We start from the raw sequence: 287,735 nt of genomic DNA, 5'->3' as shown, positions 1-287,735 counted from the left end.
GTATGTGGACTCCCAAATTTTGCACCATAAAAAAATGAAATTCCATGATACGTATGAGAAGTTATTTTGCAGTGATTTAATTTTTTGCATAGCTTCTTCTGGAGGTGCATTTAAATATGGTGGACAGTAAAGCCACTGTATCTTACTCAGCCAACTTTATGCCTTACAGGAATTCAGTAGGCATTGTCCATACATTTCCAAGCATTTTTGAAGCTCTTAAGTTCAGAGATGTAAGATTATCTTGGTGTTAAATTCGGATTCCCTCTGTCCTTTTTTTCACTTTGTGAAATTAAAGAATATAACTTTATCTGATCCTTGTTGGAGGGAAGCTAGTGCAACAGTTGGGGCATGATCCTGTTTGAGACCATAATATTCCCTTCATATGCAAGCACATGTAGGCATCATTCTAGACTGGTATGGGGAACGGAAGGCTTGTGTTCCTTCCCCAAGTGAAAGGCGATGGTTAACCCACAAATGTTAAAAGTTTTAACCTCTGGGTGAACTGAGGATTCATGTACACATGCTGCAGGCAGAAGGCAAAGCAAGCATTTGCTATCTCTTGCTGGGATCCGTCCGCATGTGAGAACTACATCAATATTAAGATTCGATTGAGCCCCTAATCAGATCGGACTAACACCAAATAGGGAAATCGCCAACCATCAAACCATACTGACATGAGTACTATAGAGCATCTTTACTGTTATGTATGGACATATCCTTTTTATTGTAGTTTTGGGGAATAGAAAAAGTAGTACTTAGGAAAAAAATGGACTACTTAAAGAAAAATGCAGATGTTCACAAACAGTTCTCTGCCACCATTACACCCCAGAGCCCCTTGGGGATAGGGCGGTATAAAAATCTAATTAATAAAATGAATAAATAAATTAAGGAACTTGGTGTGGGAAACAAAAATAAAAACATACTTGAGCAAATTTTTTAATATGGTTCTAAGCTAGAGGCACGATTAAATGTGAGGCATGAATTTTTATATCATGGGCAGTGTAATTTCTCCTACTGGAGAATTGTGGCAAAGTGCCATAAATTAATTATTCTTAACAAGTAAAGATTACTGTGTGGGCAGCCCACTATTGGCACTAGCCCTGGTGACACTAAATGAAACATAAAGCTTGGCCTCATTTACCAAGTACAAGCCGGTGGGGGGTGGGGAGTGTGTGGACGCACAAAGTTGCAAAGGGCATTTTCCCCTCCATTTTTCTTTTCCTTTTCTAACCCCCCAATAGTATTTTCCTGCTTCCTTTCCTCCTCCCCACCACCAGTCAACCTACCATTATCTCTGCACTCCTTTCCCCATCTTCAGCTTTCCTTTCTTACCTGCTCTGGCAGCCTCTGCCTGGGTAGCATCGAGAGAATTCCACACATAGTTTCTGATCCGAGTTTTATTGTACAAACTGGTGGATATCCATGCAAGGCTTACATTCCGTCTGTATGCTGATTCCCTGATCTTAAAACTGTATCTTACTCAGCTTGGCTCAGCTGCATAGTGAGGGCCCTGCAAGGATTTGAGCGTGGCAACATTTTCTACTATATCTTCTTCCCCCCCTCACTATTTGCTCTCCTCTTTCCCTTTTCTTGGCAACCCCAATATCATCACCTTTCCCTGCTTCTTTTACTTTCTGCCCCTTCACCGACATCTATATTTCTTTACTTCATTTATACCTCACTTTCTCCACAGTAGGGAACCAAAGCAGCTTACATCATTCTCCTCTCCTCCATTTTGTGCTCACAACAGCCCTGTGAGGCAAGTTGGCTTGAGTGTGTGGGTGTATGTGTGGCCTAAAGTCACCCAGTGAATTTTCATGGCAGAATGAGGATTCAAAGGTAGTCTGAAATTCTGTCTACTGCACCACACAGGCTTCCATGGGGTGGTGGTTGTTGAGCAGCAGCAAGCAGTTGGGCCTGGGGAAATCATGCGAGTCTCCCAGTGGTAGCTGCCAGGCCTGGCTGCAATGAGTCCTTTGTCAGAAGACAAAACAACCTTGGAATGGATCCTGCCCCTTCCCCTTGCACTTTACTGACAGAAACTAAATATTGTCAAGGCTGATGGTACTGTTGTGTTTGCCTTTCAATGGTGACTGTGGGCATCTCCTGCTTTTATTGTTTGGGAGAGTTAAATCACCCAGTTTCTTTTAAGATCAGGTTTTTCTACAAACCCGAGACTTCTTTTGGGATTGGAGAAAAAGCCCCAGTATCTACATATCGGGGCCACACTGAGAATTACATAGATTGATTCTTGTTGAAAGCATTGTAAATTGTAAAGAGAGAACTTACCATGCTGTAAGAGTTATATAAAATAAAAGTTATATAAAATTGGTCAAAGTGTGCATTTAAGCAGCACCACGTGAGGATTGCGACCTGTTTATTTGAATCAAATTCAAGCATGCCAACTCTCTCCCTTTGGCATAACTTCTGGTAAATTATAGCTTTTTCAGTCTCTCGCCCTATTCTCCATCATATATTTCTCAAAACCTTGCTAATGAGAGTTCTCCAGATTTAAGGCTCATCTAAACACCAGTCCTATCACAAAGGTTATTTGAATGCCAGCAGCATAGAAAATTAATCATACAATGGGTGTGTATTACATACAATCATACAATGGGTGTATACCTATGTGTGCTACCTTTCACCATCATGTGAAGTAGCTGCTGATGACCACAGGCAGTCATGGGAATAACATGTAAATCATCCTTTGTACCTTGCAGGAAGTTGAGGCTAAAGTTCTTAAAAGAACTTGCAGCAGGTTTAATGTTCTATCCATTATGTACCAGATGAATATTTCCATTAATTCTGCCATTTTATTTGAGAGAGACTGTTGAGTTTTTTTTAAAAAAAATAACTTTAACTACTTCGTATTCTACCACTCTGCTCAGCTGATGGCAGTCCGATCTGCTAGCACCAAGGAACCTTACTCTAATGCAAGAGATTAACTGATTATTATGGAATGATGCAACCCATTGACTTAATTGAACCTGTGTAAAACTGTAGTTAGTGTGATTGTCTGAATGCAGGCCTTTTAATTATGTTTAATTTAGGGTCTGACAAGGTAGAATCTGAAGCTGATTTATTAACCACAGTTTTAATTATGGTTTTGTGGGAATTCCTATGGTAAACATCCTGACTTAATCCACACTTAGTTTTGACACCCCTCCAGACTACATAGAGAAGGAAATAAAATCAACTTTTGTCAAGATAAACCAGAATTTGTCTGTGAGCTGAATTCTGGCTCCACAAAATTAACTATGGATTTGCATGATGTCTAACCTGAGCTGTGTATGTGAAAAATATGGTAGGATTATATGTGCATGAAGCATTGGAAGACAAAAGTACAGAAGAAACTTTTCACTTTGCAAGACTATTGTTATTTAGATGTAAATGTATCTGATCTAATCAGAAAGCGCTACTTTGTAGTTATCACACTTTATAAATAAATACCTGTTATTTTTGTAGGGAAATTTTATATGAGAATCTATTTCTGTATATTTCAAATGATCCTGTATTTTATGATAATGCTGCAAGTAAGGATTGTACAAATAGGGAAAGTATTTGCATCTGAAATGAAAAGCAGGCGTTCTCTGAAAAATAAAACACATCCAGCTGTTTGTGACCTGAGAAGTAAAGCTAAACTCCAGAGCTGAATAAAATAATTTAAAGACAACTGGGGTTGTTCTTGTTTTTAAGCAAAACACTGTGGCAAAGGATAGTTGTCAGAGGTTGGTGTTCATAGCATGTGTTCCTCATTTCAAAAATACATCTTACAGAGTACACTGCAGGGGAAATGGGGTCAAGTCAAATAGATGCTTTCAAAATAAATATAAAACATCACTGATTTCAACACTTAGTGTCCATCTCTGATGAGTCTACTGCCAGACGCTTGATCTTAGTTCTTAATTACATTGGAGAGCCCCCCTCCCCCCATTTCACATGCTGCTGGTAATGCAAATATTGGAAATGCATGTTTACTTGGATTTTGCAAGATCATAGCCTCAATTTGTCTGTCAAATATATTACAACTGCATCTTTTCCTTTTAACTTTTGCTGTTCTTTTTTAGAGTTCCAGGAAGAAGCAAAATGTACCTCAGGGAAAGCTTGAATCAAATGTACAGCATGGGATGGACTTGGGCTCAGTGGTAGAGCATCTACTTTGCATGCAATTCAGGAAGGCCCAGATTCAATTCCTGGCATCTGCAGCTATAGAAAGATCAGGAAGTGGCTGAGGTAGAAGATCTGTACCTGAAATCCTGAGAGCTGTAGCCAGTCAGAATAAACAATACTGGCCTTGATAATGACAGTGTCTGACTGGCGCAGTGATAAAACTGTTTCTTGTGTATTCGTACGCAGCAGCTCTGAACCCTTATGTCTTTCTCCTCTTTCCATTGCTCATTAGAGAGGATGTAGATTATTTTAAAGTTCATCCTTTAATGGAAAAGAAATAAAACATAGTAGCAGGAGTTTGCTTTCTCATTCTACCTTCACAGATAATAGTTTCGTGTTGTAACAAATCAAACTGACTCATCAAGAAAGTGGTGTGCAAAAACATTCCAAGCAAACTTCTTGTCCTGGGGCTAGGCAGCCCAACTCAATGATCTTCAGCCACAGAATCGAGCAAAAAACATACCTGGAAATGGGGCAAAATATCTACTTCAGATGTTGTGGCTAGTAGATGAGTCTACAACAGGATGATAGCAGTCTCCGAAGTTCCAGATGGCTTCGATATCACTACTTACTTGCAACCACTGGCTAAGTAACATGCACTCTTCATTCTGTTTGTATTTATATTTCACCATTCTTTCACAGGCCTCAAAGCCAGGCTTCAAAGCCTGCTTACAACAACAACAACAGCTGCTCTCAGATAAAGTCCTTTGTTCATAATCAGCTCTGAAGTTTGTTACAGCTAAGATCTTAAACTGAGGTATGATCTTTTGTGGAATGGGCACTGGTAAAAAAGCACATGCTTTGCGTGCAGGAGATCATAATGTGAAACCCCGACATTTCCATTTAAGGAATCTCACGTGGCAGGTGTTGAAAGAGACATTTCTCCTCCTAAGATCATAGAGAACTGCTTCTTTTCAAAGCAGACAATTCACCGCTGGATGGACTAACAGTCTGACAGTGTAAGAAAGTTGCGTGTGTTTTTTTCAATCCAGCAATCTGCAGTCCAATAATAAATTAGGATATTAAAATGCTACACTCAAAAAAATCTATACTAGGTACATAGATTTCAGTTGTATGGCTGACTTTAAATAATATAACCCCACCCCCAATTTAGTGTTTCTTTGAACAGGATCACCCATAGTGTTGCATCTGGCTTGTTCTGTGGGCCCTGTGGCACCGTAACTGCAAGGGACAAGAAACTGGCCTGAGGGCTAAAAGTATAAGCCTGCTGATCTGACCAGCAAATGTACCAAAGGGTAAGATGACGTACTTATTTGAGGTTCTTGACTATGGTATCCTTTATTTTATATTCTAGTCATTTATTTTGTCACCCACCATATTTGAAGATACTGTAGGTAACTGAAAATATGAGCGGGATCCTCTGAATATCCTTGAAAATAATCCAGTTGAGGCCCAAAATTATTTTTTTTTCAAGCAAGAAGGTAAAGGAATTTAACAGGTGTGTCTCTAGAAACTTGAAATTCAGCAGCAGATATACCTACACATATACTAACTGAAACTTAGCCACTGGCTGCTCACAATTTTTGATTTGAGTTTGTGTTTTAGATTTGATGCTTTTGGGGGGTGGGGGGAATGAATCTGACCTTAAACACACATTCCAGTTTTCCTTAAAATACCCTAAACAGTTACCGGTATGTTACTCTTGTCCCTGGGGAAATCGATAGGCCTAGTTCCAAAGTATGCCCTCTATCTGTAGATACCTAAATCAGATAGAGGTCACACTTACCCCAAACATGTTTCTGCAGACTTGGGGGACTCTGACAACTGCAGAAAAATCTGACATTTAAAACCCTTATTTAAAAATTCCCCCCAAAATAAAAAATACCTGAAGTTGGTGGGAGCCACATTGAGCCCAGCAGCAGACACTTCAGCACACCTGACCTGAGCAGTCCAGGTGAGCCACTGAGAAGGGAAGGGGTGGAACTTGGGAGCCTTGGAACACTTGCCTGGACTGCTCTGGGCAAGCTGCCAAGACTGTGGCTATGGGGGCAGAGGGAAGCCTGCAGTAGTTGCAGTTCCCAGCAATAAAGCAGCTGTTGCTGGCCACCAGCCAGCCTCCCAGTTGAACCTGTAGGCAGGCAGGAGAGTGATTAAGCTGGCTGCCACTGATGGGGTGAAGCAGCTGGCCCAGTGCGGTGAAGTAGTTGGCTCAGTGGACAGGGGAGTCAATTCTGCCACTGCTGTAGTCAGTGGCAGGCAGGAGAGTTAAAGAACGATGGAAAGATGAAGGGAGAAAATGTGTGATAGTGGGAGCTGGGGGATAAAAAGTACTAAAGAAAATGAGTGACATTAACTGTGAGAGGGAGAACGATAGAAAGATCATTAGGTGTTGGGAGGTGGGAGGGAGAGTTGGAATCCCTATTGAGGTGGGGAAAACAGCCACACTGCTAGGCAAGATGGTGGTGCCAGGGTGACATTTCCCCAAAGAGGCTCTGGATGCAAGTCGCGCTGAGCTTGATCACCCCTGAAGACCTGGTGTAATTTTCAGTTGCTGCCAAAGGTGTAGCCCAACATCACCCAACCTTTTGCAGTGGGCTTGGGGGGGGGGTGTGTGTGTGTGTGTGAAACTAGGGTAGTCAGCTGGGGGGGGGCGGTGAAACTAGGGTAGTCAGCAGTGGGTAAGGAAGTGAGAGTGATGGAAGGGTGGTGCATGGAGAAAGTGAAAAAAAGTGTGCTGAGAGAGTGTGACCATAGGACCTGGGAGAAAATGAGAGCTAAAGAGAGAACTGGTGACAACAGTTAAAGGAAAAAACGAGGCAGATTATCAGTTGTTGGGAGAAAGGGAGAGTTACTATGAATTTGGTGGAAGGAAAACAAAATGAAGAAGGGAATGGGAGTGAAGAGGACAAAATAGGATGGCTATTTCCACAAGTTTCTTGTGGGTCCCCACTAGTATTATATAGAAGTGACATTATCCAAAAAGTTGTCCCTCTGTAATATGGAGAATGGGGAAAATATTGTTAAATAGCACTGTATCTGCAGTTGAAGGGCCATTTCTTTATATTTGATTGGATTTTATCCCCTTTATTCAAATTCCTCTTGGTTATATTTGCTGTTTTGAAGCTTCATCTCCATGTGTGACTGATTCACCTTGGAAAGCAAGCTATCCTGAATTTAAGTGAGATGGAAGGAAATAGATATCCTGCTAGGGTTAACTATCTTACAAAAATGAAGGTGTAGGAAATGAGTCATAAGCTCTAGCCCCAGTTAATTAACTATTTTATGCTTTCAAAATCTTTCTCCACTCCTTTGAATAACCCAACGTGGCAGTGCACACAACCAGAGACAGGTCGCAACAATTTTCACAGGCTCTGGTATGAGCCAAATAATTATATGGGTCTTGTGGCAGTTACAGCTGGGGTGTGTGCTTTCTGGAACATTCTGAAATTGATGCCAAAGAACAATGCTCCAACCTGAATGAGCAGTTTTGGCTTCTCATATTCTACAATTACTCAAAAGCACTCCAATTATGAATTCAAATTACTGTTTTTGAAAGTGAAGGATTTATTATTGTGGTCACTGCAGAATTCCAAAAGAGCATGTTTAAATCTTTGTTAAATGGCATTTATATTGCGAAAGAGTCTTGCATTTATGAATGAGTATAATTTTTGTCTTTCTTGCTTTTTTAAAAAATGCTCAGAATGGGTCCTCCTTATTGGTTGTGGGTAACCTGCAACGTACCAAGAGAGGGAACACAGTTTTATTACAGCCAGCATCTTGTCTCCATTTTGAGGCTAGACTTCTCTGTGGGATCCAGAATCCCTGAATTATATTTAGTGGTCTTTTACTCTCTTCCACTCCAATAACTCCCTATTAGAGCAGCCCACTTGAGCAGTCTCAGATAAAGCAGAGTTGATCTTCTCAATTTTAATGACATTTTAAATATATCAAAATGCAAATTAAACTCATGGAATATTGCAGATACACAGAGGAAGTAGGGAGGTAGCTAAAGGAAGTCAAGAGAAAAAGCATGAGACTCAGGGAACAAGGGGTGGAAGCGCTGGGGGACCAGTCTTTGAGAGCTGCAGCCTGTTTAATATAATAGTGTGAAGACATAAATGTAAAACGTATTATTGACACAGTGAGCACAGGCAAGAGGAAAAAAAGCTCTTGGGACTGTCTTGTTTATGTAGCACACTAATGATATGCTTGCTAAATAAACTCTAAAAAACCCTATTTTTTTAAATTGGAATCTCTTATGGAGCCTATTACTTCCCAGCTTACTGAAATAAAGGAAAGATTAAAAGAAGTTTAAACTACAGCAGACACAGCACTGGAGAGATGGCACTTATTCAACAGACAGATCCATTGCCTGCATAAAAACAAGGAATTATTAAAAGCAAAAATTCAAGACCTTGAAGACAGACTTCACCAGAATAACCTGCGATTTCACAGATTTCTTGGGGAAAAATGGAAGGTTTAGAGACATCTCTATTTATCTCTACATGATAGCTGAAGTCCAGCAGCTAGAAGATGGAATCTGTAGAAATTGAAAGAGCCCACTGAATTAGTCCTTTACAAGATAGTCAAAATTTCCTCAAGATATCATAGCTTGCTTCCAAGGTCAAAGAAGTAAATGTTATGTGTAGCATGATAAAAAAAGCTTTTTGCCATTTCAACAAATCCAGATAACAAATATTTCAGGATGTATCAGCAGAGACTTTGGGAAGACAACAGCAGCTTAAAACAATAAAAAAAATTATACAAATTGAGCTTCCCTTTAAATTGAGAGTTAGACATAAAAACATCTTTCCTACAGTCACTAATGAACCTCAGCGGGTAAAACTACTGGAAACCTGCCACATGGAGCCTCCCTCTGAAACAGTGGAGAAAGAGCATCAATGAAAGGTACACTCATGAAAGATGGTTAATGCACCCTCTGAAAAACAACCCTACTACTTGAAATGAGGCTTGAATGTATAGCAACCCTTATTGTTTTGACAATTATACTTTTAGATACATATCACAATATGGTTCTAGATACAATTTAATATACCTGTATAATATGTGAAGTGGAAATTTCTGGTAAGTACATTATAATGTAGCTGTTAAATATGCAAGTTTTGAAGTTCATCCCCATCCCCACCACTTTAAGTGTCGTTTATGTGGATAATTCTCTTTCTTCCATCACCACTCCAGACAAAGGGCCATTTGTAGCCTCTTGGGAAATATTTTTTCCACTCTTGGGAAATATTTTTTCCATGTCTGGTGTTTTTTACCTTTAAGGAAGTTAGAGATACGTTGTATGTTAAAACGTGTTAATGTTATTGAGGTTATTCCTAGTACATGATGTTGTTTATAATGTTGTGTAAAGCAAAAGACACCATGACATATATACATTCCCTAGCTGGAGATTAACATTGCAATCCTAGTGTGGGTAATTACTATAAATGGATTAAATATATGCCCTTAAAACTAAATGGCTAATACTAGTAAATACATTAGCATTCAGCAGAGGATTTAACAACTCTAGAAAAAAGAATTATAAACATGTTGGTCAAAGGAAAAAAACCCCGATGTCTTGCTTTTAAAAGTACAGTTTCCTTCTAAATCAAAACACAAAAATATTCACTGCGTTCTTAGTAGCCACACTAAACAAGTCAAGTTGTAATCAACAGTGAATGAATAAAGCTTGTATAAAGCAACAGAAAAGCCCTCTTTTAAAAAGATTTTTTTTTATTAGACAGTGGAAGGTAGACCTGCAAATAGATGCAAGAATAGAACATATTCTGAATATGCGGTGCTAACTGAGCTCAGCCAGTATATGGGCAGGATCAGTCTTCTAAATCTTAAAATAATGGGTAAATTCATATGCATTTTCTTCCGTAAGAGTTCAGATAAGTATAATATGCTTTTCACAGAAAACAAGAAACTATGATCAGACCCTGGTGATGCTGCCAACATAGCAATCAAAAGCAACTCCATGGTACCAGCTGGAGGCTGCAAGATTAGATCTTGATAAGCCAGCTATGATCACACCTTATTATTAGACTTGAATAAACCTGCTTCTCAAACCGCCTTCCCATGCTGCATGCTTCCTTCTTCCCTACATTTGTATACCTCAGTTATTTCAGAAGAGGCCCCGTTGCAGTAATATGAATTGAACCCTAATAATTCTCACACCTTCAGCATTGTAACTGCTGAACCAAGGCTTTGCGCCCCATGTTGCCCAAGCTGAAGGTTTACAAGGCTAATTCAGAAACTGATTAGCCTTTTCACACTAGTTTACAGTTGCAAACCTCTCTTGAGAGTCTCTGTGTTGCCTCTTATGAGATACATTAAGTACGGATAATATATTAAGTATGGATAAGCAATATGCCGTGGATAATTACATGCAAGGTAATATTCTACCTCAATAGAACTAACATCAATTAGTGGTGAGTGTCTACCTCATGATAAGCAACTTCTCTGCTGTAATAATCTACTAATATTAAGCAGCTGGGTTAGCTTTGGTCAATGAGCCCTGTTGAGTTGGCACAATTTCTGAATTATAGGTGGTTGGTCTGAAACTCCAGGAAACCTAGTCCTGTTAGAAGAACCAAAATCACAATCCTTTCAGTTGGCATCTAAGGCCAACTAACAGAGGCGTATCTAGGCAAACTGGAGCCTGGGAACAAAACCTGAGTTTGCCCCCCCAATATGGGCAGCCACCCTCCCCCACCACAACCAAACAATTATTTTTTTGCACCAGCTCACAAAACACCTCCCACCCCCAGCAAAACATACATGGCTCTCTCCCCACCAACTCTCTTTCCTAATTTTGTCCTCACACCAACCCTATGAGGTAGGTTGTTAGACTGAGAAACAGCTCCAAGCCAGTGCAAGTAGGTATTAGGCATGTAAATCTCTCACAAATCACCCCCATCAAAACATTTACTAAACAAATGTCAGCATCATCTCTCACAAAACACCTCCAGTGGAATCCACCCCCCAAACAGCTGCATTTTCAATGGTGTTTAAACTAGGGAGTCCAGATTCTTCTTTTAAATCCACCTTAAAGAGAGAATCCGGAGTCCCCCCACCCTGAAACAGCATCACTTTCAATGTTTAAACTGTGGACCTCAGATTCTCCCTTTAAGTCCATGCCAAAGGGGGTGGATTTAAAAGGAGAATTTGGGTAAATTTGCAGTTTGCCTGCTATCAGGGGTACAATTGTTAAGCTAGCAGCACCAAAATTCCAGGGCATCTTTAGGAGACTCTCCTGATGACACCACCCAGGTTTGGTGAAGTTTGGTTCAGGGGGTCCAAAGTTATGAACCCTCAAAGGTGTAGCTCCCATCTCCTTTTAGCTACCATTGGAAACAATGGGGGATGTGACACCCCTTTTGGGAGCCCATAACTTTGGACCCCCTGAACCAAACCTCACCTAACTTGGGTGGTATAATCAGGAGAGTCTTCTAAAAAATCCCTGAAATTTTTGGTGCTGCTAGCCTAAGAACTGCACCCCCTGCAGGCCAAAAACTGAAAATACACTAAAAATACAACACACACACAAACCTAAAATGTTTGCACCCTCCACTAGAGGGCGCCCGGGGAAATGGAGTACCCCATGTCCCCTAGGCAAATACGCCACTGCCAACTAAAAGTCCAGGGACAAACTGTTTTAACCATGAACAACCTAAATTATTAGGTGAAATAAATGGAAGCATTTTTAAGGAACAAAGCTACGTCAGTAGTCTTCATCCTTTCCAGGCCCAACAGAACCACAAGCACATCAGTAGAATTGTGTGGCACCAGAGTCATGACCTCATCAGTGTCTGGATGAGAACCTACACAGTAGACACACAAGAACCAAGGTCAGGAAGCAAGGTGAACATGAGGTAATACACTGAAAAGGAACAAAACAAAGATCGAGCCATGCAGAAATCTTTAGTGTTGACTGTGGTCCCCTCCTGCTGCTTCTTTCACTTTGCATTCAGGAAGGCAGGTGGAATGGCACCGTGCTGTCTGTACATGCACACTAACAGCAGGTCATTCCAGAGAGCAACAAAAGTTGTTGTATAGGGAATCATGACCCAGTATAGGGGCCTGTGTGGGAGTGCAAGTTCCATGTGTAAATAATCAGACTTCAAATAAAGCAATCAGCTCTGCTCCCTTCACACAACAGTAATGACTGATAGCTTAATTCCACAGCTGATCTAACTAAAGCCAGATTCATAACTTAGCAAACACAGCTAGCTATCTGGCCCTCAGGTTTTGTTCTTTGACAGGCAACACTGGCTAAATTGACCCATTAAAACCCATAATTGAGTGTGTGTGAGAGACAATGATGCCCTGTGAATTTTACCTAGGTTCACAGGTCCTGTATCCACTGGTATATGCACAAGAATCCCAAGTCCCCATTTTTTTTTAAAAAAAGGGACTTCCTTCCAATAGCGATATTTCTGGAACATATGTAGTTCTTACAGATTAACAATATTTAACTTTATGGCCATCTCAGTAGGATGAGTGTCACGCATTATTAACAACAATGGTACATAGGTCAGTTGTAGAAACTACCAATTCTAGTATAATAAGCACCTCAAGTAATGCAAGTGACCATTTGCAACATTGAGATTGGACAAAAGGCTTGGTTTTGGTAGTAGGGACAACCAGACACATAGCCTTTGTAAGCTGAATCTTACATTACTCTCATGCAATAATTGCTTTTGGCTCAAGACCAATAAATACATGTTCCATTAGTTGGTTAGAAATATACAATTATGAGAGGTTACCATATTGCATACAACATTTGTCTACCTTCTAGCAGGCTAAAGGCAGAGTCACACAATATAAAGTCCACAGTGACATTTGATCAGACATGTTATGGAACTTCTGTGCCTCTCACATGCCGAATTTGGATCAGGACCATGATGCACAGGGACAGTTAGCTTTAAAATCTTCCCTCTCCTATATTTTCCCTTCTGAAGTGATTATTTACACCATTAAGGAAATCTGCATGTAGAAATCGTTACATAAGTTTTTCCACTGGGGCAAATAAAATCCCCCCCCCCTTTAGTCATTAAAACCTGTGAGGGGACATCAACACATGCCACTGATCTGGAACTGTCAGTTGGATCTGAGTCTAAGATGAATCTATTGATTGATAACAATCCTGCATCCATCCTGCTTCTCTGTATATGGAGCATAAGTAGACACATCAAGATTTGTAGAAACAGCCATGTTGTACTTCCCTTTAGTTAAGGAAGTGTGATCCGCAGTAGCTAGGAACAGGGATCTGCTGTGCTCATTCACTTGTCTGGCAATGGTGGGGGGGGGGGGATTTGTCCATTTCCCCCTTCTCTCCCAGGAACAGTCCCCAAACCCCAGGACCAGCATTTTAGGGAGCTCAGTAGTTTTAAGCAGGAGAAAACAGAGGTGGGACACTTCTGTTCTACTGATAGGAGTGCTATTCCTCACTGGGAAACCACCAGTTCGGTGAGTTTTAACTGGTATGTTTCAACTAAAGTTATGAACACTTAAAAAAAACATGGGGAAAGTGCTCTGTACGGTCAACTCAAATGGGAAAAGACCTGAGACCAGTTGAGAACATTTGACTTTTAGTGACCCATAGGCAGAAGCACACAAATTATGCAGAATAAAACCCATTTGAAACTTTATAAATTAAACAAAGGAATGTTTAATCAAGACAATCCTTACGGAGCTTAAAATTTTTAACAAGCATTTCTCCATTCAGGGGTTTTTTAATTGGAAAGTATAAGTCTACTCCCACATAGTGAGGTCTTTTCGTTTCAAGCAGCTTTGTAGTACAATTGTTACCAGGTTTCTAAACCATAAACATCTTAAAGAAATTGTTTCATACTGATAGATCTCAACTAAAAAGTTTAAAAGTGACATTATATTGGTTTTATCTGTGCTCCACATACAGCAAGCAATTAACAATACAATAACAGTCAATTCCTCAACTGAAATACCAAATCTAGACCAAACATTACATGTACACACAATACCTGTACAATGACAAGCACAACAGACTAGTTCAGTACTTAAATAATGTCAAATCAATACTAACACTTAGAATTCATTTTATATTTTTCTAACTACCTACCACCCAATACAGGACTTAAGTTGTCTCCGCACAAACACAAACTCACTATTTTGGGTCAGGTAGTTTTAATTCTCATATTTTACTCTTTAAAAGTGTGTTGGTACTGACATGAGAGTTAAACCAGTGTTAAACCAATACAATATTTACATAGCACAGCACATTACGTTTGAGACACTCACTTGAGGATAAAGCCCACATTTTGGAACAGAACAAAGACCACCATTATTACATTTCCAGAAGCTATTTACAAGTCCCTAAAATGACAAACTATGTCTGTACATTGATCCAACAGGTCAGGCAAAATCATGACAGGCAGTAACTTTGTGAATGATTTAAAACATGATTTGGAAGCACATATGCTACCCTGAATGCCATGTTCCACCCCAAGCTTCTCCAAGGTGATCTTGTCTCCCAGAATGGCAGGTCCCGCTGATATAAAACAAAACCCCAAAACAAAAAACCCCCAAAGGTTTACTTCGTGAAGATACTGACAGACGACCTCTATTCAGATATCTGAAATTTGAAGGAAACTCGTCCCAGAAACTTGTCACGATCATCTTCATTTTTTAAATTTTCTGATCCCATGATCTTGCAATCAATTGTCACATCATCTTTGGTACTGGTTGTGTTAAAAGTTAGTTGGACAGCCACTAGTGGCTGTAAGTAGCCAGTCTAGTTTTAAAAAGAGAGAGAAAACAGGTTTTAAAAAGAAAGTTTGCTTTAAAACACTCATGAAAGAAATATAACCATGTGATCTGTTATGTATTTAGTTATATGTAAGTCCCAGAATACTTACTGAGACTTATTCCCAAGCAAGCTGGCATTAGGTTGCAGACTTACAGTGCAATCTAAAACACAGTTACAACCTTCTAAGATCCCACATAGTCGCTTAGGTCTACAGTGTTTATGCTGTTGCTGATAGAGAATCTTGCATTAGAGACAACTGGTATAACATGCCATACTAGTTTAATTTTAGATTTATATTTATACTGCTCATTACAAATTCTCAGGCTAAATCATTTCATGGACAAAGACAACAGATTTTCAGCATAGGAATTAAGGAATAATGTTCACTTTTTAATTTTCCAGAATACTACGAATGCAAAATACTTACATGTAAGCGTTTCCCATAATATGGGAAATACATTAGATCAATTCTTCCCCCAGCAGGAAAATATTCTATGTGTACTTTGTTTTCTTCCTAGAAATGAATATGCAACACAAATTAGGTTCTTCTTCAGAAAAATACTATGATAGGCATTTAATGCAGCAGCTTAAGAGCTGGAACTATAATACATGCACCACAAGTTTCCAAGTGCAACAAACTTTCCATATAACAGTTAAAATTCTGTTTATAGATATTAGAAATTAAATGTGCCATCCAGCAGATTTTTAAAGATTTAAGATATTACATCTTTCAAAGGGAGCGGAATTGAAGAATGAATTTCTATGACTGAGTGGGATGCGTCTCACATACCCCTTAAAAGTCTGAATTATTCATTTACATCCTATCTTTCAGTTCTTGAGAGTGCATTAAAGGTATCTCTCATTCAACAAACTAGAGCCTACAGTTCTGCTTCCAGGGCAGAAGATATCACTGATTTCCCCTCTCCCACTGTAAACCCCCGGGTTATCCTCAACATTGTTCCTAGAGGATCCCTGAACCCAAGGGTAGTTTCAGGGAAGTTATGTTGTGTGAGCAAACGCCACTCCAAGAAAACTGGTCCAATCTATGATCATACATAAGTATCACTGTCTGTTTTACATTTATGGTTTCTATTATACCCTTTTCAACAAAAAGAACTAAGTGGAATTTTAACTTCATCTGCCACATACTAGACCATCTTTGTTTTACGATGCTCCGCTTGTATCCTAGTGCCTACCTAGTTCTGTTCAGTAAGCACTGGGACCCAAGCCATGCTAAACAAAACAAAGGTGGTCCAGCATATTCTAAAACAAATATGGTCCAGCATGTGGCAGATGAAGTTATAATTCTAGTTAGTTCTTTTTGTTGAAAAGGGCACAGAGGTACTATGGTATCCACGAATTATAAGAAGCTATTGTTTTACTCAAAGATGCTTGTGACACAAAAACTGAGTGAATTTTAAGTGAGACAGTAGACAAGGTAGACAAGGAGTAGGAAGGTGCTTGGAGTAGGAAGCATATACTTTGATGTACAAATTTTACTATGCTGAAACTGAGAATTAGCATAGACACTGTTCTTGCCAGTTTCTCTCAAAGAGAAGTTACTCATAAAAGTCATACTCCATGACATGAGTATGGTAATCTTAATTACAACTTCTGCAATCTTAGAGATATATTTAAGTAGTAAATTATATCGGAATGAAGTGGACCGACTGCTCTCATGGTGCAGGGAAAATAACCTGGTTCTTAACACTAACAAGACAAAGGAGCTCATAGTGGACTATAGAAGGAATAGCTCAGAAATTCAGCCCTTGACTATAAATGGAGATCAAGTGGAGAGGGTGGCTAGTTTTAAATTTCTGGGCGTTATGATTAAAGAGGACTTGACCTGGGGCGTACAGACTGCCGCGGTGGTTAAGAAAGCCCAGCAAAGACTGTACTTTCTGAGACTTTTAAGGAAGCAACAACTAGATGGAAAACTTCTGGTGTCCTTTTACCGCTGTGCTGTAGAGAGTGTCCTAACCTACTCCATCTGTGTATGGTTCTCCAGTTGCACAGTGGCGAATAGGAAGGCGCTCCAAAGGGTGATCACTACTGCACAAAGGATTATCGGCTGCCCTCTTCCCTCCTTGGAAGAAATCTATAATTCCCGAAGCCTAAATAAAGCCCAAAATATTCTGAGGGACCCGTCTCATCCAGCACACTCTCTTTTTAAACTGTTACCATCTGGCAGACGATACCGGGCCCTCAGAACTAGGACAAAGAGGCTTAGAGACAGCTTCTACTCTAGAGCTGTGGCTATGCTAAACTCTGCTGCTTCATATTGATGTATTTGGGGCTGTGTAGGGATGGGTGGAGGAAGGGGAAAGTGAGGATGATGTATGAATCTGAAATTGTGTGCATCGAGGAATGCTGCTGTAAATTTCGTTGTGCGTGCACAATGACAATAAAATGCTTATGCTTATGCTTATGCTTAAGCTCGTCAAATACCTGCAGAAATTGTCACTGCAGAAATATATGAGCTCTCAGTTGATGCACACAGATTCCTCTCAGAATTTTTTGAACTGCTCTTGGTAGTGAGTTCTTTCATTTATACAGACATAGCCAATGGCAAGTTAAGAATTATTTTTAATTTTTTTATTAAAATAACTGCTGGCACTTTGTGGAACAATGTCAATTATCTGCCCTACCACAGATCTGAATTACAATTACATCTGTCAACCTATGTTTTATATCACACTTCCAGGAGGAGGGGGGAGAAACAAAGTTTGAAGAAGTTAACATCAAGTATACAGTACAAATATTTGGAAGTACTTAATTTATTGACAAAATTAAATAAATCCAGATACAACAACTGTTCTCTAGAGAGGTCCCAACTGTAAAGACAAGATTCTTGCTGGGCTGACTGAGGCACAAGAAGATGAAGTGAACATTACTGGGTCGCACAAGGTGAGAGATGCATCTTTCATTCAGAACTAAAATAGTCTGGCAAAGGAAAAGGAGCAGGCAGTATAATTAGTTCAGACACTTTGCTAAGGGAAAAAATATTACATTTCTAATGGCCATTCCCATTCTTAAATGCTCAAATTGACTTTAAAAATACTAAACTCTGAAGAGGCTCTTAGCTTACTCATCATGCATATGAGAGTGTGCTTTAACTGTGCTTTCTTCTGATATCCTGCCAATGTAAACAAGGTGTTTTGTAGCATGCTGACTGAACTGAAGAACCTAGTGTGCTTTAGAGCACACAATCTTGCACACCCCAGGGTTCCTGTAATTTCAGTGAACCACGTGCACAAGGACAAGTACCCACAGATTGTGTTGCTCTGCCAAAATGAAACAGTAAACAGTTCCAGGCTGGGAAACTCCACATATGCATCAATGAATGTTCATGGAACTGGATCAGATTGCTGGACCGGGGTGACTGTGTGTGGATGATGTTCAAACCCATCATTTAGAGCTTATGTAGCACAGTAATAAAGAGCATCAGCAAAGAAGCCAGATGGTCAATTCAACCATAAATCTAATGGCCAGTCTTAGGTAAGCAATCCTCTTAATCCTTAGGGTTCTGCCTTCTCCCAACAATGTAAGAATTATTAATGTAAGAATGCTGGTCTGCCTCAATAGGATTCTTTTATGGATAAAAATGAAAGAAGCTAAATGTTTTTGAATCACTTTTCCTAAGTTTTATTATTAAACCATGTCTCCCCTGCCGCTTACTCTGAATGGCAGTGACTCAAATAATTTTTAAAAATAGTCATGTACACCAAACAATTACTCTATAAGTACAAAAGCATAACACTTCTCTTTCACTGGAACCCTGAAAATTAAAAGGCCAGACTGAGGAAGGAAGAGAGTGTAGCATGTAAAATAACAGCAATGTGTCATTGGCACTGGAAAACTTAATAGCCCCTAATGTTGACTGATTAAATCCTACATTTGGTAATTATATGAAGTAAACGTTTAGGAAAGTACTAAAACAACTGCCACATCAAAAAGGGATAATATACCTTTTTATGTTGTAACAGCAGGATAGAACGGCCATTCTTAAAGAACTATAGGGGTGTTTAGCCACAGTTGTCAACCACAGTAGACCTAACATAAATACCTCACCGCCACTTAAGATGATAACGACAAAACAGTTATATATTTAAAAAGAGTAGGGCAAGGTTGCCACTTTCCATCTCACTTGTGTATAGAGATCTACCAACAGTGATAAGAACATAAAACTGCCCCACCCAGATTCAAGGTACAGGAAAAAGAATGTAAGCTGACACTGGAGAGAAGGATATTAAAACACACACACACATACACCCCTTAGATCATATGAACCTCAGCAAGTTAATTGCCATTAATTTAGAAAGACAGCTTTCTGTAACAATTCAAGCAGTTTGAATATTTAGGTATTACCACAACTCTGGAGGTTAAATATGAAATTTGTATAATATGGAAGATGTATAATGCTGAATGAAAAGAAGAAAATCATACAGTGGTGTGAAATTGACCATAAAAACTCCTAGTGATAATATGAAGTGACTGACAATGGCAGAATTCAATAAGTTAAAGTCACACTAAATAGTAAAAATTGCAGTGACCGTTTTATGTGCAATAACAAGATCCCAAGAACTCAAACAAGCAGAAGGCATAATATTCCAGAATACGTGGGAATTTTGAACAGGAAAGTATGAATGGTTGCTATCCTAAGGATACTATTGCTAGTTAGACAACAACTGAACAAGACAATAACTAGTCCTTTAAGACCCTGGGCTCCATCAGAAAGGACACACACAGCTCTCGCTTTTCCTTCCTCTATCCTCTTCCTGCTCCTGTTCTTTCCTATTCCCTTCACCTTCTTCCATAGTCATGCACCAATTTCGGTTTCTAGGCAACTAAAAATGCTATCCTAAGGTATATTTCCCCTCAATATCAGTTCACTTTTTCATGTTTGGGCCCAAAACCTTGTTCTAAAAATATTTTGGGGGGTGTATTTTCCCAGAAACCTGGGATGTCCTCTGGGTTTGCAGCAACATACTTTATATGCCCATTCTTGCATATATTTGACAGAATCAAATGATTAGCTATTAGATGTAGCCAGTAGAATCTGGCTCTCGGTTTCCTCTGATCTACTACAAGGATTTCTGTAGCAGGAAGAGTAACTATATAACATATTCTAGAGTAATTTGTTAACATTTGCTTTGAGGAAAGTAAAGGAAAAACTAGCGATCATCTTTCCTATAAGTCAAGAAACTGGTGACAGTGTAGCTTGAAAATTTAGATCATTTTAAAGACAGAATAGATGGGCAGCCCAAGCTAGATCGCTGGCCAGGGATACTGTTGCTGTGCCGCTTCCAAATAGCCAATTGATAGCACAGGCGCCATGGGAAAAGGCGAACCTCCTATCTCCCCTGGGAAAGCCCATAGGCGCAGAAGACTTTTAGCATAACTGTCCCACTTAAGGCGGGTGTTCCCAGGCCCAGATACCTTTGGGAATGGACTACAGTTGGCTCCGCCCCCAAGAACACACCCTCCACACTGGCATGACCTTCTGTACTGCAGAGGAAAATTTTGGACTTCTTGCCCCACGGAGCTGCATGGTGCCCTGTTGCTGAGGTAAGTCCCTTTGCACTGCCATCCATGCCATCTTCCATAGCACTGGCACCGACACAACCTTCCTGCTGTTTCCAATGCAGCTTCAGTCTCGTCTTCCCCAACCCTTCTGGATTGCAGTCTTAAAGACTGAATGAATAATCAAAATTGCACAGTATCTTTGTGGACACAATTCCCCAGAATGATACGTACCAGATGGGGAAAGCAATTGCAAAACTGGAACACAGGACAAAAAGGCTAAAATTATATTTGTAGAATAGGATCAATTGAATTGCTAAATATGGCCATTAAAGAAACACCCTTGATAGATCACTGCACTGCACTTTTGTTGCAAATACATCCACTTTTTGTATTTGTTTTGAATTGTACTTAATACTATACATCAAAAAATAGCTCTGAGGCCTGGTTCAGACTTCATTCTGGTTTTGGACCTGGGATAAGCTGTGCCCATCCTTCTCTGGACAGGTTTGATTATGCGTGTGAGAGCACCACCAACTCAGATTACAATGAAACCAGGCCTTAGCCTACTTTATGAGTCTGGGTTTTAATAAAAGTTATCCAAATGAGTTGAGGACATACATGGTAACACTGTAATTAAGGTTACAAGTTATCATATATAATAATACTGCAGAGATATTGGAGATGGCAGTACTTGATGCAGAGAAGGCAGAAGTGACTGTGCATCTGTTTCCAAAATCAGAAATAATTGGCTAAGTCTGAACGGGGACCTCTACATTTAGCTTCTCATTAAAAATGTACAGCTACAATAGTACATAGATCTGCTAATAGAGAAAGAATGCACACACTATTTCAATGCTTAGGTCTTACCCATCATTTATATATTGTTTAAGGTGCATTTGCAGCATGGAGAAAACAAAAACAAAATGTTTGTTATGAAATGGAGCAAAACAAAATTTAGATTAAAGTAAAACAAAAGTAAATATAAAAATGCAACTTGTTTGCAAATGATCTAAAGATAAAAAGCACTATTTCATTTTAATGCACTAATATGGCATTTTTTATTGGCTGGATTGATATGTTTTAATTGGTAAAATTTATTTTTATTGACATTTTATTGTTGTGAACTGCCCACAGCAACTCTGAAGAGGCAGCATACAAATGGTGGTGATTAATTTTATTCTTGCCTTTCCTCCCATTTAAAGAGGCAGATATATACGTGCATATTTACTTTCAAATTCTCACCTTAGGTTTACACTCTATGTATGGGTCTCCTTGAGGCTTTAATCCAATTATCTGAAACACAGGGAAGAACACTGTTACAAAGACCTTTTCTGGGTGAATGGAATAAATGTTTCGCATTTACAACAATATACAATTACATGGTAGATTATTGCAGAAGTCTCAACAACACTTCAATTTAAGCAGTAACAGGCAGGTTCAGGTATTTTAATATGGTCCCATTTTACAATGCAGTCACAACAGCACTCAAGAGGGTTCCACTTCCACATGACATTTTGAGCAGCAGCAGTTCATTACTTCAAATTAGGCATGTAATATTAATGGCTGAATCCAGATGGCATATGCAGGCAACATGTCACATAACATGCAGTCAACTGCTGAATAAGGAAATACTTTGACTGCAGCATAGTTTTCAAGAGTTCAACTTGCAGACTTCACCCTCTTTTCTAGAAAGACGCATAAAAAAGAGATTGCGTTTTTGTGAAGGATACTCCAGGCCAACTGGCAGATAATCGCATGTGCGCCCCAGGCAAGCCTCTTGTTTTTTTAAAGCAGTAGTACTGGCATGTAGCCAAAATACACACTGCCTAAATTGAAATGTTTTAAGCACAAAAGTTACATGGTTTCTTAAATAAAACGGAATATTAAAATGGAAGAACTTGAACAAGATTTAACTCCTCTAGGCAAGAAAGTTTGAAGACAGCCTGATTCAGACTCTTTAAAGCAGAAGGATGCAAAATCTTTAGCAATGATTGAAAGTTAATAGCAGCTCTCTGTGTGGTTGCCTGATGCATCTGCAGAGCACCCCGCCTAAGGAATCTGTGAGACTGTTTGCTCGTAGAGAAGCCTGAAGCCATCCACTGTCACAAAAGCCCAAGTTATTGCAAACTGCTATTCAGTTTACCAATAAGTCAAAAAAGTTATCATACTTACTCTATTCATTTTTATAACAACACATGGTGTTCCTTTGGCATAGCCAAAAGTGACATCTTTTAGTCCAGAGCATCGATCCAGGATACTGCGATTAAACTTGCATGCTTGTTTGACATCCATCTCCTGTTCAAAGAGTTGTCCTGGAGTACACAGAATGTTTTTGGATTGCTCTGATTCATTATAAGCTGGGGGTGGGGTGGGGGGGTGGAACAGAAAGGATCACGTTACATTCTCATTGAATTGCATATATAAATAAACTACAGAATTATTTCTCAGATATAAGAAAACGTTTGTGCAGACTTTGAGATAAACAAGTTACATACCGTATATACTTGCGGATAAGTTGAGTTTTTCAACCCTTTTTAATACACAAGTCAGTGATCCCCCCGTGCCCCCCCCCACACACTTACTTTAACAAACGGAGCAGGCTTAAGAAGAGGCCTGCTGCCTGTGTTCCTTTCCCAGCTGAAACGACCTGCTGGGAACTACATTCCCCAGGAGACCCTGGGAAATGTAGTTCCCATCATTTGACGCCTGGAAGGGAACACAGGCTGCAGGCCTCTTCTCAAGCCTGCTCCGTTTATTAAAGTAACTGCCGGGGTGGGGGTGGGTGGGGGCCGAACCGGGAACCCCATTTGCCCTAGGGAAAAGGTGGCTGCCTTCTCCCTGGGGCAGAGGGGGAATGGCAGCGGTGCCCTGCTCTGTGCCACTGGCATAGAAGGGGAATGGCGGCAGCAGCTTGCTGCGTGCCACTGGCTCTCGCACTGCGGGAGCGGGCGGCACCAAGCAGGGAACCCCCTCTGCCCCAGGGAAAAGGTGGCTGCCTTTTCCCTGGGGCAGAGGGGGAATGGCAGCGGTGCCCTGCTCTGTGCCACTGGCTGCTGAATTTCCCACCCTTGACATACACGAGTCAATAAGTTTTCCTAGTTTTTTGTGATAAAACTAGGTACCTCGACTTATACTCGGGTCGACTTATACACGAGTATATACGGTAACTAATCACATGCATTCTTCCATATTTATTCCTAAATATTACTTCCCAATGTCATGTGAAGGAAAAGGTATTTTGCACAAGTGCTTTTTCAATGCTATTAGAAAAGTATGTCAGCAGGAACCAGGACAATGTGTTCCATCAGCGAGGAATAACATTCCTGTAATAAGCCACTGACACCTGAAATAAATCTGGCCTCTTAGTGAAGGCCAGAATCACATATGAACCTCAGTGTTAATGGGACTCAGAACAGGACTGTTCTGTTCCATGAAGTTGAAGTGCACATCAACATAGCTACAAGATCTTGTTTCATCTCTCACAAACATATGCCCTGTACAATTGCTGCTACAGAATTTGTCAATGAAAACAAAAACAAACCAAAAATATATGTTATTCAATACTGGCATATCTATCACTTGAGTATTTTTAACTTAGAGCATATTTCAACAAATAAGCAATATAACCCTTTTGGGGTTTTTTAAAAAGCAAATGCAACTGAAAGAGAGCCATTGGTAAAGACCATGAACAATTTATTCGATTAGAAGTAGAATAGTTCTTCACAGCTTGAAATGCTCATAATCTGCAAAGTTATAAATGACTTCACCAAGGATACCATGCTGCTGATACTGGTGGTATTTACAATAGATACAACAATTTAAAGTAGAATTTTCTAGTTTTGACTCAAACTTGAGACTAGTTTAACATCCTTCCTCTTTTGAAAAACATGTTGTTTGCTTTCCATTTGTATTTGCTATTTGTCTCTGGAGAATCTGCCTTGGTCTGCTGGTAATAATTGGCAAACTGCAACTATATCCTGGCCTGCCACTCCCTCCACTTAGCTACAATTATGTTGCCATAGTTATTCCAGATGCTTGTTTAAAATGAATACTTCTAATGCAGGTTTCCTCTCTAAATTAAGTCACAGTAATATGCCCGCCACACACAAACACACTTGCCTCCTCACCTTGTGTATTAACTGCCAACAGTCCTTCTAAGGTAGAGGTACCTAAACAGCAGACGCTTAAGAACATAAGAAATAGCCTGCTGGATCAGACCAGAGTCCATCTAGCCCAGCACTCTGCTACTCACAGTGGCCCACCAGATACCTTTGGGAGCTCACATGGAGGATGTGAAAGCAATGGCCTTCTGCTGCTGCTCCTGAGCACCTGGTCTGCTAAGGCATTTGCAATCTCAGATCAAGGAGGATCAAGATTGGTAGCCATACATCGACTTCTCCTCCATAAATCTGTCCAAGCCCCTTTTAAAGCTATCCAGGTTATGGCCATCACCACCTCCTGTGGCAGCATATTCCAAACACCAATCACGCATTACGTGAAGAAATGTTTCCTTTTATTAGTCCTAATTCTTCCCCCCAGTATTTTCAATGTATGCCCTCTGGTTCTAGTATTGTGAGAAAGAGAGAAAAATTTCTGTCTGTCAACATTTTCTATCCCATGCATAATTTTATAGACTTCAATCATATCCCCTCTCAGATGCCTTCTCTCCAAACTAAAGAGTTCCAAACAGTGCAGCCTCTCCTCATAAGGAGGGTGCTCCAATCCCTCAATCATCCTCGTTGCCCTTCTCTGCCCTTTTTCTATCTCTTTGATATCCTTTTTGAGATGTGGCGACCAGAACTGAACACAGTACTCCAAGTGCGGTCGCACCACTGCTTTATATAAGAGCAAGACAATCTTTGCAGTTTTATTATCAATTCCTTTCCTAATGATCCCCAGCATAGTGTTTGCCTTTTTCACAGCTGCCATGCATTGAGTTGACATTCCCATGGAACTATCAACTAAGATGCTGGTCTGTGACTGATCTGGTCAGCCCTTTCCTGGTCTGTGACTGATAGCACTGACCCCTGTAGCGTATATGTGGAGTTTGGATTTTTTGCCCCTATGTGCATCATTTTACATTTTGCTACATTGAACTGTATTTGCCATTTCTTAGCCCACTCACCTAATTTATAAAGGTCTGCTTGGAGCTCTTCGTAATCTTTTGCGGTTTTCACCACCCTACATAATAATCATCCGCAAACTTGGCCATCACTCTACCTACCCCTACTTCCAGGTCATTTATGAATAGGTTAAAGAGCACTGGTCCCAAAATGGATCCTTGGGGGACACCACTCCCTACATCTCTCCATTGTGAGAACTTCCCATTTACACCCACCCTTTGCTTCCTGTTTCTCAACCAGTTTTGAATCCACAGGAGGACTTTCCCTCTTATTCCTTGATGGCTGAGTTTTCTCTAAGACAGCCCCAGCCCCTGAAGCACAGTTATCTAGCCATATTTTAAATTTGGGTATGACAAATGTTTTACATGATCCACATGTAAAGGAAAGTAGCCATTTGTTTGCCTAAAACAAAACTAATTTTGTTGCCATTCCCTGCCAATTCTGGAAAGGCTGCAAGACTTATTGCTAGGTGATGCCAATTTCATTACATCTGTAAGGATGGTTAGGATAACCATCTGTTATTCTAAGATGACTGCCAGGAGAATAAGGTATCCTCAGAAATACAAGAATTGCCCCTGTTGGTTTAATATTAGAAGAGAAAGTGACAGAGAGCTAGGGACCCAGTCAATGCAAAACTGCTGTTCACCCTACTTAAGGGGAGAAAGTGTCTTGTTCCTTTCTCACTCGCATCCCTGAAATGGTAGCAAATGGCATTTCTACACTGGAATGTGAAGAATGGAGGTACTCCTGCTGCCAGTTTCAGATTTAGATGTCCAACCTAGATTTCTCAGACAAAGCATGAATGCATGAAGCTAGTAAGAAATGGGACAATCTAAATAGTAAAGAACAGGAGTTTGTGTGGTCATCACTTAAAAAAAGGTCTGCAAATAAATTTTGAATACTATAAAAGTGAACCTGGACATCTAATCCAATGGGGAAAGGGTGCTTCATTTTCATTTTCAATTTCCCTTTACTTAACTGACTGTTAAAAACCACACAAGCAGGAGACTGCTACAAAACAGCGGCCGTTTCCACACTTGTTACCTGTCCCAGGTCCAATGCTGTTGAGAAGTGGGGGTTTTCTTGTCATGTACCTGTGCACCTCCCAGGGTTTCCCTGATTTTTCTCCCATCTTTCGCAAATGTGCTTTGCCCCAAAGTTTTGGGAAAGATCAAAGAAAAGCCTGAATGGCTGATGTATGGGTAGAAAACATGTGATTGGCCCACCCACAGGGCAGCCATTTCCACTGACGCTGTAGTTGCAGAAGCCATTTCCTCCCCTGTCACCAGGGGAACTCTTCTTTTGAAAAGAATCAACACTAGAATATTGCTATATTGATATACTAGTGTAATAGTAGACATTAAAAGGTCTTCTGAATTTTCAGCTTAAAAAGAAGCTAGCCCTTTCCCGATCAAAGGAAAGGAATGTAAACAGATTTTTTTTTAAATGAAAGCTGGGCATTCACATAATCTGTTACATACCTTTAATGTTACAATGGTGTTATCAACACAACAATATTCTTAGTGCCTTTTTATTGCAAGATCCCTAGTGCCCCAGGGGAAAGGGTGGATAGATGTCCCTCAGGACATCTGTCATGCGGAAGCTCCAAAGCCACGGCCTTTTTAAACCGCAGCTGCATAAGCAGCAGAGAAACCACATAATCTTCTCCCTGTGCGGGAACCACCAGTGTCTTATTTTAAACACAGGGTGAACAAGCTTTCTTCCCCTGCGCACCAATTGCTGCCAACAATGTTAAGAGAAAGTTCCTCTACTGCCCTATAAAGGTGCATACTGGGACTTGGAAACTCCACAACCGCAACCCTGCCTTTTGCAAGGCTATGGGACAACAGCCTCATCATGTTACGGGGAGGCAGTAGAAATGATGGTAAGAAGGTTGCTCTTCCCTCCTCACTCTATCAACAACTATAGGGTGATTGCTCCCAGGTGTTGCAAAAGTCTGCGTCAGGGATTAGTGACCCTAGACCAGTGGTGGCGAACCTTTGGCACTCCAGATGTGATGGACTACAATTCCCATCAGCCCCTGCCAGCATGTCCAATGGAGTGCCAATTGGCCATGCTGGCAGGGGCTGATGGGAATTGTAGTCCATCACATCTGGAGTGCCAAAGGTTCGCCACCACGGCCCTAGACCTAACCTTGTGAGAGCTAGCGTGGTGTAGTGGTTAAGAGCAGGTGCACTCTAATCTGGAGAACTGGGTTTGATTCCCTGCTCTGCCACTTGAGTTGTGGAAGCTTATCTGGTGAAGTAGATTAACTTGTGCACTCCAACACTTGCCAGCTGGGTGACCTTGGCTAGTCACAGTTCTTCAGAGCTCTCTCAGCCCCACCTACTTCACAGGGTGTTTGTTATGAGGGGGGGAGGGAAAGGAGATTGTAAGCCCCTTTGTGTCTCCTTGCAGAAGAGAAAGGGGGATATAAATCTAACTTTTCTTCTTCTTCTTTATAAGGCTATTCTGTACTTCACTACAGCACTTTTGTTAAGATGTGTTGAAGGTAATGAAAAACTTGTTCCCTGTTACCACCCCCAACAAAATGTCTATGGTTTTCAGTGAGACAAAAAGCACAGTACTTTTGCTATGAGCAGTGGTGGAATTTGGGGGTCTTGCAATATAGGAATTATGATAATTTTCCAAGGCCTTGCAACGGCCTGGATCAAGGGCTTAGACCTTCTAGTAGACCCCATAAAGCAACAGGGTAACAGTCCCACAATGCTTATATTCGGAAGAGGGAAGATTTAGGATGCTTGCTCATCTTCTTCTTCTTTCCTTCCCTTCCTATTCACTTGTGTGTGGTGCTTCCATTTAGCCTGTATGTTGATGAGGACTCAATAAGAAGGGAGCGAGAACTCAGGTTGAGGGTTGTTTTTTGCGGGGGGCGGGGAGGTCCCTACCCTTTGGGAATTGGGTGCAGGAAATTTTCCCGTTAAGCAAAAGCTGTCCTTCTTGTGGCTGGCTCTGTTGTGCCCATTTGGCACTGGCAAAGAAGTAAGGCACTTTGTTACTATGATATACAAGCACCCAATGCAGTTATAAAAATCCATATAACAGCTGGTTAAAAGATATGAATAAACTAAAAGGAAGGATCTAACAGAAAGAACAACACAGTGTCAAGTGATCTCCCAAGCTCATCTTACAACTGCTGCCAACAAAGCATATTATTAGCCTTCCAGATAAAAGCAGTGGATGAGTAATGAATATGCAGCCTTGTTCCAATAATAGCCCCATGTTTTATCAGCCTTACACAGCTGAAAAATGATCATAATTTCAGTAGACACAGTTTTCTTTCCCAAGGAATATGAAAAGGCAAACCAGTAGTGTAGAGAGCAGGGGATATGGAACAAGTGATACCTGTAGTGAGTCAAATCAGAATAGTGAGCAGTGATGGTGTGTGTAGTACAGGTGGGCAGAAGCCATAAGAACGAAGCTATGTGTGCCAACCTCCAAGCTAAAAAAAGTCATTTTCCTGAGCTTACAGATGATGCTTACAAGGTTTTAGAGTTGCCGCATATAGCAATTAATTCTAACATTTAATTGTTTTATACCACCCAATTGTTTTATACCACATTGTAGACTAGGTAGGTAGACATGTGCCAGCATCAGCACACCAGACCATTTCACGTAGTACCCAGCAACCAAGGCATCAGCAGGGGCTGCCAGTGCTGAAGAACACAACAGGCATGGCCGATGCCCATCATTACCTCCCAGTACAAGGGAAGTCTCTGAGATGCTATTAGCACTGATGGGATTGGCCTGTTCCAAACATGCCTAGCCAAGTCTAACCTCTTATCTTTCCCCCCTTTTGTTTGTTGGCCCACCAATAGCTTCACAGATATTTTCAGCACTTGAGCCAAAAAGATGGTCTATATCAGTGGTGGCGAACCTTTGGCACTCCAGATGTTATGGACTACATTTCCCATCAGCCCCTGCCAGCATGGCCAATTGGCCATGCCGGCAGGGGCTGATGGGAATTGTAGTCCATGACATCTGGAGTGCCAAAGGTTCGCCACCACGGGTCTATATCTCTGTTGCAAAATATAATGACCTCTTATACATAGAACCAACTGAAGAAGACCAGTGAGGGACTTACAATGAGCATTCTTGAACACTAATAATCAAGATGAAGAGAGAACTAGTGCTAGCTTGAACACCTAAAGTTCACCATAAGTGGTTATATTCAAGCCTTAGGCAGAACAGAAAAACCTCTGGAGGAGACCATTCATGCTTAAAGATACAACAGCTACACAGTACTAAGGAACATTCCCAGGGAGAGATCAGAGAATCTAGCCGTGCAAAGCAGCTCTGGCAATTCAAGATTTATGGTAGCCATGAACCAACTCCAGAGATTTCACTGCTTCAAGTGCCTCCAAATACATGACAAACCACAGTCCATCTCTCATCATAGTGCATTATAAAATCTGTCAAATGAATTTGTAAATGAGTATCAATCATACATGATCCAAGACCTCTCCTGCATTTTCTACTAATTATGTGTACTGACATGAAGAAAATTTGCTATTCAAGTTTTCTGGTTAAAAAATATAATGTACTTGTCAAATAGCACATTTCACGTACCTCCAAGAAACTTGTGAAGGGTAGACACATAGCTTTCATAACTTTTGGAGTTGTTTTTGTCTAGGAAAAATTCCAGTGCTGAAGCTGGCTTTGGTGAAATCATAAGCCCTTCCAAAAGATGAAATTAGCCAATTAGTCCATGCATTTCTCAGGAAGAATGATTTCCATTATATAAACAGCAGATTTTGACCTTCATCAAATGTCATACAATCACACAGAAATAAAGTACTACATTTTGTCTGTAAAACACAATCAAACCTATAACCAAATATTAATAACGTAATCAACATAGAAATGATTGTAAAACAGCAAAAATAGCCTTATTGATTTCAATTTATGTTTCATTTTGTACATTTTACAACACCATCGGGGCAGGGGGGAGAACAAAAGGGCTAGTGGGAGCAGCACACCCTCACTCTGGTGCATTTACCCTTGCCAGAGGCCCAGACACATCAGTGGCTGGCAGCCTCACAGCTCCACCGCCGAAGAACCAGGAACTTCTGGCTAGGGTGGGGCTGTGGGGGCTTCCTGCTCAGACGCCAGCATGGAAGGGCATGAGTAGAGGTGTTCTCCTGGAGGCGATCTCGGGCATCTTGGATTGGGTGATTTCCAACCTATACTCAGGGAGGCAGGACTAAATGATGTCACTTCCTGTAGAGGCTGGAATCCATCTTAGATCCCCAGTATTACTTCCTGCCTAGCAGGGAGCGCAGTGCTTGTGAGAGGGCTCCAAGCTACTTGTATTTCTCTACCTTATTTCTACCTTATTTCTATCTTATTTCTCTCAGCTGTGGCTATGCTAAACTCCGCTGCTTCATATTGATGTATTTGGGGCTATGTAGGGATGGGTGGAGGATGATGATGTATGAGTCTGAAATTGCATGAGTCTGAAATTGTATGAGTCTGAAATTGTGTGCATCGAGGAATGCTGCTGTAAATTTCGTTGTGCGTGCACAATGACAATAAAATGCTTATGCTTATGCTTATGCTTATGCTTATGCTTATGCTCAGCTTACTTCTATTCTCACGTGTGTTCTGTGTGTCTGTTTCTGTCGGCTCCTGTCCTCTTGTGAATTAGCCTGTCAGTTTGTGAATCAGCCTGTCAGTTTTTTCCAACTGTCAGTTTTTCCCACCTTAACGGGCCGCCTTAAAATGGCCGCCCATGGAATCTACGCTCGCTCCTTCTCACCCCCGCCTGAGTCTTTTGGCAAGACCGCGGCAGAGGGCCCTCTGGCAGCAACCCGAAGGGGGCATCAGAAGAGCATCAGCCAGGAGTCCTCGGCTGAGGCTCCGTCCACTTCTTCTTCTGCCGCATCGAAGGCGGCGGCGGCGGCTTCGGCGCCCCCGCAGGAGATGGCGCAGGCCGGAAAGAACAAAGCCCCTGCCGCCAAGAAATCGCGCATAGAGCCCTCCCGGGCTATGCCAAGGCGCAGGAGCACCAGCGTCCCAGTCCGGGCCGCGGAAGGTGTAGCTCCTCACTTCCCCCCACGCTCCCAATTTTTAAGTGTTAGCCACGCCAGCAGCGGTGGCGCGGGGGAGCGTCGCGGGACCCAGGAGCGAGCGGATGATCAAACGGCCTCCCGGCAGTCTCCTCATAGATCTTCGCGACTCAGGCAAGATCAGAGGGGCCCGGTGGGGGAGGGAATTCCCCAGGGCGAACCTGCTCCAACCCTTTCAGACCCTGCATCCTGGGCTAGCATGCCTGCTCACGAGCTAATGAGTATGTTCAGGGCTGCAATGAGGGAAGAGATCTCCCTCCATGACAAGAAAAAAGAAAGTAGACGCAGAGGGAGACGCAGGTCCCGTTCTAGGAGGGGTGGTAGACGCAGACGTTCATCTAGCTCTTCTTCCAATTCCCCCACCATCCCCCAGCCCTCCACCTCCACTTATAGAGATCCCCTTAATGAATATGGGGAGGAGGAATTCAGTGAGGTGGAAGTGGGACATTCCTCAGAGCATTTCTCTGAAGGGGAGGAGGACATCGCTGAGCCAAAAGAAAAACTTATCAGATTTTTTAGAAAGGAGGATTTAGCCTTGATTATGTCAAAAACTATTTCCACTTTAGAACTCCAGGATTCAGCAGGCGCTGAGGACCCTGAGGGTCTCCATCCTCCAAGAGAACAGTTAAAGGTGTCCCTAAAGGGGCCACAAAAATTTTCCCCAGACGGAGGATGTCCCAGAAGCTTTTCCACTACCCGAGTACTTTGAAAAGAATTTAAAAAAGCAATGGGTGAATCTGGAGGCTAGTAAGAGTTGCCCGTCACATCTCAAGAGTCTATATATACTGCCCGAACACATACATAACATCATTAAAACTCCTAATTGATGCACCTGTGGTTGCCCTCCAATCTGGTGGATTAGGTCACTCTCAAGGACGGGGAGGGTTCCCCTTAAGGGATGCCGCAGGACTGCAGGGCAATGACGTTTCTCCCTGAAAAGGATCTTCATGACAGACTTGCCCTTACCATTGGGGCTCCTAGCCCCTTCTTCCACCATGGCCCGAGCCTCCATCCTTTGGCCGGAGGCTTCTTACGATGATCCCTCCCGAGCCGCCAAGGCCTCAGAGAGGGGTTTAGAGAGGGAAAGTACTCACAGCAGTTCTTTGTACTGGGCAGATTCCACCTTTGATTCTCTCCTGTTTGAGTCTCCCGCAGCATTAGCCTTTGGGAGTAGTGGTTTCGGAGACAGGCCTGGTTGAGAGCCTGGACCGCATGGACTTCCACTCAAAACAGGTGAGATTGTCTACTACGCATTATCATGGTTCCAGGCTCTTTGGCAAAGATTTAGGACGCTTGTGTTGGTGGAGACCTTAAAGGGGAAACAAAGAAATTCTATGCCTAGGCAATGCGTTAGGCCCAGACTCAGGGCTCCTCCCACCTACAAAACCTTACACTTCATTTTTTAGCACTCCAAGCACACTCTACCCACCAGAACTCCCAGAGATGGCAGAAAGTGGTTTTCTCAACAGCCTCAACAGCAACACTACTCCTTTCGTAGAAGAGGATTCTCTGGCAGCTCCCTTCGTCCCAACTACTCTAGACAAAACCAATAGAATTGTGGCAAACCTTTCCAACCTGAGTGACCTTGCCTACAGGTCTTGACTACACTCAACGTTCCAGTAGGTGAATTGTCAGTCTGCAATTTTTTCAACACACCCGGTGGGTGGGCTTAACATCATATCGACCGCTGGACAAAGGAGGTCGTCACACACGGCTATCTCCTAGAATTTTCAACCTTTCCAAGATCCAAATTCCGGACCTACCCCCCCAATGCAATCCCAGGACAAACTAAAAGAGAACAACAGCAAGCCATTCTCCATCCTACTGAGTATTCGAGGCTGATCGAACCCGTACCCATCTCAGAAGCCGCTTCTTGCGGTGTTTACTCACATTTCTTTACAGTACCCAAAAAGAACGGCGACTGGCGTGCCATCCTGAACTTGCGGTGCATGCGTGAACAGATTCATCTTTCACGCCATTTCAAGGTCGGAAACCTTGGAAATCCCATAGTGGAGAGCTCTTCGCCCGAAGGCGATTACTTAACATCTCTCGACCCTGACCGAAGCATATCTTCACGTCCCCATCAACCCACTCCCACTGGTGAGCGTTTCCTCAGGTTCCACGTCACAGTCGGAACACTACCAGTACAAGGCTCTCCCCTTCGGGCTGGCCACAGCCCCGAGAGTGTTCTCAAAGCTCCTTCTGGCACCTATCATGGCTCTTCGGGAACAAAGGTCTTCATATCCATTCTCCATACTTGGACGACATCCTGATCTCGGTCCGGGTCCAGAACACACAAGCCGCTTCGAGACCTGGATGTCGTCCCTGACTACCCATACGTCACTCACGTGGTTTTATAGTCCAACTTGCAAAAGAGTTCCCTGATTCCAGCCACCCTCGAATGGAACATCTCGGAGGCTGACCATAGATGCCACAGTACACAATCGTCTCTTCATTCCGTCTCGTCCAAAATTCTCAAGATCCAGAGGGTTGGTAGCCCGGTCTTCCCTCCCAGCCAGGAGAGCTTCCCTTCTTCAGCGCTAGCCAGACTGATGGGTCTCTTCATCTCTGTTATCGAGTATGTTGCAGTGGGGGGAGGAGGTTCCATGCGCGCCCCCTTCAACAACAGTTTCTTCCAGCCTCACCAATACCAGATCATGAGGAAGGACGACAGGTCACTCCAGATCCACAGATCAGCGGATTCACAGCTACAGTCTTCGCTGAGTGGTCTCTTTATCAGAAAAACCTTTCCAAAGGGAAAGTCTTCATCTACCCTCATCGAATGCAGTTGTTCCTGAGCCAGCGAAGTCTTCGCGGATGGGGGAGCATCCTTGGAGGAGACAATATAGCACAAGGTCTCTGGACGATGACCCAAACCACGTCTGCCCATCAACTTCTTAGAGTTCGCGAAGCCTATTCTCTTGGCGCTTTCAGGCCTTCCAGCCTCAGATCCAGGGCTGTCATCTTTTTGGTCCGAACCCGACAAACATCAGCGGCAAGAGGCCCATCTAAACAATCAGAGTGCGGGTCCAGATCCCCTCGCCTTCATCCCTACAGGCCAGTAGAGATACTGACATGGGCCGAAACATCTCCTATCGCTGTCGGCCAGAGCACGCATACAGGGGAATCTCAACGCTTCAGGCCGGATCTGGCTAAGCCGCCAATCGGTGGACGGAAGCAGAGTGGAAGCTCCATCCGGCGATCTTCTTCCAACTGATCATCACTCCAAACCCTCGGTTGTCCCACCCGTCGCATCTCTTTGCCTCCAGCTTCAAAATGCACAACTTCCTCGATTTTTTTCACCAGATACTTTCATTCCCGCAGCACTAGCAGTAGATGCACTAGACGGCTCCGGGATGGCCGAGGAGCTTCCTCTATGCCTATCCACCTACCCCAGTCATCCGAAGCTCATAACCAAGGAAAGGTCCTGGTCCAGAGAAAGCCGGCGTAATTCTAAAGTATTGGCACCATGGTGGCCCAGGCTGCACCATGGTTCTCCTCTAATCCTTCAATTGGCAACCTTCCGGCGCCCCTGAGGAACACTGCTCTACTGCGATGGACATGCTCTCTCAGGGACCAGTGGATCCAATCCCAGCCCCAAGTGGTTTTGTCTGACCGGCTTGGCTGAAGGCGAGGAGGCCCTAACCAAAAAAGGTTATTCCGGCCAGGTCATCAATACAATCATCAGCTGTCCCGCAGACCAACAACCTCTCGAATCTACCTAACTGCTTCGTGGAGGACCTTCCTCTCCCTGGGCTCAAAGAGGCCCGGATCGACCCACTAGAGACCTTCTGTCCCTCAGGTTTTTTACAGTTTCTCCAGGTCCGGATTCTCGGTGAAGGAGCCTTAAGAAGTGCTACTCTTCGCGAACCCAGCTGGCAGCCCGCTCCACGACTGTTTGGCCCAAAGGCGTTCATGGACTACCACTGTCCAGTAGGCACCCAGATATAGCTTAGATTCCCTCAAAAGGGGTTCTGCACAAAACAACTCCTCCGGGATAGTCCATCGGTTCCCCTTCATGGAGACTTAACATCGTGCTCTCAGCTCTCACTCAAACCGCCCTCTTCTCGAGCCCATCCGTTCCGTTGCATCTGTTGTAATGGAGTTACGCGATGAAGCACTTCTCTTTCTGATTGCCATCCCACTACAGCCAGAAGAATTTCAGAGTTGCAGGAACCCTATCCGTCAACTCCCCAGCTCTGCCTGGATCTTTCACAAGGACAGAGTAGTCATGAGGCTTTCGGATCCCACCTTTGTTCCAAAAAAAGTTGCTTCCAGGTTCCACATGAAGCAGGAGGTGATCATCCCCACCTTTTGTCCAAGTCCTTCACATCCCAAAGAAATCGCTTTGGCACACCTTAGATGTCCGTGAGGGCGCTCAAGACATTTATCATCAGAACAGAGAATATCAGGCCGGACTGAATCCCTATTCATAAGCGTTACCATGCCTAATCCTGGGAGCTCCAGATGTCCAAGGCTGCACTCAGTTACACTCTCAGAATGTGCATTACCGAGGCATATAAAGCATCTCACATACTCCTGTGCCCTAAGCGTGCATCGCGGCTCATTCCACTTTCCAGTGCCGCAACTAACGCGGCATTCAGGCGACAGGTTCCCTCTTGGAGGATGTGTGTAGAGGCGGCCACCCTGGTCCTCTTCATCCCTCCTCCTTTATCACCACATTACAGGTTTAGCGTTCCATGGCCGACTATGAAACCGCTTTTGGAATCTAGAGTGCTTTCGAACATATATTTGGAGACTAACATTCCCACCCATTTCGGGACGTACCTGCTCTGGGAGGTCCCAATCCAAGATGCCTCGAGATCAGCCTCCAGGAGAATCGGTACATTGGTGCACTTACCCTGAAGGGACCTTCTCCTGGTAGAGCGATGAGGGCATCTTGGCCCTCCCTAATCGCACCTTCTATGCAGTCTCAAAATTAATCATTCGCTTCACGTTTATTATTATGATCTATGGATCGGGGTGAAGTTAGTTATAAAAAAAATACTTGGAGTTCCTCACGTTTTGATGTTTGGTTTCAATGTTGATTCTTACGTTATTATGTTGTTCTCGTTACTTCCTGTTCTACTTCTTAAGATAATAGAGTTTTTTCTCTCACTGCTGAGTCAACGGAATACTGGGGATCTAAGATGGATTCCAGCCTCTACAGGAAGTGACATCATTTAGTCCTGCCTCCCTGAGTATAGGTTGGAAATCACCCAATCCAAGATGCCCTCATCGCCTACCAGGAGAAGGTCCCTTCAGGGTAAGTACCAATGTACCGTTCCCAGGAGTGGAACTTTAGTCAGCTCCCTACCAGGAGTGAGGGCTGGTAACGTGGTGCACCAGCTCTCAAACGTATGCCTGCCTTTTGGTGTCATATGTCCATTCAGCCCTATGGGGAGAGCCAGGGCTTTCCCTTGCTCCTTGTGCTGCTAAAAAGCCCTCCTGGAGGGGGCATTAGCACCATGGCCCGTCACTTCCAGGTTTGGATGGGGCTGTCCTTTGCACCTTGCCTTTTATCTCAAGCAGAAATCAGAACTACCAATTAACTGTTACCCTGCATGGACGCACACAGTTATTCAGTCCAGTATATCTAATGTGAGAATTCTGGATTCCATTGTAGGACTTGAGTGAAAGGGAAAAATTAATTCCCAGTTGAATTTAAGGGAAAGAGAAAATATAGCCACTTCAGACGTTAAGAGCAAGTTTATCAAATTATGCATGCAAGGGGAGGGGGTAAGAGAAAATAGTAAGGGGAGGTAAGAGAAAATAGTAATATCATTTCAGTATTGTAAAATATGTGAGTAGTCTCTGTAAATAAATTAGAACAGTTCATTATGAAACAGCAATTATATTTTCCTTTAACCCATCAACAATTAACACTATCCAAATACCAATGGAAATGTGTCTTATTCTGGACACTTCCCAAAGGAGCTCACTGCTGGCTGCCAACCCCTACTGCCTCTAAAAAACATTGTAATTCATTGGTCATAGGTTAATTGCCTCTCTCATCTTATGCATCAAGTAGAAGGTTAGGTAATACTTAGAGAAACAAACAGGACGGAACTTTTGGAATCTGTGGCATAATAGGGTTGCCAGCTTTCTGGAGAAAAAAAATCCCTATCCTTTAATAGAGGCTTAATACAATGTTATTTACCAGGTGACGTTATTTACCTCCATGCCCATTTCCACACATCACAATTCTATTAAAAGGCCAGCACATTTGTCTTCAGCATTCTTGGCAACCTCATGCATTGTTCACCCAGATAGTTCTTCCAATGAAATGACATTTTGGCTTGTGGAAAAGGGAGCAGTCAATTTCCAGCAATTCTACCCCCTCCATCAAAACCGCCCACTTCCCTTCCTGTATCATTCCTGCATGCTGACCACAGACATTAAAGACGTGGGTTCAGTAGCTACAAGCAGAGACCCAAGTGGAAAAGTCCCACTCTGCAAGTCCATGGTTGGTTGGATACATGCCACTACTCAAAAATTAGGACTTACCAGAATGATGTTAACAAAAAATGATGTAAGCAAGCTCAAAGGGATGATTCATATAATATCTGGAATTTAAAATGCTGGATTTGCATTTAATATCTTCCTAATGTCTTTTTTGTTACACTACAAACAGATCACTTGTTGGTGTGGCCTGCATTCAACTTTAAGTAAGTGAAAGGTAGCTCAAATTTCTGGGTTGTGGGCAGGGTGGAAATATTTTTCTCAGAAAATAAAAACAGATATCTGTCTCATCAAGAACATTTCTCATATGGTAGAACATAAAGGAAGACAAAACATTTAACCAGTGATGTATTTTTTTCAAAAAACAAAAATGACTCAAATTTTCCAAACAGCAAGATCTGATTTATATTAAGTTAATCAAAACGTTAAGCTTACCCCATGTTCATTTTATGTCCCAACAGGAAAAAAAAACTTGGAAGTAAAGTATCTGTTTATGGAAATACATTAATCAAGTGTGATTGAAAAGTGCAGGACCAGGGCCACGGTGCAACTGGCACCAAACCTGGGGTGGAAGCTGACCAACAGAAATGCAAAGCTTTATGTGGAAATAAGTTTACTGGAATAACAGTTGCACAAATTAAAAGATAATATAACACCTGCATGAACACATTAATTTACACTGTAATGGTTTAACCTGATTACAGTGGCAATACTCTGGGGAAATATTGAATTCTGGTAATACTACCACCATTATCACCAAATCTGTGTAATCATGATAATTAATTATTTTGCCAGTTTGTTATGTCTCATTTTTATAGCTTTCATCATGGGATTAAAATTAAATTTCCTCAGATGCAATAGTACTTCTACAATTCTTACCCCAAGGTATTATGAAATTCCAATTGTTTGGGGACTTTTTTTGTTACAGTGAAAAGAAAGTTCTGACTTTCCATGGTTGCCTTTTAATCCTTACTCATTTTCAAAACCAGATAAAATTTGAGCTCTGGCAAAGCTATTTTGGGGATCCATGTACATAAACCCCATGTTTTCTAAAAAAGAGATTTATGTAGATTCCTTAGATTCTGGTCTTTTTCTGCACTAACATAAGCGAGTGGCTCTATGGCAACAGAAATAAGAGGCATTTTTGTTTAATGTGAATAGAAATTTGAATTATTTGTAGAAGCTGGGTCTGAGAGACAACAAATCTTTTAGATTTCATGCATAAATATTTGTTCTTTATATTCACATTAAGACATAAAGATAGCTACAGGATCATTTGAAAATATCAAGTACAATATGATCATCTAAAGAAATTAGGATATGGGTAGTGAATACAAAGTAGGCCATATTAAATAATCTAATTGAGTCTGAAAATTTCCTACAAGGCCCAACATTTGTTTAGTCTGCTTTTATACTGTGGATGATAGGAATTTGATCTTTGGCTAGATAACAGGGGAGATTTTGTGTCTTCATTTAACAGGATGATGGAGCAGTAGGATCTTACATAAGCCTGATGTTTGTTTCATTTTGTTTTAGAAGATTTCCAAGTGTCTAGGATCTTACCCCTCATTAAGAATATCACAGAGATGTGGAACAACAGCCTCCCAAAACCTTTTATAATCCTCCCTGAGAAGCCATTAAATTAAACCCAGTGTTTTGTTATTACGCAGTGTTGAAAGAAATTACTGTGATACATATCATTTTAAATAAAATTTTATAAATTACCTTACCTCTGTATATAGTTCAGATTCCCTAAGTTCTATCAAAATGAGCTAGAAAGTTGATCTGGGGTGGGGTAGGGGCTCTATTCTGGTAGAACACTTCATAGGATGGACTCACTTATGGTGGCACAAGGGCAATGAGTGCAAACTTGCTCTTGTATCCTGCCTCATGGACAGTATACACGCCTTGATGAATCAATCTCAAACTACAGCATATTTTCAGTTCTGCAACAGAACTAGCACAGACTAAGTGGTATGATTTAAGTCTACTGTGGAATGAAACATACATTTAGCAATACCAGGAAATCAAGGCTGGGCAGCTGTTTTTACACAATGCCCTCTTGGGGTACAGGGCAAACTGAAACTTGAGATTGCCTTCTTCATACTTTCAAGCCAACCCTTCTTCTTATATAACACCAGTGTTAAATAACTTGGAAAGAAGCATGACCAAGGAAGGCAAGGAGTATGATATACTGACAAATTTGGAAGCAGGAGTTAATATTATGAAGCAACCACACCAGGATTTCACTATGTGAATAGGCAGTTATCAGGGTTGAACAGGGCACATGAACTAACAGCAAGGGAAATTATTATAAACTACATGAATTAATCTTGAAGCATCTTAACATTTTTAAGTGCTCAACCTGGGCTGAAAACAAGCTAAACCACTAACATTATAGCAATTGTGAGAAGGAAAAATGTTCATGTCTCCAATACTCCAAGGAACAGTTCTACGTTTCATGTATATTACTGACAAGCTAGGCAAACCTTAATTTTGCATCCATGGTTTTTATTTGAAAAGAACACACACTTACCTGGACTAGAAATCCGGTCACGATATTTGGGAATATCATTACTCAACGTTTGCAGCATAACCCACATTGTGAATGTAAAGAGTGCAGCTAAGAAGCCATAGAATACAAGGTAGAACAGCAAAATTAAACCTGGGGGAAAACAAACATCAAATTAATGGAAATAGAGGGGAAAGTATAATTTGATTATTTATATTTGGAAAAGCTTAATTGAAACTTTATCCTACCACATTATAATCAACAGAAAGATACACAATATTAAAAGCATGAATATGCCAGCAAACACCTGATATTCTTATTCTTGAACATTTTTCCAAATACATTGTCCAGAAGGGAAACAGAGAGATGTTAGCTACACTTGCTGGATCACTCCCTCTTGCTGTAGAAACAGGCACAAAATATTATGCTAAAACATTAAATACAAATCAGTAAGTTTAAAAAATTCCCACTGGAGTAAATGAAGAACCCCGGACCCTAGCCCCCTTCCTCCTATCTGCACATTAGAAGACTAGCTATTGATGTATTAAGGCTCCTACTGGAACTCAGAACCAGGACCATGCAGGTCCAGCAAGGGGACACAGCTCTCACATCAAGATGCATGTTATAGCTCCACTTCACTGTGTCTAGAAAACACAGGCAGACTTCAGGAAATGGCTGTTTCTATGGCATGTGCAAAATAGGAACTGCAAGTAGATAACATTTATCTCCTCAGACCCCAACTTTATAACTTCAGGGTTCCAGATACGTTAGAAAACTCAACTGCACAGACGCAACTGCAGCCACATAAAAAGGTACCACGGCCATACAGATACGTAAGATAGGTCCAAGCCTCAGTGTATGACTTTTGTATACCTTCCATCTTTCCCCTAAGCAACCCCAAAAATGAAGTGCACTTACTTGCACATGGCCAGAGACTCACCACCACTCCAATTTAAAGAAACTGTTCCCCAGATTGCAGAAGAGTGTCCCATCAAGATAACACAGGATAAATAGTGAATAAGACATAGTGTGTGGAAGAGACCTATAGGAGAAACTGAGGTTCCCCTCTCTGCAAGTTTTTGTGGGTAATCCAAAGTGCAACTGGCCTTGGAAGTAAGTACCATGAATCTGTGCCAGAGTTTTCCCAACTACCACGGGGATGGAAGGTGAATATGGGGAGGTAGATGCCATCGGTGGGCTTGTGGGTAGGAAACAGAAGGAAGCAGGAAAAGGGGAGAATGTGGAGGATTTCAGAAAATGAAAGAGGAAACAGTGCAGAAGGGGAAAATGAGACACTCCCATACATCCTTGCAGCTGCCCTTCTTGTTTCTTGTGTGTGTATTAGGTGCATCAAGTCACTTCTTACTCATGGTGACCCTATGAATTATCTTCCTCCAAAATATCCTATCATTAACAGCCTTGCAAACAGAGGGCTGTGGCTTAAAGAGTCAATTCATTACATGCTGGGTCTTCCTCTTTTCCTGCTGCCTTCAACCTTGCCTAGCATTATGGCCTTTTCCAGTGATTCCTAACTTCTCATTATGTGACCAAGTAAGACAGACTTAATTTCTTTATACTATTTCTCATATTATAAACATCATTTTATTCTATTCCTTGATCTTGGCCTTCATGGTCATTTTAGTCAAGACCAGCAAACGCTCCCTTATACTCTCAGCCCCAGACTTGGGTCTCTTCCTCCTCTCCCCACCTATCACATGCTCTCACCATGTGCAAATCTGAGCTAAGAAAGAGAACCATGGGCACCATAAGCCCTGCTGCATGATCCCTCCTTTGTCAGAGACTATACATCATGGCGACCTTTTCTCCCACAGCTGATCGAAATTGTGCCACATCCTGAGACTGGGACAAGAAAAAACACCAATTGGTATCACTGCTCTAGCTAAAGAAGCCTCAGAACAATGCTCTGGCTTTCTTTAGCTGGACTATACTCTGCTTTGAGATGAGGCAGGACCCTCCTATATTAGAAGAAGACCTCTTCTTTCCAAGGCAGATGAAGTGCTCAATAATGGGAACTTATAACTTAGGGTGCCACCCTGGTCAGCACAAACTCTGGCTTTTTGAGCTAAGTGATGCTGAGCATTTATAGAATTATTCAAAAAGGGCAAGGATTTTTTTAAGAGTGCCTGCGCTTTCCTTTGCAAATGCTTCTTTGCTCATCCAGACACTGGATTACAGCTTGCTGTCTTGCACCTGCTTATTTCATATGGCAATGACCCCACAGATGATGTGTTGTCTTGAGAAGCAGCCGAGTACATTGGAATGTCGCACACTCCAAATTACAGATGCCATCAAGAAGAGGGGCTCTTGGCGTAGATAAAGCCAAACTGCCAAACTAAAATTCTATATCTTAAGCTAAATTTTAATTGTAAGTTTTAAATTATTTACAGGGTATTTATTATATACTATTTTACTATGTGTGTTTTACTGAAAAGGTGGAAACTGCCCTGAGCCTGAATAAGGAAGGGCAGAATAAAAATAATCTCATAATAAATTAATAAATGCACAACAGTTGCCAAAAGCACCCTTCAAAATGGTGCCATCTACTTCTACAGTCCTCAAGGGCAAAACAGCACAAGGAGCACGGCGAATCGCATGCATCAGAAGCGTGACCCCTTTGGAGAACAGAGAATGGATCATATTACAAATTAAGAAGAAGAATTGGGTTTTATACCCTGCTTTTCTCTACCATAAGGAGTCTCAAAGTGGCTTACAATCGCCTTCCCTTTCCCTCTTTACAACAGACACCTTAGCAGGTAGGTGGGGCTGAGAGAGGTCTGACTCAACTGAAAACAATCCAAGGTCACTTAGCAGGCTGCACGTGGAGGAGTGGGGAATCTAATCTGCTTCTCCAGATTAGTGTACACTGCTCATGTGATGGAGGAGGGAATCACATCCAGTTCTCCAGATTAAGAGTCTGGTGCTCTTAACCACTACACAAATGCACTCCCCCCCCCTTTCCTAATATCAAATACTGGCTTGTTAGTAGACTTAGGTTTGTGATACAACGAAATTAGGTTTATTTTATGTTATTCCCAAGTTCTTATTCAGCAATAGCTGAATTCAGCAAACAGATAGTAGGAACAGCAAACCTATGCAACTTGACTGCAAACACATTTTACAAGCTTTGTGGCCAAAACCTGCGGGAGAGATGGACCTGGCTAGTGTCATGTCTGCCTTGTTAATGCCCAGATGACACATGCTCTACATAGGACTGGACCATCTATAAAGGCAGACACTTTAAGTGGTGATAAATGCAGCTGCAAGGGAGGTAACAGGTGTTTGCCACTGTGAACATGGACAAAATTAAAATATACAACTTATTTGTTAAATTCACTGACTACCAGCTCATTTCCAGGCACAATTCAAAGTGCTGTTTTTAACCTTTAAAACCCTTAATGGCTCCAGCCCAAAGTTCTGAATTATCACTTCCACCTATACCAGTGATGGCGAGCCTATGGCACGGGTGCCAGAGGTGGCACTTGGAGAATTTTTAGTAGAAAGGCAGCTTAGCAATTTTCTAAATAAGCAAGATATGAGCTATCTAGGGAAGGTTTTATATTGTAAGAGGTTTATAAGAGATGCTGACTTGCTGTTAGCAGAAATTCTATCATGCAATCACAAAAGGAGATTGCCATTTACAGATGGGCTTTTTTGACTTCATGGAATATTTCACTACACATTTGTAGTTATAATGTATTTTAAATATTGAAAGCCACCTTGTGCCTGCAAGAGGAAGGGCAGCATATTTAAAATAAAATAAATAACTGACAACCATCCTAACGCAATCTTGGGGTAATCTGCAGGGAGGCAATTTGTAAATATATTCTGGCCTCCCTTCCTTATGAATTGAAGAAAATGATAGTTTCGATATCCTGTTTTTAGAAAATAGAAAAACTTGAGGAAATCTTTGCCAAGTCCTTTAAAAAGCTTTTGTCAAAAGACATTCTTCAAGTGCAGATTTCTCTCTACCACCCAAGAAATTTTATACAGAAAGATGAGACTAAAGAAAAATCTGTAAGAGTACAAGCCAAGAAGATGGTCTACGACTGAGCCACAGTCCTTATGTGAATCCACATTAAAAACTACTGGAATATATAACACTAAACAATGAACACCAGATCTGACGATGACAAAATCAGAATTAGCGTCATTTTCAGAAATATTGAAGTCACAGTGTGAAAAACTCCCCCCCCCCCCCATAGTGGAATGCAAATTTGGGGAGAAACTGAAGTATGTAATCCTTACTTTTCTATCACACCTGTTCTTCTATTACTGGTTTAACATAAAATACAATATTTATAACTTAGCTAGCATATATAATTATACTTCGACGTGTTTGCATTATTTACCAGTATTAATGCCAATGGAGAAAAATCCAACTGTAGGTAAGAAAAACTGGAAAATGATGTACCCTGATGCTACTACAGCACATATATCTTGATTTTTTCCCCATCAGAGAGACAGGAGAAATAAAACTTCAAGGCAGAAAAACAATTCTGAAGTAAAGATTGTGTTTTATATGTACAGAAATACTCAGACAATCAGTCATGCAGGAAGGATTACCTGCATATTTGTATATTAACACTGAACTCTTTTGAAAGGTACTATCATGAAACATAAAATACTTTGTTGCCAAAATTTACATTTAAGCAAAAAATTTTTTTAAAATGTTGCATAAGTCTACATCATTGACAGGAATAATTCCGTAATGTTGTAGATTGCTTTACAAAGAATTTCCCACAACACATTGAGTAAAATATATTTACAAAGGAGAAAACTCATTAGGAGGTGATTTTTTTAAGTGCTCCCCAGAACAACCCAATAGTTGCACTGGAAAAACTGAGATAGTCCTTCGACTTTGTCATACTATGCATCTGAATGTGGGAAAACCTGGTAAGAAGCATTCAATTCATTTACAAAGATAAAACATGTTAAAAGATAACTTTTTTCCACCCTTCAGCACTCCTCCAAATTTTCCATTTTTTCTGCTGGAAAAAAGTCTGGAAAATCTGAAAATAGTTCTTTAAAAAAGAACACAATTTAAAAATTTGCTCTCGATCTTCATATATCTAGCTCAGGGGTCTGCAACCTGCGGCTCTGGAGCTGCATGCGGCTCTTTCAGCCTTATACTGTGGCTCCACATGGCCTGGAGGTCGGAGAGCAGCATGGGCATGTCCCTCCAGCCCTCTAGAGCAGCACAGGAAGGAAAGGTGAGTGGAGGGAATGAACCAGAGGTGGCTCCGTGCGTGAGGGCACCGCTTTTCGCATCCCCTCCACTCACCTCTCCTTCCAGTGCTGATTTGGAGGGCTGTAGGGACACGCCTATGCTACCCTCCGACCCCAGGAGGTTGGAGGGTAGCGTGGGCGTGTCCCTGCAGAGCAGCTGCCATTCCCCCTCTGCTAGCCCTGCAGCCGCCATCCCCCCTCTGTCCCACAGAGCAGGTAGCTGCCTGCTTTGTGGAGCAGAGGTGGTTTCCCTGCCCGGCACCGCTGCCTCCCGCAGCGCAAGAGGCGGTGGCATCAGGCAGGCCATGGCCACCATCCCCCTCCACCCCATGCTCTGTTGGGCAGAGGGGGTTTTCCTGCCTGTTGGGCAGAGGGGTTTTTCCTGCCTGGCGCCGCTGCCTCCCAGCACTGGAAGGAAAGGTCAGTGGAGGGGCCGAACCGGAGGCTCCGTTGATCTTCAGGGCTGTGGAAAACAGGTCCAAATGGCTCTTTGGGTAGTAAAGGTTGCTGACCCCTGATCTAGCTGAAACTGGACAGTCACAAGTTAAATGTTCTTTATTTATCTCATCTAAAAGTTTAAATACTGCAAATCTAGCATGTATGATTTAGTCTTCATAAGTCTTTTAACCTTATGACAAGATATACAATTTGTTTTTTAATAAATGTTTTATTTATTCTACTACAGATTCAAAATCACCACCTCAACAGTGGATCCATCTTAAGTCAGATGTAAAATGTTTCACAATAGCAACGTTACTATAATAGCACTTTATAAAAAATTCCATCCAGATTTGACATGAGAGAATTTATATAAAAAGCAAGTCCTTTTTATAAAATTTTAAAATCCATTTGAATTCATTCATTTGCACTTCCTTCCAAACAACTGGAGATTTAATCCAGTGCCCTACTATGTGAAGGGCAGATCTGTATCCTTATTAAGTACCCTCTTGAAGACATTCGCTCAGAAAACAGAGCCACTTACACGTCATCAATTTGAGGACACAGTTGTTAAAGATTTTTATACTCTAGGATTTGAAATCACATTCATGGATTACTATTTCCGTCACCAAAGTTTATTCAAGCCAGATTTCTATTTGAAAAGAGTAACATTCCAACAGGAATTCCATCTTTTAAATTTGAGCAGACTTTGAGATAATTAACCTTTATTTCAGAATAAGCTCTTGTAGGCAAGTCCTGCTTACAGGATTCTGTGTAGCTCCATGATTGTGTACTGGAGATTCTACAAGGCAGAAAAAGAGTTGCATTTGTTTCCATTTTTTTTCTGGAAGGCCTGAAAGGGCTGACATCACTTTAAAGGTGCAACATAAATGTTGCAGTTTAGTGTAGATGCAACCTGTTTTAAACTTCCAACAAACACTGTACCCCACCCTCCACCTGGGGAAACTCACCAACTCAGATGACCCTCTTTTCACTACCCCATCTGCATGAAGAGAGAAGTGAAAGGAAGCCAGGAGAGGTACAGGGCCTGGATGGAAGTGACAGGTCCTATGAACAGTTTCTACTCAAACTGTACGCTCACCGAGATGGGGCAAGGGTACAAGTTCTTTACCATAGGGCAGGGGTAGGGAACCTGCGGCTCTCCAGATGTTCAGGAACTACAATTCCCATCAGCCCCTACCAGCATGGCCAATTGGCCATGCTGACAGAGGCTGATGGGAATTGTAGTTCCTGAACATCTGGAGAGCCGCAGGTTCCCTACCCCTGCCATAGAGTGTTGAAAAGAGCTTGCTTTCCTTGGAAACTTCAAGCTGTATGAGTGCACACCAGGTGCATACGTCTTCAGATCTATATAAAGTATTATCTCACATTCTCATTTAGGAAAATTAACTTTCTGGCTCAAAGCCTCCAACATCAAAGTATTTTTTTCATTTAATGTAACATGCTTATCTTTCTATTAAATTATTTACATTAATAATAATGAAATTATGCATTTACCCAAACAATACATGCCTTCTAAATAATTTATTTTCAGCGCTTTGCATCACTGGAGAAATGGGGAGGGTGCGTAATTAAATCCACAGTCCCCACCCACTAACTTCCACTGTTCTAAAAGTCATATCCACAGCATTCCCAAAGAGGACAGTGCAAATCATTCATACACAGTACACCACATTATAGAAACAAGGGAAAGGTCTATTAAGCATAGCAATAAAGCTTTGCCCTCAATTCTAAATTTATTTTTGAGAGGTGGGGTTTAGAAAAGTCTCCCGTCCCCCCAAAGTGAGCACACTCAGATACTCCAGGGAAGGATTATCAATTGAGACTTTAGATTGGATGGCACAGGTCGGCAGAGATCAGCAGGAATGTTGAAGCTATGAGAAATATGTTTTTTTCTTTTAAAAAACAAATAAAACTTGAGAAATATAGGCAATAATTTCTTATTAAGCCTTAATTTATTTTAGTGCTTTATCATAAAACAATTTATAACTTGTATTTGGCATTTTCATTATGTGGAAGTGATTTAAAAATCAATATACATTATCTGAAACAAAACTACTAATACACCCAATACTAACTGCTTATTACTGCATCAAAACCTAGCATATGTATCTTAGTTTTGTTTTCTGACAGGCAGGAAAGAATAACAGTAAAAAGTGAAACACACAAAAATGTTTGTAGCAAATAGAAGTATTTGAACCATCTCATACAGATCACATTAGCAAAATATTCAAGTATCTTTATATCTCTGCATAGCCAATCCCCCGTACCCCACCACTATATGGAGTGAAAGTTATTACAGTAAATAGCATCAAAGCCCATTTTACCTTTAAAGAAACTGGGCTCTAGGAAGGGGGGAAGAGGGAGGGCCACCGAGGACTATGGCCCATGTAACTTCTGGACATGCCAGAATGCTGCCTCTCAGATGGTGATGGGTGGTCTACAGAACCATGCCCTGTTGGACACATATGGTTACCAATGCTTTCTGCTAATCTCACAATACCACAAGATTCAGCAGAACTTTGGCACTCTACCACCACTTGGAAATAATATGCCACAGTGATCAAATGCTCCAAACCAGTCTAGGGTCTCCATTTGTGGAGCATATTAATGCACGAAAGGAAGAGCATTTTTCTTTCCTGAGTATAGGGTATATTTCTTAACTTTGAAAGAGCATAGGCCCCCTCTTCTCAATATTTCTGGTAGGGTGAACTCATGGCAGAAAAACGAAAACCATTTCTCAGAGATGAAGTTCCAATGGCAAAAGGCTTATTATTCAAAGCACACACAAATCTGTAAATGGGGGTGTTAGGAACAGGAAACAAAATTTAACTCAGAGTATGGTATTTGGCCAGTTCCAAACTTACAAAATTTCTCTAGCAGTTAGATCAATGAAGAATTTTCCCAGATCACACAGGCCTTTATGCACAGGCCTTTTGCAGTTGTGATCAATACTGTACGTGATGTACTTAAGCCTCTGGGCAGGGAAACCAGATGTGTCAAACAGAAGGAAACTCCATTCCCCGCTTGACATGCTACTATAGAGTTATATAGGGGATGCAGACATTCATATTTTCCCCTACTGTCTGATCTTAACCACGGCCTGACCGTTGCTTACCACTGTGACTCCTGACAAATGGATTTTCTGCCATCCAAGCTTTTCTTCCTTCTTTCGCAATGATCCTGCGGCACTTGAAGTGGGTGGTCAAATTCTTCCTAAGTACCCCCTACACCTGCCCTTTCAAGAAGAGCATGGCAAATCATGCATCCTCTCCTGGACCCTTGATTTCACACAGAATCTACAATTATGCCAGTCTCACTTTAAAGGGGAGGTTCATGAAGCAAGTATATGATTTATATTAAGATTTTCCAATTACAAGTTGTTTTAGGTTAAGGATTTAGTAGAAAAGGAACAGAACAAGTTAATTAGCAAGTTTTTATGAAGGACTGTAAAGAATTCAATCCCAGGATTGAAATGTATCACAAGTCTATTAAAACTGACTAAAGAAAAAACTGACCACATAATGTATGCTTTGGTGAAAAAAGGAGAATTAGGAATGTATTTGTGGATAACTGAAATGTGAACCTTTTGCGCTGGGTACTTTGCAAAAACATAACTACCGTAGAACAATGTCATCAATATTCTACAACTAATGTGCTAAAGCAAAGAAGAAGAGTTTAGACTTATATCCCCCCTTCTCTCCTGCAAGGAGGCTCAAAGGGGCTTACAATTTCCTACCCCCCCCCCCCAACAAACATTCTGTGAGGTGGGTGGAGCTGAGAGAGCTCCGAAGACTAGCCCAAGGTCACTCAGCTGGCATGTATTGGAGTGCGCAAGCTAATCTAATTCCCCAGATAAGCCTCCACAGCTCAAGTGGCAGAGCAGGGAATCAAACCCGGTTCTCCAGATCAGAATGCACCTGCTCTTAACACTATACCATGCTGACTCTTAATCATGCTTATTTGTATGTTTAAATAAAATAAAAAGTGAAAAATCCAGAAAAACTATCCACCAATACCACCACTCCCCACACCAAAAAAAGCAGAAAGAGAAAGCTGCCATATACTGAGTCATACTACCGGTCTATTGTCTGCTATGGCTGGCAAAAGCTCTCCAGAGTCTCAGGCAGAGGACTTTCACATCATCTACCACTCCATTGTCCTTTTAATTGGGGTTTAATCTGGGATCATGTTCAGCAGAGCAGATGCCCTAAACACTGTGAAACAGCCCTACAACATTAAGACAGAAGAGAAGAAGAGTCCCATCCAAAGTGTGGGAGGAGGTGAATCCACTTTTGAGAGCAGCATGTCACTGCACCTGTGAATTTGCCCTCCACAGGGTACTTACTCTGGCAGGGGGGTGATTCCACCAAAGTGCTGCCATAGCTCCCCCCACCCCTGGTACTGGAACACAGTGCTGAAAACCATGTCAGCATCCCAGGCCCCCTACTGGCCTTTGCCAGCGTCACGCTCAAATCACTCAAATTTGGACTCAAATCACCGGAACAGTGGTCTAAGTCCATTGAGGTTCAGAGGCTTCTCAGTAGTGGGGAGGCTTTTTTGCTTTGCGAGCCTCTCCACGCTGCGAGGAAGCCTCTATAGGAGTAGCGGGTCACAGTGCCACTGCAGCCCGCTGCTTCCAGTGTTGATGGGGCTGCCTGTTGTTCAAGATACAGCACTACTTCAGTCCCTGCAAATCCCAGGAACCTCCAGTCCTTTTAAGTTAAGGATTAAGTTAAATCTCAGGATTTCATGATCAAGAAAGAAGGAAATCTGTTATGCAGATATAAATTGCTCAATTTCCACAACCCAACCATCTCTAAAAATAGAGGGTGGGAAGATGAAATATGGGTGAATCACACACCAACATGAAAATTGTTGTGGCAATTGCAGATGATGTGGACAAATCTCCACATGACCACATGTAGCATATCACCAAGATAATCAGTACTGCTCTTCCCATAACTGAACAACAACATTAAGGTTCAGCAGATCTGGAATTAGTTTCAGAGAGAGTAGATTTGATTTATTATTTATTTATTTATTTATTTATTTATTTATTTATTATTTAGATTTGTAGACCGCCCCATCCCCAAGGGGCTCTTAAAGCAAATCAATTAAAATCACGATTTAAATTACCAGTACCAGTCAGTAAGTCTTGATTTAAATCATGGTTTTCTACCTAAAGACACATCCTTGCTGGTATAATCTTAATATTTACAACCTGATGAAGGTCTCATTTTTAAAATAATGTATTTTCAAATTAGTTTTAAAGTTATATCAAAAAAATTACTGATTTGGTTATACTCTTATGAAATTACTGCAAGATGAACTACCTCCATTTTTATTTAGGCTACCAGGACTTGCATTTCTTTGTCTCAAAGTCTGCATTTTGCACATAAGTTTGCAAAGGAACAATGGGCTTAAAGTATTTTTCTCAACTCCGTATGCTTACTTTAAAACATTTCTGCTGTGAAGAAAAGCCATGTTATCTCTGCAGATAACATTCAATTTTGATAACTATAAAACCAAGCATCTGTGATAACATCTTCCAGACAGGAAAACTGCCCAACAAGATCTTACAGTAACCTCTGTAATGAAATTAATTTACCAAAAATTTAAACACTGCATGAATATACAACCTCATGCTACTGAAGTAGAAAGTAATCCTTATTTCAAAATGTATAACCTTTGGACTACAATGTATCTTAAGTAAAACTTTTTTAAAATCTTAAGATAGCTTTTCCCTCAAAAAGCATTTTAATTTTTAAAAAATCTGATTTAAATTTTAAAATCTGAGTTTTTATTTTTTTTAAAACCATTGATTTTTATTCGCAGTTTCAGAGGGTAGTTGTATTAGTGTGAATCATGCCAAAATCATGGCATTTGCCAAAGGACCAAATATCACTCAGGGAGCACTGATGGTCACAAGACTGAGTGGATCCCTTGTTTTAAATATTTGGGGGTTGTTTTCCACTCCTCTGGAAACAGGAAGGCTCATGGGGACTACTTTGCTGGAAATGCACAGAGGAATTCAATGGCCATCCTCAAATTCCATAAGTCTAAAGATGGCCAATATAGGAGCACTTAAATTGTTTGAAGCCAAGTCAATTGCACCACTTTTGTATAGTGCCCAGTTAGGCCTGGTACCAATTTTGTGCCACTGGAACTGGTACAATCTAAATTCTTAAGATCACCCCTCTGGGTTCCAAAATGTGTCTCCAATGATACCTCGTGACTAGAAACAGGCTCATGAGAGCAGAGGCTACCATACGGATGAGGTGGCCTTACTTAAATTATTGGCTCAGGTTATTTTTCCTCCTACTTGGCTTTGTTCATTTGACTATAAATGACGACGTTCAATCTACATGGAAGCAGGCAGGGGTAGCCAAATTCCTAACTGTGGGTTTTTCTCTACAACACCTATTCAGCATGGGCTCTGTGAACAAGTCAAAGAAGCAGTTAAATAGCATGTAGCAGATGGAGTGCCAACTGTATTTGGCTAGGTCTCCATCCTTTATTGACAGTGAATCTAATAGGTACTCTAGCTCTCCTACAATGTACCTAATTAAAGTACCTAAACAATGGACAGCTTTTACTCTAGCTTGGTGCCAGGTCCTCCCTTCAGCTGTACTGGAAGGCCAATGCAGGAAGAATCCTTATTAGGAAAGGAAATGTCCCTGTGGATCTGGACATTTAGAAACAATAGAACATGTGCTTCTCCACTGTCACTATTATAAAAATATATCTGGTTGTTATATTTTGCCTCTGCTGTATAAATTCCCAGGTCTCACTGAACTATTTTATATTTCCATGCTGCTCAGATATCAATCCTGACATATCACACAATGTAGGCAAGTTCTGTGTAGCAGAACTTAAAGTATGCCACAAGATGATCTGTGCAATAAAGTAGGCTCAGTAATCTGACTTGATAGTTATAACCTTTAAACTCCCAATTTTATTGTTTATGTCCATCCCCCTTTTTTAGTTTTAAAGTTTTTATTTAGTATTTATGCTTTTATTATGTTTCCTCTATATTTCCCATACCTTTTGTGTCCCCAACTTCCTTTTACCTGTAGGTTTTGCTTTTATTCCTTTTAGATACATATTTACTGTTCTACTATGTTTTACCTTGTAATATGTTTTATCCTTTACTTTATTTACCTTATGCTGTGACCATAACAAAGATTGACAAGACTGACTAGAATTAATCAGATTAGCTTTTTAATAACTTTAAAACCAACAAGAAAATTTTGATAGTCTCTAAAGTACTACTGGACTCAAATCTAGACAATCAGGGATAGGAGTTATAGAAGCAGAGACCCTATTACAGAAATAGATTATAAGAAGCTTCTGTAATATATAGCCAATTTTTAAAATTGCTCAGAAACTTAAAGTTTTTTCTAGTACAGATAACTAATTTTTAAAAATTGTTTTAATATCTATTTAAATTAAAATGATTGCACTGGCGAAAGTACTAACGTTTTAGCATTAAGCACTTTTCCTCTCACAAAAGGGGACACAATTTAGTATGCAATTGCTGCACTCCAATTAAATTGTGTCCAAATGTATCTATTCCTTTACACAGTTTAAATTTAAGAAAAACAAAAGGCAGAGAAAAACCAACACTCTAATTTTAGTGTACCCAAAGAACTGTGGGTGATACATTACAGAAGTTGTTGTCCACTCATGTATTTCAACATAAAGTTTTTCTCTTCCACTGTCACTTTGTGTAGCATTTCTTGTTAGTTTCATAATTGATGGCGTTACAATAACCCTTCCAACAGATGAGCGGAAATACAAATACTGTAAGAATTTTTGCTCCGGTTTCAGCCAGAAGCTTTGCATTAGCTGATGCCTTCCCAGAGTGCATTTATAGGCATCTTGTACTTTGCATTAGTCAATGCCTTCCAAGAGTGCATTTATAGGCATATACTGTAGCAAGAAGTTCCCTAACCAGAACAGCATTTTACTTTCAGATGTGCTTTATAGGTCTGCTCCACATTAGCCCAAGTGTAATATGTTCACAAGCAGAAGAGCTCTGCTACTGTCATTGCAAATGAGCACACATTAAAAATATTCTGATTTTAAGATACTACAATTTGTGGCTGCGCACTAACTTATATAACTAAAAACATACAATAGAATGTACAAGTGAGTACTCTGTATAAAGTCTTCCAACAGAAAAAAAACTGAAATGCATAAACAAAATCATATTATTTATACCTAAATCCAGTTCCCGATATTCCGAGATTCTCTTCCTAAATGCTGCCACACTGCAGCATATATTGTCCCCAATTAACAGCAATGAAGAAAGGAGCAAGCCTGATGCTTAATGGCTGGGATCAATAGGAAAAGGTTTAGAATCCATCTAAATGGAGGCCACACAAGTGAAGAAAAGTGCCACATCTGGAGACCTCTTCATAATGGGGCCAAAAACCACTCACAGCCCCAGCAATGTCTGAACAGTCCCATGGGGTAATAATGTCCCTACTTGCCCACTGATTCCACTGCGTCCCTACTTGCCCACTGATTCCACTGCGCTCAGCAGAGGCAAATTTACTGGTGATCCCTGGCCCCTCAATGATGCGGCTGGCCTCCACCCGGGCCAGAGCAGCACAGCTCCTGGCCCCTGCCTGGTGGAGCAGCTCTACCTCTCCAGCTACAGCGGGCCCTCGCGGGATCTTAATGGTGCCCAGGGCCTGCAAGGCCAGGGCTGTTTCACAGACGCTTTGGGGAGCCGGCATGATCACCGCCCCCTCTTTCTAAAATCTGTGGACCCTGCGTTCCCCTCCTCTTCTTTCCTCCCCTCTTTTCTTAGGGGACCTTTCACAGTAACATGCATAAATTAATTTTGATAGATGCTGCATTTTAATGGGGGGTTGATTTTAACATATAGAGCCATATTTAATAACTATTTAAAAATTTGATTTTATTTGTGCTCTATCTATTTGTTTGTTCGCCGCCCTGAGCCCTTCGGGGGAGGGTGGTTTATAAATATAATTAATAATAATAATAATAATAATAATAATAATAATAATAATAATAATAATAATAATAATACTACTACTACTACTACTACTACTACTACTACTACTACTACTACTACTACTACTACTACTACTACTACTGGAAATGGGAACAACATGTTGCCTCCTGAAGTGGATTTCTCAAGTGGGATATGGCAAATTCCAAAACCTAGCCTTCTTGCCCTTTCACCAAACCTGTGGCCCTTGTAGTACATGTGGAAAAGGTGAAGTCAGAGTTGCTGTTTACAGAATGAATGTCCTGCATGGATGACGCAAGACTAAACTTCTCCATCCTAGCCCTACGTCTTAAATTGGATAGACCATTAAGTGACATAGTAAGAGAACAACCAGGCAATCTGCTCAAATTTGAAATTAGTTTATTCCTTGGAATAAAGAGGAAATTTAAAGTAGCTGGAACACAAAAGCCCCTGGCCAACTGCCCACAGAAAAGTCACACCCATCAGTGGTCAGCTTTGCTTCCTATACAGCTGAGTGACAAATCCCTTATGCATTAAAGACATCCACAATCATTAGCAAGGATCTGATTACTTGGTATGCTGGAACTCAGTAGTATAGCACCTACTTTGCATGCAGAAGGGCCCAAATCCATCTGATATCTCCAATTAAAAGGACAAGGTAGTAGGTGATGGGAAAAACCTCTGAGGGCCTGAAGTGCCACCATCAGAAAATGTGCAATCTCTAGTCTACACAGTTCATAATACAAGTGACCCTCCCCCAGACTTTTAGTTGTGGAGATATAATTTTATCACAATCTGCAGGGTGAACTAAAATAAAGAGCCCTGTTGCATCAGACAAAGTTCAATGAAGTCCAGCATCCTGTTTTTCACAGTTCTATCAACCTACCCATTTTTATCATGCCCTTCTTCTGAGAAGTTTAGGAAGGCATACAAGGTTCATCGCCATTTTATTCTAACAACCACCCTATAAAGTAGTTTAGCTCTCCTAGTGTCTGACCCAAAGTCACCCAGCCAACTTTATGGCTAAGTGAGGATTTAAACTTGGAACTCCACAAATACTAATCTAACACTCTATCCAGTAAATCAGTAGTTGGTAAGCAAATGCCTCTGGGAGACTCACAAGCAGTGAATAAAGACAACAAAGTCTCTCCCTTCCCAGTACTGCACCTGGTGTTCAGCAATGTCCTGCCTCAAAACAGATGTTTTATCTAGAAAACAACAAATGTCAAATCACCTAGGCCCTTTCCGCATGGGCCAAAAGCGGCGACACCAAGTGATAAGCCCCCCAGTGCCGTTAAACACAGCGGCGCTGCTGCAATGCAGCAAGCGCCGTTATTCGCCCTCCCCTCCCCAACTTTAAAGGGTTGCTGTTGGGGGGGGCGTCTTCGGCGTGATGCGAACGCCCTTCGGTGGCTTCACTCTCCCTACCCGTCCACTCACCTTGTCCCTATGGTGTTAGCCTGCTGGCGTGAAGTCCATGCAGCGCTGTCCTCCGACCCCTGGAGGTGGAGGGGCAGCGATGAGCAGCGAGACGACGGAAACAAGGTGAGTGGGACGGGGCAGGGGGAAGAGGCGGCTCCGTGCGGAACTGCCTGCCTTTTGCCGGCCTCTGCTGAGGCCGTCCGCATGCGTGCATGCGAATGGCCTTCGCCTCCACGCCGGCGGAATTCTCGCCGGCGTGGAGGCGACAGGGAGGCCGTGCGGAAACAGCCCTAGTGTGTTCACTTTTACAGACATCTAATCTAATGATCACCTTGTGGCAGTGACTTCCATAAGGTAACACATTTGAAGATTTAATCTAATCCAAGTTCAATTTAAGGTACGAGTTACCCTCTTTGAAGCCCCTCATGACCCATGACTCAAATATCTAAAGGACCATCTTTTGTTAGCAGCAGGCTTCTAGTTGTCACCTTCTAGTTTGTCTAACATTTAGGGTGGTCTGCATGACATCTGCTAGAGCTTACTCTTTCTCTATAGTGGCTCCCATCTCTCTAAACAACCACCCTAAAGTGGAGAAGGGGGAAGTATATTTGGGCCATTTTATATGCAAGGGGTTTTAATTGTGTTGAAGCTGCTTTTTCAAAGAGAGGGATGTTAATCACATTTTACTACATCTGGCATATTTTAAATTTTGAAATTGTAAATCGCCTTATGCTGCAGGGAATGGCAGGTCATAAATATTTTAATAAAATACACAGGACAATCAAGAATAATTTTAAATCAGCAATTTAAATCACCAAGGGGAAAAAGAGAACAATCACTGACTGAAATCTATTTCCCCATTTTGTAACTTACATCTCCTAACCAAAGCCATCTAATTGGTTGATGTAGCTATTAATGCAATACTTTTGCTCATTCAAAATCTGTCTTTTCCCATTACAACATTCTCTGTTTAGAGAAAAAAGGCATGGACAGATTTGGCAAGATCAGTTCCACAGAGGCTAATATTACACCCTTCTAAGCCCATTAAAGGCAATGGACTTGGATGGGTGTCACTCTCTTTAGAACTGCACTGTAAAGGACTAGAAACAAATGCTGGTTTTTATGGGCAGATCAGTATGTTCCATGAAGTTTACTATTAACTTTCCACTAATAATGAGAGATGGTAGTGACAATTTCTTTTTGAAATATGTGTTGGAACTTTTTTGGCACGTGTTTTCCAAGGTCAGTTGATCTCCTCCATGCTGTCAGTAGATAAGTAATTATCTTCTAACTTGATGGGGAACAAACTGAATTTGAAGGATGCCAACAAAAGATATGTATGTGCCTTCCAGGCCTACTTCTCTCCCACCCCTGCCCCCATTTTAGGTCCCAGGCAGGCCAGCCATTTCCTTTTCCTCCCCTCTAAAACCTAGCTTCAACCAGAGGAGAGGTCATGTATGCTACACAACCTTTAACCTGTAACCCCCATTCTACTGCCCCATATTTATCTACACGATTCAGTTACATCACTGGCAGAGCAAGAATGAATAATTGCCAGGCAGCAGGTTGATTAGAAATTTCATTGTGATGCCTATGACTTTTAGTAATTGTTTTGAAGTGTTTCATAGCAATCCTTGGTAACAATACAAAATTTATCATTCTGCCTCAAAGTATTTTGTTCAAAAATAAAACTGTAGTATTTTGTACAAAAAATAACACTGAAGTTATCACTGTATGAAAACTTAAGTTTACACTATTCTTCAGGGTTGGATGAATTAGTTTATTAACCAGTTGCTTCCAATACTGGCTCTAATATTCAATAACAAAACTATGAAACATTGGTTAGGTTGAGAGATAAACCTTTTGTTGAGCTGATATAGGTTACCCCTATATTTATTCATATACCACAACACTTGGAGAAGCAATAATTAGAAATTATAGTCATTCAATTATAGTCATTAAAAATACAAACCCAGACAACTGAAAAACATGTTTAACCCTTAATTTTTAAGCTGGCCTCCACAGCAAAATAAAATGTTGTCAAGGCCTTGTGGAGATCTGCTCCTATGCTGACTTCCCACATTTGATACATGACCTACTCCTAATATCTGCCCTGACAAGAAAAATGGAAAACATGTTGTCATCAAGATTAAATAAGTTTAGCTTTCAATTTTTAAAAGTATGGTGTCATATGGGATGAGGTTGCAAGGAAGGCACTTAAGGCCTGTATCATCACTCCAACGTACTCCTTTTCGACCCCAGTTTATAAAACATTCTGAGCTGCTGTGCCTTCTTAAAAAGTTAAAGTAGCATTCATCACACTTTACATATCAGAACGTCCAGATGTTGCACAACACCAGCAAACGTACCCCTTTCTCCTCAATGTTCATTATCTTTGATGACCATTCTCCAGATTTTTAAAAAGGCAACGTCAACTGTGAATTAAGCAATGGAGTGCATATGTTTAAAATAAAGAGGGCAGCCAGCGGGTGACAAACTCACCCTACAGTACAGTCAGAGCAAAGCAAACTGCAGTTGAAAAGAACAGAGCCTTAAAAAAGCAGAAACACCAGCAGAGGGTCTAATCTCAGTGCCAAATCAGTCACATGTTTGTAGTCACCCAGTAGCTGTTTCTACCTGGCACCTTCAACGGCAGCCCTCTAAAAATGGCAAGTGGATACAGAAGAAATGGCCTCAAGATTTTGGAATCCTTCATCTCGGTGAAGTTGAGTCACAAAGAGAAATGTAGCAGCCTTGATCCAATTTTCCCTCAGCAATCTTCTATCCTACCCAGGATACTCAATGCAGCAAGCAGTACATCAAAAGCAATAACTGGGATATAGCAGGTTCAGAAGCTTTGGCAGAAAGAAACAAGGCTTTGTAATAAATACCTCTCAGCATTTTTTTTAATTTACATGGGAAATGCTGTGACTTCCTTACTCATTCAGAACACAATTAGAAGCTGCAGCATGGTGTAATGGTTTAGAACAGAGGACTCTAATCCAGTTTGATTCCCCACTCCTCAACATGAGAGGCAGGCTGGGTTTGTTTTCCCAGTTCCTACACACGAAGCCTGCTGGGTGATCTTGGGCTAGCTACAGTTCATTCAGAACTCTCTGGGCCCCACCTACCTCACAAAGTGCCTGTTAGGGAGAGAGGAAGGGAAGGAGTTTGTAAGCTGCTCTGAGACTCTTTACAGGAGAGAGAAGTGGGGTTTAAATCCAAACTTTTCTTCTTCATCGTGCATAGAAACTAATATTTTATATTCTAAACTACACTGTGTTACAAGTGCTAATGTAATGTTTAAAGGATGGGGAGCCAGCAGTTTTATATATAGATAATATCTGAGCTGATGGAGTTTCCATCACCAACACAACAGCCAATTAAATGCTTTCATTCATATAGGTTATAGCTCAAAGGGTGCACAGTTACTTTGTTCTCAACTGCATGCTATCTTTCACTCCCCCGATATAAAAAATAATATTTAACTGCTAAATACAAAATATCATATCACATTTGAATTTTATCCAACCAAATAAAATTTAGATAAAGAAATAACAGCAAATATATTTCAGCTTATTTAAATTCAACAGGGAAATAAAATGCATTCTTCTACCAAGCTGATTTAGTCAGACAAGATCATTGAAATGTTTTTATTTTTTTTATTTATTTATTTATTTATTTATTTATTTATTTATTTATTTATTTATTTATACTTTAGGTTTCTATACCGCCCAGTCCCCGAAGAGTTAATTAAGCATGAAAGGCATGACATAGAATTGAACTGATGTTTCCCAGAGCCAATCCATCCTATCACACAGTCATTTTTACTAAACAGCCACTTGGAAGTTTAAATAGTAATTAACTGAATTTATTCCAAAAATTACAAAACACCATTTTACCAAATCAAGACATAAAACAGTGTAATTTGAGATATCTACAAGGAATCAGCCTGCCACAATCTCCCAAAAGACTATCCAATATTTCTTCCAGACATACTATACACAGTTCTTTCAAAGGGTTTTACAGGTTCTTTCACAACACACATTCCTCCTCACTCCTTTGCAACAACGTTTCCATTTGTTCAACCCACACAATTAAAGAAAACCTAGTCATTGGATTGCTTGCCTGAAAAGATGTGGCAGAGGAATGGAAATTTCCTCTCTAAGTAGCTAGGAGGACCTTAATACCAAGTGAATGAAAAAACTCACATCATATACAAGTCCCTCCTCCTCTGACATGTAGATGAATTTGGTGACTCAAAGAATACACATACGTTCTCTGATTTTCCTTACCATAGCAGTATTTGGTCCAAATTTCCACATTCTAGCAAAATGAGTGTAATCAACACTATCTGGTATCCAACAGCAGAACACCCACTGGAATTACACCTTAAGCATATATTCCTTGGCATAAATCTAACAGCACTTGCTTGTAACTTCCCCAATGTGCACATGCTCAGCCTAGAAAAACCTCACACCACAGGGGCAACGGAGGCAAGGAAAGGACTTAACATGCAGCGCCAAAACGATACAATCGTGATAACCGATTTAGGAAACATTTATCACTGGAAATTTCAAATTATTATGTGCCAGAAAAAAAGCAGGGGGGGGAGTGCTTCAGTAATATGAAAAGCACATTCTTCCCAGACCACCAGAACAGTTAGTCCATTACCTATGGGAAGAAAGAAAAGGACGTACACAGCATCTGCTTTTAAAGAGGCTCTCTCCGCCGAACAGCCCTTCAACAAGAAAGACGCTTTTCAGTCAGCCACCATCCTACAGTGAGCGGAAAGGGGGAAAGCAGCAGGAGCAGGTTGGAGGCCAAGCACAGCCAGAAGGAGACAGCAAGAGAGGACCTCTTCCTCACCGAATCCTCGGTATGGGGGCTCCTCGGCAGGACCCTGCCCCTTCTGGGGAAGGTGGGGCCTGGTAGTCCCTCTGCCACCCTGATGTGCAGCAGGAGGGAAGTATGGAGTCACAGGACAACACACGATAAGAAAACCGACCCACTCCCCCCACCCCACACACACCTCCCTGCCTTCCCACTGGAGCCTTCCCCAGCCACTCGGTCCATGCAGCCCCCTGCACATCAGGGCTGCACATCAGGGCGGCACATCCTGGAGAAGGCGAGATAGCGGAAGGCAGGAAGACGAAGGGGCACCACACGCGGCGGCGGCGGCACAGGAACCCCTTTGGCGACTCCCTCCCCCCCCTCCTCCTCCCCGTCGGCCTCGTCTCCTCCCGCCTCACCCTGTCATCTCCGCTCTATTTTTAGCCGCGGAGGCGCCCCGCGTCAAAGCGCTCCCGGGCCCGCCGCCGGCCTCGTGGCCCCCGGGCTATGAGCCGGCCGCCACATCTGGCCCAGGCTGGGCTGGTGCGGCCCCCTCCCGCTCCCCCAGCTCCGGCGCCTCACCCCAGCTCTTGGCCGTGCGCCCCAGGAACTCGCCGCTGTTGGGGTTGTAGATGAACCGCCGCCACTCGGCCATGGATTCGCGGAAAGGCTTCTTCTCCTCTTTGGCCATGGTTGGCGGACTCGGGGCGGGGGGAGACGGAGGAATGAGTCCGAGGGCGGAGAAAAGGGGGCTGCGGGCTCGCGAGCGAAACGGCCGCGGCGCCTCAGAACCGCTAAGTAACTGTCCCTCAGGCGCCCGGCGGGAGAGGAGAGGAGAGCAGAGGAGAGGGAGGCGGGGCCAGTCACACGGCCTCAGACCAGCAGCCGCCGCCGTCTCCTCCTCCCGCTTTCCTCACCACCCAGCCGGTCGACGTCAACGCCGTCGCGGCCAATGGGACGCCGACGTCGGTGGCCACCACTGCCTCCTGTCGGATGGCCAGGGAGTAGCTGGTCGCCTGCAGAACGTGCCCTCGTCAGGAGAGCCGCCGCTGCCTCTTCCACCTCCCGTCCCTCCTTCCAATCGTGGCTCTGCCATCTGTGAGGAGGGGGCGGTAGCTGTGGGCCGCCCGTCCGTCCGCGACCGTGCTATCGGTTTGGATCGGAAGGAGGGCCGAAGACACGCTTTGTTGCACATTAATAGTTTTGGGGTTAGTGCTGCCTTTACCATGTAAGGCGTGCAATATTGCAATGGTCTTGTTGGGGTGAAGTAAGGTGAGATGGGAGGCGAAATCCGTTATGAATCCACGCGTTCATTCGTGTTGCCAAGCTTCAGAATGTTCTGTAATGCTGTGAAGTCTGAACAATATTGTGTAAAGAAACCCACAGGTTTGTCCTTGAGTCACTTGGAGCACAGGATGTTTATTCCCGCACACTCAAATCATGCATTGATAGAAATCTCGGCTTTTTAACGTTTGCTTCTTAAAAACATGGTCCTGATTATTTTTTAAAAAATACTTGTGGCATAGATATTCTGCAGCAGAATCTCTTCTTCGTATGGGCATGTTGGATTCTGCCCGTTTTGCTAGAGATGAACTCCGCTCACCTCCAGCAAAAGTTGATATTTGATTGTCATTTTTATTCGAAGTAGAGTGAAAGCGAAAAGGTTGGAACTGGAATCCCTGGAGACCCAAAGGAAAGGACTCGGAAAGTACTGCCAGTGGTAGACAGTTACACAGCTTAGAAAAAAAGGAAGGGCATATGTTGGCTGTCTCCATACAGCACAAATAAAAAGACTAGAAGCGTTTTGGGGAGGAATTCTGCACAACTTTCCCCCAAAAAACATTTTGAAAAAGTTTTATTTGGAAATGCTCAGCTAGCAATCTTTTTTTCTGAAATGTTTTCAAAATGTTTCCTGCTTGCTGTGCGGAAATCAGGAAATGGTTTATTTGTCCTGCCCAATTTTGAAGCTCTTGCTTTCTCCGCTGCTTGCTGCCCACCATTTTCTGCTGCCTCTCCATGTTTTCCACCATTTGCTGAAGTGTCCTACAGACATTTCCTCATTTAGCATAACAGCTGCCCACCATTTCCATCATTGTGCAATAATAAAGTCAGTATTGCCTGCTGATTATGCAAATGTGTATTTTTTAAAAAAAATTGTGTGAGGTGTCTTTGAAGCTACGTAGACACGATATGAGAACCAGCAAGGCTGCGTAGATTACAAGTCTCCACAGTTTTGAAGATAGGATGGTGCCTTTTTTCGAAAAAGGAAAGAACTGTTGTCGCCTGAAATGCTTTATTTTTCCTCTCGGTGACCCTTTCTACACAAGCCACACAAGCAGGGGTGCACCGGCATAGTCCATGCTGGTACACATCCTGGGGCCGTTTGCATGAGATTGCTCCATAGAGCTGTGACTAGCCCAAGGTCACCCAGCTGGCATGTGTTGGAGTGTACAGGCTAATCTGAATTCCTCAGATAAGCCTCCACAGCTCAAGCAGCAGAGCGGGGAATCAAACCCGGTTCCTCCACATTAGAGTACACCTGCACTTAACCACTACACCACTGTTGCTTAAATGACTCTGAACCCAAAATAGGCACTGAGAATCGGTCCCCTTCCCCCCCCCCCAGTTTAAAATCTTTGTGTGTGTGATGGGATCGCCATCCTCCACAACCCTGTCTAAAATCCAAATCCTTGCGTGTGCGAGAGAATCACTGCCCTCCCGTTTGCGGCACCTGCACATGCTGCTTTTCTGCCCAAGGTTTCTCCCTCCTTTCTAAAAACCAAGGTTTCTCCCTCCGTTTTTTCCCTGCAAGGTGGGGGAGGGCACTGATCCACAGCGCCTGTCCATTGGTGGGGCAGGTCAGAGTGGCAAGGCAGGAAAACTGGCCCCAGTTCTGGTACAGAGGAGTTTTGCACAGCGGCAGAAGCTTCTGGAGCAACAAAGGGGCATTTCCAAAGAACCTCAAAATTTGTGGTTCAGGAAATTCATGGAGCAAAGCCAATGCCGTGGGGCAGAATGCTCCAGGCAGAAACATGGCAGCCACACTGCAGCACCGGGGGCAGTGCAAAACATTCCCCGTGCCAACAGAGGAGCAATTTCGGCGTGCAAAATTGGCCAAGAAAAGGATTAGGCCTGAAGGCTAAGTAAAAAAAACAGCTGCCAAAAATTAAAAATTCCAGCCTTCAAACCTGAATACAAGTTGTGGTAACAGCTTGCTCACTGGTTGCATAGGCGTCTCTAAATAAGGCATAAGAACATCTGGATGTTATGTGTCACAGAACTGTTCCCAGGGTTCCTTAAGATAAATTATGACCGTTAAACAAATTGGTTTAAGTAGGCAGTATAGATGTGCAGTTATGATTCAACAGTCCTGAATGCATTGGCTACCTGCATTGTGGAAATGTTAATGCAGTGGTTCCATTAGAATGCAAAAAAAAAAAAAAAATTCTGAGAGGCTTCAAACCATACTGCCACCATATGCAAGATGCTTAAAAGCATTTTCACATGGCAGTGATTGTGCTGTTCTCTGTGTATATCAGCTTGTCAAGTGCACTGGCCGCAACACTTTAATAGAATGATGGTGTACTGATCTGTTTTTTTAATGTATCAACTTGTCACAAGCAATTCATTTGCCTAACAGGACATCACTGGCAACAGTGTGGTGAGAATAACACAGTGCTAGTTGATCTACATGGCAAACTGATATATGCAAAGGAGCCTGCCTAAAATAGCAGCCACCAAGACAGTTGCAGCCTCTATGTGAGGGACTCAGTATAAGAAGAAAGTTCCATGTGAGAAAGTTTCTGTGTTAAATAAATAGATCATGAAAGAAAGCCACAGCAGTTGAACATGGTAGCTCAGCCACAATCAAAGAAAGCTGATATGTTTGACTGTGACCCTTTCCGCACTGGCCAATAAACACGGGTTAAGGGTGGGATAAAACTCGGGTTGGGGGGGAACTTCGCATGGATCCCACTCCTAACATGAGTCTGCGCTGCATTCCCCCACCCCACCCCAGGTTTGACAAGAATCACGATTTGTGTGGTTCTTTTGTTTTAATACGCCTTGCAGCCGCAGCCAAGCAAATGGTCCCAGGTGGGAGGCGCATCATGCGGCTGCACTTTTCTCTTTTTTACCTCCTGGCTCCCATATGCAAAGCCACGCAGGCACCTCTGGTGTCAGCAAGGCTCTTGGGGGTGCATGTGTGCCTGCCTGTGTAGCTGTGCATCGGTGAGAGGCTGGAAAAATGATGCGCCTCCATGTGAAGGTGTAGCAGTGACCTGCATTAACTCCGGGGCCACCCACATGGAGGCGTTCAAACGGCCCAGGGCTGCACTGGACTCATGTACCCCAGCTGTACCCCATTTTGTTTTGGCCGTGCAGAAAGGGCCTGACAGTTGATAAAAGTGTTTTGTTTATAGTCTTCAAGAGGACACATGAGGCATTTTCAGACTTGTGTGCCTGAAGGTGTTTAGTTGAATCTGTATTTATGTTCTCAAATCACCTGGATGCTAAAATTAAAAGAATGAGCTGTTGTGACTACTACTACTATTTTGTATTTGGAAATCATAAGATATTAACAAGTTGGTCATTCTGGTTTTTTTCCCCCCAGGATCATATTCCTTTTTTGATCATCTCAGAGGTGCTTAGATGATCTCATACAAGAACTTTGCCTCTCGTTTCAGGGAAAGGCAACACAGGGAAGTAATATACATATTTAAAGTTGTATATATATAAACTCTTGTGGCTGAGAAAAAGCAGAAAGACTGTCACACCCTCCATGATTTGGTCTATCCAGGGCTCAGTTATTGAGCAAGTCAGATCCTTCAAATATCTAGGGGTTGTCTTCCAACATAAGCCTGGCTGGGCTAAACACAGAGATAAAACCTTGAAGGGTAGTAAATGCGCATCTGCTGCTGTTGTGAAGTTTTTTACCCTCAACGGCGGCAGATTCATCCTGGTGGCCTTGAAAGTATTCAACACAAAAGTGGTTTATTTATACTTTTTAAATTTATATCCCGCCCTTCCCAACAGCGCTCAGGGTGGTTCAGCACCTGTTGTATGGGATTCCTATATGGATCCATGCATGGAAACCCAAGCTTGAACAGTGGCAGTCTAGCGTCTTATATAAAATCTTTGGAGTTCCACACTGTCCTACACAGCTACAAAGTCCTCTGCCTTGAGGCAGGACAGCACCTGTTGGAGACCAGGGCATGAGCCGCCACTTTCAAATTTTGGGCATGCCTCTGTTTCCATTCCAACCCGCACAGTCTGGTCCAACGTGTCATGAGTGAACTCCAAACTTCTGACTGGTGGTTACTAATTGAGGCCAAGATCTCCTCACTGGGCCTTTTTTGGGAATCCTTGCTCATGCTAACTGCCAATGAGATTTATCTTCAACTTAAAAACAAATTATTTCAGCAAGAATATTCTCAGCAAGGCACAGAGTTTCTGTTCACCCTTGCACCCCTGCACCCCAAAAGCTCTGTGTTGCCCATTACCTGAACCAACTCCTTAATTATAAACTCAGATGGGCATTTTCAAGAGCAAGATACAATTCCTTTCCATAGTCACTACTTAGAGGCCAGTTCTCAATTCAATTTTCAATTTCACTTTATTACAGTCAAAGACCAGCAAATTACAGTCAGGGACCGACAAATTCTATACTGCAAATTACAGTCGAGGATCAACAAATTCTATACACACTCTCAACCTTAATTCCCCATGTAATTGTAATATATAAATACCCTAAAATCAACACTGAGGCCTAATTTGTTTCACTTGTCCCATACATACGGTAACTTAGCGTTAAAATACATTCAGTCCATAACTTAGCGTTAAAATAAATCCAATCTATAACGGCATTAAAAATAAATCCAATCCATAACTTTACGTTAAAATAAGTCCAATCCATAACTTAGCATTAAAATATATTCAATCTATAACTTAGCATTAAAATGAATTCTCAAACATCCCTCGGCAAGAGAGACACTGCTCTTTCTGCCCTTCATGTATTGACTCCTTTGATCACATCTTGCTCTTCTGCCCGAAGTACAACAGCTTTAGGCCTGACTTCTCTGCCTTAACTTCGGTTGGGTTCTCTGATCTTTCCATCAATGCAAAGATGACTCTTTTGCTCAACAATCCTGAGGTTGAAATAACTGAAACCTTAGCCAAATTTTACTACGTGTTTTGAACTAGGTATCCTTGGCTTCTGCTCTCATTAACTTCACTGCTTTTTCTGGATTTACTTTTCTATTCTGTTGCATATGCCTAATAAAGGTCTCTGAATTCTGACTGTCAAACCCTCTCTAGCATTTTTGCTTTGCTGTAATATTTAAAAAACCTTACAAATATTGATTTTTTAAACAATTATTGATAAATCAACTGATGGAATTGCTTTGCATTTTATTGTAGTTAAAAGATTTAAAACATCCATGGATTGGGGAGGTAACAGACCTACCAATCCAGTCAGCCAATAGCCCCAAACCTTCCCCTATGCTCTACAGGAGGACGCAAACTGCATGAATTAAAAATAGAAGGATCATTCTGCCTCCCCCTTCTCTTGGAGAGCAGTTCTCCATGCAAAGCTTTGCTGAAAATGGGTGGTGTTTTCACAAGAAACACCAAAAACACCTTTTATTCTGCAAGGTGTCACTGATGAATGTTGTGATGGCAGAAAAATAAAAGAGAGAACAAAACTGACTTTAAATCTTATGTCCATTTTGAGCCAGTGCAAGTTTATATTTGCATTTCTCATGCATGGAGTGCAAGGACTGATCTTAGAAAGACACAGGAAAAAAAATACCCTGACCCAACTATTTCAACCGCACACCCTCAGGTTCTTTCCAGCGGTTTGCAGCCCTCTGATCAGCTTTTGAGCTCCTGCTATTCTTTCTCATGCTCTCTAACCATGCATACCAGGCAAAGCTCAGAGCTGAGCACTAATTAGAGGCTCAGCAAGATGCAGGTGTTGCAGCAGGAATTTGTTCTCACATTCCAGAAGCTTTTAAAATATTGAACAAATAAGCCAGAGATTAAACTATGATGAGAAAATTGATGAAAGAGAGACCACAGCTGAATTTTAAAACTGAAACAGCGTAAGAAATACCTAAGGAGAAGAAATGTCAAACATATCACAGACTAGAAACTGTAAATCCATTGCAACAGTCACTTCCTGACTGCTGGAGTTCTGGCTGCCACGGTTTTAAGCACCTTTTGATCCTGCTTGTTACAAAATTCCAACTAATAAGACCATTGCAGCATTCTACATGCAAATTGGCACTATATTTTGCACTATGCACTATGTTATGCGTACACAGAGTGCAATACACATATGTGCATAAGTACTTTCTATTTTGTCATTTCTTAACATGGGATTAGGACCTCATATCTGAGATTTTTGTTATCAGAATACTTCTTCACATTCTTATAAGGAATAACTCAGAAGAAGAAAAATGCAAGATCTAGAACAGAGCTAAGAAAGTTTATAAGCTTCTAAAATCATTGTGACAAAAAATGTGAAATTTACATTCTGTTGCACGGCAAAAAATGTTAAAAGCCAAGAGACTCAAGCTTCCGTAAGCTAACCAAAATAATAAGGTTTCCCACTATAAAGCAAGGATGAAAATGTCTGTGTCACTGTGAAAGTAAAGCAATTGCAAAGGTCTGGCTGACTGCCATGGAATCAGATGAGTAGAACACAGCAAAATGGGATCATTGTATAAATTCCCATAAATGCTGCCTACGCACAGAGCCAGCAGGACAATGGTGAGATAGCCAAGACACTAAGGGGGGAAATTGTATCAAACACAGAATGTGGCAGAATGGGAGCTATCTTGTTTTGTTGTAAGGCTTCTAGTCTCTTTTTGTAGAGCTAGACTGTTACAATGCCCTTAATGGCAGGCACCTTGCTCCCAGAGCAGTCACACAGACATGTAATTCGTTATTGCTATATAAGCAATAAACAGGAGAAGGAAACAGTCACGTTCACAAAAATAATGTCCTCCGCTCATTTTGTTGATTTGAATATGACTGGCAAATGAGGCATCATGTTTAAAAGTCAACATAATTAAGTGTGAAAGCCAACATAATGCTTTGTAAGATTCCCACAGTATTTGATTTAAAACATATGCTGTGAAAGTTCAGCTGCAGCACTTTGTTTTAACATCCTGATCTACTGACACCCTAAATGAATGCTTGTGAGTCATGAGGGCCTATTAATAGGCTCTCATACATGCAAAAATCCTAACAAGGATTCAATTGGTGAAAGGTAGCTTTTATGTAGAATCAAGAAGATTATTGTGCTGAATAAACCAATGGCATCAATTGTTCTCTGTCATATTATTCATTTAACTGTAAAATGCACGTCATAGTTTGCTGATTGAAGTGTTTGTATGTGGTGTGTTTTTTTTCATACAAAGAAATGAAGCCACCACAGTTGAATGTTTACAATTATTGTTATCCTATGTTTTCATAAATTCCAGGCACCTTGCAATGTTAATGCAACAGCACAGTTCAGAGCTGTGACTTTCATATAACTAATAACCATTTCATTTAAAAATATTATCGTCGAGAACCAGGGCACAGAACACAGTTAATAAATATATTAGTATTACCTTCACTATGTGAAAAAGTTTTGAAGACAAGGAGAAACTGGCATTGCTTGCAAAAAGTTAAAGGGGGCTATAGCACCAAACTTTCTCCAGAAGTTTACGCAGAAGCCTGAGGCAAGGCCTGACATGACGGTTCTTCCTGTTTCTGTTTTAATCACTCTGAGAAGGGGCATATTTTAATAGGCAACGTGTGGGTGTGCGCAGGTGTGAATTTCTCTCATTAAAAAAATGTGCCTCCAAGCTCAAAGAAAAATGCACCTTTGGATTCAAAGCTAAAAAACATAATTGTAAGTTTGATGTTTGCAGATTGGTTAGTACATGTCCCTGTGGTAATTCTAATGGCTGCTTTGTTGCTACAATCTTATCCAGTCCTCATCTTTTATTAATTTGCTAAATGCTTTTCTCAGAAAATAGGTTAAGTAACAAAAGCAATATTTGAGGTAATAGCCTATAATCTGAGAACCGAAGAAGCATGATGGTACAGAATAAGGCTGAGTTTAAGACAGGGATTGGTTACAGCTATACATCTGTAGTTGATGTGAGAAGAAGAATGTGCCATTGGGTAACAACCAACTCATAAAGACCACATCCAAGGGACATCTGAGGCAAGCAGAGATGTTTTCCCATTGCCTTCTTCTGCATACCGCCTAAGTCTTCCTTGGTGGCCTCTTATCCAAGTACTCAGCAGCCCTGCTTAGCTTCCAAGCTCTGACTAGCTCTTGAAATACAGGCCAATGTGTCTTACCAGGGATGTACCGCCTAGAGGGACATATGGGGTCAAATGTCTCTGGGCTATGACCATTTAGTCACAGGGGGCGGAAAGTAGCTCCCACCCTCCTCACTGCCAGAAAAAAAGTTGTTTGGTCGTGGAGGGGGAAGGCTGCTGCCCATACTGGGGGGAGGGGGGCAGAAAACTCAGATTTTGCACCAGACTACATTTTCCCTAGATACGGCTATGGCCTTATCCATTATTTTTGTTTATCAATGTCATCATTATTTAATTCAGTAAAACAGTAGGACACTATTGTTTAGGAATGTCATCATTATTTAATTCAGTGCAACTGTAGGATGCTATTAGTCCTCCTCTTAAAATGTCTCCTCTCTAACCAGTTTTCTTCCAGCTAGGCTCATTGCAGTTCTATAGTGACCTACAGATGCCAGGGAATATAGTACTTCAAGATGAATTTTCAGGAAAAGGAAGGGCTAAGCACCCCTCTCACTCGCTGGTTGTACCCTCCCTGTGTTCCCATTAGTATGATTCACCCCTTCCCTGACTGGGCAGTTAGAGTGCTTAATTTGAACCAACCTGTTGTCATTTTCATGGATAGTTATTCTTCCCACCTCAATAAGTTTATGTTCCTTGGTTTTGAGGAATTTAAATCCCCCTCCATTTTAAAACTATTTTGCAGAATTATTCATTTATATTGAAAAAATCTAGCCATTATATTGTGAGTTGTGAATGGTGTTTCTTTGGAACCTGTAAGTGTTACTTGTTAATGTTTTTGGATCTACATGACTCACACTCATATGGATGGTTTATGATGAAGCGAAACACTTTCTGGGTTTTTTTCTGTAGAGACTGTGGTTGATATTACACAATTGAACATATTTTCTGCCTCTGTACTTCAAGCCTGAGAAGGATATGAAGAAAAAATAGCTGGCACTTTCTAGCTTGGAGGGGCACTTCATACACCATTTTTTGTTTGGAGGGTCTCTTCAGACACTTTTTTACAGAAGTATTCAAGCACTGTTTATTCCACAGAGATTCTGTACAGTGTTATTTTGTGTGGTTTAAGTCTTTTTATACAGCACTGTTTGTGCATTGTTAGTTTAGAATGAAAGCACTTTTTGTGCTGAGGAACATTCATATTGGGTGTATGTTGCTTTACGTTTGGTAAGTGCAATCATCTCTTGCTTTAAAAATCCTTCCTTTTTGAGAGTTATTTTTGTTAGTTCGTTAAGTATGGATAACACTAGGTAACACATCCATTGCAAGTGTGTGATTTAATATGTGTTATTATAATAATTAGAAATGATTCTCTGTCTCTATTCAAATATTTTATTTTTGGCTTTTTAAAATTGACTTTAGTCTTGCTGTAATTGGATATTTTTTCCAATATCTAGGCTTTTGACTTTGAAGCCCAGGTACAGCACTGTTTGTATGATTACTAAAATCTGCTTATGGCATGCTTTGGTCCTTGTGGACTAACTGCATATATCTGGGAGTGCCTTTGCTGCTAAAGGTATGGTCAGAACAGTCAGATTTAACTGCTTTTTTACAAGAAAAGAACCAGTCAAAAGAGTAAACGATCCAATCAAAGTAGGTATGGATCGCTTCGAACGCTCCTAGCAAAGTAGGATGAATCTAAATAATACATATTAGCAGTCCCCAACCTGATTCCCAAGTGTACTAATAGTGCCCACTGACACCATTCTTGGCACTCACCAAGGGTGTGGAACTTTTGCCCAGCAGAGCTTCTGATCGGCCATGTGCGATGAGATTGACTACAGATTTTTTTCAAAAAATTGCTTTGGCATTAGTTGCTATCACAGCACATAGATCTTTACTGCATGACTGAAGGTAAGCTGATTGTATGGAAGAAGGTATTTTTAAACAATATGCTTGTTTGAAACTACATCCTGTTAAACAGTGTTTTTGCCTGAAATGCTGAAGAGTATTAGAGTTATGCATAACCTCACTCCCTGACATTGTGTAGTTGGCTCCACTTCTTTGCATCAATCATTTTGTTGTAGCACCCACCACCTTGTGTCTGAATTCCAAAAGTGCCTGCAGGCTCCAAAATGTTGTGGACCTCTGTGGTACATGAATCTATATGGATTATCAGTACCACCTATTGCATGGTGATGGTTTCTGTGTGGGTAGCATGATGCTCACTTTTTGATTCCTGGTGTCTATTTGTTGCTTTGCCAAAGGAAAAATGACTTTCCTGTACCTCACTGGAGCAAGAGGCACTTCAGAAGGACCCAGAACACCTAGTCAGAAACAGCTGGCTCAGTCATAGGATGATACATGGCTTAATTTTTTAATCCAATGCTGCAATTTTTTTTGTGGTTGCTTTCATGGCAGCCATTTTGTGGTAGTGGCGACTTCTTTCCCTCAACATTCCAAAAATGCCCACAGGCTTGACAAGATTGGAGACCTTGACCTATTGAGTTTAAGTCTGATGATCTGCAGATGAATAGCAGGTCAGTTGCTTCCTTTGGAACTCTTCTACTGGTATGGGCATGAATCCTGCATCCAACCCCAGCCTCCTCTGTCTCCCACCATTAGTCCTTAGATTCACTACCCCTTCTCTCCACACTGATAATAGTATCTCTATCAAAGCTGACAGTGCTGACTCTGTTCCAATTTCTTGGATGAGGCATACTGTGAAGTGATACCTACCGGTATGTATTTGTACCAGTATGGACACCTATCTTCATTTCATCATCATCAGTTGCATATCAGTGAACATACATGCTGGGCTCTGAGTGGAAGAACCTGGATGAATGTCAATGTCAATGTGATATAGAAAAGTGTAGATGTTAAAAAACAAATCAGATTTCTTATTTACTCTGTAGATGCAGGAAATGCAAAAACATTGCTTGTGAAAGTAATCAAAATTTCAATTTGGAAACCATTATGAGTAGAAGGGAACATTTTCCCTGAATTACAGACTATGTTCTAATCACTACCACCAATGCTTAATTTTGTTCTTTAAAAAATTAATAGGCCTGTTCCTCTTTCTGATCTGTCCTCTGTTCTAATCACTATCACCAATGGTTAATTTTTTTCTAAAAAAATTTAATGGGACTGTTCCTCTTTAGTCAATAGCTTCTCCGGGAAATTGCACCATTTATGATAATGCTCCTTTTGGCTATGATCCTGCAATAGACTCACTGAGTAAATAATGCTGATATCATTCTGCAGTAAAGTGCAGAGGCATGAATTCTTCCATTTTACATAATTGAAAATGAATAGCAATATTCATTATGATCAGGTACCTAGAAAATGCATAATGAATTTTATCAAAAAGGTTACTTTGGATTAACTAACAAATAGTGATTACGGAATTCTTGTTGCAGACACAATATTTCCTTTCTCCTATTGTTTGATTTTTCCATTATCCTTTGCAGTAAAATTTCCTTTTCTACTATTGTTTAGTTTTTGCATTGTTGAGCTTTGCCTTTATGCCATAACTGCTATTTTCAGCCTTACAGGAAAATCTTGAGAATTGCACATACTTCAAACCATTCAATACCAAACAATGAATGGGCCTGCAGACGTTTGAAAACACAAGAAAGCTTACAGTCCAAATTGGACTGTAACTAGCCTCATGACAGTAGCTGGTTAGGCGCTACTATGTAGTGATAATAACAACACTTAGAATTTTGTGACACGTTTCATTTGTTCATGATGCTTTAAATTCAGTATCTCAGTGACCATTACAACAACCTTTTAAGTAAGTGAGTGCTGATATTCCCATGTTGCAGATGTGCAGGTGAGCTAATCCTTCTTTGCCTAGGACCTCTGCTGAGTTAACCTCTGAGTGCATTTGAATTAAGGACATTGCATTATAGGCCACTTCCTATGGAAGACCTTTTGGCCAGTGTGGGGTAGTGGTTAAGAGCAGTGGACTCTAATCTGGAGAACTGGGTTTGATCCCCCACTTCTTCACATGAGCAGTGGCCTCTTATCTGGTGAACTGGACTTGTTTACTCGCTCCTACACTTGAAGCCTGCTGGGTGACCTTGTCACAGTTCTCTCAGAACTCTCACAGCCCCACCTACTTCACAAGGTGTCTGTTGTGGGAAGAGAAAGGGAAGGCGTTTGCAAGTTACTTTGAGACTCCTTACAGGAGAAAAAGATGAGGTAAAAATCCAAACTCTTCTATTTTGTCACATCGTGCACTGTAATTTTTAAAAAAGAGCTAAAATTTGGATTCAGTGCATACATCCCCATAAATTTGGAAATGATTTCAAGCAGCCAAGGGCTGGAGAAGAGTTTTAGCTTTCTACCATACTGTTGTTGCCACTTCAAATGGACCTACCAGAACTGATCTTTGCTCTGCTGGAAAAATGTTCATTTACAGTATGTTACTTCCTCACTGGGAAGTAGAATAAGGGGACAGGGGATTTTAAGGACAGGTTAACCTGCCCATGTTATCTACATCGAGGACTACTACAACTGTTATTTATCTGTCAAAACTAGTCACAGACAAACCTTCCAGCATCTTTTCTAGTTTGGCCCTGAGATAGCTAGCAGCTTATTTATACGGAGGGGTTGACTTCGGGGGAGTGGTTGTGGTCCCTGCACACTGCCTGATCTCTCCATCCCGCAACACTGTTCTAGAGGTAGAAGGATCAATGAAACTGAGCTTGGTATTTGCATCCTCACTGGAAAGACAATAATACTAGGAAAAATTGAAGGCAGAAGAAAAACAGACAGACCCATCATGAGAGGGATTGACTCAGTGAAGGAGGTGTGGCCCTCAGTTTGCAAGACCTGAGCAAGACAGTTAATGATAAGATGTTTTGGAGATCACTAATTCATAGGGTTGCTGTAAGCCAAAAGCAACTTGACAACCCAACACACACAGCTTTAATGTTATACTTAATGTCATGCAAGTGGTGGTGTACATTTGTACAGGCTTCCACTCCACCATGCTTATGGGGTTTCTGGGCTGATTAAAATGTAAACCACGCTTGACACCCAGTATGTCTATTAATGCAAGGCTGTTTCCGCACAGGCGGAATACAGCGCCAAAGGGACGCTAAAAACTGAGACCCTGGGGAGGGGTTCGCATGGCCAATGCTGCTGCGTTGCAGCAGCGCCAGCCTCACCACCCCTGAGCAGCGCAAAGGCGCTGCTTCGAACCGAACTCCCTGAGCGAGGGTTTTGGGAAGCAGCGTCTTCCAACCGCTGCTGTTCGAACGGCAGCAGCTGGAAGGCACCATTCCCCCCCCACACCGTCGCTGAATGCCGTACCTCTCCTCCTGTGTTGCAGAGGCCAGGGGACACACACCCTGGCCTGCGACTCCAGAGCCACCATTCCAGCCTGCGGGTGTGTGTGTGTGTGTGTCCCCTGGCCTCTGCGACGCACTGGAAGCCAGGAGGAGAGGTACGACGTTCAGCGACGGCGCAGCCTGTGTGAAGGCTGCACCACCGCCTGCCGCTCTGCTGGGACCATCCATGCGAATGGTCCCAGGGTGTGTGTGTGTAACCTCAGCTTGTGGGTTCTGTGGGGCAGTACTTGGAAGGAGTTGCAAAGAACCAATTTTTAAACAACGAAATGGTTTACTTTTCTTTACAATTAACACTTGTAAAACATCAACATTTAACGTTACAATTCAAGGTCCTGTTCAGGTTGCATTTCAAGTCCTTCTATTTACAGTCTACTGATATTGCCAAGTCCAAATTCTTCTTTGCTGGTGGTTGGTTTTGAAGACTCCAAGGGCTTGATGAACAGGTTGCAACATGATGAAGGTTTCCAGGAGAACTCTCACCCATTACAACCACGCAAAGAAAACCCTGGAAACAATAAAGCTCCAACATTTTACAACATAGCAAAACAACAACTACCTTCCCGGTAGTTCCCAGCAATATTGAAATTACCTTAACTAAAGGTGTTGGGGCTTATAGAAATCAAGGGTCAAGTCTGGTAGCCTTGCTTCTTCTGCCAAAGAGCTCTTGCAGCCTCTCTGCTGCTCGGTCATCCACCCTTACTGGGTCCAGCCATTCTGGGCCAGCCCATTCTGGGCATGGGGGTTCACATTCTCCCCACTAAAATTCTGTGGAGTCCGACGGTAATTTACCCAATGCAACTTTTTTGAAATCATTGCACAATGATTTCCCCAGAGATTCTATTACTTGGAGGAACCACATTTGGTGCATCTGAATGCAGAACATTGTGCTTTCCCTTGCAAGGATTTCCAACTGTTCCAAACTTAAGCTGCACTGGAAGTTTACACCAAAACTTTCAGCAAATGTTACAAATTCAACAAAAGCAGTTTGCAGAAGGGATGGGGGGATTGCAACTGGAATCCCTTCCTTCATATAACTGCCAAACAGTGTTTCAAATTAACACACAGCAACATATCTTGAACTTTCATAACAAAACAGTTTTATGGGGATCAAACCCACAACTTGCTGCACACTTTCATTGCAAACAATTTATATTTGCAATCTCACTTCATGCCCGGCTGGTTGGAAGCCATTTGTAACCTCAGCTTATTGAGTTCTGTGGGGCAGTACTTGGAAGGAGTTGCAAAGAACCAATTTTTTTAAACAACGAAATGGTTTTACTTTTCTTTACAATTTAACACTTGTAAAGAAACATCAGCATTTAGCGTTACAATTCAAAGGTCCTGTTCAGGTTGCATTTCAAGTCCTTCTATTTACAGTCTACTGATATTGCAGAAGTCCAAATTCTTGCTTTGCTTCGAATTGGTTGGTTTTAGAAGACTCCAAGGGCTTGATGAAGACGGAGTTACCTTTATGATAGAAGGTTTCCAGGAGAACTCTCACCCATTACAACCACACAAGAAAACCCTGAAACAATAAACTCCAACATTTACAACACAGCAAAACAACAACTACCTTCCCAGTAGTTCCCAACAATATTGCAAATTACCTTAACAAGGTGTTAAGGGCTTATAGAAATCAAGGTCCAAGTCTGGTAGCCTTGCTTCTTCTGCAAAAGAGCTCTTGCAGCCTCTCTGCTGCTCCGAGTCTCCACCCCCTTACTGGGTCAACCCATTCTGGGCCAACCCATTCTGGGCATGGGGGTTACATGTGCATTGGCATTGTTTATGCCGACACCCCCCCTGCTTGGTGCCCGTGGAGAAAGGGCCCAACATTCAACATCCTAACCACGTGTTGTGTGTGCTGTTGCTAAGTCTGCTTCTTACATTAATGACAGAGCATACAATTCTGGCTGCTTAGCACATGTATAAATGCATACATTTGAAAACATATTTGCAATATGCATTCACTCATTTCTAGTACTGCAAAATGATTTATGTGTTTCAGAAAACCTTTATGTTTCATAGGTGGGTGGTGCTGGAATAGTAGGAAACTTCAACATCATGCTTCCATTCTGAATGAGGCCGAGATGCTGACTACCTACTAAATTCTAAGTAAAAAGTAAGTAACTCTCACTGAGATCACTTTGAGAGAGTCTAAGTCTGCAGTCCTTTGCAAACTTACTGAGTAATAATTTCAGTTGAACTTACTGGGACATACCTTTTAGCCTGGATAGCCCAAGTTAGATTGATATTGTCAGATCTCTGAAACCAAGTAGGATCGACCCTGGCAAATATTTGGATGGGAGACCTCCAAGAATACCAGGGAGGTTGAAAATGGCAAAACCACCTCTGAATGTCTGTTGCCTTGGCAACCCTACCAGAGGTCTCCATAAGTCAAATGTGACCTGACAGCAAAAAGAAAAAAAAGTACAGGATACTATAAGGGTTGATTAATAGAGGCACATATACCAATTAACTTGTCAACAGTTTATTACTCAGTATTCAACTATGATCAGATTAATGTGCAAATTGTCTTAATGGAAAACATTGGCTTTTCAGTTATCATTGATTGATATGGAAGTTGGACTCAGAAGAAATGGCTGTATCCTTTCATTTTTTTCCCAGGATTTACAAGCAAGCATCTACTCAGTAGGGATTAGTTTCTTCAAAGTAGCACTTACATAAATTCAAGATGAGTTTTCACCCAAAGAAGCTGAATTTGTATCACTAGTTAAATGAAGCCTGGCCATTTTATCTAATAGCAAAAGAGAAATAAATAGCAAACATCCAGCAACAATCCACATGGAGGGGAGAAGCCCCAGACTTCAATCACTGATGGAGGGGAAATTTTTATGACCTAGCGGGGAGCCATTTTCACGGTGTTTGTTTTGGCCCTGGCTTAAGGATCAGTTCACACCTATTGTTTGGAGTTGATTATAAGAACACTGCTAAATTTGTACTGTTCTTAGACCTTAGCAGGGCCAGCTGATATTAACCACTGGTATTATGCTAAGGATGGAAATGGAACTATACTTTACATAAAATGCACGCAACAAAAGGCCAGTAATTTCATTTCTTACAGCACAATCCAGAAGCTGCCTGTCATGAGCCAGTCCCTGGACATTGAGGACTCTGATGTAGAGCCTGAAGACACTGTGAAGCCACAGTTGACTCCTCACATGGAAATACAGAGAGCAGAGCCAGCTCCAAGCCCTTCCCTACGAGCCAAGGCAGAGCCTGTTGTTATACAGCTGGGAGAGCCATCAGGAATCTCAGAAGAGCAGGATAAGGAGTCAGATGCATGAAGGAGACAAAGGCAGAGGCTATAGTTATAGAGTAAAACAAGTTATAGTTACAGAGTAAAACATTGTTGCTAGGTATGGCAGAAGGCTCTGCAAAATGATGGAATCTGCATCTGAGGAGGACTGAGTCCTTGCAGGATCCTAGCCTCTGTAAGCAAAATCTCCTATATTAACCCTGTCTTGGGCTTAGCTCTGCCTAAGTGCAGCAAGTATACTTCTTGGTAAACTCCGCATGCCTGGTCTTCCTCTGTCTCTCAGCCTGTATACCTGATCTCCTGCCTGTGCCTTGATTCTGGACTGCCTTGACCATGCCTTTGCCTGCCCTGACTCTGGACTGTTTTGGACTATGCCTTTGCCTGCCCTGACTTCAGACTGTATTGACTGCACCTCGCTTGCAGCCTGCCTGCCTGGACACTGGCCTGTCTGGCCATGCCCTAGCTAACAGCTACTGATAGCACACTGCTGCAGCTGGACACCACCACCACCACTGCCCTGGTGTGCTTCCTCCAGAGGACTTTCAGGCAGCCCGGGGGTACAGTAAAAAAGAAAAAAAAACACCCTGGCAGCTCAGTAGCATAACTCCAAGGCCCAGACCGTGGTGTTCTCCATTGTAAAGCCTGGGTGGAAGTTGACTACAGTCAGCCCCACTCCCAGGAATGCCCCAACCTGCCTCCCTGCATTGGTATCTACTTGGATGCCCAAGTAGCTCTGCAGCAGTGCCCACTTTCAGGTTTCTCCACCACAGAGCTGAAGGGTGCCCATGCACCAGTGTCTTTGCCCTCTCCACCATTCCAGGTGTCCCTTACACTGGAAGAAGGAGCAAATGCCATGGCACGGGTCTGCACTGATTCAAACAGTCAATTCACCCCTAGACTTAGATGTTAGAGATAAACAGCTTCGGGAATAGGTGATTTTGAATTGAGAAGCAAAATGGATTCTTAATCTGCTGAAAACATCTTTCCCAGGTTACTTTTTCCAGTAAAGAGTTTTCAGTGCATGCATACTTTAGCAAATAAATCTTTGGAACACTGTGGAGAACTGGTGTGGCTTTATAGTAGAGAACTGCTGGACAGTCAAAGAATGATTTCCCCCTCCTGGAGCTGCTGTTCCCTATTAAAAGCAATTTTATTAGAAATGTCTGTGTGTAACATAGCAGCTCACCCTTACAATAATCCTTGTCCAGCTAGAATAGCAGTTTTTAAGAGTAGATGACCATTTTCAGTACTATATATATGTCTATTTGCTGCAATGTATGTCTATTTGCTGCAATGTTATAAAGCTGCTCCTCCTCCTGAGTAGAACAAGTTTCTGACTCTTCTGTGCACTGCCATTTAACCCAGCCAATTCAGATACGAAGTGCTGTGGTAGATACTTGAAATCCTTACCATGCGGAATCAATGCTATGGTGGATCTTCTAATTTCATCATGCCATCACAACCTTTGGATTGTTGTGGATTGTTTCAGCTCAGGCCAGGTTCCCCATTCACTAGGCTCATAACTTTTTTCCCCCTTCTGTTCATGAGTAAGATTGAAGCCACACATACAAAGAGCGAAAAGGTTGAAATCATAAATCTGTCTTTCTGCATGGTTATAAATTGATTCATAAACCAGTCTTCCTGCATGGTTATGGATTGATTCATAAACTTCATACAAATATATTTCAACAGAATGAAGAAGGGTTGATATGTTGTGTTTGTGTGGAGGGAATCGCTAACATTATGCTGTGAGACAAAAAGAGATAACATTATTTCTGTTATACTACAGAGTAACTTAGGGAGGCTGAGGCCGATTAACCACTGCCGGCTATTCCTTGCCCTGCTCTGGTGTGAAAAGTTGAGCAAGAAGTGCTCTTGCTTTCCTCGCAGAAAGTGAGAAGCATGTGCGGGGCAAGAGGAAATGCATCAGGGCAAGAAACCTTGCCTTGATGCTGCTCATCTCTCAGCATGCCACAAAGAGGAAGCGCGTCAGGACAAGTTTTTTTGCCCCAATGTGCTTCTAGTCCCACTGCGTGCCCCAGTGCCGGTGGGTAATCAGTTTAAATGTTCCTTGTACATTCTTTCTCTCTAATTGTTTCTCACTAGAGGGCCAAACAACAAGTACTAATGACAGAACTTTAAACATAGATTTGCCCAAATCCTGTGCAAAGTGGAATTGGAATGTGATTTGAAGTACAAAAAGGTATCCAGATAACAAATGCTGAATCCTTTCCCTCTGCTTGCTTGTCTTGGAATCCAACTGGGAGAACAGTTTGGTGGTGAGCTGTGAAGAATTATCAAGTAGAGAAAGACTCAGAAGCCCACATATACCTTTCTCCTCCAACTGCTGTGCTAACCTCTTACTTTACACATGTGAACTGTCCAGACTTGTGTTTAAAGATGTCCGTTTCTAATGACATATAATTTATCATTTATTCTGCTTTCCTATTCTCTGTTCATTCTATTATCTCAGCCCTTCCCCAACATGCTTTCAGATTCACCATACTCATTTTGTACAGGTGATATTTCTCTAGGCTGCACAGCATCAGCATATGTTTGAGACCAAAATTACCCATAAAGCTTTAGGAGCTTTGAGAGGTATTTAAGTTCACAGGGCAATTTATTATATCACTCTCTAAGAACAGTGATGCTGAAACAGAAAAAAAAAATTCCTGTCTTGCTTAATATTATTGCTTAAGTTGGCTTACCCGGGCTTTCCACATAAACAGATTGCACGCACCACTCAAAAAGTTGACCATACAGGTTGATTTCTCTCCTCACAGGGAATCAGAGTCAGGTGACACAGCCAACATATCCAACCCCTTTGTTTCTGCAGAGCTCCTCAGAGAAAACACAATGGAACCAACTACCCTTTCCAATCTCTGCTGTTTTAAGCAGGGAGTGTACTATAGCTGACTGGGTTACAAGTTACGACAAGCAACCATAGTCATCCCACTGGTATTTTTTGCAAAAACATGAAGCCATTGCAATAACATTAATCCAGCCTCAGGGCATGAGCAAAATATACATTGGGTACCTTTGGACTTGGCACTGAACCGTTCACAAAGGCTCACATGTACGTTTGATGAGGAAGAGGATGATGTCAAGATTCAATGAGATTAATACAAAACATTTTTCCTATGCACCATGTAGCACAAACAATGCATCTTTGTAGGTAGTACATTGAATCAGAAAATCTAATGTACTGGAAAAGATCGTTCTGGGCAGCCTGAGCAAACAGTGTGAGTAAATATTCCAAATGCATTTCAGACTGGGAGGAAGGCCTCAGGGGCTTATGTAGAAGCATGGGACATCAGTGCCAAAGATTTAGTGTGACATACTGATATTCATCCTGTAAACAGCCAAGGCTCCAAGTTTTCCCTACTGGGTCTCATCACATCACCAGTGATCTCCTTCCCTTGCTGAGCAGCAGAGGAAGGTCTCCCACATGGAAGCCATTTTTCCCTTTGCAGTGCTATGGCACCAGCACCAACAGTTCGATAAATATAGAACAGGAGACTGTCTATGCGGGAAAAACCCATCTGCTCAGTTTCCCATTTCATGTTTGCCTGCTTTGGGTGTTACTCTATAGTCTTAAAGGACTCTGTCAAGATCAGACGGCAAGCAGGTTCTAGCCTGGTCTTGTTTGTTTCCAAGTGAAACTACAAAAAGAAAGAAAATATGTTCTTGAAGTTATTGGAGAGGGCAGGAGACACTGACAAAAGAAAACAGATTTTAAAAGAGCTGGAAACTGGTGAAAATCTGGGGGTGCGTATGTGGGAACTGTTGGGTGATAATGTGACCTTACATCTGAGGAAAAGCTAGAGATGTCAGGTGTCAACTGATGGTGATTGTTATTCTTTTTTTCTTCATGCCTGCTGCCAGTGAGCAAATGGGAAACCTGCTGCAATTCCCTCCAGGACAGATTGTCTTCTCAGTCTCCAAACAGCTTTGCCACTGACCAACAAAACCTCTGTTTTCTCTGAACTGACCTGTTCATCAGCCCTCATCCATCCAATTACCTTCTCCAGGCACTTCCAGCCTGACTGGATCCAGTGTTAAACCATGTGCACTGCCTCTGAAGTCCATGTTTAATGCCCACAGCCACAATTCAATGCTGTTCTGTTCTTGGTTTAGCCTGATCCATCTTTAAACTGCAGGCTCTGCCTCTGAAGCCCACAATTTAAAGCTGGATCCACCCAGGCCGAGCCCACAGTTTAAAATTGGACCTGACTAGACTGAGCCTGCAGTTGAACATTGGGCTTGGCCTCAGTGGGCTCAGCATTCAGCTCTGCATCTGCCTTTGGACTCCAGCTGGGCCTCAGAGGCAGCCGGCAGCACGGGTTTTGCTCTGTACTGCCTGCAGCCTCCCAGCCCCAGAGGAAGATATATTTTTCAGGTTTGGTTTAATAACCTGAATTTTTTTTTTGAAAAAGTCAATATGTATTGGCCTTTTGGGGGATGATGGGATCTGAAAATGTCCTGGTCTAATAAACCTGAACTTGAAAAATATTATGTATTCTCAAAGGCTTTCACGGCCAGATTCAACTGGTTGTGGTGGGTTTCTCGGACTGTGTGGCCGTGGTCTGGTGGAACAAGATCTACTAGACCACAGCCACACAGCCCGGAAAACCCACCACAACCAGTTGAAAAATACTGATCTTTTTTGTTGTTCACGGTTCACCCCTAGCTCTTGCTGGGCATACCATAGCTGCTTGAGACAGTAGTGGGTTCTTGTGCTGTAGTTTGTTTATGGGTACTGTCAGAGAGGAAAACAGGCATCAGTATGCCATAGTAAGCTACTTCCATATATGACTGATATGGGGGCATTATTGGCATGCCAGTCCTTGATTGGTGAGTATCAACTGTATCACTATGGATTCCCATCAACTACTGTGCTCTTAGTACTTTGTAGCTGGATCTCTGAACTTCCGTTCAGAAGTGAAATGAGACAAAAAAGATCCAGCTACAAAGTACTAAGAGACCACAAAACACCAAGCAGCTATGCCAGTGCTTTATGATGTTTTAAATCACCTACAGAAAGATGGATGTAACATGTTATTAGATAAACATCATTTAAAAATGACACTGCTTTAAATCACCAGTGATGAAATGGACAATATTTTGTTTGTGAGTGGATCAGCACCTCACAAATCAGTCGGTATCATTAGAACATTTCCTTGTGAACTGATGGCACTTTGTTTTCCAGGCTTCTTACAGTTGGCATGAAAATAAAAAACACTTGAGAAAAATGTCAGAGGTCTCTTCTTGTGAGGTTCAGTAATGCATGTATTTATTTAAAATGTTTATTAGCCACCTTTCTACCTTGTGGAATTAAAGGTGGCTTACAATGTAAATACAATGACAATTATTTTAAAAAAATAAAGACTACAATTTAAAATCTCAATTAGGACTGTGAACAAATAAAAACTAAATGTGTCAAATGTAGTCCAAAATTAAACTGCCTCCTGAAGAACAAAAGTGAAGGGGCCAGGCGCATCTCCCTGAGGAAGTTGTTCCATAATTGTGGGGCTGCCATCAAAAAGGTCTTCCCTTGTTTGCCCTCCAGACGAGCTTCTTTGACCAGTGGGAGAATCAGGAGGACCTCTTCCAGTGATCTAAATTCATAGACAGAATGTACAGGAGAAGACAGTCCTTCAGATACCCTGGTCCCAAGCTGCGTAGGGCTTCAAAAAACAAGGCAAACTCTTTGACTTGAGCTTGATTGCTAATTGGTAGCCCATGTAGTGCTAGCCTGGTAGCTAGCTCCTAATAGTTAGCCCCAACAATGACGACGTGGGCAGGGCCGATGGAGCCCAAAGAAGACAAAGCAGCAGGACTTCCTGCTGCTTCGTTGTCTTCGTGCCAGACTGTCACATGGGGGGGGGGCAATTTTGCACCCTCACATGACCAGATTAGTGGCGCCAGGGGACAAGGGGTACCCCCCCATCCCCGGGCAGATATGCCACTGTAAGGCATTAATTACTGTGGCTAGATCTGAGTGACCCAGGAATGGTCACAGTTGATACACCAGCCAAAGGTGGACAAAAGCACTCTGAGTCATTGCAGCCAACTGGTTTTCTAAGGTGACTGCTTTGTCAAGAAGCACTCTCAAGATACAAACCTATCTTTTTAAGGGGAGTATAACCCCATACAGAGTCACCATAGTGTAGTGGTTAAGAATTCTAATGTGGAGTACCAGGTTCAATTCCCCACTTTTCCACACCACCTGCCGGGTGACTTTAGGTCAGCCACAATTGTCACAGAACTCTTTCAGCCCAAACAAAGGCAGGCTAAGGTAAACTATCTCTGAATGTCTCTTGCCTTGAAAACCCTGTGGGGTTGCCATAAGTCAGCTGTGACTTGATGGGCGCATATATAACCCCATCCAAGACAGGAGAGATCTCAAATCCCCAATTGCCTTTCTATTAATCCAGGGAACCCCTGCCTTGACAGGATTAAGTTTCAGCTTGCTCACCTTCATCCAGAGGCTTATATACTCCAAGTATTGGTTCAGAACATCAACAGCGTCCTTGGAATCATGTGGAAAAGAAAGGCAGAGCTTGGCGTCATCCACATCTTTGTGACACTGTAGCCCATTCCTGCTGATGACCTCTCTCAGTGGCTTCATATAGATATTAAACAGTGAACTGCGCAGGTTTGAGGAGCTTTGGTGTCTTAATTAAGCAAGCTGAGCAATTGTGTGCATGCTCATTTTCTCTATCAGTGCCAGCATGGCTGAAAGAAATGCGGAAGGAGTTGTGCTGTGCTTTTTAAAGATGCCCCTCCCAGCATGAAGTGGGAGATTGATTATTCCAGTGGCAACACTGCAGGGGTCTTTGAGACAACATATTCCTAGTGGAAAGAGGTGAAGTGAATATCTCTGGTCAGCAGTGGACCCTCAAATCTCCATGAATTTTCCAACCTGAAACTGTCAATCCTGCAATAGTCCTGTTCTGATTAAATATTTTCTGTGTACAAATATGGAACTAATTTTACAAAGGGACATAAGTATGAGGAACAATCCTGATTTAATACTGACGGTCTTTCATACTGTACCATTTTAAATAGCTTTTTGTGGATTCCTTTGTAAACAGAACAGTGAACAATCAGCTTTATTTCCTTAAATGTAATCATGTAGGCTAATAAGATTTAAATATATTTAATTATTCACCTCATTGTCATTATGGATATACAAATATCGGTAGTTTTGTTCTCCAATAAACTAGAAGTTGATACATTTAACATATTACAGAGAAAATGATCAAACTTCAACTTAAGTTTTTATAATCAGAGAAAAGTAGTCTTTAAATGCAGGCATTCCTGATTAATTTAGTTGTATTGTCCACCTGATTGTCCCTAACTCTGCTAAAAATGCTTATCAATACATTGGTTTCATTCTAATGTAAATTTTATTTGTTTTTCTTCTTGTTCCTTCTGAAGTTTGCTTATGGCTTGAGCAGAAAATGTAATGTACTAGAGAGCCACTGGTTTCAAAGAGACCTGTTTACTGTCCAGCACACATATCTAATTATCAGTCAATCATACAATTTGTGGATTAGCACGGTAGCTTCTTCCTCAGAGGACGTGGTTCACTTGGCTACATTAGGCTGTTTTTGAACATGCTGCAGCTCATAAACATGCTCAGCTGGGATTTCATCACTACAAATAATCTCAGTAAAGAATGACTTCATTTGTTTGTTAATTCTGATTTAGCAACAGAGGCACAAGACTTTCAAATTATTTATTTGTATAGAAAATTAAATTTTATGCATCAAACAGAAGAGGTTTATCCAGTAATTTCCCCTTCCTGCAATTAGTTTACAACCAACCTAATTCTAAGATTTCCTGTACTGTTAACTAAATGCATATGTACTGCCCCATTTGCCATGATGTTATGGTGCCATCACAGTGACAATACTCTTCAGGTATAAAAGTTAGAATCAAGATATTAGGTTGGAGTTTTATTTACAAAAGCTGGATGTGGCATGCAGTGCAAGATAGCCAGTTTACCGAAATGTTAATTTACTTCAAATATAACCTTTGGGGATCAATATATATGACTACCTTAGCTGTTGAAGACATCAAGTATATGATATAAATGAGAATTGCCTGACAGAAGAGAACAAACTTTCACGGAAAATGTAAAAACAACAAAAAATCTTGTAGCATCTTGGAGTCTAACAAATTTATTGCGGCAGAAGCTTTTTGAGAACCAGACTGGCATGGACTTCTTGTGAAATGAGGCAGAAAGTGATGTATTGCGTGGTGGATCAGAAGAAACAAAGCACATCTCTCAGGTAGCTTTACTCTTACAGCTGCATGTATGAATTTTCACTTGGATAGTCAGAGCAGCATCAGCATGAAGGTAAAGGATTTTTCACTTGACAGTAACAGGTTAAATCATTCAACAATCACCAGCCCATAGTTTTCACCAGATTACTGTAGTATTCAGGGAGGACTTGCAAATAGTTGTCACAGATCAAACTGTACGTAACAAAGCATTCATATCATTTCCCATCATCTCAAAAACAACGTTTTTCAATTTAAGCATCCAGCTAAGATCAAGAACGAGTGATTTGTTACTCATAGATAAACATGCACACATGTTTCAGTTGCCTGTTGCTGCTGGGCAAGAACTGCATATTTATTGTGCAATAACAAATCAGTTGTCTAGAAAGGCACTCTCACTTGCTTCAGGTCAAGGCTGATTCACATTACGTAGGCCCTTTGCTATAGATCAACAGTTGATACCGCAGCAGCAACAGACCACGATTAGGTGCAGAGTTGCAGGGCTATACAGAAATATTAGGTGGAGAAGGGTGAATGGTAGAACACGGAACACGGATGCTGGAATGGACTCAACTGGAAATGACTGAAGCAAAGCCATGCATGGGCAGCGCTGCCTGGGGAAGAGGCAGGTGCACCATGGCTGGGGATGGTGACGCCTCCTAAGAGGTTTGCTGCACCATAGCCAGCTTCAGGGTGGCTGAGCAAAAAGCCAGCAAGTGAACTTGGAACAACAGCACAGCAGCACCAGCATATGGGGTAAGACGGGGTCCTGATGGACAGGATGGCTACCATGGCGCCTTAGCTGTCTAATAGATTTCTAGCCACTGGTTCCTGGCTGCTTGGTCACACAACCTACAAAGTAAATTCAGAGGGAGGGCTTGGCCACAAAGTGGGTGTGGACTTTGCTCTCTCTGAAGGGTTGTGCACTGGTTTGAGCCCAAAGTGCAAAGTACCAGCCCATTGTGCTACAAGTGAGCCCAATGTTCAATGTGTCAGGCTGATGGTGCAAAGAACTAGCTCTGAGATTTGCCTCCCAAGGGTCCCCATGTTCGTGTTAAGTCCACACATCTGGTAACTGTTGGACAGTATCCCAGACCAGGCACCTTACCTGCCCAGAGATATGTATACCCAGAAAAGAGTTTATGAGGGGGGAGGGGCCACACTATTGGCTGCTGCTCAGGGGACTGGGCTGGCTTCCACCGGCACCCTGCTGGCCAGTGGGGCTGTGCTAATGGGGGCCTTTTTCATAGTCCAATAATGCAACTCTGTGGGCTAGGCCACAGTTTTTGCTGGCATTACTTTGCACTCGTGGTAACAGCTGTGCCAACACTCCTGCACTGTGTTCCACACCGCTCCCCAGCACTGGTGTATGTGCCCTGGCACCGACGTAAATGCCACTTATGAAAATGCAAGTGACATTTATGCCAGCACCAAGATCATACTGCCTCCACAGCACTCCCCTGCCTTTGGATTGTGCTGGAAGTCTGTGAGGCCTGTAAACTATAGTCTATCTTAATTGCATATATAATCCTAGGTTATCTCCTTTCATTTCCTTGGGAGTTTTTCAGAGCAGGCGCCCCTTACTTGCAGAATAAATATTGCTGTTGTGCTTGCGTTGTTTCTCTTCTGAAAGACCAGTTACAAACTGGCATGACTCATTTGTAGTCTAATTTAAACTACAGCTTTCATCAAAACAAAAAGATATTATTAGGAAGCCTAATGGAAAGGTGAAATTGGTAGCAAAAATGAGTGTTGACTGTTATATCAGGGTTATATACATGGCATAACCTAAAAATGATTAACTTATGTAAATAATTCTGTGTTTCTTACCTAGGTAAAGTAAATCATGGCCACTGTGTCATTTCTACTTCAACAGTAAGTCTTTTTTACAATGAATTCTGATGGATTACTACTGAACATTGCAAAGGTAGTGGCAGTCCCAAGCAAAATAATTTTAAATCCAAATGTGTGTCTGCTTTTTGCATATTTTAGCAAGAAGTGACCATGAATGCTAAATCTTCTTAGAAGAATCCTGATTCTTCATTTCAAATATTTCCAGCAAGATGTCAGCCTGTCACAAGAAGAGCTTATTATATTTGACTTAAGTTTGTTGATGGGTCCTTGCTGGGCATTTTTGATTCCTCGAAGTATTGGAAGGTACATTCCTACCTTTTCACTTCTGACATCATATTTATAACAACAAACAAACTCCAGACTTGCCGCTTTCACCAATTACTCTGTTGGGATCATTCAATTCGTCGAAAAGTCCTGTTTCAATGACTTCATTCTGCCAAGGTATAGAGATAGCCCCCGTGGAAAATTTCTTGAAGAATTTAGTGTCTTTGTCATCAAACTCAATTCCCCTAACTTCAGAGAAGTCAGCAATGTCTGCAACGTCTTTGGCATAGACAACAGATGGATCTGGCACAAAGGGGGGATCCGTAAGACCTGCCTCCAACCTTCGGAAGTTTATGGATTTAAAGAAATGATGCTTCCTAGGATCATCATTAGCATTTCTGCAACAAGATAAAAGACTGTTAAGCAAAAGAAAACACATTCTGAATTACAAATTCTGATGCACAGATCTTTGGGAAAGCCTAGAAGCTGAGGCGGAGCAAGGGGAAACTGCACTCTGGGCACATGTGTGCCTGGTGCCCCGCCGCACTGATGCCTGCCCTGCCCAGGCCACACCCCTATGCTGGCGTGCGCCCGGGGCGTCGCCCATCTGCCCCGTTGACGCTACACCACTGTTAGAAGCAGAGATCAAAGACATGTTGGTGTGATATCCTTTTTACTCTTTGAAAGTACTTAAAACATTGGGTAAATAAAGGGACAAGTTTTTTTTTAAAAAAACTTCATGAAAAAGGAATTCATCAGATGGAGTCCCCATCTTAAACATACTTAACTGGAAGTACATTTTCAATAAATTAAGGCTAAATGTCAAATGCATTACTTGAACAGAATTCAAATCACTTACAGATTAACAAAACCTTTTTTAACCAGCCATAGGAAGACAGTGATGATGCCAGCTGAAGGGTGGGGGGTGGGGATTTTTAATGGATGTTTTACTGAGTGTTTTAAAGTATGCTTTTATGGCGGTTTTTAATGTTTTATGTTTTAACGGGGCTTTTAACCCCATTATGTAAGCCACCCTGGGACTTCGGTGTCGGGGGGTATAAGTGGAATGAATAAATAAATAAACTATTCTAGTGCAAAATATTGTGAATTTTATTTCATTCCTTCAGTTGTGTAGTTGCGTCCACCATTCTTTGTCCAAGGATCTTAGAACAGCTGCCCCATGGGGCTGGGAGCAGCTGCAGTGCCATGGCTGAGCGTCCAGCTTGTGGATGGGGCTGTAAGTTTCCTGCCTTTTTCTCTCTGTTCTCACCCAATTTATTTGTTTATTTATGACTCAAGGGTAAAGCCAAACCGGTGTTCAGCTTACACAGAATAAGAGGGGGAAAAAGAAGAATTTGGATTTATACTCTGCTCTTTTCAACTATAAGGAGTCTCAAAGCAGCTTACAATCACCTTCCCTTCATCTCCCTACAACAGACACCTTGTGACAGGTGGGGCTGAGAGAGTTCTGAGAGAACTGTGACTAGCCCAAGGTCACCCAGCAGGCTTCATGTGGAGGAGTGGGGAACCTGGTTCATCAGATTAGAATCTGCAGCTCATATGAAAGAGTGGGGAATCAAACCTGGTTTTCCAAATCAGTGTCCAATGAACTTAACCACTACTAGAGCATATTGGCTCTCTACACACTATGGCGAGGGTGTACTCCTCTGAAGAATCAAACTCTTGGATGTCTCACTGACCATGGATGCCCAGGTGACAGAACTAGTCAAGAGTATGTCTTTCTAACTTCCATGGGTTCCCAGCGGCCTTTTCTAGAAAAGGTAACATTATAGTTATACATTTGGGTATCATCCTGGACTCCTGGAACATTCTATATGTGGCACTACCTTTGAAAACAGTTTGCAGAATGCAGCAGTTAGGGTGCTCACAGGAACTGGCTGCACTAAGCACATTACCCTCATCTTGTGCCCATTATTGGCTGCCAGTGTGTTTTCTGGGCCAATAGAAAATGCTGGTATTAACCTTTAAAGCTTAAAATAGCTTGTATCCAAGGAAGCTGGTAGACAGCCTCCACTTCTACCTACCAGTTCACAGTCTGATGTCAGCTAAGGAGGCCTCATGGGAGGACCCCCCTAATGAAGAATTCTGATTGGTGGGAGCCTGCATGAGCACATCCATGGCAACCCCCACTAATCTTTGGAATTTGCTTCTCTCTGCCCTGCAGACCGTTCCAGCATCAGCAGAAAATACTTTTATTCCAGAAGGTCTTTTGAAAAGTCAGTTCTGTCCTTGGTGCTTATAAGTTTGCAATCACAGCTATCTGTTTTAACTAATATCATAAAGCTTTGAGCATTGCTTTTCAAATAGACCAGTGCGATAAAATTATAATTATTTTAATAAATGAAATAAATAGATCACCTACACAGATTGTATTCAGGTCCAACCAAATATTAGAAAATATACAAAATATACAAGAAGCTTGCAATGTGCAAACATTAAAAACCGTGGTTTGCTGTGGCCACAGTTCTGTAAAATAAGAGACTGTTGCACATTTCTTAGCAAAATGTTGTGGTTTTTCAGCCAAGTGATAAAAGAATTAAGAGAGAGCACTGATATAAGTGCTTAACCACATCTGCCATGTATGAGCCATGGACACTTTGCTGCTATTATCTGTGTTCCTCTGACTTCAGTGCCAGCAGGTTATGGTAGGGAATGCAGTTCTGAATAGCCCTACTTAGAGTGACATTTTAGCACCACCTCCAGGCTTTTTTGTGCATGTACAGAAGTCACCAGAGGCCACAGAGGAGCAAGAAAGGAAGTGCAGCCATAGCTTTTTTTTTTTTAATGGTACTGTGTGGATATTCCAATGTAGGATCACTGGAGAAATTCTACATGATAAAAAATAAGCTCTGCCTAACATAAACTGAGTTTATAATCTGTATTCCCCCTAGATTTCAATTAAATCTTTTCATGTAAGGTATTTGTTAGTACCAAAAGCATAACACTGCAGTTTAGGCCATTTGATGTCACATTCATGACCAGGTTTGTTTACGTAGCAAACATGCATATAAACAACCTTGGCACTTCTTTCAATCTGATATTATTTTATAACAATGAAGATAATTGTATCACATTTGGATCCTGTCTTTCCTGCTCAAAATGGTGCATTTGGAGAGGTCCCATTTTCTCTTCATAACAACTCTATGAGACAGATTTGACTGAAAGGCAGCAACTTAAACAAGACTACCCAATGAACATCATGACGAAGGACAGATCTGAAACAAGCTGTCCCAAATTGAAGACATTTACTATTATAATACACTGGCTCCCAATGTTTAAGGTCAGGCTAGTGGATCCAGTTCTATGTGGTGAGAATAGCATTTCTGAGGTAAGGCATGCCAGCTTTTTGTGGATTATTTAATTAATTTATTATTTATTTATTGCATTTTTTACTCCACCCTTTCCCAACCTGACTCATGGCAGCTAACAATCTGAATAAATACAATAAAAAAATAACCATGTGAAAGTCAATTAAAATATAATTACAAAAATTAAGACTAACAGAAGTGCCCATGGCTTTCTCAATTGATGTCTTCAATATCAGTTCTAGAGAGAAACCATGCAAATGCTAAGTAGAGGAGCTGACAAAGTTGTCAATGGAATGGGGGCGGGGGGCGCGGGGTGGCAGCATAGACAGGGGCATGGAAAAGGACAAGAATGCAAAGGAGGGGGGAAAGGAAAAGGGAAGGGAGGGAGGGGAAAAGAGGACAGGTAACGTTGCTGTCCTTAGCTGTAAGCCTGGAGGAACATCTCTATCTTGCAGGTCCTGTGGAATTGTACTAAGTCATGTACAAAATTAATTTTGTGTTAACCCCACAATCTCTTTCCGTCTCTGCCAGTTCAGACCCATCAGCATATAGTGAGGATCTTTTGTTCTGGTATGAGTCACCTTACGCTTACCCACATTGATTTTCATTAGCCACGTTGGTGCCTTCTTACCCAATTTAGAGCTCTTCCTGTAGCTCTTCACAATCTGCCTTGGTTTTCACAATTCTAAATAATTTGGTATTATCTGTAAACTGCTCACTCTCAATTCCGAATAATTTATTAACAGATTAAATAGTACTGGTCCTAATACTTATTCTTGTGGAATCTTGTTGGGAGAACTGTCCAGAGAACAGCTGCTGATCTGATCCCAACCCAAGTGGTTCCACAGGCCACAACAGAGCCAGCCAGGTGCCATTTTGTAGCCCTGTCAAGATTCACTGTGGCTCATGAAAATGTCTGAGTTGTGTACCCTCTATAGATAAAGGGATGGAAACCTTAATTGATAAATTATTAATACTAGCCATCTCATCTTAAGTCTTATGGACTAAATTGTTGCTAATGAATTAGTTATTGTGTTGCTCCTTTTTAAATGTCTTAAAAACTTTTGGAAAGATGTTACAGTTAATACTTAAACAGTTAAATACACTGCAACAAAGGAAAAAAATTACAAACGAAAGAAAAACAAGAAAACCCCCCAAAGGATTAACTTTAATTTTAAAAGTTTGCAGTTTTTCAGCTTTTGATAACAGATGATTACTTATCATATTATTATTCTTTTAATGATTAACATTCTTTTATGGTAAGACCTACTTTGCCATTTCAGTTCAATTGTGAACATAGTTATTGCATAGTCTGCATTGTATATCATATTGTTTAACAATAATAAATGTATAACTATTACTATTATTATCATTGTTGTTGCCCTTTGCATAACCTGCTAGATTAGTAATCTGACATTTATGTTGATGTTTTGCTTTGAGATTCCTTAGTTGCAGATACTAACTACAGTGTAGATGAGCTAAAGAGCAGACTGCATTTGGGATTTATGTGTTTGAATAGTTGACATTTTTGTCCCAGTGCTTGGTTGTGCATGATGTTGATCTTTTCTTTGGCTTTAGTCCTACAGAAACTGGGTTGGACACACTAATTTTCCATCAGTGGAAGGGAACTTTCTTGCTCCCCACGCCCCCAGCCCCACCCCAGTCCACCACTCTCCACAAAATGCTGCTCCTGGATGATAAGAAGTCCTAAGGAATAAAGGAGAAGGTCTGCAGCAGGAAGGGGGGATTGGTAGAACTTGCCACTTTTTACTGTGGATCCAGTCTACATCTCTGAATGTGAAACCACATTCAGCTGTGTTCTTTCCATTACTTCTGTGTCTCTTTCTGTATTTCCCTTCTTTCTGTTATTTCCTGTGTCTGTCAAAATACAGATTATAAATTTCTGACAGCAGGGGCCTGTCTTCACTCCTGTGTTACTTTCTAAAGCACTGTGCAGGTTTGATACCGTGTTTCCCTGAAAATAAGACAGTGTCTTATATTAATTTTTGCTCCCAAAGATGCGCTATGTCTTATTTTCAGGGGATGTCTTATTTTTCTGTGTTCTGTTCGTTGGGCATGCTTCCAAACTAAAACTTTGCTACATCTTACTTTTGGGGGATGCCTTATATTTCACACTTCAGCAAAACCTCTACTACGCCTTCCAGGGCATGTCTTATATTCGGGAAAACAGGGTAGTGTCAGGGGGATTGTATCTATAATGTGATTGAGATGCATTCCTAACTCATTGGAACAATCTCCCTGACAGATAGCACTATTTAAATAATAACAAATTCTAACAACCTGTGTACTTTTTGTCATTTACTAGCAGGCTATTTTGAATCAAACATAACGCTTTTGGAAGAATCTTTTAATGGGTCTTCCCACATGGCTTAAAATGAGAAAGGCTACAGTCGATCTGAGGTCACTTGAATGAATTACACGGAACAAGCGCATTGCCATTTTTAAAATTTTATATTTAAAATTTGCTATTTTAAAAAATACATTTTTCAGTTTTGACTTTAATGGAGACCCATGCTGATTTATCACATCATTTCTCCCCTCCTCCCCTTTATCTTCACAACAACATTCTATTAAGTTAGGCAGAGAGACTGTGATGGCTCCAAGGTCACCTGGTCGGTTTCTATGACAAAGCAAAAATTCAAATCCAATTGTCCCAGGTCCAAGTCAGCCATGCTAGCCACCATATCACAGTTATGGTTACCAACCTTCAGGTGGTGCCTGGAGATCTTCCAGAACTACAGTTGATCTCCAGACTGTGAAGATCATTCCCCCTGGATAAAATAGCTGATTTGGATGGTGCAATCTAAATTATACTCCATTGAGGTCCTTTCCCTCCCCCAAATCACCTCTTCTCCACACTCTACTCTAGCCACATTGGCTCTCTGTTCCCATGTATTGTCGAAGGCAAAAATTCAAACCCAATTGTCCCAGGTTTGGACAATTGCCATGCTAGCCACCATATCACATATCTCTGTTCCCAGTTTGCTTTACCCCAGAAAAGGCGAAAAACTAGTTTCTGCTTCCTTCCTATCACAGAAAGGGGAAAATGGAACGTGAAAGGGGAAAATGGAACTTGCTATGCACAACTAAACTGGGGAAAAATGGAATACAGATTCCACATGGCTGAGGACAGAAGATGAAATGGTTAATCATGGTTAATCTGTGCGGTCACTGGCTCTTCAATAGAAACAAAAGGGTTAGGTGTCCAAACTGAAGCTGCCTATAGAAGCTTTAACTTATGCAACAGGTATTTAAACAGATTACTCAAGGTCTCAATGACCTTAGCAGAATCTTTAGCTAATCTTTACATAAGGATGAGCTGTTCTTGAACAATATCTCCAGTGTAACAGGCAGAGATAGGCTTTTTGCCACCTCTGTGTGAGGGATGGCTTTCCCTACTCTTAATATTTCCAAATATGTTACACATTGGGACTATGAAAAACAAGTCACACTCATTGTTTACAGATTTTCAGTCTGCACATCCCTAGTAGTTTCTCATAGCAACTACCAGGACAGAATAGTTGACTGTGTTTTGTTATATATATTTTGTTAGCTGGCATTTTTTGTTCTGGTGCATGACTGTATTACTTTTATTTTCTGTTTCTTGAGCTCCACCAATTGCATTTGAGAGTTGGATAACAATTTTTATTGCTCTATGGTACCAAGATCTGGGTCACAGAATGGAAACCACGTTGGAATCATGCAAATTTATCACAACTATCAAAAAATGCTAAAGCAGCATATTTTAGAAATAACAGCAGCATGAGAAACATCTGCACAAATAACATTTGCAAGGCAGTTCTCTGATCCCTTAGAGGTTAATATAACATTCAACAAGCTGGAACAAAAGAGTAGAAGAACCAAAACCATGGATCCATTAAGAAACTTCAACGTTGTCTTGCAGACTTGTTGCATAGGAACACTTTCCCCATATACAGTAACTAGAAGGGACCCAAGGGGATTGTGGGTGATAAGCAGAAAGATTAAGAAAGCAAAATCTGGTAGATAGTTTACTTAGTGCACTGTATAGGTTTAATCAAATGAGTCAATATATAGGTCAGAAACATGATGAAATATTATGTGATTATGCATTTTACTAGGTTCGCTTGTTATTGGGATGGATTGACAAAGTGCCATTTCAAGCAAAGCTGTACCCTTCTATGCCCTTTGAAATATGCTTCCATAGTAGGGCACATTACTGTGCTCAGTCACATGTTATTCACAATCAGTTGCATCATAAACTAGAGTAATATTCAGCAATAATTGTAATGTTATCTTCCCTATAAAACTCCCATAAGGTAATATACTACTATTAGTTTACTTGGAAGTATGACTACCCATCAAAAGTTCTACTTCTCTTTGCCATTCTCTTCTTGATTCCTTTTCCAGAATAACTAATTACTTTCTCTTCTCTTGTGGCCATGGCTTTCATGGCTCAATTTTCAGTTTTGTTTAGAGAATATTTTTTCACTTTGCAGTCATAGCCATGTCTATTACTTATTATTATAATAGCACCATTATGAAATTGTGATCATTAAATAAATTATAGATAATTAGCAAATAGAAAATAGTAGTTGATTGCCTCTACCTTCCCGCTACTCAAAATTAATCATTCATCCAAGAATGTCACAGTCAGTCTCAAGAGAACTGGAGGTAATTAATTGAAGCGGGAGCAAAAAGAAAGATGGCAGTCCTAATAATTTCCATAAATTAGGTCTAGAAAAGATGGGAGGATAATAAATAATACTCGGGGATAAGATTGGTTTCCAGCTTGAAACCTAGAGATCAAATGATGGCCATTTAAGACTAAATGGCTAATATGGACACAAACAAGGATGCTTCCTCAGAAAGCAAAGTTGCAAAGAATTCTGTGCAATTTGCAGAAGCATTTAAACACAAATAGTAACAGCTCAAAGTATCAAACCAGTTTTAAGTTTTCTCATTTAAATCCTACTCCTCAAAGGAACAATACATTACTACAGATGAACATGCATAAAGTTTTTATAGCAGTGCTCAATGCCTAAAACATCAGTATGCAGACTGATCCTATTTACTCAGGAATTCTCAGTGTGTTCAAAGGGCTTTCTCCAAAGTGAGTGTACATCACAGTGCAGCTTAGCAAGACAATCTGAAAAACACTTTTCTGAGAGTAAGCCCCACTGGAGAGAACTAAGCAAGATTCTAAGCAGAATTCAGTCTGCTTTACAGCATTTGAACAGAGTAAGACTTAATTCCAAAAAAGGTTTGGAATGTTAGTCATGTTGTGTTGCATCCCAACAATTCCCTTCTGTTAAGTCTTCTTCCAAGAGAGAAAGATGTCATTTGTTAGAAAAAACATATATTCCTTTGATCCAGCTCAAAGGGGAACACCCCAGAATGCCTGACAGTCATGCTCACAATTAGTACAACATCATGTGAAAGCTCCCATTAAACTGGGAAGCTTCCCATGTTCCCCTACATGTGGATACAGCGCAAGGCTCAATTAAAAGTGTTTAGAAGACATAAAGTGTACATCATCTTAAAATGCATTAATTTACATCATTGTGTCTTCAGGATAGGAAGAGGTTGATGGAAAGTCTGCTTTATGTCTGATTCTCTAAAGGTCACAAAGCCACAAAACTATAGGAGAAGACTGTCTTTAGACTTTTGATGCAAACAGCTTAATTACTGAAATTATTCTGGTCCTTTCCTGCCTCTGCTTTATCCATGGGCCGAATCCCCACCGGGAAATTCAATCTAGATCAAACCAAGTTTGAAAATAAACTGCACCTTTTCATCAAAGTTTCAACCTCCCCACCACAGCATGTTTCCAGTGAAGACATCTAGGCCTATCTTGGATTCAAGAAATGTAACAATCCCCACTACCACGCGATCGGATTGGCGGGTCTCACCTGATTGGCTGTCATGCTGTGTTGGGATGGGACCTTTTTTTTTCTCCCACCAAAACATGCTCATGTTATGACGTCAGAACGTCTCCCCCACCCAAGTTTCTGGTTGGTTATAGTTCTCTTGTGCTGTCGCAAGAACAGCACTGTGCACACTGATTGGTTGTAAGGCATTTGCGTCATGCTCTACGGTGGGAAATTTGAACCAGAGTTAGACCCCCGAACCTCCCCTCCAAACTGGATCAAATACGTGTTTTTTTGAAAAAGTAGTACTTTCAAGCAGGTTCGGCAAAGATGCGGGATAAGGAGGAGAATGAGCACCAGAACTGGGATGAATCCTTGTTCGTCGATCAGGCAGTGCGGAGTTCTTCCTGAATCCTTGATATTTCGCATGAGTATCACGCAATTAATTGACTGTGGGGAATCGGCCTTAGAGGGTTTAAGGCAATCTGAGAAGCCAGTTTTGATCAGAGAAACAGCATGGGGATAAGGGTTAACTTCCTCTTTTCTAGCACAAAGCCCCAATCCATATAACATCCCCGCGCCCCCCCCCCACTCCACTAGTTTTGAGGCTAAACTACCTATAAAAGATCCAGTCACTCATCCCCAATATTGTATGTACTTTTGTGCTATTTCAGTGAGTTCAGTTAAAGATTTATTACATTTTAACAAATGAATAGTAAATTAGTTCCTATGTCTGTAATAAGAACGTAAAACTTATATTAGGTAGATGTATATTCATTTTAGCCTTCTGCTTTCTAGCTCATGCTGCTAACATTCATGTCTGTATCTGAATATCATGAAATATGTAGCTCTCTTTTGGTGTCAACAAAAGTGGCACAAAGCTTTATAGTACCTTTAGATTTAATTTCCTAAAAAAGAATAGCTGTATCATTGTGACACAGAGGCAGCAGTGGAGGCCCTGCTTACCTGGCCAAAGACAGCAACTGCTCCAGAACAGGGTGGGGCAAGGCAAGGAAGGAGTTAACAGATGACCAAGGCTTAGAGAAGGGAACAGCAGCACTGGGTGGACTGCATGGGGTAGAGCCCCAACCATTAAAAGGGACATGACAAGACAGCTGGAGGAAAGGAAGGTAAGCTAGATGGCTGGGAGAGTATGAGAAGGAAGGAAGAGGAACATAGAGGAGGAACTGGGAAATTGGGTAAGATAAGTCAACTGGACCTGAGCAGGCTTGGTGGAACTGCCCCATGGCAGAGGCACAGCTCAGCTCCCTGACATTTTAAGTAGGCAGGTGAAGAAAACTGTGCTCAGTTGGATAGATACCTGTGTGGGTGTGGTTCTTGGTGACCAAGGAGCTTGATTGAGTACCATTGAGTCCAGGTAACCATGAAAAATGCTTTAAAAGTCCCAATGCCCCCGGTGGAGCCACAATCACTAATTATTTCTTTCCTGGTATGTCTCTCCTGGTATGTCCCTCAAAGGTTGCTATGCTCTGCGAATGGAAATCCACTGGAGATCCCTGGCCATGAAGAGATCTGGCTAGCCTCAACCTGACCCCAATCTGGTGGGACACTCTGTCGAATGAGATCCAAGCTCTACAAAATATAGTAGAGTTCTGCAGGGCCGGTAAGACAGAGCTGTTCCAGCAGGCATATGATTGAAGTAGGTATGGCTATTCTGTCTAGGCCTCCTCCTTCCCCTTCTTTTCCTTTTTTCTTTTTCCTGTCCCTTTCCTTTTCCCCTGTCCCTTCCCTTCTTTCCTTCGGTCCATTTAGCTGACTTCCTTAGTGATGTTTTTGAGACCTTTTATGCCAACCTTGGAAAATCAGAATTGTAATGGGATTTTAAATTGTTTTTAGTGAGATGTAATTTTAATCTGTCTAACTGAAATTGCCTATGAATGTTGTAAGCTGCCTTGAGCCTTTATGGGAAGGAGCAGCATACAAAATCAATAAAATAAGCAAATAAATATACTAATCAAAGTAAAAACATACCTGCTTCCTAAACGATCTTCAACTTTTTTAGCTAAGAACATTCTGCAAATATCTTTGGTTGCCTCATCAAAGCCAGGATGTTCAAATTTCACCTCATCTTCTAAGGTTCTCCTCTTTAGTTCATCTTTATTGACCTTCTCTTTTTGATCCCTGAATGGTGTTCGAGCAGCGATCATTTCATAAATAGTGCATCCCATTGCAAACCAGTCCACAGGGTAGGAGTAACTCGCGTCGTCCTTTAGGATTTCAGGAGCCATGTAGCCATTAGTTCCAGCCTGTCATGAAAAATTAGATTTAATAAATAAAATATGAATAGATAATACCAATGAATTAGAAAAAAAATAAAATTATATACATTTTAATTGTAACTACTAATTTATTTATTTATTTTTGGATTTATATCCCGCCCTCCCCGATAGTGCTCAGGGTGGCAAACATCATATAAAACAATTAAAACAATACAATACATCTACTAAAACTTTAAACAGCAAAATTCTAAAACAATACAAGATGGCAATAAAACCTCATATAAGGCACCCAAGGGAGGTCCTGATGGTCCAATCAGGGTCCTGATCTCAATTGGGAGCTTGTTCCACCAGGTGGGGGCCAGGGTCAAAAAGGCCCTGGCCCTAGTAGTGGCCAGCTGGACCTGTCTAGGGCCGGGAACCTCCAATAAATCCCCCCCCCGATGAGCGCAGGAGTCTGGAGGGGCAATATGGGGAGAGGTGGTCCTGCAGGTATGTAGGTCCAAGACCACTCACAGCCTTAAATGTCAAAACAAGCACCTTGAACCTGATCTGGAACTTGATCGGCAGCCAATGGAGCTGATACAGGACCAGAGTAATCTGGTCTTCACTATGCCCTCCTGAGAGGAGCCTGGCTGCCACATTCTGAGTGAGTTTTAGTTTCCAGATCAGGGGCAAAGGAAGGCCAGCGTACAACAATTTACAATGATCCATTCTAGAGCTGACCCTTGCATGGATCACTGTGGCTAAGTCAGAGGTAGAGACGTGTCAACCAGCATCTCTCCTCGACCCACCCACGGGACCTCCGTCTTCGCTGGATTCAGCTTCAGCCAGCTCACTTTCAACCAGACACTCACGGCCTCCAAAAAACGCTGGAGAGCTCCTGGAACGGAGGCTGGATGACCCGCCATCGTGAACATGAGCTGGGTGTCATCAGCATACTGATAGCACCGCAGCCCAAAGCTGTGAACTAACCCAGCTAGGGGGCGCATGTAGATATTAAAGAGCATCAGGGAGAGGATCGCTCCCTGCAGCACCCCACATATCATGGGGCGCTGAGTGGAGTTCTCTTCCCCTGATGCTACCTGCCATCCCTGGCCATGGAGAGATGAGGACAGTCATTCCAGGACTGTCCGACAGACTCCGATCTCGGCGAGGTGGCAGACCAGAAGGTCATGATCTGCTGAACAATACAAAAACTTTTTGATAATACTCATCTAATTCTTTTCAAATTTATCTTTTTCCAAAGACCTACTTTTACAAAACCCACCCTTGGCTGTGCAGTAGAACATCTGCCTTACATGCAGAAAATCCCAGGTTTAATCTGCAGTTTCAAACAAAAAGATCAGGCAATAGGTGATATGAACAGTCTCTGCCTGGAAACTGGAGGTTCTGCAGGCCAGACTAGATAATACTGACCTTTTTTGAAGATTCCCCCTGCATACACAAAAACCCAACCCATAGAGAACTCCCCGCCCCCCAGATATTTTTAAAAACACAGCACACACAACTTTGACAATGGGAAAAACAAAACACACCTCACATTTCTTTGCAGCCCAATGAAGTACAATTATGCTACTAGAAGCTAGAATTATTAAACTGAAGCTACTGTACTTTAGTCACTGGAAAAGACTCACTAGAAAAGAAAATAACACTAGGAAATGTAGAAGGTAGTAGGAAAAGAGGAAGAGATACCATGAAATGAATGATTTAGTAAAGTAAGCCGCAGCCTTCAGTCTGCATGACCTGAGCAAGTTTGTCAACAAGAGGATGTTTGGGAGGCAATTGATTAATAAGTCAGAAGCAGCTTGATGGTAATAACACACTTGAACAGGCTCTCTGTTCTTGATCCTTCTCCCTTTCCCAATCAGGCTCTTTGGGGGAGGCCAAGCTTATCAGAAGAGAGGACTGGTCTACTTGTGGACTATGGCAGAGCCCAATGATGTTTCTGGGGGGGGGGGGGCAAAGGGGTTACACGACCCAGGTACCATTCGCCTTGGTCACGGGCAGGCACATTTTGGGCCCCTGCATATCTCTCCCCATCCCCCAGATGAACTCCCTCCACTCCCCTGCTGTTACCCCCACTGAACTCCCACTCCCCCCATTATGCTGCCAGCCACAGTGCTGCTTGGAGGGATGGAGGAAAGCTAGCTGCATTTTAAAATGCAGTTAGCTTCCCTCCATCTCTCTGAGCAGCCCCTCAGCTGGCAACACACGGGCGGCAGGGACAAGGCCAGAGAGGGCATGCTTCTTCCCTAACCTTGTCCCCTACCCCAGTATGTTGCTGGCCCCAGCATAGTTTGGAGGGATGGAAGAAAGGTTTGTTGTTTTTTGCGGAGGGGCAAGGGAGTTCCATGGGGGTCATGGCAGCGGTGGGGAGATTTACATTGGGGCTGGGTGTGTGGGGGGGTGCAGTGCCAGGGGCAAGCTTTAGGTACCATTTGTTACAGTACGTCACTGACAAAATAAAGAATAACACAGTTTTCAGTTTTAAAGTTGTGGGGGAGGGGTAAGAGAAGAGCCCAACTTCTTCTCCTCTGCCCCATTCAAGTCTAGGTTGCTCCAGGGCTTGCAGTGCCTCAGCAGAGCACAAGGCAGGGAGGCAGGAAACAGGGATGCATCAGCCATTCTAAACCATGAACTGTCATCACCCCCTCAAACTCTTGTTTAAAACACACTGTAAGCCCCCCCCCCCGCCCCCGAACCTTTGTGGGCCCAAAGCCTACCATTGCCACTGCAATCTTTGAAAGGGGGTGAGAATGGAAAAACAAGGAATTGGAAGGTTCTCCAGAAAGAGTGGATAGTTGCTGATCATAGTTCATCTTCTGCAGAATGATTTCATACAATGCCTAATAAAGTAGGCATGAATTTAAGATGCTATATACAGTAGTGAGGGAGGGTACAACTTTACACCCAACTTTAAATTCTTTAATGTATCATGCAATACAGTGAGAGAGCAAAGCATGTTTCTAAATTTCTTCCACCTAAATAGATGAGGCTTAAAAGTGCTTAACTTTGGCTGGATATTAATCTGTGTGGTTTTTCTCTTGATCCCATTATTTACCCAGTGGGATTCCCAGTTCCAAAGTGGTTTGGTAAGCTAGTCATTCTGGATTGTTATTTATGTTTGTGGACACAGAATTCTACAATGCTTCATCTTCACAGACCGTACAGAGCACATCCTCCTCAGGTAATAGTATATTTATACAATTGCAAACTCCCCCCCACATCCTTATACCTTCACTGTGGTAAAGACTGAAAGTTTTCCTGAATGTATAACTGCATAGGAAAGAACTCTCAGATTATCATATAGGAACTGTCTTTTACTAAGATGGATAAGATTTTTTTAAAAATTCTTGTGCAATCTGTACCTGAACTGTGAAGTAGGATTGGTGGTTTATATGACTATTCTAAACAGTAATTAATCTTTATACCACAGCAAATCAGGAAAGTCATATGTCCTGAGAAATGAACATTGGAATAACTTCAAATTTTTCTAGCATTATTGTCTTCTTCAATGACTCAGCCAGGCTGAGTGCAGTGTGGGACTGTAGATGCCATATCTGATCTTCATGTTCAGATTGGAGATGGTGTATGTATTTGAATGCTAGACCCTGAATGTACCACCTCCAAAGTCCACATAGACATCAGAGGCGGTGCCTACAGCCACGTGGAGATTAGACATGGCATCTACAGCCATCCCCTTTTTCATGTGGATTATGGAGACAGTGCTTGCAGTTCAATGCTAGACCAGGCTAGGCTGAGTGCAGCATTTAACAGCATGCACCTTCAACATCCCCATGGATTTTGGAGGCAGTGCATGCATTTGATGTTTGCCACTAAATGCAGGCTGCTGGCTGTTTTTCTTCAATAAATATCAACTGAACAACCAGACACTGAACTGTGAGATAAAAAAAAGGTTTAATAACAAGACTGACGGAATCCAGTAACGAATAAGAGATTAGAAAGGGCAGAATGTTTTAAGAGCTGTTGGGAGAAGATTAACATCAAGACAAGTTTGTTTTTGGAATTTACAAGAATCTAAGGTTTTAATTAGGTGGATGAAGTAAACATCTGATGCTTAAGCAGTAGCAGACTGTTGGTGGGGAAGGAGGAGAGAAGGTGGTGATCCAAAAGGTGAAAACTTTGACCTTAAGTAACACAGAACTTCAGATTTTAACAAGGAAGGAAAGCCACAGAAGGGAAAGAGCTGCAGATTATATTTCTGCCCAGATTTTTAAATCAGTAACCAGCAGGAAAAATGGGAAGGCTTTGGGAAAGAACAGAGTGACTGAGACTGTTTCTATGTCAAATTGGGAGAATTTGGACTTGAAGTTTGATTACAACCCGGGGGGGGGGGGGTTGTTAGGAGATTTTGAGATGGTTGCAAAGCAAGATTTGTTTAAGTAAAGATTCTAAACAGCTGGAGAAGAGAGACTCAATTTCACCACTACCAAGTGTGTAAAAGGAAGAATTGACATGTATATCAGATAAACCTAACGTAGCAGACCTGGATCAGATTCTTAACAAGTTATTGACTACATTGGATAATGTTAATAAGCAAATGGGGCAGACACAGTGATACTGGAAGATGTTAAAAAAATACTGTGGAAAGTTGATAAGAAAACAAACAGGATTAAAAATATTGACAGTGTCATCAAAAAGTTTGCAGAGGATTTTAAAGAATTAAAAAACAGGGTGGACTGTGCAAATCAAAAAATTGCACATTTATGTTCTGAGCCAGGACCCCCACCCCCCACCCCAGCTGACCAGGACAACCCAAGGAGTCACCTGGCATCCATAATAGCATCCACGCAGCTGGGAGAGCCCCGGGCTGCCTGGAGTTGTGCTGCCATATTCCCAAAGCCTCTGGGGCAACTGGGAGAGCCCAAACTGGCCAAGGTTGCACCACCTTGCCCCAGCAGCCTCCAGGATGGCCAAGAAAACCCCATACTGCCTGGAGCTGCATAACCACACCCCCAAGTCTCTGAACATAAGGGGGATGCCTGCCAACCAAGGCCAGGGACTCCCCAACACAACCTTCCAAGGGTCACCCACCCACACACCACCACCAATGTCCCAAAGAAACCCAATGACCCAGCAGGAGGGAGGCAGCTGGCCCAGGCAGTATCAAGTAGAGGAAAAAGGGCAGGGACACAAGGGGCTATAAGGAAAGAGAAGCCAGGGGGAGTCGGACAGCCCAGGTAGCTACTGGGGCCAAGGAAGGGTGGGCTTGGTCAGTCCAGACCCAGAGGCCCTGATTGGTGGGTAGCAGAGCCAAGGGTAACAGGAAAGGGATAAACGGCAGGACAGGGAGGCCAATGAGAAGACTTATGGCTGACAGTTCCTATCAAGCTGGGAAACTGTCCATACCTAGAGGGAGAGGCAGCCCATGATACCTCCTCCCTTACTCTGAGGCCAACTCAGGGGAGAAACAGCTGGAGTCATCCCGCCAGGGATCCCAGAGACTGGGGGCTGCACAATCTAGAAGCTGAGGATAAAAGACTACAAAATCAGGTGGCTCTGCTGGAATATTGCCAGATAGGATTCTCTGCTGTTTAGAGAATTCCTGAATCTAAGCGCCAAGACATGAAAAAGCTTTTGATAACAGAATTGGCACAACTTGCAGGAGTAAAGGAGGAGGATTGTGAACTACTTCAAACAGGACTGTAGATATGCAGTATATAAATTACTCAAATGAATGAACACTAGGGTACAGTTGCTCTCCAGCACAAATATCTTATACTAACCTCATTAAAAAATCAGATATTGTTTTAAAGAAAGAACAGAAACTACAGAATTTTTAAAAATTGAACTTGGAAAAAGGAACAGATCAAAATGTGGTGTGGGATGCCAGTAAAGCATTTATGAGAAGAAGAGGAAGAAGAGTTTTGTATTTATATCCCCTTTTTCTCTCCTACAGGAGACTCAAAGGGGCTTACAATCTCCTTGCCCTTCCCCCCTCACAACAAACACCCTGTGAGTTAGGTGGGGCTGAGAGAGCTTCGAGAAGCTGTGACTAGCCCAAGGTCACCCAGCTGGCGTGTGTGGGAGTGTACAGGCTAATCTGAATTCCCCAGATAAGCCTCCACAGCTCAGGCGGTGGAGCTGGGAATCAAACCCGGTTCCTCCAGATTAGACACATGAGCCCTTAACCTCCTACGCCACTGCTGCTGAGGGGATTCTTAACACAACAGAAAGTATTAAATAAAAAGTCGTCACAACAGAAATTACAGAGTGTACTGGACTTCATAGCAATGAACAGGAGTTGGAAAAAAAATTGATGAGAAAGAGATTGCACAAAGCATTAAGATTTTACAACAACAAATATCAATGCTGACGTTAAAAGAAATGGAAACGAATGTGAATTTTGCAAAATAAAAAACATTTGACTTTGCCAACAAGCCAGGAAAGATGCTAGCAGCTAAATTAAGAAAGGCAAAAGAACACAGTTTCATCACTAAAATATGATTGAAGGGCAATATGGTGTCAGATAAGAAAAATATAAGAAATGCATTTCATAAATACTATTTGAAATTGGATGAAAGTAGTAAGTCAAAACAGACAATGTTGGGGAGTACTTAAATAACAATTTAAAAGATATAATTAAAATTGATTTCATTATTATCAACTGTTAGAAACATTAAAAGATGATAATAAGAAAGTTGGTTTTAATCCACAAATGGTAGATTTTGAATGTAATTTATGTATAAATAATGACAAACCAATTACCAAAATATATAGGATTCTGTTACAATGGGATAGAGAAGATGAGGTGGTTAAATCTGTAATGATTAAATGGTCTAGAAATGTTGGCCATGATATTTTGATGGAATAGTAGGAGAGATTGTGGAAGAAGGGTATAAAATTTACAATTTGACAGAACATTGTTACAAAATGATGTATAAGCCAAAAAAAAATTGGCAAAGATGTATAACGGTGTGTCAAATAGGTGCTGGAAGTATCAATAGCAAGAGGGGTCTTTTTCATGTATGCTGGCCATATAAAGAGGTTATGATACTCAAGGAACTGTAATTTTTTTAAAAAAATAACAATTGTGAAAAAACCAGGCCTTTGGGTTGGGAATAATGCAGGGGAGAATCAGCAGTGGGGACATGGGGTCACCCATGTCCCCGGGAGCACACCTTTTGGTCATGTGGGGGGCCGCTGGACGCACCTCCCACAACCAAACGCCACTAAGCCCCACCCCGCCTCCTTGCTGGCCGGCTTTTGAAAGCAGGGAGGAAGGAACTCTTGGGTGTGGCCCCACCCCTGACCTGCATGGAGGCCATGGGCATGGCCCTCCCCCCTGACCCCCGTCCCCGTGCTTTCAAAAGTCAGCTTTTGAGCCTGCACAGGGGGGCGGAGCTTGGGGGCTGGTGTGCCCCTGCCTGCACAGAGGTTGGGGGTGTGGCCCCACCCTTGAGCCCTGCCCACTCCTTGCTTTTAAAAGCCAGCTTTCAAAGCTGAAGGAGTTGTCTCCAAGCGCCATTTTCCTCCCATACACCTCTGGAATAATGAGTGAAGACTTTCCTAAACATTATAGAACTCTGTTTATACTCATGATAACTGCAGTAAGGACTTTATTTGCACAAAGATGGAGAGACAACAAGAAACCAACAAAAGAGGACTGCAATCTGAAAGTTACAGAACATGCAGACATGGCAACACTGACAGTATTATTAAGAGATAACAGTTTGAACAATTTTTCACAAAACTTGAAACCCTAATCTAAAAGAAACAGTAAATTGTGATCACTAGAAGACATTTAAGAAATAATTACTGAAGCAACATGTTAATTATATGCACTGAATTTAGAGTTAACTTGTAGTCAAAGATGAAGTAGAAGAGTTTTGGATTTATACTGCCCTTTCTCTCCTGTAATAAAACTCAAAGGGGCTTACAGTCTCCTTTCCTTTCCGCCCTCACAACAAACATCCTGTGAAGTAGGTGGGGCTGAGAGTGCTCCAAAGAACTGTGACTAGCCCCAGGTCATCCAGCTGGCATGTGTTGGAGTGCACAAGCTAATCTGGTTCACCAGATAAGCCTCAGCAGCTCAAGTAGCAGAGCAGGAAATCAAACCCAGTTCTCCAGATTAGAGTACCCTTGCTCTTAACCACTATACCACACTGGTTCTTGATAGCTGGATGAGATATCTGGAAGTCGCCTTATGACGTGTAATGGGTTGTGTTTTGCTTTTGCTTTTTGTATGTTTTTGTGTGTTGTTTTTTGATGTGAGAAAATAAATAATATTAATAAAAGAGAAAAATAATAAAATTATGATTTTCAGAGTAAACAAAAGCAATCCTGTTAGATTTTTTAAAATGTGCCTTTGTATATGTGAAAAAGAATTATGTAGATCCTTAGTGCAATCAACCGTGTGTGTGTGTGTGTGTGTGTGTGTGAGGAGATGGTGTGACCCTAGCACTGGTGTGAGGGAGCAACACAGCAGTGCCATGCATAGGCGCCAATGTAGCCATGGCACCGTGCACAGTGACACACCTCCAATGCAAGAGCTCACACTGGTGCCAAAAAAAGCATGTCCAGGAGCATGGCTGGTGGGATCCAGCCTATTCGCACCTATTTGGTAGAACCGGTAGCTAATTTTTTGTCTAGTTCAGAGAACTGGCTGTAATCCATTACTGAGTCCATTCGGAACCAGTTGCTAAATGATTTGAATCCTACCACTGCCCTGAGCCCTTTCAGCATAGGAATGCCCACATTTGCTGGCACTAATTTATGTTGGCAAAAACATAGGCACAGCCCATGGAGTTGCATACAGCAGTTCCACAGAAGTTGGGAGGAGTCCTTGTCAGATTGCTGGCTGTGACACGACAAGCTGCTTAGGAGGTGGCTCAGTTATACTGTGGCTGTGCTGTCCTCAGATGTGGCACAATACTGCCCTCACACACTGCTCGTATATGGTCTGCCTGCTTGATTATATCACCACCGTCCATAGTGGGAACTGCATTCTCAGTATCATGCCAAAGATGGAGTCTGAGTACAGGTTTTATCTCTCAAAATAGCAGAAGCTTAGCAAGACAGAGATAGCACTCTGGGGGTCACATCTGAAGCAGCACATTTTTAAGTGCATAATTCTCATTAGTGTTAATGGGATTCAGAGAGCTAAAAGGGAATGTATTAGAAATACAGTCACTGATTTCCAAAGTAAGAGTAAATTAAAGAAAGCCAGTTAAATTTCTCCTGCTGAGTTCAATAGAGAAAAGAAAGATTGCAAACCACTGTTTAAAAACCGGGGCAGGGTAAAAAGCAACTATTTTGAAAAAAGAAATATATCAAAAAATAAGGATAAAACAAGCATTAGCACAACAGTTGCACTTGAGTTGAATCAGGTTATTAGTTACTACACCAGCATCTGAATTGAACCTATATTAAAAGTTCTACTACTCACTTTGCAGAAATTATGGCATGGATTCTATGTCCGGGTCATAGGAAATCTCAGATTCTCTACCATTAGTACTTCTGTCTGCACAAGGCTCACAGACAACCATTAACCTTGTATAAATGGAAGTTAGCAGAGGAAGTTAAGTGTTCTGCGGCCAAAGTGTGTGTTGAACATGGTTATAGGATTCAAGCTTGTGATGCTTTTATTCCCCCTCCCCATAAAAAAGAGGAAGTTATCAATGTAAACTTTTGTTCTATACATTATGCTTGGGTTTGCGTAATTAAAATACAGGCTACAAAAAAGAAAAAAGAGTCTTCAGGGGAATATATAACAAATTGCACAGATTTTATGTATGGTTGTATTTAAGAACGTAAGAAGAGCCTTATGGTCCATTCAGTAAGAAGACCATATGGTCCATTCAGTCCAGCATTCTGTCTCACACACAGGACGCTGAGGCTGAGGCCTTCCTCCTTCTGCCACGGCTATTCAGAGATTTATTACCTCTGAATTTGGAGATTACCTTTAGTTACCAAGGCTGGTAGCCACTAATAGCCACTAATCCTCCATGAATCTGTCTAATCCCCTTTGAAACCCATCTACACCTGTGACCATTGTTATATACCTGGCAGTGAATTTTCATTAAGCTACTATCCACTATGACCCCAAGGTCTCTTTCCCTCTCACTCTGAACAAGTCCTAATGCCATAGTATGTATGTGAGGTTGTGATTTTTTGTTCACTTTACACTAATACTGAATTTGCCATATTTATTGTCCATTTACCCAATTTGGAGAGATCTTCCTGGAGCTCTTCACAGTTGGCCTTTGTTTTCACCATTCTGAATAAGGTGTGTCATCTACAAACCTGGCCATTACACTACTCATTCCCAGTTCCACATCATTTATGAATCGAATACTACTGGTCCCAATACAAATCTTTATGGGACCTTGAGACTTACTACTCTCCATTGATATAACTGTCTATTTATTCCTATGTTCTGTTTTCTGTGTTTTTTAAACCCATTTTCTGTGGTTTAACCCTGTTTTCTGTGGTTTTTAATCCAATTTTTAACCCATAAAAGGACCCATCCTGTTATCCTATGACTGCTAAACTTGCTCAGGAGTCATGGGTTATCTACCTTGTGAAAAGTCTTTTGAAAGCCCAATTATGTGTCTATCAAGTTACCATAATCTACAAGTTTGCTCACTTTCTCAAAGAACTCCAAAAGGATGGTGAGGTAGAATTTTCCCTCAGCAGACTTTGCTCATCTCTGTGCCCAATAATTCCATATTTGATTACACTTCCTGGTAATTTGGCTGGTGCAGATGTTAGGCTTACTGGCCTGAAATTTCCTGATCCCCTCTAGACACCTTTTAAAAAATCAGTGAAACATTTGCTACTCACTAGTCTTCTAGCACAGTGGCAGAATTTAATTACATGTTATATATACTGGTTAGCTTAGCAGATAAACAATTTGACTTCCCTAAGAACATTGGGGTGTATGCTATCAGGACCTGGAGACTTACTGGTTTTTAATTTACCCACCAGATCTTCATATTTCATCACCTCAGTTTGGTTCATGATTTCACATATCATTGCCCCAATTTGGCTCAGATTTTTAGACTCCCTGAAAATAGACCTGGGTACATGCCCTACACTTTCCACAGGGAACATAGATGCAAAGAATTTAGCTTCTCAGCCATCCTCCTATCTTCCTTTTGCACCCCTTTTATGCCTTGGTCATCCCACGGCCAACTACTTATCTGACTGGCTTTCTGCTCAGGAGAGATTTAAATAAATGCTTATTGTTTGTCTTGATGATTTTAATAATTCACGCCTCAAATTCTGTTTTTATATGCCTGATGATTAACTTAACCTTTCATTTGCTGGAACTCAATTCACTTTATTGGAGTGGACCTTCCACTTTTTAAAAGAAACCTTTGTAGACTTAAGAACATAAGAACTAGCCTGCTGGATCAGATCAGAGTCCATCTAGTCCAGCACTCTGCTACTCGCAGTGGCCCACCAGGTGTCTTTGGGAGCTCACATGCGGGATGTGAAAGCAATGGCCTTCTGCTGCTGCTGCTCCTAAGCACCTGGTCTGCTAAGGCATTTGCAACCTGAGATCAAGGAGGATCAAGATTGGTAGCCATAGATCGACTTCTCCTCCATAAATCTGTCCTTTTTAAAGCTATCCAGGTTAGTGACCATCACCACCTCCTGTGGCAGCATATTCCAAACACCAATCACATGTTGTGTGAAGAAGTGTTTCCTTTTATTAGTCCTAATTCTTCCCCCCAGCATTTTGAATGGATGCCCCCTGGTTCTAGTATTGTGAGAAAGAGAAAAATTTCTCTCTGTCAACATTTTCTACCCCATGCATCATTTTATAGACTTCAATCATATCCCCCCTCAGACGTCTCCTCTCCAAACTAAAGAGTCCCAAACGCTGCAGCCTCTCCTCATAGGGAAGGTGCTCCAATCCTTCAATAATCCTCATTGCCCTTCTCTGCACTTTTTCTATCTCTTCTGTATCCTTTTTGAGATGTGGCGACCAGAACTGAACACAGTACTCCAAGTGCGGTCGCATCACGGCTTTATATAAGGGCATGACAATCCTTGCAGTTTTATTATCAACTCCTTTCCTAATTATCCCCAGCATAGAGTTTGCCTTTTTCATAGCTGCCATGCATTGAGTTGACATTCCCATGGAACTTTATGGCTTCCTTGACTTGAGCCATTAACCATACAGACGTCCTTTTAAACTTTGGATTACCTGTACTAAGCTGGAGAATGCATTCTGCTCTGACCTCAAGGCCCTATTCCACCTCTATATACTGCTATCAGGTGGTGGTAGCAGATACCTGAGAGAGGCAGACAAGCCCCTCCGGAAGGACTTGGGAACCCTTGGGAGAAAGTAGGGGTGGAATAGGGCCTGCAAATCAAATCAGAGCAGGTCCATTCTGTCATACATTCTATCTGATTTTCAACTAGCATGGTTATAAGTAGCTTCGAAGCATCTTCTAGAGATTTGAATTTTTTGCATTTCCTTTCCAGCCTCCTTCTAACATCCCCTCAGTTTTGTAAATTTCCTTCTTCTGAAATCAAATATTACTGTTTTGGACTTTAAAGGTCTCTTTCCATTGACATGAATACTCAACTTAATAGCACTGTGGCCGCTATTCCCAACAGGTGTAACAAAATCAACATCTTGCATTTGAGCCCTGCACACAACCAAATCCAGTATCACTCCCCCTCTGATTAACTCTGGCTGTTTCCGCACGGCCAAAAAACAGCATCCCAGGGACAGGAAAAAACTGGTCCCTGGGGTGCTGTTCACACAGGAGGTGCTGCTGCATCGCAGCAGCAACGTCCTGGCTCCCCCCCAAGCGGTGCGAAGGCGCCGCTTTTAAACCTCGCGGAATGAGCAAGGTTTTTTAAAATGGTGTCTTCAAGCCGGCGGGAAGACGCCACTTTCCCCCTCCCCTCCCCTCTTCTTCCAGCATCACTCTGGAGGGCTGGAGGGACACGCCCATGCTGGAGGTCAAAAGGTAGCATGGGCGTGTCCCTCCACCCCTCCAGAGCGACACTGGAAGAAGAGGTGAGTGGAGGGGACCGAAGGAGAGGCGGCTCCATGCGGAGCCACCTCTCCGGCTGGGGAGAAAGTTGGGGCTGCTCACACGCTACGGTGCGAACAGTCCCCGAGCCTCCACCGGCATAATTTATGCTGGTGGGGGTTCATTTCTGCTGCCGTACAGAAAAAGCTGCTGTGAGCAACTGTTCCAGTGCATTGTCACTTATGATTTCTAGGAATTTCATTTCTACAGCATGATTTGAGCACATGTTTACTCAGTCAATGAGAGGGTTGTTGAGGTCACACAGTATCACCTCCCTTATTTCCTTCTCCATCTTGAGATCAGCCTCAAGAAATTGATCAGGCAGGGAATTCTATATCTCTGTGAAATAAGCCTTAGGACCCAGTATCTCCACCAATATTTCTTCTATTGGAAAGTTCCATTAATGAGGCTCTAGCCCCCCTTTTTATATGCAGTGCAACACCTCCTTCAAAGTATCCAGTCCTGTACTGTCCATAGAGGTCATAGCCAGGGATGACTGTGCCCTACTGAGTCTCCCAATTTCATCATGTTTCTGACACACCCACTATAAACAAATTGTCATTTAGCCCCTAACACTCCAGCCTCTACCCCATCTTGGCTCAGATGCTTTTAGCATTGACATGCAGATAGCAATGATTTCACTCTACAACAGCTCTCACCTCCTTTGGCTCCTTTGACTCTGCAAATGGTCCTCCTTTATTGTCCTACTTACTCCCAATTCTAATATGCTCCTACAAGTATTATCCTGAGTGTTTACACTATCATCCCTTCAGACTAGGTTGTCCCAAACTGGAGGCTCCACAACTTCATTAGGTTGACATCCTGACCTCCTGCTACCATTGTATTGTTTTAAGTGAAGCCTGTCTTTTTTGCAGAGGTTCAGATGGCCCCAGAAAATTCCTCAGATCCTAACAAATTTAAATCCTATTTCCAGGCACAACTTTCTCATCTGCACATTGAGACACCTAATCTGTTTCTGTCTAGCTTGCCCTATATATGAAATGGGTAGCAATTCTGAGAATACTATCTTTGATGTCCTAGCCTTTAATTTCTATCTAATAACCTGAACCAAATGAATGTATTTTCCAATGTCACTGGTGCTAACATGCACCACAACCACAGACTCTTCTCGGGCACTATTTCTTATAGTACCATGTGTCACTACAAGAATCTTTTGATCAATTTTTTAAAAAATTCTGATTTTTTTCTAAATATCTCTGAAACTCATTAGTAAACTAATATCAACTATTTATTTGCCTTTGTACTTAAAGTGGACTATAAGTGGCTTACAGTGTTCTCCTCTCCTTCATTTTACCTCATAACAACCATTTGAGGGAAATTAGGCTGATTATGTGTGGCTTAAGGTCACCCAACAAGATTCTATGACAGAGTAGGGATTTAAATATGGATTTCCCAGATCCATGAGACCACTAACATAATAACAATTAGATAGGATAGTCCCACCATTTAAAATAATTAGGTAAACCTGATTCATCCAGAATTCTGCCGTTGACTTAGGTTCCCCACATTACAATGGCCCTCTGTGCCTACAGTTCCCTGCTTCAGCTCTGACTTTCCTGCTAGATTTGCCAACTCTGACTTGAAAAAATATTTAGACATTTGGGGGTGGAGCCTAGAGAGAACACTGTTTGAGCAGGGGAGAGAACTGTGATGCCATGGAGTTCACCCTCTGGAGCCGCCATTTCCTCCAGGGCAACTAATCTCTGTAGTGGGAGATACAATTCCTTGGAGAACTCCAGGCCCCAGTCAGCGCCCTCTCCCTCCCTCTCTCGGTGCGACACATGGTAAGCCACAGCGAAGCGTGGCCTGGTCCGCTAGTCCTAAAAAAGAAAATTAATTAACTGATGAGCAGCCCAATCCAAAGTCCAAGGTGGCTGGGGACAGCGCCACTGCCACCCCATCCACCGCCTCCAGGAGGCTGTCAGGTGGCATGGGGAGGCAGAAAAAATGCTGCCTGAAAGCCCTATGTAGGGCTAAATGAACTTGTGCCACAGTTTCAGGTGGCATAAGTCCAGGACTTAGGCTGCTGCATTCCCAGCCCTAAAGCTCAGGTGGAAGCTGACTAATGTTGGCTCTTTCCCCGGGAATGTCCTAGCTCACCCCCTGCCAACATCCAGTTGGATGCCAGTGTTCATTCCTGGGTTCACTGATGCAGAACTGAAGGTCACCTGGCAGCTGGCACCTTTTCCCTGTCTGCTGGTGCTGGTGCCTCTTACACTGCCAGATGGGGCAAACGTGCCGGCATGAATCTGCGCCACCTCAGTTGGCCTGTTTGCCCCTCAAAGGATTGTGCCATATACCAGTCTGCTGATAAAAGCATCAGTCAAATTAAAACATTAGTCCTTCAGCTGCCAACCAAATAAGGAGCCACAGTTCAATCTTAAACATATTTAGTTTAATTTCACTGGAATGCTGTTGCAAGTAACTCAGCTTTACTTGTGTATTACAGCCCTTCCTTCTTATATTACACCCCTGTGCTTTTTTATCCAATACTCACAAAATGTCATGATTGAAGAGGGAGAAGGAGCACCTTATAATTACAAGGGACCACTTGGAGGATGGGAAAGAGTCCTCTATATGTTGCAGACAGGGTGTATTAGTGGAATCATTGCCAGAGTCAAAACTGGAAATGGGAGGTTGTGTGTGTGTGATCAAGAGTTTTCAAGGCACTCAGATAGAGTTTTCAAGGCACGAGACATTCAAAGGTGGTTTGCCATTACCAGCCTCCATGTGGGTTCAGACAGTTCTGAGAGAACTGTGACAAACCCAAGGTCACCTAATAGGTTTTATGTGGCGGAGCAGAGGAAAACAAACCCTGTTCTCCAGATTAGAGTCCACAGCTTTTAACCACTACAACACACTGGCTCTCTAAATGGGAGGCTGCTCTCATCTAAATATTCCCTCCCAAATGTAATGCTTTGCTTTTTACAATAGAAGTAAAAACAGCTACTCCTTAATATGAGAGACAGCAAGATGCGCTGTTAGAGTAAGGGTCATCTTGTGTCACTACTTTTCTAAGATTATTTATGTTTATGTCCAATCAAAGCCGGTAAAAGGCAGTCTTGGACACAGCTACCATCACCCTATCCAGGTGCAGATTGTAGTGACTTTATCTATTTGCACAACAGGAGATCAGCATGGTATCATGATTGTTCAGAAATGCTGGGCATCCAGAACTCAAATTTCCTTTGTGCATTAAAACAAAAAAAGTCCTGCCGAGTGCAATGTTGTGGCTAAAGAAGCTAAACGAATTGCCATAGGTTAGGAAGAACACAATGCAACTCTCCCCTCAGATTCCATCAGTGTAGGGAAAATGTGATTAAGATATGTCTGCCTTTTCCCACAGCTCTTTACAAAACAAACTCAATGAGTTTCATAAATCAAATGGAGATGCAAATCTGTGTGTCCATCCTTTATTTGACATGGCACAAGAACTGTTGTACGGGGGAAAAACAAGCTGAATTCAGCCCGATCAGCTGTTTTGTAGAGCTCACTCTTTCCTTCCTTCATGGGGTGCCGCTGAATGCTTTGTTCTCCATTCCAGCTGTTCCGTTTTTCCTTCAGTAATGCCCTTAATGGACCTTGGAAGAATGTAACATCGGACCACAGGAAGCTGTCCAATGTGTTTGGTTTCAAAATCTTCTTTCCCTCTGCTTTGTCATGGATGGTGTAAAAGAGTAGTAGAAATTGAGGCTTGCTTTTGCCTTTCATTTCACAATAACCATTGGGTAATAATTTGTTTGGGTTTTGTCCAAAAATTTAAGGAGGCACTATTTTTTTATTATTTTGCAAAGTTAAATTTCCCTGTTACAATACATCAAGAAGAGTGAGGATTTTAAAAACTGAGATTTAATACTCTGATATTCTTTGCTTTCTAAAACATATTTTGTAGAAGCAAACAAAATAGAGTTCAGCTGCTTGTACATGTAAATACTCATTGTTTTCTAGTTCTCACCAGAAGATGAGAAAGCTGTTTTAAAAGATCTTGCTGGTTCTAAGTGTAGCCCAAGAAAAGGAAGGTGTGAACTCTTCCTTTAATGCCTTCCTGTTCCCTGATGCAAGATCTCTGTGTAACAACTACATTCAAGTCCACTTGCACCTTTGAGACAATCTGAGATGCTACTTGACTTGAATCTAGCTGTTCTACTACAGACCAACATGGCTACCCTCTAAAACAGTGTATAACAAGAGAGAAACTGATCAGTTGCTCCCAAACATTTCACTGGGTCTGCATCTGTAATGATAGGATCTCCAGATGGAACGTCCCATGATAAAATGTACCTGTGCAGAAGAATGAAAGAGCATATGGCAATAGGCCACTGACACCAGGATTGGTACTATAGACAAATACATCAATGATCATTCTTGACTCTAATACGAATTATCACCTGAAAAGGTCATGGTGGGAAGTTTGTAATAAATGAATGAACGACTGGTGCATTCAAATGTGCATAAGTCTTATTGGCTAAGAAAGGCATTCACAACTTTATCAGAAGAAGAGCAGGATTTATACCCAGCCCGTCTCTCCTGTAAGGAGACTCAAGGCAGCTTACAAACTCCTTTCCCTTCCTCTCCCCACAACAGACAACTTGTGAGGTAGGTGGAGCTGAGAGAGTTCAGAACGAACTGTGACTAGCCCAAGGTCACCCAGCAGGAATGTAGGAGTGGGGAAACAAATTCAGTTCACAAGATAAGAATCTTGTGTTTCGCCTGCATCTGTGGCTGGCATCTTCAGAGGTGTATCACAGAGGGAAGTCTGACTCAGTGATACACCTCTGTGATACAGCTCTGAAGATGCCAGCCACAGATGCAGGCAAAACGTTAGGAACAAGATCCACCAGACCATGGCCACACAGCCCGGAAAACCCATCAGAACCAGTTGAATCCAGCCGTGAAAGCCTTCGACAACACACTGGTTCTCCAAATTAGAGTCCACCTGCTCTTAACCACTACACCATGCTGGCTCTCTGACAGAAGCTAGACTTGCAAACAATGACTTGGATGCTACAGAAGTTATATTACACAAGTCATAAACTGTAGCAGAACATCTATTTCACAGTAAACTCTGTAAATCACAAATTATACTCCCTTCATTCAATCATTTTGTTGTCAAGAGGATAGGCCAGGCCAATATGCTCTTTCAGTCTAGTTATGAGCATAAGGTATGTGAAAGTGGAGACTGGAGGGACTATCAGAGATACCATGAACCAGTCAATTTCTTCAATTCCTTCAATATAGGCAGAAAAAAATTATATAATTCCCCTTTCTGAAGGGGTCAGTTCTAAAAAGTCAAACACCCATACACAACTGTATCTCTCAAATGGGAACAGATATATCTATTTCACTTGATTTTCCTTTCTTCGGGGCTCAATTCAAGGATTACTGCGACCAGTTATGCAGAAGGTGTGTGCTCCACTGCAGGGGCAAATGTCCACTGGAGCAGGGTTCCCTGTAGGGAGGTATTTCCCTTTGCACTTTCACTTTCCATTCTCCCTGCACCAAGCAATATCATTTTAAAGCACAAGTTCCATTTTCTTTGCTGCCACAACAGTACCTCCTGAGAGGAGAACAAATAATCCAGTGACAGATCTTCGCAGAAGGTACCATTGCGTAGAATTGTGGTATTTTACTCTTCACAACACTGGTCATTTAGTAAGGTGAAATAAATAAATTCATCACAGAGAGGAAGTCCATGGTATCTTTGGAGGCTTCCTCCAAATTTACATTTCCTATGTTCATGATGATGGTGCCGTATAAAAATGGATTTTTGGTCAGGCTAGTGAAAGAACAGGGGAAAGTATATTGTATGAAAAGAGCTCCTGAAAGGGGAGAACATGTCAGCATAGGATTGCAAACTTTCAGGTGGGGCCTGGAGATCATCTAGAAATATATATGATCTCCAGAAATTATGGTAATCAGCCCCTGCCAGCATGGCCAATAGGCTATGCTGGCAGGGGCTGATGGGAACTGTAGTCCATGAACCTCTGGAGAGCCACAGGTTGCAGACCCTAGGGAAAATGCAGGGTAGTAGTAGTGAATTCCGTGGTATTATACCATGCTGAGGTGCCTCCCCTTCACAAACCTTCCCAGACTCCATCCTCTAGTCGCCAGGTATTTCCTAATTCAGAGTTGGCAACCTTAATTTATCATATGATCTTTCTTCAACAGATATTAGAGCCCATTAAGCATATATAAACTGAAGATATGTTAAGCCACACAGTTCTTGTTTATTACAAGTTTCCACATTAAGCTTTTCCATTTGGTGTCTTGTGTTCCTGGTTCCCTTTATTTATAGTATTTCCAAGAAACATGGGACACCTTTATTTTGCATTTGGCTTCTGGCTGGCCAACAGATATTCTCATGCTTCTGCTATATCATGGATCAGCTTACTTGGGGGAAAAAACCCTCTGATGCCAATGTATTATTTTATTTCTAATAAGAATTAATGAGTGGACTCAACAATGTGAAGTCCTAAGAGGAAAATGGGAAAATTCAGACCAAATATCCCATTTTATTTTCCTGAGAAATTTCCACCCAGTTTTTCCAATGGAAAGAACAAGAGAACATGGGGAGCTCTGAAAAAGAAGTTTGCACATTATTTTCTCTTTTGGAGGGAGTTGAAATGCTTTTTAAACAAGGTGTTGCTCACTTAAAATATGCAAAGTTTATGTAAGACAATCTACATAAGTAGACAATGATAGTTTCTTGGTGTACTATAGACATAGTCAACGTATTTTAAAAGGAATGAGAATATCTTAATATATAATTGAGCAGTGTGTTCCTGATGACAAACCAGAAAAAGTGAGGGCTGCTGGGAAGTATAGTCCTCAGACATCTGGGAGGGCCCAGATTCTAGCTCCTTCCACAGGAGCAAGGACTTCATTTTCCAGCAGCCCTTGCTGTAGAATGCCATATTCCCCTCCTCTCCATAGCGTACTTCTCCCAACCAGGACAAGGTCCCTGTGAGCTTTGAAGAACTTCCTGCCTGGGAACATGGGACAAATTCTATCAGCCCACAACTGAGCTGGAAGATGCCCTTTGCAAAGTTAGGGGAGCCTGTCTGTCTGTGTGGGAGGGGGGATTTGAGAAAAGAGAACCTATTTGAAAAGTTAGGAGAGCCTGTTTGTCTACTTTTTGAGGGGGAGATTTAAGAAAGAAAGCCCCATTTGCAAAGTTAGGGAACCTGTTTGTGTGTGAGGGAGGTTGAATCTGAGAAGCCTGTTTTGCAGAGTTAGGGGGATCCTGTCTGTGTATAGGGGGAGGATTTTTTAAATTGAATAATTAGGCTAGGTTTTCATTATCTGTGATAAATTGCGGGCCAAGTAAGGAGGAAAGGCAGGAAGGCTTGGCCCCCTCTGAGGGCACCATTAACTTACCAGCAGTTTTCTAGAGCCTGCTGTATTTATTTGTACAATGGGTTTTACTGCTAGTCTTTCATATATTGTGATTGTTTTTGCTGTCAAGTCACAGCTGACTTATGTCAGTCCCACAGAGTTCTCAAAATATATTCAGAGGCAGATTGCTATTGCCTGCCTCTGCATCAAGCCTTTGGCACTACTTGGAGGTGTCTCATCCCAATACCTGCCAGGGCCAATCCTGCTTAGCTTCTGAGAACGAACAAGATCAGACTAGCCTGGAGTTGTTCAGGTCAGGGCATACATTGTGTAGATCTGACTAATCTTGTCCACAATCAATATGCTATAAAGTGTATGATGACAATATACTATGAAGGTATTTTCATTGTAAAGTTTAACTCAATATCCAGACACACTGCTAGTTCTATTGTGGCTATGGCTATATTCACATGGGTTTTTTGCCACAGCTTTGGTGCTGGTGGTAAGCAGGGTTTCTTTTGCATCTCTTCAGCACTATGGTGCATGCATCTGTTTACCTTCTGGAGTTTCCTCAGCTTTTCTCCAGTCTTTCTCAAACCTGTTTTGCTGTGAAGTTTTGCCAAAGATTGCAGTAAAGCCATGGTGGTGGGAAAGTTTGAATGTTCCTGTCTATGTGGCAGCCATTTCCACTGACTGTGTCCCAGCTGTGACCAGGGGTTTTTTCCTTTTAATTGACAACTGGAAATTATTAGGTCAATAAAAGTATGACTATCTAGTTCTCTGAATTTAAAAGCTGAGAATTCAGAGAACATGGCTAATAGAATAATATTCAATTGCTGATTTTAAAAAATCCCCGGTTTTGCTCAGACAATTAATGCTATAATAAGTGAGAAATTCCAAGTCTATGAAGAAGCTGCTAATGGTGGGGAAGAAATGTGTATATTAAATGAATTGCAAAGCTGGTTTCTGATTTGTGTCCATTTATTCTTTAGCACAGAAGTGCCTTGTTTGTCCTTTATAGATAGCAGAGGACCATTGTTGACATATGATGGCATACATCCACACTCACATTTACAATGCCCTTGAGTTCTATCCGTAGGGCATTACATTCCTTAGGTGCCAGAAGACTCCTTTTGTTTGGTCTGCAAGAGCTAACAAGAGCTCTCTCTCTCTGAAATTATCATATGGTTAAATTGGAAGATATTGGAGAACAATCAACACTTCTACTTTTCTTCTACTTCTACTTTTCTCCTAGTTAAATATTAACAATGCTATGCTTTGTATATCATCCATGTTTCCAGATCCTCTATAATCCAAATAATTCTGGAATAAACTTTAACTCACTTTGTAAGCAACTTACACAAACATCTTCCTAGAGAGATGGGTGCCTTCTGCAGGAAAAATAGTATATACATTACAGACATCCCAATGCCTTGAACAGTGCCTTGAATGGGAGATAAATATACTATGTTAAAATTAAATAAAGATATCAAGAGGGATTTGTTTATAAAATTATGCGAAGTTTCACATTTATTTTACTTTACTTAATTACATTTGTATGCCACCCTTTCCCTTATGGTCTCAGAGCAGCTCCCATCAGATAAAAATACAATGAAATTTAAAGATTAAAACCCTGACCCTAAAAACAGATGGCACCTAAGCACTCATTGTAACTACGGCCTGCTCTTTTCCTCTGCATGAACATCGTCATCAAAATGTTTGTTTGTCCTAGTGAATTGGATAGATGGTCCTGTGGATACAGAAGGAAGTATGCATCCTCATCCAGGTGAAGAATTGCTACACAGGACTAATACTAATACTGCACAATACTAATTGCTACACAGGACTAATACTAATACACATGAAGCTGCCTTATACTGAATTGGTGAATTGATCCATCAAGTTCAGGAGTGTCTACCCAGTATTGCCTACTACTGCCTGACTCATTTAACTGGATGTGCTAGAAACTAAACCTGGGACCTTTTGCATTCCGAGCAAATGCTCTACCTCTGATCCATGGTTCCTCGATTAGGTTGAGACCAGAGATTTCAGAGCTCTTCTTCAATAACTTACAGCCCCATTCACACCCGGAGGACACCAAACAAAAATGTGGTGCTGGCCCGCCACTGCCAGGAGGGCTTTTTGGCAGTGGGGAAGAAAGAAACAGCTCTGAATCTACCCACCCACTCCCGCTGGAAAGCCCCATAGGACTAACAGGATTTATCCCACCCAAAGAGTAGCAAAAGTCCAAGGACTGGGGCACTGTGCTCCTGGCCCTTAATCCCGGGAGGGAGCTGACTAACATTATCTCCACCCTGGGAATGCCCTGGCCCACACCTTATGACCCTCTGCAGTCCAGACTTCCAAGTTGTGAGAGGTGGAGCTGAGGGATGGGTGGCCGCTTGTGCATGGGCCACCTCTGCCACAGTAAGTGCCGCAGGGAGGGCAAATGTGCTGGAGCAACGCCATGCCACTCCCTTATGCCCTTTCAGCCCTGCCCATTGGATGGGGCTGTTAGACTGCATTGCATTTCAGAATGCTTCTTTTATGTTTTCAGTATAAGGATCTTGCTTAAGATTATGTTTAGAAACGTTCTATCTATTGACCTATACCACCCACATCTTATAATAGATACTACCAATCAATAGCACTGGGTTTAAAGAAAAACTGTTAAGTCCTAATCAGCTCTAAAAATGCTGGTAAAAAAAATCATATAAACGTGTTTATGATCATTGTGGTTTCGATAGGATTCATATCTTTCAAGGGCCAAGGAATAACTCATCCAGAATCTTAACATATGGACAACCAATATGTTGGTCCAAAACAGCCTGCTATGTTAGGACTAATAAACAATCATTACTTCTATCCAGCACTTCATTGCTGTCCTGAAATTAAAATGTTATATTTCTAAAACATCAAAATAGCCTTTTTGAGATATATACATATACATATAATTTGGTATAGCATAAACACATTATGGGAATTAGTATTGATGGGTAACCAAGTTAGTTTGCAGTAAAAGAGCAAGATTTGGGTCCAGCAGCAGAATAAAGATTTCCAGAGTATAAGCTTTTGAGAATCAAAGCTCTCTTCATCAGATATTTGAAATTCCCACTTGAAAGATTCATGACAGAACTCATTATGGCTCAACACCCACCTCATCCTGCCAGTTAGCTTCCCTATAGGAAGAATTCCCAGTATGATTTTTGCCTTCATCTATCTGAAGAAATGAACTCATATTGGAATAAATGTTATTCTTTGAGGCACCTCTGGGCTTTTGTTATATTTTTCAGAGATGCTTGTCTGTCATCGCTGATACACTTTCAAGAAATCTGAGCTTCCCCTGCAAACAATAGTTTGAAAAATGATGGTTCTAAACAACAGCTTGATCATTGCCTTGAGCACCCAGGGAGGAATGTATATAGACAAGTCAAAATAATTGATAAAGGTTGAGGATGAAATTTCACAGAGTTTCTTTTCTTGTGTAGCCTGCAGTTTATTCTGTTGTGGAGAATAGTGTATTAAACTGTCCAAGAGAAGAACTCTAGAATTGGAGGAAGACCACAATTGGAGGAAGATCATGTAGAGGAAAATATGCCCTCCAACCACAGGTAATATTACGCAGCTGGTCTTCTGTTGATTCTTTCTGAAGTGTTCCTGCGATGTTCTTTCCCTCCATTTTTGGGGTCTGCTATAAAAGGGAGCCATATTTGTGGTAGGGACAGATTCAGATTAATGCTGGCTTTTATGTACTCAAAGCAAAAACAGCTGTTGAATCTTTGCCCCAGTAGGCTTTGGTACAACCATGGATCACTGTTGAACCTAGGATGGTCTAATAAGCTAATTAAACTTGCATAACACTTCCCATGCACTATCTTAAAACTGTTATAATCTGTAGACTAGGGTTTACCATCACACCCAATAAAATCTTTCTTCCCCCTCCACCCACTTTGCTAATCCTGCTGGAAGTCACGTTGAACTTGAAAGTTTGCTTACTACTTTGTGGTCCTAATAAAGAATGTTCTGGGCAAGGAGCCAACATGGTTACTTGCAATTCTAACCCCAAAAGAATTATCTTGACAATAAAGGCCCAAACAAGCTAAATACTTTAAAGCCCATCAATTTCAATGGGGAAATTAACCATACATTTAACATCTTTCTATTAAAACTACTGCTAAAATGTACCCCCTGTTTTCCTTATTCTGGAGAACATATTCCACAGAAGCAATTTAGGAAGTGCTCCTGTTTATGGGTTGATTGTAGCAAGAAATAAAACAACTCCAGTTGCATGCACAGCTTTCTCCTGTGCCCATATAGATACTCCTTCCATGGGAACTACACACATTATTTCAATTGCAGGTTTACAGATACGTTGTTTCTCATTAATAATGTATAATAATGTAGGGAATGTGGCACCCTAGTTTTAACAAATTACAGTTTTGCCATGGTTGTCTGGATTAATTGCCAAGATTCCACAGAAGAACAAGAGCTGGTAGAAGCTGTTTGTGGTACACAGTTGGTGGTGACTGAGCAGGAGTGGAAACAGCAGTGAAATCACTATGGAAAAGTTTGTAAATAGTTGTAAATATTTATATAATTAACACTATCCCATACGTCCTGCTCTTGAAATCTTCACCGTCCCCACACAGTAAGAGTGATGTCACTTTCACAGTTGATGCAAGGATAAAAGAAAGTTAAGAAAATATTCTGCATTTCGCTATTAATGTGTTTTATCGTGATTTTTACGTGACATTATTTTGTAGCCATCACAAATTAGGTTCAAATCAATCACTCCATGACTCATCCACTGTTGGCATATACGTCATATGTACTTGAGATAATCAACAGACCTTGGTTGCAAGAGTTCAGGTTTACAGATGTGGCTTCCTAATACTGCTCTCCTGAAGTTTAAAGAGCACAGGTAGGAAACACACAAGAAGTCACGGGTATGTGTGTTTCATTTCCCTTGTCCATCCCCCCCCCCCTTTACTTTTCTTCCTTGCCTGCCTTTGGCAGTGCCTGCAGACTTGCCCTTTTCTTTGTCTCCCACCCACATAGCAATGTAACCTTTTATGTTTCTCACCTTGGCAGCCTCTCCCCTCAGTCACCCACCGTTTCCAGCTTTTCCTTTCTGCCTTTTTTGCACTTGTCCCCCCCAGCTTCTTTTCTGTTCTTTCTAAACTTTCTTACTGTTTTTAAAGTCATTTTCTCTTTCTCCTTTGGCTTTGCTGACACTAACCAGGAACCCCTGGCAATGTTGGTTGGAAGTTTCCTAGCAACTCCCAAAATGGCTGGTACTGTTTCACAGTGTAATCTAAAGATTTCAGTGACATTCCTTTCTTAAAGAAGCAGGGATTGCAATGATGATTTTAGGGTTTTCTTAGCCCTAAATGTATTTGTTAAACATTTCACATTTTTGACAAATCTGGGGTTTCCCTCAGGCTTGTAGCAAAACACTACCTATCTGTACCTTCACATTCTGATGCTACTGTTCGGAATCAGATAGGATGACTTGTATTCATACATCTGCATATAGTTGATTTGCATGAACAGTTGTTGTATGTGGTTGTCATATTATTGACAATTTTTAATGACTTATCCAAAGCCATCTGGTTTTTTGAAGACATATTTTTACACATATTACATAATCCAATACCAACCATTATGCTACACAGACCTAGTCAAATTGGAGTAATTATTATATTGTAGTTACAAGGTACTTCCCTATATGAAAAAAATGTACCTGACTTGCTTTTTGAACTGAATTTAAAATTCATACAGCAGCTCATAGCGTAATAGCTGCACCCTTATCAAAAGGCAGAGAAGTGGTCATTTCTATTAGATGTAGGCGTATATAAAATACCAATTGTCCAACAATAGTTATTTGTACTCTTCCTATGTGGGACAGTTACTAATATGAACAAATGCATTCCTAATACTAGAACTGACTTTACAATAATACCTTTTTGCCTACTACAATGTTGTCTGCTTGCTCGCCTTTGGGATCAGATCTGTCAGCTCTGTTAATGTGCACTGACCTCCAAAACTCTAAAAATACAGATTTCTAACACAAATTAACAAAGTATTTTGAAGGGGTTTTTCTTTTCTGGAAGGTTTGCTAGATATGGCTCACAGCTGAGGCTTGCTGACTGCCACACCATGAACTGGTTTTTCATGCCACACACAATAAGTACTTTATTCTGTCTGGAAGCTGATGGAAATCGTGTTCCATGAACATCTGGAGGACCAGAATTGGACACCCTTAACATAGGGTAAGGTAGCCTGACCAGCAGGAGGTTGAGTGCTAACTATGAAAGTAATGCTAAGCAGATCTACTCAGAACCCTACTCAGGTATATTCAGTGGAGCTTGTTGCCAGAAAAGTGTTCTTAGGATTGCACTGCTAACCCCTTAAGAACTGGCCTAGATAACATGGATGCAAGTGAGAGCAATTGTGACCGCTCAAGAATGTTCCTTTGTGTGTGCTTGCAGTTGGGAGAACGTGGCTTGGAGAAAAGTTGGAGGAGGGATGAGAGAGGTAGAGAAGAGATAAAGCATAATTTACCATACTCCCTGGCCCACTCTTTTGAAATATCTGTTATACTTACATCCAGCCTCTGTTCCATTGTGGAACTCTAGGTAGTACACATGGGGCCTGAAAAGTCTCCTGTCTATGTGTTAGCCCTTTCAACATGGCTAATCCACACTTGCTGTAGCTTTGGCATGCTTTCATAACTCAAACCTGGTCACTGCACAATTTCACCCCAAACAAAAAACAAAAACAGCCAAGAAAAGCCAAAAGGTATAAAAAGAACAGAATGGAACTGATTTGCTTCTTCAGTTGCATAGCCACTTCAAGGCTTAATTAATTAGCCATTAATTTATTTTCTTAGCTGCACTGATAGAGTCAGAAGGGTGAGCCTGATAAAACATAAGTAGAGTTTAAAGCTGGGTTGGATGTCTCATTACTGAAAATATGTTGTTTCAGAGATGTAACAAAAGTGCCAGAATACTGAAACTTAAAACATTTTCCCCTTCTTAGCTTTGCCCAGATCAAAGCAAGTGCAACTGTTCAGTATGTGACTTGGTTAAGGACACCTTCTATGATTTACCTTAATGCTGGACCTATATTTATCCCCAAAGAAAAGATGCCTTGTTTTACTTTTCTATTACTTTTCTACTTTACTTTTTACATTTGCTTTGCTATTTTCTTCAGCCTGGATTTAGAAAAAAACAGATTCTTTCCTTGTTTCCTTCCAGTTCCTTCTTCTACAGAAGCAGGCACCACACCACTACCCCTTTCCCAGTCTCCTACTACACCAAGATGAATTTATTCACCTTGGAGGGCAAAAGTTAGTACAACTTCATATGTTCTGTCTCTCACAAAAGACTTCTACATGGTGATACTTTCCTGTGGAAATCCCACTATTGCTGCAATGCTGTTGCAGACTGGAAGTGGGGCTTGCAGGTAGCAGGTTTGCTTGCATTTTTAATCTGCTGCAGTACAGACAGTGGTCACTCCCTCCACCACATTCCACCAGGGGTTTTTTCAAGGCAACACATAATTATATGGGTATACTGATATGCTAGTTACTAGTGAAAACAAAAACTTCAAAAAGCCCCCTCCAGAGGTGTGAAGGGTGGTTGCAGTAGGGAACTGGATCAGAGGAAATGGCTATAGTGTGACTGGGAAAACTTTTCCTGCTCAACAGCAGCCGCCAAGGTTTGGCTGTGAATTCTCCCAAAACTTTACACCAATGCAGGTTTTGGAAAGGCCAGAAAAAAGCTGTGGAAGGTCCAGGAGATAATGAATGCACTGTGATGCTGTGTGGAAGTAAGGAACAACCTTTCCCCATCCCCACACACGGAAACAGTGACAAATAATCTGTGGCCCTTTCCCCACTTTCCTTAAGCCCCGTGCTACTCTCCTCAAGTAGCGCGGGGTCCAGCTGCCTTCCCCACTTCAGGGGCGGCGAGAACACAGCTGCCCCGATGCTGCCTCTCTCCCGCCCCCTTGACGCGCGGAATTCCTGGCGCCTTTTGAAATGGCGCCTTTTGACGACCCCGCACAGAGCGCGGGGTCGTGGGGAAGCCAGGGCGCATGCCAGGAATTGCCCGCAGCAAACCTCGGGCAAAGGTGAGTGGGGAAAGGGCCTGTGTAGAAAAGGTGTGATCCACCCCTTCCTACACTCCCACCAAATACCTGCCACTCACCATGAAACAATGCTTTACAATGGCATTGAAAACCTGCCGGCATTGCATTTCCACTTCAGACCAAGCCAGAGCCTTACCCCAGCAGTTTAGATACACAGTGATGGCGAACCTTTGGCACTCCAGATGTTATGGACTACAATTCCCATCAGCCCCTGCCAGCATGCTGGCCAATTGGCCATGCTGGCAGGGGCTGATGGGGATTGTAATCCATAACATCTGGAGTGCCAAAGGTTCGCCACCACAGCACTACATTATTAAACTTCAGTACCACATGTGAAAGATTTCTCCAGACCACAAAGACATTGTATTACATATTCTGTCATCTGGTTGTTTGAATGTGGGGTTCCTCCAAATTCATAGAGTTGGACAAATAACCAGATAAAGGTAACTTAGGCTCATTCCGCACATGCAGAATAATGCACTTTCAAACTGCTTTCAGTGCTCTTTAAAGCTGTGTGGAATAGCAAAATCCACTTGCAAACAGTTGTGAAAGTGGTTTGAAAACGCATTATTTTGCATGTGCGGAAGGGGCCTTAGAGACTGACGATTGGTCTATCAGATTCAGTATGGTCAAGTCTAATTGGCAACACTTCTTCAGGTTCTCAGTAGAGGTCTTCCCTCTCACCTACTATCAGCCCCTTGTAACTGGAGATGCCAGGAATTAAACATGAGACCTGCATGCGAAGCAGATGTTTTGCCACTGAACCATATTCCCTCCACTGACTGGTGGGTTCTCTTTCTGGGCCTTTTCTCAGCTACTATTTCTGCAGGAAAACAACTTTTAGCTAATTAAATTATCACACAGATTATAGTGTCCACTAGTGCCATAACAAGTTGTTTTCACTATTGAGACTGTTGTTGCTGTTTCCACAAGTACAGTGAGCCATCTGAGAAGTTGTGATGGAAAAACCTTGGTGACTGCTGTTTGCCACCATTTTTTTTCCATTCCCTACATGAAATGTACTTTACTATGACAGGCTGCAGACATAAAACCTGCAAGAGTAATTCTAAGTCTATACTGCTGCTATCACTAAGCCCTCTAGGAAGATGTCTGGTTTTTATCCTACTGCCATGGAAACATCTCGAACAATGTCAAATGGAAAAGAAAATGTTACATAATTTAACATCACGATAGTTGTAAAATTTGGATTCGTTCTAAGCAGCACATGGGGTGAATGCCCCTACTTGTCCATTCAAGTAATGTTGCAGCTATTGGCAACTTAGGCTGCTATCTCATGGGGATTTTTTTCCTGAACTGAACACCACATTTCCCTGTATTTTTTTTAAAAAAAACTTTCACATGACATTGTACACTTTCCAAGCATGATTTGTGGGGCTCCTGGGGCTTTCAGCTCTGAGCTGAGGCAAAAGAAAACCTCCTTTGTTCAATCTCAAAGGAGCAAGTGCAGGGTTGATGGAATCTCCCAATCTTGGCAGAACTTAGCTCTACCTTCTACTGTTGATGGCTGCCAGCATCCCCAAGCCGCCCAGAGACAGCTGCTCCAGCTTGGTGGGGGCACTGACAACCGTCTAGAAATGGTAAGGGGTTGGCCTTGGCATGTTCATCAATGTAGGAGTCCCTTCTTCAGGATTCATTCACTTGTATACTATAATATATACTAGGATTTATTCCCATTATGAAAGGAGTGTTTCTGTTATGCCCAGATCAAACCATACATTCACTCCAAAGCTTGGACTAGACAATGGTTAGCAAAAACCTGCATAAGATAATGCATTCTGACATTTCTTGTAATGGATATTTGGGGATTTTTATGTAATTAAAATACTTTTGCCATTCCATAAATTTGAACTACTCATTCACTAGATTTAACAGTTATGAATTAATTGTAATTTGAAGTAGTCAATTCCTAACAGCAGTTTCACAAGAAAAATACACAAGAAAGGTACATAGGATAATATAAATATGGGACGTATGTTTCTTCCAGCATTTGGGTCTGCCCTGTATGCAAGCCAGGAGAAGAATTCTAGCAAGTGGGTTTTCAATAGTTTGTTAATTGTAATAATTTTATACTGTTTTATGATCTTACTTTGTGAGTTCCTGAGCAGTTTTGTAGAAAAGTGACATATGCATTTTTAAATCTGCCTTGTCAACTCTGATCAGATGAAATATTGGTATAAAAGTATTTGAAATTTGTAAAAGAAAATGTATTTTGTTGCCATATACAGTGAGCAGCAAAGTAATATTACCTGCAGTGACTATGAACTGACCCTTCTTTAACCCATCTTAATGGCAGTTTTGCAAGAAGAGCATACGAAAGAACGTGCATTGCATAACAGTGACAAAATGCTGAGAGGTACATTGGATAATCAGATGTATGTACCACATTTTGATTATTCCAGATCACCTCTCTTGTCTAAGATCTGAAACATGATGTATTCTATTTATTTAAACACATGAATTTCATATAAACACATGAATTTTCCTTACGCAACTGCCACTGAGACAGGATCAGTTTATGATCAGCACAAATATTAATATACTACACATTTCAAAGTAAAAATGGACAACTGGTTCTCTTCTTGTTGTTTGGAGATGGAAAGATATACAACAATGAAGTTTCACAGATCTTGGAACTCCGTGCTCTTTTACTAAGAAGCTGGCTCGTTGGTGTCACGAGGGGTTACTGTTGTTCTCTGACAGGATATCAGAGCTAGGCAGAGGATATTGAACGGTATGTAGTTTTGCCTCTCAGAATTCATTGCTCCCCTTGTGGTCAGTGTTACTTTATTTGAAGTTAGAATGAAATTTGTTCTTAAATCTGCCTGAGATTAGTATTACTTTTAACATGTGATTATCTTTTAACGTTTGATTATCTGATCTATTGGACCCTTTTGTTGTTATGCACTTTCTCCTGCTTGTTCACATTTTGATTTGGAATGTGCAGGTGGATCTGGGGCAGGTGGACTTGTGAAAGACTTGGTGTCTGGATTGTAGCACTACGCTTTTAAAAATAAAACCTTAAAGGAATTAATTCTTTGCAACATGGGGCACAAATTAGATACCAGAGAGTTTAAAAAATATGTATAAGCATTCATAGAACAATGGCATCTACTCATTAATTATTGGAATAAAGTTCATAGAGTAAGTAATGCACAACAAGAGATCTTATCTTTCCATGTGGCTAGCAGACTTTATCAGTGATACAGGTTGTTTTACCTGTCCTTTTTGAAATCTGATGATGGAAGATATTTAAGTTGTCTGTATACTCGCAGATTTGTATATTTCTAAATGAAGTGGGTTTTTTTTTTTAAAGTGGAGCACAAATGAGATGGAAATTTCCTGCAAGATGGATTGAAGTGAGTGGTAGAGCAATTGCACTGGTCCGGTTAATGTCACTGAAGATTGCACAGATTTTTTTTTTCTATTCAATTGTGACCTCAGTAACTAGAAAGAACATGAACACTAATGCTCATCTCATAGCACCACCTTCTTTGTTGTAGGCCTTAACTGCCCTTTCTATCGACAGAAAACATTTGGATGGCTTAAACCCTCAAAAGAATATTTGTTTTTGTTAGGTATGTATTTTTATAGAACAGGCACACCAGCCTGGTATCTGTACAGCACAGCCAGATAGTTCATTAACCAAATCCTCTTACCACCTGTCATTTAGAATGAAATGACTACATAAGGTCCTTAGTGAAGAACAAATTGTAAGGAAGTAAAGCCTGGGCTCAGTGCATTTGGAAATAGTACAGTCTCATCTGCCAATACATTCTGCCCTACAGTGAACTCTCACTTACTCTTTGGGTGATGGGCTTGTCATCCTTCATTTTTACCGCCAAGCCAAGATCAGACAACCTGCAATTGCCATGGTCATCCAAGAGAACGTTCTCTGGTTTCATATCCCTGTAGACGACATTGATGGAGTGAAGGTGCAGTGTGCCACAAGTGATCTGAGCTGAGTAGTAGATGACCCTATCCATCTTCAGTCCTTTTTCCCCCACATTGTAAATGTGAAATCTAAGATCTCCTCCATTCATGAGGGTCATCACCAGACATAGGTAAGTTTTGGACTGGTAAGCATAAGCCAGTGAGACTATGAAACGACTGTTGACTTTCTCAAGGATCTGCTTCTCCAGCAGAGCCATCTTTTCACCACATTTCTTCTTCAGTCTTTTTTTATCCAGCTTCTTGCAGGCATACATTTTGCCAGTGTTTTTCACCTGGATAGCACAAACCTAAAGCAGCAAGAGAAAAGGAATGGAGCCCATGTAAGCTAGCAACTGGAGACAGCAATGTCTCTTATCACCACATCATATTGCAACACCTATTTGCTTCAGTTGTGGCTAATACTTATTTACAATGTCATCCCTAATGGCTCTTTCCTGGAAGTAAGGAGAAGACCTGCTTAGGTTTGCTCTCTAACCATCTTAGCAAGGGCCATGCAATGGCTGATTGCTTAATATGCTGTGTACACTGCTGGAACTGTGTGCGCTGTTGGAACTCTACCTATTGATGGACGACCAGTTAGGATCAGTGGCAACAGACCTGTATAGCCGCCTAAAGGCCATGGTAAAGTGGTTGAGATTGAGCTGGCTGAAACATAATCCTCTAAGATGGAGGTCTGGTGGCTGAGTTGGACCAGACTAGGAGGGTGGCTACAGTTACCAGCTCTTGAAGGGGTGCAATCAGATAAGAAGAATTAGTTGTTATACCCCACTTTTCTCTACTTCTAAAGGGTCTAAAAGCAGCTTACAATCAACCACCTTCACTTCCTCTCCCCACAACAAACACCTTGTGGGATAGGTATGACTGGGAGAGTTCAGAGACTGATTAACCAAAGGTCATGAGTAGAAGTGGGGAAACAAAGCTGGTTCACCAGATTAGAATCCATGGTTCATGTGGAGGAGTGAGGAATCAAACCCAGCTCTTCAGATTAGAGTCCACCACTCTTAACCACTATACCATGCTGGCCAACACCATCTGTCTGGGAGTCTGGATCTTGGATTTGTTGCTGACCATGGAATAGCAAGTCTCAATGTTATCAGGATGGTTTGTTATCCCCTGTGCCATGCTTGGCAATAAGCTCTCACCCTGTCTTGCTCCAACTTGGCCACAGTGATCCATGCAACAGTCACCTCTAGGCTGGTTTACTGTAACTCGCTCTACATAGGTCTGCCCCAGAGACTATTCCAGAAGCTTCAATTGGTACCAAATGCAGCTGTGCAGGACCTAACAAAGACTGCTTGAAGAGTTTCCGTTAAACCAATTCTGCACCAACTGCAATGGTTGCCAATATGCTTCTGGATCAGATTCAAGGTGCTGGTTTTAACCTTTAAACCTGGGATGTCTAAACATGGTCTGGGATCCTCAAGCCTACAGGACCACCTCTACTGCTGTGTTCCCCCAAAGATGCTTTGTTCTAGTTCTCTAAATTTACTGGAAGAGCCTGGCCCCAGAATAGCCCAATTGTTCAAGGGCAGAACTTTTTTTGTTATGGCCTATTCCTGGTGGAATCTTCTGTCTGAGTAAATGAGGGCCCTGCAGGATCTGGCCCAGTTCCATAGGGGATGCAAGACAGAAATTTTCCACCAGGTACATGGTTGAGGACTTTCGGCTACTCAGTTATTGAAATGTAAATGAAATTATACTCACTGCGTTGCTAAGACTCAACTACTGGCATGCTATACAGAAAGATTTAAAAGTTAGTCCTTACCTCGCCAAAACCTCCCTTGCCTAATGTTCGGAACTCCTCAAAATTTTTCTCACTTACAGGTTGCTTTTCGAAAGCTTTCCATTGCAAGAACTTTTCAAAAAAAATGCTGGTCTGGAATTCTTCAAAGGGTTTTCCTCTAAGAAAGGCCTTTGCTTCTTCCATAGCTAATACCATGACATTTTCAAAATCATTCTTACTCGCCGCCTGGCACTTTTTGTCCAAATCTGGATTGAGAAATTTCAAGTAGCTATTGCTGCCATTTTTCAGGTACATGTTGACCAGACCTTCGAGGATGCTACTCTTGACGTTATCCTCTGCCACTTCCCAGCTTTCTGCTTCATCCAAAAACTCACTGATCAGCAAATATTCAGGAACAGACTCCAAAAATTCCTTGAAAAACTTTTTACTAATGGGCTGGTTTTCACAGATGTCCTCATACTCCATGGTAATGGAATTTTTGAGTTCAGCGAATTCGTTGATCTTTGGTAGTGCAAGGCTCTTGCGCCTTTTCTGTATTTCCTTGTTGTCAGCATCTTTACTTTTCCTGGCTTCTAGATATGCTGTGTTGGCAATCAAGTTATCCAGTCCCCCCATGTCACACATTTTGGTGATCTATTAGCGTGGCAGAACCAAGCTGGGGCAAAACCACTGTGTAAGCCCTGGTATGGCTTGCCTTGTTCCACTGTCTGGATATGTGTGTGGGCTCCAAAGAAATGCTTGGGAGAGTGACATTAAATACCTCTCAAGGATTTTTCACTAAGTACCTTTAGGTTATGTACCATTTGTGGAAAGCAGCTCTTAAGAGGTTTCTCTCTAAGGAGCTTTGGTTTACTATCTATAGCTGAATGAATGACATCCCAGGAAAACCTGCTCCTGGCTACCAATGCTTAGTATGCACTTCTCAACACAAACTGCTCCCGAACTGCCAAGCATGCTACACCTCTTATATCACCTTGAGCCCAGGATCTATCCTCTGTATACACAGACACCCTGTTTCTTCAAAGAACCATTATCATCTCCTGGCCTTCACCCATGGCAACTTTAACTGCAGCAACAGTCTTTGAAAGTGGCTTTCAAAAGGAAAATGATGTACTATTACTCTACGTTGACAGTCTTCACTTTAATTGGGGCCATTAGCTGAGGAGACAGATTAAGAGGGAGTAACTGGGATTGATAACCTGTGTATACCACGGTAATCATGGGTAAAAACTCTCAAACGAAAAGGCAATTTACAATTAACAATGTACAATTGCATTTTATTAATAACTATTGAAAAAAAAAGAAATATATTTTAGGCAATGGGCACACACATGCATTTGCATACAAGGACCAAGAGTAAAAAAGGTGGATAGAGTTTCAGGGATAGGTGATAGTTATCAGTCTTGAAGGGAGGTCTACTGCAAGCAGCGCTGAAGAAGAAACCAACCAGCATTTCCAGGAGCTAAACAACGAGCCCCTACACAAGTGGGTGCACCTGCAGATTCAGAACACACACACTATGGATAGTCCAGAGGCAGTATGAGGCAAGCTGGCAGGAAAGTCACAGACAAAGAATTGATACACAGTGTGTGACAGACTTCCCTCTGTGATACACCTCTGAAGATGCCAGCCACAGATGCAGGCAAAACGTTAGTAACAAGATCCACCAGATCATGGCCACAAAGCCCGGAAAACCCACCAGAACCAAAAGAATTGACTGCTTTTCCACCAGTAGGATAGGAGAAGCTCAATGAATTGCGAGGACTATTCCCTTGAATATCAGTTGATTGGTGGGATGGCTGTAGATAGGATAATTTAATGGTCTGCTCAGAGTGCTGATTAAATCACCTTAGGGTGATACAATCGAGATTAGCAAGCCTCACTGTCTAGCAAGGCAAACCTTAGGACCAGGGGAAAAACTCAGCTGCCAACTGCCTTCCTGCCTTGGCTTGACACACAAGATGGATCCCAAAATTCACTGAGAGGCATCCATTTTGTGGGGAGCAATGTCTTGCTCTTATGCCAGTCTTCAGTTCCCATGTTTTTATGCACCCTTAAGCAGGAGGAAGGGTCCGGCTGCTTACAATATTTTCTGCATTATTCTTTGCTACAATACGTAGCTATTCAAAATCACATTTCTCACGGTGATGTAAAAAAAAATGCTATTCAAAATCACATTTCTCACGGTGATGTCAAAAAACAGTTAGAGGAAAGAACTAGGACAAAGTGAGATTTAAATAATTATTCAGTTCTATAATCTAAAGCTTATTTCTTCATCCAGATCATACCCACAGCAAGTAAGTTTCATGAGCAGCATTTATTATTAAAACATTTGCTGCTGTCATACGCAGCTCTTAAAAAACACACACACAAATTGCCTTAGACAAAGAGCAAACAAAAAATGACCATCACTCTCTAAATAAGAATGATTCCACATATAATCAAAACAATATGGAGGAATAAGAAATCCAAAGCTGCTTACAAGGTATTCTTTAAACTTCCATATTGTTTTTATTGCCCAACGACAACTTTCAATATAATCCTAAAACTGCTTTCTTAGGAGTAAACTGAGTAGTCCTGATTAAATCTGCATAGGCTTGCTTCCTTACAAGACAGTCCTAAGAGCACATTCCTGGCCACAAGCCCAAATTATTAAAATTGGACTTACTCCAACCTGTTCAAGATTACTCTCCAAGCACATATGCTGAGAATACTAGCTTGCACTGTTACAGTATACCCCTAAACAGAGTTGTACCATTGTAAATCCATCATAGTCAATATGCTCAGAAGAGTAGAACTCCAATTAGGACTACCAAGGCTCAGAACTGAGTTCTTTCATTCCAATAAACTAATGGACCACTTGTGACCTACTTCATTATAAAAGATTGCTGTGATTTATTCTACTGGTGCTTGCTAGATGCGTGAAAGCCAAAAAACAAAAACACAACTGCATCCTCCTGTGGAGTTTTAGCCTAGGAACGGCCCTTTTCTGCAGCATCGATTTATGCCACCAAAAATGTGCTTCCCGGGAGAGAAACCAATTTTCTCCTTCTCCCCCAGCCCTCGCACGGCTGATTGCCTCTTTGGAGGCAACACCACAGTGCTGTTCCCAGCTACTGCTTTATCATACACCCCCACTTTAGATTGGGCTGTTAATCCTATTTGGACAAAGGACAATTCAGTTTGGATCAGACCATCTTCAGTCATGGAACTTCAGTGCACTACCAGATGCTTCATGGAGGTGGGACTATATTGTACATGCTATGACTGGTGAAAGTAGCCACTGACATCAGAGATGGGGATATGTGTGGTACTGGATAAATCAGATGGCATTCTTAAAAAGGAGGATACGGTCCAATCCTTTTTAGCATAAATGTCTGGGCACTAGGGATTTTCACTTGCCTTCAGTTTTCAGTGTAAATTTGGTCCACAGGAAGTTAAGGACTCCTTAAACTTCTTGTTACAAGGAATTCTGCACATGCTGTATAGATGCTACAGCATAAAGTGTGTGTAGCTTAGTTAGTTCAACAATATTGATGTTTATTTGAATATATTTGCACTGTTGTTGCTGGGTGCTTTTTCTTTTTGCCTTTTTTCACCCCTTTCTGAACCCAATCACCCTTTCAAAATCAGTCTTTTTAGGAGGACATTTTTTGGTCTCACTCAGTACGATCTATTTCTCTGGAATATGTCTCTTAAAGGAGCAGCAGTGGTGTAGGAGGTTAAGAGCTCGTGTATCTAATCTGGAGGAACCGGGTTTGATTCCCAGCTCTGCCGCCTGAGCTGTGGAGGCTTATCTGGGGAATTCAGATTAGCCTGTACACTCCCACACACGCCAGCTGGGTGACCTTGAGCTAGTCACAGTTCTTCCCAGCTCTCTCAGCCCCACCCACCCCACAGGGTGTTTGTTGTGAGGGGGAAAGGGCAAGGAGATTGTAAGCCCCTTTGAGTCTCCTGCAGGAGAGAAAGGGGGGATATAAATCCAAACTCCTCTTCTTCTCAATTTCTTCTTCGTGTGCTAGACTGCACAAGACCTACCAGGTTTGTTATAGGCCATTTTGTTCTTGCTCTAGTATTGCACTGGTAGACTACCTTCCCTAGTCAAGACATTCTCAGTAGATCCTGTGTGGCAGAACCTGGTTACCAGGGTACTCTCCAGGGAACCTTTGGTTTAAAGGAATTTCCCAGGAAGGAAAGACATCATTTCTCCCTTCCTACAGTAACAGGGGCATTTTGAGATAAGAAGAGGGAGATGAAAAACTCAACATTTTGCACAAAAAGTCCTTGTGGCAGCAGAACCACTGTTTGCTCCAACCCACAGTTGGCACAAACCATGAATTGCAAACCCACTTCACACTGCTGATGTCAACAGAAGAGTGGATTTCTTGGTTCAGAATAGGAATCTTAGATTTATAATGCTTCCCTTCAATACACTGCATGCATTATAGCCCAGTGAGTTCTTCTGCAGCTTGGATTCAGATCAGAGCTCAAGAATATTTCTGTTCTTGTCCTTCTTACCTACCCACAACCTGATTGTCAGGAGCAGCAGCAGCAGCAGGCCATTGCTTTCACATCCTGCACGTGAGCTCCCGAAGGCACCTGGTGGGCCACTGCGAGTAGCAGAGTGCTGGACTAGATGGTCTGATCCAGCAGGCTAGTTCTTATGTTCTTCTTATGTTCTTATGTTGCCACCGCAGCAGGGCAACATGCCATGAAGGCAGGTTGGCCGGTCCTCTCAGCCCCTTGGAGCCTTGCAAAACAGCTACAGCACCATCCTAGGTGGCAGGGATTCTGAGTCATATAGTCCAACCTGGTCACTGATACCTATGACATCAGGTACTTATTCCAGGCATCAGATGGCATGCCAACGCTACCCTAATTGTCACTTTTCTATTTCAGCCAGATGTTTATGTTGCCTCATTCCTACTCTAGATCAGGTATTTCTTTAGACTGAGAAAAGACAAAATAGATATAAGTCTCTACAAAGAAGGCACAAGCACAGATGCATTAAGTGATTAAGGCAGCTCAGTCAGTCCCAAGACACTCGATAAAGGAGAACCTGATTGATGCATACCGATTTAGATCTTATTTTGTGAAAACCCTTCAGCTGATAGTTACATCTACAATTTTCAGCAGCCATTCTTGAATGGCTGGAGTCCAGTAAGATGTATACACCAAGAATTTGTTTTCTGGCAATTAGAACTCCTTGATATACAAATGCCTGCTTGGAGGACTTGTTTAGATGGCATGTAACCTAAAGTTGTATGTTGAAAAGTGAAGGCGTACAGGACTCCTCAGTGCAAAATAAACAATATATTTGGCTGGATAGAGCAATCAATTAGGTGTGGCTGACAATCAGTTCTTCCCCTTTGTCCCCTCTCCCAGTACACCATTCTGTTATATCATCCAGATTAACCAGCAGGTAGAACATTTCGATACATGTTGTTGTTTTTTTGCAAGGCAGAGAGGTCAGATATATTTTATGCAGCAAGTTAACTGATGTCAACTTCAATTTAGTTTATCAGGATGTTCAGTTAGAAACCAGGAACTGTTGTCATTTCAAAGGTTAGATTGTGATTGTGCCTTTTATATCAAGGTTCCCCAAACTATTTAAGCCTGTAGGCACTAGGGTTTCCAATCTCCAGGTGGACCCTGGAGATCTCCTGTTACTACAACTGATCTCCATAAAATAGAGATCAGTTTCCTGGAGAAAACAGCTGCATTAGGCGGTGGATACTATGGCATTATACCCTGTTGAAGCCTCCACCTTCCTCAAATCCCACCTTTCCCAAGCATCACCCACAAAATCTCCAGGTATCTCCCAACCTGGAGCTGGCAATCCTAGTGGGCATTTTTCTAATTCTGACATAGGGTGGTTAATGCAGCTACAAATGGCCATCTCAAAAAGCACAAATAGCTGTTACAGTTTAACTTCAGTCACACAGTAAAAAACCTGGGCCCCTTCCGCACACGCAGAATAACACGTTTTCAATCCAGTTTCACAACGGTTTGCAAGTGGATTTTGCTATTCTGCACTGCTACAAACAGCATTGAAAGTGGATTGAAAGAACATCATTCTGCATGTGCAGAAGGGGCCTTAGTGTTGTGCTGGCAAACAAAGCAACATTTTTAAAAATCTGCACAATCAATTTCCAATGGCCAGTCAGCGTACTTGGGAGGGCAAAGCTTGGTTCTAGCGACTTTCTAAAAAAAACTTGGCATGTGCCAGGAACTGGGATGCCTGCTTCTTTACACACTGATTACAGCATCAAATCACACAAAAAAAGCATCCTTGATAGTTTCTCTTTTCTTTATCAATCAACTTAGCCTTGAATTAACCATTTGTCTATGTAATCATGTCCAGTGTTGAAGCATGATAAATGATTGGTTACAATCTGTGAATATCTATGGGAAGAGAAAGGTTTTCCAAAACATCTAATGGTTTCATCAAGGTCTAATAATTGTAGAGGGTCTAATTATTGTATAAAGCTTGCATTTTGCTAACAGTATAAAGCTTGCATTTTGCTAACATATTGCTAGTTTTAATACTGCTGTTTTAAAATGTTGACAGGTTTTAATACTGCTATTTTTGTTCGTTTTCTTTAATTAAGTTTAAATTGCAATGTTTTTGTTTTATCTTTGGTACCTTGGGTAGATTCTGGTGCCCAGCATGCAGGTTAAAATCTTAAGTTTTCACCATAAGACCAGATGAAAGAAGATGGTAGTCTGAATATGACTTAACTTACTCAAGAGGTAAATGTTTTAGCATGATGGATGCTCTCAAAATCCACACTTGCTGTTCTTGTCTTGTACATAATTTTTTTCCTACCATTTTAATCATACCACATTTTTCTGTTTGATGCTAATTGCTTTTATACAGTAGGACTGTTAAAATGCACAGTAAATGGGTGCTATGAGTATTTACATGAACTAAGATTTTTCCTAACCCACCCAGGAAGACAATCAGCTCTTATCATCCCATCTTACTGCTTAGCTCAGAAAGAAAGCAAGAGTTGCTCCCCATATCACCAGATTACAACAGCAAGTCCTAACTTCGCAGACTATTTGTTGCTGAATGTCCTACAAAAAGTATGAAATACATTGGTCCATTTCTAACATCATGCCAAGTCATGGTTTTGCTAGATGGGAGTTTAGGATCAAGACCATGCTTTGAACTTTTAAACATAAAACAAATGCTCTAGCATTTTAGAGCTGGCTGGCTGCTTTTGTTTTTCATCCTTTCATTATTCCACCTCTACCAGTTCACAATGTTATTCTGACTTCTATAGGGCAGGGGCCTCTACAGGCCAACCAACGGCTCTAAATGCGGTTTACCAATTCAGACAGCATGCCAAAAGCTGGTGATTTCTAAAATGAGATGCTGTGAGCCTAAAAAAAAAAAGGGGGGGGGGAGGTAGTCTAAGGACCAAGCTACATGTTACATTTTCCACATGGTCTCCATGAGGACTTGTGGTCATACGCATGTTGCAAGTTCCGAACAAAAATGTTATTTAGAAGTGTTGCAGGCACTCAATTCTGGTTGGGACTGTGATGTGGGTGGAGCAGGGCTGCTGCCTCTCCTACACGTTGTTTTTCCAAACTGAAGTGGCACTAGAGGGCATGCTCGATGCCCAGTATTCAATCACTTCTCAGAATGAAGAAATGTGGGACCAGTAAAAATTAAAATCTCTCTTTGTGATTGCTGCAACATAAGCACAGAAACAGAAAGCTGCCAGGAATAAAGCCAGTCCAAATTGTGAGTTTAGCTAACAGAGTTTAGTGACTTACCAAAGAATGTGTTTAGCTACGAACCAGAAGTGAACAAAATATGAAATCTTTGCCCTGTCTACATCAACAGTCAAATTTTGCAATTATTATATGAACTTTGTATTTATTTGTATTTTATTTCTATTATAATATGAACTTCTCATACTGTACTCTACAACATTTGAAACAGTAGAATGCACTTTGATCTTACCACATTTTGCTACAAGGCAAATGCAAATAATCATTTCTATTAAAACTCTTGGCTTTTCAAATAATCAGATTGCTCCATATGTTCACAGATTGTAACCAATCATTTATCATGCTTCAACACTGGACTTGATTACCTGGAGAAATGGTTAATTCAAGGCTAAATTGATTGATAAAGAATAATCAGCCCTTTTAGCAATGTTTTTAATGTATCTGAAATGCTGCAGCCACAACTCCATCTTTATTAAACACATTTACCGTATATACTCACATATAAGCCGAATTTTTCAGCACATTTTTAATGCTGAAAAAGCTTCCCTCAACTTATATGCGGGTCATTGAAAGTTTTTGTGTGTTTTTACTTTGCTGGCCAGCAGGGGGCGCAGTTTTTATGCTTGAGGCACCAAAATTTCAGGGTACCCTCAGAAGACACTCCTGACGATACCAGCCAAGTTTGGTACAGTTTGGTTCAGGGGGTCCAAAGTTATGGACCCCCAAAGGAGGTGCCCCCATTCCCCATTGTTTTCAGTGGGAGCTATTAGTAGATGGGGCTACCCTTTTGAGGGTCCATAACTTTGGACCCTTTCTGGAACAAAACTCCTGGCTCCTGTAAACCTGGCTGGCCTCATCAGGAGAGCTTCTTTATGATACCAGCCAGGTTTGGTGAAGTTTGGGTCAGGGGATCCAAAGTTATTGACCCCCAAAGGGGATGCTCCATCCTCCATTGTTTACAATGGAAACTAATAGTAGATTTTTCACTTCTGATAATATCCCTCTTAAAATCTAAGTTGGGTTATATTTAGACATACAGATGATGATGAGGAATCCAGTTTTGAAGGATTTTAACTCTTGTGTTTTAACTTGGTTGCTGGTTGAGCTAAGGTTTTTGTACTTTTAAAGTTATTGTTGATACCATATTGTTCTTGTTGACCCTCTTTTCCACTTACAGAGCCAGTTTACTGTTTTTCTTTGAAAAAATATTCAAAAACATTTAACCTACTGATGCCTCAATTGATGCTGCATTTCCCACCCTCGACTTATACGCGAGTCAATAAGTTTTCCCAGTTTTTTGTGTTACAATTAGGTGCCTCGACTTATATGCGGGTCGACTTATACACGAGTATATACGGTAAATCCTGTAGTCATCAATAATAATTCAAATTTTCATTAGTTCATTCCCTGTAATGAGATGCTTGGGAAAAAGAAGTTATATCTAAACAAATATATTTGTTTGATCATGTGGGGAAAATAATGAGCTTTATGGGCACTGCTTGATTCTCTATGCTGATTCCCTTTTAAAAATACTACCTCTCTAAAAAAGATACAACCTTATTGCTTTCATCAATTTGTATCTTTGCTAACTTACCTGTGGAAAAATAAGTTAAGCAATATCAAATATCACAACTGTGGTTCAAACGTACACATAACCCTGTGCATAAACTGAGATTTCACAGGATGGTGCATAAACCTTTTGGACAAAAGGAACTTACCAAATACAGAAAAATAACAAGACTTACCAGTTGTTAGTTAGCAGACTTTCCTAGGTCTCTAGAGAATGGATTTTAATTGAATTATTTCCAATTAAATTATACTGTATACAAAGAAGAAGCTGAGCACTTAAGAGTAATGTTTTAATACTGTGAATTACAGTACATATTTTGAAAGGACTGTAAACTCATTTTAACCTTTAAAATATCTTAGAAACAGATAGCATTCAAAGCCAAAAGGCAGGTTTCATCTTAATGAAACAAAGCAAAAAGTAAAAACAAATGTGTCCACACCTATTTATTTCAGTTAAATAACCGTTTCCAGAAAACAGTGGTCTTTTAGGTGTAATTGCTTAGATTATAGTGTACTTGTGGGCTTCAACAGCCCTAACACTTTGCTAAGTAATTTTACAAAATTCACAGCAAACATTTAGATACATTCTTCAATATTGTGCACTTGTGTTCTTGCTAGTACAATCCTGAAGAAGGATCCAACAGATCATGAAAACAAAAAAAAAATTAAAACAAGATCATAAAACTCTGTAGACCTAAATAAATAAATTCTGCCACATACTGAGCAGTTGTTTTTCATAGGTGAATATGGCATCAGTTGTTTAATGTTCTTAATAAGTTCAGCAGAAGAATTGCCAGTGCTTTTATTTGCCTATTCTTTGAACTACCCAGTCCTGTTGGCAGAGTGGACAACGATTGTTCTGTTTCACCCACAGTGACATGCAGCAATTGTGGAAGGAATGATTACATTCTCCCCAGACCACTGAAAGAAAGAAAAAAAAGGAAACTTGAGATACCACAGTTCAAATTAGTTTGGCAGATTTTGGCTACACAGGCTACCCCTTTACATACAAACACAGCAAATTTCTTTGAACCATCAAGAATCTTAACTAAATTTGTTATTAAGTAAATTGATATTCACTTCTTTCACTGAATCAGCCATTTTTAAGGAGAAATGCCTGAAGATACACGAAATGTTTGAAAGAGGGGTGACCAGAAAAAAATCCCACAGGAAAATACCCACATGGAAATGTGTACTTTTCATGTGGGCATCCATTATGGTGGGCTTTTTTCAGGGAACGTGAAAGATATAGTAGCTTTTCCTTCCAAATATATTAAACTCCTCCTTAACGGCCACGTATACACAAAAAATTGACAGCATGTTTTGCTGCATCCAATTATTTTATAGAACATTATGTCTTTTTACTTGAGTGAAGCTCAAGAGAATTTTATTGATGCACATCAAAAAGAAGCACTCACTTGAAAACTTTAAAAAGCACCCCACCAAGAGAAAACCTCTGGTTGAATAACAATGGAATGAAATCACAACATACCAACACAATCTTCTTGTTTGTTTTCAGCTTGACATCTAAGACAGGCATCTAGATGTAAACAAGAACAAGACTAAATGTAATGTTCTGGATGTACCTCTAACAACTGATTTACCAAAGCATGTACAACTGCTGAAAACATTTCAGAAATACTCATACTGCACTTAGAAGTAGTATGTAGAGAGAATCTACCCTAACGATATGAATTGTGAAGCTATATATGCTCCACAAAAGATCAGCTTTCACTCATGCTAAATTATTGTTCTAAATAAGAAGAATTTTTAGGGAGAGGCGCTTAAGTGGGTTACAAACAAGACATTGATTTGCTTCAGCATATCTCTTTTTAATTACAAAAAAAGTTGTTAGTAGCGAGGGGCTCTGGCTCAGTGGCAGTGACTGCTTGGCACAGAGAAAGTCCCAGGTTCAAACCTCAACATCTCCAACTAAAAATAGCAGGTGACAGGTAATAGGAGAGAACACCACCTGAAATGCTGGACAGCTTCTACCAGTCTGAATAGACAATGCTGACCATGATGGACCAGCAATCTGATTCAGTATAAGGAAGATGCATATGTTTACATGTATTCCTCTTGTATTGGAAGTGACTGCTTTGCAGAAGATTTGCTACAATATTGATTTGAGACTGAATTAAAAATGGTTGTTGGATACAACACAAACAGGTTACTAAAGATTCCCAAGGCAAAAGTGGCTATTCTCTATTGCAATTTCACCTCTGGATACAGGATTATATAGAAAAAATGAAGTATGCTCTGCTCTCTATGAATAAACTTGCTCTCGCTCTGCACCAGTTCTTTCACTCATACTACTGTCCAGAAGTACTGTTATTAGGAACTACTGCAGAATGAAAGAACACATATCCGTAAATATTGCTAAACATAGCAAACGTATTTCTCCACACAATTCTGTAAAAGGGAATATGCTTAAACAGAGAAACAACACCCATTTTCAGTGTCTACAATGGTCCAAAACACAGCATAATATGGAAAAAAGATATGGAAGAAATATGCAATATTTTAAAATATGGAAAAAAATAATGCAAGACATATATGGAAAAAATGATAACAGAGTATTGTACCAGTCCACCACAGCCATATCGCTGATCTATGTAAATTCATGTAACTGTATTTAGAGATCACAAATACGGGAAATGGGTGAGAAAGATAAGGAATCTGGAAAGCTTCCTTTCTGTGATTCTGTAACTCTCAGGGGCTTGGGCAAACAATTTCTGCTTTGCCCCCACCTTCCTTTTTCTTTTGTCACATTTACAATTTCTTCCAAAATTCTTAAAGCAATAAATATGCCTGGTTCTCATAAAGCCTCGTTTGGGATTTTGCTTTTTCATTTGGTTAATTTACTATGCTGTATTTTTCGACATATCTGATATGGATACCACAGTTCCTTGGTGGACTGGTTTTGGTACTTTTATGACTGAAACCGACCACCGTTTTTATTATATACAGTGACAGGCAGAAAGTCTGGAAGACATTATAGAGGGGGAGAAAAATGTGCCTGTCCCCATCACCTCCCATTAGTCTGTAAGAGCGTAATCACAAACCACCCCCCCCCCCCATGACTTTAAACTGTTTTCATTATCCCATGCTTCCTCAGTATGGTGTTCAATTTTTTCTTTTGATCCATTTGAAAAAAATACATTTCCCTGCATATACATGGTTTCCTTAACTTATAACTAGGGGAACATAGGTCTTCCTACCATCAAAGCTACAAAAGCAGGCACACTGACACTGGCACGAAGCTTTGCCCACGGTTTTCACCAGCATCCATTTCCCCCACTATGCCACCTGATGGCTTTCTAAAGCCAGTAATTGTTATTGTGCTGTAGCACAATAATGTTATAGTGATCTACTGCCACCCTAAACCAGCTGCTCTAAATTCCTAACTTTTATTCTATGACTTTCCTTAAAATGCAGCAACAAAAATGGCTCACTCCCTGCTTTTTGTGTGTGTGAAAAATGGTCAATTTTGAAGTAGATGTTAGATGGACAAGCCCTTCCCACACAATTTGGAATTCAAGGTAGAGAAAAACCTTTGCATTAATGCTGCCTAAGGCAATCAAATACCAGGTTATTGTGAGACACTGGAAAAAAGGAGGCTGTAATTGTTGGTTTCCTCTATTTGAGCTAGCAGCTGGGCTGAAAACTGATATGTAAACAGCTGGTCAGGTCAGCAGATTGCTTTCTCGAATTTTACAGTTTCCGCATAGTTGACTCCAAATATGCGGCAAAACACTCAAAAGACCGCATGGGCGTCCATTCGGAGATTATCCATTATGGCCACCCTGAAGGCACCCGTTTTGTGAGAGGGGAAAACATCCCCACTGAGGGGCTCTCGACGGGGAGAAGGAGAGTCTATAGTGAAAACAGCACTGTCGTGGAAAGCGAGGCGTCAGGAAACAAAGGCGATGCCCGTCCTTCAAGATGTATCTCTATGATGGAAGCCAGAGAGATGGAAACCGTCTCTCGGGAAACCTCCATAACGATGACCTCTCCTGAGGCCGACAAGAGACAAAAAATGCTTCGAGGCTCCCTCAGTGGCCGGGGCGGAAGGCGAGGCAAGCTCTGTCCCAACCCCGCCCCGTCCGCTGGACAGACGGGGGCGTGAGGAGACGGTAGGCCCCGCTGCAGAGAGAGGCCTTCACTACTCCGGCCCGGGCGGACCTCCTCTCCTGTCCCCGCCCTTACCCATGACCTGCACGCGGCAGATGGCGCAGGTGTCGCACTCGACGTCCCAGCTCCACATGGCCACGGCGTTCCACTTCTTCAGCGAGAACATCTTGTCGCCGCCGCTCGCCCTTGAGACGGAGAAACCCGCGTGGGAAGCGGAGACGCCCGGCTCGTCGCCGTCGTCCAGGTCGGCCATGGCTGTGGGCGGGAGGAGGAGGAGATTGGCGCCGTGCAGACCCGACCGCTCCGCCCTTCCCCCGAGGCCGGCGACGCAGCACTCGAGCTCCCTCCGGCGGCGGGCGGTGGAAACGAACATTGAGGCCGGCTGGGCCTCAATGGGAAGGACTTTCTGGTGGGGGCTGTGAAAGTAATTTGGCCCGTGCAGTAATGGGGTGGCACACATTTGGAGGTAGGAGGAATCAAACCCGGATCTCCACATTAAAGTTCACTTCGCCCTTGCCTGACTATCCCATTACATACTATTCTAGACTAACTGGTGTGCCAGGCTAATTGGATTATTGTGACTTAAACTCTTGGGCACTAGAGCTCCCATTAGCAAAGTTTGTCTAGTTACTTTGCTTCCGCTTCTCCTATGAGGCACGAGGATGGTGAGGGTCTCAAGGGAGGGAGCCCTTGAACACCCTACTACAGTGATGGCGAACCTTTTTGAGCCCGAGTGCCCAAACTGCAACTCAAAACCCACTTATGTATCGCAAAGTGCCAATACGGCAATTTAACCTGAATACTAAGGTGTTAGTTTAGAAAAAACAACTCATACATTACCATTTTTTATCTTAAAAGAAAAACTTATTAAAGAACTTATTAAACAGAGCTAAAAAATGAAGACAGATTTAAGACTCTCTTGGTGGTTCAACATTCAGGGAAACTTAAGGAGTTGCCAATTTGGTTTTCTGAGAGGGTCTCTGAACCTTTACAGTTTATGATGGTAAGAAACTCAAAGATTTTTCTAGTTTGCAAATGCAGCGAAGGACAAAGCTTCCCCTGTTTGGTTCTTCCTTTCAGGAGATGTCAAAGGTGAAGAGTCTGGCCAGAGTAAACCCTTTTCCCAAAAAGAAGACTTCTAAAATGTTCACTCAGAAAGAAGTCTAGAAAACTACCATGCCTGACTAGAAACAGAGAAATGTCAAATGTAAGACTCCACTGCTGTTGTTCATGTTCTGCAGATGAGGGTAAAACCACTGTTCTTACATAAAATTGAAGGCCAATCAGCAACTGGCTTTTAGGCTAACCTAGTCGGGAACTCACTGCGCAAAATCTTAAATAAATACCATTTGAGAGGGCCTCTTCTTTTAAGCAACGTGACATGTGATTCATCCACTTATGTGCGGCCACATCACACAAGTTCTGCCCGCAAGGGGTCAGGCCCTCCGCACAGGCTCGCGATAACCCACTCTCAGAAGCGTTAGGAGTGTACGGCCAGGCGTTGCACTTCAAAGGGGAAGTCCTGCCCGGGATGAATGCAGCCAAGAAAACTTCAGGCGGGTGCATCGGTCTCTAAAACCTAAAGAAGCAACTTACAAGGGGTTGTAGAAGTAAAAGCGATTGAGCAACTTGAAGCGGTCTTGAATCTACTCAGATCTCAGAGAAGTTCCTTCCCAGCAAATGTGGCTGGGTTGGGAAGTGCACAATCCTGTATCCACTGGGTCAAAGTCTCCCTCCTCCTGAAAGGGGGCTGCATGGGAGCACAGCCTTCTGTTTGCAAGTTGGATCCCTCTTTTTGGGGAGTTCTTTTCGAGCTCATGCAGAAAAAAGCGGCGGCGTCTTGTATGTACACACACAGCCGTGGGAGAAACTTTTCCAACCTTTCGCTCTCTGCTAAGTGTTGGTGCCTGGTGGGGTGAAAATGAGCCCAACTCACCCAGAGGAAGAAAGAGGAGAGTTGCCTGCAGGAAGAGGAAAGGGTGGGAAGCGTGGAGGGAGTGCAGCGGAGGGCAAGCAAAACCTGGATCAAGAGGCGTGATGCTTGCAGGAGATCGGCGTCGCAGCTGGCCAGGTGACGGGCACCTGAGGAACAGGCACTTACCCAGCGGCGGGGAGGATCCGGATACGCTGCTTGGAGGCGATTGACCCGGCGTGGAGGCAAAGACCCGCGAGGCGGCATGCCTTTTGTAGCAAAGCACCGAGCAACTGGGCGTCGAGGAGTCCTCAGTGCCAGGGCAGGCAGCGGACCCAGAGGGCGTATCCTGGCAGGCAATTCTGGTGATGGAGGCACAGCAGCCTAGTGAAAAGCGCTGCTTGGCGGACAACCTGGCAAAGGCGAGAAGAATTAGCTCTGGCGACCAGTCAGCAGCATGACACAGCGAGGAGAGCGGCGTGCACAGGGGAGGCGAGAAAGAGGGAAGCGGCCCCAGAAGGCAGTCGCGGCAGCTGGGGAGGCTACGCACTGCCTTCTGGGGCGTTCCCTGCTGCCTGTACGCTTCGGCTTCTCCTATCGGCGCTACTGTACCCTTCTTGCTTCCTTCAAGATAAGCCCCAGAAGGCACTGCGGCAGCAGTGGGGAGTTCTCGGGGCGAGGGAAGGGGAGATTGAGCGCCTCGGCATTTTAACCACAAAAGACCTCAGCGTGCCACCTCACAGCACGCGTGCCATGGGTTATCGCGGCCCTACTATTTGGAGCCCTCATCACCAACCCTAGGGGTATTCTGTGGATTTCAAGGACTATCTGTTCCTTGTATTCGTTTGAAACATATCTTTCTGACATGTGTGATCTGGGAAACTGCACGGTCAAATCCCGGTTCTGCAATGGAAGTTTGCTGGTGACTGGGCAACTGACACACTCTCAGCCAAATCTACCTCTCATAGAGTTGTTGGGAGAATAAACCGGAGAAGAGAAAAAGAAAGGAAGTGGTTTTGCCTCATCTCCTGTTGGAAGGAACGGGATGTAAATTAAGTAAATAAATAAATAATCCAGGAGCATTACCAACATTCCCTGCAAACGTGATATATTGGCCATGAGGTTCAATATGTTGAAAACTTATCCTTGCTTACAGTTCCTGATTGTGCCCAGTCAATGTGTTACCGCGCTGCTCAGGATAACACTTTCCGTTCCAGAGGTATCCCGCTCTCGGCAGCGCCCAGGAACCCAAGCAAGACCCGACAAGGCTTGGATAAATAAAAGTGATTTATTGAGATGCTGACCTAAGTGTCAGCACCTCCCTTCCGCACAAAACACTGCGCCGCCTAGCAGCCTTACAACACCTTAAGTACACTTTCTCCCATCGGGAGCCCAGGAGAATCAAAGACAGCCCCCCACCATTCAAAACAACCAATCATTCATTTGCAACATGCAGGAACCAATCAGTGTCCGATAGGCATCCCCTTCTCAAGTTTCGCGCCAGAGCAGGGCGAGGCGATGACGTGTCCACTGACGGGGGACACACAAAGGTTTTCTCCAGGTGTCCGGGGTCAGGAAGCAAAGAGCGATGACGTGAGTCCCCTTATCTGCCTGCTGACGAGATTAGGCAGGGCAAGGCGCTTCGGCTGAGGTTTCCCTTTGTCCGCGTGCATCAGGAGACTTTACACGTGAATGGGATAAGTCCGGGTGGGGCAGAGATGGCTCTCTGCCCTGGGCCAAGGAGGTTCCATACAAGCACAAATACAGGGGAAACTTACAAATCCTATTTCTACCTAATACAAATCAGTTTCTACCTAAACAAATACAAGACAGAATAAATTTTCCAATCGTTTTTAGTTCAGACATATTCCAGGAGCGGGATTCTCTCCTGGCTCCGCTATCAAATGTACTAGACTAGAGCCTCCAGAATATGACAGAAGATATAAACAGTATTGCAAAACCTGGTTTTGACGCTGTAAGTGTATCAGTTAACAATCTTAGTGTGCCAGACTAACTGGTTTATTATGGCTTCAACTCTTGGGCACTAGAGCTTCCTTTGGAGCTCCCCATCAGCAAAGTTTGTCTCCATTCTGTCTGTGAAACCCTGATTGGGCATAGGACTTTTATCATGAGACCTGTTTGTATCTGGCATTAGCTGTTGCATTTACATATCATTTACTTTTTCTACATAAATCATTTAGAACATCTCCAGAATGTTTTGACACCCCCTCCCCTTTGTCTGCACTTACCTTCTCCAAAGGTTTCATAATTATTTTTTGCTGATCCATTGACTGGGTGCCTTGTCAATCTGTTAAATTATTGCTTCATGTAATTATGGATTACTAGTAAATTTAATAGCACATAAGAGAAACTGCAAAAAGAAAATCTGTTGAATCATTGCTTCATGTAATTATGGGTATACTTGCAAATAAATGTACCTGCGCATAAGGGAAAATGCAAGGGGGAGAGGAGTGAGAAAAAACAACCAAAAATATAATATGTTAAAAAATGATGAAAACCAAGAGACGAAGGGGAAAGGAGTGAGGTGAAGGACACCAGCAGTAGCCGTCTCCTGCAATTTATCTCTCTTCCCAGTACCCTAAGCCACTTCATTAAAAAAAAACTATGGCTACTATAGTCTCTGTTCTTCTTCTTAATGATAGCAGAAGGACACTAAAAGAAGAGGCAAACTCTAGCATTCCTGTACATTTTCCCATTCACTCTTTAATTTTAATTGAAAATGCTCTTTGTATACAAGGTTTACAAAATTAGGACATTATATGAAAAGCAGTTTGCTTGGGTATATCAGCTTTCTTGAATTGAGCCTCTTCAGAAATGTGAACTTCATAGTCACTTGATTTTCTGCAAAATAAACATGATCGCTTTCAGGAACTGAATGACAAAACACAAAGCTATCAGTTGTTGCAAGAATTAAGAACCATCTATCTTAATTGGGTACTAAGCACAATAATCCTACAGAAAAAAATGCACTTACAAATTTATGCTCTGCATGAATTTCCCTAGTCCAGGAGTTGAGGTGCATGTTCATTCCCTTCTACTATTAGTAACGCCAGTCATCTGCCCAGAGAATTTACGTGGAGTACAAAGTTGGGCGATCACATGTGAGAATTCTTATAGTTCCAGTTTGCTATGGGAACAAGCATGCTTTCCCTGCGTGTTTCCGCATCAAAATGGCTACACAGAGTCAAGATATGATTTTACATTTTATGGATTGCAGTCTTGGTGTTAAGTTGATGGTTGGTTATAATGTTATGTATCTATGATGCTATTTATTTTCAGTTTAGCATTGCCTGTTATGGAAATTAAATGGAGTAAAAAATACCACACATTGCATTTTTAGCAAGATACACAGTCCCTTTAAAAAAAGAAAGCAAATACCTTTTTCTTTTTCTTTTTAGTTGGAGAGGGTTTTGAGCAGCTCTTGAAAATTTCCCGAAAGGTGGCTGACGAAATCTGAGGGGTTACCTTAATTTTTAAGCCTGGCATTTCTTCTGTAGAGACCAGAAAGAAAGAAAAAAGCCCCTCTCAATTTTCAGCAGCGGTCGCTGATACAAAATGCAAAAGTGAAATATAAAGTCTATATGGGTAACATTTTTTCCTGGGTTAGTTATACCTCATCTTGGCAATATTTTGTTCAGGCTGTATGACTACATGGGAATTGGATACTTAGTATTAAATGGACATGAACTTTTAAATTTTTCTCAACTAGGTTCTATTCAACATAGGACATAATATTTGGTTATGGAAGAGTCTCTAAAAGAAAAGATCTGGGTAAAGGAAGGTCTACTGTATGTTGAAGTCATATCAACTGGAATACCCTACCTTTCCTTCGGTCCTTCACAGCTTCCAATACCTTGACTGCACATTGTTCTCCTATCGCATTCCCATTGATATCAATTTCAACCAGATGTTCAGAATTCTTGATTAAACTATGATTTTTAAGAAAGTTAATACTGAAATTACTGCATGTGAAATATTAATAAAAAACCAAAGAACATCCATTCTTTTGTACTTGATGTCAAAATAATACAGTGTTTAGTTTTTGTAGACATTCATGACATTTCAAGAGTTATCACTGCTTTTAATAGGACTGTGGTGAAAATTAAGAGGATTATACTGAAATTTGGTTATGGTTGGGGTTTCTCTGGACAGATTTGTTTCACTGTTGCAAAGCTATTCTAAAACTTTTACTTCAAAATTTACTTTTTGTTTCATGGAGGAAGCTATAACATTATGCCATATTTTACCACAGAACTGTCTAGGGTTCTGAACACTATGGCAAGTCACAAATCCACCAGAGAAATTACATTTGCTGTAGCATATTATATTACAATGCTTTCCCTCTAACTGACTTATCTAGAGGGGAAGGAGGTCTCAAGCCTCAGGCACCATTTCTTGGGGGTGCATTTGCGCCCCCTCCAACTGTGTCCCTGTCCAGAACTCCCCACAGAGTTCGGGGCTGGGACACAGTTGAAGGCCAGTTAGCCGAATTCGCTTCACCCACAATCTCTACATGGAGATTGCAAGCCCCATCTCCACATGGAGGTCAGGGAAATGGAAACCTAGGTGAGGCCAAACTTGGACCCAGGCTCAGACTGAAGGCTCACCCTGGCTCAGACTGAAGCCAGCTGCTCTCATCCCTCTAGCTTTATAGTGGCCCTCTCCGCACATGCAAGGCGACTCAAGTTTGACTCGTGTCCGCGGAAATCGTTACCTGAGCTCGACTCCTCCGTTTCTCCGAACAGCAGCTGACTCGTGTCTCCAGAGCCTAGTTCAGAGGGCGGGATTACCTCCTTGCGTCTTCCGCTCCTCATTCCCGATTGGCTGCTGTTCTATGGCGGGAAACGTGAGTGCGCGTCCCTTTTTTTCCGTTTACTGACGTAGGAGCTACGTAAGAGGATTTTTAAAAAGGCACGCTTCTCGCTGCCGCCATGAGTCTCCCGTTCTGCGCATGGCCGAAAATACTGCACTGTGATTGGCTGGCTGGCAGAGTCGAGGCAAGGGAGATTCCGCACTCCGCCAGCTTTGGCTTGAGTACAACCCGAGTTCACCAGGAAGTTGCACCTCCCAGTTGACCTCAAAAATTTAATGGTGGGGGGGAGCCGAGACAGACATGAGTCGAATGCTACGGCTGTGCAGAGTACTCGGGTCGGACCTACGTTGAACTAAGGTCGAATCCTACAGTGCGGAGGGGCCCAGTGTTGGCTCCACCCTCAAGCTCCACTCCCAACCAAGTATAGAGTTTGGGAGTGGAGCCAACTATATATGAGGATGAGAGCAGCTGACTTCAGTGTGAGACCGGCTGTTGCTGCTCCCATCTCCACATGAAGATTGTGGGTGAGGTGAGCCCGACTGGCCTTGTGTGCAATCTCTGTGTGGAGGTTGCAGGTGGGGTTAGCCAAGCTCACTGCCTTCAACTGCACCTCACACCCAGCTGGGGGGGGGGGAAGGGGCAGTGCCTGGGTTAGCACCAGGTGCCGTTTTAAGTAGATATGCCCCTATTTCTTCTCCCTTTCCTATATTGTCAGTGCCACTGATCCAAGGAATATTAAAATGGTGGCCCGTGGGAGGTAACTAGTTGAAAAAATCTTACTGCACACATTTTAAGTTAGCACACGTTTTAAGTTACTGTACCAAAGAACACTTCAATGATTAAATGGAGGCAAATGCTTGGTAGACAGGTTTTCCTAATTACCTGCTCCATGTGCTGCAATTTTTGCTCCAAAACAATACTGATCTATCAGAGCTCTGTGGAATGAGTTACAGTTTGTTGGCAATGGATTTCTTAAAGTTAATTTTTAAAGCTGCAATAGTCATAGACTGATTCTGACTGAGGTTCTTTTCACTCCACAGTCCGTAACTTACCATACAAATTGACCTTCAGAATGTCTTTCCTCCACAAAAAGAGTAATATAGTCATCAGGTGGTCTCTTGGGAATATGTGGTGCCAACCAAGAATTAGAGCAGAAATTCCTGTTCTTAATCTAGACGTTAGAATACTCCATAAGTGCCAGGAGAAAGTTAAGCATGTCCTGTAGTCAGTAGCCTTACCAAATCAAAAGCTGAATGAACTCCATAATACTTTTTTCTGTTTGATTTAATCTTTTATCAATGGCGTTATCGACTAAATGCAGTTTTGTTAACCATGGGCCAGGATCCAGTTTCTTAATTTTTTTCTTTAATCCTGCCAAGTAACATATATAAATTATTTTTGTCAGGCAGATCTGATGATCAGGTGTTTGGCAGCCTATTAGACAGGTACTCTTCTTTTCTAGGTGCTTTTGCAAAAGCTGAATTTTTGTTTTGTGAGAGAGACTTAAGTATGGTTTAGCATTGGTAACATTAAAAAAAACAACCCCTCCATTTACACAGCATAAACTTATGTGTTATGCAAATTTTTTGTTCTCCTTTGTCAGAACATGTATGATAACCGGTAAATTTTCCTTTATTGGCAAAAATCAGCTTGGGATAGGGAAGTAGTAACCATCACATAAGGAAAACAGTGTGCACGTGGAAAGCATTCAACCTTCAGTTCCCCTCCTCTACTACCACACAGAGGTGTAGCTAGGTAGACTGGAGCCCGGGGACAAAACTTGAGTTTGGCGCCCCCACCCCCGTGTGGGTGGCCATTCCCCCCCCCCCCACAACCAAACAATGATTTTTTGCACCAGGTCATTTCTAAATCACCATAGAACATGCCCCAACACAGCAATAGTCTATACCACTCAGCAAAAATCAAACATTTAGACAATTTTTTCAAAATGCTTTCAAAAATGTTTTTACTACAGCAACCAGTCGTCCCTAGGCAGAAGGGAGAAGTAAGTCTGCCACATCCCTCCAAGCCAGGCGAGTGCAGAGTAAGCATGTAAATCTCTCACAAAATCACCCCCCAGCAAAACATTTTGCCAAACCGAATGTCAGCGTCATCTCTCACAAAGAAACACCCTCCCAGCCCCAGCATAACATACATGGCTTCCTCTCCCCAATCAAATGTCTTTTCCCTAATTTTGTCCTCCACACCAACCCTATGAGGTAGGTTGTTAGCCTGAGAAACAGCTCCCAGCCAGTGCAAGGTGGGGTATTAAGCATGCAAATCTTCTCCAAAATCACCCCTTACAGGACAGCTCTACTCCAGCTGTCAAGGATGAGTGCAGTGTCACCACCACACCACCTTCCTTGCCAGGCTCAAGTATACAGTGGATCCCATGGAGGCTTAGATTGGAGAACTCTGTATAGCAGTGGTGGCGAACTCTATGGCGCGATGCGGGTGCCAGAAGGTGGCACTCAAAACCCTCTCTGTGGGCATGCACATGAGCTCCCCCCCCACAGACACACACACACACACCTGGCATTTATTGGTAACTGATTAATCTGAGATTTAATTATCTGTGACTGCATCCCAGAGAGTCACCCATTATTTCCCCAGCATTCCCCGGCCTTCCTCTGGTGCGAGTATCACTAGAGTGCTTTTTTAAAAACATTGGCTGTTAAGCTATTGCTATCACACCATCCTGATTAGCCCAGTTGGGTTCAAGGTTGTCAAGGACTTAGAGGCTAAGTAGAGGTCACCTATAATGGTCACTAAGCTTGGATAGGAGGGAGACTACCAAGGAAGACCAGGGATTTGCTTTATGCAGAGAGAGAAGCAATAGCTAACCACCTCTGTTTCTTGCCTTGGAATGCTCCATGCAAAAGGATTGTCATGAGTCAGTTGCAACTCAATGGAATGTTTACTCTTTAATTTGTATTCAAAAGTGTGCACTTGAAGTTCTAAAAATCCTTTGCCATGATCTCCTGAGATTCTCAGCTTTTTCAAAATTAACACCCCCCCCCCCTGTCAATAGACTTATTCTCTTTGCAGAGTTATAAAAGCTAGAAATTCCAGAAATCATGCTGTGTAGATCTTTGGTAGTACACACTTTCTGACCTCCTAAACCTCATTGTGAGGGCTGGGAATGGGAAGAAGCAGTGGTGGGATTCTAATTTTTTAACAGCTGGATCTTTCCCAACCAGCTGGAGGCAGCCCCACTCATTGGAAAGGGAGAGTTATGCTCAAGCCAGCAACCCTCACCTGGGGGGCTGGCTGGGGCTACTCTGCCCTCCTACAAGGAGGGCTGGGGAAGAGGTTGGCTGGGGAAGAGGTGTGAAAGAGTGGCACCACAGTTCCATCCACGTAATTTTTTAAGCACTTCAACTATTTGGAATTTTTTTAAACAGGATATGTTGGGGATCAGTAATAAAGGCAATCTGCGGCTATCTCGTGTGCCTGTCTGAGCCCCCTCCTAGCAGGGTGTCCCCCCCTACAAAGTGCCCCCCTAGGAAGACTCCTAGTTTGGTACAGGGTGGGAACCTTGCCAGCCTGTGTCCCGCCAGGGATTCCCGCTTGCCAACTTCCCTGCCAGGACTTTGGAATAGAATAGAATAGAATCTTTATTGGCCAAGTGTGATTGGACACACAAGGAATTTGTCTCCGGTGCATATGCTCTCAGTGTACATAAAAGAAAATACATTTGTCAAGAATCATAAGGTACAGCACTTAATGATTGTCATATAGGTCTAGTAAGCGTCTATAGGTCTAGTAAGGTATAGGTATAGTAAGCGTCATATAAGCGTCATATAAGCGTCATATAAGCGTAAGGTATAGGTATAGTAGTATAGGTATAGTAAGCGTCATATAGGTCTAGTAAGCGTATAGGTCTAGTATAGGTCTAGTAGTCATATAGGTCTAGTAATGATTGTCATATAGGTCTAGTTGGTCCTTCCTTGTCCCAGCCCCCTCATCATAAGGCGCCGAGCTGGCATCCCCACCACCCCTGAAGTTTTCCTTGGGGTTCTGCATCACTACCTGCACCCGCTCTAACCACTACTGCTCCACAAGTGCCTGGCACCAGCCACAGGAAGGAATCGAAACTGCCTGTTGGGGCGGGAGGAGCGATGGGCCCACGGAGGAAAACTAAACAAACCTTCCTGGTGGAGAACCAACAAGCGCTGCTAGGACTGGAGTCCCCCCTCCCATTCCCGCCTATTTGGGCGCCTCTAAATAAAGGGAGGGAGCTGACCAGGCCGTCTGCGCCCCCCACCCCTGGGCCATTTGCATGCACCCCGCACCCCGGTGCGCGTGTGCTCGCCGCCTACTCCACCAGTCTCCTCTCCCAGCCAGGAAGAGCGCGCGGCGCTGCCGCCCGCTCAGTTCTCTGCTCCTTCAGAACAAGGGAGGCCGTGTGAAGCGGCCGCATCCCTCTCCACCCGCCAGTGCATGAGGCCAACTGGCACCTCCAGCACCCCGCCAGCAGCAACCCCCTCCTTTCTCCCTCACGCCCTTCCTAAGCCTCTTCTAAAAGGCCAGTTGTTATGCCGGGGGGGGGGAGGGGGGAGCAATGGGCCCGCCAGGACAACTAAACAAACCAGCCTTCCTGGTGGAGAAGCAACCAAGCTCCTGCAAGGACTGGAGTTCCCCTCCCATTCCCCGCCTATTTGGGCAGCTTCTAAATACAGGGAGGGGAGCTGACCAGGCTTGTCATGCGCCCCCCCCCCCCATGAGAGCGTCTGCTTGCCACCTACTTCCTCAACCAGGCCAGAGCTTAGCTCGCTTCGGCTGAGCGCACCTGCGACGGCCCAGCTGAGCGTGCCGCCCGCTCGTTCTCTGCTCAGAACAGGAGGCCGTGTGAAGCGGCCGCATCCTCCCCCCCCCAAGCGAGTGCATGAGGTCGTGAGTCGGCACCTCCGGCTCCCAGCGCCAGCAGCAACCCCTTCTTTCTCCCTCTCTCCTCCAGCCTCTTCTAAGGCCTTAGTGAGTCGTTATGCCAGGGGGAGGGGGGAGCAATGGGCCCGCAGGGAAAACTAAACAAACCTCCCTCGAGGAGAAGCAACAAGCCCTGCAAGGACTGGAGTCCCCCTCCATGCCCACCTATTCAGGCGCCTCTAACACAGGAAAGGAGCTGAAAGCGCACACCGACGGCCCAGATGAGCGTGCCGCCCCGGCGCCCCCTGTTCTCTGCTCAGAACGGGAGGCCATGAAGCGACCGCATCCCCCTCCCCCCCGCAAGTGCACGAGGTCGAATGGCGCCTCCAGCACCCAGCCAGCAGCAACCCCCTTCTTTCTCCCTCACTCCCTTCCTTAGCCTCTTCTAAGGCCAGTCGTTATGCCAGGGGGAGGGGGGAGCAATGGGCCCGCGAGGACAACTAAACAGACCTTCCTGGTGGAGAAGCAACAAGCGCTGCAAGGACTGGAGTCCCCCTCCATGCCCACCTATTCAGGCGCCTCTAAACACAGGAAAGGAGCTGACCTGCGCCATTTGCATGCACCCCGTCTACTCCACCAGTCCTCTCCCAGCCAGAGCGCCCTTCGGCGAGCGCGCACCGACGGCCCAGCTGAGCGTGCCGCCCGCTCGTTCTCTGCTCAGAACAGGAGGCCGTGTGAAGCGGCCGCATCCCCCTCCCCCCGCAAGTGCACGAGGTCGAATGGCGCCTCCAGCGCCCAGCCAGCAGCAACCCTCTTCTTTCTCCCTCCCTCAGCCTCTTCTAAGGCCTTTGAGTGAGTCGTTATGCCAGGGGAGGGGGGAGCAATGGGCCCGCGGGGGAAAAAATCTAAACAAACCTCCCTCGAGGAGAAGCTTAACAAGCCCTGCAAGGACTGGAGTCCACCTCCATGCCCACCTATTCAGGCGCCTCTAAACACAGGAAAGGAGGCTGAAAAGCGCGCACCTACGGCCCAGATGAAGCGTGCCGCCCCGGCGCCTCCTGTTCTCTGCTGCTCCAGGAAGCGGGGAGAGCTGTGTGAAGTGACGCGCGATCCCCCCCCCCCCCCCCAAGTAGCGCACGAGGTCGAATGCCCGCCTCCAGCACCCAGCCAGCAGCAACCCCCCTTCTTTCTCCCTCACTCCCTTCCTGAAAGCCTCTTCTAAGGCCAGTTGTTAAGTGCCAGGGGGAGGGGGGAGCAATGGAGCCGACGGATGAAAAAACCGAAACCTGCTTCCCTGTAGCGAAGCGACTGAGGAGGGACACAGGCTGTTGAATTCGGCACTGGCAGGACTCGAAGGCAAAAGCCCGAGCCTCGCTTCTTTTGTCACGTGCCTGTGCTGCCTGCTGCTGCACGCTGCCTTGCTTTCCTCCCGGGCTCTTCTCTCACCTCTCCTTCCCTTATGCGCTGCTACAGTAACTCGGCAGGGGAGGAGGTTTGTGCAACCTCCGACCACATGCGCTGAGAGAAGGAGAAGGAGGCAAGGCACGCTGTGCCAGGTCAAAGGGAGGGCGGAGCTTCCCGCCAGCCTTACTTCGGACTCTGGAAGGTGGCTTTGTCTGAATGGGTAGGACTGGCCCAGAAGAGGCTGCTTACCGTCCAGGGTGGGCGTGGCTAAGGCAGGCTGCCGACTGCTATGTAAAGCAACTTGCCGGCGCCTTTTGCTTGGCTTCACATGATCCTGGTGCAGTCTGGGGAGGCGGGGGGAGGGGCCCGCCGCCCGACATTTTGGCGCCCCCCACGTGACCGCCATTGTTGCGCCCGGGGACAAGGGGTACCCCTCGTCCCTATGGAGAAACGCCACTGCTACCACAAGCCTGACAAATAGATCCCCCACGTATCTCTGTGCAGTTTGAGCAATTGTGAGAAATCCTCATCCCAGTTTTTCCAAGTCTAATATAGATCTCTTGCTGTTTGTTAAAAAAAAATAGTCAAACAATCATGCCAAGAGGAGAAGAAAGTTTTAAACCTTTCCCCTGCTTCTGTTGCTTGGAAGCCCGTATGTTTCTCCCAACCTTGACCAGGATAGTCCTGGCTAGCCTGATCTTGTCAGATCTGTGAAATTAAGCAGGAGTAACCCTGGTCAGTATTTGGGTGAGAGACCTCCAAGGAATATGAGGGTCACTACACAGTGAGCAATGGCAAACTCTTCTGAAAATCTCTTACCTTGAAAATCTTATGGGGTCACCATGAATTGGCTATTTGATGGCAAAAATGTTCCCCTCAAACCACACAGCAGTCCTTGGGGCATTTTTGTTTGCATGTTTGTTTGCATACACATACACACACGCTATGCAATAATAATGCTTTGCAAAAATAAGCTTGTTGGTATAGAATACACGCACGCAAATGCTATACAAATAGAAGAAACCCTTATGTAAAACATTACTAATCAAATATCAGTACCAACCAACAACTAGAAAAATTCCATCAAGTGCAGCTCTAAATGGCCTTTTAAAATAACACAGCCTTCTAGGCTATCCTGAAGGCAGGCAGACGTCATTCCACATTTCTTCTGAAAGAACATTCCAGAGAGATACAGCAATCACTGAGAGGCCGACTACCAAGTTGATAATAGCATACTGTCCTGACTGAAAGGCATAGCAGACATGCATTGCTGAGAGAAATAAAGCCGGGAGCATATATTACATATAATGTGCCTTATTGGATAAATGAATTGTACCTTTTCTTTTCTTTTTCTTCCCAGTGCTTTCCAATGTAATAGGCCTGTCAGTTTTAGAAGTAGCATTCGAACTGACAACTTTTGAATTAATCCCTGCCTCTTCGTTTGCTACTGAAAATGAAACACAGTGTATGGATCAGCTGGTCTTTTGCATTTTTGTTTACTGTTTATATATTTGAATCCTGTATTGCTTGACCTCCTGAAAGATATTCAACAGTGTCGATTTGTCTGGTGGTTTGTCTGTCTGTGTTTGTTCTGAAGGCTTCCAGGGTTTACATGCCAGAACATCTGCCAGTTTAAAATGTTTTGCAAACAGGTGTTGTTTGCATTGATGTCATGTTCTGGCTGGACTTTTAATGCTGGGTTTTAATTAACAAGTTCATTTTTTGTTATGTCCCATTGAGAGGCAGCATAATTTTTTTCTAGATAAATAAACTATCCTGCCCAATGGGGAATCCAGAGCACTTTTCAACATTCTCCTCTCCTCCCAACCAGGGCTCCTCTCTGGCATAATTCTTTACTATAATGAACAGCTAGTTGGTTAGAAGGGCTCTGGGAAATCATTTCATTCTGTGGTAAAAAAACAAGTACTGAAATTAAAGGACACTGTGGAGAAGAGAATGTGTTTCATTATAAGGAAGTAATTTAAAAAGTAGAGATAAAATTGTTTTTTTATGACAGCTGATTATAGATGAAAGAATTTAGTCCATATTTTTTACTCTGAAGTATCACTTTATATTCTTATTTCTTCTTCTTTGCTACTTATATTTACAGGACTACCTTACTGTGTGATCCAAAATTGGGGGAAAGGGGCAAAGCTGCATTGGAAGTGGCATGACTCTTGCATCAGCGCCATTACAACCAGTTCCTTGCCAAGTGGCATGGATGCCAGTACAAAGACAATTATTTTGGCAGTGGGGTGCCATGTGGGTCTTCAGTGCCCAAATCCAGAGGTTTCCCTCCACACCATCACCTCTTTGCCACTGGCAGGGAGGGAGGGGGTATTCTGGGGGCATTCCCGGGGATGAAGCTGACTTTAGTCGTCTTCCAGTGACATTTCTGTCTGGAAACATGTCCTTTCTGTGGTGCAAACTTAAGTCATTTCCGAAAATGGGCTTTCCTCGGAGAGAGAAGGATTTTCTCCCACAGCACCTGCACCACCTATTGCTACCTTTGCCCCTGTCCACTGCTCTACTGCCCCTCTCTCCTGCTCTTGATGGGGCTGTTAAAGACATCCAGCCACCTGAAAGACTTGGACACAGTGTACTTGGACTCGTAGGCTGTAAATAGTGCTGTTGGAGAAGATTACCAGAGAATTCAAATACATTAAAGTTGAGTTGTGGTTTTTCTTATAGACAACCATTTTTTTTCTTTTAAAACCACCTTTCCATATACCCCTATGCAGAGCTATTAAATACTAGGTCAATTAGTTTTAATCCTCCACCAAGGATTGCACAGTAAGTTTCCTATACAGAATAAATGTATTTTATTGTTTCAGCTGAATGTTACCATTTATTTTGCAGTTGGTAAGTAGAAGTATGCACTGAGTCATACAGCTAAACTGTTTTTCAAATCATGCACTGATTCTTGAGAGGTGAGGATCATGCACCTCAACTTTGCATTTTTATTCTATGTTTTTCTGAGGATTATGTGATCTACAGGAAGAATCCTCAAACTGTATGATAAACTTTCATCATGAAGTGTGTCCACACCAGTTCTTTAATGAGACTACACTTTGTGTACTATCTCTCCAAAGTTTCTCATCAGTGTAAAGACAAAATTTCCACATTACCAGTAATGGGGCTGTGATAAAAGTTCCATCTAATGACAGTGTTACCCTGAATTTTATTCTGTAATTCAAACACATGAAGTGCGGTTTGTTGAGATTCCCCAAAAGAACGCTTCTACTAACAGAAATTTTCATTTAGAACAAATGCTTAAACAATTATTAATTTATACAATGTGAATCTGACCTGCAGGATTTTGGTAAGCAGTATCATTGCTGTACAGCAAGCCATTTGCTCTCCATTCTCGTCCAAGGCTTTCTGCAAAGTCTGCCATTGGTTTGAGGAGTTTTGTGGCACCCAGACATTGCAAGCTGTTACCATTAATATACAGGTTGCTGTGATACACAATTTAAAAATTATTTATGTAACTGATTAATATTTTTACTGGCATTTCAGCATGTTTTTCTGTATGCCGAATATGGAAAAACTTTGTATCAATAATTCTGATAAAATTTTGCTTCCTGATTGTCACATCTTTAATGCCTTCCAGGTTGCCTGATGTATACATTAAGTTCATTTACTTACAACTGGATGGATCAACTATTGCTTTGCATTTTAAATAACTAATTACATAGTAAGTGAAAAACCAATGGAGACGTAACTTTTTAAAAATAAGCTTGTTGGTTTAGAACCAAAATCAATGCTATGTATGCTCCCAGCCCCCAAATCCCTACTACCAAAGCTTACCAAATAGCAGTTCGGGCTACAATAGTGCCCAGTGCAGATCCACTTTGAGGTCCTAAATCACAGTAACAGAGACTCAGAACTAAAAGTTTTGTGTTTCCTTCCAGTCCAGAGATAAGTTTTTTGACACCATTATCTCCACATCTGTGAAGAAAAAAATACATAAGTAGGTATCATCTTCAATGAAGGACGCTTGCTGCCATTCACAATTTATAGTTATTCAGCAAGCACTCAATTTAATAAAGATGTATTTCAGGTTATCTTGTCCAACAAATCCAGCTCATATTTATAGCAGAAACCGCCACAGTATTATATATATTTATATGTAGAGTGTAAGATATGTCCATAGTAAGCTCTAAAAATCAATATCTGGTTCTGATGTGAGATCTATGCACCCCTTGCTTATTTAACATCAAGGCCTGGGGCAGAAAGTACTGAACTCATTAGTTTTTCCTCATAAATATTACATCGACGTGCCATAGTACAAAGCAGTGAAAGGGTTTGGCTGATGGGCCAGAGCTTTTTAACATTCTAGGGCAGAAAAAAAATTACACTTAAAACAGGGGAGAGCAATTAACAAAAAATGATTCAGCCAGAGATGGAAAATACAATTTTAAAGTAATGATTTACATATTACCTTCATTTTGGAAATGGTATAGAATCTTTGTTGGAGTTGCATACAGGGGCAAAGTGCACAATACTTCTGGTACAAGTCAATCATGAATACCCATCCTGACTTGTAGTCATATGTACTACTCAACTTAAATGTGTTCTCTTGCTCTGTTCAGCTGGGAGTGCCACAATAGGAAAAGGAGGGCCTTCAGGATTCCCTACTAAATTGTTTCCTAGTTTTCTCTTCTTCAGGCACCTATGGACACCTGGAGCCCAAGGAAGGGGCAAACAGCAACCCGTGACCATGTTTGCTGGTGAAAGTGGTAGAGGGAAACCTGAACCTCCTCCTTGCCTTCAGAGTACTCCTGTGTCAAATGGAATAATGGAATGCTTGGGTGGTGAATTCCTCCAGTCATACATGTGACTAGGTGTGATTGCAGCCCAACTTGTGCCACACGTATCATGTATTTTGGCCCTGAGAACAGTTTTCAGCCATGACATAAGTTCTTTCAAAGAGTAAAGGAAAGTTTGCAGCAGGTCCTCTGGCTGATGACCTGGTTCTAGGATGTCTTTTCTCTCTCTTCTGACAATTGCAGCAGAGATTTTCCAGGTTGGAAAGGAAGCAAGTTCCAACTGGCCATTAAGGCCTCCAGAGGATTAACACACTGTTTGTTGTGAAGGAGGGGGATGCAAATTCCTATCAGCTTTCTCAGACTGTACCATAATTGGGGCCATTAGCAGGCTGTAAGATGCTATTTTATTCATGTTGATTCTTCACATTCACATTGAGATGCATGTATAGTAGGTGTGTTTCCCACATGGGATTTCAGAACAGATACTGCATACTTAAGCACTTGCTGTAATGAGTTGCAAAAGGTAATGACAAATCCTGTCTGCTTTTCTTTAGATTGCAACTGAAGGAACGTCCTGTGTATATTTCTGCCCACCTGGAATAATCCAAGACTAGAGAACTCAAGTTGCTGAAAGGTAAAGCCACTCCAAGTCTCTCCATGGACCAGAGGTCCAGCTTAGTGTGAGTTATTTCTAATTTAGAAAATGGATAGGTGGTACGTCCATCCAGCTCTAGTAAGATTGCCTAAACACCGAAACAAACAAAAGAATTTTTTTTAAATCAAGGAGCTTCATTGTTTTACATCTGAGTTATGCTTGTTTGCTTTAAAAGTGTTTTTACTTAAGGTAGTTTAACTGCTATGCAGAAAGCATTGAATTCAGCCAGGAAAACCCAAATATAACCACCCAGCATGGATAATATTCTTTACCCTTAAAGCAGGTATAACCTCACTCTCCCATTCTTAAAATGGCATTGCACAAACAATATGCACTGTGAAACTACTATTGTAGAAAGACACACCTATGTTTTTATTTGGGTGGTTGCATTGCCACACAACACCAGTTCTTTCTCTCAGTTATTGGAAAGCAATCCAGTGTTTAGAATAATTGCTCACAGTCACAAAAATTCTGAAATACTCCAGAATAGCGTGTGGTGGCCCCAAATTTTATTAGGGACTGACAGGGTTGGGTTTACCTTTTATATACTTGTAATATATTAGCTCTTTTTCTTGATGACAAGTACATATTTGTGCCTATAACTGATCACATGAAAGGACTGTTGTATTATACTATATGCATACAGATATACTTCCCACTGCACTGTCCCCACACTTACTGACCTGAACAGTGCTAGAGACAAAATGCTTTTGGTTTTCTTTAAAATCTAAACTAGGGTTTATGGGGTTATTTTCTTTCTTGTTTTCTGTGCCACCTACTGCATCCAGAAATAGTTCTATTCTCTCTGCTGAAACAAGTCCAGGAGCCCATTGTGATATAGACGATGATTTGTTAGTATCAAAAATTAGAATAGAGTTGAAGAAAAACACCAAAACATTCGTAGTGCCACAATCTAAGCAATGTTCCTAAAGAACCATGTAAAGAACAGATTTGTTTTACCAAGTTCCAGTGAATGTTAACCAGGAAAATATGTGTTGAGACTGGAGTTATTAAGGAACAATGTGAAAGGCTATTCTTATAGCTGAGAGAAATGAAAAGCATTGCTGGATGACTATGAAACTGAAAATTACTAGACAGATGGAAAACAAAAGTAAAAGGTGACAGAAACAGAGTCAAAAGTCTAAATGCAGCCTTCCAGCAATTATCACATAGAGATAAAGAACTATTATTACCAATAAAAAAAACAGAAGAGAACCAAAAAAAGAAAGAGATTTGGTTCACAAGATCCAAGAAATTGAAGGGAAATTTAAAGCACAGAAAGGCATGCTGAAAGATCAACATGGAAATACATTAATTGAAGAGGACAAAATAAAGAAAAGGTGGGAACAATATTCTGAAGAACTATACAGAAGAGCTGAAAGGCTGACAGATTCCAGAACCTACTGTTTTAGAAAGTGAGTTGAACTGCACATAAGACCTGGAAGATGAACAAGCAGTTCAGTTCCTTGAGAAAGGAACAAATGTATCCAAATGTAACATTAAAAGAAAGAGAACATCTTCAAATATGCAAATATCTTTAAAAAGAAGGAGAAACTTCAAATATTCCAGATACACTAAAACAGCATCATCCAAACTATCTTAGAAAATTAATTGCACCCATATCTTTATTAATGGATGTCAGGTGGGCTGATCTAATCACTGCTATTTTAGTGATCAGGCTGCTTTTATAGTGATCAAGCCACCAGGGGTTGCCATAGTTACATATGTTTTGGGGGAAGGTAACTCATCTACTCAAAATCCAATTTCTCATCTCTTCATAGGTTTCTGTATGTTGCAAGAGTGACTTTTACAATTTAAGTGATACTGGTGAACTTATTTCAAGCCATCCCAAACTTTGCTGGAGTTTGGGGTTAGCTGATAATGAGTTAGAGACGGAGTTGAACTCTTGAGTTTACAAATATGAATCTTCTTCAGTTTCAGTCTTTGATGTCATTACCATTCATAACAACTGAAAAATTATTGCTTAAATAGCATTAACAATCCCATTGCTTCCAGGTTAGATGACTAAATGTAATATACTTTTGTGTTGGAGGGCACGAGTGCCCGGGAGACGCCCAGGTACGGTGGGCACACCCCCAGAAAAGGGTCTCCCACACTTCCCGACACACCGGGACCATGCGCCGTTCATGCAACTGACCTCTCCTTCCAAAATGTGGATTCAGAGAAACTGCTGAGGTTGCGAGACCTCCTGGCTCCAATGTGTACGTGCAACTGCCAAATCCCCTGGCGCAAACCCCCCTGCGCCCTTTGCCCTTTGTCTTGTATTCCGATGTTGCAGTCCTGCCTGCAAACCCCTGCCTGCCTTGTTTGTTTTTCCTCTTACAAACTGTCAATAAAAGGGGTTGGGGGGAAACGGGACGGCAGAGTTGTGAAGTCGGCCCGCAGGGGTCGTAAGAAAGAGGCGAGACGCGGTGATATCATCCGGTGGAGAGAGCCAGCAGCTGGAAGCGCGGTCCTTGGATCCAACAGCTCTGATCTGTGGGCCTGGCAACTCTGCCTTGTGCTAGTCCCTGGCACCTTTTATTAGGGTTTTACTGGGGGCTTGTAAAGGAGGCGGATAGGCAGGAAAGCGGGAGAGCATCATGTGATGCATGATCTCATAGGGCTGCTACGTGCAGGAGGAAGCGTCCACGTCTGGGTCTAATCCATACCTGGGGGCAAGAGCCCCTTTGTCAGGGACACCTGGTGACCGTGAGTCAGGTAGTTCATGACCTGTGACTCACGGGGGACTGGGGGGTGGGGGAGCGTGTGCGCCCAGAAGGGCGCAGTTGGCACAGGCATTCCATGCGCTCTTTCTGCGACTCTGCTGGGTTCGTGGGCTCACCCCTACAGAGTTGTCTCCGCTTCTTTAACTTGCTGAAACGACACTTTGTCTCTGCTGGTGTAAGACTACACTTTTGATCTAATCTGAGCCACCCTGAGCCTTAATGGGAAGGGCGGGGTATAAATCTGAAAAACAAATAAAACCAGTGTGCAGCTGTCGTAATGTAACACCTCTGCATGTTTACAATGCCACATTAGGCTCTTATACTTGCAGTCTTCCTAAAAACCTCTAGTTCTTTAAGAGGTGATTTTGCTTTAACTTACAAGGTTTGCAACATCTTGAGGACTTAACTGAATTCCCCAGACACAGAGGTCCTTTCCCAACCGATAACGTTCATCTCGAATAGTCCTGAGCAAAGGAGTAAGAGAAACTGGCTTCAAATTTCTCAATGAAGGTGCAGCATTGGCAAGCACAAACTAGGGAGGAAAAAAAGCCCAGTAAGTGATCAGTAAGAAATTTACTGATAAAAGTAACCTTTTAATATGGTTTTCTTTATAGCAAAAAAAAAAAAAAAAAGGGCCGAGTAATTGCAGGAAGAGATTAACATTATGGGAACAAATGAAACATCTGCATGTAAGAAATATGTGGAACAACTTGACATTCAAATTATCATAGTGTAACAAAACAATCAGAAAATACGCCAGCTAAAACCACAAAGTGGCAAGAGTCATAAGCATAAAAATAACCCTCTAGGTATAAGTGCATGATGCTGAAATAGAGGGACCACTGGTCTGATCCAGGAGTGCTATTCGTTATGAATATGCTGTGTGGAACAGCTACTGAGTAAAGAATTATTTCTTTCATTCTGTATGCTCTGAGCCTATTCCAACAATTTCATTGGATGCCCTGAATTTTAGTATTATGGAAGAGGGAGAAAAAGCTCCCCTCTTTCTACTTTCTCCACTGCATGTACAATTTTTATAAGCCTATATAATGTCTTCCCTTAGATGTCTCTTTTTTCCAGACTGGAAAGTCCAGAAAACTCCAGATTTCCTTCATAAGAAAGGTACTCCTAATCATCTTGGTTGTTTTCCTTTGTATCCTTTTTGAGATATGGTGGACAGAACTGCACACAGTATTCCAAATGAGGCCACACCATAGCTTTATACAAGCGTGTTACAGTACTGGCCATTTTATTTTCAAACCTTTACTTAATCATTCCTAGCATAGAGTTTGCCACACGCTGAGTTGACATTTTCATTCAGTTTTTCATAACAGTCCCAAGATGTCTTTCTGACTCACCTATTAACAACATTTTAATCCAACAGAAGTTTTCCATGTTCTACAGCTGATTTTCAAGAGACAAAGTAACGGAACGGCCACCTAGACAGGTATTTACTAAAGGAAGAACCCTTAGTCTGATTTTGCACACCAAAATTGCCCCTCTTTTGGCATGGGGAATGCCCCGATGCAATTGGGACGGTTGCACAGCCCCTGGCCCTGCAGCGTGTCTGTCATGCTGCCCTGTGGTGCCGGCTTTGCTCACAAATTTCCTGAATCACAAAGTTTGAGGTCCTTTTGAAAAGCCCCTTTGTTGTGCCGGTGGCTTCTGCCGGAATGCAGAACTCTTTAGCTGCAGAATCGGGCCCACTTTTTCCGCCCCGCTGCTCAGGCCCGCCCCATCAATCGGCACCCCCCCCCCCACGCACGCACTAGGAGTTTTCAGGGGGTGATTCTCTTGCACACACAAGAAGTTTAAAGGGTGGGAAGTCGGCCGGCAATTCTCCATGCGAGCAGTTTGCAGGGGGGAAGCTGGCCGACGATTCTCACGCACACGCAAGCAGTTTGCCGGGGGGGGGGGGGGGGAGCCGGTGATTCTTTCACATGTGTGAGAGAATCACCAAGTTCCCTGCCAGCAAACTCCTCGTGTGTGCGAGAGAATCACCGGGTTTAAAAAATAAAAAGTGTTAACAATAAAATAAATACTGTCAGTGAGTGGGGTGAATGGGATGTGATTCAGCCAATCAGAAGGCAGGAAATGGAGGCTGCCCGCGCATATGTGGAAGAGATCCTGGTGCTTAAGCTTTCTTTAAAAGAAAGCCTCGGACTTGTGGGGAACCTTTCAGGGCTTCCCACAGCGTCCCTGGCTGGAGTGAAGAAAGAGCTGGGGAGTTGTGGGGAACTACGAGAAGGGTGAGAAGCCCCGCAGCAGGTTCGCTCCCAGATATACCACGGAGAATTTTGAAAGTGAAAAATCAGCTTTAGAAACTTTTTTTAAAATCAGAGTTAGGGTGTACCTTACTGTTTCCAATAATATTGTCAAATCTGTTCTTTATAATCTAAAGTTACCTTAGTAATAAGCTTGTCAATTGCAATGCATTTCTTTAAGCCCTGTTTGATAGTTGTACTGACACAACTCTGAGATCCTATGCAATGCTTTTCATAAGTTTGTAGAAACTTTTCTAGAATATGGATGTCTGAACTGGCTTTTGATTTCCCTTTTAGATTTGGCATCACTTCTCATCTAGAGTTCTAGATTCCATGGAATACTGAATCTGCAAAAGAAACAAACAAAAAATCTTGTTTTAGAAGATGTATTACTGCAACCATCTTCTTCCAGGTTCAGCAGCAAGAACAACAAATTATGGTTGACTGATATAATGGTCATATCAGAACCATACAGATATTCATTAAATACCTGGTTTGGTCCTGCACAAATGAAATTTCTACCCTGGTATGAGGAAGTTGGTCTGGATTCCAGGAAACCAAATATCCCAGTTGGTTGTTGTGGGTTTTCCGGGTTGTGTGGCTGTAGTTTGGTAGATCTTGTTCCTAACGTTTCGCTTGCTTTTGTGGCTGGCATCTTCAGAGAGGTGTATCATAGAGAGAACATTATTGCATTATTGGACACAGTGTGTAACAGACTTCTCTCTGTGATATACCTCTGAAGATGGCAGCCACAGATACAGGCGAAACATTAGGAACAAGATCTACCAGATCACGGCCACATAGCCTGGAAAACCACAACAACTAGTTGAATCCATCCGTGAAAGCCTTCAACAATACAAAGATCCTAGGTTTCCTACAAGGATTTTAAGTTTCATCTTTGGATGGTGGGATTGTTTTGCCCAGGATTTACACCTTTATCTGTGTATAAGCAATGGCACAGAACTTCTGGCCTGGTATCTCATCCCAGCCACTTACTGTTACCATACTAGACGGTTGAATAGAAGTAAGCTTTCTTCCCTAGTCATATTTATGCTGCCTCCATTTTTTATCACATTTTCTTTCAAAGCATATTCAGAAAGCTTAAGTGTCATTTTGAAGGGTGTTAAGAATGAACCCCTGTCTAAGCATTAGTTTAATCTTTTCTAATCTTGCCATTTGTTTGTACCAAAATCTAAGGAGGGGTAGCTAATACCCCAGAGGACAAAATGACCTGGACAGATTAGAGAGAACAAAATGAATATCAACAGAGATTAATGTAAGATGCCACACTTAGGCAGAAAGAATGAAATGCACAGATATAGAATGGGTGACACCTGGCTTGACAGCAGTACATGTGGAAAGGATCTGGGAGTCTTAGTAGACCACAAACTGAACATGAGTCAGCAGTGTGATGCAGCAGCCACTTATCCTTCTGCCAGCATTATGATAGTACTTGAGGATATATAATCTTATCCAGAATTCAGAAAGTAAAAAAAAACATTGTATCCTACAAGAGTGTTTTAGGCAAAAAGGTTACTTGGATCTTATACACTTTCAAGGTCTGATGTAGCAGAACAGAAACCACTGTACATTCAATAATGACTGCAGATAAGATTAATCTGCATTTATTTTACAAGGAGTATTTTCCTTCTTTTCCCATCTCCTTCAAAGTTTGGCATCTTATCATTCTCTTCCACCTTTTTGTATAAGGAAAGAGAGGAGACATTTGATGCCACCACTATTGCAGGTTGATGGATAAATTAGTCCAGCAAGGTAAAAATTAGATTAGCTCGTGCTTTGACCAAGGCAGGATACAGGGTTAAAATTATGTAAATTTCCTTTGGCATAACCCCCACTGAAAACCAACTTAATGGACTTCTGATCCAGAAGACATTCCTCTTCCACAGAATGATTGGTTTTATGCATGTGCAAAAAAGCACAAATTGAATTTACTGATATTACAGTTCCTTTAACTTACTATGTGATAATTATTAAAGCTGTAATGGATCTAACAGCTGGAAGAAAAAGAAAAGCCAGAAAGTAAGGTGTTCAACCCTCACAGAGCCTGCAAGTGTGAGTAACAGGCTGGGGGTGGGCAGAGTTTTTAAAGCACTTAGAGCCAATGGAATATCTAGAGGGGACAGAGGGAGCAGATGATCCAAGCACTATTTTCAAGGGTCATATGGGGGGCGCATTGGGAAGTTCCCCTGCCCTCCCCCCTGCAGGGTCCTGTGCCTTCAGCTGCTGCCTGTCCACTGTTTCTGCTGCCCCCCCCATCGCTTCTGCCCTTTGCCCATCACTTCTACTGTCCCCGCTGCTTCTACTGCCCCTGCCACTTCCTGCTCCTGGCAGTATTGATTCACTTTCCACCTACAACAAACTTAGCTGCCCTGCATCAGCAGTGCAGTTTCGCAGTTTCCTCTGAAGGAGACAGTTCAGACAATATAGCCTACTTACCTGGCAATGAAAAGAGTGCCCATATGCACCATAATTTTATAACACAGGCAGTAGAAAACAAGAGTTCCTCTAAGGAAATGATTACAGTACCTCAGCAACCTCTGGATTCACTTTGTAACCATAAATATTGCCATTTCTTAGCCTTTCCCAACTAAAAATTTATTTGCCAAGCATGTTCACTGACCCAATCTAAATGTCTCAGTGGCAGCCACCTCCAGTTGGTATCTTCAACTGATACATCCAACCATGGCTAATTCACTCTATACCAGCAGACTGGTTGTCATGGCAATATTAGTCATAGCCCTAACTAGGCTGAGCAAGAAAGTTCACAGTTTCTGCCAACAGCTTATCATTCTTCTACACGGAACATCCGTTCCGACCCCATCATTCTTTACAAATAAAGCACCAACAATGTTGCCAGAATCTCACAGAAAGTCAATTACGCTCAAGCCCTTTGAAATTAAAGGGCCTTATTATGATTGTCAAATATTATTACCCAATGGATACACAAATCAGCCATAAGAACAACATATATTTATTTATTGATTTTCTGTGGCCCTTCCTCAAAGGAGCTCAGGCCAGCATACAATGGTCTCCTCTCCATTTTATCTTCACCTACCTTGTGAGGTAGGTTAGACTGAAAGTACGTGACTGGCCTAAGGTCACCCCGCAAAGTCCATGAGCACAGCTGGGATTTCAACATGGGTCTCCCAAACTCTAGCTCAACATTTTAAGTGCTATACCAGGGGTAGGGAACCTGCGGCTCTCCAGATGTTCAGGAACTACAATTCCCATCAGCCCCTACCAGCATGGCCAATTGGCCATGCTGACAGAGGCTGATGGGAATTGTAGTTCCTGAACATCTGGAGAGCCGCAGGTTCCCTACCCCTGTGCTATACCAAGCTGGTTGTGACATTAACATGGTCAGTAGTTGCTTCTACTTAGATTTTCTAGCATAATTACATATCATGTGTGTTCAAGCTGAATGCTGGTGCAGTTGCTGTTTTCAAGGATTATAGTTGAAGGTCCCAAACCACATTTCAAATGGAGCTCTCTCTCACCCCCCCCCCTTAAATGTTTACTAGCTAGTTATATATCAAGTGACCATGACTAATAGTAGTTATGAACAGTTCCAAATGTAGCCACTATTGGATCAACTGCACAGGGCCATAAGGATGAACTTGACACCCATATGCAAGAGATGGGACCAAAACCCTAGTTACCAACGGCAGTAAGCCACACAACTGTACTGCCAAAAGGCCACAAGGCAAAGGAACATCAGGCAGAGAGGCACCTTCTCTCAGGTGAGGTGCCTGTGGAAGAGGCAGCTGTAACCATCACAGGTATCCCTTCCTCCTTAAAAGATAGTCCACTGGGGCTTCTGCAAGCTGATGCACCTAAGTATATGAGTCTGTCTGGTAGGTAGGGAAAGCTTGCCGCAGTGTAGTAGTTGGAGGAAAAATATACTCACCTGCTTTGGCAAAGCAGTTCAGCATGATCAGGTATGACAAACTGGAGGTTTCAGCAAGTACACACACACCCAAATGCCCCAGCAACATTTAAAGCTGAACTTGTCCTTCGAACAACTGCAGTGTTTTCAGATCACCTAGCAACCATGTAACAGGACCAAGAAAGAACACTGAGCTTTTTTTTTTTAAAGAGCCAGAATTCTCATCCTGAATTTCATTCCATAATAGTCACTGATAGTTTACTGACCCCAAGATGTCTGACAGGCAAGGAAAAGGTGATGGATTTGTGCATTCACCTCTAGGAATAGTTCCCTTCATTTCAGCAAGAATTAAGCAGGAATAGTCAAGGTCAGTTTAGAGAGAGCTCTTAATTCTGGCACATGCATCTTCTTGGAAGCAAGATGTGAAACTAGGTGTACAGTTAAGTCCTTCCCTATAATTTAAAAATGACAAAAATTGTTGTGTGCGCCCAGCACTTCACTAAAGCAGTTTCAAAATGCATTCATGACCAAGTTACCTTACACTATTTGTTGAACCACCACACGGCAGACTAATATTTTCCTGTGAAATATCTTTTTAAAATAACAGCAAATAAAATATTTTTGAGTAAAGCAGCATTAGAGTCTAAACTTTCTCCCTGTAATCTGCAGAGCTGGATCATAACAAAACAAAATGGAAGACAGACTAGGTCCAAGGGCATGCTTGCTCTGAACTGCAAGAACATCTTACATTACAAGCATACTGTTATAGCTACCTCATGGCTCTAATGCCACACTCATACAGTAATAATAAAAGAAAGCAAACGCTTCATCCACAGTAAATCAGCTGGGATGTATACTGCCTCCTTAATATTGTATTTGAACGCAATCCCATGAATAGGTGCAGCTGTGCTACTTTAAGATACTTGTACCTATGTAGCTACAGCCTGACTGGTCTGCCCTACTCAGTCCCTACCACCCATTTCCTTCCTGATGCTGTCTCACGATAGTTATTCACATCACAAGGGATAGTACGGTGCTGGCATCACTCCCCATTCTAAATAAAGCTAGACTAACAAGAGGTGTTTCTTGAAATCGCAAGAGTGCAAGTACAAATTTTGTTAAGAAACTATTTGTAGGTCTTGTTTTGCTTTTATTTGTAAATGTTAACATTTTTACAGAAAAGTTATACAAATTTATATAATCATCATGCAGAAAACAGTTCACCTGATAATGAACCACTGACAACCAAACATCAATAACAAATACTGCATTATTTTTTTATAAGCTGTCAGCTTAAAGTAAACATTTCCCAAACCTCTTGTGAGCCCATTGGTCTTTAATTTTGGTTATTTTACCCCCAATATTTAGCCAATGTCAACCTCAGATCCCAAATACTTGGTGACTCTATTGTCGCATAATTAAGACACAGTAAACATTTGGCAACATCCAACTCTGAGACACGGCTTGAATCCAGCACGGGTTTTCAGTTGTGCTAGAGCTCGTGCACAAGCAGATATGCAAGAAAAATACAGCAGTAGCTGCACTAAGTCTGTCTTATTGTATCCTCAATTGGGTTTCTGCTAGCACAGCCCCTTGTACAATCTATTTCTGAGCACTACAACACTAAGGAGGAAAGCACTAAGGTGTTTCACAAGATCTTGCACAAGTAGAACTCTATTAAGTCTATTTATGTTTGCACATGCATATCACTGAATCCAAGCCAATAAATGTAATTATCACTATTTTCCTAAACTTTTGCGTTTTGCTGCACACATATGATTTTAAAAATCACCATTATCCCCTGGACAATATTAGTATCAACTGTTGCCAGGTTAATAGATCTTATATAGCTTTCAGACCAATTGTCTAATTGGCTGACACTAAAAACTATTGAAAACTGAGAACATTTTGAAAAAAAGTACCTAATATCAGATTTCATTCTAAATGTGTATTTTCCTATTGGTCATATACGGTCCATTCCATTCTTCTGTTTGGCAAAATATATGTGTGTGTGTGCGCGCGCGCCTCGGTGTATATATATGTATATTTTATCAGAGTTACACTTGCTTAGCATGGTACTGTAGATCTTTTTGTGGCGATAATTACTTATTGTACCTGTAGATACTGATAAAAAGATTCTATTTCAGAGATCATAAAACTATTAAATTAAAATTGTTATAAGCATGCAAATTCAGTATTCTAAAATTCTCTAAATTTTGGTCTATTCTGAACATGTAGTCACATCTTGTTTAGATAAAGGGGATCACTTCTTCCTTTTGTCTATTTCAATAACACTAGTCCCCTCTCCCCCCACCAATCCCATACATTGTACTTGAGATACTACTTCTAGCTACCACCCAAAGATCATTTGTAATTCCATATTTAATTAAAATTCCATTGGAGATTAGTTTCATCATTCTTGTAGCCCTTTCTCTGGTTAATTGGGATGGGTCAGTTTGAAACAAAAGTTCAGTTGGGAAGGATAAGAAATGTTGACTTTATTTTTCCAAGTAAAGTTTAGTTTAGACAGTGCTTGCATGATTTTTCTTTTAATAAAAAAGAAGAGATTCCAATTATCTTTACTGCTGTATTTTCCAAGTTACCTGCTAAGACGTTTGGTCCATTTGAAAGTCACTTTTTGAAGGTTTATTGCCCTTACCACAGTTTTCCCTTTATTTTATTAACAGACACCTTTCCATATAAATCTATTGAACAACATTTCTGCTGAATTTTGTATGTTTGTTGATTATTGCTATTTTTCACTCTTAAAACCTGAACAAGGGCAAGATACTAAAAATTATGTTGGATCCGGGTTATCATGAGTAGATACTGCAGAAGGGATCCTTAATCCCTTCTCTTTGTTTCAAATAAGTTTGCAGAAGTTTGCTTAAGAGACCAGGAAACTATTAGAAATGGTACAGGATGCAACATAGGATGGCAGCAGTACGCTATCAGTTATTGACTCTCCCCACCCAATGTTGCACAAACTATTCCTGCAGTACGTATCTAATGCACTGCATTTGATGCCTCTGATAAGGTAGGGCATCAATTTATTAGCCATTCAGCAACCACTGGATTCTTATCTACATTATAAAAATATTTAAAATGAACAACCATCATTTGCACATCAAATTTGCTGCAATATTCAAGTTTCACACAATTTTACTGAGTTTTAATAATTTAGAAAAACTTAAAAAAATACATTCAATGCATCCTAAAAAATCAAATCCAAATGTTAAAATATATGTGTCAACCAAAGCTAAATTACTGACCAGTCTTTTCTTCTCCAAGGTCATGGAATTCTTCTCAACATCTGTACCTAATTCTAAGGTATCTGCTGCATCTGAAAAATATTACCACTACCAAGATCTGCCTGGGCAGAGCTAGAAAAGACAAGAATTTCTACTATTTTTTAGTCCAGCGTACAGCCCTGAAATCTTTATTTGTAACTACCTACCTTGTATTTAAGTTATACAGTGTAGTACCTTCTGAAAGAGCATTTATCTCCCAAACTAGTAACTGCTTGAATTAAACTTGGCATAGATGTAACTTGGCTAATAAATGATAAAAAAGTTTTAACTGCAAAACAAATTAAACTGATGTTTTGAAATCTTCTTTCAGCATCAACAAGGCCTATTTAAAATTGGAAGAATATTGATAAGTGGCTTAGTTTCAGTAACCAGGTAAAGACTTGAAGACAACTGATCCTCTTGTGGATATTGGTATGTCCACAGAAGGTGGAGAGCCTAGTCCTTACCTGCAGTTCTCAATCATGTGAGGACTGCAGTATGCCTGTCAAATTTACTTCAGGAATCCAGTGCACATCTTCCAGTTTCACTCTTCTCTATAGTGATCCAGTATGGTAATAATTTGCAATAATTATTGCAGTAATAATTTGGATTTTAGTGTGGACGAAAAGAGAACTCAGAGCCAGATTAAGAGACGCTGAGGATTGTATCATGTTTCAGAGGTTCCATGGCATCACCAAAATTGATATTTTTATATAGATATATAAATCCATATTTAGAGATAACATGAGCCACTATGGCGTAGTTTATTATTCGAGAGATGCACACTGGCTGGCATGCTCTAACTCACACATCCTGGAAATTTAAAAAATGGACAACATTGTAAGAGGCTAGACTGATTCACAGATGATCTCAGCTTAATATTAACTATTTAAACAAAAAATTCATATGCCTTTAACACTGCTTTTGCACTGGTATATCTTCTTGTAGCAGCAGACGTATGGGCCAAAATGCTAACACTGTATGTACTGATGTCCTGCTATATTCTAAAACATACAAGGAAATTCTTCTCAAAATGGGAACTAGATGAAATAGTAGAATGAACACAAGAAATGTTATGCAGCACCTTAAAGACTAACATTTATTGTGGCATTAAAGTTTCATGAGGTACAGCCCACTTTGTCAAATATTAGATCTGAATGAATGACTTTGCAATACCACAGTACAAATACCAAACTCTCAAAATTACAGTGGATAGTAACTGAACATATGGGACAAAAAGTAATGCATGATACTGACACCAATATGAATAGAGGAGGCTAATAAATAGTTGAATTCCAAGAGTATGCTCAAGATTCCTAAAGAGTAGAATTGTAAAAACACGAACACAGAATAGCTCGGACGATTGCCAATCACTTGGCCTGTTTTAAGATACCTCAATATAAAGAATCACAGATGCCTGACCCATTGCTTTTTATGTAAGTTACCCTCTTGCAGTCTGCCAAATACAGAAGAGCCGCTGAACGCTTTACTAGGTCCTCTAATGGCATGTGCAATTCATAAAACATTACTGATAGAGCTGTCTGTAATTCATGAAAGCAAATAAACTCTTCAAAAAGGTTTATGTGCCAGTCAACAAAATAGCAGCATGATATGTTTAGGTAGGATTCCCAAGCCAGAAACTATTACAAGAACAATTTCCATCTTGTCATGCTTTACAGGATGCCACAGGGTATCACTTCACAGAACACATTATTAGGTTTACATCCTAGAAGTGTAGGTTTATATACCCTGCTTTTCTCTACCTTAAAGAGTCTCAAAGTGCCTTGCAATCACATTCCCTTCCTCACCTCACAACAGTAGGTGGGGCTAGGGCTGAGAGAGTTTTGAGAGAACTGTGACTGGCTCAAGGTCACCCCAGCAGGCTTCATGTGGAGCAGTGGGAAATTAAACTGGGTTCTTCAGAGTAGAGCCCATGGTTCATAATCATTCTATCACACTGGTTCTAAAAATGTGAATGCAACTAACATGCTGATAACAACATTTACATACGTATAACTGTCAGACTGCAATTCCTTGGTAAAGGAACGTTTCATAACAAACCTAGGCTTGCTTTTTGCATCATGTGAAAAATGGTCCTTTTCTGCCAGAAGCCTAAATGAAACACATTTTAATCCCTAAGGCTGAGCATCATATAATTATTTCTACATAATAGTTATGACACAATGCCCTCACTAAGAAATTTCAAATCTTCAATGGTATTGCCCTTGTTCCCCAAGATGTTATCACGTCCTTTTAATATTGCTGAACATCATTTTGGAGCACAGCTAACCTGATGGAAAAATGTTTGTGTAAGATACAATAAAAAAGGACGTGATTATTTGATCCCAAACGTTTAGTATCTTCTGCATACAGAAAGAAGATATTCCTATTAAAAATAGCTGAAGTGAATGTTTTCAATATTTTAAATTAAAGCACTAGGAGAGCTTTCTAGTAAAAAAAAACCACTGTGGCATGCCTGTGTGCACGTGCAGTCCCATATCAGCCTGAAAAGAAGTCATGAGGATGAACCAGCAGTACATTCCTTTGGCTAAAGCTACTGGCTTTGTCAAATGCTGATTATGCAACATGGGAAGATTAGTACCCAATACACTTGCCGTTCGCAAGGCAGCGGCTGGAAGCCACTGTTTTCAGAAAACCTTGCTCGGGGAGTGAGGTTTGGAAACAGCGGCTTCGCGCCGCGCGGAGGGGGGGGGGGAGAGCAAGGGTGGCATGGCTGCAATGCAACTGCGCCCCCCCATGCGAACAGCTCCCTAGGGACGGCGTTTTTGCCATCCCTAGGGCGCTGTAAATGGCCCGTGTGGAAAGGGCCTTAGTTGAAAAATGCCATCAGCTATGTATAAGCCTCCTCCGTACAAACCACACATCACATCTGAATCCCATATAATATCCATTTTAATCTAGAACTTCCAGATACTATTTAATTTTGTTGGGCTTCTCTTATATTTCTACTGTTATCACTGCATAAGCACTGTATTGTTCATTATGCTGTCAATCCCTTATGGCTCCTTATTGTCTACTAGAAACTTTGGAGTTTTTTTAATTGCCACCTTAGCATGTGATAAACTGTATTTGACAAGGCAAGATAGCTCTTCAAGAAGAAAATTTCCACTTGGTGCATGCAACTTTCTATGGATACATAAAGTAGCTCAAAGGATCATAGACTTTTATTTGCTGGTGCAGAATGTTTTTTGATTGGACATTTTGATCCTTTGATGACATCTCTGCGATTTATTAGGCAATGCCATACTACTAGTAATGTATAATATTCTAAGCAGCTTGTATATTCTCGCTATTATACCAGAATTGTATCAAACAACATTAATATTTGGGAAAGCAACAGTAACTTTAAAAAAAGTTAAAAAGAGGACATTTACAAATACTATGGCCATGTCTTCATTGGAAATATATCCATTTTAATAGTGCTCAGCAAACTGCTCCCAAAATGGGTTTCTAGTTCCATAATCAATAATACTGATGAATGGAAGGTTAGCCTTTACTTCTCTCAAGTGGTAGCTTGTTCATTACATAGTCATTTTATCAGCCTATGGCAAGACACAGATCAAGAAGGCAAGAGTAAGAGTTCCTAAAGGCAAAGCTGAGTTCCAAACTTCACCTGACAAGTAAAAAACTGGATATAAAAAAGTTCACAAAAAGCATTATTTTAAGCCACAACAGCGATCATTCAACTGATCATAATATTAGATACTACAAAGTATCTAGAAATATAATCTGGAGCTTATCCAGATATCTAAAGTGCGTGGAGTGATTCTCAAAAGCAACAATTTGCCATTAAACCCAACTCAAGTCTAATGCTTAACACCAGCCTTTAGGGCTGTTTTTAAATTTTAAGAAGGAACACGCTATGTAGTATTTAGCAATATTTTCCCAACAGCCAAAACTCTTGCTCCTCCAGATAAGCCCTGATAGCTAAAAAAAATTCGTAACTGGTTGTTTATCAAGACAAAGACGTAGAAAATTATCCCATGTCACTCCTTTCACCACTCACCCCAACTGTAAACAAGATGCAGAGTCCCTGACTTGTCCTGTTTCATTAATATCTCTTAAATAAAACATTGCTAACTTATCAATGCACATTTAAAAGTACCACCATTTTGTTTTTTAAAACAGAATGTCTACTATAGATTAGCAGATTAAGACAGGACAGTTTTAAAAGTGGCTGTGCGCTGAATATAAAGCTTTGGATCCTTAGTCATCTCTTGGAATTTCTGATGCCAAGATCCATCTGCTGAATGGGTACTGATGTTTCAAAACCAAACGATGAATTTGGCAGATGTACAATCCCTTCCACAATGGTAGTTATCTTCCTCACTTCTAAAAAGCTTATTTTGATAGCTCCTCTGAAGTGTAGAAAGTCCACATTTACGTGCATCTTCTGAAACTTTGTTCTTTGAGCAATATGTAAGTTTCTCCCAAAAATAGAATCCGGTTTCCAAATTGGTCTTATTAAATATTAAATAAATTGAACACAGATAATTTGCAGCCAATATACATTCTGAAATACTCTGAAATCAATATAAAACCAGGATTTTGAGAAAGTGAAAATTACTCCAGTTTCTTCTGAACTCATCTCTGGCAGATTGTCTTTGGTTAGGAAATTTTTCCAACAATTGGATTTTCTCTGTAAAAAACAAACACAACGGCAAATCATAGTTTAGAAATTGGAACAGATAGAATAACTTTTCATTCGCATTGTTCAGCAGTAGGTGAACTCACCAAACTTGAACTGTAAATTAAAAGAATCCTCTCAGAACACACTTGTAAAAAAATCCAGTTTTTAAATCAAGCCTTTTGAACTGATTCACAATGTATAACAAATTTTGCACATGTGTAGGCTATGCTATTAAAGTCTATTGGTACTCTAGTCATGGGCAGAGCCTAATAAATGCTCCCAAGAAGCAATTAAGGCTCCATGAACTGGTGAAAAGTTCAGAAATAGTCTAGCTCTTCAGAAGCCCCCCTCCTCCAAATCCCTATACTTGCCTGACAACACTCCGAGAAGCTTCTCAAAAAAAAAAAAAAAGCTAATGGTTTATGGCAAAAAAGACTACTTGGAGGGTGAAATACTTACTCACTGCCATATTTAGCACTAGATGATCTCTTCTTCCGATATCTATCATGATGTTCAGACAATTTTTCCACTACAGATATTATTTGTTGAAGTGTCTGAAAAGTTGCTACAGAGTCCTCAATTGTGAAATTTGAATAGTCGTCTGGTTCTTTCCGTGGACCCTGATAGACTGCTATGCTTCCACAAGCCTCTAAAAATAAGGAAAAAAATGTTAGTTTTCACTTTCATTAAACACTTCTCTATTCAGAAGTAGAACTGCAATGAAACAATACATTTTAAAAAGTAAACAAAGGAAGAAGGATATCCACTGAGCATATTTTCCATTTATCCAGTATTTTAATCCTCAAGATTTAACAATTTTCTAAAATTTTCTAAATAACTGATCACTATTACGTTCAAAAACCCCAAACGCCACCTCCTTCTATCACAGCAATAAGACTTAAATATGTTCTGTTAAGAAGCATGTAAAACTAGAAAAGGTGTTAAATACAATTTGTGTGTACATTTACAATGTTATTTAAAGCATAAATGGGATATATATCTCTGAGAAGCAAAGCCTAAAATAGCTGAAGGGGGGACTGTTTGGTTTCTCATGTAATATTTAAATAGAACTTTGTCCAAAATTAGTTTTAGAATAAACTGGACAGAGGAAATGTATCATAGGACTTATTTTTCACCAATGCTAATTGGAAGAAGTTGATGCTGCTTTTATGAATTGCTGTATCAGTACCTTGCATCTTCAGCAGCTTTGGCATGTTGACAGCAAAAAGCGAGTAGATTCTCTCAGTTTCTCTATCTCCATCAATTTCTATTTGAATATCAGCAGGTACACCACTACAATTAAAAGGTATAAAAGGAACAGACTACTGTTGTTAAAAGCCTTTTTGAAAAGATTTTAAACATCTTAATACCAATGCTCCAACCAGATATATAAGTGGGGAAAAAAGAATTTTGACAAAAATGATAAATATATATCATAAAAGATGACAAATATATAGCATAATTATCAACTTGCTTCCAGTGGACTATAATACTGATACAGAAAGTAAACAATGTTAAAGAAAAATGAGGTGTGAATATTCCAAGGAACAAGTTACAATGGGTATATGTTTTAGGAGACAAAATTATCAACGTTACAGGGGAAAACTTCTGCCAACTGAAGTGGGGCATTCTTTTTACTGATAACCCTTATTTCTCCAAACCAACATTCCCATATGTATCCTGTCCCCCAGGAGCAGAATTTCAGGGACATTTTGGCCTGTAGCAGCAAAGGCGGAAATCCTCACTGAAGTGATGAAATTCTCTGCCATGGCTGGGATGGTCTTGCCTGGTCTGCGCCCAGTGGCGTACATTCAGAAATGGGTGCTGGGGCAAGCAGTGAAAGTGAGCCCACCCAAACTGGGCCCCTTCTTGTCTACCAAGTGGGCCGGGTGAATGATGTGTGGGCTAGGTGAGCAGCGTGAGGGCCAGGAAGTTTTTTGCAGTGGGAGAGGGTGGGCGAGGGAGTGGAGAGGCTTGTGCTGGGTCCAGTGGAGAGGGCAGCTGGAGACCCATGCCCCCTCAGTTCCAGCTCGGTCTTTGGGGACTGGGAGGGTGAGGGAATGGGGAGGGTGGTGGCAGGGCTAGCATGCAGGTATAGCTATCCACGCTGACAAATGTTGATGATTACATTATTGCTATGATTTGTTAGTTATGAGTAGATGGAGGCTGTTCTGTGGGTGTAGACATCTAGGTTGTTCCACTTTCATGAATATCACCATTCACAGCTGCGCTTAGGTTTTTAACTGAATCTGATAGCAAGTGGGTGCTCAACACACCAGAGCATAAAGAGCATAACAAGGAGGAGACGATGGTTTTAAAACCGAAAAACATGACCGATAAGTGGCCTACGAACATACTAATATTTCCTTATTATGTTGGAATCACTGACTTCGAGGTCACTGCATATCTTATTTTCATAAATACATCTCTCTCTTTAAAGAAGTTACTTACGCAGTGCATGGTGTACACCCCGCTGTGTTCTCTGATGTAGCCTTACAGCAAAGCCAATTCCCATTCAAGAAAGCAGAGGGATGGTAAACACTCAGTCTTCTTTGGTTGCATCTGCTTACTCGGCAGAGCGCTTCAATCCACTCACTAGCTTCCACGCAATTATTTGCTTGCACATAAAGTGTCTTCTCCACATGGATCACTTGAAACATCTAAAAAAAACCCAATATCCTTTTTCATCAGGCTACTAGCTGAGCTTAATTGGGGAATATGTGAAGAAACAGCACAAGTTTTTTTCTGCATAACTTTTATTTAACAGCTTTAGGAACTTCCTTCTGTCAGTATCTAGCTGGCAGGCACCTCCACACACTCCTACTACTCTGCACTCACCCACATAGCTATTTGTCACACTGCCCTTTTCTTAAATCAGAGTGCCCAGTCATTCATTATCCTAATGCTTAAGAAACTCCTTGAAGGAAAGAATAATTGGAAGCATTAACATCAGTATTTTCAACTGTGCTGCATATACCAATTAAACACCTGTTCAAGAGAAGCGTGAAAGAAAACAGTACTTTTAACTGGTTGTTAGTTTTTATGGGGAACATTAAGTGTTCTTCATATTTTAAAGACTTTATAATATAGGTATATATATTGTATGCAATGTATGTATTATTAGCTAGCGTTTCAAAACAGAACTTACGTTTTTCTTGTTAAAGGAGTTCTCATCAAGTTTTTCCACTGCAAGGATGTTTCTAACTGGAACACTGTAAATTGGTTCCTTGTCTGTGTAAAGAAAGCCAGCAAACATCATTTCCAGATTATCAAAATATACTGGCTACCAAATAAGGAAGAAAACATGGAATCCTACATTTATTTTTCTCCAGAGCAAGAAAAGAGTAAACACAGAAAAAAATTCCTTTCCACCCTGTAGAAGCTATTCAATATATGCAAGGCTAACCCATTATAATCTCAAGAGTTATTCTGGTGGCTTGTGTGATCTCAGACATTTCCATCAGGCTCTGAATGTTCAGAAACAAAACAACTCACAATAAAATAATCCACTATTTGGTAAATATGTGAACAAAATATCTAAAAGGCATTGAAGTTTTAAATTTTTTACTATTTATTAAAATAGTTTACATACTGTCTTTCTTATTCTCACAGGGTAGTATAAAAATACTATAACATAAATCAGCAAACAATAAACTAGCCCCAAAACTATTTATTTGTACTATATGAGCTAATAAACGTGAAAAACAGAATCTTTCACCCTCTGTAGTCACACAGCTAATTAAGTTAGCCTTGAGGTTGTCCTAAACAACAACAAGAAGTTTAGTAGCCTCTCCTGAATACAGGGAGGAAATGTGCCTTTCCTCACCTCTAAAGCATTCCATAGACCCAGAGCCATGACTGACAAAACTGTCTTTTGGGCCTGCATATACTGAACTGAATGAATGAGACAGGGAAATACTCAACAATCACTCTTGACAAGATCTTAATTTGATAAGGAACAAGGTATGTAGATTCCAAACTATGCAAGTCTTTAAAAGTAACCATGTGACCATGGACTTTAAAATATACTTGTAATTAAGGTAGCTGATAGAACGGCATTTTTCCCAGCTCTGGTGTAAGACCAAGGGGGGTGGGGAGAGAGTGGGAGAGTGCCACAGGATGATGCAGAGCAAGCCCATTTATAGCCTTTGTCAAACCTTCATTCCATAGCAAGATGAGGGCACCTATAGAGAATTCATTGGGTCCTATGAGTCTGATGGCAGGAGGTCACCATCCCTATGCAAAGGGCCAGTCAGGTATAAAACGTGCCTTTAGCAAAGGGTTTTTATTCAGTACTGCAGCTAGATCAAAGGTTGGATCATTGCAGAAGTGTAAAGCCAGAATGTACCCTTGTTCATGTTTAGGGCTCAAAACTATCTGAGTTGGTGCTAGAGTTTGCAGAGCATCCATGATGTCGTGAGGGCTAACTGATAAGTAATGTTGGGTCCTCAGGAAAATCTGGGGACTTCCAACATCATGCTGCTTGATCACCATCAGCTGAACAGCTAAGCAGACACCACATCAGGATAATTCCTGATCTGTCTTTGGAACCTCACACAAAGAACATGGAGTTTACCCTGGATAGCTTTGAAAGATGAAGATCAACAGTAAGCCATAGCTCCACACTCTCCTTGTCCTCCATACCAAAGCTGATGATGGTCCAGTCATACACTGTAACTACTTTTACATTACAGCCATCTTTCAGTAAAAAGTCATCTTTCAGTAAAACATACCAAGTCAACCTCTTCTAAGGTGGTATCATAGCAAGAATATCTTTTATAACTTGGAATGCTAACATCACAAAAGCAGTATTACTACCTTGTTGCTTGTGATACGTGAGCTCTTTACTAGTAAGGCAGAACCAGCGTTTCTTGAAATTTTTTTTCCCAATGCGAGTTCTTCCTTGTGCTCTTTTGTACATTTCCCTGTGAAAAGAACAAAAAGCAGTAGCATGTATACACTGTATTTTAGGTAAATATTTCTGACAATTTCCATACGTGGTTGAACACACCCAATTTAAAGAGATGCAGCTTAAAGGATGTAATTTCTATTTGTATGAGAAAGAAACTTTGTCCAGGAAACTACACAGAAGCATTCAAGCATTTAAGCAGTATTTAATCCAAGCATTTAAGCAGTATTTGGAATAAGCAACTGACAGATACTGATGAATACTTAGGATGATTAATTGAAAGTGTATCTATAGCCACAGATGCATGATACCAGCTACGAATGAATTGGAATGAACTTCAAATAAAAGTTGAATTCATTTGAAATATTTATATACCAATATTCTCCTAATACAGCATTAAAAGCAGCACATAAAAAGACCAATTGTTAACAAAGCCATAGTAATACATCAAGTGAGCTGAATGGCAGAAAGAGCACCTGGATTGTCCCAGACTGTCTTAGTTAGCCTTCTGAAGTCTGGGAGAACAGGATGCAAAGATTTCAAATTGCACTTTCTGGGTATAAAGGTTTGCCCATACTGTTCCATTTCATCAGCAGTTTCAAAAGAGGTTGCATGTAAAACACTGAACCTCCGAGAAACTGTATCCTCTTTAATCTACAGAAAGTATGGTAGGCAATGACAATACAAGAATGGTATTATGGTAATAAACAGTGTCTCATGTTTCAATTACCCTTCTTTTAGATGCACTGCCTCACTCCTGACATTTGGCTCTTTACTCTCCGTAGACGATACTTCATCTAAAAACTGAACATGGAGAACATAAGATTCGAGTTATTTTTCAGACCTAATTATAAAGCATCCTTTTTATTAAACACTGTCATTAATTTATGCTCATTTTGTATCTTCTCTTCATATTTGTGATTTTAACCATATAGAACATTATACCAAGTATGTAGAGCCAGCATGGTGTAGTGGTTAAGAGCAGGTGCACTCTAATCTGGAGAACTGGGTTTGATCCCCTGCTCTGCCACCTGAGTTGTGGAGGCTTATCTGGTGAACTACACTAGTTTGTGCACTCTAACACATGCCAGCTTGGTGACCTTGGGCTAATCACAGCTTTTCGGAGCACTCTCAGCCCCACCCACCTCACAGGGTGTTTGTTGTGAGGGGGGGGGGGGGGAAGGAAAGGAGATTGTAAGCTCCTTTGAGTCTCCTTACAGGAGAGAAAGGGGGGGTATAAATCCAACTCTCCTCCTCTTCCTCTTCTTCATTCACTTTTAAAGACATACCCAATATATATATATATTTTGATGGAGTTAGTGGGATAAACTGGTGGGATAATGGGGCATAAGCTGGTGACATCTTGAGGGAGCAAGGGGGATCTTGGTTTTATCTACTGGCTACAAATTGTAGGGTAAAAAGTGGCAGTAGTTGTCAGAGGTGCTTATCAACCCTTGGCTGGATAGAAAAGATCTTTCCTTTGCGATGTATGCCCAAATAACATCTAGATTAGATTACTACAATGCTATCTATGTATGGCTGACCTTGAAGACTGTCTAGAAACTGAAGTTGGTAAGAATGTTGTGGTCAGAGTGTTGAGCGGAGTGATTCTGAAGGACCATATCACTCCAGTGTTGTACTCTCTACACTGGCTTCCAATCTGCTTCTGGATTCAATTCAAGGTGCTAGCATTGACCTTTCAAGACCTATATGGCCTGGGATCAACATACTTTAAAGACCACCTTCTCCCGTATAAACCTCTTTATTCACTCTGGTCATCTTCAGAGGCCCTGCTTCGATTGTCACACCATCTAAAGCTAGATGTGTTGCCATCTGAGAAGGGTCTTTCTTGGTTATGGCACCAAAAACTTTGGAACTCCCTCCCCAGAGGGCAGGATTTGTCTTTCTTCCTTTATCGGTCTTTCCACCAGCAAGGTAAGAATTTTTTGTTTCATTTGGCACACCTCCAGGAATAGTTACTGACCCTCTTCCCAAGTTCTGGGGTCTGTTTTTATTTATATTTTCACTGACTTATTTTATAATTTTAAATGTTTTTAACTGTTTGCGTATTTTAATGATTTTATGTTTGCCACCTTGGTGGCCTAATCAGGTGGAAAGATGGCATAAAACATTTTAAATAAATAGAAATGTTTTAACTGTTGACATGTGTCTTGAGCCACATCAAAAGTTGGGATATAAACACTTTAATAATTAAATGTAATAAACAGTAGAAAGAATCTTAGACCTAATTCCACCCAGTCATTAAACCTGTTGGATGACGTTTGAGCTACTCATTCTTTGCCTAGCCTACTTCACAGCTGTTATGAGAGTCAAGTAGGATAATTTTTATGCACTGCTCTGAGTTCCTCGGACAAAGTGTGGCATAAATAAAATTATACATTAAAAATTACCTTTTTGACAGCTTCAGTATATTTCTCTTCCTGAAACATTCTGAAAAATTCACACATAAATGTTTCCTTGAAGCTTGACTGAAGAGAAAAGATATATATCCGTAAGTCTGAGCAGTACAACATCAGAAGCAAGAAAAAGAAAAGGAATAATTATGTACTTACTAGCTTGCTTTTGGACAAACTTCCCCAGCTTCCCAGTGTTTGGATGGCTTTTGATATGAGGGTTAATGTTCTAGATGTTTGTGCATCCTAGAAGCAACATTAAGGAAAGCGGTAAATGAAATGGATAGTTTACATTAGATAGCAAAGTTTAGCTATACTGAAGAATGTGGCCAGCAAATATCCTTTAACTGACTTCATACTGTTACAATGAAAGTCGTATCTGCCAAGCACACAGCCTGTCTGTATAGGGCAATAGGATACGTATGGGGCTCTCACATAAGCTTCATCAAGATGAAGATAGCCATCGTTACAGACTGCATCCAAATTTGCCTCAAAAGTATAAAATATAATGCAAGACAACTTCATACATTTATGTTTACTCCCCTCTCTACAAAAATAATTAAACTAACTGCACATAACAAATAATTAAAAAAAAACAGCTTAGTCTTATATGTGATCAACACAGAATCAATAAGTGCTGGTTTAATGGCATCCAGAGCTAGTATTCTATGTTTTTAGGATTGTATGTTTTAAGGGGGCTTTTAACCCCGTTATGTAAGATGCCCTGGGACTCTGGTATAAGGTGGGGTATAAATGGAATAAATAAATAAATAGCATCAGTAATTTAAAAGTTGAATGTGTAATTGAGGTTCTCATACTTTAATGTAACATTTAAAAAGCACATCAGATTTTTTTACACTTCATATACAATTCAAGTATTAATTCTAGAACATACTATATTTTTATCAACATGCCACTAAGAATTTATATCATATCAATGAAATGAATTTTAAATATAGAACCTAATGTAGCCAATTGATACTTCACGCTTAATATTACTGTCTCTTTACTAAGGTAATTACCCCAAACTAATTAGCTAACCAGAGACATACCATTGCCATCCTTATATACCAAGTGCCTTGCTAACAAAGGATAGAAACCTAAGCAGAGGCATGAGGGCCAAGAGTGAGCAGAGACAGTGTTGCGGATAGGTGAAAATGAGTCAGTAGAAACAGGCATACGTGTGCGGAGCTGAGATCATTGAAAGTACACTGCTCCAAGATCCTGGAGCTACACACTAAACAAAGGAGCAATTGGCACTATTCAATGTCATTTTAACTTAAGGGTAAAATCATTGCTATAGTGAGAACATCACAGTTTTGCCAAATGCAATAACTTGGGCCCCAAAACTTATAAATTGTGCTATGAAACATTCTTTATAGCTGTGCTGCATGAACTGCGCTGACCCCAAAGAAATGCACACTAATAATTCAACAACTATCACCCTGCCCACACCTCCCCAAAAGGATTTGGGAACATTCTCTCTTTGGGGATTATTAGTGCAGCTTCTTGCCCTGGTCTTGAACATTTTTACAACGCATTTACATTGGACTATAGAATTCAACTTTGGTGAAAACAGTCCATAACAGGAAAAGAATATGAGAATGATCCTGAAAGGCTACTTCATGTATTATGCTTTAAAGACCAGCGTGCAGGAAGAAATGTAACATGTAGACTGTCACAACTTAAATTTTCTACAAAGCCCTTAGCAAGGCTATTAGACAAATCAGTTGTCAAAAATAAAAGCCACAAAACTTTTTATACCTTCCTTCAGCATAAGCTCAGCTTTCCCCTTTAAGATTTGCTGTCAATAATCTTTTAAAATCAGTGGGAAATGCTCACAAATCATGTGTTAAATGATCAGTGTCATCTATCAACTTAATATTTTCAGCAACACAAGTTGCCCATCTAGTGGCAAGAATTTTCACACATGAATATGACAGTACAGTGTTGACAGAGACAGTTATCCGGGGTTAACTTAGAAAATTTTGGCAGACTGCAAGCTATTTGTCTTTTCTCTTCATCTTACAATGCTAAATTAACTTCCATGTAAATCTTCCTAAACTACCTATGAAGTTTCAACAGAATATCATCAAAACTTACTGGATGGTGAGGTCGTAAATGGAAAGTATGAGGCGATACTACAGCTACAGCAAAGAAACGAAGAAACACAAAGCTGCTCACTGCAGAATACTGTACATGAGGGTCATCTGCAGAGAAAAACCATGAAATGTAAAATGTTCTACAACTTAGTATGAAATGAAGACAGTGAAAGCCGTAGCAGAATATTGGACTGGATCCAAAGCTTGTTTTCCACTGGTGGAATGGCATTCCACTGAGGTGTATGGGATTTTTTGCCAGTTCTCACTTGCAGTCCTTATGATGCCCAGAATTGTTCCGGGGGATTTCCCTGACTCTTGAGGAGCAGCATTCTGGAGGGCGTTGTGGGTTGTAGCCAGAAGGAAGAAGCAGGAAAACTGTGTTCTACAAGCAGAACCCAATTTGTGATATAGTTTGGATCCAACTCAATGTCAATAGCAAGAATTAGCAAGTAGCATGAGATGACAATATGATTATGATGGAAGATGTCTGCCATATTTTATGTGCCATGTGTCAGCCATTATTTTTCAAGAAATAGATTGTTCTAATGGCTTTCAAATCAGAGTTATTTGTTTTCATCTATAAAGAGTTGTTTGGTGATTAAATACAGTATATGCAGAAGCAATGCTTTATTTTTCCATAGACAAAACTTCTTGCTACTCACAGCTGCAAGTCATAAATGTTAATAAATCAACAGTTAATTAGCAGCAGTTCAAAATATTACTCACTACAACATCTTATAGCACCATTTATTTTTCTGTAGACCATTTCTTGCCCATCTTTCTTTTTGAGTCTGCCCTTTTGCATATTGGTGCTTTGATTCAGTAAGGATGCAGCTTCTACTATATCCAAGATAAAACACACATGTGGTTTGGGTATAATTTAAGGAAGGCTAGCAATGTTTACTATGCATATTAAAAACCTATTCAGAAGAGCTGCAGAATACAAGCTAACTTTTCTGCCATTTCCAGACTCAATACAATGGTAACATTTCCATGGACTTCAAGAGACTTTACTAAGGTCTTATTAATTCATTTATAATATATACTTTAGATTTGTAGGCTGCCCTCCCCCGACATTATATCAGTTCTAAACAAAAAATGCATACTTACTGGGGAATCTCTCAGCAGCCAGACTTCTCAGAGTACAGAATACATCACACATCAATGTAGGGCAACTTATACTTGACTCCACAATTGTACCAAATACTTTGTCAACATAGGTCCGTAAATTTTCCTGCAAGAACATTTCAGAAAGTCATGTCCACAGAAATTCTATGAGTTTGAAACGAATATTTTATTGTTGATCCTTGCATATTAAATAGGCATTCAACAAAACGAGATGAAGACTATTTGCCAATGTTTTCCACTTACACTGCAGTCATGGTGAATTAACTTGTCAGGGAAGACCATTTACATCAGTGAGAGATACTACATATACGTTGAGTACAATGTGATCATAATTTCTCTCTGTTCAGTCACTAGTATCCCTGTTTCATCAAAGAAGAACTGAGACTGAGTAGTACTTGCTGCTGGGATTTGATCCTAAATTTATAAAGTATATTTGCCATTCCACACTAGTTCTATTATTAATGTAGAGCTCTGCATAATGATATTAAAACATAACTTATAGGTAGAGAGAAAGCAATGCAGCAAGGTGGGGTAATCTTGTTTGTTAGCAACAGCAAACATCATCTCCTAGAAAGCCTATTTAAGTTATTGATACCAGCTTCTAAGTATAAACTGAAAAAATTAGTTACTTTGTGAATTTCAGCAGTATCAGCTTCTTTCAGTTTCAGGGGATCAATTTCACAAGGCTTAGGATTCTCACATATCTGAAACAAAAATATAGTTTTGATAGTTTCATCAGCAGAATTATCCAACTCACATCTCTTAGTGGGGTGGGGGTGGGGAAACAATCCCTTCCCACCCAATGACAACTGTGCCAAGACCTTTTGGTGAGGAAGGTTACAGGTATTTCCCCCATTACAATACAAGCTTCTAGCATTCAAGATGACATCTCAGTGTTGAATAGATTGACTCAAAGTTCCTGTGAAATGTAATATTTAGATTTATACATACTAGCTGTATGTTCCCAACTTATGACTATGGAGAGGCATAAGGTCAGGAGATAATGCTATCCTATGTACATGAAGTGTGGATGCATCCATGGGCAGTGAAGATTAGACATTTCAGAACACCACGGTAAGTCCTCTTAAGCCATCAATGGTCTTCATCATGCATAAACAGCACACCTGTTGTTAAAAAACACTCTCCATGCCAAGTGTTCCAACCAACTTTGTAATTGAACAGTTATGTTGAAAACCAGTATTACTACATTTTCTTGGGTACTGCCAAGGAAATTTTTCATGAACTGCACAGTAATCCCCTTTACTGATATCAGCAACCCCACATTTTCCATTTTATGATAATCACACACTTCCTCCAATATATGAAAGCAGTCTTAAGACCCAGAAATGCACAGCTCTTATCACCACCTGAGCAACAAGAAATAACCTTGTACCAAATAACTGGGCCATGCAACTGAAAGTACAGTGCTGCTGTTGAGAACTCGTCCCTGCGGGGATAGGGAGGGATATAAATTTGAAACAAACGAACAAATAAATAAATCCCTTCAAACTGATTTTGCTAGTAAGGAGAACAGACAGTGCAGAGACAGGAGAAAAATATGCTGTCAACAGAAGCTGTAAGAGTACACACGAAGGAGAAAGCAGTTGTACTTGAAGAAGATTCCATACTCATGAACATCAGGATACTAAAGGTAAAGGTAGTCCCCAGTGTGAGCACCGGGTTGTTACTGATCCATGGAATGACATCATATAACAGCATTTACTAGGCGGACTACATTTACGTGGTGATTTGTCATTGACTTCCCCAGTTATCTACACTTTGCCCCCAACAACCTGGGTACTCATTTTACCACCTTCAGAAGGCTGGGTCAACCTTGAGTCGGCTACCTGAAACTGTCTTATGTAAGGATTAAGGTCATGAGTAGAAATTTAACTGCAGTACTGTAGTTTACCATTCTACACTATGGGGTCCTATTAGGACACTATATAGGTTTCAGAGGCGTTCCTCCCATTGGGCAAAGTGGGCAGTTGCCCTGGGCGCAGCCCTGTGGGGGGTGCAGGTTTGTTTGTGGGATTTTTTGTATTTTCAGTGTTTTCCCATTTTTGGCCTGCAGAGGGCGCAGCTTTTGGGCTAGCAGAACCCAAATTTCAGGGATGTTTTGGGAGACTCTCCTGATGATATGACCTGGGTTTGGGGAGGTTTGGTTCAGGGGGTCCAAAGTTATGGACTCAATTATGGACATTGTTTCCAATGGGAGCTAAAAGGCTACACCTTTGAGGGTCCATGACTTTGGACCCCCTGAACCAAACTTCATCAAACCTGGGTGGTATCATTAGGGGAGTCTCCTAAAGATACCCTGAAAGTTTGGTGCTGCTAGCTTAACAATTGCACCTCTGACAGCAGGCACTTCCCAAATTTCCCCAGATTTTCCTTTTAAATCCCCACGCCTTTGACATGGATTTAAAGGGAGAATCTGAGGTCCCCAGTTTAAACATTGCAAGTGATGCTGTTTCAGGGTGGGGGAGAATCAACCCCAAAATAGCATCACTTCCAATGTTGTTTAAACTGGGAACCATAGATTCTCCCTTCAAGGTAGATTTAAAATGAGAATCTGGGCTCCCTAGTTTAAACACCATTGAAAATGATGCTGTTTGGCGGTGGATTCCAGCATCACTTGTTTAAACTAGGGAGCCCAGATTCTCCTTTGAAACATTGAAAGTGATGCTGTTTCCCCCAATTGGGGGTACTGGATGCAACACCATAAAATGTTTTCAAAAAATTATTTCTGCTGTGTGGCATGGCTTATTGCTGTGCTCAGATTTGTGAGTTGGGGCATGTTCTATAATGTGATGGTGACTTTGAAACAACCTGGTGTAAAAAATCATTGCTTGGTCACAGTGGGGGAGGGTGGCTGCCCATGGGGGGTGCCAAACTCCAGTTTGTCTAGATACGCCACTGGGCGTAGCTACAAGGGGGGGGGGGGTGCGCATTGCATTGGGCACGCGCCTAGGGGGGCACCAAACTCAGGTTTTTCCCAGGGCTCCAGTTTGCCTAGTTACGCCACTGATAGGTTTAATAGGCAGACTGGAAAAACAATATATATACACTTGAGATTTGTCCAGCACACCCCATAAAACACCAAGCATTACAATTATAATATTCCATACCTCATCTAGAATGGGTTTTAAGGTAACCTTCAGGTAGTGCTTTCCCACTATTTTCATCATCTCATCTAGGCATCTAGTAACTAAGGAATTTCCTCTGAAGATTGTATTTGCTTCTCTGTAATACAAATTGAGGAAGAGCCCAGGACAGAAGTCTTAAAATCATAAACATTTCTGTTGAGAAATTTCTACAAAAGTTTATACAGTATTAGAAAGGTTTTTAAAAAATTAATGCTTAATATTGCAAAGCTATATTCAGACAGTGTCAAGTGATCACCTAGATATCTAGCTTCAAGTTATCCCTATGTTGAGCTATATTAAAAAGCTGTACTGTACAACATATCTGTGTACTGTGTAATCAACAATAGGAAAAGTAGATCTATTAACTATTAAAGCAAGCCTTTAAAAACAATTCTTACAATAACTCCCATTTTCTTGAGCTGTGAATCAGATTTTTTTAAAAAAAACATGATTTTCTTTAGATATAGATAAATATTAAAATAAAGTGAAGATGACGAATAATGCTGGATCAAGGAAAATTACTTAAGAGTTATGCGGAAAATAAACACACTTTTAAATCTACTGCCAAAGATTTACAATCCTTGTTGGCAAAATTTTATAGAAAAGGACTGTATGACAAGTTTCTTGCAGATCTGAAAACACTGCAAATAAATAATGAGAAGAAATCAAACACTTACTGGGTATCCTTCAGTTCTAATTCTGCCACTGCAGTGATAAACTGTACTAGTTTATGATGATGAAGCAACAATCGTACAAGAGGTATAATGGTATCATATTTATCCCGACATACTTCAGCCAAAATGTAAGCCGTAGAAGCAGATACCGGCTACAAAAAATAGACAAGAATGACAAATATCTGCCATGTCGATTCGAGAACCGTAATATGAAGTAAGAATTTAAATCAATTTCAAAATACAGAAATTCAGTTTTGTAAGTTGGCACTGAAGTTACTTTTATTGAACATTTCTGAAATTGAATCTAGGATGTTTGCCATTGATTAGCAACTACTCATTAGCAACTACCTCAGAATAGGAAATCTGGCTTACCCTTCTGTTCAACTGAAAGGAGAGCTAGTAGAACATTTCTGTTCTCTCTACAGAAGAAGAGACAGCAAACTCATCCAATCCACAGAAAACCCTCCATGTTTTACAAAAGGAGGTTTTACAAAAGCCCCTCTGTCAGTAAGGAGAAGGGCTTTGGCCAATAGGAGAAGATAGAGCAGCGGTGGCAAACCTATGGCACAGGTGCTAGAGTTCATCATGTCGGGGGGGGGGGGGCGGAATATCACCCCCCACACACTCATCTAGGCTAGCCTGGGCATGATCCTTTACCTGGGAGTAAGCTTGGTTGCTGGCAATGGGGCTTGCTTCTGAGTAAACCCTCCTAGGGTCGTGATTCACCCATTCGAAGCGTTGTACAGTTGCTTCACCAAGCTTACTCCCAAGTAACGTGCGCCTCAGAGCCAACCGTTTTTTCTAAACAAAAACCTCAGTATTCAGGTTAAATTGCTGTGTTGGCACTTTGCGATAAATAAGTGTGTTTTGGGTTGCAATTTGGGTACTCGGCCTCAAAAGGGTTCGCCATCACTGAGATAGGGCTTCCTTGGCTACAACTTGCCAATTCTTTTCATGGATTTGATAGATAATTAAGGCAGCAGGCCTAGTTTTTGAAATAAACAGCTTGAAGGGACAGTCCTTCAGAAGTATCTCCAGAAGCAGGAATGGCGGCAAGCCACCTAAGCTCAAGTTCAGGAACTGCAAAGACATCTTGCTTTCCAATATAAGAAAGAATAAGAAACTGGGAAGGTCATCTTTAATAACTGTGTTGTCAGATTTGCCAAACACGTTTTTTGACAGAGGAGTTTATTGTTTGCTGTCTTTACTGTCTTTTTGGTTGAGTGAGAAAACATAATAGCTATTGAATTGACTATGGGCAGGAAAAAGTTTTGAAGTTACTATACATTTCTCACAGAGTAGAAAAGAAAGCAGTTCTGTGACAAGTAACATCCAGAACTGCTTTTAGATGCACAAGTGTTGATGAGGGCCTATAATACATTGCCTTGGAAAATATATTTGGAAAGAAGGACTATAAACATATATTAAACAATGTATTTTGTGAAGCACCTTCCGTGTCTCAGCCACATCACAAATTAATTTTAAATCACCTTTTGAAACACCTAATTGTCAGCTTTTCAAAATAGTTAACCTCCCCCATAAGTGTGTACTGTTTTCTAGACTCAGTCGCTGATCTGGGTAACCTTTTGAACAACTTAAAAGCAATGAGTGCAAAGACGACTTGGGATACTGCTAAATGGTAAATATGGTATGGGAATTGATAGCTTTGCATGCACTTCCTCAAGCACCAAGCAAAGAGCACCAATAAACTACCTCAACTTCTGTTGACTTTAGCAGCAAGTTCCTGAGGGGGGCATAATACTCAGATGGAAGCACCCAGTCTTCACTGTAACATATATTCAGTCTAAGTGATCCCAGATCTTCACTCTTGGAGGACTTATTTCCATTATCTCTTGGTTGTAGAAGGTACCTTAAATTACAAAGTAAAATGTAAGGCTGAAGTCCCATTCACTTACAACTGGTTACATTTTTATTCCATCCTATGTCCTAGCAGCATACATGTGCACTCCCCAACATTTTTCCATTCCAAAAATCCTGCAGAATACATTAGACAAGATATTATGACTGGTCCTAGGATGCCTAGCAAATTTAAAGGGACAATGGGCACCCTAATTTTACCAGTCCAACACCCATCTGTCCCTTTTAGGGGAGCAGCAGTGGCAGAGTGGCTAAGAGCAGTGGCAAAGAGCAAGTGCACTCTGATCTGGAGGAACCGGGTTTGATTCCCAGCTCTGCCGCTTGAGTTGTGGAGGCTTATCTGAGGAATTCAGATTAGCCTGTACACTCCCACACATGCCAGCTGGGTGACCTTGGGCTAGTCACAGCTTCTTGGAGCTCTCTCAGCCCCACCCACCTCACAGGGTGTTTGTTGTGAGGGGGGAAGGGCAAGGAGATTGTAAGCCCCTTTGAGTCTCCTGCAGGAGAGAAAGGGGGGATATAAATCCAAACTCTTCTTCTTCTTCTTTAGGCCAGTTGAGAATAAAGTTAAGTTTAGGTCTAGAATGAAATACACACATGCTATTTTTATAATTTCCGTAATTGTGCTTTTAAATTTAAGCACATAGTGAAACACCAATATTCCGACCAACTTGTTTGGTACTGGCTGCTGCCCTTCCAATCAATCAATCAATCAATCAATCAATCAATCAATCAATCAATCAATCAATCAATCAATCAATCAATCAATCAATCAATCAATCAATCAATCAATCAATCAGATAGATCTCCCATCCCCGAAGGGCTCTTATTTTAAACTAGACAAGATAAAGCCGATTATAATAACATAGAACCATAAAAACAAATTAATATTCTTGTGATTTGCCAATGTACACTGAGTAATTGCTTACCAAGCTTGGAAGGAATCACTTCCCAATGTCTTGACAGGAATTTTAACTTCTCCCAGGAAAAGGTCTTGCACCAAGTTCCCATTATTCCATAAATCAACCCTGGAAGTTAAATCATAGTTAATAACTGATTTTGTAATGTTATGACTTTTAGATAATTTTAATCACAGGTTATATTTAATGAAATCATGTACAACACCACAACAACTCAGCATGCACACAAGGTTAGACACACACCCAATATCTGTTTTACCCCAGGAGAAAGAAACTGTCTGATTAATTTCTTAACAGGCAATCGATGCAATATGTCAGTGTACTGGCTAAAATGTGACGCTGTGTCAGTAAAAGAAAATCAATAATTGATGGTATTTATGCATTCAAATAAAAACAGTGACACAACCATATTCTTCTCAGGCACCTGTAATTCATTTTTACTCTGACATTTCCTATTCATTAATCACTCTGTCTTATTTGTAGCACTTAATTGACACATGCTTTTTAAAAAATATAAAACATCTCAAGTTCTCACAGCCTAAGAAGCTACTGCAGACTTTCAGAGGCATGCACTCTGAGTTCATGAATCTTACCTCACCAACATTTCTGCTAAGACGGCACATATATTAAGAAGAAGAAAATAAAATCCAGATGTGTTGTAGTATGACTGCTTACCTCACAAGAGAAATACCTATTGTGATACATTATTAATTGGAATGTCCCAAAGTCTATGACAGTCAGTTGAAGACAAATTAACAAATAAACTATTTCTTACATTCAGACGATTTTTGAAATCATAGTTATGCTACCACACAAGAAACAAATACAAGCTAGGTTGGTTCAGGCATAACACAAAACAGTGATTTTAACTGTAACATGCTTAATCCAGTCAAGCTAAATATGATTAGCTTAATTAAACTTTTCATGGAGCAAGAAGGTACGTTTCTAAAAACAGGAGGCTCCTCCTTGTGGAGGAGCCTCCGCGGGCTGTGGCAGCTCCAGGACCGCCTGCACACAAGTGTATGAACGGCCCCGGGGCTCCACCGGTATCATGCATACCGGTGTGCAGCCGCTTCATTGGCATGTGCCTTTGACAGACATCTTGGAGGGAACTGCTTGAAACTGCCAAGATAGTTAATACAGTGCTTAACAGGATGAGCCTCTGATGTCTTAATGAGGATGCGTTTGCTTTGATTACTTCTTAAATGTTCTGTTAGCCTTCTCAGGCCTGAGTGGAAAAGGTGATTTTAATATAGCAAAGCATGTACGAGACTGGGAGTGAAACTTCAGTTTGCACACTGTTTCCGTCCCACCTCATGAAAAAGCTGAGAAGTAGATCAGTATCTTGGACTCACAACAAAGAGATTGGTCAAAAAAAGGACTCACATCTTAGGCTGATCCATAAGTAACTATGCAAGGTAGTATATTCATTTTGTCAAACATACTACACTTGCCATATCCCAATCCGTTAAGCTGACAAAACTTTTCAAAGTTCAAAACATTTTAATGAGTTCAAACAGTTCAAAAAAAATTAGACTGAGCATTTCTATCCCCCACATGGAGGACTGTCTTGCCATTTTCAAGCATTTGATAGCTTCTATTTTTGTTCTAAAACAGTCTCATACAATATACTAAAGAACGTACCTGACTTCCAGCTTCTCAATATCCTCTTCTTCCACCTGAAACTGTGACTTTTTGGTGTAACTACTGGACCTGGTTACCTGTAAGTAAAAAGTAATTTGTTTATCCTTTTGCAATACCCATTTAGAAATCTATACATTCCTAAACCTAGTTGTGTTCTAGAAAAGTTGATTTTCTTCTAATATTGCCTGAAATATAAGGAAGTGGCCAAGCTAATTTATACTTAATAGTAATGATCTGATCTATGATCTTGTTCTGGATTAGTAAGCCTTGTAGGATTTGCATGGGAAGCTAGAAGCCAGTGAAGAATAACAACTGGCATTTATCCCCCAAACTACATAAAAATTATATCTTCAGAGCCATCAGCAATGGTGTTTTGATGGCTGCCCTGTAGCCTTGATGTCTAAAGGACATATACCTTTTAAACTCAAAAGTAATTTCCATAACTCTTCCATGACATTCTAAGGGAAAACAACACACATTTCTGAAGCAACATGTCTATATGCAGATTTTCTATGTGGCTTAATTTGTAAGATGCATGAATAGGAGGAGGACAGTGGTCATGTGACTGTGACTGCAACACATACTAAATCAGATGTGGCATGTGGTCCATTCTTATTTTGTAAACGTTTAATTTGCTTCAGGGAAATATAACGAACAGAGTAATCCCAAAGAAGCTACATTATGCAAGGAAGAAAGAACTCTCATGCTTTAGTTATATTAAGAGCTGCATTTCAAGCCACAACAGAGAATTTCCATGAATTTCTAATTATCATTTGGACCCAAGAAATATGAAGCAAAAAACATGTTCAGTAATGGAAAACAAAGTAAAATGTATGACAAGCGTGGAGAAAAAGTCAACACACTGAGCCATAGTTAGTTCACTAAGGTAAAATTAAACCCCTTCCGTGAATTACATATAACTCAAACAGCCTCAGATTTAAATGAACTTTAAAATGTTCTTTATGTTACATTGTGCAACTGATTGGTCTGTGCACTTAATTCCCAATCATATTAGGAATTCACTTTTCCACTGTTCACTCTATTGGTTTTTCCCAACCCTTGATCACCTAAAATCTATTCTTGGTACTCTACTGGAACTGCTTTTATTAAAATCAGACAATTTTTGCTGACATATCAAAACCAAAACAAAATAACCCTATTCTTTCCATTTTTATTCTTCATGATCTCTCTGTTGCCTCTGATTCAACTGACAATCCAAGTCTCTTTAACGCCTTAAATTCTCATGACTGTTAACTAGTTCTCTTGCCTACTGCTGCATTTTTTGTCAACAATACTTCTTGGGAAGGGCCTCCTCAGGTTTTTTTCTGACCTGGTTTCTTGCTATTTTTATTACTGTAAAATTACTATACATCATCTGTAAACTCATTGAAATTCATGAAATATGCCACTACCCTGCTGAAGACAATGACTTACACCTCACTATCTGAGATCACTCCCTTCCATACAGCTTAGCCTCACTGCCTCCATGGTAGATCTGTTTGGATGCTGTATTACTATCTCAAACTCAACTGGTCCAAATCTTCCCAATCCTCCCTGCTTTTTAGTTGCACCTACCAACGTTATTGTTTACTTTGTTGACCCCAAATCTTATTCCTCATGTTTAGACATTTGCAACCTATACATCAGTAGAAAAACCAATTTCTACCTCTACCTTGCAACTTTTTAGTTCATGCTCTGTTTTTCTGACTACTGTAACCTTTGGTGTTTCCTTCTTTCACTATCCGTCTTTTCACTTCTACCCAGAGAACAGTCAAAAATAATTACACTATCCTATGGCTCAAACCATGTGATGCTAATCTTCTTTTGCATCCACAAAGACACCTTGTCTTCACCTTTGAGATATCCATGACCTTTTTGGACACTGTTCCTCTTTATACCCTCCCCACCAGTGGCATTCACTCATCCATCAGTATTACGCTCAGCTATCTTAAGGTATCCTATAGTGCAATTCTAAGTAGAGTTGGAATCAATGGAATCAATAGACTGGTGTTACTCTGCACATACAGTAATGTTAGCTTTCATATCTTTTTCAACATAAAAATGACAGAAGATCTGAGAATTCATCCACCATTTCCTGGACCATCTTTGTTCTAGAATAAAGGTCTGCAAACTTGGCTCTCCAAATGTTCAGGGATTACAATTCCCATTAACCCCTGCCAATATGTCCAATGCGCAGCGCTGATGGGAATGGTAGTCCACGAACATCTGGAGAGCCAAGTTTGCAGAGCCCCATTCTAGAATGCTGTGTTTGAGTCCCAGTACCTTGGGGTCAGAGCTAGGTAGGAACCAGGACCCAAATGGAGAATTCTAGAACAAAGACTGTGCAGGAAATGGCAGATTAATTCTCAAATCTCTTACAATCTTAATGTTGAAAAAGATATTATCTCTACTCATTTGCCCCTGCTGCCACTTTTGTATGGAATTCCTTCCCTCAATATGTATTAAGCACCCCTTCAATTTCATGGGGCCTTTGACTAAACATCTTAACTTTGTTTCCAACTATAATTAAGTTCACTACATGTAAATGATTCTGCTGACACTCATCACATCCCACCCTTTTCCTTCCAACCCCTCTTTGTTGCTTTCCTCAGTTTGGATTAGGTCCTATTTTTTGCCTAAAAAAACTCTTTCCACAATCAAGATGTTTTTTGCTTCATAGTCAGCATTTCAGCAGCTTGGGAGAAGCTTAAAAGAGCATAAATATGCAACACACCGACAGGTTGATAGGAAATCAGTTACCTCAAAATAAAACGTTTCATTAAATTGTGGGTTGCTTGTTTTCTTCTTTACTTTTGTCTTCTTTTGGTCATTCCTGTTCCAATATGGTACAGTTTTACCATACAGAACTTAAACATACAGTTATAAAATACTTTATTTACATGAAGGAACTATGCAGTTTCACAAAATTTTGAAGACTAGTATTTCATAAAAGAGGAATGCATTCTTGGTAAACTGACGAGTGCTTTACTGACTACTTGAAATTCTGTAGCCCCTGTGAAGTTAGTGCAGATCTCAAACATTAAAACCAGATAGATAACCACATTACTGCAATTTTATATATAGATGTTAGTCACAAACAACTGTATGCATTGGGGCTTTGGAAATGCATTAGTTATTAGAATATGGTACAGTAGCCAAAACTGGCCTATTCCCTTCATCAGCTGGCATTTACCACACTCCTTTAATCAGATTTCATATGTTTTCAAAGGCAGCAGCAAATGACCTTTCCTAATCCAAACAGCCCAATATATTGTAAACATTCTAGTTTTATGTGAAAAATTATTCTGCAGTTACCTTAAATATCTGATAGAAGCAATATAATTGCATAAAAAAGGCATTATTTGTAAACATACAAATCTTCTCCTGATATGGTACATAACACCACATTTTCTTGTTCAATGAAGAGTTCTAAATCACCAACAATGATTTGCATTTTAGGAAATAACTAGCTAAGATCAGTGATCTGTAAATTAACACTTCAACGCTAAGCCTTTAAGTAGCAGGTGAGGAAGGAGGATAATTCAGATTTGGACTATGGTACTGGTAGATTTTTTAAAAACTCTTCTCCTCTGTGCACTTTTCTCATAACTACATCTAACCACTGGAAGAGGTATTTATTTGGTTTTCTCCCGAGTGGATCAAAAAGCACCAGCAAGAAAACAATTTAGATCAGACTGTTGCAGGGAGAGGTCAATAACCAGCAATCCCAATACAAATCCCTTCCTCCTCCCATGGGTATGTACCAGAGTTTAAAAATACAGGAAATCCAATTATGGACATGTAATCTCTCATGAACTTTGGCCCTTGGTTCAATATTTTAGACTTCAAAACATTTTAAAATATTACCTTGAAGGGCCCACAATAGACACTGTAGCGTAAGGATCACAATTTTGTCCATTGATAAGAGGTAGCCCATGACATTCCTTCAAGCTACAATGAAGAGAAAAAGATCAAAGTACAAATTAATCCAGTTGTTTAAAGTGTTTCAAGTCTGATGGACAAAGATACGTTGAGTTACTGAAAATGCTATATTTTAAACTTACTATACCGGCAAAACATTAAATAATCTTATAAGCACCACTGCTACAAAATAAAGCATACAAAATCAGGCACCTTTCATCTCTAGTTTTAATTGTATAGGCAATCTTAATGCCATAGGGCTGAAAATTCAGGCTTAGAGTGTATGGCATTAACAATGGTTATGGTTTTAAGGCGTAAGATCTAGCAACTCTATTGAAGCTAAGCAAGTAAAGATCTGGTTAGTATATGAATGGCACAATTCCTGAAAATACTGTGCACGTTGCCACAAATTCCATAGTGAATGAGGGACAGAATATAAAAGTAAAACACATAAAATCCACTGTGCAATTCAGAGCAACAAAGAAGTTGCTACATATGACCAGAGACATTGAGAGGAGAACTCACTATGCAGTGGCTCTAATTGACATAAATTTGATTAACCTTTACAATAGAGGGTTGAGAGAATCACAGAAAATTCATACCCTACTGAAATCTTATCTGGCACATGCCTGAGACCAGTGATGGCAAACCTATGACACACATGTCGAAGGTGATACGCCACAATGTTCTGGGTGACACACATGCATCCACCAGCACCCAACAACTACTATACTCCCTGTCTGTCATTTTTGTAAGTATTTCACCTTTCTTTATAAAATACATAGCACTACACATGATTGGACTGTATTTTTTTAAATGAATGAAAACATAAATATTTGTTTCTCCTTTGCTGGGAGGGTGATACACTAGCAGAGTAGAGATAGGCCTTTTCTGAATTTTTGAAACATCAAGCCCAAAAGATTTGCCATTACTGCCTTAGACTGAAGATTTGCATGAGCAATGATACCTCAATTGTCCTCAACCTTTGATGGGGTCTAGATGACCTTTACTGACTCAGTTAAGAGCAGGGGCGTAACAAGGAAAACTGGAGCCCTGGGCAAAACCTGAGTTTGATGCCCCCCCATGGGCAATGGAAGGAGGCGGAGCTCCCCCGTCCTCTCCCCTGGTGGCTTGTGGCTTCCCCCTTCTCTGCCGGCTGAACTTAGGCGCCCCCCTTACCAGCGAAAGGGCATGAGATGAGAGGTGCGGGGGGGCGATGGCGGGCAGCAGCGGCATCCAGGGGAGAGCGGCGCGGTTGGTGGGTTGGCCAGGTGTGCGTGCACCCCGACTGCTAGTCCTGCCACCCCACAAAGATCCATCCAAAAGGACACAGCAGAGGCTGGGACAAGAGGCCGAGGTACCCAGGCAGCAAGGCTCCGTGGCAGTTATTTCGGCTCGGCCGAGCTGAGAGCCATTGGTTTGGGAGGGTGCTTGGAGGGCCAACGGCCCAAGCCCGCCCCCTCCGAACTCTGCACGATCCGAACTTGCGGTAACATCCGAGAGTCTCGGATGCATTTTTATTTTTGGTGTTTTTCTGCATTTTACGGCCTCGCAGGGGGGGTGTATTTTTTTTAGAGATATTGGCACCCAAAATTTCCAGGGGGTAGCCCGTTAGCTCCAGCACATGAAGGCCTGCTGCTGGGTTCCACAAAACCAACATTTGTAAAGCTTAGTGACACCAAAATTTCCAGGGAGTATCTTCAGGAGACCATCACTGATGACATCCCCCAAGTTTGAGTGAAGTTTGGTTCGGAGGGGGCCAAAAGCTAATGCTGGACTCCTGCAAGTAAGGGGTGCCTCATCCCTCCACTGTGTGTGTTTCCATAGCTGAGAGCTAATAGAAGATAGGAGGCTGCCCTTTGAGGGGTCCCATAACTCTTAGCCCCCTGAACCAAACTTCACCAAACTTCTAGGTATCAGAGAACTCAGGACAGTCTCCTGAAGATACCCTGAAAGTTCTGACTGTGCCTTCAGAAATGTGCACCCCACAGACTACACCAGAAATTCCCCATTGACATCAATGGAAAAAAATCAATGCAGAAGTAAGATTCTTGGGCAAATTTCTGGGGGTCCTTGTCAGGGGTGCAATTGTTAAGCTAGTGACACCAAAATTTCAGGGCATCATCAGGAGACTGTCCTGATGACACCCCCCAAGTTTGGTGAAGCTTGGTTTAGGGGGGACAAAGTTATGGACCCTCAAAGGTGCAGCCCCCATCTCCTTAGCTCCCATTGGAAACAATGGGGGATAAAGGCAACCCGTTTGGGGGTCCATAACTTTGGACCCCCTGAACCAAACTGCACCAAACTTGGGAGGCATCATCAAGACAGTCTCCTTATGATACCCTGAAATTTTGGAACCGATATCTCTAAAAATGCGCCCCCCTGCAGGCCAAAATGTGAAAAAACACCAAAAATATTAAAACGCAGGAGCATGCCCTGTAAAATTCCTGAGCCCTGGGCAGCTGCCCACATTGCCCAATGGACATTACATCACTGGTTAAGAGGCTGTCTTATTGGATCCAACATTATTGCTAAGCGAGACAAGCTAATGCAGCTGCAAGAAATGTTTTCTTCCAACTCAGTTTAGCCCAAAAGTTGTTCTCTACCTTGACTTGGCTGATTTGGCCACCTGGATTCATGCTATGGTAACACTGAGACAAGACTACTGTAACACACTGTACACTGGTCTTCCCTGGAAGTCAGCCTGAAACTAGACAAAGCATATCTATTACTGTTATTCTATAGTCACTGCACTGGGTTCAAGGAACGTGCTGTCACATACAATACGATAATGACCTATGATCCTCACATCTGTAGGGACCATCTCTTCTCCTGTGTTCCAACATGACAGCTTTATTCATCTGAGTAGGGCAAATGAGAAGGATCAACAACTGGCCAGAAATACGCATTTTCTATTACAGCTCCCACCTTAGGGAACAGCCTGCATGAGATCAGGAAGGCTCCCATTCTTCTGGTATTCTGAAAACTATGGGAAACTGAATAATTCAGAAAGACATTCCTACACATGTAATAGGTTTTTATGCTAGAATGGAATGGTTTGGAAATATACAGAAATGGACTGTACTACTGTGTATAGTGCATGAAATGAAATGTACTATATACCACTGGGTATAGAACATATTATCTCACTAAGTAATTTCTGCATTGTTTAACAGGTTCGTGTTATTAATTAGGCTTTGTTTGGCTTTCTGCATTCTGAATCCTACTATATCCAAAGATTAGGATGAATTGGACAATATCATCAAAGCAATTTGCTCATTTAACATGTCTCCACATATTATAACACATATTTTAACGCCTGAAATAAATACTTCTGAAATTTCTTCAAACAATCATATTCCATTCATTGGAAAAGCATGTATAAATTTACAATTCCATATAATGCCATCATAGACAGCAGATGTGCTAAAACCCCAAGGGACAGGTCATAATATGCAAGTGGCAGAAGTTACAAAGTGCTAAACTGTATTTTCATGTGCATAAGTTCCCTAGTGCCAGATTCTGGTCACAATTCTTTAAGGTATCTGAGGATAGGTTATCTTGGGAAAACTTGTTATCCAGTACCTGATCATGATAAATGTGTCACTTAACATATGTTTGATTTAACAGCACAAAAAATAGCATATGTTGAATCAGTTCTGTGCTATACTTTGGAGATTGAATTTTGCTGAGTTTAAGACTAAATAATATCAGATCATAAACTGAATTTGAATCAAGTCGCAGTGTTCATACTTGCCTTGCAAAGCTTAAGTATCAATTTTCTCAATATAGCTTCAAAGTGAGATTGATGACCGTGTGTGGAAAATAAAATAATTTACGGCCAGTGAGATTGCAATTCAGGTGATGACTCATTTAGGAGCATTCTTGGCAGATTTTGTCCTTTGTACATAATGTCCCTTGAACAGTTTTACCACACCTTTTGATTTTCAATAACAAGCAAAACCAGATTAAGAATTGATAAATATCCTTACTGTACTACTAGCTGTTGGCAGACTGATCCATTATCTGTAATCAGTTCATTCAGCTTTAATTCAAGATGAACTTTTCCCTGTCAATGACAAAAAGTTTCAGTTGAAAAGGTCTGTGTCAATTATATCACTTGACATACAACAAATAAAACTCTATATGTTTTCAAACGTTTTTCTTGTTTCTACAAGGTTACAGAGGTCACATATCACAAGCATTAGCAGACAACTAGTGGTTTTATTGGAAAAGGGCTAAATATACTAAATTTGCCTTTTTTGTTTCCTAAAGAATTTTAGACCATCATTTTTGTACTGTAGGTCAGAGAACCTCTACTAAACATCATGAGATAAAGCACACAATTTCACTGCAAAATCATCACCAGCACTTTGTTGCCTCTTCCAAGTTATATTTGTGCATGACATAATATAGAAGCTCACACCTCATACAAACTTAATAGCAGAGTTGAGCTATGACAATACACTAGTCCTGCTTTCTCAAGTAATGCAGTTCATAGCTAAAGGGTAAATGCTGCTTCATCTTTCTTTCTGTAGTTTTAATTTACAAAACGGATGAACTTATAGGTGTCAAATTATTCCAACCAAGGTACCATCTGGCAGATACAGATTTTAAATGTCTTAACATATTAACCCCAAAACTTTGCCCCAGAAGAATGGGAAAGTAATAACTGATGGTTAACAAGCCCGGAGGCTGGCTGATCGTCGCAGGGGCAGGACAGAACAGCGGCAGTGGCATCCTGGGTGGCCTTCCTTAGCCTCAGTGAAGGCCGTCCGATTGTCGCAGGGGCAGGACGGAGTGGCAGCGGCAGCACCCCGGGTGGCCTTGGCCTCGATCATCAAGGGGGCGGGTCGAAGAGCAGGCTGCGGCGACGGCGGCAACGCTGGGATCCGCCCCGGCCGGAGGCCAGTTGCAACGGGGGCAGGATACCTCCTGAGCTCCCTCCCCCTCACTCTCCCCTTTGAGTCCCTCCCGCTCTTCACCAACTCCATGCCTTCCCTCTCAGCCACAACACCCACTCCTTCCCCCGCCTCCCACCACCCCGTCCTGTCTCTTCCTCTTTTCCTCCTTTTATCCCCTCCCCTTCTCCCAGCTGCCCTAAAACCCCTCTGCCTAGTTGCTGGCCATCACACGGGACTGATCAGGCCGCTGATCCCTGCTGGCGTGGGGTTGTCAACGGGGGTCCCCCCGGAGGAGTTCCCGTTCCCCGGCAAGCCCGGGGAGAGGACGGGGGAAGCCCCGCTGTCGAGGGGCCATCCCCGGGGGTTCCCTCCACCGCGGGAGTCCCCCGGCCCATCCGGCGCAGGAGCGGGGAACGCCCCTGGGCCCTCGTCGTCGCTGGGCTGGCTGCTGGGAGCTCCCTCGTGGTGGGGCCAGTCGATCGGCCAGGCGGTGGCAAGTCTGAGAAGGGGGTGGGGGATGCCCGGTGTATAAGACGACCCCCAACTTTTGATAAGATTTTCCTGCATTAAAAAGTCGTCTTATACGCCGGTATATACGGTAGTCATCCTGAAATGCCTCCCAAAATATGGAAATGAGTAGACACAATTTAAGTTTAAACTCAATGACTATCCTCTATGTTATTAAGAGGAAACATCCATGTTCAACATACCCCTCTGATATCATATAACCAGTGATAAAACAGGAGAGTATCTCACAATCAGTCCCTAATTTAAAATACTTCCCAGAGGCATCTTGCCAGTTTCTGAAACTGAGAGCCAGATCAAATAGATCTTTGGCCTGACTTAGCAAGGAAATTTTCATATTAGCAAGCAGCCTTGCAACATTCCTGGAGGGGAATCTGGGCACCAAGTTAGACTACATTTTCATATGATACAGAAACTGCTGGGTATACTTAGACAAACAATTCACACTTCTGTTCTGCTAAAGAACCGTTACTTTAACTCATCTATAGGATTTAACCCTTTAACACTTTGAACCCAAACACTGTTACCATTTAGGGTAAGGTCAGATGACTGATAAACGTGTAAAATAGCTATTTAAAACCCCAATACATTATTCTTACATGTTAAAGAAGAACTAGACACACTGTGATCCTCCATCAACTCCACCACCCCACTCTCCTATCTACCTGGAAGGATGCTAATAAAGGACATAATACATAACGATGCTAGAAGTTTTCTGTTTTTATCATCCATCTGAAGGAATGTCATCCAGTTTATTGTATATAATACTTCCACTTCAGACTGCCACCATGACCTGTTAGCATTATCTTCAGTTGAGTCAAGGGATTAGCACATCAGCATTATGTGAACAAAATTTTGATACCATTAACACTGACTTGGCAGGAGAGAGTCAAGAGCCAAATATGCTGCAGTCTTACAACAGAAAATTGACAGCCTAAAATATCTAATTTTCGACAAATGCCACATCATACAACATGAATCTTGGCTTTGCCAATATTTAACTTTTTGATATTTAGTTTCTTACTACTAAATAGTATTTACACCACTGGAATTTAAGATGACTTCTTTTTTTGTTCTATATATCAGGAAGATACTAAACAAAGACCCTCCAAAGGAACCTCATAGTTATACTTCAACATACTTAGTTTAGTAATCTCAAAACAGCTTTAAACAGGGAGGACTACAGTGCCATGCAACAGATTTATATGCATTACATTTTTTTAAATGGCCATAAAAACACAAACACCAACTAGAAAATAAATTGCTAGTAGTACAATGTGCATGCATGCACACACCCTAACCAAGCCAGGCTTGTTATATACAGGAAGCAATAAATAAATCACTGTCAGAACTCTTCCAAGCTCAGACTCTGAGCATCTCTATAATTAACGGCTATTAGTGTACTACAAATGCCTTGCAAAATGGTTAGCTATTTCAGTCAGTGAAGGTTATCTGAAATAGTTCCATTCTTAAAAAACCTGGGAAAACTCAGCTGCCCTGAAAATAATTAGCACAACTTATGACAATCCTTAATACATCAAGGGATTGTACCTGGTATCAGCAAATGAACCTGTCTAGTCAAAGTTACACATGTTCTGAACTCTGTCTCACTGGAGGAAAACAAACTTGAATGGGCCCAACCATGGCTGGAGTGCTCATTTTTTCCAACAGGGCTGTAGTCAAGTGTAAAAAGATCCCACTGCCCCACTATGCACTGATGTTTAAACAGTTGTGCTGAAATGGTTTAAACTTCAATACTACTCCAAACCACATGCATTTTTTAAGTCCAAAGTTTGGCATCTCAGCAATTATCTTCAGTTTTTAAACACATTTTAAAAGGGGGAGGGTATGAAAAAATGTCAGCAAAATGAGAAACTAAGTGTAATCACTTCATAGTTTTTAATGTGTGCACAATCCTAAAAAAGCCCTAGATAGCAATATCTTCACTAAAGACAAATCTGGTCCCAAGTATCATATCTCATTTTATGCAGCTTAGGGCCAACTAGACATGATAGTGTCCACAAGTCCAACCCATGGATGCCACCACCATCTCAAACCTAATGAGATAACTTTAAAATGCTGAACGGGCACAATCATGATGAGCCGCCCCCCCCCCCCCCACCCTCCCGGTGTCTTATGAAATGCCAGAACAGCTTTGGATATATTAGACCACTTCAGATACGTCAAACATGATGAAAAAGGAAGCATGTTCTATCAACAGATGTGGTAACATTTACAGACAAGAAGTATGATGTAAGCTATACAAAATAAAAAAGCTGTACAAAATAATTCGTGTTTTTAACATGAGCATGAATGGCATCCACAGCTATATTTTCACTCCACTCAACACACAGTTAATATGCTAAGCAATTTCATGAAGTAAGGGACCTGTACCTCCTTCACATATGCAACTATTACTGTACTCTATCACAGTGCATTTTATTCTGTACATACATGGTAACTGTGGATATGCTGGAACACAGAAAAGCTTAGGACAGCTGCTGCAACTGGAAGAATTATATGGGTGAATGCAATTCATAATCAAAATCAATGAATCAAGTTCTTAAAATAACCAATCCTGGCTTTTTACGAAACTTATGCTTTATGATTTCCCTAGGACATCGCTTCAGATGGGAGCCAGTGGGGTGCTTGCAGGCAACTGGGAGAGGACTCATTAGCCTTTGCACTGTGGTGACTAATCTTTTCTGAAAACTCAAAAATGAAAGGTTGTCTTCAATACAATTTTTGTAGATAAAGATGAAAATTCTGCTGCATTAAAAAAGCTGCTCCTGCATAACAATAACCACCCATCATTTCATACAGGTAATTCTGAGAAAAGGATCACCAAATGTGCTATTGTAGCATTAGGCAGACATTCAAAACAACATGATTTATATGTCATGATCTGAATCTTGGCTAGGAGATCATGATATAATGATTCTAATTCTGTTTTAATGTGGCTAATGGAAGCAATTTTGTGATGCAGTTATTAAAGTGTCAAACTAGGAGTTAGGAGCCCAGCCTCCAGTGTCTTGTAACCTACCTGTCTCATGGCCTAATCTACCTTGCGGTGTTGTTTCGTAAGATAAAAGGGAAGGCGGATCATTGACCTGAGTTCCAGGTTTAATATTGCTTTTTGTATCAGTTGCACCTGATTTCAAGATTAAGAATCACACAAGTTTCAATCTCAGTATTCTGGACATATTTTAAAAGTTCTCTAGATAAGAGAATGCAATAACACATTTGTACCCTTCATGCAAAAAGTCTGATTGCATGGACTTCTGATGTTTTCTTGTAAGTAAAAAGATAATCCATCTGAAGCTAACCAGAAGGAACCAATGGGAAATGACTGCCCTGTCAAAAATGAGCCCTTACTGGATTCCAAAAATCCCCGCACTCCTGCAGAAATAGTGACAACTGTTTCCTGTTCCTGAGCTCCTGGTTGTACCTTTCAGCACAGAACCAGAGTGCTGGTATATTGACATACAGACTAAGTGACGATATTGGGGGGGGGGGGGGTAATCCATCGATCTCTAGGGTAGAACTTCTGCACTTCCCCTTCCCGCTGAGCTCCCTAAAATGCTGTGAGGATCAGCAGATATCAGAGACAAACTGTGGCGTTACAGTAAAAGAATGAAAACTGCTTGGGTTAGTTTTTCCCAGAGATACAAGAACCATTCAAATATCATGTTGGTTACATGTTAATAGAGGTGTGCAAAAAAAAAAAAAAAAAAGACGGTTAAATTCAAATTCGGGTCTAACTCACCTGGATTTTTTCAGTAAACCCAGATATTCCTGAACTTCCATATCAGACACAAATCTGAATTTTACTGCCTCCCATTTCTCCCTTTCCATCTCCTGCCACTTACCTGGGCTCCATAGCAGCTTTAACGGTCAGAACTGCCTAAAGTAGCACTGGCAGCGGTAGCCTGTGCCAGCCACCATCTCCAAGCCCCGAACACAATGGGTGGCTTGCTGCTCTACACCACCCACCATCTTCGAGCCGTACTTGGAGATTGGAGTCAGCAGGAAGCCTGCACACAGCTGCATGCTGGGTTCAGCCCAGTCGAGTTCAATGTGCAGCTCTGAACAGGCCACCATCACTGAGCCCCATGCAAAGCCTGGAACTGGCAGAGGAGTTCTACAACAGGTGAGGATGTAAATAAGAGAGATGGACGAGAGGATTCTCTCCCCCGCAGTCACCTTTACTAAAACGGCAGCAAGCCAAAGCAGACTGATTCAGGCCAAAAAACAAACAAACCTGGGGATCACTGTTTAGCTTCCTTTAAATTGCAGGAAGGACTGTTCCTCCCCTCCTCCGAAAAATACTGATAAGGCATTTTTCGGAATTTGCAATTTACGTTTGAGAAACCACAGTAAAATCAATGGGCTGTAATCATTTTACTCAGTACATTGCCGTTTTTATATGAACAATTTGTAGAGGAGGGGAGACAATCTTTCAATTTATACAACACATCTCTTTTACTTTCACATTTGACTAATTTTACCTGAACCTCTGAGTTAGAATCAACAGGCTGAAGCATAAACCACGGTTCTTTGCCACAGTATTTGCTCAAGTCTTCTTTTTTAATAGCTATTTTTCCTAAAGGAAAGAATATAAAATGAGTTATAAATGCCACTGCCTGATTAATTGGCTATTAAGGTTTTAAAACTGATGTGCTTACAATTAACCTTTCCATAGCGGATTAAGTGGGTTAATCTTTCCATAGTGGATTAAGTTAAGAACTTGGGATACTCCTGGATTTGGCCTGGTTCCTGGATAAGCAAATTTATTACACCAAGGCTAAGGCACAAAAATGTGCAAAAGTTGTAGACATTTAATGTGGAAACAAAAAGCAAGAGTGTCAAAGTATACCAATTAGTATAACATAAACACACAGCAAAACATGGCAAAGTATTCAAGTAATTTATAAGAAGATGGACAATTCCAGATAAGCCACCCATTTCACCCTAGAAATGACGGGCTTGTTCACTTCCACAGTGACTATTGCATGTCAAATCTTGGGAGATGATAAATAGGCTTTCTAATAATATAAAAAAATTAATTAAGGATGACTTAAAAACATGGTTGAACAATGGAATAATAAACATTACAATAAATAAATGATACATATATATCGAGTTGTACATAGCAATAAATACAAGAATGAGAGTTAATAAATATGTGGAGTATAAAAACTATTTCTATAAATATACTATAATATAGATATGAAATAAAATCATAATCTAAAAGTAAATAAGCCTCAGAAATATGAAAAACTTACAGGAAATGTTACAGCTTTTCTATAGCCTTTCTGCATTCCCATGCATATCATACAACTATGCATTCCCACAAATATCATCCGACTTCAGTCAGTTTCCACTGACCGTTTAGCCCCCTTGCGCCAGCAGAACCAGTCTCTCCACTTTCTTCTATGAGAAATTCTTTTAAGTTTGGCTTTTTTAAAAAAAAATTGGGCTTCCAACACCATGGGAAAGCCCTTTGGAGGAGGCGGAACAGCACCGTTCCCGCCCACCCGACACCCATTAGTGTACTATCAACTTGTTTGCCACACTACCTGCCGCTGTAAGACTGAAGATAGAAAAATTTCAAATAAATAATTTTAACAAATATTTGCATTTCTTACTGTGTAAGCCACAGGGGTATCCCTAGGGCTAGATATATTATTCAAGTCTAGTCTGCAAGAAAATATCTAAACTGTTGAGCAAGAAATGAAACACAACCTGAAAATTATGGTGACTAAAGTTTGCAAACAGCAACAATATGGGTTGCAGAAAGTCAAGCAATACATTGAAACAGGATTCCTGGTAGTAAAAAGCCAAAAGGACATCAAAGATTGTGGCAGATTGTTTTTAAACTAGGTCCACAGTCAACTGATCAATACTGGAAAAGTGTGAGGTCCCCTATCATGATCTATAGCAAGTTAGCAAAGCTACAAATCTCAATTACAAATTCATGATACAATCCAACAGTTGTATCCCATTCAAAATTATGTTCTATTATGTTCTAAACAGCCAAATACCATCTGAGACATTTGGTTCATGTTTGGTAGATAATTCTCGTATTTTTCCATCAAGAAAAATGAAAGACTTTTCTGCGCATGCAGAACTTCCCAAGCTAGCCATGAAAATCTAACAGTTCTGATTCTCACATGAGGGTCAAAACATCTTTTAAAACAGAGGTTTGATTAATAGTTAATGCTTCAGGCTGTTTTTTAATAACATTTCAAACCACTGACAGGCCTCCTGGTCTCTTTGCAGAGAGAATATGGATATAGTGTTTAAAGAAATAACAAACAGAACAAGTCACTATTTTCTGTTTTTACCAAGATCAATCACAATAGATCTTCTTTGCACTCCTTATTCCAAGGAATGTATTCACAATTATTCCAGTATTGAGCGCCGCTGCCGGAAAATGGTTAACCAGCAAAGTTTTAGAATAAGAGGCCTTTAATGAAACTGTCACAGAACATTTACGGTCCTTGCCCTTTTAAGTCCTAACTTACCTATTCGTAGGTCCCTCTGCAAAACACTCTTGTCATAAATATAGAATGATAAGAACTGGAATGTCCTTGGTATCTCAAAGTAGAACTCTTCTCCAAAAAAGGGGCTAGAAAAAGGTCAGCAAGCACCTTAGCAAAACTGTTGATCACAGAAAATTATACGTGACATACTAATTTATAAAGCAATATTTTATGAAGAACTTTTCTTGAACACAAGGCTTGTTTAAAGAATTAGTTCATTCTGCTCCTCTTAATCTAGGTCCCATAATGCACTACTCCTACAGATTTTGTCTTATGATATATATTGTCTACATTTTGAGACAGTTATTAAAGAGATTAAACAAATTATCCTCATGGACAAAGTTAAATTTATCATTGTTAGGTAAAATTAGGTGAATTAAAATGTCACTTAGAACAATTTTTTTGCTTTAGAAACTCCTATAACAGTACAGGAATGAGAGTTAAAGTGATGCAAAAATATTTAATTTCAGCTAGAATGATAAGAAATCTATCGTTACTATGCAGGATGAGCAAGACACGATGATATCCCTAACTTCCAAAAGTAACGGTTACTCATCTAGAATTGGATGGTTAATTAAATGGATGAAAGAAGATATAACTCAGAATGAGGAATTTAATCTTGTTAAATAATGCACAGGTTTTCTACAGACCTGACTTCGCTTCATGAGTTCTGTCCATTCATAAGCAGGTGTCTCATGAATCTGAACTGCAACAACTTCTGCAAACTCCAGTCTCACTTTGAAGGAGAGTAAAGTCAATGGGATAGCCCTCCCTACAATGTGGAAGTGGTTTATTGGCCAAATGAGAAGTGACATTGCTTAATATGCTACATCCTGCGAAGGCATCCTGATGGTGAGTTTGCGCCATATAAGAGGCAGACTAAACAATTCAGGGGTACCCTGCCTCTTCACTAGTATCCAGCTATCTGCTATATTGTGAGCTTATATACCTACGTTTTCATCATCAGATATTACACATGCATTTAGAAAAAGTACAGAAACACTCTACAACTCTTCTGTAGAAATTACAATGAAATAATGTGCAAGATTGATTTTGAGGTCAGTGCTGACAGTATTTTTTTTTTGCTCCAAGAGCCAGTCCAAAAAGGTAGAAGCCAGAGTATCCAGGGTTTTATATTTCAGTGATCGCATATCCTAATTATTGCTTCAGGAAACCTAATCTCTTCACATTTTTTTATGATTTTACCTAAGCAATGACAAAAGCACTGTAATATATAAACACACATGGGGTAATTCTGATTGTCATCATCCCAACAGAAACTAACTTCTACCCCATCCCAATTTCTAATAACATTAATGCTTTAAAATTATTGATTTAATTGAATATTATAGTCAGTATAGACAACAACCAGTTAAGAAATTAACTCATCTACCACTACAGAATAGTGTAAAATTAAGTTTACACATAAACAAGCCATGACGAGAACTTTAAGACAAAAAATCATGATGTGGCCTGATTAACAAGTTCTGGGTGGGCTCTAGACAGTTTTGTCACTCATTAATGGCCATTCCCCTTCTTATTACAGCTCTTGTTCCACATGGTCCATGTAGGTCCAATTATTCTAAAATGATTTTAGGGGTCAGCAGCAGAACCGCACCCCCCCCCCCCAAAACTGAACACCCTGGTTGAATTCAGCTCTTTGAATTTCCATTAGAAGAAATTCCTAAAAATGGTAGGTACGACAAAAAATTTCTAGGTGCCATGGAAACTACAGATTTCTTGAACCCTGTTCTAAAGGGACCCCTCAGGTACACATGGGAGGAAATTTGGAATGAGTTTTTCATACCACATTCCATAGGAAAATCTCATTAGAAGGATCACTAACAGGGTTCACTTGGAAAATGTTATGTGATAATACATTCCAACATTAAGTTTTCCTAGGGGTCAGTTCAAGCTATCCTGGGAACAAACAGTTATTGCATGATTAGAACTACGCAATGATAAATAACTTACCTTAAGGATTTCTCTACTACCTGAGTACGAAAAACTTCTTCTTGATCTAAATTGATTGTACAAAAACAGTCTCTCATCTTGTTTGGTCCAGAGTATGGCACTAGGTTTTTGGCCTCACCTAGTGAGATAAGAAAATAATTTTAAACACCATAAAGGGGTGGGGGTGGAAAGTGCAACTGGTTTACAACAATATAGATACAATGCAGAGCTTTCATTAAGAAAAATAAACAACAAAATATTACAGTATCAATAGTTCATTATTTTCCTAATTAACTGAAAATTCACACCAATAGCAAAAAGCAGCATATATACCACAGAAAACAAATTTTAAAAGGAAATTTCACCACAGTTCAGAAGAAGAGTTTGAATTTATATCCCACCTTTCTCTCCTGTAAGGAGACTCAAGTGGCTTACAAGCTCCTTTCCCCTCCACTCCCCACAACAGAACCTTGTGAGGTAGTGGGGCTGAGAGAGTTCCGAAGAACTGTGACTAGCCCAAGGTCACCCAGCAGGAACGTAGGAGTGCAGAAACACACCTGGTTCTTCAGATAAGCCTCTGCCACTCAGGTGGAGGAGTGGGGAATCAAACCTGGTTCTCCAGCTAAGAATCCACCTGCTCTGAACCACTACACCACGCTGGCTTAGATCTGTGGTTAAGACTTGTGCTTTTGTGACAAGACCTATTTTTCCAGAATAGCACAGCATGCCAGGAACAGGTTCAGTTCTGATATAAACAGAAGGCTTCCTCCCACAGGCTCATTAACACCACTTCCTACCACACCTGCACTTTCCTTAGAGAGAAATCCCATGCTGGTAACCGGTTAGGCTTGACACAGCTTGTCATAGCAGCCTAAAGCTATATGGCTGCAAGTCACAACACAAACACTGTCTAGATGAGGTGTTAACCATCTCCTATTCCTTTTCCACAAAGAACTATGTTGTTTAATAGTCTATTATAAAGCCCTCCATAACTGAAACTTCACTTACTATGTCTCCACGGTCATTTAATTAGTATATTTTCAGTGAGTCTACACAATTTCTTGAAATGTACTGAATGAATAATCAATCAAGCTGTTCACACATTACAGTGAGGAATATATGATTGTTAATGAGGAAACACAGGATAACACCCTGCCAGTGAAATATGCTAATAAGCTCCAAAAGTAAATAAAGCAAATGTGGCAACTTTATTACTAACTAGACCATTTTACTTGGAGTTAGTATAAAATAAAATGGAAGTAATGCAACTAAAAAGCAGGTAGTAGGGAAGAGTACCACTTTTCCAAAAAGAAAATAAACAATAGATTACATCAATTTTTGTTATTAAGCCTGGGTAAATCATTCTACTTGGGATCTTCCTACAACAGCAAAATATTGCAGACTCAAATCAATAACTATACAAGCACCACTGGATTACCACTTTGTAGCAATGCTATCCCCAATTCTCATTACAAATAAACAAAGTATCCCAGTCAAATAACTTTATTACCAAAAATTAAATGGTACTGTAACACTACAGAATAGACATAAACCCACATGATTGGGATCCCTCTCGAAAAAACAAATGAATAAATGCAAAAGAGAAATATTACAATCAGTGTTATTCAAACTGTAAAACTCTGATGTTCTTCAAAAGCTTATTAGGAATTCCTTGACAATCGGTAATGCTGGACAAGCTCCACTTAACAGTTTGTGTGCCACTATCAATCTTTACTGTAGAATGGGGAATTGCATGCTAGAGGGTACCTGATGTGTTCTCAGCCACATGTTCCGTTCAAGTGAGGCAATAATGAAGCAAACAGGCTTGACTAGCCTATATGAACTGAATGAGATCACTGCTGCATGACCTGCAATCCTTTGCAAAGCTCTGGGGCTCCTTAACAGAGAAGCTGATGTGGAAAGGGTTCCCTGAAGGTAGAAAGTTCCACAAACATTTGTTTGATGATTTGATTATTTTAAGCCATAACTATTAACAGCACTGTCACTAGATTAACAGCTTATCCACTATTTCTTTCCCTTGGAAAGAATGCAGTACCTCTAAGGAACATTCAATCCACTGTGTTTCATTAGTTAAAGTTGTAATTTCTACAGAGCAGGAGGTGGTTTAACAACATCATACCTTTCTTTGGCTACCAAAATAGGTTGCAATGGCAGGTGCAGAGCAGCCTCACATATTCCACTACTGCAGAATATTGAAGGAGGACCTGGGGTGGGTTGAACGCAGATACAGCAACCAGCTAAAATATGAATGACCAAATGGAGACCAACATAGTGAACTTGTCAAAAAAGATAAGTGCGATTTGGATAAAAATCTGGCTCCAATCTCAGATCAACTATGAATTTACTACATGACAATGGAACCTAATCCTACACATTACTCTGAAGTAAGTTTCACAAACAGAATTTACACCCAAGGGGAGCATGAACTCCAACCATTCTGTCTCTCAGCCATCTCTTCTTTATCTGGGATGACACTGTCATACTACACAGAATTGCTACAAGAATGACTGAGAAGTGTTGAAAGCCTTTCAAAATTATGGAAGCACCATATAAATAATAATGACTGCTACAAAGATAAACAATAAATATACAATAAAAAAGAAAATTTAGGACACAACGATGCTAGACTGCAGCCCACCCTGCGACTTACAGCTTCCTTGATCAACCACTGCATTTAAGATACATACATTTTATAAACTTCCTTATTCTATTTCCAAATATGTGCCTATCAAATATGAACAAATGCTTTCAACAATGCATGAAAATATAGGAGTTGAATTAAACACAAACATGATAGACACATAAAGTTCTTGCCTCATAACATGAGGGACCATTACCTTTTGAGCCATTACTGCCAAGTGTTAAAACAATAATGCTCACTTAATTTATCAGTGAAAAGAGTTTATGTGATTTTTTAAAAGTTATTTTGGTTTTGTTGCATTAGTATCACAGACACTACAGCATTTTCTGGACTCCCATCAGCAGATAGGATGACTTTTGTTCATTCCTCCAACACACTGCAGACTGTTACCTTGCCCTGTGTGCTTTCATGAAGATCCCTGACCTTGGTGGGGGTAGGCATTGCTTCACAGACTGTGGTACAGCAGGAGGAGTAAACAAAAAGCCCCACTCTTACAGGATCCACAGTCTAATGCCATTAGAAGGAAAAATCACCTCAAAAATAGTGGATTTTAATGTCAAATCCATCCCTTCAAAATATAAAAAAGACAGCCAGTTTGTGCAATTGGTAACACACAAGTTTAACATTACCAGAATAGGGAAAAAATATTTAAGCGATGTTTTAATGCCACCATAACTATTGCAAGGCAGGACTTTAGAAGTCTCGGTTTTAAACTTACATTAGCTTGAACATAATGATTTTTTCAGGAGCACTTTTTTTGCAATACATTTCTTCTTTTAAAAACTGAAAGCTAAACTGAATGAATCTAATAATGAAAATATGATATGGCGTATGCACATTAGAACACTCGACTACTTTTTAAATAGATGATCTTCAAAGGAAACATTACGAAACCTAGTTCCACATCAAAATGGATGTTAAAACTGCTGCAAGTCATTCTGTAGAAGACTGAATAAAAGCGTGAGAAAGGAAGTGGGTTATGTTCAACTTACATGAATGTACTTCTACTCCACTCCCCACAACCAGCTTCGGAAAACCACTACATCCTGTTTGTTTCAGTTACCCTGAAATCTATGTCAGCTACATCACATTTATTTTCTTGCCCCCTGAATTTTCTGATCACTCAGTTCTACTTGTTTAGCTTCCCAAATATATAATCTTCTTTGCCAACATTCAGCCAGGTTCACATAGATACTATTGCTTTCCATCTCATTAAGGTACTGAAACAAGTAAAAAATAACCACTTCCCGAACATCCTGTACAAGCTTCCTGCTACATCATGTGTTTCACAAGATTAATATGTATTCCAATATTTGTTCGACACTTTGTTTTAAAACCATAAACAAAATACTTTGAAATATTACATACAGGTGTGATGCTCTATGCCAGGAGTATTGAACTCATTTGTTAAGAAAGGCCAGATATGACATAAATGTGGCTTGGTTAGCTGGTCCCTAAATGGCACGGGGGTGTGTGCCTGGACTGGTGAGCCTACAGTGGAGTTGGGTGGCTACCTAAGAGGCCTATCAGGTCTGTGAGTCAGCTGGGGCAAACCCCAACCCCTCATTCCCAATCTGCCCTAGTGAGCCCAGTGAGTTTATCAAGCCAGATCAGGAGCAAGGGAGGGTTCCTTGCTCACTAGCTTGTGAGCTTGATGTCCCCCTCAAGGTGCCAGATCCAGTCACCTGCCACATGTTTGACACTCCTACTCTATGCTGTCAAAAACAACATTTTTATTTAAGTAATGTTACTTTGACCATGACAGATCAAAACATTAAAAGGATTTCCCACCTAAACAAGAGCTATGTCATTCCATCAAGGGCTTCTACCAGCTTTATTTATTTTTTGCCCCACCTTTCTTCCACTGTGGAATTCAAGGCAGCACATATAGGATTTTCAAAAGGTCTACAACTGAGAAGACCCACACCTGCTGAGATAAAGCAAGCTTTTTGGATCACTTGCCTTCCAAATGCATGGTTGGACCACTACAAAGTAAACACCTGTCCTAACTCTGTATACACTTGCTTGGAGCCAGCAAGATAGTTTTTCAGAGCACAACCTTTTATGAATGGTCCAAAAAGCTCCTGTCTCATTTTTCTTCTACAAGAAATCCCTGACTCCCCCTGGCCATCTAATGCAAATAATTATGCACAGGCTCCTCTTACTTTATTATTGTATACACAACACACACTTCACAACCTCTCCATAGCCACGCTAACAATATTCTCAAATACTTGTTAAGTCTCCCCTACTAGCTTAGCTATCTTCACACAGATCAGCTGACAGTTAACAAAGACAAATGGTTTCAAGGATAATGTATGTGAAGTGTTTTGAATGTCATAAGTAGGAGAACACATGTCTTGGGGTTGCTTTATACATACTACATCCTAAGTGTGCTCTTAAATACAACCATGGAGATACATGAAGTAATACTGTTCTCAAGAATCCTGTTCTGTCTGTTAAGTGGACATTCAACAGCAAACTCGGACTGCCATAATGTGTGAAACAGTCCCTAACTTATCAGCTAAGATGAGGGACAGAAGCAATTGCTTCACCCAGCAACAAGAAAATATGTAGAAAGACTTTGCTCCAGGTCTCAATCCTTTATGCCCTTGCTTTCCCAAATTACCCCTCCCCCACACACAGTGCTTTCACAAGAAATTCAACCATCATTTTCCTCCCCCTAGGCAGACAACCCCCACCACTTGACTTCTATGCTTTCGTCAGAGATCTAGAGTGATGAAGTGGTTACAGAATTCGACAAGTATCTGAAAGATCCAGGCTCAAATCCCCACTTGTGTCATGAAACCTAATACAGCAACCTTGAGCTAGTCACACACTTTCTGCCTAACCAATCTCACAGGGTGGTTGTGAGTATAAAGTGGGCACAGGGAGAACAGTATATCGGTGTTGGGCTTCTGTGAATTAAACAGATGTCAACCCTATGCCGACTCCCTTCCAACGAGACCCTGTCCTCAGGAAGTCACCTATTATTTTCATTTAAACCCCCAGCTCATCCTATCACCCCCACCTGTGCGCTTCACCTCTGACCAACCTCCATGTGGGCCCCACTCCGCCTGCCCTTTTACTCCTCACTCAGTCAGCCGAATCCTCTGCCTAACCTACCTCAAAGGGTAACTGTGAGTATAAAGTGGGCACAAGGAGAACAATGCAGCCGTGTTGGGATCCTGTGAATTAAACAGATGTCGGCCCTATGCCGACACCCTCCCAACAAGACCCTGCCCCACCTATTCTTTTCATTTGAATCCCTCAGCTCGCTTTATCGCCCCCCACCTATGCCCTAACTTCCATGTGGATCCCACTCCGGCTGCCAAAGGGCCTCAGCCAGCCAAGTCCTCCCCTCTCCACCACCCGCAAGGCGAGGCCGAGAAGCGCCTCAGAGGAACGCAGCGAGGGCTGGACTAGCGCGGCGGCTGAGTCAGTGAGGCCGCCTGAAGGCGAAGGCCCTTCCTTCCGGCTCTACCCTCCCCCGTCCCATCCTTTACCCCCTCCCCCCACCCTAGCCAGGCTGGACTTCACTCAGACTCCCCCCGGTCACTCACAAATCTTCCCGCGGAGAGTCTGCAGCACCCGCGCTTCCTCCTCGCTCCCTTCGCCGGAGGCCATGGCAGGCGTGGCGGGGGGGCGCCCACCGCGCGGCCAATCCGGGAGGGAGAAGGCCCAACGTCTCCCGCGCGCGACTCCACTCGCCCAACTGTAGCGCCAACTGCAGCGGCCCCCGCCCGGCTCTGATGGCAACAGCAAGGGCCCGACCCGCACGGCCAGCGGCCCCGCCCACAACCCTCTGCTCCGCCCACTCCTCTTCTTCCATTGGTTGGGTGGGAGGAGCGAGGGTGGTTGCTACGGCGGGTAGGCGGGCTAGGCGCATGCGCTTTGGCTTCTCTCGCCCTTGCCCCCTTCTGCCATCTGGAGGAAAGGAAGGAAACACGTGTGTGTGTGTGTGTGCGTGTAAAGTCATCACTCTCTCCCCCCGCCCTTAGGGCAGCGCCAGCTTCGCCGCCCGGCTAGGCGTGACTGACAGGAAAGTTGGTGGCCTGAAGTCGGAAGAATTGTTCCGGCAGCACAGTCCTCACACTGAAGTTACAGCCATTCGGCCACGCCCCTGCAATGTGGGCCTCGACTATGTTTTAAGCTTTTGGGCACGTGGTCAGACGGGTCTGGGTTTAGTCATTGCTTGAATGGGGACGGGGCCTTCATTTCAGATGCATAATCTGGCTGAACCGCAGAAGATTAAGAGCCCTTAATAAAGGAGCGACCCGGTCTCCTTCTGAACCCCCTCCTTTTTTCTTTCCCCTCATATAAACATGTGTTCTAAAATAAAGGTTTTTTTTTAACATAATATCGATTACATTCCACAAGTTGTAGTCATGGTTTCAACAGCTTTAAAAAGAGGCCTCTTTATGATAGCTGAATGGCATATGTTCAGAGAAACTGTTCCCCTTTCTCAGTTGCTGAGAGGTCTGGAAAAGAAGAAGAAAAGAAGAAGAGTTAGATTTGTATCCCCCTTTCTCTCCTGCAAGGAGATTCAAAGCAGCTTACAAACTCCTTTCCCTTCCCCCCCTCACAACAAACACCCTGTGAGGTAGGTGGAGCTGAGAGATCTCAGAAGAACTATGGCTAGCCCAAGGTCACCCAGCTCGTGTGTGTTGGATGTTCAGGCTAATCTGAAGTTCCCAGATAAGCCTCCACAGCTCAGGTGGCAGAGCAGGGAATCAAACCTGGTTCCTCCAGATTAGAGTACACCTGTTCTTAACCATTACGCCATTGCTGCTCCTTTAGGGTAGGAAGCATTCAGCTGGTTACTGGAAATATCTACTTCCACAATTGTTGAAATATCTACATCTGCCCTTGTATTCCAGCACAAAGCTAGGGGACTGCACAGCAATACAGAGTTTTGTCTGTGTGGGAGAAAGTAGTCTACCTTCTCTTATTTATAATTTATTGGAGCACTCCCCCCTCCATCCTAGATAGAACCTCCTCAAGAACCATAATTGAAAGAGAATGCACAGTAGAAATATTTGAAAGAAAGAAAAATGGGTCAAGTGGGTAATGATGACAAAAACCTCTGATTGGGAGCTTGGAGATCTGCGGCCAATCATAGTAGACAATACTGGCCTTGATAGGTCCTGTAAGGCAGATTAACCCCCACACCAGCAACATTAAATGTTGATCAAATATATGTAACAGTAAAAGTCAATAATAACAGAAGTAAATGTCAAAATACAACCTACTTCAAATTCCAAAAGCTCAACAAAAAGCTTCACTGATCGACAAAATTTAAGAGGTGGCAAACTGGACCTCCTTTGGGAGCACTTTCCACAACCATTGTCCCAATGTCAAGAAAGGCCCTCTCTTTTATGACCAACCACTGTACCAGTGAAGGTAGTAGATGACCTGGTGGGTCTATATGAGAGAATGCAATCCTTGAAATATCTACATCTACTGTAAAATTTTGAAGCAGGGCCTTGCATGTGGTGCAGAAATTTACAAGGTAACTAATGTGTAGTGGTTAAGAGTGGTAAACTACGATCTAGTGAACCGAGTTAGTTTCCCCACTCCTCCACGTGAAGCCTGATGGGTGATCTAGGGCTAGTCACAGTTCTCGCTGAATTCTCTCAACCCCCACCTACTGCACAAGGTAAAGATCAGCTCTTCTATTTTGCTCATTCTTGCTATAATTACCTTTGCTCATGCTATGGTGTTTTCATTTTATGGTATCACTCTTTTGTTACTATTGTAAATTTAAAAAGTTGAATCCAGCCAGTTTTTCTGTTTGTAACAAAGGTAGGAAGGAAGCTGGCTGGATCCAATCCAAACAATAGATCCAGGAATGAAATTGTAGTTCTTTAATATCACTAGCAAAGCAGTTATTGAGACTGATCTATGGCAGGGCCTGATCTATGTTTCATTCACTAAGGCTTACTGCCCAAACTTGCTTTTACATAAATAGTAGAAGGCAATGGGCAGGGTGCTTTATTGAACACAAGAAACATGCCTCTGCCCTGAAGATATTTCAATCTACAATGTAACAAGAGAAGGAAATTAGTAAGGTTACCGATTGTGATGTGTAAATTCAGTAAATATTTGGAAATAAACTTGGCTGGCTAAAACAATAAACTCATTATAAAATGACATGGACAAAAATGCAAGAGGGTAGGCAATGATGATTCAAATTAAAATGTAGTATTTAGGAAGAATGTTCATTGTAAAAATGAATTACCTCCCAAAATTAAATTTTCTGTTTCAAATGTTGCCAATTTACATACAAGAAAAAATCTTGGAAGAATGGTAGAAACAGATAAACAAGTCCATCTGGATCAGTAAAAAGCCCAAAATTAGATTTAAAGTTTTACAAGATGAGAAAGATACAGGAGGTCTAGTAGTACCTAACATGATATTATCAGGCAACTGGGCTAATCAGAAACCCAAACCAAAGAGTGATAAAATAAGAAACAGGAGATCTGAAAGGACTACATAATTATTTATGGACAGGAAAATCAATGAAGAAGAGAAATACAGCTCAAAAAGGTAGCCATGTAATCAGAGATGAATTGTTTAACGTTTAGGGAGCTAAATGAAGACAAATTAGTCCTCCGATATCTTTTTAAATATATCCGATAGAAGCTTATTATGACAAGAATGTGATGAAAAATACAGATTTTATAACATCTAGAGATATGATAGATAATTAAGGAGAAATTAAACTTTGGCAACAGGTAAAAGGATAAAAATACAGCAGCTATTATACTTTCAACTGTTTCAAGAATAAGAAAGGAAATTAACTCAGCAAGAGGTGTAAAAAGGGGAATGATGGAATTTGACAAGGTGACAGTCTACATTTCAGCTGCCATCACTGTGTATGTGAATTTTAATGTTTTTAATGTTTAACATTGAAATTATTTACTGGTTCTGTTGATTTATATATAGTAATGCTTATATGTTATTAAATTATGTGCATTAGCATGAACAGGTTAGTAAGTTTAATTTTTTAAAAAGACCATACAGCAAAAAGAACATTTGTTAGGATAAGAGTGGTTAAGCATGGTTAAGCACTGTGGACTCTGATCAGGAGAACTGTGTTTGATTCCCCAGTACTACACATGAAGCTTGTTGGGTGACCTTGGGCAGACCACAGTTCTCTCAGAACTCTTTCAGACACACTTATATCCTTCTAATCTAAGGCCATTGACTTTAGAGGGTATAGCCTGCCTAAGAGTACACTGTAAGTCTTTCCAGGGTTGATATTTCTTCATAATGGTTGCAGCATGGTTTTCTTTCATGATTAGGTACGCTTGCAACCTTTCTAATATATCTGGGCCCAAATATGTATACCATTATAATTTCTAACTCTAATCAACTTCCTTGTGGCTTTTGCAGCGCTCAGATTCTGTTTTGCTCTAATGATGGTTCCAGGGAGATATTTTAAAATGATAAGCAAGTTAATGACTGCTTTGAGTGAGCTGAAAATGCAGTATATGAAACAAAATGCATATGGCATAATATAAAAATATCCACATGTCTTTGGAAGAGGTTTTTTTTTAGCAGGATAAGAGTAGGAGGATGTAAGCAGGTGGTTTCAGAACACTGAGTGCAGATGGATATATAAGTTGGATGCAGCCTCGCTATGGAAATGGAACATTCATGAGAAAATCTTCCTTTTAATAGGATATGGCAGAAGAAAAGGAACATTTTTTGGAACTGTGCTTACAAATTTAGTATCACTTATCAGTAGTCATTGGGATTTATTTCAAGTCTGTTTTTAAAGACAGTCCCGGACTTTTATCAGTATTACATAGCCGTTTATTTCTTCAGTTTTTATTGTTGCTTTAATACTGCTTTTCTCAATTCTTATTGTATTGCTGCAGTTCAGTGACTTTACATTTATTATTTGATATAATATAAGCTGCGTCAGGTTTGAAGGCAACATTAAAAAAATTAAGTTACCACATATATTTGGCAATCTTTAGGATTGCTAATATTTGCATGCATTTTATATTGTCTCTTTTATTCCAGAGTGATTATTTCTAGAGGGACATAATGAAGATCACTTTATTTGGATCAAATTCCCCAGTGCTAGCCATGTAAGTCTGTTGCAGCAAAGCCAAAAAGGAGTCTTACAATGTAAACCAAAGAATGGTATCCTGGAAGTAAGCCTCATTGACTAGAACTTGAGTATTTGAGTATACATGTATCTTTAATGAGATAAAAATGCTATGTCCCTATTCAGTTCCAGGGGAGCATTGTTATGAATTTGTGAATGAACTCGAATTCAGCAGTCTTGGTTATAATCTCCCCTTGAAGCTTCCCAGTTAGAGAACTGTCAGCCTTAGATCAGCAATGGAGTGTCCCAGAAGATTAACAGTGCAGCTGGGGCGGGGGCAAAAGGGCTTGGGAATTCCTGACATAAATGCCACTCCACGTGGAGTAAGTGACATCTATGCTGGTGTGGGCGCACTTATGCTGCTGCTGGGCAGCTGTGTGTCTATGCAACACCCAGGCATAAACCTGCCATGCGCCAGCCAGTGCCATTGAAAGAACTGACTTTAGCTGGCTTCCTGAGGCTTTCCAGCCCAGGAACAACCGCTTTTGCTGGCGTGAACTTGGACCAGCAAAAAGGGTAGTACAGCTCATTGGGCTGCCCACTGCTCTCAGTCTCTCTCTCTCTCTCTCTCTCTCTCTCTCTCTCTCTCTCTGGCCCCTTCCGCACACGCAAAATAATGCGTTTTCAGACCACTTTCACAACTGTTTGCAAGTGGATTTTGCCATTCCGCACAGCTTCAAAGAGCATTGAAAGCAGTTTGAAAGTGCATTATTCTGCATGTGCAGAATGAGCCTCTCTCTCTCTCTTGCTTCCCACCACATCAAACAACTTTGGTATGGGCTCACCAATGTTCTTCCTTTGGTGTTTGAGTGTTGTGATTTTTGATGTTAGATTTATGTCCATTTATTGTTTTGCAGAGGGACTTAACAGTTTATCTGACGTAGAAAGTGTAAGGGCATTACCAATACTTGATGGCATATATACATTGGAAGATGAACAAGTGAATGAACCTGAGATGCTATTGTCGTGAATATGGCCAGAAATATAGGAGAAGCATTCCTAGACTTAACCAAAAAGATCATAGAGAATGTTTGTGGCTCACACAAACCGAGTAAATTTGGCTTCTCATGGAATCATGCCAAGATGGGAGTCTAGAGATCAGGAATAGAATATTCTAGAGAGGAATAGTAAGAAGACTACAAAATGGCAGGACTCCATCCTAGGCTATATCTTATAAGCCTTTAGTCTGCCCAAATGACTGAATTTTTTTACATGTCAGCACCTGGATCTGCAACTCAGAGGGTGGAGAGGAAGTGCAATTTGCCACAGTAGCTGAAAGATGTGTCAAATAGCACATCACTACTTTGGGATGGATTAGGGGAGAGGGAATGAAGCCCATATATGAACTGGCATGAATTCAATTCCCTTTTACTTTGGGTGGTCAGCAGAGGAGAGAGATGCAGACCCGCAAGAAGGAAAAGACAAAGGCACTAAATACAGGGATAAATAGGTGAGTATGCATAATCCAAACATACCTCAATCTGCCCCTTTTCTTTTACTGCACCTCTGGGTGTGGTGGGGGTGGGGGAATATCAGGGCACTAGGGAACGTGCTTTTAAGCCCTCTGTCAGCAACAGCAAGGATTGTGATTCTGGACCCATTCTGGACCTTTGTTCTTTCAATAGGTTTTTTCACATTTGACAATTCCATATGGTTATATTACCTGTTGTATTACAAATGTTGAATATTACATACATCTTAGGGAGGCATTTTTTTCACATTGTCATCCACTCAGAGGCATATCTAGGAAAATGGAGCCCGGGGCAAAATCTGTTTTCTGCCGGCACCCCCCACCGCACTCTGTTTTCCTTATATACGCCTCTGCTGCTGTGCCGCAGGGGAGCAGGGGGAGGGGTGGCTGGGGGGGCAGCCAAGTGCCAGGTGATCCCCCAAGGCCACCGGGGAGCCTCAGAGCCCTATAGGGGTGGGAGGGGCCTGGTGAGGGCTCCTGGTGGTGCCATCTGGTTGGGCTATCAGGGCTGCAGCCACAGCACAGCGGAGGGGCGCCCAGGGACATGTGACACCTCATGTCCCTATGGGCAGTACACACCTGTGTTTACTCTGATTACAGATGGTATCTACATTTCCTGTGTGCAGGCCAGTTCTTCCAGTATACTGTTCTACTCTTCAGGTTGGTACCGGAGCTGCATGTGTTCACTAAAAGTATTGTGGTAGTGGTACCATTTTTATGTGCAAAGAGTTGCACTGTTTTTCCATATCTGGATGACTGGCTGCTTGTGGCCTTCATGGCTGGTTCCTTGGCCATCCCATTGTTATTGGTTCTCTCAATCATATCTAAGCTTGGCCTAGAGATGAACAGGAATAAATAAAAACTCTGTCCAAACTCAAATAATTGAGTTTATTGGGATGGCATTGGACATCAAGGCAGGGTGGGCATTTTCCCCACTTGCATGCCTGTGGAACCTTGCCCACAGGTTTTGCCATAACAGATTTTAAACAGTGTTTACTATTCAAAAATTATTGGGTCAGATGGTATCCACAATTGCAGTAATGCCTTTTGTAAGGCTGCATTTGAGGCCTCTTCAGAACTGGTTTTTAAGGGCTTTTCAATGCATATTGATTCTCAGAGCTCTCATCTGTCTGCCCACATTATGTTCTACAATCTCTGCTGTAGTGGTCTGCTGAGTCAAATGTGCTAGAAGGTATATTGTTTGGGATCTATTTTTTAAACAGCTGACACCTCCCTGATAGATTGGTGCTGGGTGGGGGGCATTCTGGTAATATTTCTATACAGGGATTTGGTCAGAGGTGGGATCCGACCAGTTCTCACTACTAAAGCAACCTCTCTGCCCAATAGGGACTGGAGGTCCGTGTGTGTGGCGGCGCCACTGTTTGAATCCCACCACTATCGGACCCTGTTGTTAAAATTTTTGGATCCCACCACTGGATTTGGTCTTCAGTGGAATCTATCCTACATATTAATATTTGGGAACTTAGGGCAATTCACTTTGCTCTCACTGTTTTTACAGATCTTTGAGATACAGATATAAACTAACAATACCACCACCCCATTCTGTCTTCATAAACAGGATGGCATGGTTTTCCTGTGTCTCTGTCCGGACAGTGCAAGTGCAAAAATGCTGAGCAGCGTGACTCTACTACACCACGATTGGTGCATTTCTATCTTGTATGCTTTCCCCACCATTTTCAAAGTGTGGGGTTTTTTCCAATATGGACCTGTTCACTACCAGGGCCAACAGGAATGCTCCAGGGCTGGCCATGCCCCCTTTCCTTCAGGGATGCCTTTCAGGTCTCATGGAAAGAAATGGGTTTTAAGTGTTTCTTTCCATACTGTTTTTGGGAGGGTCTTGGCCAGGACTGGACATCAGAAAATTCACTGTGTTGTGGCTTCTTTTTGGCCATGACATACATGCTTCTCCCACCTCATGACCATGTCCTGGGGTCACTACATTCACTTCCCAATGGTACCACACCTACTACCCAAGAATATGGTTTGGCATCACAATGTACAGAATCTGCATCTAACTACCTGGCTGCTATATCCTCTCATATGCCTTCTTCTAGTGGGGTTATCATTTTAACCCTTAGAATCATTTGAGCTTGATATGCTTAATGCTTAAATTTTCCCTGGGCAAATCTTTGAAAGGGCCCTTCCCCACTTTTAAAATAATGCGCAGGCCTACCGGTTTCATAAAACGCTGGCGTTTTTGAGCGCGCAGTCACAGTCCCCACTGCAGCGGCTCCTTCGGAAGACCTTTTGAAAACCGCGAACCTGGCGCGGCGTCAGAATTCTTGCATTCCCCCACGGCCGCGCGCTACTCGTTGGTGGACAGGCCGGGTCTCCAATCACTCCAATCTGATTGGTCCGTGTGCCGTTGATGGGCAGGGCAGATCTGCCCTCCGATTAGTCTGTCCGCTGGCTCGGAAGTCGAACAAATTTTTTAAAAACGAGCGGGGAAGACACGCCCACACATCGCAACGCACAGTCGTCCCTTGCAATTCCATAAATATTGCAAAAACCTTGCGGGGACGCCCGTCCATTACTCGACATTTGCTTTTTTAAATCCACAATTGTCCGCAAGTGCGAGGAAATCACAATTGCTTTGACCATGCCGAAGAACCCCTGTTCACTCGTTCAGGCGAGTAGACGAACAGTATGGGATCAGGGGTGGGTCAAGCAGGTGGAGTACTATCCTTGGAGGGGAAACCAGCTATTTCAGATTTTTTTGAAAAAGTTAAGTGTTCCTCTTCTAAAATTCTTGGAAGCTGCTGTGTGACAAATTAAAAAGCCTGTTTTCCCCCCAAAGGTGGGGCAAATCACCCTCTGGCCCTATCTACCCTGGCTATAGCCCTGTTGCTTCAGAGGAAAACAGGTTGTTACTAGTACCATGGAGAATAAGTGATTCTGGATGAATAAACTGAACATCATCTGTAACATACATGGGGAAGTCTGGCGATTAAAGATGAGAGAAGAGACAACGCTTATTAAAGTATTATTAACATTTATGTACAATCTCGTTATAGCAAAGAAAATTGGACTAAAACAAATGTAACGTGTAGCTTATGTAACATATAGCATAATTCTATGCATATTTATTTAGAGATAATCCAGTGGGGTTACAAATAATTCCAATAGGGCTTATTCCCAAGAAAGTGGGCATATTACAATCTTAGATGATAAAACTCCGAAGTTCTCTAATGAATACATCATTTACATCCCTTTAATAGCTTCTACCTTTAATATGCAGCAATAATGTTCTGCAGTGATACTGCAGTAAATGACTCTTCATTCTGTGACGGGCTTTAATTTAAGGCATGATTAACCAGTTTATGTTTATTCAGATGCCAGTCCCACTGAGTCCAGTGATTTTTACCTTTATAGTAAGGGTGCTAGGAATCACAGCTCTCCGGTCCCATAGAAAATAATGAAAACGATTTAAGCGTTCCGGTCCCATAGAAAATAATGAAAACGATTTAAGCGTTCCTAACGAAATAAATGGGATTCAAAATTGCTTAACTGGATGGTGTGCACTCTCGTTTTATATCACCGCCCTGAGCCCTTCGGGGGAGGGCGGTTTATAAATACTACTACTACTACTACTACTACTAATAATAATAATAATAATAATAATAATAATATGTGTGTGTCTTAAGCATCAGACTTGAGCCAGTCCTGGAACTTTATAATGTCTCCTCTGACAAACCTGTGAGTTCTCTAGTAATTTTCATTTCTGAGCTACTAAAGAAAACAGACCATCATTTGTGTTTTATGTGCAGTTTCATTCAGTCAGCTGTGCCATCCATACTTGTCATGCGTCTTCAGCACAAAAGGATCCAATTACACTATTAAAACCACCACTGATTCTTTGAAACCCTTTTTCTTGTAGAACAAGAAGCAGTTCTACCAACTGTCAAAAGATCAGAAACAGCTGGCATGCCATGACACCATGTATCGCTCCTCCTCTGCAGTAGCTGTCCTGTTTTTTTAAGTGGGAACAGAGGAAATCTCAGTAACGTGTACTCTTTGTACCCAGTGTATGATTTCTTCTTAAGTCATTCCTCCCATGTAGAAGTTGTCAGAAGCCTCGTCTCGTGTAATTAAATCATGTATATACTTTTAGTTTATATTAACTATTGAAGGCTGAGTTGTTAGAAGTTCACAAGTGCAGTGCATCCCAGAAGAAGGTCTTTTAGCAGTCTGGTCCACAAAGGTTTTGTCATACTACGGCTGGCTGCTGATCAAGGCATTTGTGCTTAATTGCATTATGTTCTTTCTGCAATAGCCCCTAAGTTCGGTTTCAGAAACAATAGCTGATATCCAATTAAAACACAAACCCAGGGTGGTGAGGGTATATGTGTCAGACTGAAGTCCCCACCATTACAAAAAATACAGGCTGTAATATTTCAGTTGACTACTGAAAGCATCAATATAAAGGTGTGGTTTATGCAGCAATAAAACAACCTGAAACATTTTGGGGGATGGAAGTTGATGTTATCTGATTGGCAACTGATTTTTAATAGGGGGTGTATTCTATTGCACAAGGGCTGAAAGACCACTAACACAGAGAGACCGCAGCCTCCAGGTGAGACCTAGGGATCCCCCAGAATTCAATCTCATTTCTAGACTACAGAGATCAGTTCCCCTGGAGAAAATATAGGTATTGGAGAGTGGACTGTACAGCATTGATTCTCACTAAGGTCCATGTCCTCCACAGGCTTCAGCCTCAAATCTTCAGTAGTTTCCCAACCTGGATCTGGCAACCCTATTGTCCCATCCCCTGCCAGCAGCCAGGAGGGACCTGGTAGTCACACTGTCTCTGTCCAACAATTCATTCTCAAAAACTTGGAGACACAGAGCAAAACTATTTGCTGTGTTACAGTGGTTCCCAAAATTTTGCAGGCTGCTGCCCCCTTGGCTCCCAGGCCACACCCCTCAGCCTCCCCCCATACACATAGGAACATACACCTGTTTCTTGGTATTAGGTCTACTGCAAATTCAAAGCAACTTCTAACACTGGCCCTTTACACACAAGCCCCTGAAAACATTTTGCAAATGTTTTCAAAACCATATTTTGGCTACACTTACCCCCTTAAAAATGCTCCCTGGCCTCCATTTTGTGGTTGGTCCATTTTTTTCTAAACTTTTTAGATTTGTAACTACGAAGCTTCAAAGCCTCATGCTGAGATTTTCTGCATAGGCACGACAACCCAAATTTTTGAAAAAAAACCCCGATGAAAATACAGTCCAAGATGGCTGGCATGAGCTCAAAAGGCACTGATGAGGAAGCCTGGGAACTGTGGAGAGGCGTGGGAAACGTTTTAAAAAGATGACGCAGCAAGTGATAACGTTTTCAAAACATTTTCACAAAAAATCACTAGGGAACAGTATGCAAATAAAACATTTTCAGGCTAGAAATAAAATGTTTTGGGCTAAAAACCATGTGGAAATCCATAAAGGAAGTGTCTTATTTCTTGCCTGAAAATGTTTTATTTGTGTGTGCTGGAAGGGCCACTTTAAACACATGCATGTGTATTTCATAAATAAAATACGACCTAGTAAAAGTAAATCAATGTATTGGCCCTTTCCATACAGCAGAAATATAACATCTTGTGGACGTCATGTAGAGCATTTTGTGGAAGAAATTCGTGCAGCTCTCTCCCCCAAAATGTTCCAGGTTGTTTTATTTCTCCCAATCCAGGTTTTTCAAAAATTGCTAAACCAGCGATCTTTTTTCCTGAAGACGGGTTGAAGACATTTCCTGTTTGCCCTGCGCAAACAAAGCAGGGAGGAAACATCCTATTTCTCCTGCCTCCTCTCCCCAGCTCTTTCACTTTCGCTGCAGTTGCGCCCACCATTTTGTATGCTGCAGCAGAGATTTTCTATGAAGGTTCCCCACAGAGGTTTCCTCTAATTGTAGCTCATCTGATGTCCATTTCACAGTAAAAAGTAGATGAATAAAGTAGATTAACGACGTTTGATACTGCACATGTGTCATTTTTCCTTTTTTTTAGGGAGGGGAGCTGTTTGTGAAGCTACAATGACACGATTAGAGAAGCTGCAATATGTGTATGTTTGTGTCATCATAGCTTTGCAGACAGCTCCCTCAAAACAAAAAATGTGTGCGGCCAAACTCAGCTTTATTCATCTACTTTTTACAATGAAAGGGCCATTGGATGAGCTGCAAGCAGAGGAAACTTTGTTGGGTGGCAGGCAGGAAAAAAAGAACTGTTTTGGCTGGCAACACTTTTGGCTGGTTGTTTTCAGCTGGCTGTGTGAACTAAAAAAGACAAAATGGATCTTTTCAAAACATTTGCAGGGCGTTTTATTTCTGCTGCGCGAAAAAGCCCCTCGAGCTGTTTGAGTAACATGAAAGGGTATATTTGCGCCTCACCTATTATGCCTTCACAATTCTAATGGGATGGATGTGCTTGGTGGAGGGATATCAGCTTCTCAACATCAGGCTACAAGGCACTAAGAAGTCTCAGTAATTTTCATTCTGCTTGGAAAGAAGCTGGGTGACTGCACTGAAGTCCCACTTTACTAAATATGATGTTGGGACATTTTGACTTTGTCCCACAGTGCAGGGTAGCAGTCAGGAAGGTCTTTTTGAGATAACCATGTAAATTGAGTAATAAAGATGTATTTGCTGGCTCTTTGCCTTGGCTCCCTTCCCCAGGGCTACACAGCGAGGAGAGTACTGTTGCAAATATATATATTATTGTTTTGCGAAGCAGCAGTGATGGGGCGCTTTGCCTTGGCTCTCCCTGCCTCCCCAGGCTTTCAGGAAGGACAGCGCTGTTGCAAAAAAAAAAATATTTTTTTGCTGCTGGAACTCTTTGCCTTGGCTTCTCTCCATCCCACCAAAGGCTACACAGTGAGGAGGGTGCTGCTGCTTTTCCTTTAAAACTTAACTGTCGCCAGGATGGAAGGATAAGATCTTTTTTCTGCCAGCTGGCCCAGGGATCTCTGCATTGCCCCCCCACCCTACCCAGAGGCAAATGGTGCCCAGGGCAAGCACTGAAATTGTGCGTGTCCCCCGAGCATAAAATGGCACCCCCTCCAGGCAAATCCAGGGAGGTCGCCAAGAGGCATTAGCACTCCTTCCGAAGTGACGCAAGTGAGTTCTTCAAAGCAGAAGATGCTAGGGATTAAGCCTTCTACATGCCAAGCAGATGCTCTACTCTACTATTGAGTCACAGCCACTCTTTCCCACTCTCTGAAATACGATTCCTCCCATGTTGCCTTGTCAATTTGTATCCTAGCTTCCAGAGTCCAGACTAGCCTCTTAGTACCATAAAATAATTATTGTAGAATCGGAATTCACTAAATAAGTACCTAAATGACTAACAAAAACTCTTTCTATGGTTATTCATTTTTCCGTGATCAGTTTTGCAGGATTTGAAAGGAAAGCTACTGCAGTGCCACTCTATTATGTGAACAGGGTTCTTGCAATAGTCTAAATATAGACAAGTTATACATCTGTTGATCTGTCACCTTCAATATCTGACAGAAGGAAGCTTTAACTCTTGAAAGCTTCTACCCTGAAAATCCTGTTGATCTCAAGGGTGCTACTGGACTTGGATCTAGCTATTCTACTGCATACTAACATGGCTACCCTCTGAAACTTATCTCCATTTTTCAAATCACTTATTTCAGAATAAAATCATTACCTTTAATTCAGTGCTGTTTTAGTGAGCAGTTTGAGGGTAGCAGCTTATGAAAAGAAGGCTAAAATAATCTCACAAATTTTCCAAAAACAGACTGGTTATTTTAATGAAAGAAATACAAAAAAAGAAAAGAAAAGAAAGATCGTTTTCACAGTTTTGAACACCAGATAAGTCATACTTTTAAAACAAAAATACAGATGCCATTATGTAGTAATCTACTGTCGTTAACAATATGTACCATCGTTTAGACTTGTTTTAATGCTAATTTGACCAGTAATATTTTATGCATTACACAGACATAGTAAATCCCAGTGTTTAACTATAAACATGATGCTGCCATTTTAAACTTGCTTTTCTATTAACTGTAGAGAACATACAGAATTACAAAGATATTGTAATTTATCAAAATATACAAAGCCCTCAAACATAACACAAGGTTTTTTTATATGAATTACACAATTATATAAAATACTTGTAAAATTATAGCTATGTATAAATATTACATATTATTTGCTTTGGTCTAGAATCATTAGCATACATGTCATTCTTGAAAATGTCATTATTTGAGATCTCACTAAAAGTAAGACTATAGTATATACATACTTAATTGCAGGGGTCCAAGGTGGCTATGGAAGAAACAAACAAACAAACAAACAAAAATGTTCATATGGAAGAGAAAAATTCTTTCAATACTGATATCAGTGTGATATTTAATTTGCATTATTCTAAGGGTTGGATGCAAAATGTCCATTCCATTCATGCACTAATCTTGGGAGAGGAAGGAGGTGGTCTGTGAACAGAAAGACTTGTCTGGATCCAACCTTGTATTTTTATTCAGTTCACAGGATGTGTGAACAGAGTGATATCTTTACTACTACCCTCCTGTGCAGCCTGGAAACATAATGAGGTAATCTTCCAACTCATGCTTTCTTCATTCAAAAGTAGATTGCTATTCCACATCAGTTGCAATCTTAGTACTGCAAACTATTCTGACAGGGCCTCCAAGCCTAAGCGGGAAGGGAGACGTGGCAAAGGTGCCTTCCATAAATATAATTCCATTCACTGCTTTCAGCATCCAAGTCATTTGGTGTAAATAAAGTATAATTATGAAAATGTGTCAGGGGCAGTATTATGAATATTATTTAGAGCATTTCTAAGCTATAAATTGTAGTCTGCAGACCTTCCCGAACTTTCAAATGTAAATATCTCCTTTTTGATAGCCTTATAAAACAAATCTCAGGATTGCACCAATAAAATTCACCACCACCCCATACCATCACAAAACAATGATAAACTCTTGACTTACTGATGCTTTCTCTTGACATATTGTCTCTTTTTGGCAATTTCTGTACAAACTTTATTTGCCATAGATATCTTCATGAATATGCAGCCATAAATAACAAACCTTTACAAAATAGGCTGTTTGTATTAGATGGCTGATCTTCCTCCTGTTACTGAATAAGTGACAGTGTTGATTAACCCAAACAAAATGTATAACTATCTGCCAAAGCCCACAGAGGTTATTAGAAAAATGTTCATTATCTGATGAAAAATATTCCAAAAAGTGCTTCCTAATGTAGATGATTAGTTCATGATCAGATTATCAGTATGCAGCCTGATGCTCCAAAATCAAGAGTGAGTTATTGGACAAAAACAGTCATCACTACTTTACAAGGGGCCTAGAGATATATTCCCTACAGCAGGTTAACCAGTGTTTCTGTTCCATAGGGACTCAAAAGTATGAAGGCATCCAGAAACTGAGATTTCGAACCACTTTTTTTGCATTAGTTCTCCTATATGGAAGCCAGAAGTTTGATCTGCATCGTCCTGGTGAGAGACAGGAAATTCAGAGTAGCTTTAGCCTGTATCAGGGGATATCTGCCTAATGCAGTCAATTACTAGACTTCTGTAAGGGCAGCAAAACGAAATAATGTTATAAAGATGTCCTAAGATCAAAAAATGGAAAATCTTCTTTCCTGCACCTTTCTTGTTTGGCCCTTGGCCATTCATGCATAGGAACCCATATGCTCCACTGTGCCAATCATAATTTTAAATAGATTAATTTACATTTCCCATGTATGCATTCCATTACTCTTCTTCTCCTCTGGCTGTTATGCATGCATATTACTCTTGCTCAAAAAAAAAAAGAGTAACTTGTGGATCAAACTAGTAAGAAAAGAGAAGGATGGCTATATGCTCATTAGGGAGGCACACATGGGCATGCCACTGAAAGGAAAGGTCTATGTGATAAAGCACATGGCCAAGGACCAGAAGGGAGGAAAGGGTTCTTTCAAATGCTACATCAGTTCCATCTGAAATGCACATTTAAGCCAATGAGGATTATGATATTTGTATTTATTTAACTATCTTCTTGATCAAGCTTCCTATTAGATAGCACTAACATTTAACGATCCCATAATACACTGCAGTTTGCACTTAACAACGTAAAGATTTTTTATATTCACCAGTGCTCAAGAGGCTGTTCCCTAGCAGTGTATTCAGACTTAAGAATTGTTGTAGCTACTATTTCAGATGACAAATACTGGACAAAAACAGTATTCACTACTAGGATCTTTATAAAAAATAGTATATTCTGAACTATGGCTAAATTAAACTTTCAAGCTACAGAATTAAATTTTGGTTAGGAATACTGGGTGTATTCTATTACTGGTATAAATTCATCAACATTACTATGCTCTGAAACTAAATGTTTTACCTTAACTTTGTTCAGAATGGTCTCAGTCTAGTTCAATAGTTAATGTTGGTCTCCTACTAAAATTTGCAACTAGGCAGATTATAGTGTTCCTCTGTGGGATATAGCACACCTGATATTAGTATACCTTCATACCAGAAATCCTATCATTCCAGTTTTGGCGTCTTTATGGCACATTTTTTCATACAATATATTAAACGTATACATATGCAGAACAATACCTCTTTAGAATTTTCATGTATTTTGCATTAATTTGTTGTATTTCTGGTCTTTCTTCCTCTCATTTCTCTGAGATATTCTTTCTTAAAGTCCCACATTTGATGTGGTATTCTGAACATTACTTCCTTCAAGTTCAGCTGAATCAATCACACGTTGAGAAATTAAAGGTTTAGTTGTTTGATGTCCATCTGAATCAATTAAATGTTGATTTACAAAAGATTTAGTGCTTTCAGGAAATAAATCATCTTTTTTATCCTCTTGCTTGGGATTTTTGAAGAGGTGTTTCTTCTGGTGCATTCCAAGAGCAGCTGCTGTCTTGCAGACTTTGGGGCACTGAAAACATGCATATCCTTTCCCACTATTCTCACGTTTATGTCTTTGCTCATGATTCCTTTTAGTAGAAAGATACAAGAAACTCTGAGAGCAGAACTGACAGTGGTAGCGCTTTTCTCCTGTATGAATTCTCTCATGTATTTTGAGCGTTTCATTCAGAGTGAATCCCTTGTTGCAATACTGACAGACAAAATCCTTGACACCCAAGTGGGTACGCTCATGCTTCTGTAGGTTTCCAGGTACAGAAAAACTCTTTCCACAAGTTTTGCAAGGGTAAGTTTTCTCTCCCATATGACTCCGCATATGCATCCTTAGAGTTGATGGACTCTGGAACTGTTTTTGACACATCTCACAAATATAACCCTCGGAAGGAATGGTGTCCTTGTGCAAATGCTCCACAGCTTCTTCCGTAGAAGAGTGCTGCCTTTCACAGAGTTCACAGTGAAGACTCGGCATTTTCTCATCTTCTTGACTAAGGATTTTTTCTTCAGGAATGTTTCTAAGTGCATAATTTGTGACTCCTGTCTTTTCATTTCTTCTGTAGGAATAATTACTTCTGCACTTTTCCCTCCACTTTGCCTTTCTCCTTTTTCTTAAATGTTTAGACTTCTTTTTGGGTTTGTAATTGTAATATGGTCTCCAGGGCTTATCATTGGAGTCTTGGTCACTTACATCATCACACATTTCACTGAGCTCAATGTAGTCTGACCTACAGACACGAGACACAGTTCTCTCTCTTTTTTCTCGTTCTGTAATCTGAACTGTATGCTCTTCTTTGGACTCATGTCTAGATCTTCTGCCTTTTTTGTAAAACAATTTGGATCCCAAAATATGTCTTTTCACAATGGCTTCATCCCCAATTTTGACGGTTATTTGACAAAGAGGGGCAACATTGCTATCAGCAGATGTTCCTGGTAAAGCAGGTTTTGCAATGTAGGTTTCAGTCTTACTTGAAGGTTCAAAAATATCTGTGGTTGTGTTAGAGGACATTCCTGAACTCGCCATTTTTGTTAACTGATCTGATGTCTCTTCTCTGTTGTATTCTAACACTTTCTTCTTTTCCCTATTGCTTCTTGTTCTTTTGTTGTCCTCTGTCCCTTGCATATCTTCATCACCATCTGTTCTGACTGTAATATCTGAAGTTCCCATATTACTGTTTCCTATTGCACTGATAGCATTGCTGTGCATTATTACAGATGAAACTCTACCACTGTGCATTATCACAGAAGATGTTGAATTACTGTAGTTAATAACAGAGGCTGAATTTTCAGTGGCATTACTACTACTAAATGTTATAATAGACGATGCGTATTCCTGAAGACCAGAGCTAAGTTCAGTGGGGACCGATGGCCTTTCAGCACAATAAGTATCATTTTTAAGGTCTGATTCTGATGCACTAGCTTCATGGGAAGAAGAAATGTTTGAAGAGTTCACAGCTGCTGCTGCAGTTGCATCATTACATGGAGATGCATCCAAGGAAACAGATGTGTTTGACAGCATATTGTTTGAAAAATTCAGCGACGGTAGTTCAGATGTGATGGCATTCTGAATTATACAAGTACTAGAAGTAGCTTTGTCAATTTGGATGCTTCCGTACGATGAGTTCTCATAGCTTTTATATGGCGACCTTCTGCATTTCATAGGCAAAAGCCTATAAAGTTTGTAAGGATACACACTTGGTTTTAAGCCTCCATTAGCAGTTTTCTTATTTACTCCCAGTCGATGGTCAATTGCATGGAAAGATTTCTGGTGGTTTTTGAGTATATAATATGTCATAAAGGTCTCAAGGCAGAAGATACACTGATACCGTCTTTCTCCTGTGTGCCAGATTTCATGCCTGGTACGATATTCTGCTAATGCAAATACCTTATTGCAGTAATGGCATGGATAGGTTCTTCTCCATGAATGAACGTTTGAATGCCTTCGGAGGCTGGACAAGGTAACATAGGTACGTTTGCAAACATTGCAAGTATAAAGTATCTGTCCATCAACCATATTAACAAAGTGGTCTGTTTCTGGCAATGTGCAATTTGGGACAGAAAGATCAGTGAGACTATTTTCAGTCATTTCAGGCTCTGAGTTTCTATATGAGACATCAGTCTTTGAACTAGAAGCAGCAAAATTGTCCAAATAATGCTCGTTTTCACTTTGAACGCATACATCACTCAATCCCCTGCACACTTCTTCATGCACTTCTAGTCCAGTAGTACCTTCAAACTGTTTACTACAGTATTTGCAGATTAAAGGTTCTTGAGGCTGTGAGTGAAGCTGAGAATGAGTGCTGAACTGTGCTCCATCATTAAATGACTCAGTACAACAGTTACCATTATAAATATGTGGAATGGAAGTAACTATTGACCCTGAAACAGGATCAGATTTATTTTCACCTTCTTTGGAAGAGAGAAAGTTGCCAGAATTTGTATGGGTTTTTTGAAAAGGAACTGTCTGATCAGTTACTGCTTTATGGGGAGCCTCTGTGTTGGCTCCTTTGTGGGTTGGTACCTGTATTGCACCCACATCAGTGGCCTGGGAATTAAAAGCAGTCTTTGATGTACTAAACACTCGAGCTGTTGATTCAGCTGGAGGTACTGGCTGAACTGCTTCAGAACCATTCTCAGTTATTTTACATAGGGGACTGCTCTCGTGGTGATAAAATGAATTTCGCTGAAAAGCATCACAACTTGCAGTAACAGCATAGGAATGTTCAGCTAATGTACTAGCTGGCTCTAAGTCTTTGCAAGCATTGTTTGTCTCTTGATCAACTTGGGATGCTTTAGTTGTCTCAGGAATTTTTTTAAAACTTGCTCGCAGGTCAAGAGGAGAAAACAAATTATTACTATTCTCAGACTCAAAAATTGAATACGCATTTGTGATTCTTGGTCCATTTGTGATGGCAGACTCTTCTTGCCTTTTCTCTTCTTTCACTTCACCCTTCTCTGTACTGCAAAATGAGTATAGACAAGGCGAATTTGAGAAATTCTTTTCTGTAAGGCCTTCCAGAAATGATATTCCTAGTTTTTTTCCTGCAGCTGCAAGGTCTAAAACAGCCTCTTGCCGTTTAATGACCACAGTGGAACTGTAGATGTAGTTAAGAATTTCTGTGAACACTTCAGCCTTGAGATCATCTAATTCTAATACATGTCCAGAAATACAGATTGTACGACTCCAAAATATATTTTTGAAATAAAGGCTTGAAGCAGCCAGGACATTGCTATGGGCTTTGAATTTGGTGTCTTCTACAATTATAGTGACATCACACAAAACACCCCGAATACGCTGTTCATTTAAGAAGGAGAGGACAGTGTCACTGTGGAAGTCATCTTTGAGATCCTTTAAGTGAGACATGACGGTCATCTGCAAAAAAAGAAACAAGAGAGGTAAGAGAGTTAACATGAACAAAATAGCAATGCTATGTCTTGTCTAGTGACACTTCAAAATTTCTATTTAGAAATGTTGATCTTTCCATAGACTGTGACAATATCACAAGTATAGTGAGGAATATATTGCATGTATAATATAAGCATATCTGTCCCATTGCTGGGATGTTTCAGTTCAAAGCCTTTATTTAAACTATAGATACAAAATGAATTGTGGATGGTAGATTACACTGTTGACGGAAAAAGGTGTGCTATAGGACAGAATATTAGTTGCCAAGAAGATTCCACATCAGCTATGCATTCACTTATTGCAAATAAGCCCAAGTTCCATTCCATTTGCAACGGGAGGTTAACAACACAGATTTACCTTTCAGGAATGGTAAAAAGAATTATAGAGACAATGCATGTGAAGCAAAATGAACACTATTTAAATGCTAAATTATTATTAACTTCTTGGCTTTGTACTGGCAATGACTGTAGAATAAATGCCTCTCTTCTGTACTTCGTTCAGGACCTGGATGAATTCTAATATACTAAGTATTTCCTTCATGCAATACATGTTCTTGCAATGATGGTTATTTCAATAGGAATTCTATTTATTCAGGCAACAAGCAGGCAACCTCAAACCGTACAACTCAGCAGTTATTGGAAAATAGAACTGTGGATACTGGAAAGTGCATTCCATAATTGCCCAGTAGTTAATCCTTTCCTAATAACACTTACAAGGAGCACAACAGTCAGAAACTGAAAAATCAGAACAATGACAGAGTCAGTTCATTAGCTGAATTATCATCAGGGCCAATGCCTGGCTCTAGGCTCAAATTGTTGTTCTAGATCTGAGGCCAACATTTTCCATGTTCCCTTAAGAAAAAAAATTGGCCTTGACACATCTCTTTACCCATCTTTCTAACAACACCCATGAGCAAATAATCAGTGACCTTTACCCTGCTTCCTATACATTACTTTTTCTTCATTCTTGTCTGTGTCACTCTCTGACAAGTATATTTGCTCTATGATTCCATCTTGGCCTTGTTTCCATCTGCCTGCTTCCCTGTGTTAATGTGTTTTTCCTCTGCTTACCCAGGACGTTTCCTTTGATGAGCTGCTAAAGATTTATCTGCTTGCCCAGCCCTGGCTTGCTTTGTGCCTTCTGATCATCCTGTATTAACACAATTTAGATTCTGATACAGCCCTAGAGTTGCCAGCTTCAGAGTGAGAAATTCCTGGAGATTTGGCAATGAAGTCTGGCTACCTCAGAGGTAAGATCCAGAGGGGCATAAACAGCTAGGCCTGATGGACCAATTCAGGCAGTTCCTGGCAACACAAGCCTATGGCCCATCCAGGACTCTTAAGTTCAAGTCAGTCCACCAAGAGAACTAAAGAATCAAAGACAACTTAGGTCACTTCCGTATAGGTGCCCATTTTCCATGAAGGAAACAATCAATTTTCTTTCTGTCCCTTTGTACGAACCTGCTTTTTTTTTACAATGCAAATGCGCAGGCGCAAACATCCCATTTTCCCTGCATTCTGATTGGTTGTTCCATCACCACACTTTCCCTTCTGCCCTCTCTCTCCTTCTGCTAAGGAAATGCTTCTGATTGGTGGAGAATCTACAGCAATCACGGGAGCCCAAGCAGGACCTTCCTCTCCCATTTCTACTGTATGGGAAAAAAGGTTTAGGGCTTTGACGACATAACACATGTAAACATGAAGCATGCAACCAGTGGTGGGATTCAAATGATTTAACAACCGGTTCTGGTGGTGGGATTCAAATAATTTAACAACTGGTTATTTACAAACACAATTTTAACCAGTTCTGCCGAAGTGGTGCAAACCTGCTGAATCCCACCACTGCATGTTCCCCCCCCTTAATGTTGTGATATACAAAAAAAATACAATATGTCCAAAAAGGGAGCAAAGAAATATGTCCCATCCACATCCAAAGGTGTGCATCTGCCTAGCTGCATGCTCTGAGCACCCAAAAATAAAAATGGTGCCCACAGTTGAGGGGAGAAAATGTGCTTGGGGGATGTTTCTGAAATGGCAGAGACTTACAGAGACTGTCTCACATTTGTACAACTCCTAATTCAGCAAATAAACTGTAGACGAAGCCAGCACAATCCTTATTCTCTGCTTTTGACACCAAATAATGTTTCTGGGTTCCAAAACTGAAAACAAAAGACTGAATAGTTCAAACAGGTTTAATCTAAGGAGCAACTCCCCAAAAGTTTACCCAAGCTAACAGCCCTCTATTAAGACGTCGGCACATGCTGACGTCAGCAGTAAATCGTTGGCTGCGCTTTCTGTGGAGACACGTCATCAGCAGTGTTTGGAAGTGAAAGCAGAAGCCAGCTCGCACGCACGCCTCTTGTACTTCCTCATTCGCTCGGCGCCGACATTTTCCATTTGCTCGGCACGGGCTTTTGAACAAGTTGAGGAGGCGTGAAGGCGTGACTTCGACTGGATCGTCGACACGTGTCTCACGATGCCATCACTACAGCTGCTTACTTTTAGACGGGGACACCCCCACTTAACAAGATATTGAAGGCTCCCTGTTGTCCCTGAAGATTGGCCGTGAGCTGCGGCTGTCACTACAGCGAATCAACCGCGCGCATAAACAGTCCGAGGTTCCTCCACAACCGCTGGCACCAGCGGGTTTTTTAAAAGTTGCTCTTTTTAGCGGAGCTAATTTGCCGCGCAGCCAGGAGGCGGGAGAGAGGTAAATCCCTGGCAGCCGCGCAGTGAGCGCCGGAGATGTGGGGAGCGTCCAGGACCCCCGTGGCTTTTAAAGAGGTGACCCCGCGGCTTATGGTGAGTGGATAGTGACCCAGAGACTTGGCGGCAAAAAAGAGCCATATAATCCAACAGTAGTCCTGATTTCTGGCAGTGCAGAAAAGTTACACCCTTCCAAGTTAATTTGCTTCAGTGCATTTAGAAGGGTACAACTGAGTTTAGGATTGCTCTGCCTAGTGCCTAGTCTCTTTCTAAATCTCAAGCTATTCTTGATCCTTTGAAGCCAGGAAACAGGAGTGAGGGATAGAACTCAGGACAGCAAGGGACGGGGATAGAGTTGGTCTATATTTTTGCTGCAAGGCAAGGAATACTAACAATTCTGTTCTGTTAGCAAAAATGAAGAGTCAACTTTTAAAAATAATTTAAATTCAAGAGCCAGGACTGGATACTACGCACCTATTTCTCCCACACAAAAAGCCTTCCTCCAGTTCTAGAGGGGCAATGTTGCTCTTTTCTTTCTCTTTGGGCGTTTCCCACTCACAGAGGTGCGCTGCTCTCAGCTCATGGCATCCCTGGTACGCACCCGGGCATCCCCCCAACCCCGCGCTCTGTGCGGGCGGGTCGCATCATAAAGCGCATACCGTTTTTCTCCAAGCTGTCCAGGGATGCGTGCACTGAGGGGCGCTGAGAGCTGGTAAAGCTCGTCGGGGCAGCTTCGCTGTTGCTGTCCCTGTCGTGGGGAGTGAAGGGGGACCCCGCGCTACTCTCCTCAAGTAGCGCAGGGCTTAAGGTAAGTGGGGAAAGGCCCTTTGTTGGGCCATCCATGTTGAATGGCTTTTAGCCCAAGTGGTTTCACCAAGTCTTTCTAGTACTACCAGGTATCACCTTTTGAGTGCCACCTTTTGAGTATCACATTTTGAGTACTACCAGGTGGTTGCTTAGCAAAAGGCAAGGCCAAGAAGATCCTGGTCTGCCGGTTCCTTCCATGGGTGCTTCAGATCCAAACCTTACCTTTTTTTTTTTTGCTAATCATAAAATATAAATAGAATAGCTTGATCCTGTTATTAAATATTTCTCAAACTAAAATCATTGCAAAAATTCTCAGTATTCTTTATGAGACTTTATGCAGAAGCTGACAGTAAAATATAGGATCTCCCCAATATAAATCTTGAGGGCATTAATGCACAGTCTATAAGCCTAAAAGTTCATTACTATGACTCAGCTGCTGAAAATGTCCAAGCTTTGCAGCATGTCACACCCGTCTTGATATAGTGTTATGGTTCCCACGATATGTGTTTACGCTGAACTATAACTTATATTACTTTTTAGTAGGTGATAAATTAAGGAGACCACTCTGGAATACGGAGGGTGATATATGCAAATATAAAAGCAACTGACTCTGGCTGTAACGGTTTCTTGATTAGCAGCCCTTAAAAAACTTAGAAGTTTAATCTGCTCGTTTGTGCCCATAATTCTCCAGAGTTTATCCTGAGACAGAAGCAGGAAATGTTAGTTCACATGAATCAGAAGGATACTGACCTGAAATCTGCACTAGTTTAACAAGCTCTCTTTTTGCCCCCAACTGTAGAAACTTGTATAATTTTGGAGTTTGACGTACCAGAAAGTATTTCCAACGTAAAGAGTACTGAGAAGACGACTTTTTCAGGCAAGCATGGTCGCATAGATAACGCTGTATTAGTGACTGTTCTCCCCACAGACAAGGACTACAATTACATCAGACCTGCTCACGTGATATGGAATTAGAAACACAAGCGTCTGACGTCTAAAGGAGGTTTCACAACTGCAGCTATTCAAAGCTATTTCCTGTGTCCAGAAATACATGCTGTCAATTTTGCCTCCTGATGTCCAACCTAACAAAATTTATTAAATTAATTCCAGCCGCCCACTACTGGCTGAGCAACAGAGTAACCATTGTTTACAAAGAACTGATGGCAGCAGTAGACCTACAGGTCTAAGGCTTTTTTTTTCTCATTCTGACTTTAGATTGCTCATAATAAGTATGGAATGAGAGAGGATTATAAAGTTGATTTCTAGCTTATTATTGCTGCATATGTAGAGACAAATCGAAGAGATAGAAAAAGTGCAGAGAAGGGCAACGAGGATGATTGAGGGATTGGAGCACCTTCCTTATGAGGAGAGGCTGCAGCGTTTGGGACTCCTTAGTTTGGAGAGGAGATGTCTGAGGTGGGATATGATTGAAGTCTATAAAATTATGCATGCGATAGAAAATGTTGACAGAGAGGAATTTTTCTCTCTTTCTCACAATACTACAACCAGGGGGCATACATTGAAAATTCTGGGGGGAAGAATTAGGACTAATAAAAGGAAACATTTCTTCATGCAACACACGATTGGTGTTTGGAATATGCTGCCACAGGAGGTGGTGATGGCCAATCAGGGGAGACAATGACATCAGGAGTCTTCTTGTGGCTGAAATGAGTATCTATTCAGCAAGGCTACGGTATCATGTTGAGAACACAGTCTTTGACTGAAGCTGAAAATATGCTGATATGGCAAACAAGCTGAGAGCGTGAGAACAGAAAAACAATTCCTAGAAGCTTCTTGTAGGTAGACCTGGCTGTTGCCAGAGAATGGGCCCCCCATCTCTGCAATGCCAGCATCTCCCTTTAGGCTGGCATGTGGGCAGGGGTACCTGTAAAGAAGCACACACACCCTTGTGACAGAGTGGTATGGTAACACAACTGTCTGCTTGCCAACATGCCGTTAGCTCTCATTTGTCACTCTTAGGGAGAGGCAGAACCTAACCTGTCCATCACACTAATCTTTCTAGGAAATTACTTTACTTACAGCTCTTGAATCTAATTAGAAAAATTAATATTAAACTGCAAATCAGAACATTACTGTGGAGTTCTTCACAGTCCAATTGAACTACAACCTCTCTATCAGTTGCTGCAGTGTGGTTGTATGGCTTCTCTTGCTTGTTCTTTCTGTCACAACTGTTCCTACTGCTTCAAAGCCTGCTAGGCCTCAGTGGGAAGAGGGGAAGGAATTGCAACACCAAGATCCTCCTCCTCCTCCTCCCCCCCAATCTCTGATCCCTAGCACTCTGAGCAGGACATCCAGGTCTTGCTTTTGGGCCCGCTTTGAATAATCAGAGGGATGCCATTGCATCTTGGCCATTTCCACCATGTCTGTATGAACTGAAAGTCCTGATGATTGGTGTAAACCTCTCCTTGCCCTAGGCAAGTTCCTTCCACCCCCATTCATTTGGCATTATGCCCAATGCCCTTCCCTATCTCCTGTCTGTAGAACTGTCTCTTACTTAACAGGATAGCACTGCTTACCACTTACAGCCCTTACTAGATTGCTTCTTTCCTCAGGAGCTATCCTTGTGCTATGGCTTGAGAAGGTGGTGCCCAACCAGCTTCATTCCTGATCAAGCTAGGGCAGGCTGGTGTCATCCAAATAAGACTGCCTGGCTGGTAGCAAAAGTGGGTTGTCCTGGCTGTCTGCTGATGTCATAGAGGAAAAAAGAGAAGCTTGCTTCATTGCCACCAACCACACCTGGTAAGGTTGTGGTAAGGTTCCAGCTGGTAAGGTTGGACAGGGCTGTGGTTGAGGTGTAGCGATTGAAAAGGTTATATGCTAAGATCCAGGCAGAGCATTCTACAACAAAGAAGGTCCAGCATGTTGAGTTCTGTGGCAGAGGGATATACAACCCAACTAACATCTTTTGCTGAGACAGACTACAATTATGATTGATAATTTTGGCATGATGGGAATGTTGATAGCTCTAGGGCAGGAGTCTCCAACCTATGGCCATCCAGATGTTCATAAACTACGATTTCCATCAGCTGCTTGCCAGCAAGGCCAATTGGCAGAGCTGATGAGAATCATAGTCCATGAACTTCTGGAGGGCCATAGGTCAGAGACCCCTGCGCTAGGGGGCACAGGTAAGCAGGTCTACTGAGAAGTAAGTCTCGTGCTATTCAATGGGGCTTACTGCTAGGAAATTGTCTTTAGGATTGCAGCCAGAGCCCCTAGCAAATCATATCTAGCAAGTTAAGGAACGTTATTTGATATAGTGGGAAAGGTTATATTTTTGGAAAATATTGTCAACATAGTAACTTCTATTTGTTAAAAAATCTAAATGTAAAGTTGACTGTAAATTGACTGTATTCTATAAAATTCGTAAATGCAATTTTTCCTATTGTCCAGTACACCTTTATTCGTTTTCTGTTCCCATCACACGTACACACATTATCTTGGCATGTGTGACCACAAGATGGAGCCAAGAACGAAGATTTTCACACTGTGTTAAGCTAGTGGAAACAGCCAACTTAATTTTAGTAAGATGAATGAGAAATCTCTTAAAAGACTGATATTAGCACTTTGTGATGAACCTCAACAGAAAACATGATTAATGTTTTACTGTCAGCGTTATCTTGTACCCTGATATTTTAATAGCAACTTGAAGCTGCTTCCTGCTTCAATATTAATATTTGTATCCGGTCATATTTTATACCATGGCTGAACATCTGTGTAAATTGTGGTTATTTACTAGCCTTTCACAAAAATTCTTGGAAATTGTTCTCACTGTATTGTTCTGCAGCCAGTGTCTCTGAAACGATTATTCTTTAATTGGAAAAATCAAAAGCAGAAGTAATGATAACCATATTTGTTGTGAGTGAGCACCACAGAAGCTGATCTGAGCATATGGATGAACATACTGTATGAGTCATGAGAACAAATCATGTGGTGATTTGTCAGTTACTGTATAACAGCAGTAGTTCTGCAAATGGCTGCAATGCTGACATTATCTCTTAAAACAAGAAAGAGTTTTGCAAATACTTGGAGGAAATGGTAGATCAGGGTCGTTTTTACACAGTCAAAATATCCCGGGGTGAGCATGGAAAATATCCCTGTGCAGCTGGGAACTCTGCATGGCTCCCAAAACTGCACAGGGTTTGCCCCGGTGTCGCCCGGGATTTTCAAAACTCACCAGTCTGTAGGTTCTTTTTAAAAAATCACAGTGTGACGCTGTTTGTGCCTGTGATACAAAAACCAATCAGGAGCAGAACTGGTTTATTTTTCCCGCCCAGCCGGCTGATCTCCTTGCCTGATGTCTAATCAAGCTGCCATTCAAAAGCAGCAGCCAATCAGAACATAGAATACTGGGCATGCTCAGAAATGCTTCTGAAGCAAATTCAGAAGTCCAGGTTGTGCACAGCAAATTGGAGCATTACTAACTCTGCTCCTGGGCAGAAGTAGGGAACCGTGCGAATGCAGAAATCGGGATAAAATAGCCCAGGTATATATGATCCCAGCTCTACCCCTGTGTAATTGTGCCATGCAAAAACGTCCCAGATCTCACATATTTTTGTAGTGGGATATAAGAACTTTGCTCAAAAAGGGAATTGATTTCTGATTTGCTCATGTCTCACTAATAATGCACAGTCTAAAACCTCCATGTTTTTGGTCACTGAGAGTATATCCACAAGAATAAAGCCAATCCAATGACAAATGCTTGGGCACAATCCAGGCATAATTAAGCACTTTGCAGCTACATTGGTTTCAATAGATAAGTTAAGCACATCATTTAAAATACACCATCAGGGGGTCAATTTTGGCATGCTGAATTCTAAAAAGACAGATAAATATAGAAGTGTGACTGTGATGTGTTTTCATACTGTACTATTTTGCATCTATCTATCCACACGTCATAGCCAGAAAAGGCATGGGTCCTTTTTCTGGAGTACCTGTATGCAATTCTCAAGCATCTGAGGTCTGTTGCTTACTAATTTCTAAGCTATGCAAAACTACCACTGCTACTTTCAGTATTCAGTATTATTTAGTTAGTTAATTTACAGACTTCTGTCAACTAAAAAAGGTCCCTGAGGCAGATTACAATACAATAAAAATTACAGGTAAAACTCAATTAAAATCTGGTAAAATACAATAGTACCACCACCCCTACCACCACCACCACCCCCGGCCTGGCACATCATTCTTATTGGCATAACTCAAAGGCCTTTCAGGAAAAGTAAGTCTTCAAACCTATCCAAGAGATCTTTAGGGCAGTAGCCATTCTCAAGTCCTGAAGGGAGGGTTACAAGAGGGGGGGGGGCAGCTGAAAAAGACCTCCCTGAGTGCAATGCTTGCCTTTAAGAGTTTAAGTTGATGGCCAGAGTTAAGAGACCTGGGAAAAGCAGTTGGAACTGAGACACAAGAGAGCTAAGAGTGACAGCTTCTGTTAGCTGACAACTGTTGTAATAGTTCATATTATTAACTGTAAATAAACCTGTTTTATGGTTGTCCTGCCATCCATTATGACATGGTGGCAGAAATTTTTGAATGTCATTAGTCTCCAGAGTTTTTGCAAAGGTCTACAGTTTTTCTCTTTGAGGCTTGAAAGAGAAAGCAGGGAACTGACAGAAGAAAATGGCAGGTTTTCCCACCAGAAGCTGTTGACTTCAATCAGTCTGCTCACTGGCGTAATGCCCATTGGGCAAGGTGGGCAGCTGCCCAGGGCATCATCTTGTGGGGGGCATCAAAATGCTGGGTTCGTTTTTGGGTATTTTAGTGGTTTTCCATTTATGGCCTGCAGGGGGCACAGTTTTTAGGTTAGCGGCACCGAAATTTCAGAGTCTCATCAGGAGACTGTCCTTATGCTACCCCCCAAGTTTGGTGAGGTTTGGTTCAGGGAGTCCAAAGTTATGGACTCCCAAAGGGGGTTCCCCTATCCCCCACTGTTTCCAATGGGAGCTAATAGGAGATGGGGGCTACAGTTTTGAGGGTCCATAACTTTGGCCCCCCTGAACCAAACTGCACCAAACTTGGGGGAGTCATTAGGGCAGTCTCCTGATGAGACTCTGAAATTTGAGACTTTGCCTTCAGAAATGTGCCCCCCACAGCCTGCAACCCCCATTGACAGCAATGCAGAAAACTCAATGCAGAACAAAGATTCTTGGGCAAATTTCTGGGATGTTCCTGCAGGGGGTGCATTTTTGGATGTATCGGCACTAAAATTTCAGGGTATCATCTGGAAACTTTCCTTATGGCACCCCCCCAAGTTTGGTGCAGTTTGGTTCAGGGGGTCCAAAGTTATGGACCCTCAAAGGGTAGCCCCCCTCTCCTTAGCAAAGAATGGGGGATGGGGCATCCCCTTTGAGGGTCCATAACTTTGGACCCCCTAAACCAAACTGCACCAAAATTTGGGGGTACCATAAGGAAAGTTTCCAGATGATACCCTGAAATTTTAGTGCCGATACATCCAAAAATGCGCCCCCTGCAGGAACATCCCAGAAATTTGCCCAAGAATCTTTGTTCTGCATTGAGTTTTCTGTATTGCTGTCCATGGGGGTTGCAGGCTGAGGGGGGGGGGCATTTCTGAAGGCACAGCCTCAAAACTTTCAGGGTCTCATCAGGAGACTGCCCTGATGATACCCCCCAGGTTTGGTGCAGTTTGGTTCAGGGGGGGCAAAGTTATGGACCCTCAAAACTGTAGCCCCCATCTCCTATTAGCTCCCATTGAAAACAATGGGGGATGGGGCACCCCCTTTGGGAGTCCATAACTTTGGACTCCTTGAACCAAACCTCACCAAACTTGGGGAGTAGCATAAGGACAGTCTCCTGATGATATGCTGAAATTATTGTGGTGATATGTCTAAAAAGGCACCCCCTGCAGGCACCAATGTCCTGGTGCAAATAAAATTTGGTCGTGGTGGAGTGGCCGCCCATGGGGGGGGGGCATCCAACTCAGGTTTTGCCCAGGGCTACAGTCTGCCCAGGGCTGCCTCGTTATGCCCCTGAGTCTGCTGGATGGTCTATCTGGAAACAGCACTTCTCCAGGTATGGAATTGCATGAGGAGGTAGGAGAGATCCTGGTACGCACCTTAATTTATGCTATGGGACACCAAGCAATGCAGATTTTCAGCTCCTTCATCTTTGCAACAGAAGGGGGATAAGAATAGCTTTGACCTAGTCCTGGGAAAATTTGGAGAATATTTTGTGCCCAAATGCAATGTAATCCATGAGAGGGCTTTTTTTCAGCAGAGGAAACAGAAGCCTGATGAATCTGCAGAAGCTTTTATAAGATGGCTGCATCAACAAGCAGATGTTTCTGATTTTGGGGCTAGCAAAAATGAAAATATCAGAGACCAATGAGTTATGGGTATTTTAGACACAGATTAAGGTCAGTTTTAATTGCAGCTTGTGAGAAGTGACCTTACTCTGGATGTTGCAATCCAACTAATTAGAAACTCTAAACTGATTAAAACACAAGTCCATGAACAAAGTTCTCCAAAAGGGCTTCAAGAGGCTTTTAGGACTGCTGTTTCCTAAACATCACACTTCAGTGAGGAAAAGTCCCAGACCTTTCCAGAGATACCCTAGTGAGCCAGTTAAGCAACTGCACTGCAAGCCAAGCCAGACCCTAAATGTGCACGATGTGGGAAAAAGCATGCACAGAGTGCAGAGTGCTCTGCAAAGGCGGCAGAGTGCTACAAGTGCAAACAAGTAGGACATTTTGCTACATTTTCTATTCTTTTTACATTCATTACCTGATCGTTGCAATAGTCTCGGGGTGGATTACAATAAAACATGCAACATTAAAACCAAAACAGTTAAAACACAATAAAACCCAATTCTAAAAACCCAAACACAATCTAAAATCTCTCACATCCACCCCACCTACCCACCAAAAGAAAAAGAAAAAGAAAAAAGGAAGGGTGTATGGGTCTCTGCACTCATGCTGTGTGTGAAGTTACATCTACAGAGGATGCATCTACAGAGGGTGCTTGGTGCCTCACTCATGGTGTAAGAGAAGTTGCATCTACAGAGCGTGCCTCTGACCAGATATTTTTGGAACCAGATAACTGCTCCAAACCCATAACTGACCCATGAGTGATTTCTTTGCAAATTTTTGGTCTGACTTTGGAATTCAAAATGGACACTGGAGCTAATATAAATGTGACAATCTGTTTACAGGCACTTCAAGAATCCTTGCCTTTACCAAACCTCTTGCATATTTTTCAGCCCAGGGAGAGACAACTTGAATTGCATGGGATATTTCCAAGCACAAACCCATTTCCAAGGAAAAGTCTACAGCTTCGAGGTTTATGTACTCAAAATTCAATCCAGCAACCTGCTGAGCAGAGACACAGCTGTTGCAATGGGTTTGATCCATCACTTAGAATAGATGACTTTCCACTAGGATCTCGACAAGAGTTGGGAACTTTACAAATGTCTCCTATTAAAATAAGGCTAAAAGACAATGTCAGTACTGCTAGCTCCAGACTTTTCTCTGTGATACACCTCTGAAGATGCCAGTCACAGATGCAGGCAAAACGTTAGGAAAAAACACATTAGGAAAACGTTAGGAAAAAAAATCCACAAGACCACAGCCTGGAAAACCCACCAGAACCAGGCGTACAACAGTTTATTTGAAAATCGCTCACTGAGCATGTCTTTTCAATAATGGTGCACTGCAGTTGGTGTTGTGTGAAGCGCCTGCTAGGAATCGGTGCCACAGAGCCCGCCCCCCACAATGGCAACCCACACTGGCCAATCCTAGCACCGAACACCCATGACGTCTACTCTGTGGAAAAAAGAACGCCATTTGCAAAGTGCAGCCATGCGGAGCTCTGGGGTTCAGTCAATGCGCTATCTGTCTACAGAGCACCCGCCCATGCGAACGCTCCATTGCTGCAGCGTTGCCAATAACTCCAATGGCACAACGCGGTAATAGAGTGTGCAGAAATGGCCCAAGAATTAAAAATAGTGACCCTATAATTCTCTTATTGTGTTTTATGCCGACTGAGAAATGTGAAAGCCAACATGAAATGAATGCGTTTAGAGTGACAATCAGAGGTGGGATCCAGCAGGTTCTCACCAGTTCCCGAGAGTGGGTTAATAATTATTTGTGTGTGCCGAGAGGGGGTTACTAATTGGGTCTGCTTTTCCATTAGAAATTCCATTAGGTCCAAAAATCATGAAGTCCTGTTGTTTCCTATGTGGCTGGTTAGCGAAGGTAGAAAACGGGATAATTCTCCCTCTTGGGCTGTTTTAAAAACATGTTTTAGAAATATGGTAAAGTTCCTTTTTTAAGGAAAGTATCCTTCTTTTGATTTCTAGAAACAAAATTAAGTATTTGAAAGTATTAAGTATTTGACAGGCAGTCAATCAGAGGAGAAGTAGTTGTTTCTGTTGGCAGTAGATGATAGGACTTGCTATAATGAGTTTAAATTATGGACAGAAAGATACCAGCTGGAAATTAGGAACTTTTTTTACAGTAAGAGTTTTTTACAGTAACAGAGAAATTATTAATGCCCCGCCCTCGGAATGCCCGGCCACACTCCCGGAGTGCCCCATCCAGCCCCATTGGCGCTACACCATTGTTTGAATCCCACCACCATGGGAACCTGTTACCAAAATTTTTGGATCCCACCACTGGTGACAATAGTGGATGATGACACATTTCATTTCTACCAATCCAAGTCACTGAATGCCTTCTGGGGCATTCATGCTACAAGCTTAAAATGAAACTGTTACTTGTAAATGACCAATTATATTGCTTAATTATTAAGAAATTCTAGTTGAAAAGGGAACAAATGCATGTTTTGTTTTTAATTCATAAAGTTAAATTTAGTTTGGAGATCAATAAAGTAAAAGCAGCATAATGAAATTAATTTCTAGCTTTTGCTCTGTGGCTTGTGAAGACCTTGTAGCTGAAGGTGATATAATAATATAGTACCAAAACTACAAAGTTTGCAGCTCTGAGGATGGTTTGTCTACAAACGAGATTAGCAGTCAGAGTAAAAAAAAACTTGGGTGTATGAACTCTAATCAGTTTTTACTTAACTTTTATTTTTATTGACTGATCAACCGATAGTATCTAAAGAGATTTTCATTTGATAGAAAAAGCATATTTACAGGAACTGCTATGCTCAGAGTAATTATCTCATGTTGAACAGATTTGTTGTCTCATAAATACATGTGCTGAATCATCACAGCGGACAGAAATGTACTTCAAGACACAGTTCTCTGCTTAGTTCATACTGAACACTACTCATACCCCATCCGTCTAAACCAGGCCTGCAAAACATAATGCCCGTGGGGTTGTTGTTGACTGTGACTTGTCTATTTGTGGCCCGTGGGAAACTCCCAAAGCAATTATTTGCAGATCTATCTGTGGCCCAGCCTATCAGCAGGCCTAGTTTATATCTACAAAGGTTTTTCTCCTATACTCAGAGGCGTAGGCAAAATTTGCACCTGTTTTTCCATTTTGTTGCAGTAAACCAGCTATACTACATGCCCATTTGCACTGAAGCTCCTTCAGCACATAAACTCCTTGGAGAGTGAAAGCTTTGTAGCATGTTGCTATCTGTTGCTGAACTCAGTAAGGAACAGGATAATTAGTCTCTCTCTCTCTCTCTCTCTCTCTCTCTGTGTGTGTGCGCGTGCGTGCGTGTGTGTATGCATGCATGTCATGGGGCTGCAACAGAGAAAAAATATACCAACTGAAGGAAGAAAAGTGCACTAATGGGAGCTGAACTACATAGAAATTTTTGTATTAGGACTTCAGAGACAAAAGAAGAGGCTAACTGAGTTATGAGTGCTAAAAGAGCTGTGGAATGACAGAGAGCAGACTTTTCTATTGTTCAGAATTTTTTATTGTTCTACTGTAACTTTGGGCGTTTCCCCACATACCTTTGCTGCACGCTACTCTCAGCGCGCGTCATCTCTGGCGCGTGCCCGGGCATCATCAAAAGGCGCCGTTTCGAGGAGCGCCAGGGATGCTGCGCGCTGAGGGGGCGCGAGAGCGGCAGCGTCGGGGCGGCTGTGTTGTTGCCGCCCCTGTAGTGGGGAGTGCTGGGGATCCCGCGCTACTTGAGGAGAGTAGCGCGCGGCTTAAGGTAAGTGGGGAAAGGGCCTTTATTTACTTAATACCCTGCTTTTTTCCCCAATGGGGACCCAAAGTGGCTTATATCATTCTCCTCTCCTCCATTTTATCCTTACAACAATGCTATGAAGTGAAACTGAGAGTATGTAACAGGTCACCAAGCTTCCATAATGGAAGCTGTGTGTGTGTGTGGGGGGGGGGGGGATTAATTCTGGGTCAGATTCCAGTCTGTCACCTCCACAGCTACACCATACTATTTTGTTTTGTTTTTTAAAGAGCAGCTTTATGAGTGACAATACCAGCTGATTTTGTGACTATGCAATGAACAGCTTTGCCTATTAAGTTGTGTAATCAGGCTGATATCAAAAAGCAGGCCACACCATTGTTCCTGGTCTGTTGGTCATCCTATGGTGATAGGAACTGGATGAGGCAAATATTCTTTTGGAATAAGTTTCCATACATGCCATTTTGCCGGCATTAGTTTCTGCCCGTTACAGCCCCATCTAAAGGTTGGGGTGTGTGTGTGAATCCACTGCTGGGAGCGGTGCAGGGTGGTCACCACAGCCCTCTATGGCAGTGGAACACAGTGCTGAATGCCGCGCCAGTGTCTCTGCCACAAGCATAACCAGGGCAGTCCAGGGGCACAGCCGGCAGAGGAGCTGATGCTAGTCAGCTTCCATCCAGCAGTTGCCACTGGCTGGAGCTTTGGACTTATGTCACCTTTTTGGTGGCATGAGTCCATTAAGCTCAATAGGGACTTTCCAGTGGTAGGGTGGCTTTTTTTGTATTCTTTGCCTCCCCACACCGCCAGAAAGCCCCCTTGGGAAAGGCAGACACATCTAGGTGCCCGGCCCTTTGGATAAGGCTGCCCTCCTGTGACCAGCTCACTTGTTCTGCCTGAGAATCTTGGCCAGCTGTTTTTAATAGAAATTCATTCAGAATATATTTGCAGGACAAAGAAGGTTGGGAGAACAGAAGAAAAGCAAGTAGCAGGCCACATTATGTTATCTAATTTAAACCACAAAATTATGTCTTCCTGAGCACGTGTAGAAAAACGTTTACCGCAAATTAGTTAAAATGGGACAGAATACAATAGTGCAGTTCCTTTGGTCACATCTAAAATGTAAAAATGGTCCTCTGAGTGGTCTGTTTTGTGTATACTGCCTACATTTAAGACTATTCAATCATGTTTGAGCCATAGATGTAGCTACCTTGGGGTGCGAGGGGGCTCAAGCCCCAGGTGCCACTCAAATTGGTCACACAGAGGGCACATTCGGCCACTCCCCCACAGGAAACTTTCCAGTCCCTGCCAGCTAACTCAGTTGATGGCTCTCCATCCCTTTACCTTCATGCCTCCACTGCTTTCTGTGCCTCCTCCCGCCCACATCCTGGATCCCTCTCCCAATCCCTTGCTCTTTATCCCCCCCACCCCTGGCCTGGAAATTTGTTCCATCTCTGGCTTTCTGTGCCAACCTCTCCTCCTGCTGTCTGGATTGGTCTCCTTCGTTGGCTCTACACACACTCACACACACACACAAACACACACACACACACACAGAGCCTGCTGTCTAGATCACTCTCCTTTGCTGGCTGTCTCCACTTCCCCTCCCTCCACTTGTGGGCCGCTGTTTGGATAGCTCACTGTGCCTCTCTCCACATCCCCACTCAATCCCTCTCTGCCCCTATCTTCCTTCTCCCCTCCCTCTGCAATACAAATGTACCACTGCCGCCTAGCCCTATTTGTTGAGTCCTTCGCAGGCAGCTGAGCGGTCCATTCAAAAGTTGATTCTGTGTCAACAGCTGGCTCTTGAGCATCTGCAAGGTAAAGGGGGGGCTGGGGGACCTGAAGCAGAAATATCAGGCATTCCAAAGCCAAGCCATTTGCTGGAGGTTGCCAGTCCGGGGCACCTGACACATCTGATTTGTTCTCACACCTAGGCTGGGCATGTAGCTTAAGTTTCCAATGTGGCCTGATATAGGAAAAGAAAAACCTTTCATTTTATTTGTGTAGTGATGCAGGAAAGAAAGAAAGACAGACAGACTTTAGAAGGTATTCTGTCCTTGGGATTATTTGTTTATGCTTCAAGGCTGAGAAAACGCAAACAGTGCCCTAATGAAATCATAATCCTTCTGGCATTAATTGAGCTGTAGAACATGAACTATCAGAGGCAAGGCTTGGCAACTGCTAGAAAGCCCTTCTGCTAAATTTCCTCCACACTGTTGGAAAGACTGAAAAAAATCTAGAAGAATGTCTTATGACCTCTTTCTCTCCTCCAATCTGCCTTATGGCCCTGTGAATTATGTTAAGATGAGCTGCAGCAATTTATGTATGGAGTATATCAAACCATTACAAATATGACTGTTAGTGGTTTAAAGGCATTGTCTGTCTTAGACTAATACATGGATTATCCAAAGTTCTTTAAATTAATACATATATTACCAAAATCTCTCTACACAGATAACCCACCCCCCCCCCCCCCGATTGTTTATTTACAGCATTTATAATGCACCTTTCTCACTGAGACTCAAGGTAGATTAAACAGTGTGAGATAGCTTTAGAATATCCTGTGAATCATGCTGGAGGGTTTGGATGACAGAAATCTGAAAACAGAGTTGAAATCAATCTGAAGTAAAGCATAAGCATTAATATGACATGTTAAAACAAATTATATAGTAAGATTGAACGTATAAGATAAGAAGCCATAACACAATATGAACTATACATGGTTCACATGGAATGGTTCACAGTTCTTATTCCTTTACCAAACCATCTTTCTGAAGCTTTTCATTTTAGTAAAAACTTATTTACTGCAAAAACAACAACAACACCCCACCCCTCTTGAATTAGTTTTGCATTGTTTGTGGAAAGCCAAGAGAGGGGACACTGCCTGACCTCTTCATGCAGGCTATTCCATCAGGTGGGGACTATCATGGAGTGTGCATGTGTATGAATAGCTGTTGATTTTGCTCATTTGAAAGGTGATACTAGCAGAAGGCTCTGCTCAGATGAGCAAAACTGTTGCAGTGGAACACAGAGGAGAGCCAGTCCTCCAGATATGAGAGGCTTATATGTGAACTGAGCACAGTAACTGATGGGCAGCTAATAAATAGAGTGACTCCAGAATAGTGGTGATATGCATGCTTTGGTAAAAAAAAGGTGGAGACCCAAGATAGGGCTTTTTCGGTGGCGGCCCCAAGACAATTTTCACCCCACCCCCACCCCCACCCCCGAGGCATGTCAGGCATCTTCTTTATATGCATTTAGAAAATTGGTAATGACACCCCTATTTTTCCTGGCCTTTGGCTGAAGAGGTGGTTTCCCCCTTTGGTAACCTCAAACATTTTAAAACAGGTTATATGAATTAGAATAGGTTTTATAAGTTTTAATTGGTTTAATTAATTTTAAGCAGATTTTACCGTTACAGATTATAATTGTTTTTGGGTTGTATTGGATTTTATGAGTTTTATGTTGTACTCTGCCCTGAGACCTTTTGATACAGGGTGGGCTAATAATAAATAAATAATGTATTTATTTACTGATTCAATGTATTTGATTACTGAGCTATTTAGCATTCTGCACCAGTTGGAGTCTCTGAGTTGATTTTGAGGGAAGACCTCATACAGTACATTGAAGTACTCTAGTTTTTATATTACTTGGCCATTTATCCAGGTGCCAAACTGACTATGTCCTGGTACAGCACCATCATGAGGGCTAGACAGAGTTGGTAAAAAGCATTTTTTTGCAGCTGCATTAACATCTTCAGCAAAGTGTGAGAATACACAATTTGATGGTTAGTTATATAAGAATTGAAATAGACTAAAAATAAATCAACGTGCCCCTCATTTTCAATCTAGTGGGTACAGAATGGGATTAGAATATAGCTTCTGAGGTATTAGGGACGGCAGGGTTTGAGCGGGACTTTCATCCCCCAACTCTTTCATTTTCATTTTCCCTTTCTTTTTCTCTTTCCAGTTAACACAGCTGCAGTGGCTTGGTACCCCCCCCCCTCCACAGGATCCCCCACTGTAGAGGCCATGTTGAGTCTGCTTGGGGGGACAGGGGCGCAATTTAAGTGCTTGCTCTGCGTGCCATTTTCTGTAGCTACACCGCTGGTGGGGACAATGGAAACTGGAAACTATTGATTATATTCTGTTTCACATGAACTACATAGGAAGGAGACAGGAACTTCAATTTTAGGGAGAGGGGACTGTTTGTGAACGGGAATAACTATCTCCTGTGAGAACAGACCCAAGAGACAGTTATTGATAATTCTTCATTATATCCTTGCTCTATTGTGTTCCTGCAACCTATCTGAAACCAGCTTTTATTGAAATTTTGTTTTCTTCATATTTCACATAGGTTGATCCTTTTTCTATGACTTTTTTTTTGCTCTACACTGCTCCTTTCACTATCTTTCCACACATATAACTTGTTCCCTACTATTATTTCTGTGGAATAAAATAGTCTTATTTTATTTTTCCAGAGATCTCCAAATTGTCCACTCCCATCCAGATTTTTTCTCTTCAATCTGAAATAAAATGTCATTAGCAGATGCCAAACAATCACACATTACATTCAGTTCCTGAGATTGAAAAGGAAAAATTAATCAAATCTGGAGGTTATATATTAGGGATTGTCAATTAATACATTGGTTCTTATAATGAATGGCCTTTGGAATACATTAAAGCAAGAGTCATTAGTGCAACCACTCTTAGCCTAGCGCCTCAATAATACTGGAGAAATAAGACTGACCTGCTTTGCAAGATATGGACTACTGGGAAAATGTACAGCCAGAAAGACTACTATATAAATTTTAAGTGCGTAGCAGAGGAAAATTGGGCTGTAAAAATCAGAGTTTTTGAGGCAAGGGCCAATGACTGATTTTGAAGCTTCTTACTCATACAGATGTTTATTCTGCCTTCTCCTGTCTTCTCAATGCATTTCAGCCATCATTTGTAAGGTTAAAAGCAAGGTTAAAAGAAAGATAAAAACCCTTTTTTTTTAAGCTCATTTGCTTTATAAACAACCAATGCATTCCAATGGACATTCCAAAAGTACCCATATATTTCAATGACAATTTGGAAGGAACAAATGTGTTCAAATGGCCATTCAACATAATTCTTTTTGGGATGCAAAAAAAGGAAGGTGTGTAGATGCTACTTGGCTCAGACTCAGACGAAAACCTGAAGTTTTCTTGTTGAATCCTGTAAAGAGAGACAGTTTATGCTGTTTTGCTATGAACAGCAATGAAGTATTTAAACTGGAAGCCACCAAGTATATAATGTAAAAATCTCACAAAGTAAACTAACTCTTACAAAAAATGCTGCTTGCAAATTACAGAGGAATCTTTCCTAAAGATAGTAGAATGATCTGATCTGATCTGAGAGAGGTAAACGTTCCCTTGATCTGATAGAAAATAAAGAACAAAAACCAACTACACTAAAATATCCTGATGGAGGAAAGAGGGAATACAAGAACAAATGTTTTATAAATGGTTACTTTAGCCTCTCCTAAAGCAAATCTTAAAAAAAGAAGACTTAAAACACACAGTACTATTATTAGGCAACATAAATTTTGCTATAAGCCATTTTTTAAAACCAGAAAATTCCATATGTGAAATTAATAACATTAATGATAACAGCAAAGGGCTAATGTTCAAAAGGCACCTCAAAAAACCAAACCATCAAAATTAGCTGTGAAGAATGAAAACTACAGTATACTGAATAGCATATTTTTAAAAAATCATTTAAAATAACTTATTTTTAAAGCAACTTGAAAAGAAATGGAATGCTAAACTTGATCGTACTTCATCCATGATTGTTATGAATTAAGTCATTCTAAAACAATTGTTATTGGTCGCTCTCTAAAACAGAAATATTTACTGGAAGTTTACTGCTGTACTAGTGATTTTTAGAAATAAGTGCAAATTAATATTGTACCTGAAAAATTGCTTTGCTACTTGAAGTCATACAAATGGTCAACAGAATTATACTTTTAATATTTTCTTCGAGGCTTTGCTTTTGCTGCTGATCGCGACCGACACATCATCTTCCTAGCAGTTTTATAGTCAAGGACGTGAAAAGAAAATGGCTGCCATGCTGAAAAAGATATTTGCAATGACACTGCTCTAGTCAGAAAGGAAGACTCTGTGTTATAAATAGGCTATATGAAATGTGTAGCAATGCTGCAGATTAACATGAGTAATATAATTTACCTCTGGGTTTAACTTTTCTAGATTCGATTAAACTTATAAGGTGAGGTGCTTTCCACTAAACAATTTATATGAACACCTTGCATAATTGGTAACTTCCATGTGGGGTACAAGTAAATTGCAGATGGAATCATGTCTTCCCCCACTCTGTCATTTTAGAAGGAGTTCAGAGAGTTAAACCTGAGAGATTATGTGAAGCAGTGTACAGAGGAAATGTTTAAACATATTTACAATTCTAATATGTCTACCATTTTAGGGATATTTGTATAGTAGTTATATGGAATTACTATTGTAATTACACATATATGTCACTGAACTAATCAGTATTATGGAGGCTTTTCTTTTTAAAGATATACAGTTGCATTTTTAGGTAATCAGTTCAAGAAGAGAGGGGATCCTGTGGTTGTATGCAGTGCTAAAACCTCTCATCATTTAAGAAACTACAGCTGCCCAGAAATGTAATATGAGATCACCATTTGCATTGTGGAATTAAACAATAACAACTACCTTTGAATCTCTGCTGTTGCCCCCATTAACAGGATTTGGTTGCCAAGGAAACAGGTTTTGGCCCAGTGTTAATGTGAAGCATATATATATATATATATATATATATATATAAATATATTTCATGCCATGCAGTAATGATTTAAAACAATTCACGAAGTGATCGTGCCTTTATCATGCTTCATTTTAATGTTAATTTCAAAAAAAGGCACATTCTAATTCATATTCAAGATGACAGGAGTGTCTTTAATTATATCTGTGTTAGAAATACCCTTAAAAAGACAAAAAGGAAATAACATATACTTTCCTATTTGATATAAACACCTTTAGCAATTAGTGCTAAATTATTTCTACAGCAAACACCAAAGACCGCTCCCTATGGCCAAATTTAAATATTTTTTGAAATTATCCCTAAGTTTACAGCTTGTACTTTTAAATCTAAGTGAACACTCTAATTATTTTTATATTTAACTTTAAAATCTTCCAGGTTATGTTGGAGTTTTTTTAAAAAAATTGTTACATAAGCGGTGCCACGCCCTGATTATTCTAGCAGACATAATAGTTCCACTTTCAGTATGCTTTTAAATAGCTATTATCCACTGCTGAGTCAAAATAAAATTAGAGAATTGAGCATCACATCCTCTTAACAAAAAATAAACTTCTTTAGTACATTCTGAAAAGATGTATACTATTCCATAATCCTTGCGGCATAGAACGAGAATCGGTAAAACATGCAAGTCTTCACCTACCTGTATATATGTCTTAATGAAGCCTTAGAATGACAATGCACCCAGCCATTTTTATACAAAACGACGGAAAGTCACTGAAATCTTGGTCTTCTAAAAGTAAATAAATACATGGAGGCTGTACTCAAAAGCTGCTTGCTTGAATAGACTGTATCAGAATAGCTGAATTTATCAATGGCAAGAGCAGGAGGAAATAGGAGGGCAAGAAAAGATGTCCTCATCCAAGGTGTTTTTTAAACAAGCTGCAGCGGCAAGGGCTTCCTGTCCCCCCTTTTTTTCCAAGGAAGGGTTCAAAGCTTGAAACTGACCACTGCAAAGGCCACTTGTCACATTTGCTGAAAATCAGCCTAACACTACCCCTTGCTGAAAAGAAAAACTCAGCAACCAAAGCCCATTACACAACGTGCACAGACTGCGTAAGAGTTAAAAATAGATTGGATGTGCCTGCATAATAAATATGTTCGTTTCAAGGGGTTTAATTCGATATTGCCATTAATTAACAATACAACATACATTATTTAAATAGCCGTCAAAAGCAAGAAGAAGAAGAGTGACACCACTGGGAAACCCAGTTCGCTTTTTTTTCAAATTAAAAAAAAATTCAATTGAAATAATAAGAGCTAATACTGGCTTCAGAATGCGATGACGAACTGGAAATTCAGTATGCAGAAAATGAAATCGAAGCCTAAACGTGGCCGGCTTAAGTAGCGATGCCCAGCAGGGAACATCACGCTTTCCCTACTGCCTGAGATGGCACACAGACCATTTACATGCTTCCGTCAGAAACACTAGGCAAGGCATAATGAATGCTGTGTCCACAGCACGCACGCAGACTGAAACAACATTAATCCTGCCTTCCATTTTAAGACTTGCAGTAGTATGATGCACACTGCAGCAGAGCAGATCTGGTAAGAGGGAAAGGCAAGAGACGGCTCACCTTAAATGCAGTATCTGATTAATGTTGTCAAGTGACATTGCAAATCTGCTACCGCATCTTAGAACAACTGGGTGGGAGGGAACAAAGGGGAAAAAATTGTAATCAACTGATGATGCAAGATGAATCGTTACTGTTCAGCGAAGCTCCATGTTCTCTGATGGTGCAGCCTTTTAAGTGTTTCAGATTCTGCAGCCAAAACCAGCAAGCAGAATGGCAGCTCTTCCTGTATTTGAGAAAAGCAGAAGACTCCGCTCTCTCGCTGGAGGAAGGAGAAGGACCGAACATCAGCGTACGCAGCTTCTTGCTTGACAGAAAGAAAGAAGATTTCACATAGTATGTATTAGGTCTTAGATATACATGTCTCTGTTTGCTGTGCTTTCATATTTCCTTCACCTGTGTATTTTGCTCTTGTTTTTATTCTTGTCATTAGGCATGTAAAAAAAAAAAACACCCAACACAGCGTAGCTAAAACTGATTCTGCGCTGGATTATCAGAAAAGCCAAGAATATTGATGAAATCGCAAGCACATAGGAGCTAGCTGCACAATCAGCTGTCTCTGCGTCTGTGTTTCACCCTGCTAACCACAGGGAAGGTTAGAGCTAAATATATCTGCCAGGCATAAGCGGAAGCTATTTTGCTATACAGATTACATTACAAAATGCTCGGCCATCCTTAAGAGCTCCTAAAGAGCCCCTTAGAAAAAGAAATGTGCCGCTATCCTCCGCATCACTCTGCACTTTAGTCAGTGAAAGACTGTAACGGCGACTTTAAGCATAGTGACCTAAATAATACTAAGGCTACTTAAGTGTCGTACATGTGCACATATACTCACAGTCTAAGCAAGGAAATGAAATGAGGATTGGGGTGATCAGACAAAAAATACAGGCTCTACCACAATATCCTCTCCGAACTGCAACACACCATATGTGCACATCTTATGTTAAAAGGGGGTGGGGAGAGATGCAATCCTTTTTTTAGTGTTTTTCTCCCCTCAGAGGCTTTTCTTAGTTACCGTTGCACAGTGGCATTCTGACATCATAGAGGTCAATGCAGGCGCTCCAGGACTGTCCATTTAATGATCAAATTCCAAATGAATTACACTAAAATTAAATATCACCGAAAGCAAATACATCACCTCCGAATTGCCATTCCTCTTGCCTTGGAGATTATTAATGCGTTGTCTTGTTCCCAGCGCATAAACGAAATGGAGTTTAAATTGTCATTGTCATTGTGACAATTTAAAAAAATATAAAACAGCAGTTGTGGAAAATAATCATTTCCCTAAAGAAGCTTAAACTACATTTTAAAAAAAGGAGAAAACAAAAATTCACATTGAATCCATTAACATAAAAAGTACTTCGAATGTGAAAATACCTTTCTTTGTGTTCAGTGCCAGCATTTCCCCAAGGAGGAAAAGAGGGGAGGAATTAAAACAGCTTGGTGTGTCCAGTATTGCAGTCCCATAAGGCTGAAGCGTTAGTTAAAGAAGCAAACATCTCAAAAGCTATATTCTCCTGGAATCTGTGATTTTTAGCATAGGGTTCTTTTCTAAACCCTCTTGCTACTGCTACCCTGGCACAAAATTGAGGATTGTAGGAAATCCTAGGAACCTATTTGTGTATTTCCAGTGAATTTCTGTATTACATCTAGATACGTATATCATCCATATGTGCAAATGACACAAGCAGTGCAATCCGGGGAGAAGGGTGTACTTGCGCCACAGTTGAGGATGGCGCAATGAACCGCCTCCAAAGAGACTACAGCAAGCTGAAAGTGATGCTGCCCTTCTCCCCATGAAAGGGCTGCCCCACTGATTTTGCTGGCATGTCTGCACCTTCAGATGGGGATGTTCCCATGCCAAAAGGTCTCAGGAAGTTGACAAAAGCCAGCCCCACTCGGGAATGCTCTCTTCAGCGCCAGCGCAGCCTCTTGCACTGGAGGAATGCCAGTGCTGCAGCAGTGCTGGTTCCTGGGTATCATACTACGGCGCAGCTCCCTATCACCACCATAAGTGCTTCTGCACTGGTATAAATGCCCTTCACACTGGTGCAAGGGGCATTTACGCCAGTGTTGGGATCATGCCCCTGCTAAGCGGTTTCACCCTCCCCCTCAAGACTGTATTGCAAATGGTGATAACACTAATGAACAAATGCATTATTGGTACAAATTCCTGTCACCCAAAGGGAATTTTAAACAATAAAGATGACTGCATCGTGAACAAATTGATTCATAAATTAGCTATGAGCAGGCACTCTTTGTGACCTGTATTCCATTTCCAGCTGGAGGAAAATACTCTTACAGTGTAATCCTAAACAGAATTATGCTCTTCTAAGACCATTGACTTCAATGGTTTTCGAAAGGTGTAACCTGCTGAGGACTGCACTGTTAAATAATTAAAAACTGCTGTTCAAATCTCTTTTCCTAAACCTTTTGTGTTGTACAGATTAAAGTTATCTTTTTAGACTTGAATAAACTATCCTTTAAGCAAGTACAAATTCTCTGTGTTTTTACAAGTTCATTTTTGGTTTTGGTATGTGCTGACATCAGGTGTAAAGTTTAAAAATCAACAAGCCTAAAAAAAATCCGCATTTTAAAATAGGCAGCATCTCTTTCCAAAGAGATGACATCAGTCAAATAGCAATGGAAGCAATCCAGAAACAACAGAGGCTGGGCTTGCAGATTGACAAGGCACCAGACATTACAATATAAATGTTGTTTTCCTGGACCTGGCTTCACAGGAGCAGAATTCCTATAATTGTATATTCAGTCCATCTTTTAAAACTATGGAATATACCCTAACAGCAAATGAGAAAGCCCCCAACAGATTGGGTGAGTGAAAATTTTTAACCTGAAATCATAAGCTATGATGGCATATGGATATGTTAATTTATTCCTCTGCTATTGTCTGTTCACAGCAGCAGCATATTCATGTGCTGTGTTCAAATTACAACATAATTACAACATAATTGGCTGAATAGTATGTTTTTAATCTCTGTCTTACATTTGCCCTTAGAAGCATTCAGTCTATCCGCAGATCAAGGTAATACAGGACTGTGTTTCAGCCCACCAATGAGATAAACGGGTGTACACTTCCACTTTTGAACCTCAGCTGATTTCACTTACATCTATTTATGTAGTTTTCCTATTCCAAGGGCATGACATTGGTTGCAATATAAGTGTCCTTGTCCGATTATTATCCTCCAAAGTCAAGGACTAGCTCTAAATGAGAATTTCAGTACCATCTCCATTTTGCTAGACTGGGACAAAGATCTTCCTTCCAGTATATGTTGGCTGCCAGAAAACAATATTTAAAGCTAGAGCAGGAACCCCCAACTTGGCATCCACCAAGAACTTCTCCTGGCACCCATCAAGCTTTCCAGAAAGTTTTTTTTGGGGGGGCACTATAATTCAGGGCTTGTTATTGGCTGCCCTTGTTCAGCCATTTTAGGTTTGGCTCTGTCTCCTATGGAAGCCATTTTGGCATGGCACTCATCACCTTCTCTCAAAATTCCAAATTTGCCCACAGGCTGTAAAATGTTGGGGACCCTTCAGATAGAGGAAGGATCCTTGGGCTGGAAGAATTTTCTTCATACTGAAATAGGATACAACACTTTTTAAAATATCCTACTTACTCCACTGTGGGGACAGAAAACAGCTTACAACATTGTTCTCCCCTCCGCCATTTTATCAACACAACAACAAACCTGTAAGGAAGGTTGGACTGAAAGGAAGGCTGGCTCATGGTCACCTATAGTGAGCTTCCATGACAGGGGATTTGAACCCAAGTCTCCCAAAACATAGTCCAGTACTCTAATCACTACACCATTAAATCATATTTCCAGTTGCCTGGTCTCCAAAGGGAAATGAATGATCGCACCTTTCCATTCCTTTTGCTCTGGAAAATAATAATATGATCTTGCCTGATGAGGATTAAAAAATTCATAGAAATAAGCTAAGCAGGCTGAGCTTCTACAAAATATGCTGCTTTTGCTAGAACAGAAAAAAACCCTCATTTGACAGCTACAGATAATAAATGCAACACATCTGTCAAGGTATGTGTCTTCCCAGACTCCAGCTATTGAGTTGCCCTCACTAGCATCTGTTTTAGATAGATACATGGATGGTTTCCAAGCACTGAAATTGCATCCTCAAACATCTGACATCCCTGAGCACCCTAAATCAGCAGAGGTACAGGTCTCCTGTGCAAGAACCAGGTCATTACTGACGGAGTGACGTCACATCACAATATTTATTAGGCAGGCTATGTTTAGTGGGTGGTTTGCCATTGCTTTCCCCAGTCTTTAATGTTTGCTGCATGGGGAACCAAACTGGGTGAAGAGGAGATGTGAAGAAATGGCTTCCCCCACCCTTGAGGTTTGAATGGAACGTTTAAGCGTTGTTTTCCTCTGAGTAGGAGGCTTCCAGCCTTTCCCAATCACCCAGAACAGGGGTGGGAACCTTTAACACTCAAAGAGCCATTTGGACTCGTTTTCCACGGGAAAAGAAAACACTTGGAGCCGCAAATAATTTTTGACATTTAAAATAAAGATAACACTGTATATATTGGGTTTTTTTTACCTTTTACTCCACTCATTCGATGGGCAAGGATGGGGCCAGCGGCTTGGCCTTGCCGGCCGCCGGGAAAGCGCCCACCCCACTCGAATGGGGTGGGCAAGAGGGGAAGCCCGTGGCACTGCCCAGCCAGCCACGGGCAATTGGTGCGCCCGCCCTGCTGCCTGCAGGGCGGGCAAGGATGAAGCCGGTGGCTCGGCCTTGCCGTCCGCCGGGAAAGCGCCCGCCCCGTCCCAACGGGGCGGGTGAGAGGGGAAGCCCGCGGCGCGGCCCAGCCGTCCGCGGGCAGTTGGTGCGCCCACCCTGCTGCCTGCAGGGCAGGCAAGGATGAAGCCGGCAGCTTGGCTTGTGGAGCCGCAGTGCAAGGGCAGAAGAGCCGCAGGTTCTCTACCCCTGACCTAGGAATACTAATACAGGTAGTGAGAGACAATGGAATGGTTAAGTCCCCCCCCACCCCCAAGCAGGTATCACAGATTTGCAGATCTCAAAAGGATAGAAGAACTTCAGGAAGAGGATACTTGGAGCCAGCAGGAAAAGATTTCTTGACCCAGACTGACCTGGTCAAGGGGTTGAGGATTGAGAACTGATAAAACTCTTGGGAACAAGGAAGAAGCTCTCTTTGGGCTGAGACCATTGAAGGGGTCAGAGTTCTGGCTAGAGGTCTGGAGGGAGCAGCCATTCTGACCATGTATTTGTCAAAGGAGCTGAAGGACATCTTCCAGGTAATGGGAAATCTGTAGGCTGCTGAAAAACTGAAAACTTAAGAGACTGCCCTATTTTAACAACTGGTAGGGTACATAAAGAGATAAATATTTTTAAACATTAGATGCTGGAAGAAGAAAAAGAAGAAGAGGAGGAGGAGGAGGAGGAGGAGGGAGATAAGGAAGCATACATTACTGACTATTAAAACCAGCAGGGCTTAGTATGTGTCTCCAAGGCCACCTCCCTCCACTCCCACCCAGACTGCCAGTTGCCACAGCTCCAACCTGCCACAGGAGCCAGGCCTGAGCATCTTCCCTCCCCCAGGAAGCTGGCCGGCACCCCACGCTTTCCCTGCAGTTGCTGCCACAAAAGGGTGCAGGCTGGACAGTTCCCGCAGGAGCTGCCTCACAGGGCTGGGGGATGCTATCTCCCCCTCTTCCCCCCAACCAGGGAACCTTTCCCACAGTCATTCCCAGCCTGGCGTGGCCCTTCATGCACTGGCCAGCAGCAGTGCCAAGCAGCAGTGCAGAACAATGCTTCTTGGGGCAGGACTAGCCACTTTGCAAAGGCTGTTGCAGCTAGATTGGGGCCACAGTGCCAGTGTTCTGCCCCAAGAACCTTTCACCTACTAGATGGCCCAGGAATCCCTGTGCCTCCCCCCTCCTGCTCCCAAATTCCTCACCACCCTCCTTGATGTTTCCACTGTCCCCAGGGGGGGTGATAGCACCCACTTTGAGAATCCATAGGCTATACCATGCCGTCTTCTCTGTAACTCCAAAACAAATAACCCATATAGATATGGCCATTGTAGGCTCAGGTATCTGATAGAAGAACTGAAACTACCCAGTTAGCAGAGAAAACTCAGCAGAGTTATATAAAAAGGAGCTGTAATAAAGTTCTAAGTATAAAAACTCAGGCTACAAAAATATATTTACAAAAGAAGAGGAAGACAAAATAGTCCTGTGCTAAAAAGCACTGGTAAGCAAGCAAGCTTACACATTAAGCAAAAAATGTTTTGCCACATGTACAGTACAATTATAAAAATGTATGCTTCCCAACAACATTTAAAACACACCGACCAAGAGCACTTTTTCCACTGAAGTAAAGTTTTGACTGACTGGAATAAAGGAGCAGCTGGATGTTTCTGTCTGAAACCCAACAGATTTATATTTCCTTCACATACTACAGAAATACTAATCATTTTTAGGTTTGTACTTACCCAGGTAGACAAGACAAAACTTTGAACAACTTTCAGAAAACCACACCCATACTAATTCACAGTCCTTCATACATTGCATCTTGCAGATGGTGTATGAGCAAGATCAGCAGCCTCAGATAAACCCTTTTTCTGAGGCCAAAATACACTGAAGCACAAACTGTATAGCAAGGCTCTCCAACCTATGGCCCCCAGATGTTCATGGACTATGGTTCCCATCAGCTCTGCCAACTGGCCATGCTGGCAGGGGCTGATGGGAATCATAGTCCATGAACGTCTGGAGTGCCATAGGCTGAAGACCCCTTCCTCCACAGCAACTTCTATGTTCTACAAGCTTTATGTGCCCCCTGGTGATAAATATAGGTACTGCAATTATTAGTTCAGCTATATAAAACCTTGATTGGTTGGGTGGAACAAACTCAAAGAACAATATGCGTGTCACAAGTTGAGACACAGTTGTCTGACTCATTTTGTTGTTAAGCATAGGACTGATGTAACTCCCTTGGAAAATATTGGTTTGCTCTGTGCAGTGCCAAATGCTGCAAGCAGAGAGGAAGGGCTTCAGGCTTCTCTTCTGTATTGTTTTTGCCAGTGGAAACAGCTGTAGGCAGGCCTGTTTGCCCTTTCCTCAGGCTCCATGTATCCTAGTGAAAATGGAAGGCAAAGTTGCCAGCCTCCAGTAGGGCTTGAAGATTTCCTGGAATTACAACTGATCACCAGACTACAGAGATTTGTTCCCTGGGAGAAAGTGGCTGTTTCAGAGACGGTGTGCTATATGGTATTATACCCTAATGAGGTTCCTTCCCAGGCTTCATCCCCAAATCTCCAGGAATTTCCCAACCCAGAGTTGGCAACCCTAATGGAAGGGAAGCACCTCCTTTTCCTCACAGCTTTTGGAACCATGCAGAACAACATGAGTTAAGCTGATTCTACAACTGACAACAAGTTGGATTGAATGCCCATCTCCTGCCTCCAGCAGATACCTGGCAACCCCCGTTTCCAACAAGAGCATCAATAATGGTTTACAGATGTCCCTTGAACACAAATTTCTCATTACTGCTGCTGATTCCAAATTTTGGGAGGCCCAGGGAATATGTCTTCCAATGCCCCCCTCAGGAATATGCCTTCCAATGCCCCCCTCAGGAATATGCCACCCCCAGCATCTGTTTTGTTACTATATCCTGCTTTTATTTCTGTTTCTATATCTTATTTCTAATGTTCTCACAGATACTAAATTATTGCAGACTGATTTTAGCTTTTGTTGTTCCCTGATAAGCATGTCAGTTGTAAAACATGCTGTCCCTTGGCATCATGGCTCCTGTGTTCATTACTTTTCCTTGTCAATCCTCACTCACATTTTCTATAACTGGCTCACAATTTAATTTCCACCCCTTCAGCACTAGCTGATAGTTCTGCTTTAATATCTGTTATGTCTTTGCTTTTCTGATTGCAATCAGAGTCAGCATCCTCTGCTGAGGCGATGCCTAAAGATCTTGCATAGCATTTCAGAACTTTTCTCAGTTGAGTCACCCTGCGGTCAAAAGATGAAGCCCAGGAAATAAACACACACACACTTTTTAAAGTGGTATATTAAAACAAAATTAATCTCTCTTGCCATGTATGCTGTTTTCATTTGTATTACAAAAGGAAGTCAGCTCATTTGATCAGTACAGAATTTTGTCGAATTTAGAGGAAACTCTATTTTCACATGAGCCATTAAACTGTTGCTCTCCCTGACACCATTTCTGGAAAAACATTCCACTTCTTCTACTGTGTTCTTCTACACCACACTCTATTTCTTGAAACAATAGGGCCAAACTCTTAATGTTTTACCTTTACCCATGGTATATCCATTTGATGGCAATTTTTGCTTTTTTAAAAACAAAGTGTAGTGACCAGACAGAGACTTAAAACGGAGGCACCAGTGTTTAACCCATATCTCTCAGCCCCAGATTGTTTTAAGACCACTAGAGCTAGTTTGTGAATATGTATAAGGTTTCCAGGGGTGTTGTGATTTGCTGTAGGTCAGGAAAGCAACCTTAGGGGAAAAGGTTAAAAAATCCAACTTCCCCAGAAGTCGCTCACCTTTACTTACAATCTTAACAACTTCCTCTTTGCAAAAACGAAAAGTACATATCATTCTGACCTAATTCTATATTGTTTTATATAGGTGTTCTGCGGCAGAACTCCCCCCCCCTATCTTCCGCACGTCAAGCTTCCCCATATTTTCCTAACCTCAGCCTCCATAGCAACCATCCCACCCCACCTCCTTCACTACTAAAGGAGCTTTTCCAAGGTTTTTTTTTCTAGACTGGAAATTGACATACCAATATATGGGTATATCAATATGTCAGTTACCCGTAGAAATAAATAAAAAATGTCAGAAAGTCCACTGATCATGTGGAGAGAAAATACTCGTCATAAGGACTACAGGAAAAGTGTGCTGACATAGCTGGGACTGGGGAAATCCACCCAAACTGCAGTCATCCTGACTTTGTTATATTCTTTCTCACAAAGTTACAGTGAAGCAGGTCTGGGATAAATGGAAGAAAAGATAGGGAGGATGTGGGAAGTACATGAAACCACCATAGTGCTGTGGAGAAGTACAGGAGAGGGAATGTGTTCCGACAACCAGTGAGAGTAGGCAAACAACCTGTGTATGACGGGGTGCCTCTGGTCTGATAGCTCATTTGTTGGCTCTATGTTATGCTTTGAATTATTATGAAAGCATCTTAAGAAAGTATTCTCAGAATTCTAATCAGAGTTAGTCTATTTACTTTTGCAGAAAGTGCTCTTAGGATAGCACTTGATTATTGTTGTTGGTTTTTTTGCCATCAAGTCACATCTGACTATGGCGACCCCTGGTGGGGTTTTCAAGGCAAGAGACATTTAAAGGTGGTTTGCCATTCCCTGCCTCTGGGTCACAACCTTGCTATTTCTTGGAGGTCTCCAAATACTTGCCAAGGTTGACCCAGCTTAGCTTCTGAGATATGACAAGATCAGGCTAGCCCAGGGGTCTGCAACTTGAGGCTCCGGAGCCGCATGCGGCTCTTTCAGCCTTATACTGCGGCTCCGGTTTGGCCCCTCCACTCACCTTTCCTTCTAGCGCTGCTTTGGATGGCTGGAGGGACACGCCCATGCTGCCCTCTCTAGCTCAGTAGATCTTTGGGGCCATGGAAAACGGGTCCAAATAGCTCTTTGGGTGGTAAAGGTTGCCGACCCCTGGGCTAGCCCAGGCTATTCAAGTCAGGGCAGGATTGCACCGTAGGTTGGATTTAAAAAATAATGGGGAAGGAGAGATTTCTTCTGTTCCCTTGTTTAACACCTAGCCTTATGAAGAGTACTAGAGAATTCATAAGTTTGCACATTTGCTTACACTTTTGTTTTCAGCACAACTAACCATGCTTCAGTGGTCATTTAAATGGGTAAAGATCCTGGGAAGTAACAGATACCACTGAGCTTGAAACCATAAAAGGAAAGTGTGCGGGCAATGACCAATTTTGATTTTGGCTAATGGTTTTCTGGTAAGGCGTTTACATCATTAACGCATCATTGCAGGGAAAGATGAACACTAACTCACCAGTCAAACAGTCAATAGTTAATTACAATACAGCCAGCAGTAACAGTTCAGTAAAATTTAATCTTGTAGGAGAGAAGACGTTTCGGTTGCATGCTTTCTACAGATAGCAATGTAATTTCAAACAAATGAGATGCTCAGACTGTTAAGACAACATATTGCTGCATTTCACAACAATTCTAACATTAAGCAATATGAATAAATAGAAAAGCAATTACCTTCACACCAGAAGTCAGAATATGGGCTTTTCAGCACAATTCATTTAAAACATTTTGAGGCAGGAAATAAAACATTTCTTCCCTGGAGTTCCTCATAGTTTCCCCCCAAAATGTTTTATTTCCATTCTCAAAACTTTCTAAATGAATCCCCTTTTAAAATGATTCTCTGGCTGAAATGTTCTGAAAACATCTTCAGTTGTCATGTGATCTACTGACTACATTTCCCATGTTTCTCTTCTTCCCTGAACGTCCTCCTTGGCACCATTTTCTGAGCTCATTTGGTTCCTCCTCGCCTGCTTATTTGTAGCATTTATTTGTTTTGTTTTGACTGTCTTCGAAGCATTCAGTACACAAGAAATATGAATGCAACATGAGCAGGGGTAGGGAACCTGCGGCTCAAGAGCCGCATGCGGCTCTTCTGCCCTTGCACTGCGGCTCCACGAACCAAGCCGCCGACCCCATCCTTGCCCGCCCTGCAGGCAGTGGGGCGGGCGCACCAACTGCCCAAGGTCGGCTGGGCCGCGCTGTGGGCTTCCCCTCTCACCCGCCCCGTTGGAGCGGGGCGGCGCTTTCCCGGCGGCCGGCAAGGCCGAGCCACTGGCCCCATCCTTGCCCGCCCTGCAGGCAGCAGGGCGGGCGTATCCATGCCCTTCTCAGAATGAGCAGAGTAAAAGGTAAAAAACCCCCCAATATATATAGTGTTATCTTTATTTTAAATGTCAAAAATTATTTACGGCTCCAAGTGTTTTCTTTTCCCGTGGAAAACGGGTCCAAATGGCTCTTTGAGTGTTAAAGGTTCCCTACCCCTGAACATGAGGATGTGAAGTGCAGAAGCATCAACTTAACACAGATTTTTTTTTAAAGGGAAAAAATCATGTAATGGCAGCCAAGAATCAAGGGGGTAAGTGCAAACAAAAGGGGAGGGGGGATGAAAACATTTTTCAAACATTTAACACATGTTTTAGGATATTTGTGCAGAAAGGGCCTATATATCCTCAACTGGGTAACCTCACAGACTTTTACTCCATGACCTTACCTTAGGTCATCCAAATCTGTTCCATACTCTCCATGAATTTCTTTTTACAAATCAAACCCTAGACTCAAAAATAGAACAGATATCCAAGCAGCACCAAGGAATGGGATTAAATGACAGGTTTTTAATTGGGTGAGGGGAAACTTCTTCAGATATTATTCTTAATGGACTGTAAAATGTTTGAAACTTCCCAACTCATTTGAATTTTTTAGGGAGGGATTGAAGAATTTTTATGGTTGATCTTGCAACTAGGAAAATTACATAGTCTCCATTGTATATTATATGTCAGTGTCAGAGCATTCAAAATATACTTCTGCTACAGTTGCCAGGCCGACATCAAAATGTTGTTTCACCTTGCAGGTTCGAGCTGGATAGCCAGGCCGACTCTCATCTCCACTGGGAATGCAGACAGCATGTTCTTGTCCTAGCAGTGCAGATGGGGTCTAAGGCTGTCCACAATCCTCATGAAGGTCTTCCTGGTCATGCGGAAGTTTCTCAGTCATTCCTTGTCATCCCAACAAGTCATGAAACAGTTGTTCTACCAGTCCCTGCTCCTGTGAGGATAAACCCAGTAACGAGGGCACTAGGGGGTGGTCACCAGGGCAAACCATGCCCTCCTGCGATGTCTGCTCAGCGCAGCAGACTGAAGAGATGCCCTGGCCATCTCTTCCTGATAGTGGACAAACACAGTGAGGGTACTGTGCATGAGCCTGAAGAGGTGCGCCACCAGCGCCACAAACACACCCAGCAGCTGCACCACCTCTAGATCTGGATCCATGCTCAATAGGTTCAGATCTCCTAGCTCACAAAACGGGGTCCCACCTGAAAACCTCAGAGCAGATGTAAAGATGGGCGTCAACAAATCAAATTCAAACGGCAGGATTGAGACGTTCATTCAAGCTGATGCCTCCAAACAACAGCCAATCAGAACGCAGGACACTGTGGTGGAAATACAAAAGGCCTAGGTTACTGGAGTATTTCTTCCTGGTCTTTACTCGATTCCTTCACAGAAATGGGCAGCCATGTGAAGGGAGAAACCAGGATAAACTCAACCTGGATTGTAAGATACCGATTGTAGCCAGGTATAATTGTGCCATGCAGAAACAGTCAATGTGACTGACCAAGAAGTACAATTCAAGAATCAGACATTAGATAACTGATATCTCTGAACTTCTTCAGAATGTGGAGAGACGAGCTCTGAAGGGATGAAGTCAGTGAGGGAACTGGATATTAAATTTAACAGAAACAGCAGTAGAAAGCATGGTTAAGAAGCAACTGAAACAGAAACTCCTCAAGAGTACAAGTGCACTTTTAGACAATTACAAAGAATTTGAGAGATATTATAAGCTGCATCTAAGATTGTGCCAAAGCCAATGAATGTACTAGTGAAGCAACTGCCATGTCAAATCCTTTTAACATATTAAACCATTGTGACAGAAAAGCTAACTTATGTGCAGCTGCTTAGTGAGCATTTCACAGTTGACATGGTAGAGAAACTCAGCATTTGAGGATCTGTTCAAGATAGCTGTTCATTTCCAGATAGATGGGATAAAATGTCTGGAGCAAAGTTTTTATTAGATGTGATACCTGGATCTCTCACTAAATTCACATGGCTCTGGAAAAAAAAGAGAAAAACTGTATTTGTTACAGACTCCGGAATCTTTCAGTGCAGCAGAATGTCTTTTAGGCTTATGAATGTACCAAATAACTTTCGGGAAGCCACATTCAATCAGTGAGGTGAGCGGTGGCGGCACTGTGATCATGCCACCCCACCTCTCCCAGAGAGACTTCTCAGCTGCGCAGGAGTGTTTGCAAACCAAAACAACCTCCCCACCACCAAGAAGCCTCTATGGGGCTGAATAGATTTATACAACCCTGTCTGAATTGACTGCCATCGGTGTAAATGGCTGGAAGGAAGCCAACTAATGTCGGCTCCTCCCCCAGCCATGCCCCTGACTGCACCCACAGCATCCCACGCCATGTCCCAGTATCACGCCATGTCCCAGCATGGTCTGATCCAGCAGGCTTGTTCTTATGTTCTCATGGGAAGGGAATGGCAGGCACACGCTGGTGGTTTTATCTGTCTGCCAGCATAAGTGCCCTGGGGAGGGCATTTCCACCAGTGGAAGCCCACGCCGCTTCCACCAATGGATTCAGCTCCCCCCTTCTGGATGGGGCTCAGAGAGTTGTTGATTTCCTTATGAAAATGTTGAAAAATGAAGATGTGTTACCCACCTATTTTCAAATATCATTCTCCTCTGAATCAGCCTTCTAGTGATGAGCACCATACAGGAGGGGTTTTTTTTTACAATAGTCTAGGTTTAACCTTATCCTACATTTTCAGAATAGCACACCCCATATAATGATGATTAAAATCCTTGTTGACTTTAAGCATGGCATCCAAATATCAGATCATGTGTCTTGGGCAGACCAATCCAGATTGGGGGGGGGGGAGGGGCAAACACCTTTGGTGCAGCCTTGCTGCACAAGTGGCAAATTCACCAGTGGAAGGGGCAGGTATGCAGTTGGCCTGGAGCCACATGGTTCCACAATGCCTGATTGTGGAAGCAGCTGTCATTTCCCAGCCCTGTCAGGTTTTTTTTCTTTTTGCTTCCCATGCCACCTGAATGCCCTTTGGAGGTGATGTGGCAGTGATTCCCAGTTGCCTGGAGCTCGGGATTGGGCTGTAAATTAAGTAGTCTTCTATTTCTCAATGTAACCCATTCATTCATCCAAATCAAACAGCATATTAGGTAAACCTAGATTAGGTAAACCTAAAAACCTCTTTCTTTTGCATCTTGCAAGATGTTGTCTTTAATCTGAGGCTTTCCCCCTTGCCAGACAAAATTTGATATATTCTCCTATTGTTTAAATGGGGTATCCATTGCCAACACCAGGATTATATGAAACAGAAAACTGCATTCTTTGTAATACAGTTATCTTAATCACAGCAACAATAACTGCAGTTTTTCCACCTTGACTAATCTTTTTTTAACCTCATTCCATGTTTTGACATAGTTATTTTGAAATAATATACAATTCATGTCTGTTACTATAATACCCAGATATGCCTTTTTTCCACCCCTAAAACCTGTTTTACTCATCCGCTCCTTTTGATCCTGTAGTTTCATAATTTTGTTAAAAGCTTTTTTTCCTGTTTATTAAGATATTGTCCCCTTTTTGTGATTTCAGCATTGTTTTCTTTTCTTTATCTTTTCTGAATTTGTATGTTAACCATTTTCCTGATTGGCTTGCAAATTCAAAATCCTTTTGCTTTGCATATTTCAGTTTTGTTTTCGTTTCTCTGACTATTAACATCAGTACCGTAACTATTGAAAAAAATATTTCTTGTGAAATACTCTTATCTCTTGGCTGTTTTAAAAGTTCCTCTAAGGCTTCTATGGGGTAGGAGAAAAAGGAGTATATTTTTCTGGGAACTGTGAGTTTTCATGATATGACTAATGTGTGTCATTCTAAAAATAAAATTTGAAAAACCCGGTTGTTTTCTGTCTTGTGAAATGGTTTACCTGAACTCCAGAAAAAAAATGAAGCCTGTGTCCAGATCCCAGGAGCTTCAACTGGAAAACAGCCAGCAACACCACTTCAGTGTACACTTTGACTTCTTTACATTTTATTCTCGCACAGAAGGAGTTAAAAATGATAATCCTTCACAGTACAATGCGATTTCCTAGAATTCTTCAACTGCCTGCTGTTCCCGTTGATAAGGAGCAGCATTTGCAATTAGAAGCTTCCCACCGATGGATGTCAGAGGCTGAAGGGCAGAGAAGAGCATTGTCTCAGGACCCTGCAATTAGTTCCCAAACATCTGCCAAGCTCTTGCTGAATAAAACAGGACCCAGCAATTGTTATAAGAACCATCACTAGTGATGTGTGACTTGCTGGATAATTTTAACTATCTTTCTCCAATCTTATGACGGTAACTTGCATACCATATCCTGTGCTAAGGAATTCCCTTCTTTTTAACTCTTGTTTTATAACATTTCTTAAACACATTCTTTCCCACAAATATGATCTAACTGCAAAACATAGACAGTGATTACTTGTTTCCATTTTGGTCATCCACTGGGAGGCAGCAGAGGGCAATATGTTGCTAGGCAGAGTCCCACACCAGCCAGGCTGCAACATTTTAAAAGGGATGATCTGCTTTCTAGCCATTGGTCAGGAACATAGCCATTGTTGCTAATACTGTACAAAGGTACTTCACTCGTTTTTATAGCCATCATTAAACGTATGAACATCCATTCAGTGAACATTTGCTGCTGTTCATGGGGTGTTCCAGACTTCAGCTTGGAGCCAAGATGGATCAGACTTCAAGGCCCACTAACATGAGGCAGAAGAGTCCAAAGACAGGAGCCAGTTTCTCTGGTTATTCAAGGAGAGGTGATGGCTGGCAGCCAAAAATATACTTCCCAGAAGTGTGTCAGCCAAAGACTTGGCACAGGATTTGATATTAAGGCTGTACTAGCAAACTAAAGCAAAAACAGAGTTGGGTTCACCTTGTTTGGCATTTTGACACCTGAGCTGTATTCTTTAGTATTGGAATTAAAGCTAGTCATACAAGAAACTGGAATTAGTAGTGGGAATCCGGTTTCTATTCCTAACTCCACTGAGACAGGACAGGTTTTAGCTCCCTTTGCTCCTAATTAGACCCTCCCATCCTTCACTTTCTTTACCCACAAACAACATGTTTATTAACAACATGAAATTTAAGTATGTTAAATAAATATAACAACCCTCACCCTCACAGGAAGAGCTGTTGCTTGTCACTAGAGGGAGAAAGCCTGGTTCTAGTCCCTGTCTGCCTGCCAGCAAATACAAACAAAGTATTTGCATATTTCCTTGCAAGGTACGCAAGGCGGCTGGTCCTTCTACTCATCAAGAGGAGGCAAGCTGTCCCATTCTGCTCCGTATAAAGGATGCAGGCTGGCTGGTGCTGCCTCCCTATTCAGGCAAGGGGAATAAGGTATTTATTCTACCATTGCCTCTCGACTTGCCTGCAGTGGATAGCAGCAACATCATTTTCCTGTTTCCATATCATGTGCACAGGCCCAAGAAGTGGAGTAGTTTAGACTACTGGAACTTATATCGCATTAGAAAGCCTTACCACTGCCTCCAACCCCACCAAGATGGTGCAATATACCCATGAAACTGCCTTATTCTAAAGTCAGCTTGTTGATAGGGTCAGTATTGACTACTCAAGACTGGCAGAAGCCTTCCACGAGTCTCAGATGGACTCTTTCCCATCACTAACTATCAGACACTTTTAACTAGAATTGCCAGGGATTGAACCTTGGACTATTCGCTTGCAAAGCAGATTGCTTCTCTCTAAGCTACGACTCCTTCCCATTGACTGGCAGAAAATGGAAGGGTTGAGTACAGAAATGCCAGTTGGAATTATCTTGTTTCTGACGATCTTGTCACTTGCAAATTGCTGATGCTGAGTCACTCTCTGCCTTCACTGTCAGAACTAATTTTTCTCCCACTGCCTGGGAAGTTTAAACCAGTCAGGGAGGGTCCAAAATAATTATCGGGTCCAAAGCCTTCTGCCTATTTTTCAAAACTGGAAATAATTTTGTTCTGATTCAGAGGATTTCTGATATTTACCTATGTACTGTAGTGCAGGCTGGTACATGATTAGCAACGTTTTGACTAAATTAGTCATTGGAGTATAGAACAGCTGATCAGCAAAGATTACCTACACTGATCCCGCTGACAACATATATCCAAGGTAAGCTTTCTCATAAACACAGGCTAAGATCCATGGGCAGCACAAGTCTAGGGCACTT

At 41.5% G+C, this 287,735-nt stretch overlaps 6 protein-coding genes across 17 annotated transcripts; all 6 read right to left on the bottom strand.

Annotated features, from left to right (window-relative positions):
- Positions 1-13,790: 13,790 nt before the first annotated feature.
- On the bottom strand, positions 13,791-62,529 carry ATP1B3 (ATPase Na+/K+ transporting subunit beta 3). Of its 3 annotated transcripts, none has more exons than XM_048505606.1 (7): positions 62,189-62,529; positions 40,663-40,791; positions 30,166-30,273; positions 22,625-22,809; positions 21,695-21,745; positions 15,354-15,440; positions 13,791-14,911 (listed from the first exon to the last, which is right to left on the bottom strand). In XM_048505606.1, the coding sequence occupies exons 1-7, from the start codon at positions 62,295-62,297 to the stop codon at positions 14,741-14,743; spliced, it is 840 nt and encodes a 279-aa protein (XP_048361563.1). In that variant the 5' UTR covers positions 62,298-62,529; the 3' UTR covers positions 13,791-14,740. The 3 variants fall into 3 exon arrangements, with proteins under 3 accessions (XP_048361563.1, XP_048361564.1, XP_048361565.1); XM_048505607.1 differs by lacking the exon at positions 62,189-62,529 and adding an exon at positions 61,806-61,893; XM_048505608.1 differs by lacking the exon at positions 62,189-62,529 and adding an exon at positions 61,474-61,495.
- A 10,847-nt stretch (positions 62,530-73,376) lies between these two features.
- On the bottom strand, positions 73,377-136,379 carry GRK7 (G protein-coupled receptor kinase 7). 2 transcript variants are annotated; one of them, XR_007245300.1, is made up of 6 exons: positions 135,641-136,379; positions 133,725-134,162; positions 101,127-101,401; positions 88,607-90,333; positions 83,782-83,787; positions 73,377-73,388 (listed from the first exon to the last, which is right to left on the bottom strand). XR_007245300.1 is itself a non-coding variant. In XM_048506396.1 (4 exons), exons 1-4 carry the CDS (start codon positions 136,241-136,243, stop codon positions 90,009-90,011), a joined length of 1,641 nt encoding a protein of 546 aa, XP_048362353.1. In that variant the 5' UTR covers positions 136,244-136,379; the 3' UTR covers positions 87,256-90,008. The 2 variants fall into 2 exon arrangements, 1 of the variants encoding a protein (XP_048362353.1); XM_048506396.1 differs by lacking the exons at positions 73,377-73,388; positions 83,782-83,787 and having other exon boundaries at positions 87,256-90,333.
- Positions 136,380-145,210: 8,831 nt separating this feature from the next.
- On the bottom strand, positions 145,211-149,353 carry RNF7 (ring finger protein 7). Its single transcript, XM_048506601.1, has 3 exons — positions 149,144-149,353; positions 146,427-146,474; positions 145,211-145,855 (listed from the first exon to the last, which is right to left on the bottom strand). The coding sequence occupies exons 1-3, from the start codon at positions 149,319-149,321 to the stop codon at positions 145,737-145,739; spliced, it is 345 nt and encodes a 114-aa protein (XP_048362558.1). The 5' UTR covers positions 149,322-149,353; the 3' UTR covers positions 145,211-145,736.
- Positions 149,354-153,678: 4,325 nt separating this feature from the next.
- LOC125437509 lies at positions 153,679-176,713 on the bottom strand. Of its 2 annotated transcripts, XM_048505089.1 has the most exons (10): positions 176,681-176,713; positions 176,436-176,570; positions 167,454-167,602; positions 165,898-166,038; positions 165,397-165,545; positions 163,424-163,534; positions 157,053-157,185; positions 154,824-154,930; positions 154,380-154,492; positions 153,679-153,842 (listed from the first exon to the last, which is right to left on the bottom strand). In XM_048505089.1, the coding sequence occupies exons 3-10, from the start codon at positions 167,516-167,518 to the stop codon at positions 153,831-153,833; spliced, it is 831 nt and encodes a 276-aa protein (XP_048361046.1). In that variant the 5' UTR covers positions 167,519-167,602; positions 176,436-176,570; positions 176,681-176,713; the 3' UTR covers positions 153,679-153,830. The 2 variants fall into 2 exon arrangements, with proteins under 2 accessions (XP_048361046.1, XP_048361048.1); XM_048505091.1 differs by lacking the exons at positions 167,454-167,602; positions 176,436-176,570; positions 176,681-176,713 and adding an exon at positions 170,623-170,734.
- Positions 172,694-227,428, bottom strand: RASA2 (RAS p21 protein activator 2). Of its 6 annotated transcripts, none has more exons than XM_048505084.1 (25): positions 227,244-227,428; positions 221,040-221,157; positions 219,048-219,151; positions 217,029-217,123; positions 211,084-211,160; positions 207,038-207,121; positions 205,931-206,003; positions 203,171-203,247; positions 201,536-201,634; positions 200,442-200,598; positions 198,732-198,880; positions 198,037-198,151; positions 195,538-195,612; positions 194,891-195,014; positions 193,782-193,888; positions 191,838-191,924; positions 191,676-191,753; positions 189,995-190,068; positions 189,174-189,280; positions 187,504-187,586; positions 186,807-187,015; positions 185,545-185,648; positions 184,819-185,004; positions 184,293-184,364; positions 172,694-172,854 (listed from the first exon to the last, which is right to left on the bottom strand). In XM_048505084.1, the coding sequence occupies exons 1-25, from the start codon at positions 227,305-227,307 to the stop codon at positions 172,832-172,834; spliced, it is 2,541 nt and encodes an 846-aa protein (XP_048361041.1). In that variant the 5' UTR covers positions 227,308-227,428; the 3' UTR covers positions 172,694-172,831. The 6 variants fall into 6 exon arrangements, with proteins under 6 accessions (XP_048361041.1, XP_048361043.1, XP_048361042.1 ...); XM_048505086.1 differs by having other exon boundaries at positions 172,721-172,854; positions 184,815-185,004; XM_048505085.1 differs by lacking the exon at positions 172,694-172,854 and having other exon boundaries at positions 182,327-184,364; positions 184,815-185,004.
- A 13,613-nt stretch (positions 227,429-241,041) lies between these two features.
- ZBTB38 (zinc finger and BTB domain containing 38) lies at positions 241,042-271,536 on the bottom strand. 3 transcript variants are annotated; one of them, XM_048505907.1, is made up of 4 exons: positions 271,443-271,536; positions 270,611-270,914; positions 243,887-247,571; positions 241,042-241,578 (listed from the first exon to the last, which is right to left on the bottom strand). In XM_048505907.1, exon 3 carries the CDS (start codon positions 247,569-247,571, stop codon positions 243,969-243,971), a length of 3,603 nt encoding a protein of 1,200 aa, XP_048361864.1. In that variant the 5' UTR covers positions 270,611-270,914; positions 271,443-271,536; the 3' UTR covers positions 241,042-241,578; positions 243,887-243,968. The 3 variants fall into 3 exon arrangements, with proteins under 3 accessions (XP_048361864.1, XP_048361863.1, XP_048361862.1); XM_048505906.1 differs by lacking the exons at positions 270,611-270,914; positions 271,443-271,536 and adding an exon at positions 269,677-270,393; XM_048505905.1 differs by lacking the exons at positions 270,611-270,914; positions 271,443-271,536 and adding an exon at positions 268,152-268,268.
- Between the last annotated feature and the right edge of the window lie 16,199 nt (positions 271,537-287,735).

Source organism: Sphaerodactylus townsendi, linkage group LG08 (assembly GCF_021028975.2).
Source record: "Sphaerodactylus townsendi isolate TG3544 linkage group LG08, MPM_Stown_v2.3, whole genome shotgun sequence".
Classification (NCBI taxonomy): Eukaryota; Metazoa; Chordata; class Lepidosauria; order Squamata; family Sphaerodactylidae; genus Sphaerodactylus; species Sphaerodactylus townsendi.
The sequence above is the reverse complement of the archived record's forward strand: the minus strand, read 5'-3'. Positions and strand labels throughout refer to the sequence as shown.

Bases quoted from the DNA above. Each gene is read 5' to 3' on its own strand.
- ATP1B3 (XM_048505606.1), bottom strand. From the start codon at position 62,297: ATGGCCAAAGAGGAGAAGAAGCCTTTCCGCGAATCCATGGCCGAGTGG. The intron at 40,792-62,188 runs GTGAGGCGCCGG...GTTTTCCCCCAG, and splicing joins GCGCACGGCCAAGAGCTGGG to GTTTAATTTTGCTGTTCTAC. The intron at 15,441-21,694 runs GTGAGAATTTGA...ATTCATTTCTAG, and splicing joins ACATAGAGTGTAAACCTAAG to GAAGAAAACAAAGTACACAT.
- GRK7 (XM_048506396.1), bottom strand. From the start codon at position 136,243: ATGTGTGACATGGGGGGACTGGATAACTTGATTGCCAACACAGCATAT. The intron at 101,402-133,724 runs GTAAGTGAGAGT...TTTTCATGACAG, and splicing joins ACAAGCCCATCACCCAAAGA to GCTGGAACTAATGGCTACAT. The intron at 90,334-101,126 runs GTATGTTTTTAC...ATCTTGTTGCAG, and splicing joins GAAGATCGTTTAGGAAGCAG to AAATGCTAATGATGATCCTA.
- RNF7 (XM_048506601.1), bottom strand. From the start codon at position 149,321: ATGGCCGACCTGGACGACGGCGACGAGCCGGGCGTCTCCGCTTCCCAC. The intron at 146,475-149,143 runs GTAAGGGCGGGG...GTTTACATCTAG, and splicing joins CTGCCGCGTGCAGGTCATGG to ATGCCTGTCTTAGATGTCAA. The intron at 145,856-146,426 runs GTATGTTGTGAT...TCTTTCTTTCAG, and splicing joins CAAACAAGAAGATTGTGTTG to TGGTCTGGGGAGAATGTAAT.
- LOC125437509 (XM_048505089.1), bottom strand. From the start codon at position 167,518: ATGGAGAGACTTGGAGTGGCTTTACCTTTCAGCAACTTGAGTTCTCTA. The intron at 165,546-165,897 runs GTAAGCTTTGGT...TGTGTATCACAG, and splicing joins GTAGCCCGAACTGCTATTTG to CAACCTGTATATTAATGGTA. The intron at 157,186-163,423 runs GTACAATTCATT...GTTACTTGGCAG, and splicing joins GAAGAAAAAGAAAAGAAAAG to GATTAAAGAAAAAAATTAAG.
- RASA2 (XM_048505083.1), bottom strand. From the start codon at position 227,307: ATGGCCTCCGGCGAAGGGAGCGAGGAGGAAGCGCGGGTGCTGCAGACT. The intron at 211,161-217,028 runs GTAAAATTAGTC...TGTCATTGACAG, and splicing joins ATTCTAACTCAGAGGTTCAG to GGAAAAGTTCATCTTGAATT. The intron at 198,881-200,441 runs GTAGTTTATTGG...TATTTTTTGTAG, and splicing joins TAAAGTCAACAGAAGTTGAG to CCGGTATCTGCTTCTACGGC.
- ZBTB38 (XM_048505905.1), bottom strand. From the start codon at position 268,181: ATGACTTCAAGTAGCAAAGCAATTTTTCAG. The intron at 247,572-268,151 runs GTACAATATTAA...CTTTTTTTGCAG, and splicing joins GTAGCAAAGCAATTTTTCAG to ATGACCGTCATGTCTCACTT.